This window comes from Anomaloglossus baeobatrachus, chromosome 5 (assembly GCF_048569485.1).
Source record: "Anomaloglossus baeobatrachus isolate aAnoBae1 chromosome 5, aAnoBae1.hap1, whole genome shotgun sequence".
Taxonomy (NCBI): domain Eukaryota; kingdom Metazoa; phylum Chordata; class Amphibia; order Anura; family Aromobatidae; genus Anomaloglossus; species Anomaloglossus baeobatrachus.
The window spans coordinates 82,455,641-82,743,998 of NC_134357.1; the positions used below are offsets into that span (position 1 = coordinate 82,455,641).

Genomic DNA, 288,358 nt, shown 5'->3' on the forward strand with positions numbered 1-288,358 from the left:
AGAGCAGAGATATTTTCTTACAACTTTTTACCTGGTCTGAACATTAGTACTGGGAAAGGGAAAACCAATCATGGAATTTAGATGTGTTTTCCTCATTTATCATGCATTGCATTCTCAACATTTCAATCCATTATCTTGTAGCCGTCTGTCAAATCTCCTGAAAAAGAATTCAATTCAAGAAAACTGTGACTGACAGCTGTGTCTCGCTGTGCCCTACGTTGTTACATTTTCAACAGTACCCATACTCAATCATTCTTTAACTCGGGAATAATCTTCAGTGATGGATAAACATTTGTGTCGAGCTCAATCCAGGAGGAACTCATTACCGACCCTCTAAAGGTGAGCCTGGAAAATGTAATATTCTACAAAAATTGTACAAATTATTTTTATTGGCAGTAAGTAGGAAACCCGTATTACCCTTTTTCAGGCAAATCACTGTCTCAAGTTATGGAATTGAGTAGAAGGAAAGTCATAAAAAGAATTGTTATGTATGGAGCCTTCGAAAAAGTCCAACAAAGATAAAGTTATAGAATTGTACATTGAAATATAAATTGCATGAAATAGACATGTGAGTCAAATATTTAATAATTTGCTCAAATACACATCTTAAAGAGGGACTCTGTCAATCCAGAATGACTGTTCAAACCAAGTACAGGCACCCTTGGTGTGGCCAAACATATAAATGCACCTTCCCTCCTACATGTTTTCCATTTATCACCACCCTTTTATGACTCTCTAAAACAAAGCTGTCAATCAAAGAAGAGGGTGTGGAGATAGAGGAAAATCAACTAGGCTGGGAAGGTATACTTAAAGAGGACCAGCCACCAGGATTTTAATATATAAACTAAAGCCAGTGCTATACTGGCGCTATCATGCTGATTCTATACATATCTTTAGTTGTGAGATTGGATGTATACTTTCTATAATATAGGCAAGTAAAGTTTGTAAAATGCACTGTTATTTGATGATAGGTGCAGGCTGACAGGGGGCGGCTACTACCAGCCCCAGCAAGAAACCCTGCAGCGGCGGCTAATCCCTGGCCACATACCATAGGTGGTGTCACGACAAACTTTCCCAAATATCCCGCTTCCCCACCATTTACAGTACACCTCGGGGCAATGGAACCAGGCAAGGCCAACCATGACATCGCCTGACCCGACCCGCAATGGCCTGGCAACGAGTAGGCTAACAACCTACCCCGTGGGGCGCTACACCTATATTTCAGAAAGTATACATCCAATCTCACAACTAATGGTATGTATAGAATCAGCAGTATAGGACTGGCTTTCGTTTATATATGAAAATCCTGGTGGTTGGTTCTCTTTAAATGGTTGGTCATGCCTAGGAGGCACCAAATGCCTCTACTTAGTTTGAAAGTTGTTTTTTTTTTTATTACAGACTCCCTTTAAAAGAACACCAAACACAAAAATAAATTCTTCCCTTAATCTGTTTGTCGTTTGTCTCATCTTACTATTATACTTGAGAAAAATATAAAGAATATTCTCTGTGTGTCAGCCAAGTCACACTCCTCTTTCTCACTGTCTTGTGTGCGGCTGTAAGACAACTGGCTGCAGCAGAAGCCTCTTCCCCCTGAACTAGAACAAATTATTGCCTAGCCTCATCTCCTTTGCTAAACAGGTTAGGTTTTAGCCTGCCACAGATGGAGGCCCCATTCACACTTGCTTGTAAAACACACATGCGTGATATGGTCTGTTTTTCCTATCCGTGTGGTAGAGCATTTTGTCACCCATGTGTACGTTTCCCATCCATAGGTATATATATATATATATATATATATATATATATATATATATGTATATGTTATCCAATTTTTTCACAGAAATAAAGAGATTACAAGGCTTCTCCTATACTTTCAATGTCTAATGCCATCTGTGTGCTGTATGTGTTTTTTACAGTCCCATACCGAGCATGGCTGCATGTGGTTTCCCATGAAAACACGGACATGTGAGCAGCACCAAAAATTATAATGGGCATTTGTGGTATCCATGAAAAAACAGATGCCACACGTATTGGAAACACGGACATGTAAAGTTGACCTAAGATGGAATTGATCACCAGGACATTAACCTCTTTTTTTCCACTTGGGATTTCTAAAAAACTAACTTTCAGGATCGTACAAAAGTGTTTTATACTGTCAAGTTGGTGTTTTTCTTTTTTAAGTCAAATATTGCTTTCTAGGTTTAGTGTTCCATTAAAGAGTAGCTATCATTAGATCCTGGTCAGATATTTTTAAAGAGGTGGTTCACTATTCTGCAGTAGTGACCACATCACTGTATAACTGATAGGGGAGGCTTTTTGTAAAAACCTTGTGTTTCCAATTCAGTCACTGAGCGGCACTACTGTGGTCCGCTCTTCCCCATCGCATGACATCTCTGGGCTCTGTGACCTCCAGTTGACCTGACACCACCGAGCCCGGCCCCAGTCTCCCTGAGTGACTGGGCTGTGGGCTGCGTTTCACCATCTATCGCAGCCCAGCATCTCGCATGCGCTCTCCTTCACTGCAGAGCGCCACAAGCGGGAGACATGCTTGGCTGTTAAGGTGCGTTGTGACAGGCGGTGAAACGTGGCCCACAGTCGAGTAACTCACGGAGACTGGGGCCGTCCACGGTGATGTCAGGTCAACTGGAAGTTGACGTGACATCACCGGATTTCAGAGGTCACGCGATGGGGGAGAGCAGACCGCAATAGCAGTGCTCAGAAGCTGAATTGGCAACACAAGGTATTTACAAAAAGCCTCCCCTATCAGTTTTACAGAGATGTGGTCCCTACTGTAGAGTAGTGTACCACCCTTTTAATGAAGAAAGGAATGGGTAGCTTAAGACTGGTAATTTTTCTAAATGGCAAAAATGGTCACAAAAGTTTCTAAAGAATCCAACTTTCTACCAAAAGTGAAATCCAAACTTATAGGATGTGAGAGCCCTGCACGCAGAGTGGAATGCTCCATAACCCAATGTGGCCCTCCTCTCTGTGAAAAAAACAGAGCTCTCATTCTTTTACAAGATCTTGCTCTTTACACTTACTCATCCCTCCCACATACATTGGTAAAGCAGTTACGGATTTGTAACTGCTGTAATTATGTTACCCTTCAGTACCCGCTAAGTAAAGCGTGGTTCGGTGATGAGTTAGTGCAAAAGAGTGAAGACTAGAGAGATCGTTCTTTCAACTAGAGGAGGGCCATTGGATCTTGTTCTGAATGCTGATATCCCATAACCCAGAAATTCGAAACAGACTTTTGCTTGAAAGTCTGGTCCTTTCGGGTGGCATTAAAGACCACTTTTCCTAATAGGTGATATTTTGAAAATTCATCAGTTCATTCTTTTATTAAAATAAAAAGAGCAGCCAAGACCGGTGACAGGTAGTCTTTAAGTCTGTGGTTTTGTATATCTTGCAAGAATAAAACCTTTCTCCATTTTTAACAGCTTACTATCACCAACCAACAGGTGATTATTGCACTCTCAGGGTATGATAAAAGTGATTACGAGAAAGCTTCACATGCATCAAAGAATTCTTGGGCTCAATCCCCAAATTACACAGGACATCATAATTAACTACATGCATGGACATTTAAATATATCTATCATGTCATTTTTTTATCAGTGCAAAACATCAAAATGTCAATGCTGAAATTTAGAAAAACCTGTGTTACACAGCAACACAACAGTAGACATTAGACGTATACTATGAAGCTACAGGAATGCCAGCACCTCCTAGGACGAGTGTGGTACAGGACATCTTATGAGGCTGTAGAAGTGCGTCCGTGGTTGGAGCGAATATTCCTGCACTGTGTTTAGACAGAAAACATGAACCTTCAATGACAAGTTGGTAGAATGATCTCCTACATAGACCACAAAAATGAGCCAGATGGTATCAAGAAATGGACTTTACAAAATGCGGACACACAGCACCATCATAAAACTGTAGTACAGATTCTGTATGGAGATGTAAATGTCTGTAGATGGTATTATACCTCTATAATGTGGATAGACATTGTCACTGCATTCATTGTAGAACTGCTGGTCACATAGATGCAATGCCTGGTACTGTACACACAGTGCAGGAAACCTCTTAAATGAGGCCATGTGTGGCTACAAGTCAAATGTGACCACTCGCTGGTCATACGGGGCCCTCCGTCATTCCTTCATGCATTAAGCTGTCATTGTTTTCAGTAGGTGTTGGTTCCTCTTTCTTTTGGGTGGTGACCTGACGGAGACATATAGAAGGGCGGTGGCAGGAGGAATGCGTCAGTGCTGGGTAATGTTGCCGGTAACAGATATAGGCTAAAATTAGACCAATCACACCGCCTACGAAGGCATCTAAAAAAGAAGGAAACATAAAAATTAATCTAATAACAGTATGGCATGTGAATCTATAGGATAAGTGGACTAGTCTGAATTTGGGTTAATGGATGAGTGTGACCAAGAAGTACAGACAACGGGGATTGAGTAAGCAGCATGATGGTGTATGGCCCAATTTGCTCCATTTGCATTTTTCTCATTACCTCACTCATAGCCCCCATAACCACTTATCTACAAGTGCATCTCAATAATTTAGAATATCAAAAAGTTAATTTATTTCAGTAATTCAATAAAAAAAAGTGAAATACATATATTATATAGAGTCATTACACACAGAGGGATCTATTTCATGTGTTTATTTCCGTTAATGTTGATGATTATGGCTTACAGCCAATGAAAACCCAAAGTCATTGTCTCAGAAAATTAGAACATTATATAAGACCAACTAAAAAAATGATTTTAAACTCAGAAATGTTGGGGCCTACTGAAAAGTCTGTCCAGTAAATGCCTCGATACTTGGTCGGGGCTCCTTTTCCATGAATTAAGGCCCCGTCACACACAGAGATAAATCTTTGGCAGATCTGTGGTTGCAGTGAAATCATGGACATATTGTTCCATTTGTACACAGCCACAAACCTGGCACTGATTGTCCACAATTTCACTGCAACCTCAGATCTGCCTCAGATTTATTTCTGTGTGTGACAGGGCCTTTACTGCATCAATGCGGCGTGGAATGGAGGTGATCAGCCCGTGGCACTGCTGAGGTGTTATGGAAGCCCAGGTTGCTTTGATAGCAGTCTTCAGCTCGTCTGCATTGTTGGGTCTGGTGTCTCTCATCTTCCTCTTGACAATACCCCATAGATTCTCTATGGGGTTTAGGTGTGGCGAGTTTGCTGGCCAATCAAGCACAGTGATACTATGGTTAGTAAACCAGGTATTGGTACTTTTGGCAGTGTGGACAAGTGCCAAGTCCTGCTGGAAAATGAAATTTCCATCTCCAAAAAGCTTGTTGGCAGAGGGAAGCATGAAGTGCTCTAAAATTTCCTGGTAGACGGCTGCGCTGACTTTGGTCTTGTTAAAACACAGTGGACCTACACCAGCAGATGACATGGCTCCCCAAACCATCACTGATTGTGGAAACTTCACACTAGACCTCAATCAGCTTGGATTGTGGCCTCTCCACTCTTCCTCCAGACTCTGGAACCTTGATTTCCAAATGAAATGCAAAATTTACCTTCATCTGAAAACAACACCTTGGACCACTGAGCAACATTCCAGTTTTTTTCTCCTTGGACAAGGTAAGATGCTTCTGGCATTATCTATTGGTCATGAGTAGCTTGACACAAGGAATGCGACAGTTGTAGCCCATGTCCTGGATACGTCTGTGTGTGGTGGCTTTTGAAGCGCTGACTCCAGCAGCAGTCCACTCCTTGTGAATCTCCCCCAAATTTTTTAATGGCCTTTTCTTAACAATCCTATCAAGGCTGCAGTTATCACAGTTGCTTGTGCAGCTTTTTCTACCACACTTTTTCCTTCCACTCAACTTTCCATTAATATGCTTGGATGCAGCACTCTGTGAACAGCCAGCTTCTTTAGCAATTACCTTTTGTGGCTTTCCTTCCTTGTGGAGTGTGTCAATGACTGCTTTCAGGACATCTGCATAGTCAGCAAGTCTTCCTCATAATTGTGTAGCCTACTGAACCAGACTAAGGGACCATTGTAAATGCTTAGGAAGCCTTTGCAGGTGTTTTGTGGTAATTATTCTAATTTTCTGAGATAATTACTTTTGGGTTTTCATTGGCTGTAAGCCATAATCATCAACATTAACAGAAATAAACACTTGAAATAGATCACTCTGTGTGTACTGACTTTATATAATATATGCGTTTCCGTTTTTGTATTGAATTACTGAAATAAACTAACTTTTTGATGATATTCTAATTTTTTGAGATGCACTTGTATATTAATAACCAAACTAAACTTTCTTTTGGATAAATTGATCACAGTAGCCTTTTTATTAACATAAATTAACAAGCACAATATAAATAACCAAAGATAGAGGGGAGGTCCTTGAAGTTACCAGATCTGGCACATATAACCAAAGTACTTTTGATAGATATATTTTACCCTCAGCTGTAATACCCCAGCCAAGAGCACCATACCACAATTAATGGCCAAAATGTATAACATGACTGGCTCCCAGGACAAACGCCCTGTCCCGAGTTCCTCCATCCGGGAGGGAATCATCCATATAAATCCCCACGGCCAGCAATTTCACCAACTCCAAGGATCCCCCACACACCGCCACAACCACTGTGACATGAGGTTTTTAAAACCGCCCCCAAACGTGTATAAAATAAGCATAAACCATGAAAACCACAACCCTTAACCAAAAAATGACTGGGAGGATGGGACTCCTAGCTGTATGTTCCCTAAAATGGACCCTTTTCCCGCACTTTTCCTTATATATCCCCATTTTCCATGTCCCTACCCCTCACCATTTGCACCGACCCAGACAAGCAATCTACCCTCATTTCTCCATGGACCTATCCCTGTCACATAGGCCTGTGTCAACTTGTTTGGGTCTGGTCCCTTCTCTTTGGGTATTAATGAGGGTATTGTTATTTTTTTTACCTGTCTGATCCCTTTTCAAAATAATTTTCTTTTGCTGGAAAAACCTTTTAATCATGTCCTGTAAACTGTGGAAAGTGGTTCAAGTGGCTAAAATCTAATATATAAAGCTGAGTGTATGTGTATGTGTGTGTGTATGTGTGTGTGTGTATGTATGTATGTGTGTGTATGTATGTATGTGTGTGTATGTCCGCTAAAGGAATCTGCACCGTCGCATTTCCAATCACGAAATTTTACACAGACGCCTCATGTAACCCAGGGAACATCGTAGACTATGTTTTGACGGAAAAACGTAACCCGGTGCTTTACAATAAAGGCCGCTTTACACGCTGCGACATCACTAGCATCAGCTAGCGATGTCGCGTGCGATAGCACCCACCCCCGTCGGTGGCATGATATGTGATGATCGCTGCCGTAGCGAACATTATCGCTACGGCAGCGTCACATGCACATACCCGTGCAGCGACGTCGCTGTGACCGGCGAATCGCCTCCTTTCTGAGGGGGCGGTTCGTTCAGCGTCATCACAGCAGTGTCACTGAACCGCTGCTCAATAGAAAAGGAGGGGAGGAGATGAGCGGCCGGAACATGCTGCCCACCTCCTTCCTTCCTCCTTTTCCAGTCGACGCAGGTAAGGAGATGTTTGTCGCTCCTGCGGTGTCACACATAATGATGTGTGCTGCCGCAGGAACGACAAACAACATCGTTACTGCAGCAGCAACGATAATTGGGAATAGGGGGTGATGTCACCGATGAGTGATTTTGAACGTATTTGCGACGATTCAAAATCGCTCATAGGAGTCACACACAACGAGATCGCTACAGCGGCCGGATGTGCGTCACAAATTCCGTGACCCCAACGAGATCACTTTAGCGATATCGTAGCGTGTAAAGTCACTTTAGTCTCTAAAATCCTGCCGCCATTAAACTGAATGGAGGTGTGAGCTATAGGTTATTAATAGCAACTGTCAGTGGTTGCTATAGGAACAAAATAAATTGTTAGTTGAAGCTTATGTGAGAGTTTATATGATGTCGGTGGAGAGATGCATAGAGAGACAGAAAAAGACAGACAGAGACACAGACAGAGACAGCCCTGGAAAGAGACAGCCCTGGAAAGAGACAGCCCTGGAAAGAGACAGCCCTGGAAAGAGACAGCCATGGAAAGAGATAGCCCTGGAAAGAGACAGCCATGGAAAGAGACAGCCCTGGAAAGAGACAAATGGGCAAAGAGACAGCCCTGGAAAGAGACAGCCCTGGAAAGAGACGGACCTGGAAAGAGACGGACCTGGAAAGAGACAGCCGGGCAAAGAGACAGCTGGGCAAAGAGACAGCCCTGAAAAGAGACAGCCCTGAAAAGAGACAGCCCTGAAAAGAGACAGCCCTGTAAAGAGACAGCCCTGGAAAGAGACAGACGGGGAAAGAGAGACAGACGGGGAAAGAGAGACAGACGTGGAAAGAGAGACAGACGTGGAAAGAGAGACAGACGTGGAAAGAGAGACAGACGGGGAAAGAGAGACAGATGGGGAAACACATATAGAGAAAGACACACATATAGAGACAGACACAGAGAAAGAGAGAAACAGACAGACACAGAGATGGAGACAGATAGACTGATACAAATACAGACAGAGACAGACACAGACAGACAAAGAAAGACACAGACAGATAGACAGAGACACACACAAAAAGAGACTGGGAGAGAGACAGAGAGACAGTTACTATCCCGGGCAACTCCCGGGTACTACAGCTAGTCTAATATATAAAGCTCAGTGTATATGTGTGTGTATGTATGTATGTCCGCTAAAGGAATCCGCACCGTCGCATTTACAATCATGAAATTTTGCACAGACACTCCATGTGACCCAGGGAACATCATAGACTATGTTTTGACGGGAAAAATTAACCCCGCGCTTTGTAGTTACTCTAAAAAATTCTGCCTCCATTAATCTGAATGGAGCTGGGAGATACGGGCTATTAATAGCAACTGTCAGTGGTTGCTATAGGAACAAAATAAACTGTTAGTATAAGAAGCTTATGTATGAGTGAGAGACAGAAAAAGACAGACAGAGACAGACAGACAGGGAAACTGACAGAGAGACAGGGACAGCCCTGGAAAGAGACAGACAGATAGAGAGAGACACAGAGAAAGAGAGAGACACAGAGATAGAGAGAGACAGACAGAGAGACTGATACAGACAGAGACAGACACACAGACAGACAGACAGAGACAGACAGAAATGAGAGAGATAGTTACTATCCTGGGCAACGCCCGGGTACTACAGCTAGTACATTAATATAATCCATTTGAAAGTAGTCGTTTCTATGGTTACCGACTACGAACACGCTCGGTTTAGTCTGATTCTGCAGTCATATTCAGCCATTGCAACAATTAACAATTGTTGAAAATGTGATCTGTTATCACATGTACAGCACCATGTTCATGTGCAGCATATATTATGCTCAGTCTGGTCTCATAAGTGTATAGATATAGCAGGTTTTGAAGCCTTTTTTAGGGCAATGGATGCCATGGCAACCCATCAGTGCCTGAATAGGGCCCTTAGAAACCCTAGTTATCACTACAGTGACATCTAAAAAGTTAAATATCCTGGATTAGATGGGGGTTTTAGTTATCCCGGCTTTTACAGTTTTTAAAGATCCTTTATGATATGCTAACGAGTGCAGCGACTAGTCGCAAGGGAGTTAGTTCCTCTCTCCGCTCTCATTCCGCCCTCTTAGCATGGTAGGGGCCCACTAACATTCTATTCACTGTAGCATCATCAGCAGTGATGCGCGTACCTGTGTCCACTGTCACCGCTCATCAGAAGTCCCAGCACTTCCGGTCATTCGCAGTATGAGGCGGGGTGTATGTGTCCTGGCTTCAGAGTGGTCTAGTGCGCATGACCGAAAGTGCTGGGACTTCTAATCAGTGGAGTCAGCGGACACAGGTACGTGCGTCACCACTGATGATGCTGCATTGAATAGCATGTTAGTACACCCCTGTGAGCGTGCTTACATGCTAAGAGGGCGGAATGAGTGCAGAAACTAACTCCCTTGTGACTAGTCTCTGCGCTCATTAGCATATCATTAAGGATCTTTAGAAATACTTTTTCTAAAGATCTCTTTATCTATGCTACTATGTACATGGAGAGTTAGGCAGGGATTAGAAATATGCACCCAGAACTGCTCGTGGTTCTGGGTGCATATTGCACCTGACAGGTTCCCTTTAACAAGAGACTTTCTATGATGTGCATGTGATTCATTTTGCAGCTGGGGTGGATTGTCTAAGGCCAGCTTTGCACACTACGACATCGCAGGTGCGTTGTCGGTGGGGTCAAATCGAAAGTGATGCACATCCGGCGTCACTTGCGATGTCGTAGTGTGTAAAACCTTTTTGATACGATGAACGAGCGCAAAAGCGTCGTTATCGTATCATCGGTGTAGTCTCCGACATTTCCATAATGCCAATGCAGCGACAGGTACGATGTTGTTCCTCGTTCCTGCGGCAGCACACATCGCTGTGTATAAAGCCGCAGGAGCGAGGAACATCTCCTTACCTGCATCCCGGCTGCTATGAGAAGGAAGGAGGTGGGTGGGATGTTTACATCCTGCTCATCTCCGCCCCTCCGTTGCTATTGGCCGGCCGCCGTGTGACGCCGCTGTGACGCCGCACGGTCCGCCCCCTTAGGAAGGAGGCGGGTCGCCGGCCAGAGCGACGTCGCAGGACAGGTGAGTGCATGTGAAGCTGCCGTAGCGATAATGTTCGCTACGGCAGCTATCACAAGATATCGCACGTACGACGGGCGCCTTAGGAAGGAGGCGGGTCGCATGCCAGAGTGACGTCGCAGGACAGGTGAGTGCATGTAAAGCTGCGGTAGCGATAATGTTTGCTACGGCAGCTATCACAAAATATCGCACGTACGGCGGGGGCGGGGACTATCGCACTCGACATCGCAGCATCGGCATGCGATGTCGTAATGTGCAAAGTACCCCTTAGGCTATGTTCACATGTTCAATTTTTCCTGCTTTTTTCATGTTTTTTTCATGAGTTTTGTGCAAATTAGAATCAGCTTTTTACAGTACCAGCAAAACCTACGTTTTTTAAAGAAGCAGTATGTCAATTCTTTCAGCGATTTTGCTGCTTTTTTAACCATTGAAAGCAATGAGAATGTAAAAACACTGCTACATATTTTGATCCTTTTTTTGCTTTGGTTTTTGCTGCTTTTATGGTGAATAAAACCAGCTTAATTTAGGCATTACTGTAGAGAAATGACACTCCAAAAACGCAGCTAAAAAATGCAGCAAAACCTGCTTTTTGGAAGCTGATTAACTGCCAAGAGAGAAGGTTAGGCTGGGGCCACATGGGCAACACTGCAATCCTCGCATGACACTCGGCTCACGCTGGCAGCACAGCGGGAAACTAGTGTCGTGCGCATGTCATTGCGACTGAGATCTGATCGTGCGATCGAACCACAGCTACAAGGGGCGAAGGGGCGGCCAAGCGCTGAGGAGGGACAGGAGGGATTTATCTTCCTCTCTCCTCCGTTGGCAGTTACTGCCATTCTCGCCCTGCACTCGCAGTACACCGGTGTAATGCGAGTGCAGTGCGATGTTTCTCTCGCCCCATAGACTTGAATGGGTGCGAGATAAAGAGGATCGCATTACACCCGCAGTATGCTGCGATTTGTTTTCTCGACCCGATTAGGGCTGAGAGAATAATCGCTCATGGGTGCTGGCACATAGAGTAATATTGGTCCGGGTGGAATGTGATGTTTTATCACACTCCACTCGCTCTGATTTTAATGCCGTGTGTCTTAAGCCTCATGCTGCAGAACAAAGCAGCAAAAACGCAACATGTGAACATAGCCTAATGATTCTAGTAGAATGCCATGATGATAATTGTAGGTTCTTACCTTGCCAGTGATGTTTGTAATCACACATACGTGAAAGTGCGATCATCATAGCACAATACAGAGGCAGGATGGTGGCACAGAGGCGCCAGCTCTTCCCTTGTCCCAATTCTGTAAAACAATGTAATTTTCCTGCCAGGTAGAAAGAGGTAAATCCAAGGCCCGAAAATGCAACTGTAATAAAAATATAGAAAAAGCTAAAAAGGTAGTGGTATACAAGATAAACATCTTTAAAGGTAAATATGGAGGGTAAATACATTCATAGTCAAATCAGTAAAATCAGTCTAAATGGTAATTTGATGGGTCACCTCATTGGAAAGTTGACAGACCCATAAAGTAATGCTTTGGAGAAAAAGTTAAAAATAGCACTTTTGCTGAAGGAAAACCACCATGTCCCAAACATACGGTACGTTGTCCTGGTCCCTGCCACTGAAGATGTACATGGGAGTATTCATACAGAAAGCATGGCTGCAATTACAGGTCCCAAGAAAGGGAGGTTGGTGCTTACCCTTCAGAATAAGGCTGTGTCCGCACTTTGCGTCAAGAAATAGTTTTTGCCAAAGTTGCTTTTGACCTCGAAAACGCGGTAAATACGCGTGCGGTTTTAGCTGCGTTTTTAGCGCTTTTTACCTGCATTTACATTGCATAAAGTCAGATGTGTTTTGATTACAAAGACACTACTAAATAAAGTTTTAACATACAAACACTATAAAAAAAGGTAAAAAAAAATTAAAATAAATATGATGTTTAAAATCATAACAAAATTAGTTATATTTAATATAATTATAGCGGTTTTATACTATTTATGGCAACAATAACAATAAAATAATATTTGTCATTATTTTAATTGTCAAGCTGTGTGTGTGTAAAGGGACATATCATTCCATTATTTTGATGTCATAAATGCATGCGTTTATGTAGTCCAATACGCATGTTTTCTGTAGCTAAAAAGCAGGTAAAACGCTGGAATTTTGATGTTGCTTGCTTTTGACAACTTCTCATTGACTTCAATGTTAGCAAAACGCAGCCCAAATGGCAAAAACAATTGACATGCTGCTTCTTTAAACGCTGAGTTTTTGCCCAAAATTATGCAAATTAAACTCAGCGTTTAGAACTGCAAAGTGCGCACAAGAAATCCCCATTTGGTATAGACTTTGCTTGAAAATCAAAACGCATGCCTTTTGGCATGAAAACGCTCAGTTCAAAACGCAGGTAAAAACGCAAAGTGTGGACACAGCCTAAAAGCAGTATTTTCAGCTTTTTATCGGAGAGCCACTTTAAGACATTGCTTGACTTTGTCCTTGTGTTAAAAATACTTAATTATTATCAAAATTAGGGGTCTAATCTCTGTCTGAATGTCAGTGCTTTCTATATAATGATAATAAAATATACCTGGAGGTGCCCCACGGCATTTCTTCCTATAGTAGAACTATCTATAGCTCATTTGCTCATTTTATTATGCCAGAGGATAGAGTTTATAAGAATGAGACGGTCCCCAGAGGATGAGAAAAGGAAATTAATCATAGTCAGGAATCTGGGTTAAGATCAATTTGGCATCTCAGCTACAAAAATGTGGGGCAAACAATAGACTGTCCAGGGAAAATGCATAATGTACGGCATACAATTCAGCGCAGGAAGAAATAAATACTGTCACATTTCCAAACACGAGAACAGAATGAACACAACAAAAATACAGAATTCAAAAAATAAAATTTAAAGGGATGACTCAGATATACAGCTCTGGCAAAAATTAAGAGACCACTGCAAAATTGTCAGTTTTTCAGATTTTTCCCTTTTATAGGTATATTTTTGAGTAAAATGTAAATTTTTCTTTTATTCTATAAACTACTGACAACGTCTCTGAATTTCCAAGCAATAAATTTTGTATTTATTTCTGAAAATGAGAAATAGTCAAAATAACAAAACAATTCATTGCTTTCAGCCTCAAATAATGCAAAGAAAACAAGTTCATAATCATTTAGAAACAATAACACTAATGTTTTAACTCAGGAAGAGTTCAGAAATCAATATTTTGTGGAATAACCATGATTTTCAATCACAGCTTTCATGCGTCTTGGCATGCTTTCCACTAGTCTTTCACACTACTTTTGGGTGACCTTATGCCACTCCTGGTACAAATATTTAAGCAGTTCTTCTTTGTTTGATGGCTTGTAACTATCCATCTTCCGCTTTATTACATTCCAGAGGTTTTCAATGAGTCCAGGTCTGGAGATTGGGCTGGCCATGACAGGGTTTTGTTGTGGTGGTCCTTCATCCACACATTGATTGACCTAGCTGTGTGGCATGGCGCATTGTCCTGCTGGAAAAAACAGTCTTCAGAGTTGGGGAACATTGCCTGAGCAGAAAGAAACAACTGTTTTTCCAGGATAACCTTGTATGCGGCTTGATTCATATGTCCTTCACAAAGTTTAATCTGCCCAATTCCAGCCTTGCTGAAGCATCCCCAGATCATCATCAGTCCTCCAGCAGATTTCACAGTGTGAGCAAGACACTTGTACGCATCACCAAGTCTTCGTCTAAGACATCCAGGTGTTGGGCAAAGCTGAAAATTAGACACTTCAGAGAAGATTACTTTACTCTAGTCTTCTATGGTCCAATCCTTATGGCCTTTGGCAAACTTCAGCCTGGTTCTCCTTTGCTTCTCATTGATGAAAGACTTTTTTTTGGCTTTACATGACTTGAGCCCTGCCTCAAGGAGCCTGTTACGAACTGTTCTTGTAGTGCACTTTACCCTAGCTGCCATTTGCCATTCCTTTTGTAGGTCACTTGATGTCATCCTGTGGTTGCTGAGTGACATTCTAATAAGATGATGGTCATCGCGGTCAGTGGAGAATCGCTTTTGCCCTGTGCCGGTCTGTAGCTTTATTGTCCCCAATGTCTGCTGCTTGACCTTGTAGTATTGGACTGTCGTCTTAGAAATTTTAAGGATGGCGGCAACATGATGCTCACTGTATCCCTCTGCTAGTAAAGCCAGAATTGAGCCCTTCTTTTCCTCACTCAAGACTTTTCTTTTCAACTCCTTTGGCATGGTTAAAAATTATTTTTTTAATTCCTATTACTTTTGGGATATTACTAGCACTTGTTTTGCCATCCAGCTTGTCCTACTGCAGGAGGATTGTGAAGACCACAGCAGTGTTTTTTATACTTTCCCTCATTAAGTAAGATTTGGCTCAGGTGATCACCTAATCAGAAGCACATTAAGTAGAATGAGGTGTACTCTGCTTGGAATTCAACTAAAGCTGGAATGGAATGGCTGTCAGACATGTAGAGAAGCTGATTTTTATAAATCTGTGCAGTGGTCTCTAAATTTTTGCCTGAGCTGTATAGTACACATACTATGTCACCTATTGGCTTTAAGGTTGTGAGCGTTTACGTTGAGCTTTTGTAGTCTTTTAGTACAGCTACACTGTGTTATCTTAGCCTTAGGCCCCCTTCACTCATCCATGTCTCTGGTACGTGTGACATCTGTTTTCACACGTACCGGAGACACTGACACGTAGACCCATTAAAATCAATAGGTGTGTGCACATGTGCGTGTTTTCACATGGACCGTGTATCCATGTGCTCCACACGTAGACATGTGCGTTTTTCTCTGGCAGCACGGGTGTCACACGGCCTACACAGATGTGATCTGTGTGACATCAGTGTGACACGTACCGGAGAAAACCACGTTTCCGTGAAATAAAATGAATTTCTGAACTCATCTGTCTCAACCGCTGCTGTCTCTGCTGCTGCTGTCACTTGCTTCCAATCCCCACTCATTATGCTCATCGCATATTCACTGCACCGAGGACCAGAAGCAGCAGCAGCGGGGAGTCAGCAGGGCCGGAGACCGCAGAGCGGAAGTCATCAGCACCACGGACAGCAGCGTCAAGGACAGGTGACCATAAAGTTCCTGGTCTCCGTGTATTATCACGGATAGCACACGGACAACACTCATGTGCCAAATTCACAGCACACAGAGTGCCATATGCACCTTTTACATGTTCCTGAAAAACGTGTGGTTTTTCATGGACGTGTGAAAGAGGCCTTAGGCTGTGTTCCCATGTCCTGTAATCATTCTGTTTTTGGATCCATTTGGAAAATGTCAAAACAGATTCGTTAACTTATTGTACAAACAGATCACTTGTATACCCAATCTGTTAGCAGATCCATTATCATTATAGTCAATAGAACCAATAACAGATCGATTACAATTTTATATTTTTAGCGAGCTAGAGAGAGATAGATAGATAAATGTGCAACACATATATAGTGTCTCACCCTCTTTCATATTGTAAGCTTGCATCATTTAGCACCTTTCATGTGGCACTAAACGGTGTTTAGCCTTGTTTTTAGCCCCAAATTCAATCTTAAAAAAAAACCTGATGTGGGGTGCCCTTTATTTTTGGTAGCCAGCTAAGGTAAAGCAGACAGCTGCAGGCAGCGGAGCGCAGCTGGCAGCTTTACCTTAGCTGGTAATCCAAAACAGAGGTCACCCCACACTGTTGCTTTAAATTATTTATTTAAAAGTAAATAAATAATTTAAAAACAAAAACATGGGGTCCCGTCTAAATTGGATCACCAGCCAAGGTAAAGCAGACAGTTGGGGTTTGGTATTCTCAGGCTGGAGAGGCTCATGATTATTAGGCCTTCCCCAGCCTAAAATGAGCAGGCCGCAGATGCCTCAGAAATGACGCATCCATTAGATGCACCAACCCTGATGCTTCACCTCGGCTCGTTCTGTTGCCCCGATGCAGTTGCAAATGGGCTAATAAAGGGGGTTGAAACCAGCTGTGAATTGCCAGCTGGCATCAAGCCCTGGTATTAATAATGGATGGGCTTCTAGCAGACACCACCCATTACTAATCCAGTAGTTGAAATAACAAAAATTTTATTTGGACAAACACCCCCAACTACAGTCTCATTTACCGATTTATTTTAAAAAAAAATGTCCGATGTAATCCATAGCGACGTCCCACAGCGTTCCCGAAAAACCAACCATAATCCAATAGGGGGGGGTCCAACAACGATCCCATACTCCCTGTGTCAGTCAGTGAAGAACAGAACGTTCCCATTAGCTGGGAGAGCAGTGACTGCAGCCTCACACACTGCTATGAGAAGCATTGCAGTGAACTGAGATGACTTCATGAGTCATGGAGTAACCGTGTAGTCTGTTGTGCACCATTTTCGGGAGTATACGCTTACAGTAGATGGCCATAATGGGTACATTGTTCTGTGAAAATCAAAGATAAAACATGTATTTGATTCATCGATGTCTGAATGCTGAATGCACACCAGTCACAATGTATAGGGGAATAATGAAAAGCAGAACTGCTATGGGAATACTAGACTGAAAAATACAATGGACTATCTGAAAAAAGTGAAAAACATGAAAATGGTAAGTGCATAACTGCTATGAATAATAGGAATGAGAGATGTTTAGCCATTATATTGATCAGAGCAGAGGAGCCCCAAGACCAAACGCCAAGGTAATCTCTATTTTTGGGGTCCCTAACCTACGTGTAACCTCACCTGCAGTTAAAAAACTTGCTCTGTATGGGAAGCAAAGGACCAAGCTATATATGTGAAATAAGACACATGGCTATGGGTGGGGCAGGGTTCTCAGACAGAAAATGCATACTAATTAAAGAATGTACGTCTGGAACACCATGGTGTGAACAAGGTGCAAGACTCAAAAATATACAACTAAACAATAGGATAAAGAGTTGCACACCAGTCACAATGTATAGGGGAATAATGAAAAGCAGAACTGCTATGGGAATACTAGACTGAAAAATACAATGGACTATCTGAAAAAAGTGAAAAACATGAAAATGGTATGTGCATGTGTTGCGCCACTGACCTGGTCAGGCACCACAGAGTACTGCACCCATGCTGGGGACAGTGCTTCCAGGTAATTCTAAAGGCCAGAAAGGGGTGTGCACGCACAGACACATAGCAACCAGGTCTCCCACATCATTAGAAGTGACCCTTGGGTAGCCTCTGAAAGAGGCTGGCTTTCAATTCTCAGAAAGGGGTGTAGTGGAGGGGCTGGAAGCTAGGTTGCAGAGGCTGTAAGAAAAGGGGGAGGAGCAAGCCAGTCTGAGAGCAGTGTACAGAAGTTGCTGAAGGAAGCAGACGTACAGCCACGCTAGTCAGACCCTTCAGGTGTGGTAGCTGTTAGCGGGGGAGTACAGTGACTAGAAAGTCAGTCTGAAAGACACCTGAAGAGAGGCAGTCGAGTACGGGGACTGCTGGTGACTAGACACACAGGGAACAGGTCCCTAGAGCGGACATCCATTTACTGATCTGCTAAACCTGCCGGTGAGGGAACTAGAGGTTCCTCACCAAAGATACAGAGTTCGAGCCTCAGCAGCAACAGGGGGACCCATAAGGAGATAGAGCCAGAAGCCATCTCACCTGGTCCACGCTGCCGGTAAACGGGCCAGAAAGGGGAGAAAAGGCATCAGCAACTTCCCTGGATAGATCCCACAGTACTTCAAGTCAGGGGTTATCCGAAACAAGAAGTGCAAGGAAGGCGAGTTAACGGCTAACCTCAGTTCGGCCTGAAGGAGTTCCTGGTTCCACTTGGTTTAATCACAGCATCGCCCGGGTACCTCACAAACCAACTAAAAGTGAAGTAAACAAGTTGAAAGACTGTCTGGACTGCGACTGAGTTATTCTGCGACCTGTTGTTCCACACACCCGAGTCCCTGGGGCCAGCCTCACTCACGGGAGGCCATACCACCCGACTGCAGACCCCATCAGCCCCAGACGCTCGTTAAACCTGCAGTGGCGGTCACCCATAACCCTGACTGCAAACAGTGAGTGGCGTCACGACTCCCATGTAAATAAACCTGACATACCTGTTGCCAGCGGTAATCAAGTGGAGCCCCTGTGGCGTCCCAGAAGGTGGTGTGACGTCCCTGAGGCGACCGCTACAGGTAGGCAACACACAAAACTGCTATGAATAATAGGAATGAGAGATGCTTAGCCATTGTATTGATCAATGCAAAGGAGCCCGAAAACCAAACGCCAAGGTAATCTCTATTTTTGGGGTCCCTAACCTACATGTAACCTCACCTGCAATTAAAAAACGTGCTCTGTATGGGAAGCAAAGGACCAAGCTATATATGTGAAATAAGACACATGGCTATGGGTGGGGCAGGGTTCTCAGACAGAAAATGCATACTAATTAAAGAATGTACGTCTGGAACACCATGGTGTGAACAAGGTGCAAGACTTAAAAATATACAAAATATACAACTAAGCAATAGGATAAAGAGTTGTACACCAGTCACAATTTTTGGGGTCCCTAACCTATGTGTAACCTCACCTGCAGGTTACACGTAGGTTAGGAATCCCAAAAATAGAGATTACCTTGGCGTTTGGTTTTGGGGCTGCTTTGCATTGAACAATACAAACATCTCTTATTCCTATTATTCATAGCAGTTATGCACATGTTTTTCACTTTTTTCAGATAGTCCATTGTATTTTTCAGTCTAGTATTCCCATAGCAGTTCTGCTTTTCATCATTCCCATATACATTGTGACTGCTGTGCAACTCTTTATCCTATTTTTTAGATGTATATTTTTGAGTCTTGCACCTTGTTCACACCATGGTGTTCCAGACGTACATTCTTTAATAAATATACATACATTATGCTGAATGCTACAGAACTGTGGCATAATTTGCACTAAAACTCCCTCTTTCATGACCTGTACCGTATGCATACTGTAGCCAATAGACTCTTTCTGGTTTGTTGGAAATGAGACGTGGCCTAACATTAACATCACGTGGTACAAAATAGGTTTTGACGCCAAGTTCTGGAACAAAGTAAGTCACCTAATGGATTATATAAACTTAGATTAAAATATGAATACAGATTTAGCAAACATAATAAACCACTATACGAAATCTGGTGCATTTTAAGACTGTTTTCATTGTTTGAGAATTTGACAGTATTGATAAAGCTACACTATTGTTCGTACATTTAATGCATGTTTCATACAGCAAGTGTCAAGAAAACAACTAGTATACACTCCTACACAAAACGACAAAAGCAAAAAATAATGGAAGTTGAAAAAAAAGTAGCACTATATTCTATATAAAAATAGTAAACTTTGTTAAATCAAATTATAGAATTTAAAGAGGAACCCCATGATGGAAAGATGATATCACCAAAGGGGAGCTGTAATATGATCCAGATATTAAATTTCAGAGAAATATAATCATTAATGTAATAATAGTGGTGGCTCAGTGGTTAGCACTGTAACTATGCAACACTAGGGTCAGCACTTCAAATCCCACCAAGGACAACATCTGCAAGGAATTTGTATGTTTTCCACGAGTTTGTGTGGGTTTCCTCCCACACAACAAGATGTGTACAGAGCCTAATAAGGACTGTGGGCAAGTTTTACAGTTCTATATACATTTTTCAGTTCTACTTTTAAAGTTCTCTAAAATCTAGGGCAAGTATTGAAAAAATAGGTGCTAAGGGCTTCCCAAAAAAATCTTTTTTCCTTAATTAACTGTTTCATAGTAAAGTTGGTTGGCAAGGTGTTCATGACTTGATACCTTGGGGCTCATCGGATAGTTCAAGTTTGCACCTTTTTTCAGAAGCTATATAAATATGTATAAAAGCCAATTATGTCATGAATGCTTTTTACCTTTTCCTGATGTGCACAAAGCCAGCATCTGCTTCTAACAGCAGTGACCAAAGCAAGCTCTGATCGCTGCTGTTCAACCATTGAAATGTCAACTAGTGACAGCAGCATTCAAATGTTGAAATTGTTTGTGCTTGCCTGCTGAAGGGCCCTGTATCTGTTATCTTAGGACCACTTTACATGCTATACGACATTGCTAGCGATGTCGTGCACGATAGCACCCGCCCCTGTCGTTGTAACGATATGTGGTGATCGCTGCCGTAGCGAACATTATCGCTACGGCAGTGTCACACACACATACCTGCTCTGCGACGTCGCTGTGACCAGCGAACAGCCTCCTTTCTAAGGGGGCGGTTCGTTCAGCATCACAGCGACATCACAGCAGCGTCACTGAACCGCTGCCCAATAGTAAAGGAGGGGCGGAGATAAGAGGCCGGAACATGCCACCCACCTTCTGCATTCCTCCTTTTCCGGTGGACGCAGGTAAGGAGATGTTTGTCGTTCAAGCGGCGTCACACGTAGCGATGTGTGCTGCCGCAGGAACGACAAACACCATCGTACCTGCAGCGGCAACGATAATTGGCAATAGGGGGGCATGTCACCGATGAGCGATTTTGAACGTTTTTGCGACGATTCAAAATCGCTCATAGGTGTCACACACAACGACATCGCTAAAGCGGCCGGATGTGCGTCACAAATTTCGTGACCCCAACAAGATCGCTTTAGCCACCTGTAAAGCCACCTTAAGACTATGTGCGCACTTTGCCTCGAGGTAGTTGGAGTTCTAAACGCATCCTCTGGCAGAAATTGCTTTTGCCAAAGTTGCTTTTGACCACAGAAACGCGATAAATACACGTGGGTATTTACCGCGTTTTAGCCACGTTTTTAGCGCTTTTTACATGTTTTTCCATTGCGTAAAGACAGATGCGTTTTGAACCTAAAGACACTGCTAAATAAAGTTTAAACAGTCAAACACTATGAAAAAAGGAACAAAAAAAGAAAACAAATATAATTATTTAAATCATAACAAAAATAGTTATATTTAATATAATTATAGCGGTTTTATACTATTTATAACTAAAATAACAATAAATTAATATTTCTCATTAATTTAATTGTTGGACTATGTGTGTGTGTAAAGGGACATATTCCATTATTTTCATGTCCAAAACGCATGTTTTCTGCAGCTATAAAGCATGTAAAACGCTGGAATTTTGATGTTGCTGCTTTTTGCAACTTCTCATTGACTTCAATGTTATCAAAACGCAGCCCAAATGGCAAAAACAATTACAATGTGCTTCTTTGAACGCTGAGTTTTTGCCCAAAAATATGCAAATGAAACTCTGCGTTTTGAAGAGCAAAGTATGCACAAGAAATCACAAAATCCCATAGCCTTTTCTTGAAAATTAAAATGCATGCATTTTGGCATTAAAACGCTGCAGTTCAAAACGCATCTGAAACGCAGGTAAAAACGCAAAGTGCGCACATAGCATAAGTCCTCCTATGATGCATAACCTGTAGTTGGGCTTCATAAGAGAAAGTCATTTTAAAGGGGTTGTCCCACTACTCATACAGTCGATTCTGAATCCCACCTGTAAAATAATAAACACTTATAGTTACTTCGTGTGCTGGCGCAGTTCAAACAAACATTGTCAGAACTAGCTCTCCCGGGGCTCTCATGATCTCTGCAGCTAATCAGCACTGGCTTCACTCTACTAACCTTCAGACACATCCAGAGGCAGTGAGAGCTGTGGCTGCCCTCTCACTTTCTCCAGATGTATTGATGTGTCTGAAGAAGAGGAGGGTGAATCCAACATTGATTAGCCACAGGGATTGCATGACATAATGTCACGCGAGTCCCTCGAGAGCTAATGCCAGCTCCGGTGCCTGCACCAGAGGTGATTATAAGTACTGTTATTTTACTGAAGGGGAAATGTAGGAATTGTAATAGTTATGACATATCAAATAATATATGTAATAGTTTTTCATATCAAAATATAAAATAAATTAACCGACACGATAAAATTATGCACAGAAACACCAGAATTATAGTTTTTTAGTCATTGCACCTCCTTAAAAATTTGCAACTGAAGTAGCATCAAAACATACCATGCACCACAATATAATATCAATAAAAGCTTCAGCTTGAGAATTTCTAATATATAAAGCTGAGTGTATGTATATATGTATATGTGTGTGTGTGTGTATATGTGTGTGTGTGTGTGTGTGTGTGTGTGTGTGTGTGTGTGTGTGTGTATGTCCGCTAAAGGAATCAGTACCATTGCATTTACAATCAAGAAATTTTGCACAGACACCCCATTTGACTCAGGGAACAACATAAACTATGTTTTGAGGGGAAATTTTAACCCCACACTTTACAGTTATTCACCCCAAAAAATGCTTTCTTATTATTTGGATGTGTGAAGTAATATATTGCCTGTTTTAACAGTTAGCCTAAATATTTATCAGGTGGCCTATAGCAACCAATCACAGCTCTATTTCTATTTTGCTACAGGTCATTAATAGGAGCTCTGATTGGTTGCTATAAGCAACAAAGGACATTCATGGTATAAGAAGCTTACGTGTCAGTTGATATGATTTTTGTGGTGAGAGGGAGAGTGGGAGAGAAAAAGAGTGGGAGAGAGGGAGTGTGGGAGAGCGGAAGCAAGGGAGGGGGGTGAGTGGGGGAGAGCGGGAAAGTGGGAGAGAAAAAAAGTGGGAGAGAGGGAGAGTGGGAGAGCGGAAGCAAGGGAGGGGGAGAGTGCGGGAGCGTGGGAGAGAAAAAGAGTGGGAGAGAGGGAGTGTTTGAGAGTGGAAGCAAGGGAGGGGGAGAGTGGGGGAGAGGAAGAGTGGGTGAGAGGGAGAGAAAAAGAGTGGGAAAGAGGGAGAGTGGGAGAGCGGAAGCAAGGGAGGGGGAGAGTGGGGGAGAGGGAGAGCAGAAGCAAGAGAGGGGGAAAGTAAGGAGAGGAAGAGTGGGAGAGAGAGAGAGTGGGAGAGCGGAAGCAAGGGAGGGGGAGAGTGGGGGAGAGGGAGAGTGGGAGAGAAAAAGAGTGGGAGAGAGGGAGTGTGGGAGAGCGAAAGCAAGGGAGGGGGAGAGTGGGGGAGAGCGGGAAAGTGGGAGAGAAAAAAAGTGGGAGAGTGGAAGCAAGGGAGGGGGAGAGTGGGGGAGAGCGGGAAAGTGGGAGAGAAAAAAAGTGGGAGAGAGGGGAGTGGGAGAGCGGAAGCAAGCGAGGGGGAGAGTGCGGGAGCGTGGGAGAGAAAAAGAGTGGGAGAGAGGGAGTGTTTGAGAGTGGAAGCAAGGGAGGGGGAGAGTGGGGGAGAGGGAGAGTGGGAGAGAGGGAGAGAAAAAAAGTGGGAAAGAGGGAGAGTGGGAGAGCGGAAGCAAGGGAGGGGGAGAGTGGGGGAGAGGGAGAGCGGAAGCAAGAGAGGGGGAAAGTAAGGAGAGGGAGAGTGGGGAGAGAGAGAGTGGGAGAGCGGAAGCAAGGGAGGGGGAGAGTGGGGGAGAGGGAGAGTGGGAGACAAAAAGAGTGTGAGAGAGGAAGAGTGGGAGAGCAGAAGCAAGGGAGGGGGAGAGGGAGAGTGGGAGAGTGGAAGCAAGGGAGAGGGAGAGTGGGGGAAAGGGAGAGTGGGAGAGAAAAAAAGTGGTAGAGCGGAAGGAAGGGAGGTTTAGAGTGGAGGAGAGGGAGAGTGGGAGAGCGGAAGCAAGGGAGGGGGAGAGTGGGAGAGCATAAGCAAGGGAGTGGGAGAGTGGGAGAGAAAAAGAGTGGGGGGGGAAGAGTGGGAGAGAGACAGAGAGAGAGAGAGAGAGACTTAGTTACTATCCTGGACAACGCCGGGTATTACAGCTAATTATCAATAAAAAGAAGACCTAACACAGCTCTGTCGAAATATAAAGGAGTGATAAGTCTCCTAAATGGCGACAGAGCAAAATTTCATTTCTTCAGAAACTATATTATTTTTTACATCTTTTTAAAAAATAAATAAATACAAGTTTGCTATTGCTGTAATCACACTGACCTGTACTATCGGGCGGACAGGTGGTTTTTACTTAACAATGATCATTGTAAGAACAAAAAAACAAAAACACCCAAAACTCTGTATTTTCTTCACCATTCTACCACACTTGGATTTTATTTTTCTGCTTCTTAGTACATTATATGATAAAAAAATGCATGCAACCATACAATTTTGTCATGCAAAAAAAAAGAAGCAAAAAAACAAGCTAGTTTGTTAGAGAAAATAAAAAGTTATGGCTCTTGGAAGATGGTGAGGAAAAAACGAAAGTGCAAAAAAATGGACACTTACCCAGTTATTAAGAGGTTAAATGTTTAAGTGTTACACTATAGAATAAATTTTATGAGGGAGTCAATGGCTCTGTAAGTGCAAAGTATACATTACAATCTGGTCTCAGCCCACAAAAGCAATTGAAATTCAAGTGATTGGACCCTTGGCTTTCTTCGTTTTTCTCGGAAGCAGGACACGTATTCTAAGGTTCCAAATCAGTAATGAGTGGCATATGGTTTCTAATTAGACCAAACCATATGCAGCTAAATGAATAAGTAAAGGGAGTTAGAGGCACAATTGCTTTGCTTCTCCCTTATCTGTTGAACGGTCTGTGGTCTCTGCACTCATATTATTACCCTCTCACTACAATATAGCAAGAGTTCAAACTTATTTTTCAAACTTCTGATGTGCAGATTTTATGCACATACATTCTTCAAAGATATATTATATTCCTTCCATGCACCATATAACTGCTAGAAAACTGTTGTCACATGGCAATGTTCTTCTAGCAAAAAAAATAATAAAAATAAATCGTTTTCCTGTTATTGGAGGTGGCACTAGGCATTACCCATGGCATGTATAGTGCCACCACTATGAGCTTGATTGATGTCTGCAGCAGCACTGAACAGATGTTAATCAAGCAAGTGAGGGTGGTTCTAAACAGTTAAAGGGATTTTCCACTCAAAGCATTCTGCACATGTGACACCCCTGGACTAGTCAGGTCGTCACAGGGTACTGTACGCTCTTTCTCTCCAGTGCAGTACTCAACCCCTCTTGGTTCTGGGTTCCCAACTTGCAGCACTGCCTCCATCAGCATCCAAAATACCAATCACATCTCGCACCACACCCTGTCTGGCACACTAGTGGGCTGCTAAGCTGGAATAGGGCCGCCCACCTAGGGGTCAGGCAGGGAGGTGACAAGTTCAGTTGAGTGGTAGCCCTCAAGCTGTGAGGAGCTCAGAGGAAGCTGGGAGTTAGAGCTCCCAGAGGAGAAGTAGATTGGGTTGCAGACGGTGGTCTGGACCTGGAGGAGTCAGAGGCCCGGCCGCAGGATATTGGGACTGGGCGCCGGGCTTAGTCTAGGACCACAGTCGGCAGCTGTAATCCAATAGCCGGTCTGGGTCCGAAAGCACGTCGGGGTACTGGACCCTAGGGGAGAGGCCTCAAGCAACCCGGCAATTAACCTGCGGAGGATAGGGCCTTAATGGACTGTCCCCACGAAGCTGAGAGATCGGGGGCACTAGCGCAACAAGGGGGATAGGGCTTTCCAAACAAAGCAGTCCACTGAAATCCCAAGTGTGAGCTCCTGAGAGCACAGCTCCATTACTACCCATAGTAGGGAGCGGGGCTCGGACAGCTTCAAGCTTACGGGCCACTTGGACAATTCTAAATTTCTGTGCATGGAGGCAGGCTCCGGACCATCAGGCAGTACTGCAGGGGACGGAACCCGGATGAGCTCCCCCAGGAGGGCAGCAGCACGCAGATACTTGGTTTACTACGTTGTCAGCGTCTGCTCTCCTTCTGAGTGAGTACCTGATCAGCCACTGCTACCAGCTCCCCTGCAATCCATCCCACCATCCAGAGTCCCGGGGCCTTCCCCTACCCGTGGAGGGTAACGTGACGTCATCTAGCTGCCCCACTACATCACCCCGGGTACTCCCAACGGCAGTGGCGGTACTCCCTATTACTGCACACCACGGGTGGCGTCACAAACTATCTAATTCCCCTATAAATAGCCCCCATCACGTTTTAGAGAGACCCTGAGCCCCCGGGTCCGGAGACCCTCGAGCCACGAGTAGCGACACCTGGATCCGAGCGGTTCGATCACTGCTGGGGCGAAACACACACCATTGGCATGACGTTGTTAAAAAATAAAAGAAACAGACAGAACTCACCCTTCCCAGGTACAATGCATTGTTGTGGTCATGTCAACACCACTGCAGCCAATGCGTGGACTAGCAGTCCGTGCACTCACCAGAGCAGCAGCAGTGACGTGGTGCTGGACCTTTCGAAGGTGAGTCTTCTATTGTATGCAAAGGAACTCTGTCACCCTTTTGTGTTTCGTTAGTTATTAATATGGGCAAACAGGTGGCATAGAGCTGAAAATGGCCATACCTGTATACCTCCTGGTTTAAGGTTCATTTTGGAAAAATCATCTTTTATATCTTCTATCTTCCAGGCTATGGGGCGTGTACTGCCCGGAATATAAGTCTTCTAACGGTCTTTATTATATAGGATTCTTCCTCCCCTTCTCTTTAGTATGCGCCTGAGATGTCAGTTGTGTGGCCAAAAATCCTGTGCCTGCACATTCTGCCTGCCGTCTGTCCCCTACATTGTTACTCTGCGGCGCCTGCGCACATCAAAATTGAAGACTGTGCCCATGGAAGGGCGGAAAAGTGCAGGAGGAGAGACAGCAGGCAGAATGCACAGGCGTGGGATTTCCGGCCACGTACATGACATTTCAGGCGCATACTAAAGAGAAAAGGAGAAAGAATTCTGTATAGTGAAGACCAAAGGCCGGCTTATCTTCTGGCAGCACACGCCCCATAGCCCTGGAAGATAGAAGACATAAAAGATGATTTTTCCAAAACAACCCCTCATTCAGGAGGCATACCGGTATGGCTAATTTCACCTCGATGCTACCTGTATGCCCATATTAATAACTAAAAAAGCTGAAAAGGTGACAGATTCCCTATAAAATAGGCAAGCCACTAGACTGCAGAATACCGAGAGAGAAAAACCCCTTTAGGGCATGTGCGCACACTGCGTCCTGAGTAGTGCAGAAAAAAGCGCACCCTCTGGCAGACTTGACACTGCGTTTTGACAAAAAGAATGCATCCAAACGCATGTAGCTGGGCGATAAGAATGAACTCGGATGAATTTCACCCGACTTCATTGTCATCCCGCGCTTCTGTCTCTGTGTGCTGCCATGAACTCAGATGAACCTCTGAGGTCAGTGCCTGGACACAGGAGTCCACAGCAGTGACGTCATAGCTTCATCCGAATTCACTGACATCGTGCGTCTCTATCTTTCTGTGTCGCAGCCTGATTTGCGGTCACACGTGAAGGACTCACCTGTGACCGCAAATCCCTTGAGTGACTGAAATGAGCCGCGCGATCAGCGGTGTCGTCACTCAGGTTACTCGCAGCCACAGCTGCAGTCCTCCACCTGAGAGCAGTGGCCGCGGGCGACCTCAGTGACAGCACAGCTGATCGTGTGACTCACTTCAGTTGCTGAGTGGAGCTCCCAGCTAGCGGTCCTTCGCTATGGTCCTTCGCTGTCAGCTTCTGATGTAGCAGAGCTGAAAGCATCGTGGGACCTTGTGTGGATTACGTCAGACCTGGAGGTGTTTTTGAGGGGTTAATAAAGTGGTGAAAGAGGGAGTTTTTTTGTCTTTTATTTCAAATGAAGGATTTTTCGGTGTTTCTGTTTATTTACTTTCTCTACAGTTAAGTGATGGGGGGTGTCTCAGTGACGCCTGCCATCACTAATCTAGGACTTAGTGGCAGCTATGGGCTGCCATTAACTCCTTATTACCCCGACTGCTACCACACCACGGCAACAGGAAGAGCTGGGTAGAGTCCCGCAACTGTCGCATCTAATGCATGCGGCTATTCCGGGCAGCTGCTGGCTGATATATTTTTAGGATGGGGGGCTCCTGAGAACACCAGCCCACAGCTGTGTGGCTTTATCTTGGCTGGGTATCATTTGGGGGGGCCGTACGTTGTTTTTTTTTTAATTATTTATTTTACTGCACGATATAGACACGCCCACCAGCGGCTGTGATTGGTTGCAGTGAGACAACTGTCACTCAGCGTGGAGGCGTGTCTGACTGCAACCAATCATAGGCGCCGATGGGCGAGGAAAGCAGGGAATACGAGATGGAATAATGAGCGGTCGGCATTTTCAAAAAAGAAGCCGCCACAGTGTGAACGCCGTGCAGCGCCGCGCCGGTGATCGGGTATCGGTGAGTATGAGAGAGGGGGTGGGAGGGAGAGACCGACATCGACTGAGAGAGAGACTGAAAGACCTGCGTTTGTTATATCAAAAAATATGCGGATCACAACAAAAATGCACTGCAAACGCACTGCTTAGCATTGTGGTAGCGTTTTCCAACAACTCATTGACTTCAATGTGTGTAGAATGCTGCCAAAACACTCAAAAGAATCGACATGCTGCTTTTTTAAATGCAGAGATTTTGTCAAATTTTTGACTTTCAAAACGCTGTGTTCAAAAAAGCAATGTGCACATGGATTTTGCATGATTCTCGTAGACTTTTCTGGGGAAGCAGAACGCATGCATTTTGACAATGTGACGCTGCAGCTTAAAATACTGTGGAAATGCAAAAAAAAAAATGCAACGTGCGCATGTGGCCTAAGGGGTACTTTGCACACTACGACATCGCAAGCCGATGCTTGCGATGCCGAGCGCAATAGTACCCGCCCCCGTCGCAGCTGCGATCTCTTGTGATAGCTGCCATAACGAACATTATCGCTACGGCAGCTTCACACGCACTTACCTGCCCTGCGACATCGCTCTGGCCGGCGACCCGCCTCCTTCCTAAAGGGGCGGGTCGTGCGGCATCACAGCGACGTCAAACGGCAGGCGGCCAATAGAAGCGGAGGGGCGGAGATGAGCGGGACGTAAACAACCCGCCCACCTCCTTCCTTCCACATAGCCGGCGTGAGCCGCAGGATGCAGGTAGGAGATGTTCCTCGCTCTTGCGGCTTCACACACAGCGATGTGTGCTGCCGCAGGAACGAGGAACAACATCGTAACATTCCTCGGTCCTTCCGAAATTATGGAAATGACCGACACTACACCGATCATATGATATCGACGCTTTTGCGCTCGTTAATCATGTCAAACACGATTTACACACTCTGATATCGACAGCGACGCCGGATGTGCGTCACTTTCGATTTGACCCCACCGACATCGCAGCTGCGATGTCGTAGTGTGCAAAGTACCCCTTAGGGTATGTGCACATGGCGTCTTGTGTGTACCTGCATAGTTTTTGAAGCAGAAGATGCTTCAGTAAAACACTGGCAATGTTTTTACGGCGCCTTCTTTGTCATAATTTTAGCCATTTTTGCGTGGCTTTGACAACAGTTTCTTATTTTAAAATGTTTTATTTATAAAATAGTGACGGCTTCCGTGCAACAGCGGCCTGAAGAATGGAGCAGTCGCTACTTTAAGCTGCTTCACGGCTTTCAAAGACTAAAGTGGTTAAAAGAAGTTACAAAAAACTGTACATTTGCACAGCAAGTCCTGCAAGCTGTGACTTCTGGTCAGTCGAGATCTGCGGTCATAAGATAATGGTGCAGGAAGAAGAGAAGACGGTGACCGGTAAGTATTCTATTACACACAGGGAACATCCATTAGCGATATCACTCCGGCAGAGTAATTAAAAAAAAAAAAACACCGGCAAAAAGAAAACTCATTTACTTTCATGTAACATCTACACAGCGGGGAACACCACATGTCTAAGGAAAGGCTCCAAAGATTTGGTGCTGTGATGTGCAGCACCGCTACCGTCTAAATCACACAGTATTTCTGCTATACAATCTTCAGTTGAACATGTAGTAATTTTACCGCATACTCTGGCTAATAATCTAACTGTACGGCTTCTTTATTAATTCCATAATGATCTAAATTACATTTTTTTATATTACGAGCCCACATTTATTCTCCGTCAAACCTTTATCGCTTTTAGTGCAAAGAATCCTTTCTTTTACAATACTCCTGGTATGAATATAAAATGTACAGTGCCTACAAGTAGTATTCAACCCCCTGCAGATTTAGCAGGTTTGATAAAATGCAAATAAGTTAGAGCCTGCAAACTTCAAACAAGAGCAGGATTTATTAACAGATGCATAAATCTTACAAACCAACAAGTTATGTTGCTCAGTTAAATTTTAATAAATTTTCAACATAAAAGTGTGGGTCAATTATTATTCAACCCCTAGGTTTAATATTTTGTGGAATAACCCTTGTTTGCAATTACAGCTAATAATCGTCTTTTATAAGACCCGATCAGGCCGGCACAGGTCTCTGGAGTTATCTTGGCCCACTCCTCCATGCAGATATTCTCCAAGTTATCTAGGTTCTTTGGGTGTCTCATGTGGACTTTAATCTTGAGCTCCTTCCACAAGTTTTCAATTGGGTTAAGGTCAGGAGACTGACTAGGCCACTGCAACACCTTGATTTTTTCCCTCTTGAACCAGGCCTTGGTTTTCTTGGCTGTGTGCTTTGGGTCGTTGTCTTGTTGGAAGATGAAATGACGACCCATCTTAAGATCCTTGATGTTGGAGCGGAGGTTCTTGGCCAAAATCTCCAGGTAGGCCGTGCTATCCATCTTCCCATGGATGCGGACCAGATGGCCAGGCCCCTTGGCTGAGAAACAGCCCCACAGCATGATGCTGCCACCACCATGCTTGACTGTAGGGATGGTATTCTTGGGGTCGTATGCAGTGCCATCCAGTCTCCAAACGTCACGTGTATGGTTGGCACCAAAGATCTCGATCTTGGTCTCATCAGACCAGAGAACCTTGAACCAGTCTGTCTCAGAGTCCTCCAAGTGATCATGAGCAAACTGTAGACGAGCCTTGACATGACGCTTTGAAAGTAAAGGTACCTTACGGGCTCGTCTGGAACGGAGACCATTGCGGTGGAGAACGTTACTTATGGTATTGACTGAAACCAATGTCCCCACTGCCATGAGATCTTCCCGGAGCTCCTTCCTTGTTGTCCTTGGGTTAGCCTTGACTCTTCAGACAAGCCTGGCCTCGGCACGGGTGGAAACTTTCAAAGGCTGTCCAGGCCGTGGAAGGCTAACAGTAGTTCCATAAGCCTTCCACTTCCGGATGATGCTCCCAACAGTGGAGACAGGTAGGCCCAACTCCTTGGAAAGGGTTTTGTACCCCTTGCCAGCCTTGTGACCCTCCACGATCTTGTCTCTGATGGCCTTGGAATGCTCCTTTGTCTTTCCCATGTTGACCAAGTATGAGTGCTGTTCACAAGTTTGGGGAGGGTCTTAATTAGTCAGAAAAGGCTGGAAAAAGAGATAATTAATCCAAACATGTGAAGCTCATTCTTCTTTGTGCCTGAAATACTTCTTAATACTTTAGGGGAACCAAACAGAATTCTGGTGGTTTGAGGGGTTGAATAATAAATGACCCTCTGAATAAACTTTTCACAATGTAAAAAAAAAAAAAAAAAAAAAAGAAATAACATTCTTTTTTGCTGCAGTGCATTTCACACTTCCAGGCTGATCTACAGTCCAAATGTCACAATGCCAAGTTAATTCCGAATGTGTAAACCTGCTAAATCTGCAGGGGGTTGAATACTACTTGTAGGGACAGTATCCACATATAATATCTTTTAATGCCTATGATATTACAAAGAATATTATGCTACTAAGCCTTTTCTAATAACTAATATTTCCTGTTCCCAAGATTAATATTGTTTCAGAAATCCTTGTAACATAATTATTGGTTTATATGGAAAAGCCTAGATAATTTATACTGTCGTTTTATATTCTGACATGTTTCAGTGAAAAACAGAAATGGAAACCAGAGAAATGTAGAAAAAGAGAGGAAAAGCCACAACTAATAATACAAAACACAGTTAAAGGGGTATTCCCGTCTCCAAGATCCTATCCCAATATATAGTAGGTGTAATAATAATAATAATAATAATAATAATAATAATATTAGCAAATACCTACAATTATAAATGTAGTATAGTTCTCCTGATTAGCTAAGTCACTCATCTCATGTGCAGGGCATTACAGTAATTTAGGTATATATGGTTACGACCACGAGCAATGAATGGTCGTAACCATTGATACCTAAACTATAGTAATGCCCTGCACATATGGTAAGCGACATAGTTAATCAGGAGAACTATACTACATTGTGCTGTATCTTAGGCCTCTTTCAAACGTCCATGCATTTAACGCATGTGTGTGACAGTATGTTTGTCCATGTGTAAATTCGCCATGTGCTGTCCCTGTGCTATCCGTGTGACATCCATGTTAAAAAGATGTTCCTGTGCTGAGACAACGTTATAAATGTGTACTATTTTACCTACTGCATCCAACCATACATAGCCTGCTCCAGTTGATGGCCTGTACATATCACAGCTCCTGACTAGGAGAAGGGAGTATACAGATCACACAGCAGGGGCTTCCGGCTGCTTTTTGATGTAACACATTTCCCTGACCTGTTTTCTCACAGGAGTCAGTGTTTCTCCTAAGTGTCCACTGCTCTGAGCTCATGATAAATCACATCAGTCATGAAGGAGCTCCGGTGACAGATGAGCTTTCATGTCACTGATAGATTTATAAAGAGCTCAAAGAGCTGGGACAATGGCAGAAACCCTCTCCTGTGATAAAACAAATAGGCAGGGAAATGTGCTACCTCACATAAAGTATCAATTGTGAGACCCTGCTGTGTCTTCTGTATCGTCACTTATCGTAAGTGTCTTATGCTTCCTCCCCTGGTCAGAAACTATATTCCCCCCCGATTAGCATTTTTCGTGTTTTGATACCTTACAACCTGGAATTTCTGTTTTTTGTTTGTTTTTTTATTGTTATGGTTTTGCAGCACCTCATGTAAAGAACATGCCTACAGCTGTGAATATTTCTTTTTTTGTGAAGTAAATAAAAAATAGGACAAAATAACTGAAAACTTCAGTGTGCATAACTATTCACCACCCTAAAGTCAATACTTTGTAGACCCTCCTTCTGCGACAACTATAGCTATAAAGCCGCTTTAGATAAGTCTTTATGAGCTTTCCACATCTTGCCACTGGGATTTTGCCCATTCCTCAAGGCAACACTACTCCAACTCCTTCAAGTTAGATGATTTCCTCTGGTGAACAGCAATCTTGAAGTCTGACCACAGATTCTCAATTGGATTTAAGGTCTGGGCTTTGACTTGGTCACTCCAATACATTTACACGATTTCCCTTAAACCACTTGAGTGTTGCTTTAGCAGTATGCTTTGGTTCATTGTGCTGTTGGAAGCTAAACCTCCGTTCACGTCTCAAATCACTGACAAACTGAAAAAACATCCCCACAGCATAATGCTGCCACCACCATGTTTCACTATGGGGATGGTGTTCTTGGGGGGACGAGTTGTTTGACACCAGATATAGCATTTACCTTGGTGGCCAAAAAGTTAAATTTTAATCTTATTTGACCACAGCAACTTTCTCCATACAACTGGGGAGTCTCTCACATGTCTTTTGTCAAAATCAAAATGAACCTTCCAATTTTTGTTTGTAAGTAAATGCTTTCTTTTCTTCTGACCACTTTTCCATAAAGGCCAGCTATATGTACTGTACAGCTTATTGTGGTCATAAGTTTCGATGGGCGATCCCGATCTGTAAAGATCGGGGATCGTACCAATCACATAGTGATCGTGTATACGATCCCAACCACAAGCTTTCCTGGGACGCTCGTGTTACAGATCGAGTCCAAATCAGGTCCTGCAGACTCCTGGCAGCATCTGCTTCTGAGTCCGATCATTGCTGTGCCGCCGGTAACCAGCAGTGACTTGCAGGACTTTCAATGATGTCATAGCATGTGACTGTCTGGTGTGAATGTTGATTGGCTTACAGACTGTCACGACTCTGACGTCATCGAAGCTCCTGGTAACTGAACTTACATTGTCACTGTGTGAGTGTTGCTTCACGGCGCACAATCTCCCCACATGAGCGGTCGGCTGCATGTATTTCCATGCAGCTGATGCCCTCCTGTCCTGAGATCAGTCCATGCGGGGTGATGCAATGCGAGACACAAGTGCAATCATCCCCTCACTGTCAGGCTGCTGCTTTCTCTGTACTGAGCGATGTAGCAGAGCTGACTTGGCTCTCTGTGCTTCTCACTGTGTTTAGACTGTCTGTACAGTGTGATGAAGCTGACATGGCTGTCCCTGTGGATTACGTCGGACTAAGGATTGTTTTTATAATAAAGATGGAGTCTCTGGTTTATTTTTTGTTTTATTTCTAATAAAAAGAAAATTTCTCCGTGTTGTTTTTTTTACTGTTTACTAGAAATTCATGGTGGCCATGTCTAATTTGGCGTGAAACCATGAATTTCGGGCATAGTACCATCTGAGAATACAAAGCTGATATTAACCCCTTTATTACCCAGCGTGCCACCACATTAGGGCCACTGGACGAGCCGGGTAAAGCGCCTGGAAATGGTGCTAAGAAACAATGCGCCATTTCCAGGGGTGGCTGCGGGCTGCCAAGAATCCCAGCCACCAGCTGCCAGGCTTTACCTGACTGCCGATCAAAATACAGCGGGAGCCCATGCATTTTTTTTAATTATTTTTTTTAACTAATTAAAAAAAAATTAATGGGCTTCCCTGTATTTTGATCGCCAGGTAGGTAAAGCCAGGCAGATGGGGTTGGCAACCCGTAGCCGTCCACTTTAGCTGCGCTGAGAATCAAAAATACTGCGGAGCGCTACATCATTTTTTTAAATTATTATTTTTTGCAACTATAGATCAAAAATTAAGAGACCACTGCAACATTTTCAGTTTTTCTGACTTTTCTCTTTATATTTTTGAGCAAAATATAAATTGCTCTTTTAGTCTATAAACTAGTATTTTCAGACAATAAATACAAAAATGTATTGCTTGGAAATTCGGAGACGTTGTCAGTAGTTTATAGAATAAAATAACAATTTACATTTTACTCAAAAATACAAAGAGAAAAATCAGAAAAACTGAAAATTTTGCAGTGGACTCTTCACACACAATATCTAGTTGTATAAAAATAAATAAATAGTTTAAAAAAATGACGTAGTGCTCCACGGTATTTTTGATTCTCAGCGCACATAAAGCAGACGGCTACAGGCTGCCACCCCCATCTGCCTGGCTTTACCTTGGCTGGCAATCAAAATACAGGGAAGCACATTTTGTTTTTTAGTTATTTAAAAAAATAATTAAAAAAAAAGCGTGGGCTCCCACTGCATTTCCTATTGCTAGCTAAGGGTAATCCAAGCAGCTACTGGCTGCGAACCCCCAGTGCTTGCTGTTACCTTCACTAGCAATGGAAAATACAAGGAAGCCCTTTTTTTTTAAGTCTTTTGTCCAAAAACTAAAAAAAAAATGACGTGGGCTTCGCCATATTTTAATATGCTAGCCAGGTACAGAAGGCAGATATGGCCTGCCCCCAACCCCTAGCTGCTTATTTGTACCTGGCTGGGAACCAAAAATATAGGGAAGCCCTTTTTTTAATTATTTCATGAAGTTCATGAAATAATTTAAAAAAAATATTGTGGGCTTCGCCCAATTTTTTTGTCCAGCCAGTTACAACTAGGCAGCTGGGGATTGGAATCCTCAGCACAGGATGCCACAAACTTTCAGGGCCCTCCCCGCTGCAAATTGCAGTCTGCAGTCGCCCCAGAAAATGGCGCTTTCATAGAAGCGCCATCTTCTGGTGCTGTATGCAACTCTTCAAGTGGCCCTGGTGCTGGGTGGCATGCTGTGTAATAAGGGGTTAATACCAGCTTTGTTCTACAAGCTAGTATTAACCCAAAATTCTTAATGTCAGGCCAAATTTGACCTGGCCATTAAGAATCTCCAATAAAGGGTTAAAAAAAGACACCACACAGAGAAAAAATACTTTATTCTAAATAAATACACAGACACACTTAGGGACTCCATGTTTATTACTCCCTCTCACCCCTCCACGATCCTGGTCTTCTGTGTTCTTCAACCAATCTAGCTCTGCTATATCAGACAGCACAGGGAAGGAAGACGCTTTTGCTCTCCTGTGTTGTGTAATCACTCAATGAGTGAGCAGAGGCTGCGGGTTGGTAAGCAGTGACGTTACCGCTGCCACAGTAACCTGACAGGCGGGTTACTATAGCAACGGTGATCTCCGATCACCTGATTCCCGACACCACGATTCACCGATGCTAATCCCTGCATGTGAGCTGACTCTGTAAAGAGCGCCGACATGCAGGGACGGGGAGCCGAGCATGTGCCCGAGCATCTCGCCGGTACACGGTGCTCACTGAGTATATTACTTACTGAGATGCTTGGGCGAGCACCATGTACTGGCGAGATGCACTGACAGGACCCAGCATGACGTCATAGCCATGTGACCCAATCTGTAGCCAATGAGATAATACAGCATTCACACGTGAATGGTCACATGCTATGACGTCACGGAAGGTCCTTTTATTACCAGGCGGCACAGCGATGATCATACTCGGCAGCAGAAGCATCAGGAGACAGAGTCTGCAGGATGCGTCGCAGGACCTATAAGTATAATGACAATGTTTATTATTAACTGTATTCTTTATTTACAGCCCCCCAGACCCATCACATAACTGTAAAGTCAAAGATTGGTGATCGGAACGCAAGATCGTGTTATCTTGATCCCGATCTTTACAAAATGATCGGGCGCCTCTCCCCGATCCCGACTATCAGGGAATCGCCCATCCCTAGGCATAAGGACAGATAATCCAGTCTCTATTTGGAACTCTGCAGCTCCTTCAGGGTTACCTCTGGAGATCTCCTTGGTCTTCATGGTGTTGTTTGGTTAGTGGTGGCTGTAGCTTAATGGTTTTGCAGCCTTTGTGGCCTTCCAGTAAAGGTGTGTGTATATACAGATATACAGTACTGACAGACCCAGGGCACTTAGACTGTACACAGGTGGCAACATGTGACTTTTGAAGGTAACTGCTTGGACCAGGAATTTTTAAAGGCTTCATAGTAAAAGGCGTGAATACGTACGCGCGACTTTTTTTATGTATTTTATGCCATAAATTTAATTGTTTATATTTTTCTTTACTTCCCCAACTTAGACTATTTAGTGCTCATGCATCACACACAAACTGTATTACAAAAATATTTAAAAACAGGTTGTAACGTACCAAAATACATAAAAAGCCAAGGGGGCGAATACTTTCGCCCCCTTTCGCACTGTATGTGCCGACCATGAATTGGAGTAGCTCTGCATGGTCGGGCACAACAAATAACACAATATATAGAAGGGGAAAATGTATAAGATTATCTCATCACAGGAACATGTTTAACACATCCAATTGTGGAAATTATCAATATTTAAGATCTATTAATTAAAATGCTTTTTGATCCTGGCCAACCCCTTAAAAGGCCAGGATCAAACAAGCGTATGAAAAATATCCTAATTTTCATACAGAAAACCCTGACGATTTTCATCCATACTGTCATGCATGTAAGTTGTACACCCTCACTTTCCTCTTTTAATTGTGCTCTCTGGAATCCACGGTCCATATGTAACAAGCTTCCTTACATCCACAATCTCTTTCTCAATAACTCTCTTAACCTACTAGCCCTCACTGAAACCTGGATTCAGGATTCTGACACTACTTCCCCTGCTGCCATCTCTCATGGTGGTTTACACTTTTCCCATTCACCAAGACCTGGAAACAGACATGGTGGTGGAGTCGGCTTACTCCTGTCCCTACAATGCACTTTCCAGGTCATCCCCCCAGCTCCATCACTCTCATTCCCATCCTTTGAGGTCCACACCATCAGACTCTTCCATCCCCTCTCCCTCAGAGTAGCTGTCATATACCGTCCACCAGGCTCACCCACCCAGTTCCTTGACCACTTTTCAGCCTGGCTGCCGCACTTCATGTCCTCAGAGTTACCAACCCTTATCCTAGGAGACTTTAACATCCCGATAAACAGCCCCTCCTCCCCATCTGCATCCCAGCTTCTATCTCTCACCACCTCCCTTGGTCTCTCACAACTCTCATCCTCTGAGACACATAAAGATGGTAATACCCTTGACCTGGTCTTTATCCGCCTCTGCTCAATCTCTGACTTTGACAAATCACCTCCTCCCCTCTCTGACCACAACATCCTCTCCTTCAAACTCACAAACCCTTGCCCATCCCAGCACACTCCCACCAATCACACAGTCAGAAACCTACAGGCCATCGATTCTCAGACACCTTCAGACTCTTTACACTCATCCCTGTCCCCTATCTCCTCACTTTCCTGTCCTGATCTGGCTGTAAAGCACTACAATGACACACTCAGGACTACACTAGACCAAGTAGCGCCCCTCACCTTCAGAAAGACCAAACACAGAGTAAAACAGCCCTGGCTCACATCCCAAACTCTATTTCTTCAGCGATGCTCCAGGAGTGCCGAACGCCTATGGAGGAAAACCCGCACACCAGAAAACTTCATCCACTACAAGTTCATGTTAAGGACCTACAACTATTCCCTTCACCTCACCAAACAGACCTACTTCACCACCCTTATTTCCTCACTTGCCAACAATCCAAAAAAGCTCTTTGACACCTTTCACTCCCTCCTCAGTCCCAAAGTACAGACACCTGTCACAGCCCTTCATGCTGATGATCTGGCCTCGTATTTCACAAAGAAAATAGAAAACATCCGCCAAGAGATCAGTTCCCAGCCACCAAGCGCTGTGAACCCCATCCATCCCCATATCCCATCCAGCTGACTTTCCACATTTGACCCAGTCACAGAGGAGGAAGTCTCCAGGCTCCTATCCTCCTCTCGTCCTACCACTTGCCCTACTGATCCCTTCCCCACACCTCTACTCCAGTCCCTCTCTCCGGTTGTCACCACTCACCTAACTAAAATCTTCAATCTCTCTCTTCAGGTATCTTCCCCTGCTCCCTCAAACACTCTATCATTACTCCAGTATTAAAAAAAACCTTCTCTTGATCCATCCTGCACAAGCAACTACAGACCAGTCTCCAATCTCCCCTTCATCTCCAAACTCTTGGAGCATCTGGTCTACTCTCGCCTCACCCGCTACCTTTCCACTCACTCTCTTCTAGATCCTTTACAGTCTGGCTTCCGCCCTTTACACTCAACAGAAACTGCCCTTGTCAAAGTGACCAATGACCTATTGACAGCAAAACGTAACGGTGACCACTCTCTGCTTATTCTTCTTGACCTTTCTGCTGCCTTCGACACTGTTGACCACAGTCTCCTTCTCTCTATGCTCCATTCTATCGGCCTAAAGGACACTGTTCTTTCCTGGTTCTCTTCCTATCTTTCTGGCCGCTCAGTCAGTGTATCACATTTGCTGGCTCCACATCTTCTCCTTTTCCTCTCACTGTTGGGGTCCCTCAAGGTTCAGTCCTTGGCCCTCTTCTCTTCTCCCTCTACACTGCCCCAATTGGACAGACCATCAGCAGATTTGGCTTTCAGTACCTTCTTTATGCTGATGGCACACAGCTATACACCTCATCCCCTGAGCTCACCCCCCGCTGTACTACAGAACATCAGTGACTGCCTGACTGCAGTTTGCAACATCATGTCTGCTCTCTATCTGAAACTTAACCTTTCCAAAACTGAACTTCTTCTTCATATAGTTATACTTGACACTGATCTCTCCTTCACCTCCCAAATACAATCTCTTGCCCGCTCCTGCCGCTTGCACCTCAAGAACATCTCTAGAATCCGCCCCTTTCTCACTATGGAAACGACAAAAACCCTCACCGTGGCCCTGATCCACTCTCGCCTTGACTACTGTAAAGGCCCCTTCACACACAGAGATAAATCTTTGGCAGATCTGTGGTTGCAGTGAAATCATGGACATATTGTTCCATTTGTACACAGCCACAAACCTGGCACTGATTGTCCACAATTTCACTGCAACCACAGATCTGCCGCAGATTTATTTCTGTGTGTGACAGGGCCTTAACTTTCTATTAATTGGTCTCCCCCTAACTAGACTCTCTCCTCTACAGACCATCCTTAATGCAGCAGCCAGGGTCACCTATCTGGCTAACCGCTACTCGGATGCCTCTGCTCTGTGCCAGTCATTGCACTGGCTGCCCATATATCACAGGATCCAATTCAAACTGCTTGTTCTCACCCACAAAGCTCTCCACAGTGCGGCACCCCCCGACATCTCCACCCTCCTCTCTGTCTATCACCCCACCCATTCTCTACGCTCTGCAAGCGACTTTCGACTAACATCCACACTAATTCGAACTTCCCACTCCCGGATTCAAGACTTCTTACGAGCTGCACCAACCCTCTGGAACGCTCTACCCCAAGAAGTTAGGACAAATCACAACTTACTCAGCTTCAGACGCACCCTAAAGACGCATCTTTTTAGGGCGGCCTATCACACTCCCTAATCAGATTCAATTCACATAGTCCCTCTACAACTTCTCACAATATAACTCCACATCAAACTCCATGGCACCCAAAGGCATCTCAAGGCTCGGGCCCACTGGTCCAGTAAACCACTATCTAGCCCCATTTCCGTGAGATGGCTGGATTGTCATTGTAAATAAGCACTTGAACCTTGCCTCTCCCTCCCCATCTCATTGTAGATTGTAAGCTCTCACGAGCAGGGTTGTGTTTTTTCTTTTTTTTTTTTCCCTCTAAATATTGTATTTCTATAACTGTTACTTGTTTGTTTATGATCATCCTGAATTGTAAAGCGCTGCGGAATATGTTGGCGCTATAGAAATAAAGATTATTATTTTTTATTATTATTATTATTATTATGTGTCCCTCCTTTATATCTGTGTAGCATCTGTATTTATACAACATTTTAGTATGTAAAGGATCAAGTACAGTTTCTTAGGTTAATAATGACAATGTATTGATAAAAATCGGATCCTGTCTGGATGTTCCATGTGGGATCAGATTTTATTTTGCACATCCATAGACTTGAATGGGCAAGTCTCATCCAATATATGAAAAATAATAAACACACAGATACTTGGTCTGACAGAAAAAGCTGGCGTCTACACAGACCAATTGAATTACCTTGGTCAGTACATGACGATTTTATATGCTTCTCTGAACAAGACCACTCATGTGACACGTCCGTGTCGGATCCATAGAGATTCATTGAACCCAAACACACATCAGTTATAAAAATGTATTCATGCCTCAGGTTCATGAGGCTCAGACCATGTCTCATTCTCATTAGTTTTGCGGATCAGACTCAGCCATGAGTTCCCTCCGCTTTTAAATGATTCATTGCTAAGAGTCAATGGACAACCAAACGTTCAGAGAGTCCCAAACGTTTCCTCGAGTCAATCTGAAACAGTGAACAAAAAAACAGATGAAAAAACCCAGAAGCAGCTAGGATAATTCCTGAGAAATAATTCAGTCGATTTACAGACCAGTAGATTATGTAAATTTTAGGCAACATCTACACCTGTCCGCTATGCAGACAAGGACACAGAGCAAGTCACATCCACACTTATTGAGGTGACTAGCCCAAAATTTAGTGCGTCCCTCCAAAGCCAGCCTAAAGGCTACTTTACATGCTGCGACATCGCTAGCGATCTCGTTAGCGATGTGAAGTTCTAGATCGCAAGTGCGATCTTTCGAGATCGCACATGCGATCTTTCGAGATCGCACATGCGTAAAATGACCTATGTGCGCTCTCGAAAGATCACAGACTGCATTCACACATCCGCGTGAATGTTACCATCAGTCTGTATATCTCAGCTCAGTGACTTTAATGAATGTGTTCTGTCCGGTAAAAAAAATTGGACAGCAATTGGACATTTCATGCAGATTTATGAATGCAGTCTTAAAGAGCACCAACCACCAGGATTTTCAAATATAAACTAAAGCCAGTGCTATACTGGTGCTATCATGCTGATTCTATACATACCTTTAGTTGTGAGATCGGATGTATACTTTCTGAAATACAGGCAAGTAAAGTACATGAAATATACTGTTACTTGATGAGAGGTGCTGCAGAATATCTAATAGGTGGGTCGGGTTTTGCTAGTTATTCTCACTCCTGTCTGTCTGCCTGCCTGTCCTTCCTCCCCCTGTCTGTTATTACAGGGGGAGGGAGGAGGGACAGGCAGACAGACAGGAGCGGGAATAACTATCAAAACCCGCCCACCTATTAGATATTCCGTTGCACCTATCAATCAAGTAACAGTGCATTTCACAAACTTTACTTGCCTATATTTCAGAGAGCATACATCTGATCTCACAACTAAAGGAATGTTTAGAATCAACACAATAGTGCCAGTATAGCACTGGCTTTAGTTTATATATGAAAATCCTGGAATCCTGGTGGTTAGTCCTCTTTAAGCTGGATTTTCAGTGGCCATTTATAGGAACGCTCCTTTTTGGACAGTTGGGCAGTGTAAATCGGCTACCAATCACCATATTTAAGAGCAAAACGCTGGTCTCTGTAGGGCAAAATAAATTTTAAGCAAGCTTAAAAATAATGATTTTCAGCAGCACATCACCCTGTGTAAGCAGGACCTGTGCTGCCGAGGACCCTGGCAGATTATGGGCACTGAACAATCTATTAGTGATCATTCTGTCTGCATAGGAAATGCGACCTGCCTGCCTTTACAGGCTATTAAGTGACCGCTGATCAATAAACCAGTAGCTGATTGTCAGTTAATTAAACGCCACAAGTCGGGCGGTGTAAATCTTACCCTGAGGTTTAATCTTACAGACACCTATTGTGATTTGAACCTTGATTATCATTTGATTGGGTCATATCAGATTCCTGAGCTGAATCTTTCTTAGTTTTCTTTTTTTCAGGGGAAGCAAACTATTCTGCAAGCATTACACTCCTCACAGGTCCACGGATTTACGGCACCATCATCATGTTCTCTGCATAAAAGACAAGCTGGTCTGGTGCTGACGGCTCAGATAAAATGAAAATCTTTAATCACGAGTAAAGAAGATCAAAACAATCTCTGAGTAATTATCAGCCACAGATAATGAACAATTTCAATCCAAAGACTGGCCTTGATTACAAAGCTCCTGAAGCTACAGAATGACACAAATTGTCTTGTCACCTCCGGGAAATTAGTCATATTTTCATATCATTTAGCATTGTGATGCCATGGGATGATAAATGTGCTGACACATCCAGCGGTTCAGATTTCCTATTTATCTAAGCAACAGGTTCAGCTCAGGCAGTCAAGCCGAAATCTTCCTAATAACCAATCTCACACCATGTACCACTTTGTCTTTGTCACCGGGATAGAGAACCTGCGGATGGAACATTGAGAGCTTGGTTTAAGCCTGCTTTACATGTTGCAATTTCGCATACGATATCGAATGCGATGTGACACGCCCCCATCGTATGTGTGGCACGTTCAATTTGTTGACCGTGCCGCACAAGCGATTAACCCCCGCCACACGTACTTAACCGTCCATACGACCTCGATGTGGGCGGCGAACGTCCACTTCCTGGAGTGGGAGGGACATTCGGTGTCACACGACAGCCGGCCAATAGAAGCTGAGGGGCGGAGCTGAGCGGGACGTAAACCTCTCGCCCACCTCCTTCCTTCTGCATTGCCGGCTGGAGCCGCAGGATGCAGGTAAGATCTGTTCATCGTTCCCGGGTTGTCACACACTGCGATGTGTGCTATTCCGGGTACGATGAACAATCTGACGTTCAATTCTAGAGAAATGAACGATGTGCGTGCGATGAACGTTTTACCGTTCAATCGCAATCGCACTTAGCTGTCACACGCTGCAATGTACCTTACGATGCCGGATGTGCGTCACTTACGACGTGACCCCGCCGACACATTGTAAGATACATTGCAGCGTGTAAAGCGGGCTTTAGTGAGATGGGTACATGGTGATCAATGATTTATATCTCCAGAAAATGTGGGCAAAATTTGATTTTTTGAATATTTTTTTTTTTTTACCACAACAGCACAATAAGAGAACCAAAAAATAAAGAGCTATTCCTAACATTGCAATGTATCACCTTTTTATAGAATAGGTGATAATTTGCTAATCGCTGAACGTCTGACCAATGAGACCCCCATTCTGAGAAAGTGCCATGGTCCTCTCTGTTTGAGAGTTTTTTACAGGTTCAGGCCACACACACACACATTAAACAGGTTTTGGGGTTTTTTTGCAAACAAGGGGCTACTATCGGTTTTGCTGCAGCAGCAGACTCTGCAAGGTAGCTATGCTGTTCCTGCTGAGGTCCACTTCTGGAATGGATAAAAAAAAACCTGCTTCCAGCAGGGGGTGCCGGTTATTCAGAATCATTCTGGAGCTGGGCTCGGACGTAATTGTTTGCTGCTGCTGTGGAAGTGTTATCCTAGTGTTGGTACTTTCCCTTTTCCCTTCTCGGTACCTGTACATCCCCGTGTGTTTTCCCTTTTGGTTTGTGATTTGTTATTACCCCCTGTCTGTTGTTCGTATAGGTGGGTTTTTTTGGGGTTCTCCATCCCGGTCTGTACCCTTGGGTGGTGGATGAGGAGGGGACATTACCATCAGGGCCAGGGCAGGAGATAGGGAGAGGCTGGGGGCTCAGACTTTGCTACCTTCAAGCGAGGGTTGAGGGTAAGCGTCAGGGACCCCCGTTCCACTCACTCTCCCAATACTGTCACGCTTGCCATGACAGAAAGCTTCTGAAATGCCGGAATGAAGAGATGATAGCGAATGTGCTGCACTGCCCTGACCATTCTCTATAGCACTACGAAAGATAGGCAAGAACAGTGCTCAGCTTTTCCTAGCAGTACCACAGACAAGTGGTGGACCCTCAACGCTGATCAATTTATCAGGTGGAAATAACGCTCTACATTTACAGATGAGTGGACCTGTGGAAGTTCGGTTTGGTGGGTTCAGCCTGTCTTTAGATAACATTCTGTTCTGGACCCGGACTTGATCTGAACCCCAATGAAAATCACTAACTGGGCAGTTCGGGTCTCTACCCAGATGCAGCCAGCCATAAACAGAGCAATTCCAGGGGAAGGTGGGCGAGGTGTTTTCATTTTTTTTTTGTGCACACTACATGCGATCACGCTGTTGTTACCACCTGTGTGCGCCATTCAGAGACTGCAAGCGGCTCGCACTGGGCTGAGCACCGAGTGTACCTAAGCACGAAAAGTCAGCATACGTAAAGCAAATCCGAAGTCTGTTTTTGTGTAAAGTCTGTATTTGGTACGATCACCGAACCTCGGATTCGCTCATCTCTATTTACAGTCACTTAGTAATTACATTTTCTGCTTCTTTGTTAATTCAGAAAGGTTTTGTCGTCATTGGTTATAGCTGAAAGTTTGTAAATCAAGTCTATGACCGGAGTGAACACAAAACTAATATCAGCCAGACATTTAATGATTCAAACTGGAGGGGGTCTGGTAGCTGCGAGAAGCCATTTTTCCAAGAATACTTTTCTTATTTTCTTACATTATTTCATTTCCTTTGTTTTTAGAAGTGTGATTGTTGAATCACTGTTGACTCCTGTAACACAAATTGTTTGGAATAGCACCCTAAGGGGTACTTTGCACGTTGCGACATCGCTACTGCGATATCGTCGGGATCAAATCGAAAGTGACACACATCCAGGGCCGGTAACGACGTCGAAACGTGTAAAGCCTAGATGCGCCGATAAACGATCGCAAAAGTGTCGTAAATCGGTGATCTGTGTAGCGTCGGTCATTTTCATAATGTCGCACCAATAGGAGATACGATGTTGTTCCTCATTCCTGTGGCAGCACACATCGCTGTGTGTGAAGCCGCAGGAGCGAGGAACATCTCCTTACCTGCGTCTATCGGAAATGAGGAAGGAAGGAGGTGGGCGGGATGTTTACGTCCCGCTCATCTCCGCCCCTCCGCTTCTATTGGCCGCCTGCCGTGTGACGTCGCTGACGCCGCAAGACCCTCCCCCTTAGGAAGGAGGCGGGTCGCCGGCCAGAGCGACGTCGCAGGGCAGGTAAGTGCGTGTGAACATTATCGCTATGGCAGCTATCACAAGATATCGCATGTGCGACGGGGGCGGGTACTATCGCGGTCGGCATCACTAGCATCGGCTAGCGATGTCGCAGCGTGCAAAGTACCCCTTACAGCCGGCAACTGGGTCTATACTATGTTTGGCCTGCCTCTGGTCTTATTAATTCTACCACAATGCATTTCAGCTTCTTCATGACACAAATCTGTATTTGTGTGATAATAATATTTATATTAACATCAGTTAGGAGTGTCCATTTCCAAAACACCATGAAACAATAGAAAATGACCCGTGGACTGGTGAGCGGTGCATGTGCGCCAGTTCCAACATATTCTATACATCACATACTGTCACTGCGTATTTTATCAGAATATATACAGCACAACTTTTGGTGCCATCCAATAGGGAAATCACTACGTGCCCCTAATTAACGTGTATACAATATAATTATATCATCAAATAGGAAGCTCACCTTTCTATTGTGACTACTTATGATTATATCTAAGGACAGTCTAAGGATGCACTGTCAATAATTAATTTGAATTTTTGCATTAATATACTACCAATAATACTGAGGACATTTTTCCAACTGAAAACTAAATTGTAACCCATGATAAAACACATGACAAATGCAATTGTTTTTCCCATATACCCTGTTTCCCCGAAAATAAGCCCTACCCCAATATTAAGCCCGAGTTGTGATTCAATAATGAAGTGTGCATGCAGCTAAAAAAGTTAACCTGCGGTGGAACGCATCAAGGACCTGCAGTGGAACGCATTGAGGACCTGCGGTGGAATGCATCAATGTGTTCCCCTGCAGGTGCTCGATGCATTTCACCGCAGGTCCTTGATGCATTTCACCGCAGGTCCTCGATGCATTTCACCGCAGGTCCCTGATGCATTTCACCGCAGGACCTCGAAGCGTTCCACTGCACTGTGTTCCAGGTCCCACTACCGGCTGGGAGCAGTACGATATTACGATGTGTGTGTTTGCGATCTGATGTGTGTGTGTGTGTGTGTGTGTGTGTGTGTGTGTGAGTGCTTCCTGGAGGCAGAGGGGGATCGCTGTGGAGCCCCCGCTGAGGATCGCAGGAGGACCTGGGTATGATGCAGACATCCGGGGTCTGGTAAGTATAACTCTCCTGATGGGGTATGCCTTTTTTGGGTGCTAAATTTACTCCCAACCAGTGTTTCACTGGAAATAAGCCCTACCATGAATATAAGCCCTAGCAAATTTTTCAGGACAAAAAATAATATGACAGTGAGCACCCGAGCATGGTAGTGCTCGCTCATCACTACTTCTATATTAACAAATAACTCTCATTTTAATTTCATAAATCAATAGTATATGTGAAAATAAGCAACTTGGTAATATATCTTATCAGAGAAATCTGCTTTTTTCTCTGCCAGAGTTCATCCGTCATTATCAAAATTCTCAATTCTGAGGTAAAATCTGTATTTAGTGAAGATTTTCCCATTACGGAGAGAAGAGATGGCAGTTACTACTGATGAGGCCTATGAGTCCAGTAGGTGGTCTTACAAAGGGATTGATAGTTATCTCTATATGCAGGCTTATGCAGGCTATGTTGTCAAAGGATATAAAATATAAAGATTTTTCCCCACAAGCTACAGATCAGTCTGATGGACTCCTCTTGCTGTGTAATGTGCTACTGGCAAAAAATAAAAAATAACATCATGTTGTTACTCAACTCTCTAGGTCTAAATATTCAGGTAGTTGTGTCCGTCTTACTTGTATGTATATTGAACTCTTTTAAAAACCTTCTATTTGAACATGTATATAGGGATGAGCGGAATTGGGGTTTGCTGGGTTTGATCCAAATTTGACCGCAGGCCCCAAACCCCATATAAGTCAATGATGACCCAAACTTTGGTACTGTAAAACGGCTGTGAAATAGTCGTAGTAAGGGCTAGGGACTGTAAAAGGAAGCAAAAAATGGGCAATTGCCCTGCAAACATGTGGATATGGAATAAGTAAAAAAAAATTATGTGGGGTTCTCCCTATTTTGATAACCAGTGCAGTTAGAACAGACAACTGGGGGATACAGCCCTCAGCTTTACCTTGGAGGGTTATAAAAAATAGAGGGGATCCAATGCCGTTTTTTTCAATTATTTAAATAATTACAAAAAACGTTGTGGGGTTCCCTCTATTTTTGATAACCAGCCAACGTTAAGCAGACAGCTGGAGGCTGGTATTAATAGGCTGGGAAAGTCCATGGTTGTTGATTTATTGGGCCCCCCCAGCCTAAAAATAGCAGCCCGCAGCTGCCAATTAAATAAGCCTATTCTGGTGCTTTACCCAGCTCTTCCTCATTGTCTTGGTGTATTGGTAACTGGGGTAATACTTGTGGCGTTGAAGAATGGTCACCATCTGTTTACACATAGCCATATACTATATGTGGAAGTTACTTTGACATTATGTAGGTTGTGTTTGTGTTAAAAAGCTTTAAAGAGGATGGATACAGTCCTAGGACACCTCAGTTTCTTTTCATGGCAAGTGGAGCACCTGCAATTTGCAGCAAATTAGAAAAATACAGCGAAGCAAGGGAATTTTCATTTCAAAAGATTCAATTATCTTCTCTAGTAAATACTTCTGTCCATATAGTGTAAACGAGTTATCACTATGATTCAGTCATCCTATACGTAGCTGTGGCAATCACTACCCTAAACAAGGGAGCTAATGCCTCAAGCTTTCCTGAAAATGTATTTTAAAGATAAGTAATCTTCAGAATACATTGCGATCAACCTTAAAACGCAGCGTGCATTGGCGGAAACTTAGTTGTCACCACCAGAATTGTCATTGAAGCCAGTAACAGATAAAGCATTTCTATAGACATATTGATATGAAATATTAGACTTCAAAGTCCATCCCACTCCACATAGTGCACACACAGCCCTTCAGATTTGGTGTGCCTGCTGCTGTACCTCTAGAAGACATCCATCCAATTGAAATCTGCCCTGCAGCAATCTGTGTGCTTGTGTTACCCGCATCGCTAAAGGGAAACACTGAATTAAATGTCAGAGCAGATACCGAGGCACCGAGCATCTTTGATCAATTTTACCCTGTGGTGATATAGACTACAGCGCGGTGCACTGCCGAGTGTGTACAGTGATGAGCAATAAGCTTTTATGAGCAGAAATCTTACAAGTCCAGAAAAGGTGTAAGAAAAGGTATTAGCAGTTATTGTATGGTGTAGATGGAAAACAGGAGAAAACATTGTGACGTCTCGACCTCTACATATAAGAACCTAAAAATAATGCACCTCAAGCCTGTCCATGTAGAATAACTTTAAGCACACTTTTCTTGCAATACTTTACAGACAGTACAGACCAAAAGTTTGGACACACCTTCTCATTAAAAGAGTTTTCTTTATTTTCAGGACTCTGAAAATTGTAGATTCACATTGAAGACATCAAAACTATGAATTAAAACATGTGGAATGAAATACTTAGTGTGAAACAACTGAAAATATGTCTTATATTCTAGGTTCTTCAAAGTAGCCACCTTTTGCTTTGATTACTGCTTTGCACACTCTTGGCATTCTCTTGATGAGCTTCAAGAGGTAGTCACCGGAAATGGTCTTCCAACAGTCTTGAAGGAGTTCCCAGAGATGCTTAGCACTTGTTGGCCCTTTTGCCTTCACTCTGCGGTCCAGCTCATCCCAAACCATCTCAATTGGGTTCAGGTCTGGTGATTGTGGAGACCAGGTCATCTGGCGTAGCACCCCATCACTCTCCTTCTTAGTCAAATAGCCCTTACACAGCCTGGAGGTGTGTTTGGGGTCATTGTCCTGTTGAAAAATAAATGACGTTCCAACTAAACGTAAACCGGATGGAATAGCATGCCGCTGCAAGATGCTGTGGTAGCCATGCTGGTTCTGTATGCCTTCAATTTTGAATAAATCCCCAACAGTGTCACCAGAAAAGCACCACCACAGCATCACACCTCCTTCTCCATGCTTCACGGTGGGAACCAGCCATGTAGAGTCCATCCGTTCACCCTTTTCTACAAAGACACGGTGGTTGGATCCAAAGATCTCAAATTTGGACTCATCAGACTAAAGCACAGATTTCCACTGGTCTAATGTCCATTCCTTGTGTTCTTTAGCCCAAACAAGTCTCTTCTGCTTGTTGCCTGTCCTTAGCAGTGGTTTCCTAGCAGCTATTATACCATGAAGGCCTGCTGCACAAAGTCTCCTCTTATCAGTTGTTCTAGAGATGAGAAGATGTGTCCAAACCTTTGGTCTATACTGTATATATATATATATATATATATATATATATATATATATATATATTAGTAGTTGTATTGTTTGTTTGTCTTTTCAATTAATAGTGATTTAACAAGAGAAGTTTTTCAAGTTATCAGAAATTAGCAAAATCTGAACAATATAGGGGTTGGGCTTTTTTGCCTTATGTGTTTTTTACGTGATGGCATGTGATTTTGACAAAAATGCTACTAAAAATACAAAAATGAAAAACACATTTTCGATAGAGGAAAAAAAATTCATGTCAGTTTTTCTTTCTTTTATATATATATAAAAAATTAGATTCATCAGATTTTCATCAGTTTCTTTCACTGATGAAAAAAAATGTTTTTCCACCTTCTCCAATCTATCAGTCATTGAAGAACAGACAGCACACGGATGGCACCTGAATTCTGTCCGTTTTTTTGCGTTTTTTCCAATGATCCATAGACTTGCATTGCCGATTTTAATCCGACTCGACCGCTCAGTGCAAAGAAAGATTCTGAAATGTGAACAGCCTCATAGACTATCATAAGTACAACAGATATCCATGAAAAACATGGATAGAAGTTGTATGTAAATAACTGAGTGTGAATGAGCCCCAAAAAGATAAAAAAAAAGTTTCTTTTAGCCGGCTGAAAAAAGATTAATTGTTCTCAGTGGGAGAAACAAACTAATAATCTTGTAGTTATTAAAAGGTGGTATAACTACAAGATTATTATTGTGTTTCTAACACTGAGAACAAAGCATGAGTCATTAAAGGGAATGTGTCAGCAGGTTTTCGCTACCTCATCTGAGAGCAGCATAATATAGAGACAAAGACCCTGATTCCAGCAATGTCACTTAGGCCCGTTTCACACGTCAGTGAAAAACACAGACGTTCTTCACTGACGTGTAAAACACGCACATGTCTCTGTGTGTGCTGTGATTCACGGCACATGTGGGTTGTCTAAGTGCAATCCGGTCTCCGTTCTCCGTGATTGTACATAGAGATTAACTCACCTGTGCCCGCTCCCGCTCTCCTTGGTGCTGAACGCTCCCGCGGTGCAGCATCCGGTTGGCGCTGACCTCCGCAGCAGCTGCTTCCGGGTCAGCTGTGTCGTGCATTCATGAATATGCACGACAGTAATGAGCCGGCTCAGAAGCAGCAGGCAGAACAGGCTGCAGAGAGCGCGGCTAAAGCCGGGTGAATGAAAATGTTTTTTATTTTATATGCACGTTTTTTTCTGGCACGTGTTTCACGGATCACACCACTGCGTGGTCTGTGGGACATCAGTGATGCCAGAAAAAAATGGACATGTCTCCATGATGCAATCACGCACACGCGGGTACGCCGCACGGAGACAACTTCAGAGAAAAATCACTGATGTGTGAGCAGACCCATTGATTATAATGGGTCTGCATATGTCAGTGATTCTGGTACGTTTAAAAAAAAGCACAAACGTACCAGAATCACTGACGTGTGAAAGAGGCCTTACTGAGCTGTTTGCTGTCATTTTTATAAAAGCAATGTTTACATCTGCAGATCTAGCAGTTATACAGAGCTCATGAATATGCTAGACTACCTGCAGCATACCAACTAGTCCTCTAATGATAAACTACTGCTGATTAAACAGTGATTTTTATCAAAACTACACTAAGCAGCATAGTAAGTAACATCGCTGGAATCAGGATCTCTGCCTTTATGTTATGTTGCTTTTGGACTAGGTGGAAAACTCCTGGTAAGAAGGGCAGTGAGCCCCATAGGGGTGAATGGACCCCATGACGATCGGGAGGGTGCAAGGTTAGGAAAGGGTTAATGGGTTTACATGGGATGGGGGATATATGGGACTATAGGATTGGTAGAAGGGAGCTGTAAGGGGATTGGAGGGGAGCAAGGAAGGGGTGGGGGGTTGTGAGAGGTATAAGAGAGGGGGTGTACTGATTACCTCCCCTTTTGTCGCCTGAAATTTGTGTCCCACCCGCCCGCCCTGATATGTATTTATATGTATATGTTTATAAAAAAAAAAAAAAATAAAATAGTAAAAGGTGATGGTTTTTCAAAAAAAAAAAAAAAAACTTAAAAAAAAATAAAAAAATTTAAAAAAAAAAAAGAGGAAGAAAGTTGTTGTCACAGCGGGGTGATAGGTCCGTCTGAGAGGTTGGGAGTACCGACAGTCGGTTTTTGGTACGAAGTCGCTCAAGGGGAGTGGCTTCGGAGTGGATGGGAACTTGTGGGCGGAGGCCCCGCAGGTTTTGGGTAGGGGTAATTAACGATGGAACGTTGTTACCCCTCACCTTGGGCCGGGTGGTCACGGCCGAGGTGGTCCTCTGGGCCGGTTTGGAGGTTACGGCCGGGGGGTTAGGAATGATGGTTTGCCTCTTGGACGCATCTATCGGTGTTTCTGGTTATACGGGTATATATGTATAAGGTTAAGTTTAACAATTGAGTGGCATGTTGGGCCACGAGTTTTGGTAAACATATATACGGTAAATAAAACTGTGGCCATTCCTGCAATAAAGTCGTGGTTCTCGTCTTTATTTAGGTAGATATGGTACGGGGGTGTTTGGCATGTTAACCTGCTTATCCCTTATAGATGCGTCAAGAGATTCCCTTAAGTATGCTTGAAAAAAGCAAAACAAAAAAACACCAGAAAGGCCCACTTAGCCTATCACTATGAGAGTAATGAGTTGAGTGGCCATTTTTATGCCATTTCCGGTGTGTCAAGAACCAGTGGGGAGAGGCTAAGCTTTGGAAAGCAAGCTTCAGGGGATCGGTGAGGCAGTATCACTTCGTAAAATTTTGTTTATTCCAGTCTAGGCATAAATTTCCATCCCCTTTAATAAAATAGCTGGTTGGGTGGATAAATATCCATCTATATTCTCCCGAATTCACCCCATGGTTTCCAGACAGACTGAAATCATCTGTATTATCCCACAGTTTGACAAGTTGAGTGCATCTAGAATCCTGTTATAAAAGAAAACGCCAAATACAGTTGGATTCCTGAGACGTACGTTGTTGCTTTTTTTACATAGAGAAGCATTTGGGTATGAACCTTAGTAAATTTAGGTGGTAGTTAGTAGTGTAAAAAAATGGAATTAAAAAGACAAGTATGTAAATGTATAATATGTGGCAAAAAAAGATAGAAGAGATATAGTCACTACATTGGGAGAGTACGTTTTCTCCGGCGGGGAGCACGGGGATAGACTTCATCTGAGATGGTCTCCTTGATAGTGTTTGCCTATCCAAGCACAACCTATCAGACAACCTATAAAACAGCAGGTAGATAAATAAGTACAGAAGTGCTGATGGTACTCATCTCTAATACCATTGGGATGAAACATACAGAAGATCATGGTAACCATTGTTGGAAACCATTGAAAAGAAACAATCATCAAGTTGTAGCGTCACAGTCATCCAGAGAAGAAGAAGAAAGTTGTCTTTTGTAGAATCTAAGAAAAGCTTTATTTGTAAATTTAATAATAATAATGAATGGATTATACAAAAGAGAAGATAATTATTCTTCTCTGAACAACAGCACCATCACAATGTGGTACTTTGCTTCTTTCCAATGGTTTCCAAGAAGATTACAGAACATTATAGAGGTCTTCTACAAGATGCAAGTAAGTGGCAATACCACATAGAGCACATGGATGAAGGTAGAGAAGCTGAAACATTCAAGGATGCTTATACCTTCTGTCATGATTCTGATTGGTGGTGCTCTGCTCTCCTGCAGGGCCAATGCTTGGTTTTGTATTATTCTCCCCGGTCTCGGGGCCTGTGGGAGAGGCCTGTTCATTGGAGCCTCGTTCGGCGATTGCTCTGCTTTATTTTGCAGCTACTTCACCTGGAACACTGCCAGTGATGGTTCCTGTGTTGCAGCAGTTGTTGCTGGCTCCCGTAAGTTACCGTCTTGATTTTGTCCCGCAACCTTGTTCCTAGTACTCTTCTCCGCTCCGTTACCCCGACTTGACTCCCAGACCCCCGGGCTTGTATACTGGCCTTGGCTCCGCGCTCTCCCTTTGTACCTGACGTGTCTTCCTGCCACTTGGCTTGTATCCTGACCTCGGCTCCGCTCTCTCCCTTGTAACTGACGCAAATTCCCAGCTCCTGACCTTTGGCTTGTTTGACTACCCCTCCACTAGTGTATCTAGCGTTCAAACACCATACTTCTCCTCCACTAATGTATGTAGTGACACCTAGTGTTAGAACATCACACCTTCCTTGTCATTTGTGATCTTGAAGGTTCGAGTGGTCAGACTGACATCTATCCAAGATTGATTACGAATTCTAGTAATGCCTTTAACTAACTGATATTTACTGAACTCCTTTGAAATATTACTTATTTATCTATAACTACCTTATCTGACAATATTTTTCTTCCAGATTACACTTTATATTCACATTCCTATAACTAAAGCATCCCTTAAAGTGTTTTTCCCAAAACTAATTAATATTTCTAGGAATAGGAGCTAGGTATCAATATCTGGAAAAGCCTTTAAATGACAGTGACATAGAACAACATACTCCTGTTTAGGTATATTTACAATATGGATAAATAAATGTACAGTATATGGACAAAAGTATTATCCCCATCCCAACTACACCTACAGGAGCTCTTATGACATCTCTTTCTGTGTTTTATATCCAGAAGCCTTCATATGGAACTGGTCCACCCTTTGCATCTGTAACGGCTCCCAATTTTCTGGGAACGTTTTCCATTAGATTTTGCAGGTGTCTGTGGGAATTTTTTCCCATTCACAAGAGCATTTGTGAGATCAGATACTGATGTTTTACGAAACGACCTGGCTACCGGTTTCCTTTCCAGTTCATCCCAAAGGTTTTCAATGAGATTGAGGTCAGGGCTCTCACATGTCTATGCGTCATTGGAGAGCGTCATTGTTCTAGACCAATTCAGCCGACAGGATGCGGAACTGGATGGCATAATGTCCCAGTGAGTTAAGAGTTGTCTTACGAGAAGTAAGAGATAAACGTTTTTGTAGACCGCGCTGCTGTGAAAGGGGAATTCTTCCACGTTTAGTAATGCTTCAAGTAGCTTTAATTTACGTGTTTCAGGTTTGTACCGAACCCTTTCTCAAAATTGAGCTCCATATTTGAGAATTACATCTTTGAGAAAGGGTTTGGAACGAACCTGAAACGCATAAATAAATCTACTTGAAGTATTACCACACATGGAACTACTCCTTCTTCACAGCAGCGCGGTCTACCAGAACGTCTGTCTCCTACTTCTCCTAATCTACATGCAGAAGATCTTTTATCTGCAGACGTGACTGAAGCAGCTGAATCTATCAGCATTTATTGGAGTTGTGATCTACACAGCCCAATCAGGTAAGCAACCCCCCCGACCCCCCGATTTCACTTTTAAAATACAATATCATTCTATTTGCGCTTCTTCCCCTTTTCCTAATCCCTTATCTTAGCCGCAGTATGGAATCAGCAGCTAAAAGTGAACTCTGCAAAGTTATTCAGGAACAGAAAACGGCCTCCTCCAACTTTTCCGACAAAGTTGGAAGCTATGATTGTCTAAAATGTCTTGTTATGCTGAAGCATGAAGATTTCCGTTCACTGGAACTAAGGTGCTAAGGCCAAACTCTGTAAAGCAACCTCATAGTATCAGCCGTCCTCTACCAAACTTTACAGCTGGCACAATTGGTCAGGTGGGCAACATTCTCCTGGCAAGACTCATCCAACAGACTGCCAGATTGAGAAGTACGATTCTTCTCTCAACAACACACATTTCCACTACTCCAAATACCAGTGGTGGCTGCTTTACATCACTTCACCTGACACTTTTCATTGTGCTTGGTGATGTAAGGCTTGCTTTCAGATGCTCAGCCATAGAATCCTATTCTGTGAAGCTACCAGGACAAAGATTTTGTGCTGATGTTAATACCAGAGGAGGTCTGGACTCTGCAGTAATTGGGTCAGCAGAGCGTTGGTGACTTCTGCCCTCTGCTCCACAACACTCGGTGACCCTACTTTGTAACGCTACATGGTGTCCACTTGGTGGCTGAGTCGCTGTGGTTCCTAAACGATGCCACTTTTCAATAATGACACAGTTGGTTAAGGCGTATTTAGTAAAGAAGAAATCTAATCAACTGGTTTGTTACACCAGTGACGCTCTATTACACAACCTCGCTGGTATCAGTGAGCTCTTTTTAAAGACCCATTTCTTTTCACAAATGTATATAAAGATGGGCTGCATGGCGAGGGGCTGGATTTTTTTTGTCAATGAGGCTGAAATGAAGAATCTGAATACAATAACTAAGACGATTGTCCCAAAGAAAGAATATCGGCCCTTATAAGACTGGCTAAATATAAGTAATAAATGCAGTCAATTTAATTTTAGTAAATTATTTTTTTTAGAAGTAATGTATTTTTGTAACATATGAGACTTCTTTTCGTAATGATCGTTGACCCGAGAGCGTCAGCCTGCAAGCTTGGAACAAAGTTGTTATTGTGTAATGTTTTGTGAAGCTTTTCTCTGCACCGTTATGTATGATTCATACAAGGTTGGACAGACCTTGCTTTGATATATGCTTCCCATGATATCAATATATCACTGGGCACATTTTTTATTATTACACCCATTGTGAGCTTCAAAGATATAAGGCGAGTGGAGAAAGCATGTTAATAATTAATATGTTCCTCATGTGGAGCTCTGACAGCATAATGTAATAATAGAAGAGCAAAAAGTGCCTGCCCTCCGGTGCTGCAGTGGCGATTCACAAGGAACATGGTGTGCGCTGGTGTAATTCAGGAATTGTAATGTTGTTTTACATGAAATCTGTGTAGTATATGACTAATAATGGATATGCACACAAAGAGGATGATCTAAGGAATCTATGCAAGTCAATGTGACGAATAACGAATGATGTGCATTTGGAAATACACTATATGGACTAAAGGATTAGATATCTACACATTGAGATGTCTCATTCGAAAGGGCACGTTACACGCTACGATATACGAGTCTAACGATATGTCGTCGGGGTCACGTCGTTAGTGAGGCACATCCGGCATCGTTTGACATATCGTAGCGTGTGACACCTACGAACAACTGTGAACGAGCAAAAATACTCACCTTATCGTTGCTCGTTGACACGTCGCTCATTTTCTAAAAATCGAACGTCCTTCTCTGCGCCAGTTGTTCATCGTTCCCCGAGGCAGCACACATCGCTCCGTGTGACACCCCTGGAATGATGAACTGCAGCTTACCTGCGTCCCGCCGGCAATGCGGAAGGAAGGAGGTGGGCGGGATGTTTACGTTCCACTCATCTCCGCCCCTCCGCTTCTATTGGCCGGTGGCTGTTTGACGTCACTGTGACACCGAACGTCCATCCTCCTTCAGGAAGAGGATGTTCGCCGCCCACAGCGAGGTCGTTTGCAAGGTAAGTACGTGTGACGGGGGTAAACGACTTTGTGCGAAACGGGTAACAAATTGCCCGTAACGCACAAACGATGGGGGCGGGTGCAATCACTCATGCGAACGCACAATAAATCGTAGCGTGTAAAGCAGCCTTAAATCCATAGACGTTAAAGGCAACCTGTCACCAGATAAGCTGCAGCCATTACCTCTGAGCTCTTATATACAGCATTCTAGAATACTGTATATAAGAGCCCAGGCCGCGCTGTATAACGTAAAAAACACTTTTATAACGTATAATATCATAATAAACATTTTATGATGAGCTGTAGCGCACCTATATATTTTAAAATGCCCTGATGGGCTTCTTGACACGTTAGTGATTCCGGTACATATGACACCATTTTTATACTTACCACAATCACACACATATGCAGACTCATTAAAATCAATGGGTCTGCGCACACATCAGTGATTTCTCATGCACCACGTGTCCATATGTTCTGCACAGAGACAGGTCTGTTTTTCTCCGGCAGCACTGATGTCACACGGAATGGTGTGATCAGTGTGACACGTACCGGAGAAAACACATGTTTTTGAAATAAATTATTTTCTATGCTCACCTGTCTTCAGCGCTGCTGTCTTTGGTGTTACGGTCATGAAATTTCACTGCAGCGCGGACCCAGAAGCAGCAGCGCCGGAATCATCAGCACCGTGGACAGCAGCGCCGGGGACAAGTGAGTAAAAAGTTCCTACTCTCCGTGTGCCATCACGGATAGCACATGGAGAACACATGTATCCAAAATCACAGCACATGGAGGGCCATTTGCACCTTCAACATGTCCGTGAAAAACGTGTTTTTCACTGACGTGTGAAAGAGACCTAATATAAGGTCAGAAAAGATTATACAACTATTCTATTGTCAAAGTAAGTACACCAGACGCACCAGGCCTAAGAGATCGATTTGATAATGTATGAACTTTGTATTGTAAAATCTGCTTATGGATCCCCTTTAACACAATAGTTAGTTAATCCTACAAATGACCACACAATTGGATCCAAACTTGAGTGACTTTATATCTGCTTTTTATAATTCTTTTCTTTTAGAATGGTTTCCTGAAAAGAAATAGATTGTTTTTTATTCTGTTGCTACAAAATCTGCTGTCATTTTTTGAGGAACCTGGCAACAAGTATTAAATTTACCTACAGCACCATCATGGTGGACATCCTTATACAGTGCCCATTGAAATGTCTCCTTCATAGGCCTATTTCAAACGTCAGTGATTCTGGTATGTATATGCTAGTTTTTATACATACCGGAATCTCAGACATACGCAGACCCATTAGAATTAATGGGTCTGCTCACACATCAGTGATTTTTCACTGACCGTGTCTCCGTGTGACGTACACGCGTGTTCATTATTTTCTGGCATCACTGATGTTCCATGGACAAGACTATGGTGTGATCCGTGAAACACGTACCAGAAAAACATGGACATTGAAAATCAAAAGTATTTTATACTCACCTTCTCCAGCGTCTCCGGCCTTAGTTGGCTGCTGCTTCTGAGCCGACTCGTTATGGTTATGCACTGCACCCGGAAGTAGCTGCAGTGGGGGCAGAAACACAGCAGAGCCGAAGAGTTGAGCACCATGAACAGCATATGTAAGTATACAGTACTGACCAAAAGTTTGGACACACCTTCTCATCTCTAGAACAACTGTTAAGAGGAGACTTTGTGCAGCAGGCCTTCATGGTAAAATAGCTGCTAGGAAACCACTGCTAAGAACAGGCAACAAGCAGAAGAGACTTGTTTGGGCTAAAGAACACAAGGAATGGACATTAGACCAGTGGAAAGCTGTGCTTTGGTCTGATGAGTCCAAATTTGAGATCTTTGGATCCAACCACCGTGTCTTTGTAGAAAAGGTGAACGGATGGACTCTACATGGCTGGTTCCCACCGTGAAGCATGGAGGAGGAGGTGTGATGGTGTGGGGGTGCTTTGCTGGTGACACTGTTGGGGATTTATTCAAAATTGAAAGCATACAGAACCAGCATGGCTACCACAGCATCTTGCAGCAGCATGCTATTCTATCCGGTTTGCGTTTAGTTGGACCATCATTTATTTTTCAACAGAAGAATGACCCCAAACACACCTCAAGGCTGTGTAAGGGCTATTTGACTAAGAAGGAGAGTGATGGGGTGCTACGCCAGATGACCTGGTCTCCACAGTCACCAGACCTGAACCCAATCGAGATGGTTTGGGGTGAGCTGGACCGCAGAGTGAAGGCAAAAGGGCCAACAAGTGCTAAGCATCTCTGGGAACTCCTTGAAGACTGTTGGAAAACCATTTCCGGTGACTACCTCTTGAAGCTCATCAAGAGAATACCAAGAGTGTGCAAAGCAGTAATCAAAGCAAAAGGCGGCTACTTTGAAGAACCTAGAATATAAGACATATTTTTAATTGTTTCACACTTTTTTGTTAAGTATTTCATTCCACATGTTTTAATTCATAGGTTTGATGCCTTCAATGTGAATCTACAATTTTCAGAGTCCTGAAAATAAAGAAAACTCTTTGAATGAGAAGGTGTGTCCAAACGTTTGGTCTATACTGCATGTCCATGTGCTATCACGCATGATGGACACGGATCACATATAGCACATGGACAACCCACATGTGCTATGAATCACGGCACAAGGAGGAACATATGCGTTTTTAATATGTCAGTGAAAAACGTCTGTGCTTTTCACTGATGTGTGAAACAGGCCATAGAGACAGACGCCCTTTATAAATCACTTAAAGGGAACCTGTCAGGTCTAATATGCACCCAGAATCACGAGCAGTTCTGGGTGTATATTGCTAATCCCTGCCTAACTGTCCCTGTATACACTAGCATAGATAAAGAGATCTTTAGAAAAAGTATTTCTAAAGATCTTTTACCGTATGCTAATGAGCGAGGACACTAGCCCCCTGGGTGTTAGTTCCCCTGGCTAGTCAGCTCTGTTAGCATGTTAGTATGCCCCTGTGGGTGTACTAACATGCTAATGAATACGCAGCGTCACAGAGTGATCTCACTCACCTCTCCGCCGCCATCGCGCCTGACAGGGGATTTCGGCTCAGTGCACATGACCCAGGAGTTTGGGATCATGCGCACTACTTCAGTTTGAAGCTGTGACGCGTACACCCGGCTTCTTAGTGCGCATGACCAAAACTCCGAGGTCATGCAGACTGAGCCGAAATCCCCCGTCGAGCGGCGATGGCAGCGGAGAGGAGAGTGAGATCACGCTGTGAGGCTGCACATTCCTTAGCATGATAGCATGCCCACAGGGACGTACTAACATGCTAATGGGGTCGACTAGCAAGGGGAACTAACGTCCAGGGGACTAGTCCCCTCTCTCATTAGTATATGGTAAAAGATCATTAGAAATACTTTATCTAAAGATTTATCTATGCTAGTGTATACAGGGACAGTTAGGCAGGGATTAGCAATATGTATCCAGAACTGCTCGTGGTTCTGGGTGCATATTTCACCTGACAGGTTCCCTTTAGGCCACGTTCGTGCCTCCGGTATGTGTTTGGCAGTTTTTTCACGTATCGGAGGCACGTACACACGTGGACATATGATTTCATAATGGTTTGGACACACGTAAGCATTTTGGAACGGAACGTGTGTCCGTTCCGTACTTCCGTGTGTTTCTCCTGCTGACATGTCCACGTTTTCTTCGGCAGCACGGGTGTCACACGGCCCACACCCGTGCCACACGGATGTAGTGTGGATGCGGTCCCGTGTGACATGTGCCAGAGAAACACGTGTCATTATTTTAAAATAAAAATAAACACATACCTCCATAAGCCCAGCAGAATCTTCCGCTCCAAACAGTTGCTGCCGTCCGCCGCTCATTATGAGCATGTAAAGGAGGTGGGCGTGCTGTCACAGGCTCTAATCTCTGCCCCTCCGCTCGGCCGGAAGCAGCATCAGCGGGGAGTGGGCGGGGCTGGAGTCGAAGATCAGAACCCTGGACAGCAGCACGGACCACGTGAGTATGTAAATTACCGGTTTTCCGTCTGTTATCGCGGATAGCACACGGAGAACACACGTGGACCGCACGTACCGGAGACACGTACTTACCACACGCAACACGCAGGGAAAATACGTGTCTCGCGGCACGTGCGTGATTTCCACGTGAGTGTGGCAGAGGCCTTAAATGCTGTCTTCCCATTAGCTACAGAGCGTACAGCACCATGGACAGCTGCACTGCTCCCCTGGAAACAGGTAACAGAGTTATCTATATCCTGGAAGAAATAGTTAATGCCATTGCAAGATTTTATCGTATAGAAGAATACAAGGTTACTTTACTGAACCAGGTGAACCCTATTCATTTATGATGCAATGTCGCACATTCTTGGGTGTTACATAATACTGGATATAAAATTAGTCTTTCCACAGACATACAATGGAAAGCACACTACTGCTATGAATGCTTAGTCAATTAGCATAATCATACTGCAGATGTACGGCGTATGGAGAGTTCACTATTGATAAACCACAATGACCTAGGGAATTATATTAATAATGAAGCTTTAATTCCTGATTCTACCAGAAAAAAACACTTTTCTGAAACCTAATAAGAATAGTAGAGCTTCACCCGCTGCTGTGCATTCACCACGTCTTGCTTGAAGACAGCAGCCATTTCCCAAGTGTTTTTCCTTGTGTATATGAAGTGATGGTCCAGGGGCACCTCTGGCTGTGTAGTCGTGGCACTGGTGCTGAGGCAGACCCCTGGTTCCACCACTTCTTTAACCTCGGAGTCTGGCTTGAATGTGCGGTGTGTGACGTCTCTTTCACCGGCCGATGCACAAAAAGTCTTCAGGCAAAAGTTGAGATGCATAAAAACTGACATTTATTCAGGCACAAAGTAACACTCCGGTCAGCAGATTCCGGCAATATTGGTGGAGCTGGGGACAACCTGCCCAAACGCGCCCTCTGGTGGGGATATGCCCTAGATACTCCTCTTCTCTGAGCTCCCACTCTCCGGTCAAGCACGCACTGGACCCACACCAGCGGAATAGACCCTGAGGTTGCGTCCACCTCCTTTACTCCGGTGTCCCTTGGTGTTCCGCTCACACACTCACACTTGCCGCTGCAGATGTTCACTCTCTGCTGTCCCGGATCCTTCTTCTCGTACACACACTGCCCTTCCCTAGATATCCGGCCGACTCCTCCTCCCCGGTGGCAACAGCCGTCCCACCCGGCCACTAGGGGGTGCCCTAATACACAAAATCACATACAATAATAAAATTCAACATTTTTAATAATAACAATGCCGGGTAACTATGCTGAACTAGTAGGGGGTAGGCCCACCCACTACATGCCTCCCCTCTTAAAATCCGAGCCTCCCGGCAAGGCTCTTAACTATAAACACATTAATACATAAAAACCTTTTAGGTCAGTCCACACCAACAGCGGCACCAGTTCAGCGGCGCTCCCGGTCTTTAGGGGCGCTTAGTGACGCAGCAGCGCTCCCGGTCTCTTAGGTAGCGCCCGGAGGCTCAACAGCGCTCCCGGTCTTACGATGGCGCCCGGAGGCTCAACAGCGCTCCCGGTCTTAGATGGGCGCCCGGAGGCTCAACAGCGCTCCCGGTCTTAGTTGGCGGGCAACAGACCCGTAAAACTTCTAAAAGAACTTCTGCTGGTTAAACAGCACCGGACTTAAACAACAGATGAGCAGTAGGCACTTACTCTGGGGGCCAGGCCCGCTTCCATTCCTCCGCTTGAGCCTGGATGTAGGCCCCCAGAGATTGTCCCGGCTGGCGGCGGATTCTTCTGAAGGACACAGGGGCGAAAGGCGGCTCCACGGGCGCAGCTGCTGCAGCTCCTCGCGGGGGTGATGGCGTCTCTGCCCGAGATGGTGGTGGCGCGGGTGGCGTCGCGTCCAGCATGATGACCGGCTTGTTGGTAACGTTTTGTGTTACCGCTACCACAGATGGAATCTTCTCCGGGTCAATGGTCGGTTCAGACGCTGCTTCCGGAACAGCAGCCATGGTACGCCGGGGGTGAGAGGGCTCGGACGGGACCGGTCTGGCATGGCTCCGGCGCCGCTCTTGTTGCTCCTCCCACTCCAGCTCCTCTTGCCACAGTGCCGCTTCCCGGTCGGTTGGCATGCGGTTAACGGCCACTGCAAACAGGCCGCGACTTCCCGCGTCCGGCAGAAACTGGACCTTCTCGCCCGGCCAAAGGGTGTGAAGGCGCCTGGGCAACCCCTCCACGTCCAGGTGGACTCTATTATAGAAATAGTCGTCCCCGGTGCTGATCTCGCGGATGAAGCCGTACCCCTCTTTCTGGTTGAATTTTACAACCACGCCGGTAGTAAACTGCAGGGCCAGCTCCTCTCCGCCCGGACCGGACAGCATCTTCCGGACAAGGTTTTCGGCCAGAAGACGTTCCTGAACAGGGTCGGGCTTCGGGGACGGAGCTCTGGGGTGCGGCTCAGCGGGCGGGACGACTACCGGGTCCCAGACGAAGCCACGGTGATCCTTCTCCAGACGCTCGGCAAAGTCTTCAGCCGACTCCGACAAGGGAGCATATGGTGGAGCGGCGGCGTCAAGCTGTGAGGTCTCCCACGGGAAGGCTGTAACTCCCGGACGACTTCCTGATGGAGTAGCATAAGTCGCCCTCACTTCAGTGATAGTGTTCCCGGTCTGTGCGTCCCAGGTGGTCTTCCAAGACACCTTATCCGGGCGTGTAGAACCTCCCGGTCCGATGGGAAGATCCACCAAGGCCGCCTCACTGGCAGAAGCGAACCTGGGTCGGCCCCGGCCTAAGCTGATCAGAGCCATGGTGGTAGCTAATTCCTCTGGTTGTCCAAGTGCTGCCATCTCTAAACGCTGGGTTGTAGCAAGCGGCAGAGTCATAACGCAGACTGAGGAAAAAGGAGGCGGGCCTCTGTTTCCCGCTCTTAAACAGAATCCTCCCCCAGCCTCACGTTTTCTCTTGACTCCTCCGCGGCGGTACTTCTTTCTTTTCCGAACACCGCCCACTTTGTATGTTTTCCTCAATGCCCTGGAGCTGGCGCCTCCCCTCTTTGGGCGGAGTACTCCGTACCTCTTCTTCGGCACCGGCCAGCCCCAGGCTCTTCTTTCGGCGCCAACTTTTCGCGCCTTTTCTTCCTCAACATAGATAACGGCCTTCTGGTCATCATCCTGTACCCGGTCCAACGCTGCGGGTACTATGTTTTCTTCCCACCAGGGGACTGGAAATTTTCTCCCATAGTCAGAATTCTGTGCCTCAGGCACTACTTGGTCTTCAGTCTCCTGGTTCTCCGGCAAGGGACTCGGATCCTGCCGACTACGCCACATGAAGTGATGGTCCAGGGGCACCTCTGGCTGTGTAGTCGTGGCACTGGTGCTGAGGCAGACCCCTGGTTCCACCACTTCTTTAACCTCGGAGTCTGGCTTGAATGTGCGGTGTGTGACGTCTCTTTCACCGGCCGATGCACAAAAAGTCTTCAGGCAAAAGTTGAGATGCATAAAAACTGACATTTATTCAGGCACAAAGTAACACTCCGGTCAGCAGATTCCGGCAATATTGGTGGAGCTGGGGACAACCTGCCCAAACGCGCCCTCTGGTGGGGATATGCCCTAGATACTCCTCTTCTCTGAGCTCCCACTCTCCGGTCAAGCACGCACTGGACCCACACCAGCGGAATAGACCCTGAGGTTGCGTCCACCTCCTTTACTCCGGTGTCCCTTGGTGTTCCGCTCACACACTCACACTTGCCGCTGCAGATGTTCACTCTCTGCTGTCCCGGATCCTTCTTCTCGTACACACACTGCCCTTCCCTAGATATCCGGCCGACTCCTCCTCCCCGGTGGCAACAGCCGTCCCACCCGGCCACTAGGGGGTGCCCTAATACACAAAATCACATACAATAATAAAATTCAACATTTTTAATAATAACAATGCCGGGTAACTATGCTGAACTAGTAGGGGGTAGGCCCACCCACTACATATACACTACCGTATAAGTCACTGTCCCAATCTTTACCAAGCCTTGCCTGGAGATTAGCCGATCAAGACACCTATCTAACAGCTGTTTCGGGAAACTTACTCCTCAATAGTGTAAAGCAGGATTCCCCAACTCCCGTCCTCAAGACCCACCAACACTGCATGTTTTCAGGATTTCCTTAGTATTGCACAGGTGATTAGTTCATAACCTGCACAGGTCCAACAACTATGCAATGCTAAGGAAATCCTGAAAACATGCCCTGTTGGTGGGTCTTGATGATTGGAGATGGGAAACACTGGTGTACAGGAAGGTTTGGTTTGCTGAATCAGATCCTTTATTTCAGCTTTGAGAGTGGATGGTTCTCATTAAAGGGTATGTCCAGCACTTTCATGGTCATCAGAACTTTTGAAATTGAAATTCAACACATTTTCCCCCAATATTTAATTCAAGACAAACAAATTTGCTTGCTGAGAAAATACACACAGAGGAGAGAAAAGAGATCCAGATTACACTGCTGACCTTAAGAGCTTACACTCTACAAAAGACAGTGAGAGGATGCTGCTGACCATTAGAGCTTACATTCTACAGGAGAGAGAGAGAGGACCCTGCTGACCATTAGAGCTTACACTCTACAGGAGAGAAAGAGCGAGAGTGAGAGAGAGAGAGAGAGAGAGAGAGTGAGAGAGGCAGAGGACCCTGCTAACCATTAGAGCTTGCATTTTACAGGAGAGCGTGAGAGAGAAAGGACCCTGCTGACCATTAGAGCTTAAACTCTTTAGGAGAAGGAGAGTGCGAGAGGACCCTGCTGACTATTAGAGCTTACATTGTACATGAGAGAGAGAGAGAGAGAGAGGACCCGGCTGAGCATTAGAGCTTGAATTCTACAGGAGAGAGAGAGAGAGAGAGAGAGAGTGAGGACCCTGCCGACCATTAGAGCTTACATTCTACAGGAAAGAGAGAGGACCCTGCTGACCATTAGAGCTTGCATTCTACAGGAGAGAGAGAGAGAGAGAGGACCCTGCTGACAATTAGAGCTTACACTCTTTAGGAGAAAGAGAGAGAGAGAGAGAGGACCCTGCTGACTATTAGAGCTTACATTCTACATGAGAGAGAGAGCGAGAGGACCCTGCTGACCATTAGAGCTTACATTTTACAGGAGAGAGAGAGAGAGAGACAGAGGACCCTGCTGACTATTAGAGCTTACATTCTACATGAGAGAGAGAGTGAGAGAGGACCCTTCTAACCATTAAAGCTTGCATTCTACAGGAGAGAGAGAGAGAGAGAGAGAGACAGAGGACCCTGCTGACCGTTAGCGCTTACACTCTACAGGAGAAAGAGGACCCTGCTGATCATTAAAGCTCACACTCCAAAGAGGAGAGAGACTTACCCAATGACTCTGAAGATGGAAAACGACTCTGCTGTACAAACCAGCTAACCAAACCAGTATCCAGGTAGTGCCACCACTGTACAAGGTATGATAATCTGCTATATGTCCCAGCTGCATGGCCTTATGGGAGAAAAATGTGGTGACCTAAAATTACATTAACCCACTCTTTCATGATTTAATAGTGTTGGAAAATGTACAGAGCAAGTTTTTTTTGTGAACTGCAAATTAAACTTCAGAATGTTCAAATTCACATGATATTTTGGGAAATTTGACTCAAACACTATCCTTCCCTGATCGATCCGCTTATCTCTAATCATCAATGTCAGATTGTTGGGTCTCTGAATCTTGGCATCAGCTGTTTGTGGACATCCAATTGCAGGGCGAGATGCAATGTGCAGCGCTGGAACAGCACGGATCCAAGCACTGTATAGTGGGCGTTCCTGGGTACTGCAGCTCAACTACTACTGAACTAAATGGGAGCTGAGATGCAGTACCCAAGAATGTCCACTACATGGTGCATAGAGCTGTTCTTTTCTGACTGACTCTGAACACATCCAGGTCCAACAGAAGCTGCAAACAGCTGAGGTGTCACGCTAGGTACGGGGAAGTACCAAATGGCAAAAGGGAAGCACGTTCATTCTTCCTGCGTTTTTGTCAACATTTGTTACAAAAACGCAGCAAAAACGCACCTACAATTACAAGCATTTTTTGTGACATTTCCAGGCTCTCTCTGACAATGTGCAGTTTTGGCTGCAGTTTGTGAACACAAAAAGATGCAGCGTGCGCATGTAGCCTAAAGCAATACTCCAGCGTTGTTTTTATTTTACGGCTAATCTAGGTTCCCTGACCCTACTCCCATACTTACTAACTGCCATCTTCACCTTCTATTGCTACTCCTCTCATCAGTCTACGGCACTTTGGGAGCTGCCAGCAGCTTTAGTGTTTCATGGAGCGTGCCAGAGGCTAAAACTCAATACAACTCTATGAGAGCATTGTTCTGGCTCTCATAGACTTGCAATGAGCGCTTGTATCCGTTACCTTTGACTTCCAGCCAGTCAGAAGTTATAATCATAAGATAGCACTGCGGGATTGGAGTGACACCGATAAAAGGTGAAAATGCCGGTGAGTGAGTATAATACTAGGGTCAAGCACCTTAGATTAGAAGCACCACTCCAGCCCTGAAAAAAACCCAAAATGCTGGAGTGGTGCTTTAAGAAGAGCTAGCCCCCAACGCTATATTTCCTATACAAATATCTAGCTCGTTCCTGAGAGCGCTGCTCAGTTATCACATTGTCATTGTGTGATGTAGATGACATTTGCATTATTTTTTAGGCCGACTCCCCAGTGGCACACGTCTAGGCTTCAGCTATGGGTATATTTACAAACGACAGATTTTCTGTGATAGAAAGCCGGTTCTGCGCACCTGAATGGGGCCGTTGGTACAGCATGTGACCATACAAAAACAAATGTATATATTAATATCTTTGATTTGCTCATAAACATTGTCAAAAATTCCATAAACGTCTATTTTATTTATTAAATTTTCATTTGCATAATTGAAGAACTTTGCATATTTGTATGACTTGGCAATGTCTCAGCTAATACGACAGGTGTTTTTCCGATAAGAAAACTTCACTTCTGTTACCCTGAAGGAGATGTCTGTCTTGGTGAATATTAGCAAACTTGCATTGATGTCAAGTAAAGCGCTCGCAGCCCCTCCCATAGGAGATGTTCGGGCTCAGGTTCAATTAGAACATAAAGGCGGTGGAAAGAGTTTCCCATTTATCTTCTGTTCCATTGTTGGAGTAATCTACTAAGAATTTAGCTGTTCCATCTCCCCAGACATCCGCTGCAATCGGTAATACAGCAAGTCATTCATCTTAGTGCTCCCACAGCTCCCAGGCGTCTGCTTAAAGCCTACGGGAAATGTTTACAGGTCCAGACAAGATGCGCCTCCAACCACTGTCATAAGTGTATTAATATACAGGTGCTGAAATCCGGGAGTTCGGAAACACAACAGAGTTTTATATCTTTAATTGTGCATTCATTTTATTAACTTGAAATAATCACACAAATGGTAACCTTGCATATTTACCATCAAATATCAGAACTTATCAAGATCATTTGTCAGATTCACCTGAAGTATATATAGTGCCCCGGCACAGGGAACATTTATCCCCTCATCTTTAGGGTTGAGCAAACCTGAACTTTAAAGTTCGGGGTTTGCACCAAACACCAAGTATCTGGGTCTTGGTTGCAAATACAGACTTTTAACTTTACGTCTGGTTCTTGTTAGGGTTATCATCCGAATAAAGCTTGTTGAAAGGCTGCAGAACAGGCAATATGGAAGCTTTTCCGGGATCAGCACGTCCAGCCTTATCACAGCCATGTTACATATTAGCATGGCTTTACCTTGGCTGATTATCAGAAACAGAGGGGATCCTAAACCATTTTTTTTAACTATGTAAATAAATAATTTAAAAAAACAGTGTAGCCTCCTCCCTATTTTTGATGACCAGTCAAGGTAAAGCAGAAAGCTGGGGGCTGGTATTATAAGAGTGGGAAGTGCCATGGTTATTTGGCTCTTCCCAGCCTAAAAATAACAGCCTGAAACTAGCGCAGAAATGGCGTTTTACCTGGCATTTCCGATTGCACTGGTGTGGTGGCAATTAGGGTAATAGTTAAGGTCAGCTTTGAATTGACAGTTAACATCAAACCGGGAGGTTAGTAATGGATAGGGTCTATTCAGGCACACTCATTAAGTAAGTGAATGTTACCTGAAAGGAAATGTATGCTTTAAGGCAGGGGCGGACATATCATTCATGAAGCTTGTGCAGCCGCAAGAGGTATGGGGGCTCATTTCTATCTCCAAAGGAGGTGGAATTGTGTATTTTCATGAGCTCCTTGGTTACAAAGGGTCCATGTATTGTTCTTGCAAAGGTGCCCTTTTCTGTCTGTGTCCAAAAGTGCTTTAGGTGCCGTTAAATGTACTAATAATTGGCCAAGTAAACATTAAAAAAAAACGCTCATTCGCGATTTTAGGGCCCTTTGTAAACAATCTACTGATCAGCTGATGAACGACTATAACATTTTTTTTGTTGGCTGATTGGATTGTTTATGGGGCCCAATATCATTGCGGTAGGCAGCACATGTCTATGATAACTAATATGGTTGTTTATTTCCCTTACAATTTGCTTCTGCCTGAGTAAAAGGAACATGAATGAGCACTGATTGAAATTGGTCCAAAAATCTCCCCATGTAATCCGCGCTCGGAGGGTACACTGGTCTTTAGATCCATAGTAAATTGAAAAATCCAAAAAATAATAAGTGAAAAATAACAAGGACATACAAACAAGATTTTCTTCTTACTTGCCAGAAGCTTTTCTTCTAAAATGAGAATCTGTTGCCTTGTGCGGCAATGCATAACTGCAGGGAAATACTAACAAAGCTAAAAGAGTAACCATTGTTTACTTTTTATTTCATAAATTAATAGTACACATGAAAATAAGCAACTTTGTAATATATGTTATCAAGAAAATGTGTTTCTTTGTCCTCCTGGACCAATCTTTTACTCTCAATTTAGGGGTAAAATATGTAAAATCTGTAGTTAATGGAGACAAATCTTTACCATGATTAACATGATTGTTGGTGCTCAAAAGATTCTTTGTAGAGAGAAGATAGAGACAGACTAAGGGGTACTTTGCACGCTGCGACATCACTACTGCGATATCGTCGGGGTCAAATCGAAAGTGATGCACATCCGGCGCCGGTAACAACGTCGCAAGGTGTAAAGCCTAGAAACACCGATAAACAATCGCAAAAGCGTTGAAAATCGGTGATCTGTGTAGTGTCAGTCATTTCCATAATTTCGCTGCAGCGACAGGTACGATGTTGTTCCTCGTTCCTGCGGCAGCACACATCGCTGTGTATGAAGCCGCAGGAGCGAGGAACATCTCCTTACCTGCGTCCCGCCTGCAATGAGGAATGAAGGATGTGGGCGGGATGTTTACGTCCCACTCATCTCCGCCCCTCCGCTTCTATTGGCCGCCTGCCGTGTGACGTCGCTGTGATGCCGCACGACCCGCCCCCTTAGGAAGGAGGTGGGTCGCCGGCCAAAATGACGTCGCAGGGCAGGTAAGTGCGTGTGAAGCTGCCGTAGCGATAATGTTCGCTACGGCAGCTATCACAAGAGATCGCATCTGTGACGGGGGCGGGGACTATCGCGCTCGGCATCGCTACAATTTTCTAGTGATGTCGCAGCGTGCAAAGTACCCCTAATGCTAATGCTTCTGAAATGACAGTTACAGATCTCCATAGAACTTTATGAGCACCAACTGTCATTTCCTATCTAAGTAATGGGAACTTCTGTATTCACTGAAGATTTTACCTGTGAATTGAGGATTTTTTAGAATGAATGATCAGTCCAGAAGAAGAAAGAAGCCAATTTCTCTAATAAGATATGTTACAAAGTTTCTTAGCTGCACGAGTACTATTGAGTTATGTAAAAATTAATGTTCACACCACTTGCACACTCTGGGACCTCTCTGTAAAATAATAATAACTACTATTTCTGTGTTAGAATTTACTGTTAGTTTTCTTACTTCAATGAGAATGAGGTGCAATACCAGACACAACCCATTGACAAGTGTGGCGCTATTTCTAGAAAACGCACCTCAAACTGATATAAAATGGGATATTTATCAGTTTCTACTCAAATTCAAGAAATTTTCAACATAGTACACCATATTCTTGACAAGCTCAGCAAATAACGAGTTGGAATATATCTTACATTGGAATAAGTCTTTATTCTGTTTAGTAACAGCTAACTGAACAAAAGTCATATACTACGTCCATGTTATCTGTAATGGTATATACTGTTACAGACATGGCCGAAAGTGTTGGCAAATTTGAAATTGTTCCAGAAAATGAGTTGATTCTACTGGAAAATGATTGCAATTACACATGTTTTGTTATACACATGTTTATTTCCTTTGTGTGTATTGGAACAACACAAATAAAAAAACAAAGAAAAAAAGGCCAGTTAGACATAATTTCACACAAGACCCCAAAATTGTTTTGTTGGCACCTTTCCAAAATTGTGGGTAAACAACTTTGTTACAAGCATGTGATGCTCATTCAACCTCAGCTGTGGCAAGTAACAGATGTGAGCAATATGAAAATCACACCTGAGACCAGATAAAAAGGGGAGAAGTTGACTCTTGCATTGTAAGTTTGAGTGTGCCACACTAAGCATAGAGAACACAAATGGGAGAAGAGAACTGTCTGAGGACTTGAGAACCAAAATTGTTGAAAAACATCAACAATCTCAAGGTTACAAGTCCATAGGGGGCTTTACACATTGCGACATTGCTTCCGAAATATCGTCGGGGTCACAGCGTTAGTGATGCACATCCGGCGCCGGTAGCGACATCGCAATGTGTAAATCCTAGGTGCGACGATAAACGATCGCAAAAGCGTTGAAAATCGGTGATCTGTGTAGCGTCGTACATTTCCATAATGTCGGGTCGACCGCAGGTACGATGTTGTTTGTCTTTCCTGCAGCTCCACACATCGCTGTGTGTAAACCCGCAGGAGCGACAGACATCTCCTTACTTGTGTCCCGACGGCAATGCGGAAGGGAGAAGGTGGGCGGGATGTTATGTCCCACTCATCTCCGCCCCTCCGCTTCTATTGGCCGGCAGATTAGTGACGTCGCGGTGACATCGCTGTGACGCCGAACGCACCTCCCCCTTGAAGGAGGTATAGTTCGTCAGTCACAGTGACGTTGCCGACCAGGTATGTGCGTGTGATGCTGCCGTAGTGATAATGTTCGCTACGGCAGCAATCACCACATATCGCATGTGTGACGGGGGCGGTTACTATCGCGCTCGGCATCGCTAGCCGATGCTAGCGATGTCGCAGCATGTAAAGTACCCCTATCTCCAGAGATTTTGATGTTTCTTTATCCACAGTTCCACAGTGCGCAACATAATCAAGAAGTTAACAACCTGTGGCACTGTAGCTAATCTCCCTGGATGTGGATGGCAAAGATAAATTGATGTAAGGTTCGATAAGTAACCCCAATAAAGTTCCAAAGAAATTCAAGCTGTCCTGCAGGCTCTGGGTGCATCAGTGTATGGAAGGAGAGCCAGGATGACCCCACTCCTGACACAGAGACTTAAAAAAGCTAAACTGTTGTTTGTCAAAATGTATGTGAGTAAGCCAAAATCCTTCTGTGAAAACATCTTTTCTACAGATGAGACCAAGATAGAGCTTTTTGGTAAAGCTTATTAATTTACTGTTTATTGAAAGCAGAATGAGGCCTACAAAGAAAAGACAAACTGAACCTCCACCAACATTTGACTGTAGGTACTAAAATGTTTTGGGGGTTGTTTTGCTGCCTCTGGCACTTTACCTGTGTGCAAGCCAAGGATTTTGGGTTGCGATGTAGACAGTGTCAGAAAACTGGGTTTGCTTCCTAGGTCATGGGTCTTCCAGCAGGACAATGACCCCAAACATACTTCAAGAAATGATGGAAACAAAGTGCTGAAGAGTTCTGAAAGGGCAACAATGAGTCCGGATCTAAATCCCATTGAACACCTGTGGAGAGATCTTAATATTGCTATTGGGAGAAGATGCCTTCAAATATTAGAGACCTGAAGCAGTTTATAAAAGAAGAGTGGTCTAAAATTCCGATTAAGTGATGTAAGAAGCTGTTGATGGTTATTGGAAGTGATTGATTGCAGCTATTTATTCCAAAAGGTGTGTAACCAAATATTAAGTTGAGGGAGCCCTTTTTTCTGTCTCATTTTTGGGGTTTTATGTGAAATTATGTCCAATTTACCATTTTCCACGTTTTTTTCTGTGCTGTTCCAATAAACTCAAACTAATTACATATGTGTATAATAAAATATGTCTAATTGAAATAATTTTCTGAGAGAAATACTTAATGTTATGGAACAATTTCAAGGGTGCCAACACTTTTGGCCATGACTTTATATAGTATATACTGAGAATAGTGTATACAGAATGTAGCATGATCCATACTAAATCATATTGGGTGTATTGGAATGGATATTTCTTTTCAGGTGCAGATAAAACTGATTACTCACAGGAAGAGTGGATGCTGGGGAAGCTCTTTCTGCCCTCCGACACAAGACTGGCATCTCCAGTGCAATGCATCTCTTCATTGGATATCCCATCAGGAAAGCACCGATAAAAAAAATCAGGACGGGGCCTAAACATTTTAAAGAAACAAAAAATAAATTAACTTATACTTGAAAACACAGATCACCATAAAGTTTGTTCCACAGTACCTTGCCTTCACTGTGGGGAAAAGTAAGAGCAAAAGGGCAGTGGCAAGTAGTACAGCCTTCGTTTACTACTAGGATGTGGTTGATGTTCTTTTGAGTTAAAGGGAATCTGTCACCAGATAAGTCCCTTATAATCTACAGCCACCACCAGTGAGCTCTTATATACTGCACTCCAGAATGCTGTATATAAAAGCCCAGGCTGCTCTGTAGAACGAAAAAAACATCTTTATTATACTCACCTGCAGGAAGATCGAGTCCAATGAGCTTCGCTGCTCATGTGTTTGGCACCTCCTCTCAAAGCCCGCTGAGCATGCACTCAGTAGGGCAGATCAAATTGTGCCTGCGCAGGAGCGCAATGCTGGCCTGTGTGGATGATGTATGACATGTCATCCACATAGGGCGGGGAAGAAGGAGGACGGCGATCACAGCAGAAAGGAGGCACCAGACCCGTGAGCAGCAACACCCATTGGACCCAACCGCTCCCTAAGTGAGCAAACTAAAGGTAATTTTTATGTTATACTGAGCGGTTTGGACTCTTATATACAGTATTCTAAAATGCTGTATATAACAGCCTACTGGTGGTGGCCGCAGCTCATAAGGGACAAACCTGGTGACAGGTTCCCTCTAAGCACACAGACTAATGTTGGTCAAACCCGCTGGTAGTGATGTTTATGGATGACAGTGTAATGTATGTTGGGTGTCCCAGACTACTAATTGCCAGAGGAGATGTTGATCGAGTGTGTCAGATTTCAGATTGCCGATCATATGGATTCCCAGAGATAATCCATGCCAGACATGTCAGGCAATTGCTCTCTCATACAGAATACAGGAGCCGTCAGCCGAACAAGAGCTTTTCTGTATGGGAGAGCCAACTGAGATGACTGCCAGCTGATAGAAGTGATGGCCAACAACCATCTATAGTGTAAGGCCGGCTTCTGAGGTTTTCAAAGGTAAATAATGCTTTACACATTTACACGTATAAGTTTTACCCACATTCGACTACTTGACACCAGAGGATATGGTTGCTATAAATGATGGACAAGAACTACAGTACAGCATAGTGTATCCTGTGGCACATCTTTTTTTATTCCTATTTTTTTATATACTTATATGCACCTCTACCTTTTTTGAGTTGAATTTAGGACTCCAAATTCTAAAAAAACTAAATGAATACAATATGGAAATATTCCATATAGAGATGAGCAAATAAATTTACAACAAATCAAATTTGTACAAATCCATCAAAACGGTGATTTTGCTTCATTCTTTATAGGGCCAGAAAGGGGAAAAGAGATAACAAAACAATTATATTAACGTGTCCTAGGCTTGCCCCTGACCTGTCCTTTCCCCGCAGCTTCTCAACTAGTACTGTGCTCACTTCAGGCCTTTGGTCTTCTCATCTTCAATCTTTTACTCAAGATTTTCTAGTGCTGACTAAAGGCTACTTTACACACTGCGATATCGGTCCCGATATCGTTAGTGTGAGTACCCGCCCCCATCTGTTGCGCGACACGGGCAAATCGCTGCCCGTACCGCACAACATCGCCCAGACCCATCACACATACTTACCTGCCCGGCGACGTCGCTGTGACCAGCGAACCGCCTCCTTTCTAAGGGGGCGGTCCGTGCGGCGTCACAGCGACGTCACTGAGCGGCCGCCCAATAGCAGCGGAGGGGCGGAGCTAAGGGGGACGTAACATCCCGCCCACCTCCTTCCTTCCTCATAGCGGCCGGGAGGCAGGTAAGGAGAGCTTCCTCGTTCCTGCGGCGTCACACATAGCGATGTGTGCTGCCGCAGGAGCGACGAACTACATCGTTAGTGCTGCAGTAACGATAATCGAGAATGGACCCCCATGTCACCGATGAGCGATTTTGCACGTTTTTGCAACGATGCAAAATCGCTCATCGGTGTCACACGCAGCAATATCGCTAATGCGGCCGGATGTGCGTCACAAATTCCGTGACCCCAACGGCTCCGCATTAGCGATGTCGCAGCGTGTAAAGCCCCCTTTAGGCCATGTTTACACGTTGCTTTTTTGCTGCTTTTTTTCTGGAACCAAAACATGATCACCTGGCAGAGTATTGTTTACTTTCACACGTTGGTAGGGTATTGTTTACTTTCACACGTTAGTAGGGTATTGTTTACTTTCACACGTTGGTAGGGCATTGTTTACTTTCACATGTTGGTCCAGTATTGAGTTAATTTGCAAATGGGTTTTACATCTTCCTATATCTGCGGGATTTTCACCAAAACCGATCCAAGCATTTTTTTCACTTACTCGTTCCTTTTTGTGGGTGAAAAAATGCATACAAAAAAGCAGCAAATAAACGCAATGTCTGAACATAGCCTAAGCGTCGCAATCGGGAGGCAACATACGTTATTGATGGTCATCGACCCCAAAGGAACAGAAAAAAGTGAAGGGTGCACCTAGAACAGGGGAATATAAACATTTACTATTTTCCAACCACTTCCTTCCCTTCATTTATTATGCTTATGGGAAGCACAGTGGCTTTGCAGCGCAGGGGTCCTGGGTTCAAATCCCACCAAGGACAACATCTGGATGAGTTTGTATGTTCTCCCCATGTTTGTGTGGGTTTCCTCCAGGTTCTTATTTTTTTTCCCCACACTCCAAACCCATAGTGATAGGGAATTTATATTGTGAGCCCCAATGGGGACAGTGATGATAACGAATGCACAATATTAATAATTCTGGGTCTGGATAGACTTCAATGTGTAATAAATATCAATAAGGGCAAATTCTACTCAGCTTCAAACTAAAGTTACTTGGACCAAATCAAATCTTCTAGATGATTTGAGTGAATATTTCAGAAATGAGTTTCAGGTGATTCGGTCATCTCTAAAGCAAAAAAAACAAAACAAACAAAAAAAAAACCAAACACACAGTTGATAGGCTGTAATTCACATCCCAATCACTGGGTGGTCATACATAGGCACGCATAGCTTAGAAATCTAGTGAGTAAAATCAGTATTTGTCCCCAAATCTGGTGCCTTTTATCTTTGGAAATATTGAGTTAAGAGTAGAGATGAGCGGATCCATGTATGTTCAGGTTCGCAGGGTTTGGTTGGACTTTAATTAAAAGTTAATTTTGGGACCCAGACTTGACCTGAACTTATTCCCGGACCCCAGAACCCCATATAAGTCAATGGGGACCAGAACTAACTGGCTCTACTAGAGTAATGAGTATAATGGAAGTCAATAATTGGGCAGCTCTCCACCCACACAGCCAAAGTCTTTCCAGGGGGAGGGGGGAAGGAGAGTTTTTTTGGGGGGGGGGACACAGCATACAAAAACTTTGTTTTTACCCCCACTGAGAGCCATTCAGAGACTGTAAGCAGTTCTTACTGGACCGAGCACAGAGTGTACCTGAGCTCAGCGATGCTCGATCCAGTGGTTTGCATAAGAACAGCACTCGAACTCTGACTTTTTTTTAAAGACCGTATGGACACCCAGTGTTCGGTACAAACTCAGACCTTTACGGTTCAGGTTTGCTCATCTTTAGTTAAAACAAATGTGTGGAACAGCACATCTGTGTTTACATATTGTCTCTACAGTGAGGAAGAAGGCGAACTCCAGTGCCACCTATTGGAGGTAGCAATCCTAAAAGTCAAAAATGGCCCTTTAATGAACCTTGTTATATGACTTAACATTTATGCCAGATCAGAACCTCAATTTGCAGACACGGTGTTTCAGGGTGATTGCCCCTCGTCAGTGCAAAGTATGGGATCTGATCTGGCTGTATGAGAAGCTATAGTGAGATCTAAGGAGAAAGCTGTTCTCCTTGCAGAGACTGACACATCATTTCAGCATGACAGTGGTGAGGAGACTTTAACCCCTTCAGCCCCAAGCCTATTTTGACCCTAAAGACCAGGCCATTTTTTGCAATTCTGACCAGTGTCACTTTATGAGGTTATAACTCTGGAACGCTTCAGCGGATCCCGGTGATTCTGAGATTGTTTTTTCGTGACATATTGGGCTTCATGTTAGTGGTAAATTTAGGCCGATATTTTTTGCATTTCTTTGTGAAAAAAACGGAAATTTCGCGAAAATTTAGAAAATTTTGTAATTTTCAAACTTTGAATTTTTATGCTCTAAAACCAACGAGACATATGACACAAAATAATTAATAAATAACATTTCCCACATGTCTATTTTACATCAGAACAATTTTGGGAAAAAAAAAAAAATTTAAGGAAGTTATAGGGGTTCAAAGTTCATGAGCAATTTCTCATTTTTACAACAAAATTTACAAAGCCACTTTTTTTAGGGACCACATCACATTTGAAGCGATTTTGAAAGGTCTACATGACACAAAACACCCAAAAGTGACACCATTCCAAAAATGGCACCCCTCAGGCTACTCAAAACCACATTCAAGAAGGTTATTAACCCTTCAGGTGCTTCACAGTAACTAAAGCAATGTGGAAGGAAAAAATGAACATTTTACTTTTTGCAACAAAAATGTTAATTTAGCCTCAAATATTGCATATTCACAAGGGTAGCAGGATTAAATGAACCCCCAAAATTTGTTGGGCAATTTCTACTGAACACGCAGATACCTCATATGTGGCGAAAAACCACTGTTTGGGCGCACGGCAGGACTCGGAAGGGAAGGAGCGCCATTTGACTTTTTTGAACAGAAAATTAGCTGGAATCTTTATCCTCACCATGTTGCGTTTGGAGAGCCCCTGAGGTGCCGAAACAGTGGAGCTCCCCCACATGTGACCCCATTTTGGAAACTAGACCCCTCATGGAATTTACCTAGATGTTTATTGAGCACTTTGAGCCTCTGGGGGCTTCACAAAAGGTAATAGAGTTGAGCTGTGAAAATAAAAAAATTTTTTTTTACCACAAAATTGTTACTTCAACCAGGTAGCTTTTTTTTTCACAAGGGTATCAGGAAAAATTGCACCATAAAATGTATTGTACAATTTCTCCTGAGTACACAGACACCTCATATGTGGTAGAAATAAAATGTTTGGGCGCACAGCAGGGCTCGGAAGGCAAGGAGCGTCATTTGACGTTTCAAACGCAAAATTGTCTGGGATAATTAGCGTATTCCATGTTGCGTTTGGAGACCCCCTGAGGTGCCGAAACAGTGGAGCTCCCCCACATGTGACCCCATTTTGGAAACTAGACCCCTCATGGAATTTATCTAGATGTTTATTAAGCACTTTGAGCCTCTGGGGGCTTCACAAAAGTTAATAGAGTTGAGCCGTGAAAATAAAAAAACCTTTTTTACCACAAAATTGTTACTTCAACCAGGTAGCTTTTTTTTCACAAGGGTATCAGGAAAAATTGCAGCATAAAATGTATTGTGCAATTTCTCCTGAGTACGCAGATACCTCATATGTGGTGGAACTCAAATGTTTGGGCGCACAGCAGGGCTCGGAAGGCAAGGAGCGTCATTTGACGTTTCAAACGCAAAATTGTCTGGGACAATTAGCGTATTCCATGCTGTTTGGAGACCCCCTGAGGTGCCGAAACAGTGGAGCTCCCTCACATGTGACCCCATTTTGGAAACTAGACCCCCATGGCATAGAAAAAAAAAAACAGCGGAAGATGGGGGGGGGGGCGGCAGATGGGGCGGCAGCAGATGGGGGGGCAGCGGCATATAAAGGGAGCATCTGTGATTGTGAGACGGCGGCTGGGATAGGGTGGGGGCGGATGGGAGAGGGCGCAGTGGATGCAGGAGCGGCAGAGGATGGGGGGAGGGGGCGGGTGGGGGGGATGGGTGGGAAGGGGAGTGGGAGGTGAGATTGGGGATAGTTACCCTACAGGATGGATCTAGGCAGCTGGATCACAGGAGATGAAGGAGGCAGCAGATCGGGGAGGGTGAGAGGTGGGGGAGGGAGCGCAGCGCAGATCACGGAGGAGACAGGTGAGCAGAGCACAGATCACAGAGGAGATAGGTGAGCAGAGCACAGATCACGGGGGTGAGAGGTGAGGGAGAGCGGACAGCAGATCACGGGGGTGACAGGTGAGGGAGCACAGATCATGGGGTGACAGGTGAGGGAGCACAGATCACGGGGGTGAGAGGTGAGAGAGCGCAGATCACGGGGGAGAGAGGTGAGCAGAGCGCAGATCACGGGGGAGACAGGTGAGCAGAGCGCAGATCACGGGGGTGACAGGTGAGGGAGCACAGATCACGGGGGTGACAGGTGAGGGAGCACAGATCACGGGGTGACAGGGGAGGGAGCGCACATCACGGCGGTGACAGAGGAGGGAGCACAGATCACGGCGGTGACAGGGGAGGGAGCGCACATCACGGCGGTGACAGGGGAGGGAGCGCACATCACGGCGGTGACAGGGGAGGGAGCGCACATCACGGCGGTGACAGGGGAGGGAGCGCACATCACGGCGGTGACAGGGGAGGGAGCGCACATCACGGCGGTGACAGGGGAGGGAGCGCACATCACGGCGGTGACAGGGGAGGGAGCGCACATCACGGCGGTGACAGGGGAGGGAGCGCACATCACGGCGGTGACAGGGGAGGGAGCGCACATCACGGCGGTGACAGGGGAGGGGGCGGGTAGCTGACCACGGGGGTGAGAGGTGGGGGGAGCGTGCAGCACATCATGGAGGGGAGGGGGCGAGCAGCACATCACGGAGGGGAGGGGAGGGGGCGAGCAGCACATCACGGAGGGGAGGGGGCGAGCAGCACATCACGGAGGGGAGGGGAGGGGGCGAGCAGCACATCACGGAGGGGAGGGGAGGGGAGGGAGCGAGCAGCACATCACGGAGGGGAGGGGAGGGGAGGGGAGGGAGCGAGCAGCACATCACGGAGGGGAGGGGAGGGAGCGAGCAGCACATCACGGAGGGGAGGGGAGGGGGCGAGCAGCACATCACGGAGGGGAGGGGAGGGGGCGAGCAGCACATCACGGAGGGCAGGGGAGGGGAGGGAGCGAGCAGCACATCACGGAGGGGAGGGGAGGGAAGGGGGCGAGCAGCACATCACGGAGGGGAGGGAGCGAGCAGCACATCACGGAGGGGAGGGGAGGGGGCGAGCAGCACATCACGGAGGGGAGGGGGCGAGCAGCACATCACGGAGGGGAGGGGAGGGGGCGAGCAGCACATCACGGAGGGGAGGGGGCGAGCAGCACATCACAGAGGGGAGGGAAGGGGAGGGAGCGAGCAGCACATCACGGAGGGGAGGGGAGGGAGCGAGCAGCACATCACGGATGGGAGGGAAGGGGAGGGAGCGAGCAGCACATCACGGAGGGGAGGGAGCGAGCAGCACATCACGGAGGGGAGGGGAGGGGGCGAGCAGCACATCACGGAGGGGAGGGGAGGGGGCGAGCAGCACATCACGGAGGGGAGGGGGCGAGCAGCACATCACGGAGGGGAGGGGAGGGGGCGAGCAGCACATCACGGAGGGGAGGGAAGGGGAGGGGGCGAGCAGCACATCACGGAGGGGAGGGGAGGGGGCGAAGCAGCACATCACGGAGGGGAGGGGGCGAGCACCGATCACGAGGGGGAGGGGCCGGGCAGCAGATCGGAGGGAGCGGTGGCACTATGACAGATGGAGGAGGACAGGGTGCACGATCCCAGTCCTCCTCCATCTGTCACAGTGCCACCGCTCCCTCCGATCTGCTGCACGGAGGTGAGGGGCCGGGCAGCAGATTGGGGGGAGCGGTGGCACTGTGGCAGATGGAGGGCGGCAGCGGATCGGGAGGTGTGGGGGTGAGGGTGCGGGCAGGAGATCGGGGAGACAGGTGACAGATCGCGGTGGGCAGCGGCGGCGGCGGATCGGGACGCTTTTCATACAGTGCAATGGCAGCGCGGCAACTTCCGGGTCCCATGCTCAAATCTCAGAACAGCATGGGACCGGAACTTGTCGCCCTGCCATTGCACTGTGTACACTCACTGTGTGCTGGCGTGCTGCAGGGACGATGACGGGGGCGGTCACCGGCAACAGGTCCACTGTGATTGGCGAAATCGGTCACAAGACCGATCTCTCCAATCAGAGCAGTGGAGCTGGGGGAGGGTGATCCAGTGAGGTCACCCAGCTCCAGCCAATGGCCAGTGCTACAGCTGCACTGGCCAGGGCTGGAATTCAATGTTTCAGTCATTTTAAATGGCTGGAACATTACAGTGGCTGTGATTGGTTGAGCGGCGTTCGTCAGCCAATCACAGCCTCCGTAGGTCCGGGGAGGAGGCACCACCCCTCCTAAGGTCAGGAACAGGTCCCCTCCTCCCCGAATCTGCGGTTTATGTTAACCGATCGCAGTCACCGGAGGCTCCGGTGCCGCGATTCCGCCATGACGGAAAGATCCGTCCTTGGTCGTTAAGGCCCAGGGCACAAGGACGGATCTTTCCGTCCATGGTCGTGAAGGGGTTAAAGGCTAGCGATGTCGCTGGTGAAAGTACCCGCCCCCGTCGGTTGTGCGTCACAGGCAAATCGCTGCCCGTGGCGCACAACATTGCTAGGACCCGTCACACGGACTTACCTGCCTAGCGATGTCGCTGTGGCCGGCGAACCGCCTCATTTCTAAGGGGGCGGTTCATGCGGCGTCACAGCGACATCCCACGGCAGCCGTCCAATCGAAGTGGAGGGGCTGAGAGCAGCTGAAAGAAAGTGACGCCCACCTTGTTGCCGGAGGACGCAGGTACGGTGTTGTTCCTCATTCCTGCGGTGTCACACGTAGCGATGTGTGCTGCCTCAGGAACAACGAACAACCTGCGTCCTGCAACAGCAACGATATTTGGGATTAGAACGACGTGTCAATGATCAACGATTAGGTGAGTCATTTTGATCGTTAGCGGTCGTTCGTACGTTTCACACGCAACGACATCGCTAACGAGGCCGGATGTGCGTCACGAATTCCGTGACCCCAACGACATCTCGTTAGCGATGTCGTTGCGTGTAAAGCCACCTTTAGCTGCAATGCTCCTCTGTATTTGAAGCATGCTTCTTTTTTTAGCCCCCTAAAAATTCCTGTTGACTTGTTTACATCCCAAGTAGGTTTACAAGATGAGGCAAAAATATTAAGTTTAGCTGTACTAAGGCGGGCTATGCACACTACGATATCGCAGGTGCGATGTCGTTGAGGTCAAATCGAAAGAGACTCACATCCGGCGTCGCTGTCGACATCGTAGTGTGTAAAGCCTTTTACATACGATTAACGAGCGCAAAATCGTCGTTATCGTATGATCGGTGTAGGGTCCAACATTTTCATAATGCCGCTGCTGCGATGGTACGATGTTGTTCCTCGTTCCAGCAGGCAGCACACATCGCTGTGTGTGAAGCTGCTGGAGCGAGGAACATCTCCTACCTGCGTCCCGGCCGGCTTTGCGGAAGGAAGGAGGTGAGCGGGATGTTTACGTCCCGCTCATCTCCGCCCCTCCTCTTCTACTGGCTGTCTGCCATGTGATGTCGCTATGACGCGGCACGACCCGCCCCCTTAGTAAGCAGGCGGTTCGCCGGCCAGAGCGACGTCGCAGGGCAGGTGAGTGCATGTGAAGCTGGCGTAGCGATAATGTTCGCTACGGCAGCAATCACAAGATATTGTACCTGCGACGGGGGCGGGGACTATCGCTGCAGCGTCGATAACACATTGTTACCGATATCGCATCGTGCAAAGCCCGCCTAAGTCACACAACCCCATTAGTAGTGCCAATCACAGGAAGAATACGGGCAAGTAAGGGGGCTCTAGAGGTCTACATTCTCTGTTAATACAAACTATCGAAATGAATTGTACACGGCTGTTTTTCTTTAAGCATAGTTAAAAAAGTTAATTTTATTATGTGTTAGCCATTACAAAGTATCATTAATACAAGATTGTTATGTTGTTTCTCCCATCCGATGCACAATATCAGATCTATCATAGGATGCACATCAGCCATGCTAAGGAGAACTTCCCATCACCTCTTGATGCAAGTTTCCCGTGTTGTTTTTTCTTGTTTCTGACTAGACTCAGTTTCATGAAGAATAATGAACACGCTATACAGAGATGTAGGAAGCATTTCATATTCACATCTATTACACAGTGATAAGAAAACTCCTCTCATGGCTAGAAAATGATTTTTTAATGATCAGGAGCAGACAATCAGACATGCAGACAGAGTAGACATGACAGGAGCAGACGTTCCCTGGCAAACATTATTTGTATTAGACTGTATGACAAATGGCACTGAATTAAGGAGATATTTCTACTGCAAACATTAATAATCATTCTTTGCACCTACCTTCCCACTATCAGTTTGATAGTATTAGTGCAAACTCCATTTAGTGCCAACGCCAAGGAGACGGCTGAATGAGAAATGACAGAAGAGCAGTTACGGGGGTCTAATTCTACCACAAATTACACTCGTTACTTTGCTAAAGCCCAAAACCATATCAATAACCACAAAACATACTCCTACGGCTCTACTCTCATTAGATTGCCAGTGATAACCTAATACAATACTTGAAAATGTGAGGTAATAATAGCAGAAATATGTGATTATTCATAAAAGTGATGACTCTTCGCTTGGTGACAAATGTCATGTCACTATGGGGTATCTGTCAGCAGACTATTTTTATGTACATTTCATTTTTTCAAAGACCAGTCCAGCAATATCTTTAAATGGTCAGTCTGTTCCTCCGTTACTGAGAAATTGTAGCGCAGGCCTCCCTGGTGGGACGCCGACTTACTCACTGAGCCGGCCGGGTCACTCCTCCCCTTCACCTCCCCCGTTTGTCCACGCGTGCTGCTGCCGTCTTCCCCTTCCATGGTTTGTGCATACAGCTCAGGTCTCCCGGGAGTGTGCTTAGCGCATATGCGTGCGCACCAACCCTCCACTTAAAGGGTCGGCGTGCTATTTCCGGGAAATTCCTCTCACTCAATGGCTGAAAGGCACTGTACATTTAAGGCACTCTACCATTAGGTAAAGGCCCCGTTACACGCTACGATTTATCTGACGATATGTCGGCGGTGTCACGGTTTCCGTGACGCACATCCGGCATCGTTAGCAATGTCGTTGTGTGTGACACCTACGTGCAACTCCGAACGATCGCAAATAGGTTGAAAATCGTTGATCGTTGACACTTCGTTCAGTTTCAAAATATTATTCGTCGTTTGGATCGCAGCACACATATTGTTACGTTTGACACCCTCCCAACGACGAACAACATCCACACGACTGCCTTGGTCAAACAATATATCGCTGAACGATGTTGCGTCGTTTGTGAGATGTGTACATGTGACCACTACAAAACGACCTATGAGCGATCTCCGCAAATTGTAACTACAATCTGGAGGTGTCACATTGCTAATGAGATCGTCAGATAAATCGTAGCGTGTAATGGGGCCTTACGGTGCCTGCGCAATGCCTTTAGTTGGTCAGTCAGTCTTCAGTCCGCTATTATTGCGTTTTCCTGGCAGCCACTGTCCCGGTCACTGCACTGCGAGTGGTACCTGACGTCCACCTTGTGGCAAGCGCTAAATTAAGCCCCTTCTACTAAAGGGTAAGCCCAGGTATCCCCTATGGGGGCTCCACTAACCCTGCTTGCTGCCCCTACACAGGCTGCCAGCATTACAGAAATCAGTGTTTGAATTGTTATTCAAATGAGGCTCAAGATCTGAAGCCTCTGTCACTCCAGCTCTATTCCCCCACTCTGCGCTGCCTCCTCCTGCTTGACTGACAACCTCTATGTTGTGTGACTTCAGGCAAAGGAGTCATCAGTCAAGCAGAAAGAGGTGGTGCTGGGTGGGGAATAGAGCTGGAGTGACAGAGGCTTCAGATCTAAAAATAGTTCTTCAGAATAATTTGCATATCAATTCAGTGCTAATATTTCAGTAACGGACTGCCCTTGTGCAGGTATTGCTGGACTTGTCTTTGAAAAAGCTACATGGGTATATAAATAGTTTGGGGTTGAAATCCTTCTGACAGATTATTATCAGTAGTTTACTAATGGATGTTGTGTAACTAATTTGACAAAAAAAAAAATCAGCTTGACCTTAAATGTTCCATACCCAAACAAGCTTCTTTGATCTCTGTTCGGTCTGTTCGCTGGATGATTTTCACCACAAAAATGACAGCCAGGGGTGTCAGAAACGAAATGGCCTGTGCAAAGAAAAAAAAGGAAATAGGCAAGGAGTGAAGTGCTGAAAAGTCAATATAAAGTCAATCTAAAGAAAATCAACACAAAGAGACAAAATGACACAAAAGCACATAACTAATTACAGAGCTTTTTAGACACTGTTCATCTTGTATCAGGACTACCAATTAAAACTGATGCCCATGTGGTATATCATACACGGGACAAACATCCAGAATGCAAAAACACATGCTTGACTGAACATCGGTCAGCTATTAGAATGTTTGAAGAAAAGAAAAAAGAAACAGAAAAGAAAGAATCTAAAAAAAAAAATCATAAAAGACACCGAGAAAATATATGGAGAAACAACTGCTGCTAGACACTTGTTTTTTTAACACATGCATTGCTGTGGATGATATTAGAAGAAGTAAGGCTATGTGCGCACTTTGCAGTTCAATTCTGCAGCAAAAAAGTCACTGCGTGTGCGTCTCAGAAGCGCAGCTGAAAAAGCATTCATGCGTTCTGGATGCTTTCTCTGCCATAGACAGAGTGGGAAAAGCATCCAGAACGCACATTTTTCACAGTACGCACCCACTCGGCTCTGCAGCATCCCCATAGACTTGCAGCAGAGCCGAGTGGGACCGCACTGTCACTGTCATGGCTGGCTGCGGGACAGTGCTGCGCGATCAGAATGAACTCGGAGGAACTTCACCCGACTTCATTGTGATCTCGCGGCTGTGTGCGTGTGCCGCGGCTTGATTGCGGTCACACGTGAAGGACGCACCTGTGATTGCAGATCCCCTGAGTGACTGCAGTGAGCCACGTCATCAGCTGTGCTTTCACTCAGGTTACTCGCTGTCACAGCTGCAGTCCTCCATGTGAGAGCGGTGGCCACGAGTAATCTCAGTGACAGCTCAAGCTGATCGCGCGACTCACTTCAGTTACTGCATGGAGCACAGGAGCGGCGGTGTTCTACTGCCGCTCCTGTCAGCTTCCGATGTAGCAGAGCTGGAAGCGTCGGGGGACCTTGCATGGATTACGTCGGACCTGGAGGTGTTTTTGAGGGGTTAATAAAGTGGTGAAAGAGGGTGTTTATTTGTCTTTCATTACAAATAAAGAATTTTTTGGATGTGTGTGTTTATTTACTTTAACTTACAGGTTCATCATGGAAGGTATCTCGGGGAGACGCCTGCCATGATTAACCTAGGACTTAGTGGCAGCTATGGGCTGCTGCCATTAACTCCTTATTACCCCGTTTGCCACCGCACTAGGGCAAGTCGGGATGAGCCGGTAAAGTCCCGGGACTTTCGCATCTAATGAATGCGGAAATTGCGGGTGGCTGCTGGCTGATATTGTTAAGCTGGGGAGCTCCCCATAACGTGGAGCTCCCCGTCCTGAAAATACCAGCCTCCAGCCGTATGGCTTTACCCTGGCTGGTATCCAAATGGGGGGGACCGCATGTCGTTTTTTTTCATTTATTTATTTATTTTTTTAACTGCTCGATATAGACACACCCACCGGCGGATGTGATTGGTTGCAGTGAGACAGCTGTCACTCAGCGTGGGGGCGTGTGTGACTACAACCAATCATAGGCGCTGGTGGGCGGGGAAAGCAGGGAATACGTGATGGATTAATGAGCAGCCGGCTTTTTCAAAAGAGAAGAGGCCGCCACAGTATGAACGCCGTGCAGCGCCGCGCCGGTGATCCTGGATCTGTGAGTATTAGAGAGGGGGGGAGGAGAGACTGACATGGACAGAGAGAGAGATAGAGACATAGAGAGAGAGAGACCGACCGACAGACCGACCGACAGACAGAGAAAGACGAAAGACCTGCCTTTGTTATGTTAAAAAAAACATGTGGATCGCAATAATAATGCAATGCAAGCGCACTGCTTCACATTTTGGCAGCAATTTTCTACAAATCATTGATTTCAATGGGAGTACAACGCAGCCAAAATGGCAAAAACAACTGACATGCTACTTCTTTGAACGCATGGTTTTTGCCAAAAAATATGCAAATTAAACGCTGCGTTTGGAAACGCAAAGTGCGGACAAGAAATCCACATTTCCATAGACTTTGCTGGAAAATCAAAACGCATGCATTTTGGCATGAAAACGCTTCAGTTCAAAACGGACCTAAATAGCAGCTGAAAAGCAGGTGGAAACGGAAAGTGCGCACATAGCCTAAGGGCTCATCCAGACGAGCGCATAAATCGAAGTGACGTGTACTATCCAATACTATTTACTATAAAGGATATATGTTACACACAATTATCCATAGAGTTTTAAATAAAAAAAATAAATATGAGTGATTTTTGTAAAAAGTAAAATAAAAAAAAAGTGTAAATATTTTGCTTGGTCACATATACTATGTTTAGTATTGGATATATCAATATGAGCTATTCTATGAACCGTAATGATAAGATACGTGACGTATATAAATTAAATAACATTTTTTCTTTTTTTAGAGAATTTATGCAGTTATCACATAAATATGTTAATTAAAATATCACTATGGTAGTACAATTTTTAAAAAGTTTTTTTTTCTAGTATTATTATGTATTTTTTATTTATCTACATATTGTTTAAACTTAGTATACAATTATTTGGAATATTTTTATTGGTTGAGGTGGTCACATGATTTTTATGATTTAAGCCCATGATGATTAGTAAACCACAAGTTTGAGAAAGGAGTCTGTCCAGAAGCGTCACTACAGCTGAAGCAGCCTACACCGACTTCAACGTCACTGTAAACTGTGACGTTCCAGGGCCGTGGGGTACTCGGCCCCGGGTGTGTGTGACACTCAAAGGGACTCGTGGTCGCGGCCGATGCCCGGTTCCATGACCCTGGGGTCGGTCCGATATAAAGGGGTTAAAAATAAAAGGTTAATAAAAATAAAAGAGTTCTTGACTATGCCACTTGCGGTATGCGGCTAGGTTGTTTGGGGATGCCGCTGCAGGGTCCTACTGGGGCTTATGGAGTGGTGCAGCCTGGATGTTTGGAGCCCTCCGCAAGCAGGGACAGGCCCCAGCAGTGACTGATGGGGATAGTAGTGGGGAACCGTCTGTGTGAGTGCACACCAGTAATTGCAGTTTCAACTTGCCTTGCCTTTACTTGTGGTACTGGGACTCGCTGGTGCCGGTTCCAGGTGTTCCCACTCCCCTTGTTCTCCGTGCCAGCTGTGACTTGGGTTGGCTGTCCTCCATTCACACTTGTTGTGGTTGGACTCCCGTGGCCTGGAGCTACTTGGGAGTCCCTTCTCTTCAGTCTGGGTCCTAATGCTGGCAGCCTAGACTATTTAAAGGCTTCAGTCCCCAATCCTCTCTTCGCTGCTTGTGCTTCAGACTTTTTGGATTGGCGATGGACCCTGGAGATCTTCTCGCCCGGCAGAGTTAACAGCTGACCATAAAGTGACCCACTGTCCTAGGGTCTGCACCCCTCCTTGTGCTGAGTCCTGTGAGCCTTGGTTTCAGACTTCAACAGGCGCCCCGTGGTTCCTGGAGTGTTTCACTTTCACAGGTAACCCACGGTGCCTGGAGTCCTGGTTCCGTACTCCACAGTCCCTCACTCCTTTTACAGCACTCTGGTGTTGCTTCAGGTCTTTTCTGTACCTTTCCCTTTTTTTCCTCACAACTCCTCTACTTCACTTCCTCACTAGACTGACTACTTCCTCCCGCCAACTTCTCAACTGACCACTGGCCCCTCCCTCTCGCTAGGTCTCTCCCTACAGATTGGGTGGATACTGTCCAGTCAGTGCTCTTCCCTTTTACCTGTTGCTAGGCAGTCTCCCAGTCTGGTGTTGCGGTTGTGTATGTGGCCTGAGGGTGCTGGTGTACTGGCCGTCACGGATATTCTGGGGTTTGGGTCTTCACTGGTTACATTTGTGGCACCTGGTACCACAGGGTTGCTACAAAACCCTTGTGGAAAATAGAAATATCCTATAGTAGTGACACTGATCAAACTCTCATCCGAGTGTCAGCTTAGTGATCCGATTCTCTCGGATGAGGATAATCGTGGGACACTGTGAGGAGAAGATGGAGAACAAAATACTTCCATCTTCTCATTTGTGTGAGTGCATGTAATTGGACTGCACTCAGATGTCATCCAAGTGTAGTCTGATGATTTCCTTGCACCCATTGACTTACATGTGTGAGTGTGATCCAATGATCGGATCAAACGTGGACAAGCAGCAATTTTTTTCCTCCATGTGCTCTGCCCCATAGACTAACATTGGTCCAAGCACGATCTGATAGTTTGTTAGATTGCACTCAGACCACAAATACGGCCCCTGGCCCTTCAAGGAGAAGATGGAGAAAAAAATGTGTCCATCTTCTCCATTCTGTAAGGCAATGGAAATCAGACTTCATTTTGATGTCATCCGAGCGCAGTCCGATGATTTTCTCACACCCATAGACTTGAATGGTTTTACGCCGTCCGGTTTGCATTGCAAATCTCAGCATGCTGTGTTTTTTATGCCAAATTGGCATGAGAAAAAAAACCGCTGACCAGCACTGCCCCATAGTATAACACTGGTCCGAGTGCTATCCAACAAAACATTGAAATCTGTTTTCAGTAAACTCTCTTTAAAGAGAATTTGTCACCATGAAAATGCAATCCAATCTGAAGTCACCATGAGAAAGAGCAGGAAAAGCGGAGCAGATTGATATATATTTAATGAGAGAAGGTTTAGTATAACTGGTGCCTTAATCATTTAACCTCTTAATGACTAATGACATGCTATGCACAGTATGAGCCGCTTTCCTGGCTTTGATGCAGGCTCGCATGACAAGCCCCTATATTTCCCTGCAGGTGAAGGCTGAATCATAAAAGGAAGCAAAATGGGAATTAAAGCAGGACAATTATACTTACTGAGTTTCTGTGCAGCTTATGAATATTCACTGCTTCCCCCGCTCAACCTTTGTGACAGCGTCTGTGATTGGTTACAGTCAGACTGCGCTCCCACCCTTTGTTTCAGGGGCTTTGATTGGTTGCCCTCACACTAGCTGTTTGGATTAGTAATGGATAGGGGTCTACTAGACTGCCCCCATTACTAGTTATATAAGTAAAAAGAAATAAACAGAGAGAAATCCTTTATTGGTTCTGTTATTTCTCATGGTACCCCAGCTGTGAGCTGTCTCATAGACCCCTATCCATTACTAATCCAGGGATTCATGGCAGCCGTGATTTTTTTGACAGATCCCAGCTTTAATTAACCCCTTATATTACTCCAATTGCCACCACACCAGTGTAATAGGGATGAGTCGGTAAGCGGCAGGATTGGCGCATCTAATACTGTAGATGCGCTAATTCTGGGATGGCTGCAGTTTGTTATTTTTAGGCTAGGGTGGGTCTAATAACCATGGGCCTCCCAAGCCAGAGAATACCAGCTCCTAGGTGTCTGCTTTATCTTAAATGGGTATCAAAACTGAAGCGGACTCTAGACTGTTTTTTTAAATTATTTATTTAAATAATTTTAAAAAACTACATATATTTTGATACACAGCCAAGATAAAGCTGACAAGTGTGGGCTGCAGCCTCCAGCTGCCTGCTTTATCTGCACTGTGTATCAAAATACAGGAGGATCCTTCACTATTTTTTCCAATTAGTTATTTCTTTTTACACTTTACTTTGGGGACCCTGGCAGCTATTGTGAGGGCAACCAATCACAGATGCCGGCACAGAGGGTCAGAGCACAGTCTGACTGCAACCAACCACAGATGCTATCACAGAGGATGGGTGGGGGAATATTCATAAGCTTTAATGAATACCAAAATGTGTCACCAAAGAGGAGATGCATTATATAACGAAAATAATATCCAATAAATGGAGCCAAGCTACTGAGTCAGACAAAAAAAAAACAAATAAGGAATGTAGCCATATAGACAATTAACTAATAAAAATATATAATTTTATTAGAACAAAATATTTTTTAAAAAATGTAAAATGCAAGGAAAAAAGTAATGAAAAAAGTGCCAAAGCACCACAAAGCTCAGCAAGGTGATTGTGAACAGATAGCAATAATAGACATTAATAATTGAATATAAATATGTATCACACCACGGATATCTATTCCCAAAGGGGTACAACAATAAAATTCCAATGATTATGATGTAATAGGATATATTCATCAAAGGGTTAAGTGAACCATAGAACACACAATAAAAGCCAGAAGAATAAAAGGCTTTTAATATCTGTTTACAAATAACTAAATGGCACAAATACAGACATAATAAGAAAAAAAGAAATTCCCAAAATTCCCATCATAGGGGTAAATACTTGTCGCCATTACACCACTGCTGAGCCACACATTCCTTATTTGTTTTGTTTTCTTTATAAGCCTTAAGGCCGCTTTCCACACAACGATATCACTACCGATCTCGTTAGCGATGTGACACACCCAGATCGTTGTTATGATTTCCCGAGATCGCACATAGGTCGTTTTGTAGCAGTCACACGTACACATCTCACAAACGACGCTACATCGTTCAGCGATATATTGTTTGACCAAGGCGGTCGTGTGGATGTTGTTCGTCGTTGGCAGGGTGTCACACGTACCAATATATCTGCTGCGTTCCAAACGACGAACAATATTTTGAAACTGAACGACGTGTCAACGATTTTCACCCTATTTGCGATTGTTCGGAGTCGCACGTAGGTGTCACACGCAACGACGTCGCTAAGGATGACGGAAGTGCATCGCGAAAACCGTGACACCGACGACATATCGTCAGATAAATCGTAGCGTGTAAAGCGGCCTTTAATGAGCAGACCGGAAAGCAGTCTCAAAGCTGCGTAAAAACTCGGTAAGTATAATCTCAATTTGCTTCCTTTTGCTACCATCATTTTATAGCACTTCCGTTCGGGTCCCCATAGACTTACAGTCATATGAAAAAGTTTGGGCACCCCTATTAATGTTAACCTTTTTTCTTTATAACGATTTGGGGTTTTGCAACAGCTATTTCAGTTTCATATATCTAATAACTGATGGACTGAGTAATATTTCTGGATTGAAATGAGGTTTATTGTACTAACAGAAAATGTGCAATCTGCATTTAAACAAAATTTGATAGGTGCATAAGTATGGGCACCTCAACATAAAAGTGACATTAATATTTTGTAGATCCTCCTTTTGCAAAAATCACAGCCTCTAGTCACTACCTGTAGCTTTTAATGAGTTCCTGGATCCTGGATGAAGGTATATTTGACCATTCCTGTTTACAAAACAATTCCAGTTCAGTTAAGTTTGATGGTCGCCGAGCATGGACAGCACGCTTCAAATCATCCTACAGATTTTCAATGATATTCAGGTCTGGGGACTGGGATGGCCATTCCAGAGCATTGTAATTGTTCCTCTGCATGAATGCCTGAGTAGATTTGGAGCGGTGTTTTGGATCATTGTCTTGCTGAAATATCCATCCCCTGCGTAACTTCAACTTTGTCACTGATTCTTGCACATTATTGTCAAGAAGCTGCTGATACTGAGTTGAATCCATGCGACGCTCAACTTTAACAAGATTCCTGGTGCCGGCATTGGCCACACAGCCCCAAAGCATGATAGAACCTCCACCAAATTTTACTTTGGGTAGCAAGTGCTTTTCTTGGAATACCATGTTTTTTTGCCTCCATGCATAACGCCTTTTTGTATGACCAAACAACTCAATCTTTGTTTCATCAGTCCACAGGACCTTCTTCCAAAATGTAAGTGGCTTGTCCAAATGTGCTTTTGCATACCTCAGGCGACTCTGTTTGTGGCATGCTTGCAGAAATGGCTGCTTTTACATCACTCTCCCATACAGCGTCTCCTTGTGCAAAGTGCGCTGTATTGTTGACCGATGCACAGTGACACCATCTACAGCAAGATGATGTTGCAGGTCTTTGGAGGTGGTCTGTGGATTGTCCTTGACTGTTCTCACCATTCTTCTTCTCTGCCTTTCTGATATTTTTCTTGGCCTGCCACTTCTGGGCTTAACAAGAACTGTACCTGTGTTCTTCCATTTCCTTACTATGTTCCTCACAGTGGAAGCTGACAGTTTAAATCTCTGAGACAACTTTTTGTATCCTTCCCCTGAACAACTATGTTGAATAATCTTTGTTTTCAGATCATTTGAGAGTTGTTTTGAGGAGCCCATGATGCCACTCTTCATAGGAGATTCAAATAGGAGAACAACTTGCAAGTGGCCACCTTAAATACCTTTTCTCATGATTGGATACACCTGCCTATGAAGTTCAAAGCTCAATGAGGTTACAAAACCAATTTAGTGCTTCAGTAAGTCAGTAAAAAGTAGTTAGGAGTGTTCAAATCAAGAAATTGATAAGGGTGCCCATACTTATGCACCTATCAAATTTTGTTTAAATGCAGAGTGCACATTTTCTGTTAGTACAATAAACCTCATTTCAATCCAGAAATATTACTGAGTCCATCATTTATTAGATATATGAAACTGAAATAGCTGTTGCGAAAACCCAAATTGTTATAAAGAAAAAAGGTTATTATTAACATTATATTATTAACATTAATAAATAGGGGTGCCCAAACTTTTTCATATGACTGTATATAGGGTTCAAGTCCGATCCCTAAACGGCCCTTTTTTTTTTTAATTATTAAATACGGCTGGACCTGGCGAACCTGAACATCTGCACAGGCTGCACCAATGATATGTCTGCCCCTGATCAATCTCAGCTCCTACTGCTCCATAACATGGTGCCTGCGGATTGGGCTGCATCCTCATTGTAAGGCTGGAAACACATCTATGCGAGTAAAATCAGTCCGAGTTGGCTGAAAAAAACTCGGCTGATTTTATTTCTCGTTAGGTCAGTGTGCAATGCAAGTGCGTTCCTTTTTTTTAATTATTTCAAGGATAGCAGAGCGTGTGTAATGCGTGTTTGATGCGTATGGGATCCGTTTTTACTATATCATCTGCCATTCAGCTCTGCTACATGGCCGCTGACAGCAGACTCAGACAGCTATGTAGCAGAGCTGAATGGCAGATGACAGCAGACACAGACAGAGCCGCACGATCAGAATGAACTCGGGTGAACTTCACCTGACTTCATTGTCATGCCGCGGCTCTGTGTCGCATCCTGATTAGTGGTTACCCGTGAAGGACTCACCGGTGACCGCTAATCTCCTGAGTGACTGCATTGAGCAGCGCGATTAGTGCTGCTGTCACTCAGGTTACCCGCGGCCAGATGTATTCTCCCCCCGTGACCGCAACTTACCTGTGACTTGCTGTCACTGTTGGAGGATCCAGCGGTGTCCGCGAGTAACCTGACTGACATCATCAGCTGATCGCGATACTCACCTCAGTTGCTGCGTGGAGTTGACAGGAGCGGCGGTGTCTTCTGCAGCTCCTGTCACCTTCATGTAGCAGAGCTCGAAGCGACGCGGGACCTCCGTGGATTACGTCGGACATGGATGGGTTTATTGGGTACTTAATAAAGTGGTGAACGAGGGTCTTTGTTATTGTTTATTATTTCAAATAAAGGATTTTTTTACGCCTGCAATGATTAATATAGGATTTAGTGGCAGCTATGGGCTGCCATTAACTCCTTATTACCCCGATTGCCAACGCACCAGGGCAAATCGGGAAGAGCCGGGTACAGTCCCAGAACAGTCGCATCTAATAGATGCAGCCATTCTGGACGGCTGCTGGCTGATATTGTTAGGCTGGGGGGCTCCCCATAACAAGGAGCTCCTGAGAATACCAGTCTTCAGCTGTATGGCTTTATCTAGCTGGTATTAAAATTGGGGGGGGACCGCACACTGTTTTTTTAAATTATTTATTTTACTGCACAGCATAGACACGCCCACCGGCTGCTGTGATTGGTTGCAGTGAGACAACTGTCACTCAACGTGGGGGCGTGTCTCACTGCAACCAATCATAGGCGCCGGTGGGCAGGGAAAGCAGGGAATACGAGATTGAATAATGTGCGGCCGGCTTTTTCAAAAGAGGAGAAGCCGCCGGAGCAGTGTGAACGCCGCACAGCGCCGTGCTGGTGATCCCCGTGAGTATGAGAGGGGGGGGAGAGGGATAGACCGACATGGACAGGGAGAGAGGGACAGAGATAGTGAACGATCGACAGACCGATCGACAGAGAGAGAATAGAGACTGAGAGGGAGAGACCGACTGACAGAGAATAGTGATTGACAGACATTGTGAGACATCACTCGTTTCCAGTGTTTTAGGAAACATGCGAGAAATGTATTTAGAAAATCTGATGTCACTAGGATGGTGTGAGTGCCGTCCCGTGACATCCGATTATTTACACGCTCCCATAGACTTGCATTGCAGAGACTCGCAGTAGAAACTCGCAAAAAAGCAGCATGCTGCGATTTTTTTCTCAGTCTGATTTGGACTGAGAAAAAAATCGCAGATGAGAGCTGAATCATTCACTAACATGTGTCCGAATGCAATGCGAGAATTTCTCGCAAGTGAGAAGCCGGCCTGACAGTCTCCCTACAGACTTCATAAGGGTGGAAACACATCTATGCGAGTAAAATCGGTCCGACTGGGCTGAAAAATACTCGGCTGATTTTAGTTCACGTTAGGTGCGAGTGCAACGCAAGTGCGATGCTTTTTGCTTGCGTGTGTGTTGCTATTGCGATGCTAGTTTCATGCAACATCTTAATTAGATAAAAGCTATTACACATGTGTCATTTAATTAACCTATGGGAATGTGCTGTCACATTCATCTAATGTGCGAAGTTACTGCCACACTCGCAAATGTGAACGCTGGTGCGCGTGTGTGATGCTACTTTTAATCCCCTTCCATAGGAAATCATTGGGACAAATGGTGCGAGAAACTCGCAAAAAAGCAGCATGCTGCGATTTTTTTCTCGGTCCGATTTGGACTGAGAAAAAAATCGCAGATGAGAGCTGAATCATTCACTAACATGTGTCCGATTTCAATGCGAGTTTTTCTCGCATTGCTCTACTGCGAGAAACTCGCAAGTGAGAAGCAGCCCTAAACTGTAATCACTAAACACAAAATCAACACTAAATTATAGAACTAAAATTAACTATTATAAAGCTTTGATTGTATCAGTGTTTTACTTACAAACATCAGCCGTGTAGGTATGTTATCTGATTGAACCAATGGGTTTTTATACAGCCAGATCTCTTCTGGTTGGATAACGCGCTGGAAAGGATCCAAAAACTCTGTAAACCTAAAAGAAACAGTTACAAGGACATTGGTTTAGTAAAAAATAAAATCAGCCACAATGTCTTATTTAACTCACATACAAACAAGAAAGTAAACATATTAGATATCAACGTTTAGAAACTATGTTATGTGACTTAACCCCTTCACCCCCGGCCACTAAAACACCCTAATGACCGGGCCATTTTTTGCAATTCTGACCAGTGTCACTTTGACAGGTTATAACGCTGGAACGCTTCAACGGATCCTGGCGATTCTGAGATTGTTTTTTCGTGACATATTGTACTTCATGTCAGTGGTAAATTTAGGCCGATATTTTTTGCGTTTATTTGTGAAAATTTAGGAAATTTGGCGAAAATTTTGAAAATTTCGCAATTTTCAAACTTTGAAAATTTATGCCCATAAATCTGAGAGATATGTCACACAAAATAGTTACTAAATAACATTTCCCACTTGTGTACTTTACATCAGCGCAATTTTCGAAACAAATTTTTTTTCCGTTAGGAAGTTAGAAGGGGTCAAAGGTCATCAGCAAATTCTCATTTTTCCAACAAAATTTACAAAATAATTTTTTTTAGGGACCACATTACATTTGAGGTGACTTTGAGAGGCCTAGGTGACAGAAAATACCCAAAAGTGACCCCATTCTAAAAACTACACCCGTCACACTGCTCAAAACCACATCCAATAAGTTTATTAACCCTTTAGGTGCTTCACAGGAACCAAAGCAATGTGGAAGGAAAAAATGAAAATTTTACTTTTTAACACAAAAATGTTACTTTAGCCATAAAATTTTCATTTTTACAAGGGAGAAAAGAGAAAGTACACAATACAATTTATTGTGCATTTTCTCCTGAGTACGCTGATACCCCATATGTGGTAAAAATCAATTGTTTGGGCTCACGGCAGAGCTCGGAAGGGAAGGAGCGCCATTTGAATTTTTGAACGCAAAATTAGCTGCACTCATTAGCGGATGCCATGTCGGGTTTGAAGACCCCCTGAGGTGCCTAACCAATGGAGCTCCCCCACAAGTGACCCCATTTTGGAAACTAGAGCCCTCAAATAATTTTTCTAGATGTTTGGTGAGCACTTTGAACCCCTGGGGGCTTCACAGAAGTTTATAGCATTGAGCCGTGAAAAGAAAAAAATTTTTTTTTTACCACAAAACGGTTGCTTCAACTAGGTAGCTTTTTTTTTCACAAGGGTAACAGGAAAAAATGCACCATAAAATGTATTGTGCATTTTCTCCTGAGTACGCAGATACCTCATATGTGGTGGAAATCAAATGTTTGGACACACAGCAGTGCTCGGAAGGCAAGGAGCGCCATTTGAATTTTTGAGTGCAAAATTACCTGCACCTGTTAGCGGACGCCATGTCGGGTTTGAAGACCCCCTGAGGTGCCTAAACAATGGAGCTCCCCCACAAGTGACCCCATTTTGGAAACTAGAGCCCTCAAATAATTGTTCTAGATGTTTGGTGAGCACTTTGAACACCTGGGGGCTTCACAGAAGTTTATAGCGTTGAGCCGTGAAAAGAAAAAAATTTTTTTTTACAACAAAACGGTTGCTTCAACTAGGTAGCTTTTTTTTTCACAAGGGTAACAGGAAAAAAATGCACCATAAAATGTATTGTGCATTTTCTCCTGAATACGCAGATACCTCATATGTGGTGGAAATCAAATCTTTGGACACACGGCAGTGCTCGGAAGGCAAGGAGCGCCATTTGAATTTTTGAGTGCAAAATTAGCTGCACTCATTAGCGGACGCCATGTGGGGTATGAAGACCCCCTGAGGTGCGTAAACAATGGAGCTCCCCCACAAGTCACCCCATTTTGGAAACTAGAGCCCTCAAATAATTTTTCTAGATGTTTGGTGAGCACTTTGAACACCTGGGGGCTTCACAGAAGTTTATAGCGTTGAGCCGTGAAAAGAAAAAAAAATTTTTTTACCACAAAACGGTTGCTTCAACTAGGTAGCTTTTTTTTCACAAGGCTATCAGGAAAAAATGCACCATAAAATGTATTGTGCATTTTCTCCTGAGTACGCAGATACCTCATATGTGGTGGAAAGTAATTGTTTGGGCGCATGGCGGGGTTCAGAAGAGAAGGAGCGCCATTTGACAGCAAAATTGGTTGGAATCATTAGCGGACGCCATGTCACGTTTGGAGACCCCCTATGGTGCCTAAACAGTGGAGCTCCCCCACAAGTGACACCATTTTGGAAACTAGAGCCCTCAAATAATTTTTCTAGATGTTTGGTGAGCACTTTGAACACCTGGGGGCTTCACAGAAGTTTATAGCGTTGAGCCGTGAAAAGAAAATTTTTTTTTTTTACCACAAAATGGTTGCTTCAACTAGGTAGCTTTTTTTTCACAAGGGTAACAGGAAAAAATGCACCATAAAACGTATTGTGCAATTTCTCCTGAGTACGCAGATACCTCATATGTGGTGGAAAGTAATTGTTTGAGCGCATGGCGGGGCTCAGAAGAGAAGGAGCGCCATTTGAATTTTCAAACGCACAGACGCAGTGCACTGATCGGCCGCTGCAGGACGCACGGTCGGATGCGATAAAAAAAAGCGTCGGGGATACGTAAAAAAAAAAGTCACGCCAAAAATTGACCATGGATGCAGATACGTTATGTGCATCCCTGATCAGCGCTTGGCGGGATGCACGGACGGATGCGATACAAAAAGCGTCGGGGATACGGAAAAAAGTCACGCCAAAAATTGACCATGGATGCCGATCCGTTATGTGCATCCCTGATCAGCGCTTGGCAGGACGCACGGACGGATGCGATACAAAAAGCGTCGGGGATACGGAAAAAAAAGTCACGCCAAAAATTGAGCAGGGATGCCAATCCGTTATCTGCATCCCTGATCAGCGCTTGGCGGGACGCACGGACGGATGAGGTGTAAAAATGGACAGGATGCAGGGAAAAAAAAAAAAAAGTTATACTCACAGTACCCAGAGGACTAGCAGGAGGATCACTGACCAGAAGAGCTGCAGAGGAACAGATGGCAGAGAGATGGACAGCTTTACAGGAGCAGCAGGCAGATCAGCAGAATGCCCAGGAAGGACCCAGCGATGGACGCAGATGTGATCAGGCCGGTGAAGACAGGTAAGAGGACGTCGGGGGAGAGCAGAGGGGGAGAGGGGGGGGGTGAGAGCAGAGGGGGGGTTGAGAGCAGGGGGGGGGAGCAGGGGGGAGGGGGTAGAGCAGAGGGGGAGACCGGAGAGGGAGCTGCAGAAGCAGAACAGAGATAATGGGGGAGGCAGTCAGATCGCGGGGGGAGCAGATCGGGATGGGGGGGGTTGGGGGGAGCAGATCGCGGGGGGGGGGGGCACGGCAGGGGCTATCACGGTAGCGCGCAGGGGCACCACGGGAGCGCGCACGGGCTGCAAAGTGAGCACAGTACTCACGTGCAGCAGCAGCGGTGACCTCAGCTACGGCGGCGGCGGCAGCGGTGGCGTGGTACCACAAGTACCAGCCACTGCACGCTGCAGACATGTTGGGGGAGGGCTCGCAGGCCAGCACAGGCCTGGGGAGGGCGGCCACCGGCAGATCAGACCGCCCCACTGCACACTGATTGGAGCGATTGCGCGTCATAGCACGATCGCTCCAATCAGTGCTGCAGGGGCTGGGGGCGGCATGTTTGAGGTCCACCTATGATATGCTGCAGCAGCTGCGGCATCTCATAGCTGGATCTCACAGGATCGCACTAATTCGGGCATTATTTTTGCCGAAATTAGTGCGATCGATGTGGTTGGCGGTTCAGATTTGAACAGCCAATCACATCGATCGTCAATAGGGGGTGGCGATGCCGCCCCCCCCTGGGGTCAAGCAAAGGTCCCCTGCTGTAAGAAACAGCAGGGGACATCATTTGAAAGCCGTTGCTATGGCCACGGCAATCAAATGAAGTTTAGGCCGTAAAATTACGTCACTGGTCGTTAAGTCACGTTAAAATAGGACGTAATTTTACGGCCCGCGGTCGTGAAGGGGTTAAAGAATGATTTCTTACTTAAATGATCCGTAAAATTTTATCTTAAACACAATGTTTTTTGTTTTTTTCGTGTCGGGTTTCTCTTTTGTTTTACGTGTCACTATCATTATTATTGCGGTTTTCACACTGAACACTGACCCATCACAAAAGGTTAACCCCTTACAGACAGAGCCACTATCTGAGCCTCAATGACTGAGCCTCATTTCTTAATTCTGATCAGTATCACTTTATGAGTTAATAATTTTGGGACGCTTCAACATATCCCAGTGATTCTGAGTTTGCTTTTCGTGACATGTTGTTCTTCATATTAATGGTAAATTTTGGTCGATATTATATACATTTAGTTAGGAAAATATAGAACATTTGGCAAAAAATATGAACATTTTACAATGTTCAAACTTTTTTTTTTTTTAATTTTTATCCCCAAATAGTTATACCACACAATATAGGTAATAGATAACAATTGCCACATATCTACTTTACATCAGTACGATTTTTGAAAGGAATTTTTTTTTTCGTTAGGAAGTTAGAAGAGTTAAAAGTTAATCAGCAATTTCTAATTTTTCCAACAAAATTTACAAAACCATTTTTTTACGGACCACATCACATTTGAAGTAACTTTGGAGGGGCCCGTGAGATAGAAAGTACCCAAAAGTGACAACATTCTAAAAACTGCACCTCTCAAAGTGCTCAAAACCACATCCAAGAAGTTTATTAACCCGTTTGGTGCATTAAAGCAATGTACACAGTAAAAAAAATGAACATTTCACTTGTTACCCCAAAAATGTTCCTTTAGCCCCAAATTTAGCATTTTCTCAAAGGTAACAGTAGAAAATGGATCATACAATTAGATGTACACTCGCTTTGTGCTGAAGAACACACTGCCTCATATCCAGCTGGAGTATCCTGGTCTTTCATATGAACTCGACAGCCGCGCAAAGATATTTTTCCTGCATCCCAATTTAAATCCATGATGGACATAGCACGTCATGATGCGGGAACTGACATATGCTCATGACATGCTGTGTCTGTCATTCGGCGTTAAAGGGAACCTGTCAGGTGTAATATGCACCCACAACCACGAGCAGTTCTGGGTATATATTGGTAATCCCTGCCTAAATATCCCTGTATCTAGTAGCATAGATAAAGAGATCGTTAGAAAAAGTATTTCTAAAGATCTTTATCGTATGCTAATGAGCGAGGGGACTAGTCCCCTGGGCATTGCTTCCCTTGCTAGTCGGCCCCATTAGCATGTTAGTACGCCCCTGTGGTCATGTGAACCTGACAATGAACGTGCAGCGTCAGAGGATGATCTCACTGTCCTCTTTGCTGCCATCGCCACCCAACGCTGAATTTCGGCTCAGTGCGCATGACCCCGGAGTTTCGGTCATACACACTATGAAGCCGGGTGTACATGTCCTGGCTTCAAACTGAAGTAGTGCGCATGATCAAAAGTCTGGGACCATACGCAGTAACCCAAAATTCAGTGTCAAGTGGCGATGGCAGATGGCAGCGGAGAGGTGACCACGACCATCCTCTAATGCTACGCATTCATTAGCATGTTTGCACACCCACAGGGGCATACTAACATGCTAATGGGGCCGACTAGCAAGGGAAGCAACACCCTTGGGACTAGTAGCATGCGATAAAAGATCTTTAGAAATACTTTTTCTAAAGATCCCTTTATCTGTGCTACTAGATACATGGACCGTTAGGCAGGGATTAACAATATGCACCCAGAACTTCTCGTAGTTCTGGGTGCATACTGGACCTGACAGGTTCCCTTTAAGGGGTTGTTCAAAACCCTATCTGATTTCAATATGATTACATACTGCTCAAAAAAATAAAGGGAACACTTAAACAAGGATTTTGTATTTTGGTGTTCCCTTTATTTTTTTTGAGCAGTATAAATTTAAAGAAGCCCTCCCATGAAGATTTTTCTTTAAAGGGAGCCTGTCACCAGATTTTTCCCTATGCAACTAAAACTACCGCCTTCTGCAGCTGCTGGGCTGCTTTCTATGAAGGTGTGCCTTGTATCTGGCTCCCTTTTCAGACCGCAAAAACAGCTTTATAAATATTACCTTTTCTTATGTAAATTTTTTAGTAAGGCCTAAAGGGCGGGCTCTCTTTCTCCTTCGTTCCTCCCTCCTGCCGCTGTACACCATGCCCTGTGTTGATTTGAATTGATGACTACGGTTCCGTCATCCTCCACGCTGTGCCGAAGTCTCTCGGATGTGCCGTTATTGTAGGCCACTATCGCGGGCCTGTTCAGAAACTATCCCTCTCGCGCGCGCCCGTAATGTATTTGCTCAGGCATGAGATTATGGGCGGGTACTAGCATGACGCTGGTGAGGTCATGCACAGCGCCCACGATAGTGGCCTACGATAACGGCGCATTTTTCATTTTTATGCCCTTTAAATAATTCACTTAGACTTCAGTTTCTTTTTTTTTTTTTTGTAATAATTTTATATTTTTCTTGTTTTGTTCATTATTTTTATTAATTTTATTATTTATCATTTATTTTGCTTATATGATTTTTACATTTTTACTTTCCACCATTTTTTATTCATGTGTGTATATTCACTACTTCACTTTTATCATGGATTTCAATATCTCTTTTGGAGCCTTCAGTTTTTTAAATGTAATAGTTTTTCTGGTTTAATTTTCTGGTGTGGTTCTTTTCTAAAGCCTTGTTTACTTTGTCTATATCTGCACAGTCTGGTTGCTATGGGGATTCGTCTCTATCCGAGTGCACTTCGGTAGTGGGTTTTTGCACTTCCGACACCACTCATGGATACTATGGCCATGAGTCCCTACCTCCTGCCTCCTTTCTATGTTTCAACTGATCCTGCTGGTGTATGTTTATATTGCTCGGTCTGTTGTTGGGTGCTGTGGCAACGTGTGCCTGCACCTTGGCCTATCCTGGTGGTGTGCACTCGCCCTGCCCACCCAATATTTGGTTGGCGTGGCAACACATCTTGAGTAGACGTGATGTCAGACACTGCGCCGCATCTTCCGTTCGCTGTGAGGTCCATGTGAGTGCAATGACATAACCGCTCATCATTAAAGTGTCAACAAATAAAAGCATAAAAAAATTTGGGAGGAAAGTGAGGGGTACATCTCATAATCTGAATGTAGCTTACTTGGGTGTTGGAGAGGGGTCGCAAGAGGCCAGGGGAATGCTGCGGTGGCTGTACGGGGCCAGCTGCAGCTGGTGCTGCGGCAGCTGGTGGCGGGGCGGCTGTGTGGGGTCTGCGTGGCTGGTGCGGCTGTGCGGGGTCTCTGACGGCTTGTGAGGGGTCTCCGGAGGCTGGTGTGAGGTCTCCTGAGGCTGGTGCTCGGATGGCTGTGCGGGGCCTCTGCCAGCTGGTGCTGGGGCTGCTGGACTGATGCTGCAGTAGCAAGCGGTGAGGACTTCAAATAATGCCGCCTGGAGTCAGCACATGTGATGGAGCTCTCTTCTCAATCTCTCATCTGTGCACGTGTCGCCTCTGGCCCACTGATCTCCCAGCAGCGGACTTAAGGAAAATGGCTCTCAGAGGTGGCGCTTGCACAGGTGAGATCTCGGCCTGCCATTGAGCTGAGGACTCAATCTATGCTGATTCCAGGCACCATTTCTTTGAAGCCCTCACCGCCTGAAGCTGCTGCTGCCACCGCCGCCGCCACAACCCGAGCCCAAGCACAGCTGCACTAGCATCCTACAGTTTCTGGGACACCCACCGCCCCTGCCTCCTGTGACCCCTGCTCCACCACCGCTGCTGCCCCCTCCAGTAAGACAGCACTGGTTTATAAAATGGATCTCTTTTTTTTATCACATTTTTTTGCTCTGAATTTGGGGTGCGTCTTATAATCCAGTGCGTCTTATAAACCAAAAAATATGGTATCTGGTACCGTTATGTTTTTTACAATATACTATCTGAATGCATGTGTGCAGTTAGCCACTGAGCTTCTTATCTGTGACACTGCTATTTTCATGTGTCCATTGACATTTTCTTTCCTGTATGCACTTTGTTTATTTCCATGTGATCTAACAGACTATCAGAATGCATTTACATAGAAAGCCACTGGGCCACTTATTTCTCATAGGATTCCCTTTCCCACTTTTCTTTTTTCACCTTGATATTTCCTCTTGCAGTGCTATTCTTTTGCTATACAATTGAGATTATCGTTAATTAAGTGTTTATTTTACACCCTCTTTAATAAAGGTACCATATTCATACTAGTATTTTTCCATTTAGATTTCCAACAAATGGCATATGGGATTCATTGATGAATAGCAATCTGTGTTTGGAGTCTCTTTTAAATGTTTTTTTTATATTTAAAATTCTTTTCCATGTGAATTAATAAAAGTTGATTAATCTTAAGTGGCCTCTTCTCCAATTTTTGTAGGGTGTGTACATTTAAAAAAATCCCCACACTTTCTTCTCTAATTTCCTGTGTTTTTTTATTACTTCTAATGACTAAGGATGATCGAATACTTCGATTATTCGGCTTCGCAAATATTTTCCGAATACCTCGCCGCTATTAGACTATTCGCGAACATTCGATGAGCAATGCAAGTCTATGGGAAACCTGAACAACAACTATTCGGGATTCCCATAGACTTACATTGCGCATCGAATAGCCGAATAGCGGCGAGGTATTCGGAAAATATTCGCGAAGCCGAATATTTGAGGTATTCGATCAATCATCCCTACTAATGACGTTCAGGTTTGGTCTCCTAGCATTTACTGGGAATTCTCAAATGAGATGTCATCAGAGGGCAGGGGTTGCAGTCCCCACCATTGCTGCTTTCCCAAGCCTAAAATGGATAGTCACCTGGGAGCACCCTTCCAGAACTGGCCTATTGTCTGCTGTACTGAGCATGCACGGATTGTCAATACTGACATATGCTCAGTAAGCTGTCCTTACTCGCTGCTTACATTGCAGCTCTAAAGGGAATAAGTAGTGAACAGGGACAGCATACTAAAAATGTTTCGGTACAGACAATGGGCACATGCGCAGGATAGCAGAGAATAGACCAGCCCTTGAAAGGGTCATCCCCGATGACGATCCATTTTAGGGTGAGGACAGCAGCTGCAGCAGTAATCTCAGCCCTTGCCCCCTGATGACGTCTCATTAAAGAGCATGCTGTGAGACTCAAGCGAATTGTCATTGGGAGTAGTAAATAGAAAAAAAAAAGAGAGGAAGTTGGAGTAGAGAGGGAACGCCAGACGTTTTGTTTTTTCTTTTTTTTTTTTTTTACTTGAAGTACATTAGAAAAGTGTTTAGTTTGTTGTTTTTTTTGTTTTATTTTTACATTTTTACATGTCCCACAGTCCTTCTTCGGTATCACACAATCAACAGAGCAAGAGATGAATAAACAATCCCAAGAACATTTATTACATGCAAACCAAAAGCTCTATAAAACATTCCACCACACAGAGGGTCAAATAGTCCAGGAACACGAATATAGTCCAGTAACGGGATAAATGCCCCAGGAGATGAGTCACAATCCTCCACCAGTCTTTTCCAGGGTCATCAGAGTGTCTCCATGTTTCGTTGGGGTGCTGGCTACAGCATCAGCGTCCCACAAAGGATCCATCTACTGCTCCTCCTTGTCCTCCTCATGCCCAATTCTTATACCCAGGGGTAAACAGACAAGTTGGATGGTTTTCAGCCTCCCCCCTTTCCCCCAGTCCTAGGGATAGAGGCACCACAGTGTGTGATTTTCAGCATGTGGAGCACAAGAGAGTAAAGCTGGTGTCACACATAACGACGACGACAACGACGTCGCTGCTACGTCACCATTTTCTGTGACGTTGCAGCGACGTCCCGTCGCTGTCGCTGTGTGTGACATCCAGCAACGACCTGGCCCCTGCTGTGAGGTCGCCGGTCGTTGCTGAATGTCCAGCTTCATTTTTTGGTCGTCACTCTCCCGCTGTGACACACACATCGCTGTGTGTGACAGCGAGAGAGCGACGAAATGAAGCGATCAGGAGCCGGCACTGGCAGCTGCGGTAAGCTGTAACCAGCGTAAACATCGGGTAACCAAGGGAAGACCTTTCCCTAGTTACCCGATGTTTACGCTGGTTACCAGCCTCCGCTCTTGCTGCCAGCGCCGGCTCCTGCACTGTGACATGTGGCTGCAGTACGCATCGGGTAATTAACCCGATGTATACTGTAGCAAGGAGAGCAAGGAGCCAGCGCTAAGCAGTGCGCGCGGCTCCCTGCTCTCTGCACTGTGACATGTAGCTGCAGCACACATCGGGTTAATTAACCCGATGTGTGCTGCAGGAGAGCAAGGAGCCAGCGCTAAGCGCGGCTCCCTGCTCTCTGCACATGTAGCGACCTTATGATCGCTGCTTCTGCTGTGTTTGACAGCTAAGCAGCGATCATAACAGCGACTTACAAGGTCGCTGTTACGTCACCGAAAATGGTGACGTAACAGCGACGTCGTTGTCGCTGTCGTTTAGTGTGACACCAGCTTTATGAATGGACAGTTAGGAAATGTCAGCAGGGGTTCATCAAGAGGCATAAACACATCCAGGCTGCAGGTGGTAACTGATTAAAACTGATGGTAATGTGATTAAGACTTTAGACAAGATGGAGAATACACAGAATGAACAAGGCAAAACTCCTAAAATCAGTAAAAGTATGAACATAGACAAGATGATACCCAACCCACCATATCACACCATCACAGAGCATTATATTATATTCAACTAGTTTCTGGACAACCCCTCTAACATTTTCTTTTTTTTGGAAAAATCACTTTTCGGCTTGTGCTATGTATGCTGTGAATAGGGCAACTTTTCAAAGAGTATTGGGCGAATTTCAGCTCCCCCCACCTAAGCACAATAAAGTCTGCACATATAACAGAAAATGCGCAGTATACTGTGCCATATAAATCAATAGTCATTTTTATAACATTATTTTCTATTACAGGTGCCTACTATAATTTATATAATTTAAATGACTGTTGTGTCAAAAATGACTACTGTACCTTCTTCATTAGTGTTCCCTTTAAGGTAAACAATCTTGAAATTAAAGAGTTAAAAAAACTTAATAATGAGATAAAAGTCCTTAAAGGGAACCTGTCAGGTCCCTTATGCGTTCTAACCTACAAGCAGGGTGATATGTGGCCTAGTAACCCCTTCCTACCCTTCTTTGTATTGTAATATTGTGTAATATGAATGTATAATTTTTTTTTATTACTTTCATGTTCCCTATGTAAATGAGCAGAGGCTCTAATCCCCGTGGGCGTTTGCATGCGTTCCGTGGTATCACACCTTGTGGGTGTGATACCATGGATTTATATGAACGACGTCACCGTCAGCTCCTTGAGATCCCACGCGTGCACACTTGCCATCCCACAGCCTTGTTATCTGGGTGCTTGCTCGTCGGCATTAGACGCGCACCGCGCATGATCAGAAGACTCCTGCGGTTCCGACCATGCGCAGAGTAATGTAAATCCATGCTCATGTAAATCCATGGTATCACGCCCACAGGGATAGCATGCAAACGCCCACAGGTTCCCTTTAATTACAGGTAAAAAAAAAAAATGTGTAAACTCTTATGTGACGCTCTGGCAAAACCAGGTAGTCACAGGTAGGCCCCTGCATAACACCTTCCCTCACTAGGAAACACACAGCCGACCAGAAACCCTAGTCACCCCCCCTCAGGGACAGATAGACAGCCCGGGGCGGGAAAACAGACAGATCAGTTTGTAGTTCAGTTTGGAGAGGAGTGTGGGCTGGAGCTAGGTGTAGCTCCAGCAGTGAAGTTCAAGTTGAACGGTACCAGGGTAGGAGCCTTGGTGCCACTGGCTAGGAGGCAGACGGTGGTCTCCATCAGCAGGAGACGGGAAGACGGCTCAGCAGAACCGAGGTGGACCGAGACAGGGTTGTAGCCCGCCGGTACCTACACCAGAGAACCGACCGGAAACCGTGCACAAAGGGGGGTACTCGGACCCTAATGCCAGCACCAGAACCTACTGGAACTGGTTAATTAACAGATTGAGGCCAGGACTAGAGGTCCTGTCCCACCCAAAGTCCCTCATAGAAGACAACAGCACACCGATTAGGGATAAGAGGTCACCGCCAAGGCCCAGAGATCCCACGGGCCAGCGTCTGCGGGCACGGCTCCTTAGGCCACATCCAGCCGGGAGCGGACTCCTGAGTTTTATACTAGGAACGTCCAACTTACACAAAGAGGTGCAGGAAAAGGATAGAGACCACCAGTCGGGTGGGGGACCCCGAACGCAACCGGCCGCGGCACCGGCCACCACCATCTTGGTTTACCAGAGACTTGTGTATGTTACTAATCGTGAGTACTCCAGCACCCCCAGCAGTCGCCATCCCCTGCACCGAGCCAGCGGGTCCCGTGGCCACGATCCCTGCTCACGTAGGGGTTAACAACTTGCTGCACAACATCTCCCCCGGGTGCCCCATAACAGCAGCGGTGATGTCCAACCTCACCACACACCGTGGGTGGCGTCACAAACTTACAACGGCCTCGCCCGTACATCTACGTCCCCCATTTATTCGGCGTGTCCGCGAGACCCCCGGGTCTGGAGGCCCTCGAGCCACTACCCCTGAAGGCCCAGATCCGCGCAGCGTCGGCTGCTGGCACGGCGGCGGCACAATTACAACCTACGGGGCATAATTATCTACTCAATTCATTCAGTGCCATAAAAAGAATATTCTCTACAAAAAAAAACAAAAGCAAAAACAGTAATAAAGAAAGATAGTCTTATTTGTCCTGGAAAAAGGCACAAATACAAATAAAGAAACAACAAAAAGGAATCATAGACAAATTACCTAGAAACTCACTATGTGCAGACAAGAATGATGGAAATTCAAGTACCGCTCCTGACAAGCCGCTAACCTCCGTATACAAATAGCCAGATGGGAACAGAACGAGCTTTACACATAAAAAAAGGAAGCGGAGGAAATTAAAACAATGTTCTTTGCTGACACAAATCTCTTTTACTTCTAAAAACAAATACTTCTCACCTTGTCTCATGTTAACAAGAGATGTGCGAGCTGAATGGCAGCGGCGGAAGACAGAATAGAACCAAAGCGCAATAGGAAATTCACTAATGAGACAATACAGGAGTATTGCCCTGTCTGTAATAAGATGTGACACAACAGTAGAAAACCTGAGATGGTAGAAGCAGCTACATCTGCCCCTTCTGACAGAGGCTAAAACCATTACAGTGATATCTGTGGACGTTGGCTCTTAAGTATTACTGTGCTGAGTTCTTAAAGGGAACCTGTAACCAGATTTTTGAGGTATAAACCACTACTAGCTCCTTAGGCATCACCTGTGCTGTATTTCATAAAAGTGCATGTTATCCTCTGACTCCCCCTGTACACCCCACAAATACTTTTTGAAATTCTCCAGTGCTGTATGTAAATCTTTGGGTCCAGTCCAATGGGCATCCATGGTTGTGGCTCCTGTCCCTCCTATCCACGTTCATTAAAATATGAGGGACCCCATGCAGATTTTTTAAAATTATGTCCCTGTAGTTAGTCTCCTCATGCTAGTTCTCAGGTCCCTGTGCTTCTACTCCCACTCCATACATTGTCTGCTTCCACCTAGTACTGTTGGTCAAACCTGCCTGTACCCGTACTGAACCTGCCTGTGTCTTCTGGTACCAGCCCACACCAGTCTACACCATCATCTACCTCATCCATACTGGTTCCTGGTCTCTGTTCTGTAGCACCAGCTGCCAAGGTACAGGAACCCCACCACGAGGCTGCCTCCAGTCTGCTACCAATTTGCATGTATACCTATTTCCACCTCCTGTAGTTGTAGTGAAGACTCGGTGGCCACTCAGGTCCGCTCCTGCAGGTAAGTCAATGGTATCTTGGATCAGTAGATCCACTTCCTCTTCGTCCAGTCTGCTAGGCATGATAGTAACTCTATTAGAGCCTTGTTCTGATCTCCTTCTGCCTCTCATAGAGATGCATTGAGAGCTTGTGATGTAATGTCTGACTATCAGAAGTTAGTGTCACAAGATAGTAACGTGGGACCAGTGGACAGAACCAAAGATACAATTCTAAGCATAGTTTACAAGTTATTCTCCTTGAATGTGGCAGAAAGATGAAGCCATTACTGGTAGCCATCATATTCATCTGATGGTCAAAAACCTTTGATTGCAAAAGGTTCTGCAGCAAGATTTTGGTGGCAACCAGTTTTTAGTTTGCACAAGTTGCGCTGAAGGTCTCCATGCCAAAACTGTAAGACCTAAACCACTACTGACTCAAAAGCACAGGTTAAGGCAGCTCCAATTTGGTCAAAACCATAAATATAAGTCAGACATTGTATAATTCTGATCTGAGGAAAGATGAAACAAAACTGAAAGTTTACGTGACGGTAAGGTAGTGGCATGTCAGGAGGAGAAGGATGAACAAAGCATATGCTGAAAAATATACACTGCCTACAGTGAAACATGGCGGTCGCTGTGTGATGCCTACAGTGAAGCATGGCAGTGACCCGGTGTTGCTTTGCTTATTTTGGCACTGGGAATCTGCAGCATATGAAGGACAAAATTCAATGAAGTATCAGGAAATCCTAAGGAAAAACCTCTGTGAGGAAGTGGAAGCTTTGACGTACTTGAACTTTACCCTTTAGGCTGTACTCACTGTCTCTGGGTACACAGTGAATATCCACTACTGGTTCAGATGTTTTGGATTGGCTGCGATGTTGACATCATGTTGCCATGAAATCAGTGAGTTCAGCATCTCTGCCAGTGTAGATTGAATGTCCTGCTTAGAGCTCCTGACCTCACTTACTGGCTGTTGTTAATGTGTTGTCAGCATTGCAGTCAATGCCAGACACCAGGACCACTGCTGGAGACTCATTGGTGGACCCAGGGTCCGTGAACAACCACAGTTTATTTTTTATACCAAATTGTGCCGCCTGGGGACAAACATTTCCTGAAAGTGGACAACCCATGTTCTGTGTATGCATGTTTTTGCATGTAGCTTCTCTATGTATGCATGTGTCTCTCTATGTGGTTGGTCTGTGAACGCATGTCTCTGAATGTATGTGCTCTGTGTATACATGTCTATGTATAAAGGTGTTCTGTGTATGCAAATGTCTCTGTATGTAGATGCTTTGTGTATGCATGTGTAGAGAGTCGTGGGGTGGTAGTTGTTGGTGAGGGATTGATTCCAGACGCCTGGCATACTACATGAAGGGCATGGTCCTTGCTGGGTGTGTGGACTTATAAGATTTGGACACCACCCATGCAGGCCACATGTTGCTGCTGACATGCTGTGCGCTCTGAGCTCCTATCGATACACAGTATAAGGATAAAATGGAAATCCTTAGCTGGCCCGTGTGTTTTATGCTAGATTATAGCCCCCCTAATTGGCTATGCTAGACCTTGTGATTGGATTGCTTCATGACATTCAGGCGGGCTTTACACGCTGCAACATCGCTAGCATCGGCTAGCGATATCCAGCGCGATAGTACCCACCCCCGTCGTATGTGCGATATCTGGTGAATGCTGCCGTAGCGAACATTATCGCTACAGCAGCTTCACACGCACATACCTGGTCGGCGACGTCGCTGTGACTGCCGAACAATCACTCCTTCAAGGGGGAGGTGCGTTAGGCGTCACAGCGACGTCACCAAATGGCCGGCCAATAGCAGCGGAGGAGAGGAGATGAGCGGGACATTACATCCCGCCCACCTCCTTTCTTCCACATTGCTGGTGGACTCAGGTAAGGAGATGTTTGTCGTTCCTGCGGCTTCACACACAGCGATGTGTGGTGCTGCAGGAACGACAAACAACATCGTATCTGCAGCAGGAGCGACATTATGAAAATGAACGACGTGACACAAATCAGCGATTTTTGTCACTTTTGCGCTCGTTCATCGTCGCACCTAGGCTTTACACATTGCAATGTCACTACCGGCGCCGGATGTGCGTCACAACAACCGTGACCCCGACGATATAGCGGTAGCGATGTCGCAACGTGTAAAGCCCCCCTAAGGTGAAGCCCTTCTGACCACCCCTGATGTCATTAGCCCACTCACTGAGTCTTCAGCAGTATGTGAAATAGTACACTCTTATGCCTGCTTTACACGCTTCAATAAATCTTTCAATCCGTCGTCGGGGTCAAGTTGTAAGTGACGCACATCCTGCATCGTTCGTGACGTATTTGCGTGTGACACCTACGTGCAATCAAGATTGAACTAAAATACGGTGATCGCATACACGTCGTTTATTCCTCATACATTGGACGTTTTGTTGTATGAACCTAGTCAATTGTAAATGTGTGACATCCCTCATACGATTTTGGTGTCTGAGGCTATGTGCGCAGGTGTGCACTCTGCACCGCAGCTTAAAAAAGGTCCGCTTCAGAGCGCAGCTGAAAAGCTGCGTTCTGAAGCGCCTCACAATGTCTGTCATGCACTAATCTCTGTCAGTCAGTCACAATCTCTGTCCCTCACTCTCTGTCCATGTCAGTCTATCCCCCTCTCTCATATACTCACCGATCCCCGATCCCCGGCTCTGCACGGCATTCACACTGCTCCAGTGGCTTTTACTGTTTTGAAAAAGCCGGCCGCCCATTAAACAATCTCGTATTCCCTGCTTTACCCGCCCACCGGCGCCTATGATTGGTTACAGTGAGACACGCCCCCACGCTGAGTGACAGGTGTCACACTGCACCCAATCACAGCAGCCGGTGGGTGTGTCTATTCTGTGCAGTGAAATAAATAATTAAATAATTAAAAAAAACGGCGTGCGGTCCCCCCCAATTTTAAAATTAGCCAGATAAAGCTGTGTCGCCAGGGGTTAAGGAGATACCCAGAACCGGGCCAAGGGGTTGCTTCTGGAAAGGGGATCACGGTGTCGTGACCCGGTCTGTGCTCCCTGGTTCCACAATAAAAAGGGGGGTTATGTTCGTGACGCCACCCGTGGAATGTGATCAGAGATGACCACCGCTGCTGCAGGACCTCCGGGGGTGATGGAAAGCAGCTTGAGATGGGACGGCTCCCCACGGGTAGAGCCTTTTCCCCGGGGCAGTGTGATAGTAGTCTATGGGGGGAGTGCAGGACACGAGCACAATAAACAGGCAGACTCACGGTTTTGCAGTTTCTTTGTCCTTTACTGATGATGGTATTCAGCAGAGTACTGTCCACGGAGTCTGTGAGGGGTTCAGGGTTTCTCCCACCCAGCCGGGCCGTTTTGGCTTCCTTGCCTGCACTGTGTGTCTGTGGCCCTGCTGCTGTGTGAACTATGCAGCTGGCTCTGCTCTGCTCTGCTCCTAGGTACCGACCTGACAGGCAACTCGAGTCCTTACTAGTATGTTCCTGAACTCTGCGTTTGTTGCTTGTGTCTGTGGTACAGGTGAAAGATCTGGAATCTTCACTTCTCTGGTGGTAACTGTGCAGTATGTAACCTGCAGTCTCGGATCCAGCATCCGTTCTGTGTGCTCCACTGGGATGAGCTCAGCAATGCTCTGTCTCCCAGGAATGTTCCTCTGTGTACGCTTTCTCCTTTCCTCAGACCCTCAGCTAGGCCTGGAATTGGTCAGTGGATCCTGAGGTGAGCTAAAGCCAGCTTCCAACCTGCAGATCCTTTCTCCTCAGTGCTCTGCACTGAGCTCACAAACTGAAACTACTGACCATTTCCTCCCCCCACCAGAATATCCAGGGAAGCAGCTTGGTCTCCCCCTTATGGCCAGGAGGTCTTGGTGTTGTGTGTGGGGAGTTAACCCTTTGTGTTGTTACTGTGGCAACCCTGGGGTGCCACATTTCCCCTTAGTGAAGAACAGTACTCCGGGACTGTGAAACAAACAAACAAGTTATCACAACAAGTGTATATATAAATACAGAGTCTCAAAAGGAAAAAAAATACAAAAACCTTAAAGCTCAAAAAGAGTCCAAAATGTTCAAGAATATGTAAGTGTTCATACAGTATAGTCTCTGTAGGTACTGGGCTTTTGGTCTTAACATTGCAATTAAATAAACATTTCAATCAACAAACACTTCTTAAAGGTGTCTCTACTCTGGTCATAAGTGCAGTAGGCCTCACGGCCCTCGGGCCACCAACATGTGATCAAGTTGTAACTCTCCGTGCTGCCACCTTACACCACTCTTCTCTCACCTTTTCTGTACACTAAACTGTTACGGTTTTTCATATAAACATTATAACATATGTACATTGTATATGCAAATCCACATTAGTCTTTATATCTTGCTGGTATCTGACCCTGAGTACTACGCTGTGACCTGCGTACTGCTGGTGTACTGGGTGTACTTAGCATAATGGTGTGGGTGGAAGTGTACCTATTTGGTGTTTCTGGTACTTGTGAGGATGGTGGACTGACTGTAGGACTGGCAAGCTCACTGGGACCAGGAATCTGTTCTTCCTCTACGGTTTCAACTTCCAGTTCTTCTTGTCTTGAGACTTCTTGTGGTATGGGTTCTGATTGTGGTTCCACCACTTGAGGGAAGGCGATCATTGGGACTACTACTGCTCCATAGTAATTTGGCCATGTTTTTGGGAAATCTCCTAAGACTGTATGGAATACATCTTCTTCCTTCTTGACAGGTTGTACCTGTATGGGTAAGGTGACTTCTGGTGTCTTCAGGGTTTCAGGACACGGTTTAAGTTGATCTCTTGACACGACAGCTGATGTCCTTCCTTCATCCTTACTGATGAGACACACTTTGGGATTATCCATGCTGGACGGTAAGACTGTATATGGGGTGGTTTCCCACTGATTATCCAATTTGTTCGTGCGTCGTTTCCTCTTGAGAACTTGGTCACCAGGTTGCAATGGGGTTGCTAGAGCATGCTGGTTGAAGGTTCTCTCCTGTCTTCCTCTAGCTTGTTGGAGACTTTTCTCTACGCACTCTTGTACTTGGCGATACTGCTGCTGACGTAGGGTATCCCAATTGGATTCTTGAACTTCCGCATCTGGCTTCAGAATTCCCATATCTAAATCAATTGGCAGTTTACCGGGCCTTGCACGCATGAGGTAAGCGGGGGTGCAGTTTGTAGAACTCACCGGGACATGATTGTACAAGTCCACCAAGTCTGGCAATTTCTCTGGCCATTGATTTCTTTCTGACTCTGGTAAGGTCTTCAACAGGTCAATCACAATATGGTTCATCTTCTCACATAAGCCATTTGTTTGGGGATGGTATGCTGTTGTGCGGATCTTTTTACAGCCATACATGTTGCAGAATTCTTGGAAGATCTGTGATTCGAAAGCTGGACCTTGATCTGCAAGGACTTGTTCTGGGTAACCATGGGGTCTGCAAAAGTACGTCTGGAATGCTTTAGCTGCTGTTCTAGCTGTAAGGTCTTTCACGGGTACCACCACTAAGAAGCGTGAGTAATGGTCCACGATGGTTAAGGCATAGACATAGCCGGACCGGCTTGGTGACAACTTGACGTGGTCTAATGCGACTAGCTCGAGTGGTTGCTTGGTTACTATGGACTGGAGTGGAGCTCTCTGGTTCTGTTGATCCTTTCTTCTGAGGTTGCACGGTCCGCATTTTCTACACCAATCTTCAATTGATTTTCTCATGCCAACCCAGTAGAATCTTTCTCTTAAGAGCACTTCCAACTTTTTCCAACCACAATGACCAGCACCGTCGTGGTAAGCTTCCAGAACCATCTTGACGTCTCTCTTGGGCACGATGATCTGCCAGACCAACTCATGTGTTTTTGGATTGGTGTGCCTTCTACAGAGCTTCCCTTGGTACAGGAACAATTTACCTCTCTCTTTCCAGAGATGTTGTGTCTCAGCTGGGGCATTCTGATTAGGGTATGCACCTTGTTGTGTAAGCAGTTCTTTCACTAGCTTCACAGCTGGATCGCTGTCTTGTGTGTCAGCCCATCCGTGGTGTGCTAATGGGTTGAGAGTTGCCTGCTGTTGTTTTTGGTAGACACTCGGTTGATACTGTCCCACCTTAGGACGGTGAAAGGCCAGCAGCTCAATTTCTTCCAGTCCCTCCGGTTCCTCTTCCACGTTCCCCGAGTGTGGCATCCGGGATAAGGCATCTGCATTCCCATTCTTGTGGCCTGCCCTGTACTTGATGACAAAGTTGTAGTTTGACAGTCGGGCTATCCATCGCTGTTCCAACGCACCTAATTTTGCAGAGTCCAGGTGGGTCAACGGATTGTTGTCAGTAAAGATGGTAAATTCTGCAGCTGCCAGGTAGTGTTTGAAACGCTCTGTTACAGCCCAAACTACTGCCAGTAGTTCTAACTTGAAGGAGCTGTAATTCTCTGGGTTTCTTTCTGTAGGCCGGAGCTTCCTGCTTGCAAAGGCAATAACTTTCTCCTTGCCTTCCTGCTTTTGAGACAATACTGCTCCCAGTCCTACGTTGCTGGCATCCGTGTACAAAATGAAGGGTTGATGGTAATCTGGATATTCCAGGATCTCTTCTCCTGTCAGTGCCCACTTCAACTTCTTAAAGGACTCTTCTCTCTCATCACTCCACTGGAAAGGAGGATTTCGGGCTGCAGACTTCTTTGACTGTCCTACCAGGATGTCTTGTAGGGGAGCTGCTAGCTTCGTGAACCCTTTTATAAATCTTCTATATTAGCCTACCAGTCCCAGGAATTGCCTCACCTCTTTCACGCTGGTGGGTCTCGGCCAATCTCTGATCACGGTAACTTTTTCAGGATCTGGTGCTACCCCTTCTGAGCTCACGACATGTCCCAGGTACTGTACCCTTGGCTTTAGAAGGTGACACTTGGATGGCTTGATTTTCATGCCGTATCCGGATAAGGCTTCAAACACTTCTGCCAGGTCTTGTAGATGCTGTTCATAGGTCTTGGAGTAGACTATGATGTCATCCAGGTACAGGAGGACAGTTTCAAAGTTCTTATGTCCTAGGCAGCACTCCATCAGTCGCTGGAAGGTACCAGGCGCGTTGCAGAGTCCAAACGGCATACAATTGAACTCACAGAGACCCATCGGCGTGGTGAATGCTGTCTTTTCCTTATCAGCCTCTGCCACAGGAACTTGCCAATACCCACTAGTCAGATCTAGGGTGGAAAAGTAAGTAGCGGATTTTAATGCAGCCAATGACCCTTCTATCCTAGGTAATGGGTATGCATCCTTGTGTGTAATGCGGTTGATCCGTCTGTAGTCTACGCACATCCTCATGGTCCCATCTTTTTTCTTAACTAGCACTAGTGGGGCTGCCCAGGGGCTACAACTGTCTCTTATTACCCCTGCCTCTTTCATTTCTTTGAGCATGTCTTTGGCGCATTGGTAGTGAGCCGGTGGTACTGGTCTATACCTCTCCTTTATGGGTGGATGGTTACAAGTGGGTATAGTGTGCTCTACCTCTCTGATCTGCCCAAAGTCTAATGGGTGTTTGCTGAATATTTGTTCATATTCTTTCACTACCCTGTATACTCCATGCTTTTGATGGGAGGGTGTAGAATCGGTGCCTACATGTAGCTTTTGGCACCAATCCTCCAGCTTTCCCTCTGAGCCATTGTCTTCCGCCTGACTTGACGGCTTCAAGGGCTCAACGGTGGTGATGGCGTTGTTATCAACCGTATATAGCTTAGCCATGGTAGCATACTTTGGTAGGGTGACCTCATCTTCCCCACAATTTAGAAGGCGTATTGGCACTCTTCCCCTGTGTACCTCAACTATTCCTCTGGCCGTCAGTACAGTGGGCCTACTGTCTGAGTACACGGGTTCTACCAGGGCCTGATAGTCTCGCCCTCTGATGCCTATTGCGGCTCTACACCAGACCAGCATTTCTGTTTTGGGAGGAATTACAATAGGTATTGGGTCACTTACCCTTGCACTGCCAATTTCACCTCCTGACATTTCTACCTGCTGCTTCAGCATCAAGGCTTTAATTTCCTTCTGCAGGAGTCTCTGTTGCCCAGGTTTGGCAGTCTCGACGATCTGCTGCAAGACAGTAATTACCTCTGCAAAACAATTTTCAATTACATTCATTCCTAGCAGCATAGTTGGTTCACGTTCTCGTCGGTCAACATCAACAATGATAATACCCTGATTCTGCAATTCTACTCTCCCAATCTTAATGGTCATTTCTCTGAAACCAACCTGTGGTACTAATTCACCATTGCTAGCCCATATATTCAATGCAACATTAGATGGACCACTGTTAACGTCTGAATCAGCCCAGTACCTCTTATAAAGGACATGCGGAATTGATGTTATTTGGGAACCAGTGTCCAGCAAGGCATTGAGCGGAATGCCATCCAGCACGATGGGGATGACTGGACGTCCCCCCACATACTTGTCGTGCCAGGGTGAAGGACCTTGAGAGTTCATTCCTGAGGAGCGGCCCGCCTCCCCAGGGGATCCCCATTTAAAGCACATTCACGGGCAAAGTGACCTGGCTCATTGCAACGGCGGCAAATGGGCTGTCCATCCGGCTGGTAGCGGTCGCTGGGTCGTCCTCTCGTCGCTTGGTATCTCCTAGGCCTCATCCATGGGACATCCTCCTTGCTGGTCGCCAGCTCAATCTTGGGTGCAGACTTGGATCCACGCAGCTCCTGGACGATTCTAGCCATGGAAGCAACAGTGTCTGTAAGGGCTTCAAGCTTTTGATGTAGAGCCTCGTTAGTGATGGGCTCCAGGTGGTTAGCAGCAGCCGCTGACATGGCCGATGTCACCGGCACTACTGGCTGCTGGGGTGCCACTGTAAGGTGTTGAACAGAGTCTATATCCTGCGGCTCCTCCACCTGCTGGAGGCGGATGGCTCTATCCTTTAGCTGGGCAAATGTTAGTCCTGGATCCTGGATCACCATCATGCTCAGTTGTCCCCGGTGGGAAGGGGATGAGAGTCCATCCAGGAATTGGTCTATCAGCAGCTTATCTGCTCCAGGGGCTAAGGCAGGTTCTGCTAATTTAAGTGCTCTGAGCACCTCCTGCAAGTTTAAGGCAAAGTCTCTTGCGCTCTCTCTAGGTTTTTGCTTGCATCCAAAGAACCTCATTTTAGCCCGGCTGCCAGCAGTGGATTCAAAAGCTGCTTTTAGTCCAGCTATTATATGCTCTACAGTGTCCTTTGCATCGTCCGGCCAGGATGTAGCCTCCCGCTGGGCATTGCCGGTTAACTGTCCCATAAGCATACCAACACGCTGAGCTTCTGTCAGGGGGTACATGCTGTAGTAGATTTTTAGCTTTCCGATAAAGTCATTAAGTGTGTTGGGCTCACCTGAGTACTGCGGCAGCCACACTGCACCCGGGGTGTACGGCATCAGGAACGGCATGATAGGTGCCGCTGCACCGCCGGGTACAACAGCGTCTCCCTGCTGCGACATCTTTGCGCCCCCTTAGTTAATTTCACCAGTCTTCTTGACAGCAAGCCTGGGACACTTTTCTGCGTTTTCGTTCGGGTCGCAGCACCGAGCGCACCTCCTCTGCAAGCGGTGGGCGGAGTCTTAGTCTAGGCGCGATGTTTTCCCGCGCGTAGCAGCTAATGGCGCGATTAAAGATGGCGCCTGGAAAATTTTACCAATGATGTTTTTGAATTTTTCCAGGTATCTTTGCAAAGTTTAAAGTCCGTTCTTTGTTGCAACAATTCACAGTGCAAGTCTTTTATGCTATGCAATAAGTCTTTTACAGGCGCACGTCACCCAGGTTGCAGCCGGGTCCAGTCCGCATCCTGTTCGTGACGCCAAAGTTGTGTCGCCGGGGGTTAAGGAGATACCCAGAACCGGGCCAAGGGGTTGCTTCTGGAAAGGGGATCACGGTGTCGTGACCCGGTCTGTACTCCCTGGTTCCACAATAAAAAGGGGGGTTATGTTCGTGACGCCACCCGTGGAATGTGATCAGAGATGACCACCGCTGCTGCAGGACCTCCGGGGGTGATGGAAAGCAGCTTGAGATGGGACGGCTCCCCACGGGTAGAGCCTTTTCACCGGGGCAGTGTGATAGTAGTCTATGGGGGGGGGAGTGCAGGACACGAGCACAATAAACAGGCAGACTCACGGTTTTGCAGTTTCTTTGTCCTTTACTGATGATGGTATTCAGCAGAGTACTGTCCACGGAGTCTGTGAGGCGTTCAGGGTTTCTCCCACCCAGCCGGGCCGTTTTGGCTTCCTTGCCTGCACTTTGTGTCTATGGCCCTGCTGCTGTGTGAACTATGCAGCTGGCTCTGCTCTGCTCTGCTCCCAGGTACCGACCTGACAGGCAACTCGAGTCCTTACTAGTATGTTCCTGAACTCTGCGTTTGTTGCTTGTGTCTGTGGTACAGGTGAAAGATCTGGAATCTTCACTTCTCTGGTGGTAACTGTGCAGTATGTAACCTGCAGTCTCGGATCCAGCATCCGTTCTGTGTGCTCCACTGGGATGAGCTCAGCAATGCTCTGTCTCCCAGGAATGTTCCTCTGTGTACGCTTTCTCCTTTCCTCAGACCCTCAGCTAGGCCTGGAATTGGTCAGTGGATCCTGAGGTGAGCTAAAGCCAGCTTCCAACCTGCAGATCCTTTCTCCTCAGTGCTCTGCACTGAGCTCACAAACTGAAACTACTGACCATTTCCTCCCCCCACCAGAATATCCAGGGAAGCAGCTTGGTCTCCCCCTTCTGGCCAGGAGGTCTTGGTGTTGTGTGTGGGGAGTTAACCCTTTGTGTTGTTACTGTGGCAACCCTGGGGTGCCACAAAGCCATACGGCTGAAGGCTGGTATTCTCAGGATGGGGAGCTCCACGTTATGGGGAGCCCCCCAGCCTAACAATATCAGCCAACAGCCGCCCAGAATTGCCGCATACATTATATGCGGCAGTTCTGGGACTGTACCCGGCTCTTCCCGATTTGCCCTGGTGCGTTGGCAAATCGGGGTAATGAGGAGTTATTGGCAGCCCATAGCTGCCAATAAGTCCTAGATTAATCATGTCAGGCGTCTATGAGACACCCTCCATGATTAATCTGTAAATTACAGTAAATAAACACACACACGAAAAATCCTTTATTAGAAATAAAAAACACAAACATATACCCTGGTTCACCACTTTAATCAGCCCCAAAAAGCCCTCCTTGTCCGGCGTAATCCAGGATGGTCCAGCGTCGCATCCAGTGCTGCTGCATGGAGGTGACCGGAGCTGCAGCAGACACAGCCGCTCCGGTCACCTCCACACAGCAAATGAAGACAGCCGGCGATCAGCTGAGCTGTCACTGAGGTAACCCGCTGTCACTGGATCCAGCGGTGGATGCAGCGGTGGCCGCGGGTAACCTCAGTGACAGCTCAGCTGATCGCGCTACTCACCTCAGTTGCTGCGTGGAGGTGAGAGGAGCAGCGGTGAGTAGCGCGATCAGCTGAGCGGTCACTGAGCTTACCCGCGGCCACCGCTGCATCCACCTCTGGATCCAGCGACAGCGGGTAACCTCAGTGACGGCTCAGCTGATCACGCGGCTGTCTTCATTTGCTGTGTGGAGCTGATAGGAGCGGCGGTGTATTCTGCAGCTCCTGTCACCTTCATGCAGCACAGCTGGACGCGACGCTGGACCATCCTGGAGTACGCCGGACAAGGAGGGCTTTTTGGGGCTGATTAAAGTGGTGAACCAGGGTATATGTTTGTGTTTTTTATTTCTAATAAAGGATTTTTCGGGTGTGTGTGTTTATTTACTGTAATTTACAGATTAATCATGGAGGGTGTCTCATAGACGCCTGACATGATTAATCTAGGACTTATTGGCAGCTATGGGCTGCCAATAACTCCTTATTACCCCGATTTGCCAATGCACCAGGGCAAATCGGGAAGAGCCGGGTACAGTCCCAGAACTGTCGCATATAATGTATGCGGCAATTCTGGGCGGCTGTTGGCTGATATTGTTAGGCTGGGGGGCTCCCCATAACGTGGAGCTCCCCATCCTGAGAATACCAGGCTTCAGCCGTATGGCTTTATCTGGCTGGTTTTAAAATTGGGGGGGACCGCACGCCGTTTTTTTTAATTATTTAATTATTTATTTCACTACACAGTATAGACACGCCCACCGGCTGCTGTGATTGGGTGCAGTGTGACACCTGTCACTCAGCGTGGGGGCGTGTCTCACTGTAACCAATCATAGGCGCCGGTGGGCGGGTAAAGCAGGGAATACGAGATTGTTTAATGTGCGGCCGGCTTTTTAAAAACAGTTAAAGCCGCCGGAGCAGTGTGAATGCCGTGCAGAGCCGGGGATCGGGGATTGGTGAGTATGAGAGAGGGCTGCTCAATTCAGTCACTCAGGAGTTTAGCGGTCACCGGTGGGTCCTTCACAGGTGACCGCTAATCAGGACGCGACACAGGCAGAGCCTCAGCATGACCATGAAGTCGGGTGAGGTTCACCCGAGTTCATTCTGACAGTGCGGCTCTGTCTGTGTCTGCTGTCATCTGCCATTCAGCTCTGCTACATGGCTGTCTGTGTCTGCTGTTAGCGGCCATGTAGCAGAGCTGAACGGCAGATGACATAGTAAAAACGCATCCCTACACATTACACACGCTTGGCAAGTCAATAAATAAAAAAAAAAAAGGGTGTCCAATGCATACGTCACAGAACACATGATCTAAAGGATCGCACACAAAATTGATCAATTTAACAGACTACTAACGCTCGTGTGATAGCAAATGAACGACCTACGTGCAATCTCATTCAATCGCATATGCGACCTGGGCGTGTCACATCGCATACGAGATCGCATACCTAATTGTAAGGTGTAAAGCTGGCTTTATTGTAGTATCCTGCTGGACTCCTCCATACATTTGACTATTTTTTCTTCAGGGGGTGTCTATGTAACATCGTGTTTGTTGTAACTCATGTCATCTTTATTTCTAAAATCCAATAATCAGCTAGAATTTTCCGTACCTATGTTCCATTTATTCATTTTTTTTACTTCTACAATGCCCCGAATTCTGTCATTCAGATAAAAGCGAAACATAATATTCTCTTAATGTCACTTTGTGGCCTTTACACTATTATCAGCTGTAATAGTCAGCAAGGTTTGACATTTACAACACATTAATGAGAAAAGTTTGGTAGTAAGAAAAATAACCCTAAGTTTAATAAGTATCTTGTGGATATAGTGCATAAAGCAAAATGACCTTCACATGGAAAAATAACAGAAAGGTTAGAATGTAAAAAGTTCTACTACAGAAAAGATTTTAATGTAACTGTACTTTCAACAAACTTTGCATAAATTAACAGTACAGACAAATGTAATAAACTTTGTAATATATCTTATCAGAGAGTTGTTCTTCTTTCTCCACTTATGAGATACTTCTTCCCTTCTCCCCATCTCTAAAACTCAGCTCAACTCAGCGGTGTCTGGTTACACAGACTTTTATACTCTATGGAGAGGGGAAGGGGAAGAGGAGTAAGGAAACTGTTAGAGGGAGACACAGAAAAATCATGCTGAGCTTTCTAACAAGTCTTTTGCCACACCCCAGAGCTGGATTCACATCTACACTGATCAGTACAGGCATATGACATCCTCCATGCTGCTGCTATTTCTCTCTATGTAATAACTAAGGAATTTAGAGCAGGAATTTATCTCTGTGTGCTGTGCTGTGTATGGGAAAGATCACAGCAGCTAATCTCTTAGCACAGGCTCAGAGGAAAATGCAAATTAAGAGATACTACTAGTGTCAACAGGGTATAAGAGGATAACAGGCAACTGGGGCTCCTTGACTGGTCCTCACGCTAAGGAGCCCTGGCTAATCCCAGAGATACTTTTGATGGTGAACACACCTGGGCCACCTTCTTTGCCCTGTTCCTGGTCAGCCCTGGTACCTACTCTCCCCCAACCCAGGATAGGACCAGGACAGGAGTGATTGAACCCACAGATATAGACAAATGGGGAAACCAAAAACTCATTCAGTCACTTAACCGGAGAATAAGCAGGATTCAAGTACATTGTAATACATGGCCAGAAATGTAGTTCATCATGTACACACACGACAGATCATTCTGAAAAGTTACTTGAAAGCCCAGTTACCTTTTAATGTACTAATACTGAATATTACATAGGGGCTACTTCTGTTTTATATTACAGGGGTTGTCTGATCTAAATCCACAAGTCTGCAGTCACTCTGTGTGTCACCCTATGTGACTGCAGACTTGTTATTCCTCACATTGTACGCACTGTGTGCTTTGAGAATTCACCAGTGTCAGAGTTGCGAACAGCGGTCACGTGGCTGTGATATATATACTCCATATACACAGACTCCAACTAGATGGACACGGCCTAACTTAGGCAGTGTACTGAAAGAAGCAGAGGCAATCTACTCTGAATATGGCCAAGAGTATGCATATCGAATACTTGTGGATTCAGACCGGACAACCCCTTTAATACAATTCCTGCTTACTAATGTAAAAAAACAACTGATCAACAGACACACAGATGTATTAGAGGTATAAAATATGCAAACCAAAAAAAAAAACCCTCTAAAATAAATAAACCTTTTTCAAATATTTATGCTAAAATCCCAAGCAAACAAATCCAAACAAAAAAGTGGTGTGTACGGGCTATATAGGGGTAGCTTAGTGGACGAACTACAGTAGGGGCAGAGATCAGTGGTGACCTGTGAGGATTAGGGTATAGGAATCCAATCATGATGTTTAGATCATGGGCCTAGCTCTACACTTACCGCTGCCTAACATCCGAGGTTATGCCACCTTAATTTTTACAGTGCCCACTTTCCTTAGCGGCTGATCCTATTAACCTCTACCCTGCCCCTAGTGCATGTCAACCATCTAACACATTCATTATGTAGAAACCTCAATAAGCCCACCCATTCCCATTAATATTCAAAGAAATGTACACATGGAAAAACAAAAACTCCGCAGCAGAGGACAGTAACTAGGGTAATAATGAAATACCATGATAGGTAGCAAATAATTGGCCCTCAACAGGGGATACTTAGCACAATGTGGTATCTCTGTAAAGGTCCATCAGGAGTGTCTACCATGCCAGATTATATCCCCTCAATATATTCAACGTCCTGACGCGTTTTTCCCCTCCTTTGGGATTTATCAGGGGTAGGGGGACTAAAAAAGACCTGAAAATGGCCACCTGATGGTGCCTTCATCTAAAGATTTCACATGCCAAGGATCTAAATGCCATCAAGGCATGAAGCGGGGTCCTATCAGGCCATCCTAGCTGCAATGAGCATGAGTTTCAACGCGTTTTGAGGGACACAGCCCTCTTCATCAGGACAGCAAGCCAAAAGAACATAAACATAAAAACATTTATGTTATTTATGTTCTTTTGGATTGCTGTCCTGATGAAGAGGGCTGCGTCCCTCCAAACGCATTGACATGTGCCTTCACTGGAATAAAAAGACATAAATTTAATACAATCGAGCAGTGTGGTGTGAGCACGACAAAAGACCCCTTTCTCCTATACACCTCTATGCCAGAAAAGTCAATGAGACTTTTGAAGTGTTGTGCTCATGTTGCTTATTTTTTTCCTTGCAGATTTGGTGCAGAAAATAATCTGCAGCATGTCAATTCATGGAGCATTTTTCCCTGCGTTTTTCAGCCCTTCCACCCATTGATTTAATTATGAAAAACACATAGTAAAAAATGCACCCAAAAAAAGTGTCAAAAACACACCTCATTTTTGGTGCGGTTTTCTACCAGAATATGCAGATTTGTTTCAGAAAATGTCTGCACCAAATATCCAGCATGCGCCCATAGCCTAACCTTCATTCTGTGTTTAAGGATGATTACAGTGATATCAAATTTATACAGTATTACTTATGTTTTATTAGTTTTTTCACAATAAATTGTTTAAAAATATATTTGTTTCATTGTTCCCATATTCCGAGGGCCACAAGTTTTAAATTTTTCCATCAACAGGACTAAGTGAAGGCATTTTATCTTGTGTGACAAGTGGAGTCTTTATTGGTTTTTGATCATTTTTGTATAAATCTCTGTTCATATTACATATTGGGCTATTGTCAGTGGCTCCATAGGGGATAATGTTTGAATCCCTGGAAAACAGGATTTGAAGTTTGCAGAAAATTATGTCGGATGGATCATGTAGTGACTCAGTCTGCATTATTACAGTCAGTGGTCCTGTCAACGCAAATGTTCGAATCCTGTTTTTCAGGGCTTCAGGTACAAGCTCAATGGTGCCATTGACAGTAGGCAAAAATTATATTAAATATTAACGTAGCCTGAGGGTAGGTGCACACAACGTCTTTTTCAGATTCCGCCTGGATCCTGCGTGAAAAGCGCTCAATGAACATTAAAATGAATGAACATAAACACTGCAATGTGAAAACAACTTGCTGTGCACATGTTCTGTCTTTTTAAGCTTTTTTTTTTAGCTGATTCGGGCTTTGAAAGCCATGAAGCAGCTAAAAGAAGCCTTCATTTTATAAGGGAAATACAAAAAAATCCCACAAGAATTAATGAGATACTCCAAAAATGATGCTTCAGGAACACCACAAGTGCCATTTTCCTGACTTTTACTATGTGGGTATGCCGATTTCTAAACTATGCGATACACACACACAGTGTGTCCACCCATATCCTGTCCACCGCCATTAACTTGAGAACGGTGGTAGCTATAGGCATAGAAGTGGTGTCTAGGTATAGTAAAGTAGCCATGCGCTACACAATGAAACCACCTATAGCGCCACCTGGTGGAAAACAACGGAGTTAGCATTTTTATCTTGAAAACGGAACAAGATAGAGAAAAAAAGTGAATTAAAAAATTGTAGGGCATCATCAATTCAATACGAATCGACACCTTGCATACAGAAATGCTATGATATGAAACCCATGACCCCCCAAAACATTGAATGTTGGTCACGCATATGGCGCTCATTTAACTTTGATGCTCAGTGGCCCCCGTCAGCTGCAATGTACATCTGGACTCTGGACAGCATACTGTATATTGCTGCACGTTGTGCAATATGGTAGGTGACACGTTTGCACAAGCATCTGTAATACGTCATCGTAGGTCCTGCAATGTTGGTGGAGGGATCGCATACACCTGTTGTTTGATGTGACCTCACAAAAAGAAGTCCAATGGCGTCAGGTCAGGTGATCATGGAGGCCACTCCACACAGCCACCATACCCAATGACTTGTAGGAAGGTCTCCATGAGGTATCGCTTCACGTCCGCAGCCTTGTGAGTTTTACATGTTCTAATCATAGCATTTCTGTATGCAAGGTGTCGATTCGTATTGAATTGATGATGCCCTACAACTTTGTAATTCCCTTTTTTTTCTCTATCTCATTCTGGTTTCGAGATAAAAATGCTAACTTTACTATACCTAGACACCACTTCTATGCCTATAGCTGCCGCCGTTCTCAAGTTAATGGTGGTGGACAGGATATGGGTGCACACACTGTAGAATAGATAGTAAGAAAGAACGGCTTGGCCAGCTGTTTTTTTAATTTTTTGGGGGGGTAAAAAAATGACGCGGGGTCCCTGCCATTTTCCATATCCAGCACAGGACAGTGGACAGGATATGGGTGGACACACTGTATATAGTTTACACTGTTTTGGAGCTAAGGCCCTGTCACACACAGAGATAAATATGCGGCAGATCTGTGGTTGCAGTGAAATTGTGGACAATCAGTGCCAGGTTTGTGGCTGTGTACAAATGGAACAAAATATCCATGATTTCACTGCAACCACAGATCTGCCAAAGATTTATCTCTGTGTGTGACGGGGCCTATAGAATGCAGAAACACTATTCAGTTTTAATTTTATTTTTTTTTTATTTATTTTTATTAAATAATGTTTACTAGTCTATATTATTGATGTTAATTTTTTTTTCCAGGGTTTGACAACCCCAAATTTATATATTTTGAGTTTTCCTACTATTGCAGAAAATAAGTAAAAACGTGTCACATTCAGAGAGGAATAACATTTTCATTTTTCTGTTTACAGAGCTACATGCTGGCTTCATATTTGAGCAACAAGTTGCAGTTTTTATTGGTACCATTTTCAGAGGGATATGCATTTTTTTATCACTTTTTATTTAGTCTTTTTATCAGGCAAGTTTAACAAAAATGGCAATTCTAGCATTGTTTTTTTTTATAACAACCTCTTTTATGTAAATGAACCGTATTCCATGAATAAATAGTTCTTTGACTTTCTAATATTCTTTGGTTACAATGCATTATTAAAGCAATGTCAGAGTAAGATGCACCAGACTCAATAACAGGCGTGTGTTTTTCAATACATTAATCACATTTTACAGATATGTTGCTTTATCCAAAGGCTGAGTCACGATGACTCTTAGGATAGCAAGAAACCTGGGCTTCTAAGCTGATGCTCAAGCTATGGGACACTATGCTATCCCTAGCCATAGGGATACTCCTAAAGGTGTGGATGTCCGAGTCTCCTTCCTGGCCCTGCTCCTGAGCAGCCCAGATGTGATACCTTCTCCCCCAGGTGAGACTGGGACAGGAGTAAGATTAAACCTACATCAAAAAGACAGGGGAAACCAAAACTTTGTCACACAGCATGAACTCACAGAGGTAGAAAATAATAATTGATAAGAAGGAAAACAAGAGCAGGGAGGAAACAACAAGACGAGGGGTTAACTACCAAACAGATCTTTGAAGTTATGTAGCTCGAAGAGCATGTCATAAATACAAGCAGGGCCGGATCCAGGTTTTTGTATGCCCAGGCGAAAAAGTCTCAGTGGGCCACATGCACATAGACAGATGCATACACATACAGGCAACCATACGTATGTTTAGACAAATTCACAAAAATACATAGAAACAGACAAAAATATATACACAGTCTTATACACTGACATACATAGATACAGACAGACACCTTACAGATATTGTTAAAATGGGGAAGTCAGCAACAAGCCTCACTCACCTCCCCCCACTTGTCTCCTGTCCAGCTCCTCCTGTGCATGCCACGCTGAGTGATGGCCATCACTTCTAGAGACATGGCTGCACACAGTGCACACTGAGACTGCTGGATATACTTCACAGGAGGGGCTGGGGGTATAGAAATTACTGGGGTGGCATACACATTACTGGGGGTATATATATTACAGGGGCAGACACATTGCTGGGAGGCATAGACGTTACCAGGGGGCATATACATTACTGGAAGACAAACATTGTCGGGGGGCATAGAGGTTACTGGGGGAGCATGCACATTACTTTGGGACATACACATTACTGGAGTGGGGGGCATACGGCTCTGGGGGATCCATACAACGTTTGGGGTCCAATATAGCTCTGGGGGGTCATACTGTTCTGGGAAGGGTGGCACATACTGCTCTGGAGGGACACACAGCTCTGGGGGGCCCATACAGCTAGGGGAAAGGCACATACAGCCCTAGGCTCGGGGGACGCTGCCTGGCACTGCGGCTCGTCTCTGTCTAGTCTCTTCATCTGTGCAAGGAGAGCGCACTGCATTGCGTGCTAGCTCCACCCACAGATGAAATTCTATACACATACACACAGCGTTCAGCAGTGAACGGTGGGCGCAAGTGCAAGGTTTATAAGGCCGGCACCCAGGAAAGTGTGGCTCCTGGCCTGAGAACTTCGGTCCCCGAACTCGACCTGGGGACCGGAGACCTGATCACCACCTCTGACAACGGCGTGTGGGACCCACCGGCTGTCCAGGGCCCCAGCACTTGCGCGGGTGCAGATGTCGGCCCTGAATACAAGTGTACCAGCTTCTCAACTGACAGCAAAATTAAGACAATGTTCCTGTGGCGCCCTAGGACCTGGTCGCCACAACGGCATTGCCCTCCTGAGGGTTAATGCTGAGCCTGGAGGTAATGGGGAAATCTACTGGCCAGTAAGTTAACATCCACCGCAGTTTCTCCCTCAGGCCAGTAGGGGGAGCTCTGAACCTGAAGTTTCAGGGAGCTTCCTTAAGCCTGACCTGGGGGAGGAGTTAGTTAGTCTGTAGGGAGCAGCAGAAGTGAACAGACACAGAGTGAGCTGTCCTGTGAATCTGGGGCCTAGAGCTGGAGCAGTTTGGCCCAGAGAAGCAGGAGTAGCTGAGAGGCAGCAGAGAGACTCGGACATCGGAGTCTGTGGTTGCCAGGGTATAAAATCCGTCCCTGGTAGCCGAATCCGAAGGGCAGGGGAGCTGCAAGCCCCTGGCCCAGACACATCCAAGGTACAGCTGCAGCATCAGGGCCCGGTGTGGACCCCAGCGGAGAAGCACCAGGGAGTGGGCCTGCGCAGCCACCTACAGAGGGAAGGGACGTGCTATTGGTCCCAGCAGCGAAGAGGGCCATTGCTGGATTCAGAGAAGCAGGGTCCTATCATCACCAAGAAAGGTACAGGAGTAGGCCTCATACTCAGCTGGCCAGAAAGATCACCCCAAGTACTTCCAGGCCGACCGGATCCCCATCACCACCTGTAACGGTCTCCCAGGACTGGACTGTTCCCAGAGTAAAAGAGGAAAAGGTAAAGAGACTGTTGTTTGTGCCTGGTTCTTTCCTCGCCTGTCGGCCCTGCACCGTGTTAGTCACACAGCACCATAGACTTTCACAAGCACCAACTGTGCCCCGGGCATTGCTCCACCTGTGGGGAGCAGTACTACCATAGCTGCTATATCATCATCCCGGAGGCCTCACACAGCAGCGGCGGCTTAATAGCCGCATGCCACAGGTGGCGTCACGAACACAACCATTAACAAGCAAGCCACATATTCAACTGACACCCACCAGGGCCACGGAGCCGGGCCCAGCCACCACTGACTACCACCGGACTAGTCCGGCCCGGCACCGGGTGTCCCATAGCCCTGGGGTGGGCGAGTCAATTTTGGCGTCACGAACAGGATTTCGTGCCCGGTCCCACCGGGTACTGTGCGCCTGCCGGAATTGTGCTTAAAAGACTGTGTACTGGCTGCAGACCACCGCCGCCATTAGCCTCGCCGAGCGCAGGAAGAAGGGGGGCGTGCCTGACAAAGAGCGCGAAGGGAGCGCGCCATCAGAGCAGAGCGCTGTTAACCCCGCGCGACCCGGAAGAAAATTTGAAAAGTGAACGGAGCCTGGTAAGGTTCACTAAGGGGGAGGAAGATGTCCGACTCAGAGGGAGGGCAGGTGGCTGCCATAGCCCGAGACGCCGCAGCACCAGCAGAAGCAATCCCAGTCGCCGTCGCCCCGGCCCCCACTGTAGCGCCGGTAATGCCGATCACCATGCCATACATACCGGGAGCAGAATGGCTGCCGCAATACTCCGGGGAGTCCCATACCTTGAGTGACTTCAGAGAAAGCCTGCACAGCTTATTCCGGGTGTATCCGCTGACTGAGAGCCAGAAGGTGGGCATATTAATGGGACAGCTAGCCGGCGCAGCCCAGCGTGAAGCGAAGTCATGGCCTGATACAGATAAAGGGACAGCAGCCCAGATACTGGCCAAGCTAAAGAGTACGTTTGACACTCGCACCGCAGCAGAGATAAAGATGAGATTCTTTGGGTGCAAGCAGCGGGCCACAGACAGCATAAGGGACTATGCCTTAAACTTGCAGGAGGCCCTGAAAGCAGTTAAACAGGTGGATCCAGAGAGTGTACGTGAAGAAGACAAACTCCTAACTGAGCAGTTCATAGAGGGGCTCCTGTCAGATGCCCACAGGACCCAGCTGCGTATCCTGGTCCTGCAGAACCCTGCTCTGGACTTTGCCAAGTTTAAGGACCAGGCCATCAGGGTACTGAGAGAATCTACGCCGAATGACCCAGTACCCCTCCGGCCTCCTGCTATCACGTACCCCGGGGTGGTGCCTGCAACACGAGCCACTGCAGGGGCTGAGGCGCAGTCCCTGGATAAGGATCCCACTGCGGAGCTCAGACAACAGGTCCAGGAGCTGACCAAGACTGTGGCTGCCCTTGCCAAGACCGTGCAGTCTCTACAAATGACCCCCTCGCCTGCGAAAATCGAGTTGGCCTCCAGCCCAGAGGACGTCCCATGGATGCCACAGAGAAGGATTCCGCCGACCCGAGGCAGAGACACAGACCGGTACGATTCAACAGGACAACCGATCTGCCGCAACTGCAACCAGGCGGGCCACATTGCACGACGCTGTCCTTTAAATGGGCCGAGCCTGGGGCCAGGAGCCGACCCCCAGGTGTAAGGAAGCCCGGCTCAAACCCCAGCCGCAGCAAGTATGTGGGAGGACGACCGGTCCTTCCTATTGTGCTGGATGGGATCCCTTTGAATGCCCTCCTGGATACGGGGTCCCAGGTAACAACCATCCCCCACAAACTGTACAAAAGATATTGGGCCGATTCAGACATTGACCATGGCCCAGATGATGATTTAACAATTGTGGCCAGTAATGGTCAGCCCTTACCTCAGATTGGGTACAAAGAAGTAACCATTAAAGTGGGGCGGGTGGAATTGCCATGTCAGGGGATGATAATTGTAGATATTGATCGCAAAGAATCTGACCCACTGCTAACTCTTGGTACAAATGTGATAGAAAATTGTATTGCCGAAGTGATAATTTTGTTACAACAGGCGTCTGAAACTGCCAGCTCCGGGCAGCAGCGTGTCCTACAGAGGGAGATCAGAGCCCTGATGAGGAGGCAGCAGGTAGAGCTGGCCGGAGGAGAAATTGGCAGTGTGAGGGTAAGTGACCCCCTCCCCATTGTAATACCCCCAAGAAGTGAAATGTTGATATGGTGTCGGGCAGCAATAGGCCTCAAGGGTCAGGATTACCATGCCTTGGTAGAACCAATGTATTCAGACAGTAGGCCTGGAGTCCTGATAGCCAGAGGGGTAGCGGACGTCCGCAAGGGGAGAGTGCCCGTCCGTGTCCTGAATTGTGGGGAGGAGGAGGCCAAATTGCCCCGGTATGCCACTGTGGCAAAATTGTACACTGTCGGCAACAATACCATTAAAGCAGTGGAACCCTTGATCCCGTCCGACCAGGCGGAAGACAATGGCTCCAAGGGGCAGCCGGAAGACTGGTGCCAAAAATTACATGTGGGCACCGACTCCACCCCCTCACACCAAAAGCATGGGGTTTACCGGGTGGTACAGGAGTACGAGCGGGTCTTCAGCAAACACCCCCTAGATTTTGGGCAGGTGAAAGGGGTTCAACATCAAATCCCCACGGGTGATCATCATCCCATTAAAGAAAGATACCGCCCTGTACCCCCCGCACAGTATCAGTGTGCCAAGGAAATGTTACGGGAAATGAAGGAGGCTGGGGTTATCAGAGATAGTTGTAGCCCCTGGGCAGCTCCACTAGTGCTCGTAAAGAAAAAAGATGGTACAATGAGAATGTGTGTAGATTACAGGCAAATTAACCGCATTACACATAAAGATGCCTATCCACTACCCAGAATAGAGGAGTCACTAACAGCCTTAAAGTCAGATAACTATTTCTCCACCTTGGATCTCACCAGTGGGTATTGGCAGGTTCCCGTGGCAGAGGCGGACAAGGAGAAGACTGCATTCACGACACCAATGGGTCTCTGTGAGTTCAATTGTATGCCATTCGGGCTCTGCAACGCCCCAGGGACATTCCAAAGGTTGATGGAGTGCTGCTTGGGCCACCACAACTTCGAAACCGTGCTGCTGTACCTGGATGACGTAATAGTCTACTCCAAGACTTATGAGGACCACCTGAAGCACTTAGCAGAAGTGTTTGAGTCCTTGTCGAAATATGGCCTGAAGATCAAGCCGTCCAAATGTCACCTCTTGAAGCCAAAGGTACAGTACCTGGGTCATGTGGTCAGCGCAGGAGGCGTGGCACCTGATCCGGAGAAAGTCACGGTAATTAAGGACTGGCCAAGACCCACCACGGTGAAGGAGGTGCGGCAGTTCCTTGGACTGGTGGGCTACTACCGAAGGTTCATTGATGGGTTCACCAAGATAGCAGCGCCCCTTCAAGATCTCCTGGTGGGCCAGCCGAAGCAGGCTAAGAAGCAGAGCCCTCCATTTGAATGGAGCAGCCAACTGGAAACATCCTTTGTCCGGCTGAAAGGGGCTCTCACGGGAGAAGAAATTCTGGCCTACCCTGACTACAGCCAACCGTTTATACTGTACACAGACGCCAGCAACGTGGGACTGGGAGCAGTTCTGTCCCAGGTACAGGGAGGCAGAGAGAGGGTAATAGCGTACGCCAGTAGGAAGCTTCGGCCCACGGAAAGGAATCCAGAAAACTACAGTTCCTTCAAGCTGGAGTTCCTCGCTATTGTGTGGGCAGTGACTGAACGCTTCAAGCACTATCTGGCATCGGCCAAGTTTACCATCTTCACGGACAACAATCCGTTGACACACCTGGCAACAGCCAAGTTAGGTGCGATGGAACAGCGATGGATGGCCCGGCTGTCTAACTTTGACTTTACCATCAAGTATCGGGCTGGCAAGAAGAATAACAATGCTGATGCGCTGTCCAGAATGCCTCACTTACCCGAGTCTGGAGAAGACCTGGATGAACTCGAAGAGATAGAGTTACCGGCTTTCCATCAGCAGGGTGTTTCACAGTGTGAGCATGCTGTGGGAGTGAAGCACTTAAACCAGCACGAGGTCTCGGTCAATCCATTACTCCACCATAATTGGGAAGAAACACAGAATGGTGACCCGGCCGTGCGATTGGTCAAAGAGAAGCTAGCGCAAGCTGAGACCCATCTTGGCCCAGACGCTCCAGAGGAAGCCCAGCAGCTGTGGAAGGAGAGGGGACGACTGTTCACCTACCAGGGCAAGCTCTGCAAGAGATATGTCAACTATCGAACAAATGAACTTGTCTGGCAGATAGTGGTTCCGCAGAGGGATGCTCCAATGGTCCTAGCAGCGTATCATGATAACGCAGGGCACTTCGGGTGGAAGAAGTTGGAGGCATTACTCCGTGATCGGTTCTACTGGGTGCACATGAGAAAGATGATCGAGAAATGGTGCCGAGACTGTGGCCCGTGTAACTTGAGGCGGAAGGATGATGCCAGCCAAAGGTCTCCCCTACAGCCAATTGTCACGAAGCAGCCCCTGGAGTTGGTGGCCCTGGACCACGTGAAGTTAACACCAAGCCGGTCAGGCTATGTGTACGCCCTCACCATTGTGGACCATTACTCTCGTTTCCTGGTAGTAGTGCCTGTGAAGGACCAGACAGCCAGGACGGCAGCTAGAGCGTTCCAGGCATCCTTTTGTCGACCGCACGGCTATCCGGAAAGGGTACTGACGGATCAGGGTCCTGCATTCGAGGCTGAAGTGTTCCAAGAGTTCTGTAACATGTACGGTTGTAAGAAAATTCGAACCACACCGTACCACCCCCAGACCAATGGACTGTGCGAGAAAATGAACCATGTGGTTATTGATATGCTGAAGACCCTACCGCTGGAAGAGAGGAACCAATGGCCAGAAAAGTTGCCAGATCTGGTAGACTTGTACAACCACATCCCAGTGAATTCGACCAACTGCAGCCCCGCTTACCTGATGCGAGCCAGACCAGGCAAGTTGCCTGTAGACTTTGAGATGGGGACTGTGTCACCTGAGGCGGTTCATGAAATAGAGGATTGGGATGCAGAACGGCAGCAGCGGTACCGTAAGGTCCAGGAGTGCGTGGAAAGGAGCCTGTCTCAAGCAAGAACGAGACAAGAACAGCATTACAATCAAACAGCCCCAGCAACTCCCTTAGCACCTGGAGAACAAGTCCTCAAGAAGAAGCGGAAGACGCATAAGTTGGATGATCAGTGGGAAAACGAGCCCTACACCATTATCCCCTCCAACTTTGACAATAGTAAGGTATGCCTCATAAGCAAAGATGAAGGCAAGACCTGTCAAGCAATTCCCCGAGACCGCCTGAAAGCGTGCCCTGAACGGTGCCGAATCCAAAGAGAAATGGAAGGAGTACAAGGAAGTCCCCAAAGTCAAGAGAAAGAAGGGGAGATGATTCAAACCATCCTTGGGAAGTTCCCCAAAACTTGGACCCGAATCAACAATGCCATAGTGGTACCAGTTTTGGCGTTTCCGCAGTTGGTCGAGCCAGAAACAGAAAAGGTTCCGGATCCACCTAAAGAATCGTCCGCTCCAGCACGAGATGACACGCCAGCAGTGGAACAGGAGGATCAACCCCCTGTCAGTGGTGAACCTGTCATACCCTTGGCGACTCCTAGACCACAAAGGCAACCATCACGCTTACCTATTGGGGTTAGGCCCACCTGTAGTGCTGAGATAGAAGACGCACCACGTAGTCAGGGGCAAACACCAGAGCTACGTAGGTCCCAGCGCAGCACTCGGGGACAACCCCCTCTAAGGTATAGGGAGTCTACTGTATAAAGTAAAGAGTACTTATTAGAGTGTAAATAGTTATGCAAAATGTCTGTCATGTTGTGCACAAAATGTTTTCTTTTTCTTTTATTGCGAAAATGGACAATTGGGCCACTGGACTATGGGTGGCCAACACCTAAATTGTTCATAGTTAGCACCAGTGTGCTCAAACACCCCTGAAGAAAAACCCGTCCGGCGTGCATAGAGTGGGGTCATCAATGCTCTGACGCACGCCCAGAGCCTACGTTGGGGGTTTGATCGCGGCGGGTCCCCCATGGAGCAGTGTAATGGACACCCGGCAGGGAGCCACACTGGACTCTTATAGAAATGTTTAAGATTGTAACGTTAAAGAGAATGTGCCTCCCATATTGGGATGAAATGTATGACATGTTATGTTTTGTTTCTACAGTCCGGGAGTACTGAATTTAACTAAGGGGGAGTGTGGCGCCCTAGGACCTGGTCGCCACAACGGCATTGCCCTCCTGAGGGTTAATGCTGAGCCTGGAGGTAATGGGGAAATCTACTGGCCAGTAAGTTAACATCCACCGCAGTTTCTCCCTCAGGCCAGTAGGGGGAGCTCTGAACCTGAAGTTTCAGGGAGCTTCCTTAAGCCTGACCTGGGGGAGGAGTTAGTTAGTCTGTAGGGAGCAGCAGAAGTGAACAGACACAGAGTGAGCTGTCCTGTGAATCTGGGGCCTAGAGCTGGAGCAGTTTGGCCCAGAGAAGCAGGAGTAGCTGAGAGGCAGCAGAGAGACTCGGACATCGGAGTCTGTGGTTGCCAGGGTATAAAATCCGTCCCTGGTAGCCGAATCCGAAGGGCAGGGGAGCTGCAAGCCCCTGGCCCAGACACATCCAAGGTACAGCTGCAGCATCAGGGCCCGGTGTGGACCCCAGCGGAGAAGCACCAGGGAGTGGGCCTGCGCAGCCACCTACAGAGGGAAGGGACGTGCTATTGGTCCCAGCAGCGAAGAGGGCCATTGCTAGATTCAGAGAAGCAGGGTCCTATCATCACCAAGAAAGGTACAGGAGTAGGCCTCATACTCAGCTGGCCAGAAAGATCACCCCAAGTACTTCCAGGCCGACCGGATCCCCATCACCACCTGTAACGGTCTCCCAGGACTGGACTGTTCCCAGAGTAAAAGAGGAAAAGGTAAAGAGACTGTTGTTTGTGCCTGGTTCTTTCCTCGCCTGTCGGCCCTGCACCGTGTTAGTCACACAGCACCATAGACTTTCACAAGCACCAACTGTGCCCCGGGCATTGCTCCACCTGTGGGGAGCAGTACTACCATAGCTGCTATATCATCATCCCGGAGGCCTCACACAGCAGCGGCGGCTTAATAGCCGCATGCCACAGGTGGCGTCACGAACACAACCATTAACAAGCAAGCCACATATTCAACTGACACCCACCAGGGCCACGGAGCCGGGCCCAGCCACCACTGACTACCACCGGACTAGTCCGGCCCGGCACCGGGTGTCCCATAGCCCTGGGGTGGGCGAGTCATTCCCATGTAGCGTAAATGTGTTTTTCCATGCATTTTTAGTTCAGAAAATATGCTGTGCTCAACTGTCCAAGCAAAGTAGATGTAATATCAATATTAGGAAAACTCCCGACTGCTGTACATCTAGACACTGTTGAACTATGAAGTTTTTGTTGCAAATTTTCGTCAAAGACTATGGGGAGGCTGGAAAAATGCATGGAAAAAAACTTGGGAAAAAATGCAGAATCAAATTTTTTTCCGTACAAAAATATTAATTAAAAACGTTTCAAATCTAGACCAAAAATGCATCAAATAAAAGGCAAAATGCACAGAAATCTAAGTTAGGCTACATGTGCATGCTGAGTTTTTGCAGCTTTTTTGTTGCGTTTTTTGGTGCAATTTTGTCAGCATGTTCTGACTTTTGACTTCCCAGCAAAGTCTATGAGAATTCAGATTTGCTGTATGCACATTGCAGTTTTTTTGTCTGCAGTCAGTTTATTTGTTAAAACCATCTGAAAAAAGAAGCAGCATGTTCATTCTTCTTACATTTTTGTCACGTTTTGTCACCCATTGAAATCAATGAGGGGATGAAAAAAATAATAGAAAAAGTGGGTGGCTGTGGGCTGCTATTATTAGGCTGGAAAGGGCCAAATAACCATAGCCCTTCCCACTCTAATAATATAAGCTCCCAGTTGTCTGCTGTACCTTGGCTGGATTTAGAAAACTGGAGGGACCACACGTCATTTAAAAAAAAATAAATAAATAAATCAAATAATTAAAAAAAAAAGTGTGGGACCCCCTCTATTTTTCACAACTAGCTAAGGTACAGCAGACAGCTGAGGGTTGCAGCCCACAGCTGCTACTGTTCCTGTGCTGGATATTAAAAATGGCGGGGACCCCACGTCATTTTTTTACCCCCCAAAAAATTTAAAAAACAGCTGGCAAAGCCGTTCTTTTTTACTATCTATTCTACAGTGTGTCCACCCATATCCTGTCCACTGCAATTAACTTGAGAACAGTGCAAGCTATTTGAATAGAAGTGGTGTCTAGGTATAGTAAAGTAGCCATGCGCTACGCAATGAAAGCACCTATAGTGCCACCTGGTGGAAAACAATGGAGTTAGCATTTTTTTCTCAAAATCTGAACGAAATAAAGAAATAAAGTGAATTACAAAGTTGTAGGGCATCATCAATTCAATACGAATCGACACCTTGCATACAGACATGCTATGATTAGAGCATGTAAAAATCACCAGGCTGCGGACATGAAGCGATACCTCATGGAGACCTTCCCACAAGTCATTGGGTATGGTGGCTGTGTGGAGTGGCCTCCACGCTCACCTGACCTGACCCCATTGGACTTCTTTCTGTGAGGTCACATTAAACAGCAGGTGTCTGCGACCCCTCCACCAACATTGCAGGACCTACGACGACGTATCACAGATGCTTGTGCAAACGTGTCACCTACCATATTGCACAACGTGCAGCAAGATACAGTATGCTGTCCAGAGTCCAGATGTGCATTGCAGCTGACGGTGGCCACTTTGAGCATCAAAGTTAAATGAGCGCCATATGCGTGACCAGCATTCAATGTTTTAGGGGGGTCATGTGTTTCATATCATAGCATGTCCGCATACAAGGTGTCGATTTGAATTGAATTTAGGATGCCCTACAATTTTTTAATTCACTTTTTTCTCTATCTTGTTCCGTTTTCGATATAACAATGCTAACTCCGTTGTTTTTTCACCAGGTGGCGCTATAGGTGGTTTCATTGCGTAGCGCATGGCTACTTTACTATACCTAGAAACCACTTCTATTCCTATAGCTGCCGCCGTTCTCAAGTTAATGGCGGTGGACAGGATATGGGTGGACACACTGTTTATGTTCTTTCTTTCTATTTACTCAATACGTTCTATCTATCTATTTATTTATCTATCTATTCTTTCTATTGTTTCTATCTATCCATCTATTCTAGCTATCTATCATTTACCCTATCCTATCATATTTTGTTTTCCCTTTAAGAAACGCGTTTGCAAAAAACGTGGCAAAAATGCACCATCATTACAAGCGGTTTTTTTTTGCTTTTTTTTTTAACATTTCCAGGCTCTCTGTGACAAGGTGCAGTTTTGGTTGCAGTTTGGGTGCAGTTAAAAGTGCAGTGTGTGCATGTAGCCTTATTGCGGTATGGAGACCTGAAGAAAGTATGCGGACAAAAAAGTGGCAGAAAATAAAAGCAGCATTTACCTACACATTTATATCGGTGTTTTGTATCTGAATGTAAACAGTGTTCTCAATACATATCTAGATAAAGAGAAGTTGAATTACAAATTAGCTATAAAAGCTGTTCAACTTTTTATTAACTTAGTAGAAGTTATTAAAATACTTACAAAAAGAAATTGCCATTCTGCAATTATTTTCAGCCGGAAACACAGGCTTGGTTTTCATTAACATTGAAGGCTCAGATTTGAGTGCAATCTAGAATGCAGAGCGAGTCTATCAATACGACGTGAACCACGACAGAACCCCTGTGGACCCTGTTATAGGTTATTAGGGTCTACAGAGTGCAATTAGCATCTGTCATATGATGGATCTGGCACAATGATTCGGCTTGAGATGGAAACAAACCACAGTGTGTATGTCATACTGCCTAAAAATTATTCAATCCCCCCCCCCCCCCAAGAAAAAAAATTCAACTTGTTCTAACCGGGGCTGCACTTCCTTACAATCCCCAATGCGCGTCATTACATGTGTAGCCACGTCCACCACTGGAGATGGTGTATTTCAGTCTAATATAAATCATCTTATTATGGACGTGTCAGATTTCCGCCATTCAGCCTTCATTTTCTGCACTTGTCTCGTTTTTACAAAACCCTTTAGAAACAGATGTTAGTCCAGTTACAAGTGAAGAGCAGAATGGAGCCTGGCTCGGGGTGATATACCGGCAAGGAAAGGGAATTATAAATAGTGGTGAATATTCAGATGACAGGTCTGGAATGAAATATATCTACGAGCTTAAGAAGAAAAAAATAGCGAGTGCGTATTGAAACTGTCACTATGGACATATTCATCCGTGATGTAATTAATGGACTTTAAATAAGCAAAGTAACATAAAATGCATTAATACTGCTTGTCACTGTAATTATAATTACAGCCTGCAATGGATTTTTTATTGTATACCCCGATTCTATAAAAAGGTCTGAGGTAGACAATACTAGAATACTAATGCAGCCGTAGAAGTAGACAACCGTTCACCCAACAATTCTATCAATGTTCAAAATGTTCAAAGCAAAAATGTACAAAGAGCTTATCGATACAATAGGTTTGGAGCAGTTTTTGAAAGAACTCAGATTTTTTCCCCCAATCTTATACAACCCCTTTAATATAGGGCTCTGATACCTAACAGCCCCATACACCTTATACACCCCCCCCCACCCCTCCTCTGATAGATGTTCTCAGGAGAAATAAGGATTCAGCATGTTGGTGTCATGATGAATAGGAAGAGCAGAGGACCAAGCCTCCTAGACTAGCACTCAGACTGGGGAGGCTCCAGCTAGCCCTCATCTCAGAGTTACCTCTGAAGGTGAGGATGTCTGAGGTCTGAGCCAGCTCCCTGACCCTGCTGCTGACCACCCTAATCTTATAACCCTCCCACCCTTCCCCAGCGAAGGGACAGGACAAGAGTGTGATAAACAATTGGCAACAGAAAAGTACGGTCCTGCACTACCAGGCAATACTTTGTCAGGTGCTGTCAAGGAGGGAATCTGCTCACGTACGCCATAGGAAGATGGCAAGGGGTGCACACTGGTAATTAATCAAGAGTCCAGTAAAATGTCCAAGTGCAGAGGAAGAAAGTGGCACTCACCATCGCCATTGCATAAAAGTCCAAATTATTAGAAACTGTGTGCTAAAACCATGCGGGGAACAGGCCAGGTACAGGCACTCCAGGGGAAGACGGCCATTCCGCGCTGACTGCGCTTCTAAGGGTCCTGGAGTGCCTGCACGCGGCCCCTTCCCCGCATGGTTTTAGCACACAGTTTCTAATAAATTGGACTTTTATGCAATGGCAATGGTAAGTGCTGCTTTCTTCCTCTGTGCTTGGATATTTTATAGGAGTGTGATAAAACCCATAGAGATACACAAACAGGGGGAACCAAACCTCTATCTCACAACATGCTCAAACAAAGGTATAAGACAATAAGAGGTAAGGAAGAAAATAGGAACAGGGAGACAACAACAAGACGACAAGAGGATTCCACAACAACTCCATGTATCACGCAATATAATCACCAGCTGGACTGGGACACAACAGCATACAGACCCACACAGCAAAGCCATAGTCGGCATGGGAAAAGAGATTCTACCATCTTAGGCCCCCTTCACACGTCCGTGATACACGTGCGTGTTTGGTCCGTTTCTGTATATACCGGAGACACGGCCAAACGTGCACCAATGTTAATCTATGATTGTGGTCACACGTCCGTTATTTCATTATGTCCGTGTGTGCGTGTCCGTGATCCGTATGTGTTTGCGTTTTGCACGGATGCATGTCCATTATCTGCACGGAGCACGCACACGTGGACACAATGAAAGTCTATGGGTATGTGCACACACGTTAGTAAACACGTATGCATCTACCTATAGTCCGTGTCCGTTTGGTGTTTTTATTTCTAGTGATGTCGGCTATTCTTTCTATTTCTGTGTATGTCGGTCAATCTCCCTGAGTCCGTCGGTCGGTCTCTCTGTCTCTCTGTCGGTCTCTCTGTCTGTCTGTCCCTCTCTCACAGTCTGTCGGTCAGTTTCCCCCCCTCTCTCATACTTACCGTTCCCCGATCTCCGGCGCAGCGCTGCACGGCATTCACACTGCTGCGGCGGCTTTTACTATTTTGAAAAAGCCGGCCGCTCATTAAACAATCTCCTATTCCCTGCTTTCCCCGCCCACCGGCGCCTATACCCTGGTTCACCACTTTAATCAGCCCCAAAAAGCCCTCCATGTCCGGCGTAATCCAGCATGCTCCAGCGTCGCTTCCAGCGCTGCTGCATGGAGGTGACAGGAGCTGCAGAAGACACCGCCGCTCCGGTCACCTCCACGCAGCTAATGAAGACAGCCGCGCGATCAGCTGAGCTGTCACTGAGGTTACCCGCGGCCACCGCTGCATCCACCGCTGGATCCAGTGACAGCGGGTAACCTCAGTGACAGCTCAGCTGATCGCCGGCTGTCTTCATTACCTGCGTGGAGGTGACCGGAGCGGCGGTGTCTTCTGCAGCTCCGGTCACCTCCATGCAGCAGCGCTGGAAGCGACGCTGGAGCATCCTGGATTACGCCGGACATGGAGGGCTTTTTGGGGCTGATTAAAGTGGTTAACCAGCGTATATGTGTGTGTTTTTTATTTCTAATAAAGGATTTTTCGTGTGTGTGTGTTTATTTACTGTAATTTACAGATTAATCATGGAGGGTGTCTCATAGACGCCTGACATGATTAATCTAGGATTTAGTGGCAGCTATGGGCTGCCAATAACTCCTTATTACCCCGATTTGCCAAAGCACCAGGGCAAATCGGGAAGAGCCGGGTACAGCCCCAGAACTGTCGCATATAATGTATGCGGCAATTCTGGGCGGCTGCTGACTGATATTGTTAGGGTGGGGGGCTCCCCATAACGTGGAGCTCCCCATCCTGAGAATACCAGCCTTCAGCCGTATGGCTTTATCTGGCTGGCATTAAAATTGGGGGGAACCGCACGCCGTTTTTTTTAAATTATTTATTTATTTATTTTACTGCACAGTATAGACACGCCCACCGGCTGCTGTGATTGGGTGCAGTGTGACACCTGTCACTCAGTGTGGGGGCGTGTCTCACTGAAACCAATCATAGGCGCCGGTGGGCGGGGAAAGCAGGGAATAGGAGATTGTTTAATGAGCGGCCGGCTTTTTCAAAATAGTAAAAGCCGCCGCAGCAGTGTGAATGCCGTGCAGGGCCGCGCCGGGGATCGGTGAGTATGAGAGAGGGGGGGGAAACTTCAGTCACTCGGGGGATTAGCGGTCACCGGTGAATCCTTCACAGGTGACCGCTAATCAGTACTCGACACAGACAGAGCCGCGGTATGAGGATGAAGTCGGGTGAAGTTCACCCGAGTTCATTCTCATCGCGCAACTCTGTCTGCTGTCAGCCGACATTTATAAACGACATTGTGCATCACACACACGGACATTCCACACGGACATTCCACGTACACATACACGTTAATTCCACACGCACACACGGACGTTCTGCACACAAACACGGCTAGCATACGCAATTCACACAGGTGCCACACGGACCATAAAAACGGACACAAAAACGGGACACGGACCCGAAAAACGGCCCGTAACACACGTGCGTGTTTTTCACGGACGTGTGAAGGGGGCCTTAAAAAGGTGAGGAATAAATGTGATAGGTTTCCAACAACATGTGATTCCAGAAGTAACCAGCAGGCTAGCAGAGTTTTCTTGCTAGCCTGATCATCAATGAGCGCACACAGCTGGTTGATGCCCGAGCCTGCCTACGTAACTCAGAAACACCAGAGAAACCATAGTGTGGAGTATCAGAATCTAAAGTGTGAACAGCATCTGATGCCGCCGTGACACTCGGCGAGTTTTGAGCAAAGCTCTGTGTGACAGTTGGATTTTGGATTGTAAATCCTTTTGTTCTTGGAGAGATAGGTCGCACAGGATTGCTCAGCAGAGTGAATGCTTCAGTGTATGGGACATTAGGTAAAAAATGGTTCATTTGCCAAACAATTGTTTGGCTATCAGCCATCTGATGTGTATGGGTGGCTTTATACGCTCAGCAGAAAGATCTGCTCACTGTAATATTTGACATAATTCCATAAATAAACATGCTGTTAGTATTATTTTTCAACCTCATACATTCATGGGTTTTAGGGCTGCCAGCTGTCCTGAATTCCTGCATAATCTATTAAAGGGGTGGTTCACCCATATTTTTTATTGTCTAGATCGATATTATATTGAGAAACAATGTTTCTCTCAAATACCTTGTGTTGTCAATAGTGCCTGTGAGAGGCGCTATTGCAGACCGCTGCTCCCCGTTCAGTGACGTACCCGTCCAATGCTGCCTCGTCACATCCGTGCAGCCGGCTGCAGTCTTCCAGACTCTGAGCTGTGAGCGGTGTTTCACTGCTGTCACAGCCCATTTGCTCCCCCCTCCTCCTCCCTCCTAGCACAGCACGGCGCGTCTCCTGCTCCCCCCTCCCTCCTCCCTTCTCGCAGAACGCTGCAAGCAAGAGACGTGCTGTGAGGGAGAAGGGAGGAGGAGCAGGGAGCAGATGGGCTCAGAATGCAGCCGGCTGCACGGATGTGACGAGGCAGCATTGGACGGGTACGTCACTGGACGGGGAGCAGCGGTCTGCAATAGCGCCTCTCACAGGCACTATTGCCAACACAAGGTATTTGAGAGAAACATTGTTTCTCAATATAATATCGATCTAGACAATAAAAAATATGGGTGAACCACCCCTTTAAGAAAGGGCTATTTTTTAACCCATCTCTCAAAAAATGTGATGCATCTGTGTTTTTTTTCTTTGAAGCTGGAGAAACTTGTACAGATTATTATGACTATAATTAGCATTTTGCAGGTCAGAGTGAATGAGGCAAATGTCTTCATATCAGAATTATGGATTGTAGTCATATCCCTGACAGTCTTAATGATTTATCATGGGTTTCCAATGTCTGTCATTTTTCTATAAGTTGTCAACAAAAAATCAAAACTCAAACTGACAACCCTTAAGGGTTGGGTAGTGGTGGAGTTGTGTTGCCAGATGGACAGTTGTAGAGTTGGAATAGGTACTGCCGGACCTGCACTCCTTTAAAGGCAACCTGTCATTAGATTAATGCTACCCGAACCAAACGCAGCATGAATCAAAGCTTGGATGTGTGATTGCAGCCATGGTGTTTAAGGGCTTGCTCATACAAGCATATAACACGGCAGAGTGCTATCCAATGTTTTATCGGATAGCACTCGGACCAGTGTTATACTATGAGGCTGTGCCGATTAAGCATAAGAAAACAATCGCAGCACACTGTGAGTGTCTCCACAAATCTGCCCACTGGCACCCATACAAGTCTATGGGTGTGTGTGAAACATCGGACTGCACTCTGATGACATTCGAGTGCAGTCCAATATACTCCAAGTCAGGCAATGAAGAAGATGGATAAATTAAGCTTTCCATCTTCTCCACACCCGTGCTCGGATTTTCACATGCAAGAGAATTGGAGCACGTGAATGACACTTGGCTCACGGTCTCAGCAGAGTTTGAGCAGAGTGCCATTAGCATATCACATATGATTGTCTCGCATGCAGAATCATCGGATGCTATACAAGTGTCACCCAGGACTTACCCTGAAATGCTGAGGTGTTTCAGAGAACACAGTGTGAAAATCTGCCTAACTCCCTCTAGTTGATTGACAAGTCTCTCCCTTTGTGCACATATAGTAGATACCTGTCAATCAACTAGAATGGGCCAGGAAGGAGCCGGCCTGGAATTACATCAGATTAGTCAGGTCCCTCCCTGTTGTCCCCAGATGGCTTTTCAACAGCAGCATAATGATTGCGGTTGCAGAGAATGCATCCACGACCAGGCCCGAGAAGAAAGGGGGTCGCCAATAATAGCCCCGCTATGGGCTCAATGTGTGTCATTGGATATACAGTCAGGTGAAGTGTATTGTGGTGTAGAGATCCACCAGTTTTCTGAGCCGCAATAGCTATAGTAGCCACCAGAGTTTTGTGTGGCACCCTGGACTAGCCAGGTCGTCACAGGTACTACAACACACACCCCCACCCCGAGACAGGCACATCAGCCAGATACAAAATCCTTGTTGCCTCCCTCCAGGGGCTGATGTCCACACCAGGTGGGGTGGAGCCAGGTGGTTGGCCCCACCCACTGAGGAGTTCACAGTCCTGGAGGCGGGAAAAGGAAGGGAGTTCAGTTAGGGAAGTGAAAGGGTGAGGACTGAAGTAGTAGTGGAGGAGTAAACTGACCGTGTCCAGGTGCGTGGCCCGGGCACTAAGAGCAAGGTTGGCAGATGGTGGTGGCCGTCTGCAGGATAGGCGAATCAACGCGGAACCGTAGGACCGGGGTCGGGCGGTGGCCCGCCGGTACCGAACCGGGGAGCGAAGTGAAGCCAGCACACACCGGCAGGGCCTGTGGACCCCGACCAGGCTTGGAATCGCCATTAATAGGTCAAATCCGTTAGTGACCGGAACCCCAGGGGTTTCCTAACATCCAAGACCCGATAGAAGGCAACCGTCCGACCAGTAGAAGGAAATACAGCTACCGCCACAGCTAGAGTTCCAAGGGCCAGAGCCTGCGGGCAAAAGGGCTCCTCCAGCACATATACATGCTGGGGAGCGGGTTACATCCGGCACCGCGCTGCGCAGTCCAGGCGACCCTGCACCTTGCCAGCCCTGCCTCCCCGACACCTCACCGGGCCCCGGGACCACCAACCCCTACCCACGAAGGGGGAAAACAACATCCCAGCTGCTCCCTACCATCGCTCCCGGGATCCCCGTCACCAGCAGCGGTGGTGCCCAACCTCACCACAACCCGTGGGTGGCGTCACAAACTAAAATCCCCCAAACCAACCACCCCTTTCACTCACGGGCGAGGAGCGCCGCTCGAGTCCCCGGATCCGGCCCACCGCTCGACCCACCGAGCAGCCATCGCAGCAGCGCCGGACCCGAGCGTTAGCGAGCGCAGCGCAGTGGCGTCCTCCCCGCTCGCGACATTTGCATCTGACATTGGTAGTATCTGCTATGGAGGAGAAAAAGAGAGCACTGCTAGTAGCAGACTAGCGCAGACGGGTAAAAATCTTTTTTTGTGTGTTTTAAAACAGCACAAGGGTTGGGGCCTTTATTACATGAAGTGCCCAGGATGCAGCACATTATTAAAAAATGAGGGTCAGGATGAGGACATTATTACAATATGGGGGACATTATCACAGAATTGGGCCATTAAGGGGGTCAATATTACAGGATGGTGCCAGGATGGAGGACACTACTACAGAATGGGACCAGAAAGAGGGATATTTTACAAGAAGTAGACAGGAAAAAGGACATTATTACTGGATGGGGCCAGGATAGGGGGACATTATTACAGGATGGGGCCAGGATATGGGGACATTATTACAGGATGGGGCCAGGATAGGGGGACATTATTACAGGATGGGGACAGGATAGGAGGACATTATTACAGGAGAGGGCCAGGTTAGGGGTCCATAATTATTGGATGGGGCCAGGAAAGGGGACATTATTACTTGATAGGGCCAGGATTTTGGGACATTATTACAGGATAAGGTCAGGATAGGGGGACATTATTACAAGATGGGGCCAGAATGAGAGACATTATTACAGGATGGGGGACTTTATTACATTAAAGGAGCCAGGATGAGGGACATTATTAAATAAAGAGGGCAGCATTGGGGACATTATTTCAGGACGGTGTACATAACCACTTGGGCCCATAGATCTGACCAACATGCTGGTGGATGCCCCTGTACAAATTTTGCATCAGGGCCCATAGCATTCAAGTTACGCCACTGCTGTTCATGCTAAGGTTTTTTTGGGGAAATGCAGAAGCATATCAGAGTAAAATACACCTGACTGCAATCGAGTTGCCCAATTCTGATTATACAACCTTTAGTTTGCGCAACATTAATTTAATATCAGGTTTTAAATATGATAATATAGTGCCTTTATTATTTAGTTATATTGTAGAACTGATGAAAGTCAACATGATTTAAAGTGCACCTCCTCATCCAATACAACAGGTCAGCTACCAGATGCTGGATGTCAACCATCACATTTTCTATCTCAGTGCTTGAAGTGAAGCCTCCAGGCGCATTTCACAGCCCCTTAAAAAAGCACAATTATGGAATATCATGCATACACCTGAGATTTATATCCCATGCAGGGTCTGTTGACGTTGCTTATAAGAATTGTAAAATAAGACAGAAAATGCTGAATTGGTGAATAATTCTTATATTTTGAGCTAATAATTCTATTTTAGAAGAAAATATTTTTTTTTTCGTATTTTTATTTTTTTTTAAATCTGAGACGCTGCATGAAGTAAGACATCTTATTTCATCATTTTATTGATATATACAGACAATACTTTACAATATCTGGGAGAGAAACAGTAATAAAGTGCCAAAACAATGCAAAGCGTCTGGGAAAGGAGGTTTGCCATCTACAGAACTACCCATATGATTAATGTGTTCATAAAGGTAAAAGAAACCTTGTCTGTATACAGACAATTTCAATAAAAAGAACAATGAATAGTGGAGAATTCAGAAATGAAAAAATACCAGGAATTTCATTGTATAAACTTTCGCAGAATTGTAACTTTGCCTTAAATTGGAGATGTCTCATCAGAACAACTCCTGGGACAGATCAGGCATATGAATATTAGAGCGGGGTACCCTCTAAAGCCCCCTCCATGAGACTGCTGTAATAAGTGGCTCCAAAACATTGGTGGATTTGACCGTGCATTTTAAGAGGTTGTTCAGGGAATGCAAAAAAAAGGCTCAGACGTATTAAAAAAAAAAATGGTATAAAACTTGTAATAAAACAAACAAATCAAAATAATAGTGTAATGGCGGTGTCCACGTGCTAACCTGCCTCTCCCCCATTACAGCGGTGGTGACATACTTACCGCCGAGGCCAGACTACGCCATCCGCCACCTAGCCGCAGCCCTCCATGTGTTCTCCTCCTGCCTCCTGCTCCTGGGGCCTTTGCACAGGTCCCTCAGGAGCATGCTTAGGATGCGCATGCATTCCTGGCTCTTAAAGGTCCAACGTACCATTTCCCGGAAGTGGCTCTTGACCTATGAGGGAGCAGCACTAGGTACTTAAGGCATCCTCCTATTAGAGTAGGTGCCTGAGCAATATAGTCTGTTAGGGTCTACTTCCTAGTTAGTTGTCAGGTCCTGTATACCCAGTGTCCGCTATCTGTACCTGGCTACAGCTGCCACCCCTGTCGTACCCTTCGTGCCTGGTGTTATACAGTCTGCTTCTGCCATCCCAGCCACACCTGTCTGCACTAGTAACTCTGCCTGTCCATACATGAGCCCGTCCCTGTCCTGGGGGTCAGCTGCCACAGTCCCGGACACGGCCCTGGCAGTGGCACCTGGCGTCTACCAGCAGTCAAGCCCATCCTCACCATCTGAGGCTCTGGCATATACCCGGTAAGAGCTTTGTTAAGTCCTTCTCACACCAGGGTTTCCCCTGTGGTCCAGTGTGTCCACTCCTGCTCGCCGCTACAACACCGGTAAGCATTGCAAATAGCATTAACACATTTTGATGCTTACCTGGTTCCTGTTGGTGTCTACATCCTAGTTTGTCCTGAACAAACCAGAAAAGATCTGAAAGGTCTGCTCTGCCAAACACTGGCTGAGATTTGTCACCGCTGCAGTCAGTGATTGTGTTGGCATTTCCGTCCATTTCCATGTGTTGACGGAAGACCAGGAAGTAGAGACGAGCAAGGACCACGTAGAAATCATGGCAGGAGCTGCAAGGCCCACTAGACACCCTCTTTAATAACCAAGCCCACAATGGAATGAGTACTGTGTAATGTTAAAATAGCAACTACATAATTCTTTTATGCATACACCTCTGCAATAAGATGAACACTCAGATTCTGGGTTCTCTAATTCTCCCATCATTACCTAATCTTCATATATATATATATATATTTTTTTTTTAATTCTCAGACAAACCCTTCAAAGTGTAAAGCTTCCTCCGTCTACTGACAGGTAAGCAGCAAGGATTTCAGATACCCTGTAGCTTTCCTGCTCTATTATTGGAAATTTCCCACTTGAAAAGGGAACAATTCGGAATAATAGCTACATATTGCTGATAATGCAATCCTTTAATATATAAGTATAGATCCACTAAAGGTAAACCAACTCTTTATACCAAGTGTGACAAAAGAGATCCTGATGAAAGTGGCTGCGTTTACACCAAAAAGCCAGAAATAAGTGTTGGGAAATGACAGCTTGCACGAAGCATCACTTATTTATGAGAAACCGGTCATTGAAATATTGAAATTTATTCAGATTCGACAATTTTCAGACGTCTCTTCTTACAAGTCATCTAAAGTAAAAGATTAGATGGATTTCTTTTCTCTACTGAAATGCATTTTCTTAGCAAGTGCTTCCAAAAGATTTGTCAGGAACAAGAGGAGTGAACAAATGTTTTACCAATTAATGTCAATTACTTTTCCCTTAGTGGTTTTAGGGAATATACCGGTACTTACATTTCATATATGTGTAGTGTGGCACGAGGTAGTAGTTGAGGGTAAGGGAATGACTCCAGATGCCTCGGCACGCTATGTGAAATATGTGGTCCTTCTTGGGTGTGCGGACTCCGGCCGTGTTGGCTGGAAACCCTTACAAGTCATAATAATAGTAAGTCCAGCTCACTTCGGGAACTGTCCGGAGTGTTCAGAAGCACAGGATCTTGATGCTGCTCAGCGCTGTACCCAGATGAAGGAAATGAGTGATCCAGCTTCCACACTTCTTGAATAAAGATCCAACTTTTAATGAAAAAATGGATTTGAATTTTTTTCATTAAAAGTTGGATTTTTATGCAAGAAGTGTGGAAGCTGGATCACTCATCACCTTCAGCCCTTACAAATCGCATACTGCCGCTGGTGCTGGCTGGCCAGGGCCGGATAACGAATCACAAGCACAAGAAGACCAACAGTTCAGTTTAAATCATAAAGCTCAACTTCCCTCTGGGTTGCATCCGATCTCATTAGGCCAATGAGTACCAGTGCAACCCAGTTCAGCGTTACAGTCAACACTGTCACTTCCCTTCCTGCAGTCACATATCCGGTCTCCTCAGGGGTACTATCATGACCGAAGTAAAGCTTTATGCAACCTGACGTCTAACGGAACACCACTAGGTTGGTTAACTGCGTCACATGCCAGGTGAGATTAACCCGTTACCTTGACAGTTAAAGGGGTTGTCCATGTGCCGCCCCGTGCTCGGTGGCAGCCGAGCCACTCGGATCCGGACCTTCAGTGGGTGACTGGAGGGTCTCCGGACCCGGGGGTCCACGGTCACTCCGATCTAAAAGGGGTTGGTGGTTTGGGGACGTAGGTGTACGGCCGGAGCCGTGTTTGAGTTCGTGACGCCACCCACGGGTTGTGGTGAAGGTGGACACCACCGCTGCAGTTACGGGGCACCCGGGGTAGATGTTGCGCAGCAAGATGTTAACCCCTCCGTGGCTAGGGATGGTGGCCCCGGGACCTGTTGGGGGGTAGTTGGGCGGTGCAGGGAGATGGGCAGCAGGAGGGCACTGGTGTACTCATGATTAGAAACACACACAAGCCTCTGGTAAACCAAGGTGATGGTGGTCGGTGGCTGCAGTCTGGTCCCCCACCCGGTTGGTGATCTCTGCCTTTCTCCTGCACCTGTCTGTGATGATGGACTACCTGAACTTGCAATACAGGAGTCCGCTCCCCGGTTTGTGATTGTCGGAGTAGCATTTTGCCCGCAGACGCTAGCCCGTGGGATCTCACTGCTGTGGCGGTGGCTTTCTATCCCCCTCGTTGGGCTGTTGTCTTCAGTCGGGACTTTGGGTGGGAAAGGACCTATAGTCCTGGCCGCAATCAGTTAATTAGCTAGCCCCCAGTAGCTCCTGGACCTATCTTCATGGTCTGAGTACCCCCCTTTGTGCTCCGGTTTCCAGTCGGTTCCCCGGGTCGTGACCGGCGGGCCACTACCCTATCCCAGTCCACCACGGTTCCACCGAGCCGTCTTCCCGGCTCTTGCAGGCAAAGGCCTCCGTATGCCTCCTAGCCAAAGATGCCCGGGCTCCAACCCTTTCACCTGTCAGTCAGTTGCAGACCTGTTACGCAGGCCTGCTTCCACTTCACTTCTCCTCCAAAACTCATTTAATGTTTTTCCCGCCTCAGGCTCTCTGAACTCTTCGGTGGGCGTGCCCAACCGGCTGGCTCCGCCCCCTGGTGTGTCCATCAAGCCCTGAGAGGGGTGACTACGGTTTTAAAGTGTGGCTGTTGACACCTTGTTAGGGGACTGGTGTTGTGCGGGGCTCTATCTGAGACTACCTGGCTGGTCCAGGGTGTCACACTCACTACTTTTACATTGATGGCCTATCCTTAGGATAGGTAATCAATGTTTGATTGCCCGGGTCCGACACCCCGCACCCCCGCCGGTCAGCTGTTCTCCATCCCGGCGGCAGAAGCAGGCAGCCGGAAATGCTCAGTTCCGGAGCTGCTCCATTTTCTGATAGTGGCCGTGGCTGGGTACTACACATGCAGTTCCTATTGATCTGAATGGGAGACGGATTTTCAGTACCCGTCCACAACCACTATCAGAAGACAGAGCAGCTACAGAACTGAGCATTTCCGCCTGCTGCCACCAGGACCGAGAACAGCTGATCGGCATAGGAGCCGGGTGTCGGATCCCAGCTGATCAGACATTGATCACCTATCCTAAGGATAGGCCATCAATGTAAAAGTAGTGGACTACCTCTTTAAGGGGTCAAGATGTAAGTGTGACGCCCTGGCAAAGCCAGGTTGTCACAGAAAGAGTTAATCCTCCTTGGTAATCTGATCTCACACCGGTGCAGCAGGACAAACCACATCCCCCAGGGTAGGAGAAAAGCAGAGCAGAGGGGAGGGGCTGGAGCAGAGTGTTTGGAGAGACAGACAGAAGAGGAGTCTGGAGTTGTAGCTCCCAGGCTGATAGTGAAGCGTGCTCCGAAAGGGCCGGGACAGGCTGCAGTGAGGAAGGGGCCAGAGGTAGCCGGAGCAGGGTAGTGGCCCGACGGTACCTAGGGTGACCCGGATCACTGCAGGGGAGTGGATTCCCCGTTCCCGGCTGAGGAGAAAGAGGAAGAGAGTGGAAAGAGAGGCACCTGGCTGCAGGGAAAGAACAACAGGAGCTGCTGCACCGTGTGTGGGACACTAACACCCCGTACCGAAGGCTGCGGACACCGGCAATTCCTAGTTACCAGTGACTCTGTGTGAACTACTTGCGAGTACGCCCGTGCCTTCAGGCACCGCACCGCAGCACTGCGCCCTGCTTACCCCATCACCGGGCCCCGGGACAACCAACCCCCTACCCACGGAGGGGAGGACTAACATCTAGCTGCCCCATACCATCACTCCAGGGATCCCCATACAGAGCAGCGGTGGTGTCAACAAATCACCACAACCGTGGGTGGCGTCACGGACAATAAACTATCCCAAATCCCAATCCCCTTTCACTCACGGGCGAGGAGCGCCGCTCGAGTCCCCGGGATCCGGCCCATCGCTCGAGCCACCGAGCAGCAGCAGCAGGCCGCAGCAGCCGCAGCGGCAGCCGGACCCGAGCAGTGGGAGAGCGCGGCGTCCCCTCCTCCGCCCGCGACATAAGTATTCCAACCACCGGCTCTTATAGCTTGGAGCTACTCCATTCAAGGATCGGCCCTTAGTTACAAAGCTGTTCACATCCTGTGTCTCCAGCCTTTTAGGGGAATCACGCTATCTTCTCTCCTCTCTCATTTGCTCCGTTGCCTTAAAGCACCCAATGTATGCAATTTTTAAGATCAACATCTGCTCTTCCATGTCGGCTTATTAACAAAAGTGACCATCTGGAATCCTGCATCAAGATGGTAGGCAGCCGTGAGTCAAACACACAGACAGATTATAATGAGGGCAATCTAGGTTACCGCCCGGGTCCGGCTATAAAGGGGTTCATTGCCAGATTTCCATCATTATAATACCTGTGTATCACCATCTTGTGCGCTTTCATTCTGCACTTAGAAAAGTAACTTCAGTTTTTCACATGAGCTTTTATTTTTTTTTAGGCTCCACAGAAAATTCTCTGGAGAAAAAAAAAAGCATCAAATCCGGACAGTTCAGCGGTATCTTTAGACACACAGTGGCTGAAGTTTTCATGAAATCACACAAGTTTGCTTGGACAATTAAACACAACAGAATTTATGTGCAAAATAAGCAGCAGAAAAAAACGCAGCATTTACCCAATATGTGAACACGGCCTAAATGTCCAAGCAAACTGGATGTGATTTTATAAAATTTCCACCCACTGTGCATCTAAAGATGCTGTGATTTTGGTGCCTTTTTCTCTATAAGGTTCTATGTAGAGTCTGAAAAAAAAATGCACTTAAAAAACACCAAACAATTTTTAAGCGCAGAATCAAAGCTTTTCTGTGGTATTAAAAAAACATTAAAAGCACATCTGCACAAAAAACGCATCAAATAAGAGGGAAAACGCATACAAAAAATGCAGTAAACACGCAATAATCATAGGAGATTGGTATTGTGTTGTATGGTGCAGACCCTTGGAAAAAACAGCAGAAAACAGCAGTAGAAAAATGCAGCATTTACACTATGGGTGAACATGGCCTTAGCCTTATATTTTTATTGCTTTTTTAATGGGTATAATAGAGGAAAATAAATCAATCACACTATATTTTTATGCCATTTACCAATCAACATAAATAATCTGATCGCTGTGTTGTTCCAGTCATGTTGATTACAGGGCCACCAAGTATGTCCATACTAGTTGCTGATTTGAGATGTTTATTTTTTTGCTTAAATGTGCATTAAAATGTCATTATTTCTTTGTTTTTTATTTTTTTTATAATTTTATAGGAAGAGGAAAAATATTTTATAGGGACAAAAAAGTACACTGCTATATACAATGTATCTCTATGTACCAGTATATTCTGCATGTGGAGTCAGAGCCTGCACAGCAGCTTCAAGTACACAAAATTATCTTACTTGCATCTGCCAATCCTGTGGCTCATAGGTTAAGCTCCTCCCTGCAAATATAGAGGTTGTTGGTTCAAATCCAAGAGATGCTCATAAAAAAGGAGAAATTATATGAACAAAACAATCCGATTATTTCTTCACCTCTAGAATACAGGTACATAGAAATACACTGTTGTGTATAGATTTATTTCTTTGTACCTGTATAATCTGATTCTCAGTTTCCTGCCTACACTAACAGTTAAGTTTACCAAATCCTCTTCTATCTCTCAATTTGGGCAATGTCTTATTGGTAGAGCTGCTATCTAGGGAAAATGAATTTGACTCTCGAATAGACCAGAGAAGGGAATTGTTTAATTTATCTGCATGCAGAGAGATGCCAGCCCTGCCTCGAGGAGGAGCTACCGTGCCGCCGAAGAGAGGTGATTGGAAGTTGGGACAAACCCTTGACTACCTGCTCCTCAAATCGGGACAATCCTACTGAATCCAAAACGGTTGGGAGCTGTGCATGTAGTGAATTTAAACCTATATATGCAATATCACAGAGTATGTCAGACACTATCAAATAATCACCTCCAATGTGGAGTCTTGCAAGCTGATACTAGATATTAGTACAGATCGAGGGAAATCACTGTAAAGCCACATAACTAAAGTAAAAAATGAAAGACTTGTGTGGTTCACAGAAGAGCTAGATTTATACGAAGAATAAATTACACACAGGTGGACTCAATTTACAAATTAAGTGACTTCTGGAAGCAAATAATCACTCAGAATTTCTCTAAGGGTATTAAAGTACAGGGGGCTAAATACAAATCCACATCATAATTTTCAAAGTTATATTTTTAAAATATTTAGAAAACCTGACTAAAGTCTCTCACTCTCTCTCTCTCACAGTGTCCCTCTCACTCTCACAGTGTCCCTTTCACTCTCACAGTGTCCCTCTCACTCTCACACTGTCTCTCTCACTCTCACACTGTCTCTCTCACTCACACTCTCACACTCACACTCACTCTCACTCACACACTCAACACACTCACACACATTCACACTCTCACACTCTACCCCCCAAAGATGTAGCCATCCTGCTCTCCACGCTACAGGCAGTGTTCCAGTTACCATAGGGGCAACCTACACTTTTTGCACAAGGATCGAGCTCGTACTTATATAGACTTGATTTAATCATGTCATGTGCTTTTTAAAGCAACCTCCACCTTCACTGTTTCTTTCTCTTGCTTTACAAGTGTGCCAAATATGTGACTCAACCTTAGATTGACCTTGAGAAAGGTTAGATTGAACCGAAATGTTTGTCATTTTTGGTCTTTTTTGATGGTCTTGGGCCACCACTATAAGAATTAAAAACCTTTTTGCTTACATTATTTGTTTTATGTGTATGGAGTGCCCAGATTCTTCTATTGAATGATTTACATTTTTTCCTGTGCACCCACTTATAAACAGTGAGGGAGAATATTCTATTTTCAACTTGCAATTCAGTTCATGACATTTCTTGCCTCTTAAACATTCCCCCATCACCTGTGAGTGATATTATTGAAAAGGGTAAACATTTAGTGGAGATCACAAAGTTACAGATCGGGGTCAATGAGTGCTGAGGATCATAATGAATAAAAGCTACCAACACTCTGCTGACTTCATAGCTGAAGAGTCTAAACCTCCTCTGCTATTAACATTGGCACAATCTTGGAAGTCTCTTGTTATGGATTTCCACTATTAAGCAGCTGTATGAACACCTTATTGTTACGTCACCACCAGAGTCCGCTCCATGGACTTCTACTCCGATCGCCAGGCGACGCCGTGTTCCTGCCGTGGATAGTGCTGGTGATGGGAGAGGAGTCGATGCCAGTGGCGCCGGTGGGCGCAGGCTCCGCTCATCCACTGGTCTGTGTTTCCTGGGGATCTGCAGTGCCACTGGCTGACTGTAGGTGGCGGGTGTCTCCCAGCTGAAGTTACCATCATTCAGCTACAGCCTATGGAAAGACACCACACCCTTTTTAATGCCCCTCCTGTCTGCTGACCTCTGCCAGAGATAGTTCTGAAAATTCTGGTTCCTGTTCCGTAATGTTCAGTGATTTTGTGTGCTGATTACCGCTTGTTTCCTGACTACCCTCCTGCCTGCTGTTTTTGTACTTCGCTGCCCGATCCGGTTTTGACCTCTGCTTGTTTCTGATTACGTCCTTGCCTGCCGATTCTGTCCCTGTTCCGCAATTCCTGGTTTGACCCTGCCTGACGACTACTCTCTTAGACTGCAGCCTTGTACAGGTAGTGATCACTTTGGGCCCTGTGTAATTCCAAATCCCTGTATAGGGGTTAAAGGGTTTCAGGGTTCTAGGAGTCCTGCTTGGTAAGTGGCTTCCCTCTAGCTTGTCCATTACAGCCCGTCTGAGTCTGTGGATCCATGCAGGCGTTACACTTATATTACCAAGCACACTGCCAAGCTTCAGAGGGAGTGTTATGTAGCAGCCGCCATTGGACTCAAAAGCAGTGAAACAAATTTCTGTGCAGGAACGAATCAAGCTTCTCTATCTGGAATTTTGATGGACAAGTCTGGGTTTCATAAATACCAAGAGAAAGTTACTTGAGTAACTGCATTGCGTCAACTGTAAAATTTGGTGGAAGAGGGATAATGCTATGGGGTTGGTTTGAAGGCTTGGACCACTTAGTGGCATGCAAGGGAAATCTTAATTATTCAGTAGCACATAAGAAATTTTGGACAATTGTACATTTCAACTTTGTGGGAACAGTTTGGGGAAGGCCCTTTTCTACTCGTCATGACTGCGCCGAAGTGCACAAAACAAGGTCCATGGTTGGTGGAGTTTAACTCATCCCCATAAAACACCAATGAGATGAACTAAAATGGAGACTGTGATCCAGGCCCACTCCTCTATCAGTGTCTGACTTCACAAATGTTGTTCTGGGAGAATGTGCAAAAATTCTCAGAGACACTTCCAAAATCTTGTACAAAACCTTCCCAGAAGAGAGAGACCTGTTATAGCTGTAAACGAGGGACCAACTCAAGAGGTCATAAAAGCTCCCATAAGTGTAATGTGTAGGAATCCCAATGCATAGGTCTGTATAGTATATAAAGGTGAAACTGTCAAGGAGAAATTTCATAGTTTTGGGGAAATCTCCTTAACAGTGAATGTCTGCTGTAATCTCTGATTGAAAGTCGCTGAGAGCCGGCATAGAAATCCGGACCACACAGATAACATCCGGTATGAATTCCTTCTCAGTGAAGGTGCACATGTGATGTGCTTTATTTTTTTACAAGCCTTTTTTTATAGAACAATAATGGATTAATCTTTTAGTAAAATTCCTAAGTATGCCATTGGCTATATTAAAGCATATTTGTTTGTCCATTTTTTGGGACTTCACCTCCAGCCCCTCCAGTGTTCCAACTCCATATCTTGCAGAGTTTTTGGTACATAACACCTCAGCCATAAATTTGGACTTGTGCAGATAGCCAGTCTTTGTTATCAACATCTGCATTCCATTCCTTTGTATCAGTCTTCAGCTGCTGATCTTGGCGTATACATGCTTACAATCTCTTGTTACTTATGTAGAAAAAAAAGCTTAGTTACAGAAAAGGCATTGTATTCTCACAGTAGAAAAGCACATAGAAAAATATATTGTATTCTCACAAAACCACACATGACGTATGGGCTGGTCACAGCTTTATTTTTTATATATTCTTTAGTTACTTTGGCATTGGCCCTATTAGGTTTATTTAAGTATATACTGACTAACATGTTGAAGAGAACCAGTTTATGACGTAAAACTTTAAGAAAGTCTGAGGGATTGTGATGAAAAATCTGCGCACATAGTAGTCTGTGGGAGGTAGACAGGATCCGTGCAGACATTTTTATGGTGGCTTTATACATTCTCGTAGATTTTTGTTCACATCAGTGGTTGCGGTGTCACATCCAGGCAGGACCTCTACATATGAATAAAACAGACTTGATTTTCTATCGGAGAGCCAACTGTGCTGTACAGAGACCTTAACTGCACTAACACATTTTATCAATCACATCCTCTTGATATCAAGCTGTCAGTGTTGTCTGATTTATGGGTCATACAATTGTCAAGCCACTCCCAGGAGAAGTCGATGGAAGACCTTAAAAAAAATAGAATAAAAGTCAAGATGCCGAAGCAAAGTCGAAAAGTTAGAAAAGAAACTCCAGTAGAAATGAGATTGTAAAGTCGTAATGATCGGTGGCAAATATGAACATAAAAATCCAATGTTCTTCTATTAATACACAATTGCTAGTAATATTTCTAAAAGGCCTTTCCTGCTTCTTTGAAATTGCCAGCAAGTTGTGAAATATGTCACCTAATTTGCGAAACGCAGGCTGTGTGTAGTATTGAATATTAATCATGTTTCCTTGTTGTTTACACTCTTGATTGCAAGCGGAGTTAAAAAATAATACTAATTAGTAAAATTAAAAGGAAAACTTGATTATTGGCTAGATGTACTTTTGACAAGCTGTTCATTAAATAATTTTGTCACTTCTGTAGCTACATAAAGGCTTTGGCAATTATGTTTTATTAAAATAAGCCTTGTGTGTCCTTATACATCATGATATGCACATAATAGTGTTGAAATAGAGTCCTCCAACCTCTTTAAAAAAGTAAGGACTTCAACAACGCAATGTCACATGGTGTTCAGCGCTAATCTCACTGCGGGTCATGGCAACTTTTGACCCTGTTCACACTGCAGAGCCTGACATGCCACCTGGTGCTTTTGAGGTGCACAGTCAGACTTGGACGTCGACCAGTTGTGTGCTTATTAGTGATCAGTCTAGCTGGAGTTAATTTCTGCTAGCCTGTGGATGGCTGCGGGGGTCACAGGATGCTGGAGGTCTATCACAGCCACCTTCGCCCTTTAAGGGATGGTGGAGCCTGTTCCTCAATGCCGATTATAGCTTAATTTGTGATACCGGTCCTTGTGCTGTGGTGATGTCATGTATGTTATTTGGTGTGTTGTGGAAATAACCATGTTGTCTGTTTATTTGCTCCTTAATTCTTTATTTCTCCCTGAGCACATATTGTATTACCTCAGTGTGTGAAGTGAGTTAGCGTTTTGGTTTTTCCTTGTCTGTCTATTTCTGTAGGATAAAACCACTCCTGTCCTAGCCCTCCCCGGAGGTGGGGGAGAGTGGATTTAGACCAGGGCTATTCAGGAGCTAGGGTTAGTAAGGCGGCCCAAACATCATCACCATTACAAGTATGTTTGGAACAGGGACAGCTAAGGCCACCCTAGCCCTAGGGCCAGTATAAGTACCCTGTTCCAAGTCATACTCAAGCACACGCAAACCCGTTATGAACCCGTTATGTTTGAGATTGTCAAGCACACTTATACCCTTGTATTCCTTCCTGCTATGTGTGTTGATTTTAACCATTTTGTGATGAAGATGCTTTACAACCTGGTTAACCAAGTTGCTTTTTTATTATTATTATTATTATTATTATTATTATTATTACTACTACTATTATTATTACTATTATTATTACTATTCGTATTATTATGTTAATGATGCCAATGTGAAAAGTAGTGCTGCAATCACTGTGTGTCATGTTGTACGACAAATAGATGTCATTCCACATAAGAAGATCTGAGTTTAATGTGGTTTAGAGGTTGGAGGTGCAGGTCATTAGGAGAGAGAGTTGTGATTTGTCCTTTAAAGAGTTAAAATCACTGATACAATAGGGTCAAAGGATAGGTTCAGTATTAACATACGTGTTCCTGGTAAAATGACAGAGTGCATAAAAAAGGTCCTATTTCCCACCAATAGAGATCAGACACATGCAAACACACAACTTGGCAAAAAGAACTGTACATTGCAGCAGAAATGCCTGCACCATAGCAAGCTAGTAGTATTTGTGAGTAAGGGTATAAATATGAAGAGTGACATTTTAAAAAAAAATAAATTGGACTGCACTCAGACCATTGCTATTCAATGAAGCAGTGCTGATGTAGCGCCCTTGAATATATCGGGGTGCTACAGGGAACTGCATCCTGTCACCCAGGGTGCAGGGCCTACCTCCCATGGTTCCAGGTTCCCAACAACGGTGTCACTAACATCCGCAATACAAATCCCAACCACACCTCACACCATGACCTGTACAGACACACTAGTGGGTTGGTCAAGTTGGAGCATGACCGCCCACCTAGGGGTCAGGCAGACTGGTAGGAGGGACTGAGTGAGAACAGTGTCAGCTCTCAGCGTGAGAAGAGCTGGAGTGGTAGCTCCTGGAGAGCTGAAGGAGGAGAATAGAGTGTTAGCACTCAAAGAGTGAGGAGCTGGGGAGCTGTAGCTCCCAGGGAGGCGACAGGTTGGGTCGCAGATGGTGGTCCGGGACCACAGGAATCGGGACCGGTATCAGGAACATTGGCAGGGTCAGACTGGGGTGTCTGGGGCCCACCAGGGGAATTGACTCCAGGGGCTCTCCCTACAGCTAACTATAAACACCCATTAGTGTTATTCCCATTAATGTGTTTTTTTGACTGTATACACAGGAGGCGGCTCGTGCACATCTCCTGTGTACCATAACTGGGATGTACAATTACAGTAGTTTGCAGTAATGGGGTCTTTGGTGAAAACAATTTATCACCGATCAACAAGTTAGGTTGGTGATAACTTATTGATCGGTGGAACCAGACCAGTGGAAACTGCACCGATCAGAATATTGGGGAAATTTTTGCAGCGGCAGGTGGGATGTGTGACTGCAGCTCTATTCATCCTCTGTGGGGTGGGATGTGTGACTGCAGCTCCATTCATCCTCTGTGGAGCATCCAGATAAAAACAAGCACAGCGCTCACAACCACTGAGGGAATGAATGGGTCAGGGGTCGAGTCGGACACGAGCTCCAGTGTAATGGGGGATAGAAGTTGCACAATCGGTGCAGGTCCCAGCAATCGAACCCCACTGATGAATAAGTTATCACTTATCCTTAGGCCACGTTCACACTTTCAGTATTTGGTCAGTATCTTGCATCAGGATTTGTAGCCAAAACCAGCTGTGGGTGAAAAATACAGAAGTGCTACTCGAGTTTCTATTACACTTTTTCCTCTGATTTTACCGCTCCTGGTTTTGGCTTCAAATACTGAGGTAAAACACTCACTGCATACTCAGTGTGTGCACGTGGCCTTAATAAAGGTGATTACCTGTTTTCACTGGAGAACCTCTGTAAGTGCGTATTTACTGCAGTATAATACTCACAGGACAGGGAGGGGTTAAATGTTTAAGTATTTAATTTCTATTGGAAATTATCTACCCCTTATAGAGAAAAAATGTTACCTCCATACACAACACAATCCACTATACTAAAACAAATAACACCACATACAAGGGACAAATACCGCCACACCGTGACCAGACCACATATTACCATTAAACAGTGACCAAATACAGCCACATACAAGGGAGAAATACCATCACACCGTGACCAGACCGCAAAGTGACCGAATAATACCACATTCAAGGGAGAAATACCGTGACGCTATGACCAGATAACATACTACCAACACATAGTGATCAAAAGCAACCACATACCAGAGCGTAATACCACCACACCATAATTAGACCACATAGTAGCCGAATATCACCCCATACAATGGAGAAATACCGTGATACTATAACCACACCACATATTGAATAAATAATACCACACACGAGACAAATATCAGTCCAACATGACTAGAGAACATATTACTACCACACAAGGACATATAATACTACAATAATGATCATTAATAAAAACTACAATGCTAATAACACTAATATTACCATCAGTGTCATAATCCACAGGAGCTCGGTATATAGTGTATAGGTAATACAGTGCTCACCAGTGACATTATATACAGGAGCTCTGTATACAGTGTACAGTATAGTGTGTGTGTACATGTAATATACTGACTTACCAGTGCCGTCTCTAGCTGACTTTATTCATCTTCGCTTTTTCTCTTCATCCGGCACTGACCGCCATCACTTCTTCCTGCCATGACACGACTCTGCAGAAAATAACAGTAACCTATAGCTGATCACTCTCAGAGCACATTCCTCACTATTTCCCCAATTTCTACACCACGTCAGACTCTTGTTCCCCCATTGGAGACAGTATCCTCAAAATTAACTTATATTTCATCAGTAATAATGCCCCCTAATTTGCCCCTACCGTAATTATGCCCCACGTGCCACCATAAACCAATAATGTATGACCCTCATTCTGGCCCCTTTTATTTAATAATGTCTGGGGAAACAAGTGGAATCAGAAGGGGTTCTTAATTACTTCCTGCACAAAATATCCCCCACACATTGCTCCTCTGCAAAATAGCCCAACAAAGTGCCCCTTTCCATAATAAGGTTAGGACCCTGCTTCACCTTCTAGGTGCTCAAGACTCTGAATCCAGTGATCTGAGTTCAAATCTCAGTGGAGCCTCCAGAACCCTTTTGATTCAGAAATTTTGCTCTCATAATTATTGGGGTAGTGTGCCGGAGTTCTCTCTTTGATACCCCTTTCCATAATGTCCCCCCAAAATGTGCCCTTTCTATAATATCTCCCCCATACTAAATCCCTGTATAAACACCCCCCACTCCTCATTATACTATGCTGCCTTCCACAATCCTTGATGCCTCATAATGTCCCAACTTCTTTACTAACGTCCCCCACTGACCTATAATGCCCCAATTTTCTTCATAATGTCCCCCATTACCCTATAATGTCTGCCTTATTATGTCCCAATTTGCTTCATAATGTTCCCCACTGCCCTATAATGTCCCCCACTGCCTTATAATGTCTTCCACTGCCCTATAATGTCCCCCACTGCCTTATAATATCCCCCACTACCCTATTATGTCCCCCACTGCCCTATAATGTACGCCACTGCCCTATAATGTCCCCCACTGGTTTATAATGTCCCCCACTGTCCTATAATGTCCCCCACTGCCCTAGTATGCCCCCCACTGCTTTATAATGTCTTCCACTGCCTTATAATGTATTTCACTGCCTTATAATGTCCCCCACTGCCCTATAATATCCCCCACTGCCTTATAATGCCTTCCACTGCCCTATAATGTCCCCACTGCCTTATAATGTCCCCCACTACCCTATAATGTCCCCACTGGCCTATAGTGTCCCCCACTGCCCTACAGTGTCCCCCACTGCTCTATAGTGTCCCCCACTGCCCTATAGTGTCCCCACTGCCCTATAGTGTCCCCCATTGCCCTATAGTGTCCCCCACTGCCCTATAATGTCCTCCACTGCCCTATTATGTTCCCCACTGACCCATAATATGTTCCATAAAGTCCCCCACCGCTTTTTAATGCCGCTTGTAAAATAACACCGCCCCTCCCCCACCACAGCCCATGTAAAAATTACTGTACTTGTCCTCGTCGGCTACTGTGGCACACTTACCTGTGCCTGCGTGTCCTGCTCTTCATCCCTGCAGCTGTGGCCCCGGTGATGATGGCATGTCGGTGCAGGACTGAGGCACGCTCCTCTGCCTCAGTCCTGTCGCGTCCTCTTCCTCTGCAGCCTCGGCCCCGGTGATGACGTCCCGTCGCGGTGTGGGGCTGAGCAGCGCTGCTCTGCCTCCTGTCACTGGCCGCACTGTACATATGTATGCATGTGTTGTGAATGTTAGTTATGTCTTGGCTGCTGGGAGGCTCCCTCTGGTGGCCAGGAAGGGTTTGGACAGAGACCAGGTGGGTTGTGCAGTGGGTGTTTCCTTTCCTAACTCTCTGCTTATTTAAGTCCTGGTCTGATTGCAGGCTGTTGCCGGATGTCATTTGTTCTTTGTATCTTTAGCCTGCTTGATCCTGCTTTACACCACATCGTCCCCAGATAAGTGCTTGCTCTTTATTTATTGTCTGGTTCTTTGTTTATCTGGGTTTGTCATTTTGCTGTGGTTATTTTCAGTTTATTTGCTTGCAGGGATTTTCCCCCTTAGTGGATTGTTGAGGAACTCCCTGCAGTTCTGTGTGGAGTTTTTTCTAGGTCCAAGCCCTGTTGTTCACGTTCTAGTGGGCTATTATTGCTTTTGCCTATACCTAAGAAACCTTGGACGCACATCTCTATGGATTTTATTTCAGAGCTTCCCGTCTCTCAGAAAATGACTGTGATTTGGGTGATCTGTGACAGATTCTCCAAGATGGTCCACTTGGTTCCCCTATCTAAGTTGCCGTCTTCATCGGAGTTGGTGCCTTTGTTTTTGCAACATGTTGTCCATTTGCATGGTATTCCCGAAAACATTGTTTCTGACAGAGGGGTGCAGTTTGTATCCAGGTTTTGGAGGATTTTTTGCTCCAAATTGGGTGTTCAGCTGTCTTTCTCCTCGACGTTTCATCCACAGACCAACGGTCAGACTGCAAGGGCTAACCAGACCCTGGAAACCTATTTACGGTGTTTTGTTTCTGCGGATCAGGATGACTGGGTTTCGTTTTTGCCTTTGGCTGAATTTGCCCTTAACAATAGAGCTAGCTCTACCACATTGGTGTCCCCCTTTTTCTGCAATTTTGGGTATCACCCTAGGTTCCTCTCAGGGCAGCTTGAGGCGTCTGACTGTCCGGGGGTGGATTCGGTGGTCGACAGAATGCAGCAGATTTGGGGGCAGGTAGTGGATAAATTGTTTCAGTCCCAAGAAACTGCCCAAACGTTTGCCAACCGGCGTCGGACTGTTGGTCCCCGGTTTAAAGTAGGGGACATGGTGTGGTTGTCCTCTAAAAATATTCCTATGAGAGTTCCGTCTCCTAAATTTAAGCCCAGATTTATTGGACCTTATAAGATTTCGGAGATTATTAATCCTGTATCTTTCCGTTTGACTCTGCCTGCGTCATTTAAGATTCACAATGTCTTCCATAAATCCTTGTTGAAGAAACATGTGGAGCCGGCAGTTCCTGCAGCAGCGCCTCCTGACCCTGTTTTGGTACAAGGGGATCTGGAGTATGAGGTTGAAAAAATTCTGGATTCCCGTCGCAGTAGGCGTCAGCTTCAGTACCTTGTGAAATGGAAGGGTTATGGGCAGGAGGATAACTCTTGGGTTGTGGCTTCTGACATTCATGCGGACAGGTTGGTTCGCGCCTTCCATCATGCTCATCCCGAGCGACCCGGTGGCGTGGGTGAGGGTTCGGTGACCCCTCCTCAAGGGGGGGGTACTGTTGTGAATGTTAGTTATGTCTTGGCTGCTGGGAGGCTCCCTCTGGTGGCCAGGAAGGGTTTGGACAGAGACCAGGTGGGTTGTGCAGTGGGTGTTTCCTTTCCTAACTCTCTGCTTATTTAAGTCCTGGTCTGATTGCAGGCTGTTGCCGGATGTCAGTTGTTCTTTGTATCTCTAGCCTGCTTAATCCTGCTTTACACCACATCTTCCCCAGATAAGTGCTTGCTCTTTATTTATTGTCTGGTTCTTTGTTTATCTGGGTTTGTCATTTTGCTGTTGTTATTTTCAGTTTATTTGCTTGCAGGGATTTTCCCCCTTAGTGGATTGTTGAGGAACGCCCTGCAGTTCTGTGTGGAGTATAGCTCCTTTGGATCCATGTGTTTGTGGCTTGTTGACTTTGTTATGATTCTTGTTTTCTGTTCATTGGTATGACAAGGGCACCTGGTATAGGACGGAGTTCAGATCGAGCGATCTGAGGGCCTTTTTGTACTATCAGGAAGTTGGTATTTTGCAGGGTTTTTCTCTGGCAACCATCAGTCCCTTTCCTGTCTTTTCCTATTTTAGTCAGCGGGGGCCTCACCTTTTGCTAATCCTGTCATCTACCTGTGTATTGTGTTTTTCCTATATCACCGCAGTCTTTGAATGTGGGGGGCTTGCTATTCTTGTCTATTTTCTGAGGCAGAGAGTTATTCATCTTTCCTACCTTTAGGATAGTTAGTTCTCCGGCTGGGTTCGCGGTGCACAGGATGTTAGTTCACCCCTCGGCTACTTCTAGTTGTGTTGGTTAGTAAGGGGATGGCGGCCAGATTAGTTGCCAATGCTCTTGTCACCTTTTTGCCAATGATTTGTGGTGGTCTTCCATGGTTCCGGATCATAACATGCATGCCTGAAAGTCGCGCATACATTTGAATACCGGTGCGGTCTCCAGGTCCTGCATAGCTCATTGGTGCAGGCCTGGGGACTCCCACAGTGCACCACTAGGACCTTTGGTGAGTCACATGACACACGTGATGTCACTAAAGGTCCTGCAACTGCGGAAACTTCAGTGATCGTACAGAACTTGCACGATCACTGAAGTTTATGATTAAAAGGCTGGGGGCCCCTCAGAGTGTGGGGGCCCTGGATGAGCTGCCCAGTCTGCCCACCAATAAACGCCGGCTCTGATACACAGGCGGCCTCGCGGCCCTGTACAGCCGCCCCGCACTATATAATGCATGGGGGCCCCTGAGGGCCCGGGGCCTACCGGGGGATTCTTCGCTACCCCGGTGGGCCAGACCGACCCTGAACATTGGACAGGAGTGTAACGGACGCAGTCTAGGAGGACTGTTGGCACCAGAAAGACCAATTACCTTACCGGTACCGAGAACGGCGGGGTACAGGACCTTAGATCAAGGAAGAGCTTCAAGCAACCTGATAATTCACCTGTGGAAGATAGTCTCTTTATGAACTTTCCCCAGGAGCTCAGAGATTGAAGGCATCAGTACAACGCGGGGGATAGGGTTCTCCAAAGCACCAAACACCCTAAAATCCAAACTGTCAGCCATCAAGAGCACAGCTGCCATACACACGGGCAGCGTGGCCCTGAAAGCTTCAAGACGAGGGGCCACAAAGGTCAATCAATTTGTGCATGGAGGCAGTGCTCCGGATTTACCAAGTGACACCGGTCGGAGCGGGACCTGGACGGCCTCCCCCCTGCAGAATGTGCGGTGCCTAGAGACTTTGGTTTACCATCTGTGTGAGTGTCTGCTTATTCCAACTAATCCAGCACCAAGACTACCGCAATAATTAACCTGACCCCTGAACCCTACTTTCCCAAGGCCAAGCCACCCGATCACCAAACCTCCTTCCCCCCACTACCCGGGGCCATCCCTACCTGCTGAGGGACCGACACCTTGCTGCCCCCACATCATCAGCTCCGGTACTCCTATCGGCAGCGGCGGTACTCCCCTTACCGCAACCCGCAGGGGGGCGTCACGAACATTTATCCCCTGTAAATACCCCCTTTACATTCGAGTGGCCACGAGCCCCCCGGGTCCGGAGACCCTCGAACCACAGTAACCCCGGATCCGAGCAGTTCGACCACTGCAGTATTTGGCCTGAGGAAAAAAATTGCAGTTGTGTATAGTCGCGTAATATGTCCGAGACTCCCCAATGCAAGTCAATAGGTGAGAGAAAAAAACAGATGTCCATTGTACAATCCATATGCTGTCTGTTTTTTACGGATACATTACCAATCGGTAACATAGCACACTGTAAATGACTGTAGAATAATAGTTGTTGAGAAAAAAAATGCATGTCATACAGATGGCATAAGCATGTCAGATGGATGTCAGGTGAGAATAGAATCACTCATTCGAATAGCACTCGCATGACATATGGAATACCAACCGTATTTCACAAGTCCAACTCTTCTAAATGAGAATCGCACCAATATTTTATACAAATATGAGTGAATCCTATCACTCACTATAACAGTGCCCTAGGGTTATAGTAATAGCTAGAGATGAGCAATGCGGAAAGCTTCAGCTTGTATTGCGATCCTATACTCTGTCCTAGGTGAATGACACTAGTCTACCTGCAGTATAGTATACAGACATTGATAATAGGGGGAGAAAATATAACCACAGAGAAGCATTGAGACTTATTCTTGTGAGTGAAGAGTGCAAGATATGCAAAGTATAGCCATCATAAGGGTCCTGCAACAGGGGGAGTCTGCATGCTGATGCCCAAGACAGAGAAGAGACAAATTTTTAGAAACTGACTCTGTTCATGATACAAGATTAATAAATCAAGGCAAATGCCAAAATTATTATTTATAAATATATGAATATTTTATTAAACAATGCGATTTGAAAACACACAGACAGTGCAATAAGTGAACCTTAAAATCAATACACACAATTCCCGATGCTCCCGGTGAAGCAATAGCGAAACATGTGTTGAGGTGCAGGGCAGCGTGTTCGGTCAGGTTACCACTGGTGGCTCATTTCATTAGCCCTGGAGAACTTCTGTCCACATGGTTTTATGTTGTTTTCTCATTTACCGCTGTAATACAGATCTGTCTGACTCATTTGTAGTCTGCATTATGTTTAAAGATGGAACATTTGTACTGGAGTAGATATATAATAACTCTCTTTATATGATCTTGCAGATCTCTCTATTTACTGTATGTTATTATCCACAATTGTAAAAACCCTGTGTATTATAAGGTATTACGATCTGCCATGCATTTGTGTGGAATCACAATTGTTGGATCTATCATATCATCGGTGTTTTAGTTAATTCCTTGATTGCACTGATCCATATCTAATTTTGTGACCCGTGTTTGGCACTTCTTCTTTATACAAATGTTTACAATACCTGTTTTGTTGCCATTGTTCAATTGCCTTCTGGTCTCTCAGGCATTAAAGGGAACCAATCATCAGGATTTTCGTGTATAAGGTGCAGCCAGTGCACTACTGGCACTATCAGGCACAGTGTGTACATACCATCAGGGGGCAGCTCGGGTGTTTAGGCAGTGAAATACAACTTTATAAAGTTTGAAATTTCGTGCACTTTTTGATTGACGTGTGCACCTCTCTGTTAATGTCCGGGCGGGTTATGCACGTGTTCCCCGCCCCCCCACCAGCCTGTTCCTCCCTCTCTCCTGATGTCCGGGCGGGTTATGCACGTGTTCCCCGCCCCCCCGCGCCGCCTGTTCCTCCCTCCTTCCCTCTGGCTGTATGTAAATATCTAATCTTCAGAAACATGGCGCCGGAGTGGGCCTCTGCGCATAGCGCTTATCTCCGGCGCCATGTTTCTGAAGCCCCCGCATTACACAACTTGGTGTCTGAGAGGGCGGCGCCACAGCGATGTCACACCGGCTGGTGTGTTGGCCCGGTGTCCTGGGGCGGCACGATACAGGAGCAGCAGGTAATCGCGTCCTCCGATCAGCTGTTCTGCAGTCCTGTTGTAATCGCGCTCGCTCCCGCGGTCACAACGGGCTGTGAAGGAGCGAGGGCGCATGCGCCGCCCTCTAACACCAAGCTGCGTGATGCGGTCTTCAGAAACATGGTGCCGGAGATAAGCGCTGTGCGCAGAGGCCCACTCCGGCGCCATGTTTCTGAAGATTAGATATTTACATACAGCCAGAGGGAGGGAGGGAGGAACAGGCGGCGCGGGGGGCGCGGAACTCCTACATAACCCGCCCGGATATCAGGAGAGAGGGAGGAACAGGCTGGTGGGGGGCGGGGAACTCCTGCATAACCCGCCCGGACATTAACAGAGAGGTGCACACGTCAATCAAAAAGTGCACGAAATTTCAAACTTTATAAAGATGAATTTCACTGCCTAAACACCCGAGCTGCCCCCTGATGGTATGTACACACCGTGCATGATAGTGCCAGCACTGCACTGGCTGCAGCTTATACACGAAAATCCTGATGATTGGTTCCCTTTAACCCTTTCAGCAACTGCTGAGTCTAATTCATATCATAAGGTATTACGATCTGCCATGCATCTGTGTGGAATTACAATTGTCGGATCTGTTATATCATCGGTGTTTCATGTAATCCTTTTGATTGCACTAATTTATATCCAATTCTGTGACCCATGTTTTGAGAGTCCTGGAGTGTTGCAACTTGGCACTTCTTCTTTACATAAATATTTACAATACCTTGTTTTGTTGCCATTGTTCAATCGCCTTCTGGTCTCTCAGGCATTAACCCTTTTAGTAACTGCTGAGTCTAATGTTTTGTACTTCAAATTTTTCCTGACATGCACGGCTGCCCTGCTGTTTTTTTGTGTGTATTGATTTTAAGGTTCACTTATTGCACTGTCTGTGTGCTTTCAAATCGCATTGTTTAATAAAATATTCATATATTTATAAATAATAATTTTGGCATTTGCCTTGATTTATTAATCTTGTATCATGAACAGTCAGTTTCTAAAAATTAATCTTTTCCCTGGTGACTTTGGTCAAAATCAGATGTGGTTATAATATGGATCTAGGTATTCTTTTTTGTTTAAGAGAAGAGACAAATGTCTGAGTATGAGGGACTGAAGCAAGGTAAAGATGCGTTCACATGACCATATTTTTGGTCCAAGTGCTGTGAGTGGAAACATCTGGACAGCACTTGGACAAATGTTAATCAATTAGATTGCTAACATGACAGGTTCTTTTCCCCACGGACTCAATGTTTGCATGAAAAATGGAAGAATCAAATAAAAGACAAGTGAAAGGGGCCACCATGCTTGCCTGTGAATGTGAAGCCAAGAAAACCAAATCGGAAGGTGTCAAATCCCATAGGACAGTAGAGCAAAATCATGTAGAAGAAAAGGGATGAAATGCGTCACGACCGCCCAATAAAATGGAGAATCCTTTATTGAATAATCTTTAAAACAAGTATGTCGATCCAGAAGACATGTTAAAAAACTGGGAAGCCAGTATTTAATATGCAAGAACCTATCACATGAAGCACATCGTTAATTGTTCAAAATGAGAAACCCTGCTAATAGGACAATATCCACATATAAATGTGCTACACGACTAAAGGGCCATTTACACGCTGCGACATCGCTAACAATATATCGTCGGGGTCACGGTGTTTGTGACGCACATCCGGCGCGGTTAGTGACATTACAGTGTGTGACAGGCAGGAGCGAACTTAAACGATCCCAAAAGAGACAAAAATCGTTGGTATATGAGAGGTTGTTCATTTACCAAAAACCGTTGTCTCGTACGTAGCGAGGTTGTTCCTTATTTTCTGCGGCATCACACATCGCTATGTGTGACACCACAGGAGCGACGATCATCTCCTTACCACTGTCCACCGGCAATCAGGAAGGAAGGAGGTGGGCGGCATGTTCTGGCCGCTCATCTCCGCCCCTCCTCTGCTATTGGACGGCCGTTTTGTGACGTTGCTGTGACGCCGAACGCACCTCCCCCTTGAAGGAGGTATTGTTCGGCGGGCACAGCGACGTCGCAGAACAGGTGTGTGCGTGTGACGCTGCCGTAGCGATAATGTTCGCTACGGTAGCGATCACCACATATCGCATCAACGATGGGGGCGGGTGCTAACGCTCGCGACATTGCTAGCAATCGCTAGCGATGTCGCAGCGTGTAAAGCACCCTTTACACTATATGACGTAAACTGTCATTCAAAAACTAAAACAGATGATTTTTTATAATTTTTATAGTTTATAAATCGAGCGGTCTTTCAATAAATATAAAATAAGAAAACTGATGGCACTTCCAAAACAGACAAGTGTGAATAGGTGCATACTGAACATGAACTAAACTAGCAAACGGCTGCACTCTGGGAGGAGAAGGCATACAGAAATTGAATATAGGAACTTGGACATGCATTATTGCTAAGGAAATAAATGTAAAAAGAAATACATTTATTTCCTTAGCAGAAATGCATGTCTAAGTTCTTATATTCAATGTCTGTTACCTCAGCATTCCAGAGTTTCAATAAATAAAGTTGATGCCGTTTAGATATTTTGAGTCCAAAGTAAAATCCAAAAGGTTTCAAGTAGGGTTAATTTTTTCAGCCTCATTCTGAAGCTCCAGAAACAGACTAGGGGAAACTACAGTATATCACAAAAGTGAATACACCCCTCACATTTTTTTGTAAATAATTTATTATACTTTTTTAAGGTATGATACTTTGATACAATGTACAGTAGTCAGTGCACAGCTTGTATAACAGTGTAAATTTGGTGCCCTGTAAATAGCTCAACACACATCCATTAGTGTCTAAACTACTGGCAACAAAAGCGAGTACACCCCTAAGTAAAAATGAACACATTGTGCCCATAGTGCCAATATTTTGTGCGACCTCTATTATTTTCCAGCACTGCCTTAACGTTCTTGGGCATAGAGTTCACTAGAGCTTCAAAGGAGTCACTGGATCTTAGTCCATCTTTCATGATGACATCACGGAGCTGGTGGATGTTAGAGACCTTGCGCTCCTCCACCTTCCATATGCGGATGCCCCACAGATGCTCAATAGAGTTTAGGTCTGGAGACATGCTTGGCCAGTGAAGTACCACTACCCTTAGTTTCTATAGCAAGGCAGAGGTGGTCTTTAAGATGTGTTTGGGGGTACTATGTTGGAATACGAAGGGACGGGATCATTTTCTGCTTTAGTACATATTACAGTACAGTACATATTGACAGTCATGGGTCCCTTAAAGAACTGTATCTCCCCACAGCCGGCAGCATTCATGCAGCTCCAAACTATGACATTCCCACCACCATGCTTGACTGTAGACAAAACATAGTAGTCTTTGTTCTCCTCACCTGATTGCCACCACACATACTTGACAGAATCTGATCCAAATAAGTTTATCTTGGTCTCATGAGACCACAGAACATGTTCCAGTAATCCATGTCCTTAGTTTCTTTTCTACAGTAAACTGCTGACTCTCTTGCACATTACCTTTAGAAGAGGCTTCCATCTGGAATGACAGTCATTCAGACCAATGTGAAGCAGTGTGTGGCGTATGGTCTGAGCACTGACAGGCTGACCTCCCTCCCCCCTGTAACCTCTGCAGCAATGTTAGCTGCACTCATACTGAATTTAATCTGAAAAGACAACCTTTGGATATGACGTTGCGCAGTCAACTTCTTTGGTCAACTATGGCAAGGCCTGTTCTGAGTGTAACCTGTCTTGTAAAGCTGCCTTATGGTCTTGTCCACCGTGCTGCAGCTCAGTTTCAAGGTATTGGCAATCTTATAGCCTAGGCTATCTTTATGTAGAGCAACAATTCTTTTTTTCAGATCCTCAATTAATTCTTTGCCATTAAATGCCATGTTGAACTTCCAGTGACCAGTATGAGATTGGGTAAGCAATAACACCGCATTTAAAACACCTGCTCCCCATTCACACCAGTGACCTTGTAACACTAATGAGTCATATGATACTGGGTAGGGAAAATGGCTAAATGGGTACAATTTGGCCATTTTCACTTAGGGGTGTACTCACTTTTTTAAAACTACTGGCTTTGTGTTGAGTTATTTAGAGGGAACCAAATTTACACTGTTATACAAGCTGTACACTGTACACTTGTATCAAAGTTTCATATCTTCAGTATTGTCTCATGAAAAGATATAAAATATTTACAAAAATGTGAGGGATGTACTCACTTTTGTGATATACTGTATATATAAGTACAGACCAAAAGTTTGGACACACCTTCTCCTTCAAAGAGTTTTCTTTATTTTCATGACTCTAAAAATTGTAGATTCACATTGAAGGCATCAAAACTATGAATTAAAACATGTGGAATGAAATACTTAAAAAAGTGTGAAACAATTGAAAATATGTTTTCTATTCTAGGTTCTTCAAAGTAGCCATCTTTTGCTTTCATTACTGCTTTGCACACTCTTGGCATTCTCTTGATGAGCTTCTAGAGGTAGTCACCGGAAATGGTTTTCCAACAGTCTTGAAGGAGTTCCCAGAGATGCTTAGCACTTGTTGGCCCTTTTGCCTTCACTCTGTGGTCCAGCTCACCCCAAACCATCTCGATTGGGTTCAGGTCTGGTGACTGTGGAGGCCAGGTCATCTGGCGTAGCACCTCATCACTCTCCTTCTTAGTCAAATAGCCCTTACACAGCCTTGAGGTGTGTTTGGGGTCATTGCCCTGTTGAAAAATAAATGATGGTCCAACTAAACGCAAACCGGATGGAATAGCACGCCGCTGCAAGATGCTGTGGTAGCCATGCTGGTTTAGTATGCCTATCAATTTTGAATAAATCCCCAACAGTGTCACCAGCAAAGCACCTCCACACCATCACACCTCCTCCTCCATGCTTCACGGTGGAAGCCAGGCATGTAGAGTCCATCCGTTCACCTTTTCTACAAAGACACGGTGGTTGGATCCAAAGATCTCAAATTTCGGAGGAGTAACTCTGACTGTCCTAGATGTAATGGAGAAGGTGCCGGCATTTTCCACATGACGTGGATGTGCCCCAGGTTGGCACCCTTTTGGATAACTGTTCTTAATAGAATAGAAGGATCTTATAGATGTAAACTTCCCAGACAACCCCTGGTATGTCTTTTAGGTTACGTGGAAGAAATTAGAGTAGACAACAATTTTAAAATAGTGATAGCCAGACTGCTGTATGCAGCAAGGAAAGTAACTGCCAAACACTGGATGCAGGGGACCCACCGACTAGAAGGGAATTTGTCGCATATGTTAATCATAGTGTTCGAATGGAGAGAAGCATATATGGGAAAAGGAAACAACTTGCACTTTTTGATAGATTGTGGAATCCGTGGTTGCAATATGTATAAATATTAGTGTTGGGAGATGTTGGACTAGGGGCAGAGATAGTTAGTTCTATACATTCCAATATATGCTACTGAAGGGTAAAAATGTAAGATCTTTGATAATGATATGGGTAATATGTACGCTGAAGGGGGAGGGAGAGGGGATGTTGGGGAGGGAAAGTTTATAGTTTTGCTCGTTATTGCTGAAAATATAATACATGTTTTGTATACCTGGTGAAAAATAAAAATTTATCTGATTAAAAAAAAAAAGATCTCAAATGTGGACTCATCAGACCAAAGCACAGATTTCCACTGGTCTAATGTCCATTCCTTGTGTTCTTTAGCCCAAACAAGTCTTTTCTGCTTGTGTCCTGTCCTTAGCAGTGGTTTCCTAGCAGCTATTTTACCATGAAGGCCTGCTGCACAAAGTCTCCTCTTAATAGTTATTCTAGAGATGAGAAGGTGTGTCCAAACTTTTGATCAGTACTGTAGATTGGTAAGGAATTAGCTAAAAGGCAAGAAACAAATCGTAAATGGTACATTCCCTTAATGTAATGTAGTCAGCAGCGGGGACCGCAGGGATCTGTGCTAGGACCAATTCTTTTCAATCTCTTTATTCTCAATCCCCTCCTCAAGGTCATTAATAAAGTGTCAGTCTTTGCTGACGAGACCAAACTATGTAGGATATTAAAAACTGACCTTGACAGTACACAATCTGGATAAGATGTCTGAATTGGCAGACACTTGGCAAATGAGATTTAATGTTGACAAATGTAAAGTAATGCACCTAGGACGGAGTAATCCTATAGCTGCATATACATTAAATGGAAGTAAACTCGGGACTACAGAACAGGAGAAGGACTTGGGTATACTCATTACAAGTAAGCTGAGCAGCAGCACTCAATGTCAGGCAGCAGCTGCTAAAGCAAACAAGATTTTAGGGTGTATAAAAAGAGAACTAAAATTCCGTGATCGCAACGTATTGTTACCCCTCTATAAATCACTTGTAAGGCCACATCTAGAATATGGGATCCAGTTTTGGGCTCCACATTTTAAAAAGGACATTCAGAATTTAGAGTCAGTTCAAAGGCAGCAACTAGATTACTACAAGGAATGGAAGGCCTCAAATATGATGACAGGTTGGGGAAATTGAGCTTGTTTTGCTTATAAAAAAGACATCTCTGAGAAGATCTCATCTATATGTATAAATACATGTGTGGCCAATATAAAGGACTGGCACATGACTTATTCCTTCCAAAGACAATACTAAGGACCAGGGGGCACTCACTGCGAGTGGAAGAAAGGCGATTCTGGCAGCTAAATAGGAAAGGGTTCTTTACAGTTAGAGCAGTCAGATTGTGAAATTCTCTACCGCAAGAGGTAGTAATGGCAGATACTATAACAGCTTTTATAAAAGGGCTGGATGATTTCCTCAGTGTCGGTTATAGATAATTTAGTGACAAAAATATATATATTTGGTTGGGGAAGGTTGAACTTGATAGATCTAGGTCTTTTTTCATCTATGTAATTATTTAACTATTTGTAAACCTGTCAATGTGAACCTGTCAGCTGATAAACATTGCCCAATCCTACATAACGTATAGGCAGAGACCTGTCAATCCAGGGCAGTTTACGGGAGGAAGTCGCTGGGGACCTGCCTGCCCAACAAGCCTCCAGCGCAGCTCGATTCCTGGTGGCTCTTAACGTATGTTTTTATGAAATGCTGTAATGTTTGAGAGTCAACTGTACCTGGTGGAGTTAGTGTAGAAAGTATCTATCTGATACATGCTGCCCAATCCATGGGCAGTGTAGCAGCTGACCGGTTCATGTTAATAAAATTCTATTGTAAAAAATAACTTTTTAGACAACAATATAGTAAGTAAAAAAAGTTGGCAAAGTTGCTGCTACTAAAATCATTGCAACAATTGCATACACTGCGAGTGGAAGAAAAGCGATTCCGGCAGCTAAATAGGAAAGGGTTCTTTACAGTTAGAGCAGTCAGACTGTGGAATGCCGACCACAAGAGGTAGTAATGGCAGATACTATAACAGCTCTTAAAGGGCTGGATGATTTCCTCAGTACAAAACATTGTTGGTTATAAATGAATTAGTGACCAAATGTAGAACTGGTGGAGGAAGGGTGAACTAGATGGACCTAGGTCTTTTTTCAACCTAAGTAACTATGTAACTACCGTAATTAGTGCAAAATGCCCTGTGTGTGTAGCAGATTTATTGTATCAGACGTAAATTTTATTCTAAGCAGAATTTCAGACAATAGAAGTCCAGGGGGCATAACAATTGCGGTCGCAGAGCGTGCAACCATGACTGAGCTTAGGCGGGAGTTGGCCCACCCACGCCAATTTTACCTGGATGTGAGTCTTCAAACGCACATTCACCTGAAATGTATAGCGGCACAGAGACCCAAAGGCTTCCTGAACTGCAATACACGCTTCTAGTCAATCAGAGGCAAGCGCAGATGTCGGCTTGCCAGTCACAGGAAACGCATGACAGTGACATCATGTGCTTAATGCGCTGTCCATGCCAGCCCACAGAAGTCAAGCACTGACTTCTGCGACGGCTATAGAAGAGGATGACACGTCGTGGGACCAGGGGAATGCAGGAATAATGGTTTGCTTCATTTTAAAATGTACTGAAGAACAGAAAGGACCCATTATACCAGGATGGGGGACATTATAGAAGGATGGGGGACATTATACCAGGATGGGGGATGTTATTACAGGACAGGGGGCTCTATTACAGGATGGAGGCCCAGGACAGACATTATTACAGGTTGGGGTATATTATCATAGTATAGAGGACATTATTACAGAATAGAGGTCCAGTACAGGGAATATTATTACAAAATGGGGGCCCAGGACAGGGAACATTTGTCACATTCATCTCCCTGCATGTAGAGACCAGTGATAGTCTTTGGACTGGAGCCTCTCATCTGGCTCTCTACATTTAAATGGGTTTCATTTCTTTTGGCATTGAAGTGGTTAAGTGTAAGTTTTTCTCTTGCAGCCTTTCCAATCAGTTCCTTGCTGAGTATTTTCAGCTGCACTCACTTTGTAGTCACAACCTTCATCTTTAAATAGTGGTGTATCCCAGCATTCCTTGCTGAAGATACAAAGTCATTTGGTCTCATGCAGCCTATGAGGAAGGTTCTATAGTTTAAGTTTCCTATGCTCAGGCAATATCCTTTGGGTTGCTTTTCCCCCATGTTTGTCTTTACCTACCTGGTGTGTTGTTAGTGCAGCGGTGAGGTATAGTGAACCCCACCTACCCCTCACTAGTCAGGGCTACTATAGGGTCTTCCAAGGGTCTCAGATTCCTGTTCGGTGACAGTTGCGGAGACTGTATAGGGACTGGCTAGGAGAGGACATCTTCATGTAAGAATAGGAGGTGCCCCACCAACCCCTCTCACTAGTTTCAATGCCTCCCATTGTTTATGTCTCCCCGGTGCCCTCTTTTCTTGAGTTTTTGTTATGGATCAGACGCACGTAGGTTTGACCGCACCCTGCCACGCTTGCTACACCCGGCAAGCGTGACAACATTATTACAAGATTGGCCAGGATGGAGGATATTATTACAGGATAGTGACCAGGATTGAAGATATTATTACATGATAGGGACCACGAAGGGGAACATTATAAAAGAAAGGGACTAAGGCAGGGGATATTATTACAGGATAGTGACCAGGAAGGAGGACATTATTACAGAATCGTTGTCCATCCTACCAACATGCTGGTGGGGACCCAGGTCCAAATTTTTTCACCAGGGGCCAATAGGATGGTAGTTTCTCCACTACAGAAGGTTATTTCTCATTCACTAAGACACGGCAGTGCCACCAGTGGAATGCCTGACATGGAGTTCTCCTTGGCCATAGCTGTCTGTAGAATATGTCACTATATGTTTACATCTTTAAGAATGAATCACTATAAATGAACCCCACAAGATATATTTTCCATATATTTCACAGTCGATCTCCCCTCATCTTTGTATACTGAATTTTATCACGCAATATTGTTTCTAGCTTGTAAAATTGTAGCTGGATAAGTTTTATATATTTATATTTGAAAACAAGAAAATCACTTTGTAGGTTTTATTTGCTTGGGGAAAAAAAAGCAATTTATTCACTATTTAATTTTTCAATGCAGTGAAGCATTGTTAGAAATATGTGTTTTTACTAGGAGAGATGGCTCTCTAATCACATTAATGCAAGCATAAATTATTTTAAGACCATAAACTTCATTAGGAAGAGGATGCAGAGTTCATTTACATGCGGTTCTGAGTGCACGCAGCGCTGTATTTATGGGTTATTATAATGATCTGTATGGCAGAGATTTAAAAAGGTGATAATCACAGAAAGAGGTGTATGTGACAGGGACATAAACTACGGGATGAGGCACATGCAGTTTATGGAGCATTCTCTCTATCTATACCAATTTGATTTTACTTTCCCAAGGTTGGGTGAACATGTGTTGTTTAAGCACAGATGGATCACATAAAAGCAGTCTTGCAAGGAGTTGTATCAAAAGAGATAACCCCTTTCAGAATGCATCGCCCTGGGGTGGTCAGCTCATTGCCCTCGATCCCAGTCATAGCACATCTGATTTTGCAGGAGGGAATTGCAGCCAACCAAGGATTTCAAGCCACTGCATGGACAATGTGATATTAAACATTGTAGCTATTCTGATAATAAATATTTTGAGATTCAGTTCTAATAACCGATGAAACCAAACTGGAACTTTTTGGATCTATGGATCAGGAGTTTAGCTGGAGAAGGAACAATGAAGCATAGACAGAAAAGAACACCCTCCCTACAGTGAAGCATGGTGGTGGCTTGGTGATGCTCTGGGACTGCTTTGCTTCCTCTGGCAATGAGAGCCTACACTTTATGCAGATCAAGATGGATTCAATCAAATATCAGGAAATCTTAGGAAAAAAACTCATGAGTTCTATGAGGAAGCTGAAGCTTGTACAACCGTTTAACAGGACAATAACCCCAACCATAACCCAAAGTCAATTAAGGGTTGTTTTTAAAAGTAGTCCTAGAAGATTTTGAAGTGGCGACACAATCACCTGACTTGAACCCCACATAAAATGTTTGATGCTGCAAACATACCTAAGAATATTGGCAAACTGGAGGCTATTGCACATTAAGATTGGGCAAATTCATCAGAAACCCTGACAAAAGCTTGTATTTAACTATGAGACATAGTTAAAGCAGGTCATAACCGCCAAAGGTGCTCTACTAAGTATTTGTCATGGCCTAATGTGATCTCAGGGGGATCTGGGATCAGTAGGTCACAATGCATGTGGCGCCCCTGAGGCTTCAGTCGCTACAGAAGTACTGCACTTCATTCAGAGGTGTGGTATTCTATCCTGGGTAAGGAGGAGGTTATCACCGGTTCACACAAAAGCACAACACCCAGGCTGAGAATCACCTCATCAGACATGGCAAGAGCGTGATTATACCCGAAGCCAGGCTGGGTGGGTGGAGTCTTAGGAGTGGGAACACAGTAGTACAAGTAGGAACACAGTGTGGAGTGTGGAGACGAGTTGGAGAGAAGGAAAGGAGAGGAGCAGTGGAGGAGCGAAGCTCTGAGACCTGGAGCTGGTACCGCTTGACCACTGGCACAGACAGAAGGGGTCCTAGACCCCATGGGAGTGCCATAACCTCCCGTGGCCTTTTTTCACATATAATCTATGGGTGGAAGGACTTGGTCGCAACACGGGGACTGGTCCCTAGGCTAGAGGAGAAGAACCTACGTACACCACTAGTAAAACCAGCGGCTGAGGTGACTGCAAGCACCGAAGCTACATCTGCACACGAATTTGCTGGAAGGTGACCAAAAAGGACCAAGGGAGAGAGCTTCACGCCACCCAACAGGGACCACGGGCACTGTCCCAGGGTTCAGTGAGCAAGGGCACAAGGCAGGAGGGCGAAGCAAGCGCAGGAAGATGTCCAGGGAAGGTACACTTAAGAATGGTGCACTGGACTCGACCTCCGAACTACCCGGGATCTAATGGAGCCCATCACAGTGGAACCCAGCACTCCAAAGGCGGTCACTGGCCTGTCGTTTTACCTTGAAACCTGCTACAGTGATAAAAAACATTGAGACTGCATCCCTGTGTTGCTCCATTATTTGCCTGCGCCCACCATTATAGACTACTACCACCCCCATCTGTCCTGGGGCCCAGCTCTACCTGTGGAGAGCTGCACCATCTAAGCTGCGTCACCATCTGCCCCAGAGGTCCCCCCATCCTGCAGCGGTGGCACCTAACTTGCCGGATATCACAGGTGGCATTACGAATAAACTTCCTTTTCTCTAAAAGACACTGCCGGAGTCACGGAGCCGGGCCACGCCACAGCAGCGCCCCAGGAGCAGAACCGCTGCCTAGTAACTAGTCATCTCAGGCCCCGATGTGGGCGTGTCACATAGTTGATCCCAGATCCGCTTATTTAATTCCATCTCATGCTGAAGGAGTTAAGGTTCCTTTCTGTCCTGCTGTGATCTAACAGCAGCCAATCAGGATTTGCTTTGTTTGTGTTCTTTCTGGATGTACATCAGAGCGCAGGCAATAAGCCCACACTATGGCAGTCATATAAGAAGCAGAGGGAGCTACACAGCTCCCTGCTACTGCACCAATGACTAACAGATAGGCCCCCTACCAGCCTAACAGTGAGTAAATGTAAATGGCGGTTAGATGAGGAGGGGTCTACGTCACTTAGAAATGAATGTGGGCCCTATTCCCTCATTTCTCATTTCACCCCGACTAACTGACTGTGCCCCTTCCGTCTGTATCACCCCTGACTGTGCCCCTTTAGCTGTATCATCCTTGACTGTCTGAGCCCCTCCCACTGGATCACCCTTGACTGATTGAGCCCCTTCTTATGTTATTATATGAATGAGAGACTGAACTAGAGGAAGGCGTACCGCCGAAACGCGTTGTCCTCACTTGTAGCCACTAAATATGTCAGTATTGAATCTGCCAGTGTAATGAAATTTTATTGGCACATTAAAAGTTAATTTTTATACATCCTCAAAGGATTCCTAGCTGATAACTCTTTCCCTTGAGGTTGTATGTATTGTGCAGTTGGCTACCATCTGTCGTGTTTGGATCCGGAGGATTTTTTATAGAGGTATACACATGCAGACTTTCTGAGGGGTGAGCGGTTCCTTTTCCCTTGTAATTTTTAATTTTCCATGTGGCAAATGGGAAGTGATTTGAACTTTTAGGGTTTTTTTTATTTTTTTTTTATTTTACTAGTCCCCCCTAGGGGACTATAAGGATTAGCAGTCTCACTGTTTGTTCCTTTCTGTAGATCCCAACTACACAGCTGAGATCAGCAGAAAAGCTGCTCTTGTCTCACACACGGCGCTCTGCCGGGTGTAAGAGGAAGTGACTCATGATAGCTACGAGTCATCACATGACCCTGTGCTACCATGATAATCATCGGATCCACGTGATCACATCACGTGACTTCCGACAGTGCCAGGTAAGTGAATGCTTACCACGGCACGCTGTTTCATCTCACTGTCACATTTTGACAGCGAGATACAAGGGGTTAACAGGCATGAGTGGGTAGCAGATCAACTCGTGCCTGATAGCCACATATGTCAGCTGTTCAAATCAGCTGACATGTGCAGGGATCGCTGCCGGTTGCCCTCGGCAGCCATCAGGGATTAAACTGTCACGATCCATGACGTACCCAGTTTATGTATCGTGAAGAGGTTAATGTAAAACATTGGTAGCACAATGGTTAAAGAATTTGTACCAAATTTTGAAACTATACTCTAGCCCAAAGGTCTCCAACCTTTCTGACCTTGAGAGCCACATCTAGCTCCCTGCCCCTCACAGTAGTTACACAGGAGCCCCCATTACCAGTATAATAATAGTCAAAGCTTATCCACAGAAATCACACTGGGGCAGTATACCAAGATGGAGGGGTTTTCATCCTACTCCGATTGAAATCTGCTCTTCTATGTGGGCTACACACAAAAGGCACTATCTGGAGACCTGCTCTTCATAACTGTTAGCTAGACCTGCTAATGCACCAAGCTGAAAGACAGCTGTATGCCACATGTGGCTCCCGAGCCACAGGTTGGGGACCCCTGCTCTAGCCAAAGAATAGGGCAAAACAGGTAATGTTCTAGTACTCCAACTTCTAGGATACCCACAGTTCCCACGAACAGGACTCACTGTGTATAGGACTTCCTGAAAAAGCAGAGTTCAACAGCTGTCTAAAAGAGAGTAAATAGAGCTGCGGTGCATATACTCCAACCCTGTGCTATTCAGATTCATTCTCAGGATTAGAGATGAGCGATCCTGAGGTCCGGTGTTCAGACTATTATGTAAAAACAGAATTCGGGTTCGGAGTTCGGGTGCTTTACGTGTGAACTTCACTTGGATGAGCATCACTGTGCTTGGCTACATTCGATGCTCGGCTCAGTGCGAGTCACTTGCAGTGTTTGAATGGCTTGCACTGGGGGTAACAACAGAGTGATCGGATGTAGTGTTATCCCCCCCTAAAAAATATAAAAATTCTGCCCACCCTCCCCCAATAGTGATCTAATTATGGCTGGCTGCATGTGGGCAGGGACCCGAACTGCAGAATCAGTGACTTCTATTAGGGTTCAGGTCAAGTTCGGGTCCCAAACTTAATTTAATGTTTGGCTGCATCCGCTGATCCGAACTTCAACGGTTCCGCTCATCCCTACTCAGGATCGGTGGTGGTCCCAACAGTCTGACCACAATTATCAGGTAGTTATCCTCTATCCTATGGATTGGGGATAACTTCAAAACTTGGCACAAAGTGATACTTTGAGCAAAGTTGTTCACCTCACTATTTTCAGAAACTATGATAAACCTATAGTAACTTTGCAAAAAATGACAAATCAATGCAACTTAAGAAATTGGAAGTATCAGCTAAATGGTTTTTGGCCAGCAGACCTTTTAGAGTGGACCGATATTGCACATCCCCAGTGCTCTTGCCTGTCACCATAAATAACGCCCAAAGAAATCACATTTTTAGGCCATTTATGTCTGAGTATTTCAAGCGAGGAGACAGCGTCTTCTCCGAACACTTGTCAAAAAAGATGTATTCTTCCGACTTTTGAGATCCCAGTTTATGAATCTTAGCTTTTATGGATTTTACTCAACACAGAATCCAGGTGAGCCATCATCCACTTTATATGGCAGGCATTGGACTTTGGAAAATGTCTTTCACAGCCAGCCTAGTAATAAAAAGGAAATCAATGCAAAGAAGAGAGATATTTATTCCAAAGAAGAGAAACTATAAAACAAACATCTAATTGGTGTCTGTAAATGAGTGCAAGAATTCTCTAAGGCTTCCACTAATGTGAACATAAACCGACACACACTTTACTTTTTCTAATGGAATAAAAAGAATGGCTGTACACAATAGGATCGCTCAACATCTGCTATGTACCTCAGGGGTTAACAATAGGTAATCATTAGGGATGATCGAATACCTCAAATATACGGCTTTGCGAATATTTTCCGAATACCTCGCCGCTATTCGACTATTTGATGCGCAATGTAAGTCTATGGGAAGCCCGAATAGTACCGAATAGTTGTTATTCGGGTTTCCCATAGACTTACATTGCGCAACGAATATTCGCGAATAGTCGAATAGCGGCGAGGTGTTCGGAAAATATTCGCGAAGTCGGATAATCGAAGTATTCGATCATCCCTAGTAACCATGAATCTAGGAGGCTTAACCCTCTCTAGTCCAGTCTATAAAGCAACACTGACAGCGATTAGGTCTTGTGAACAGCATAATTTTATGGAACAGGAAAATCCCTGACAAAATCCGCAGATCTTGCTTGTGGATTTGTCCCAGACTTGTTGTGGATTTCATTCGTAGGGTGAAATCCTGTCAAATCCTTGTCAGAGTCCACAGGGAAGACCTTGTGATTTTTTGGGATTATTTGTGCACCATGTTAAATTATGTTGCAAGCGAATTCACCCAAATGGAGTTCCCATGGAGGTTTCTGGGGATTACGGTATATTGCTCCATTGAGTACTTCCAGATATGTAAACCGGCATATAGAGGACTTTTATGTCTGGTATCGTACAAACTCAATTAAATAAAAATCATAGCATGTCCTACCATAATTCCAGCGCAGTAAGGCATTCTCTCCTTGGAGCATTGCGCCTAAGGCTACTTTCACACATCCGGCTTGAGCTCTGCGGCTCAATCCGGCTGTGCAAGCTATGCAACGGATGCGGTGAAAACACCGCATCCTTTGCATAAGTTTTTCCTGTGCGGCCAGTCCGGTTTTTGCCGCTTGCGGCATGCTACTGAGCATGCGCAGTGGCAAAAACCGCATGCGGCGGCCAGATGCGGTTATTGCCGCATCGCGCCGCATCCGGCCGCCATAGGCATGCATTGAAAAATGCGCCGCATCGGCCGAATGCGGCGCGATGCGTTTTTTTTTTGCCGCACGAAAAAACGTGCCAGGCAACGTTCCATCCGGCCGCCGCATCGGCTAAATCTGCCGCATGCGGCAAAAACCGGACGGAACTCAAGGCCATGCGGCACAATGCGGCACTAATTAAAGTCTATGCAGGAAAATCGCAACCGGCAGCAGAAAAAAACGGTTGCGATTTTCCTGCAAAGTGCCGGATTGTGCCGCATAGCAAAAACCGGAGGTGTGAAAGTAGCCTAAAGGAGAATATTTTGGAACTCACAGAATATGATGGAGTCTGTATGGCAGCACACAGACATAATAAGTATAAGACCCGGACACAATGATTTACTGCATGTGGAGTCCTTAGGCGATGATGTAATCATGATTTGTGAACATTATTGATCTTGAAGTCATGATAACAATCTTAATTTAATGAGTTGACACCTAAAGGTAAAAAATATATAAGGCTTTATATAGTGATAAAAAGACACAAGTAAATAAAATCCTACTAGAAGTAAAAGAAAAACAATACATAAAAGTGAGTTGAGTCAATGATGTATCTAAAATTAATCTGTGCTTCTGTTGTCATAGAACCTGTGATACTTAGGTGAATGAGACCAGCCATGGTCATTATTCACTGAGGAAGCCGCCAGCAGGTATGGGACAAATCTACATTAGAATGGAGTCACACTCGAGTGTAACTCATGCGAGGATCGCATCGCACTGCCCGGTCTCTCCTGACATGAGTTGGTCAGCTGTATAGAAATACATGAAGCTTACGTGCTCCTGTCAGTGTCACAAGGAGGTTTTTACAAACATCGCTGACTGTCATGGTGGTGTCAGGATCTGTGGAGACTACAGATTCTGGCACTCTGCCTGCTAACTTCACTGATGTCTGATCAGCGCAGGCAGACTCGGGCATCAACCCACAGACTTGTAGTTCATAGGCAGACTAGCAAGAGTTAATCCCTGTTGGGCTGCTTGCTAGTCTCCTTTGATCACATGCTGTGGGGGAGCCACTCACATTCACTCCCCTCCTATATATGCTATTTGGACAATTCCATTACTGCCAGCTATAGCTTCTCTATACTGATCTAGTGAGGTGGTGTGATCCAGACTTACTGGTAGCTGTTGTGCTGCATTGCTGTAAGTCTTTGTGGTGTTAACCCTTGTTGTCCTTTTTGTTGCTGCCTTACTTCTCTTGCTTTTCTCCTAAGTTTCATACTGTTTGTTTCTGTGTGTTTTCAGTGTGTCTAAAGGGTGCTTTACCCGCTGCGACATCGCTAGCGATTGCTAGCGATGTCGCAAGCGATAGCATCCGCCCCCGTCGTTCTTGCGATATGTGATCGCTGCCGTAGCGAACAATATTGCTACGGCAGCGTCACACGCACATACCTGCTTAGCGGCGTCGCTGTTGCTGCCGAACAATCCCTCCTTCAAGTGGGAGGTGCGTTTGGTGTCACAGCGAAGTCACAGCGGCATCACTAAGCGGCCGCCCAATAGCAGAGGAGGGGCGGAGATGAGCGGCCGACACATGCCGCCCACCTCTTTCCTTCCTCATTGCCGGTGGACGCAGGTAATATAGCGATGTGTGATGCAGCAGGAACGACGAACAACCAGCAGCATGCACCACCAACAAGATTATGAAAAGGAGCGACGTGTCAACGATCAACGATTTTTGCTGTTTTTGAGATCGTTGATAGTCACTCCTAGGTGTCACATGCTGCGATGTCACTAATGACGCCGGATGTGCGTCACTAACGACGTGACCCCGACGATATATCGTTAGCGATATCGCAGCATGTAAATGTCCCTTAAGTCTTTGTGGTGTTAACCCTTGTTGTCCTTTTTGTTGCTGGTTTACTTCTCTTGCTTTTCTCCTACGTTTCTTACTGTTTGTTCCTGTGAGTTTTCAGTGTGTCTAAGTTTTATTTTTTCCTTGTCCATCTTTATCTGTGTTGTCATCACACTTCTGACCCTTCCATCCGTGGGGGAGGGGAACGGTTTAGTTCTCGTCAGGAGACTAGTAAGGCATGGGACCCTAGCATCTCCACCATCAGGGCTAATCAGAGGTTAGGGATAGCCTAGGGTCCCCTAGCATGAGGGACAGTATGGGAGACCCCTGTCCTTCGCTATCCTACAGTCACATCGTGACAGTCAGTTTAAGCCTCCGACCGGGCAGTGCAATATGATCCACTGGCCAGTGACACACAAGTGTAACTCCAGCCTACATGCAAAGCTGCACGGGTGAAATGTGGAAGTCTACTAGTTTGTCATAGCATGTCAAAAAGCCATACCTATGCATTGTACTGTATATTGTTGTTGTTGATTTTTCACATAAACTGGACAAAGAAATCTAATTCTGGCATTACACACAGATTTTTAACATCGTAAAGTTTTTTACTGCAGGGCTTTCTTTTTGATGTTTTGTTTTGAGTTGCTCATAAGAAAATCTCATGAAAGTTGGATGTATATGTAAGAATATAGAAGCTGTAAACTGCATAAGGATGAGAATAAGTCAAAACATTCTGCATAAGTTACTTCAACATAAAAAAAAATAATGGAAACCTTAAATTTTCTTTTTACGAACTGCCTTAGAATTTCTTGACATTTGGCACCCGAGATGGGTGGCCGCCTTCCTACTGTAAACCGGACAATAGCTGTAAGATGGGGCCGTTGGATGGAGTCGCATCGAAGGCCCCATAATGTGGATGTTTGGACATCGCTGCCTCGATTTCTTCATTGGTTTGTCTAGAAAATGTCAATGTTCTACTACAGTGAAAACTGCATTAAAAGTAGAAAGCATTCGCTGATATTAGTAATGACTTTCATGGGAAATGAAATCACAAATTGAATTACTTCATTTGAGGCTGAATCGAGATTGATAAAATTAAATACCGTATAATATAATCAGTTTCAAACAAAGACACATCCCGCATAGACTGAGGCCACACAGGAATGTATTGTGCCAGTGTATGGAGATCTGGTCTGATTCAGTGACCGCAGCATCTCTGTCATGCGTGTTGCCTTCCTATATACCTAGGACACTGGCGGACACAGACGGAAAAGGATCTCTGTGCAAGAACAGAATATAGGCCCTTTGTAGTCCAATAGCTCTTCAAAACGCACAATTGCATCTGCTTTGGAGGTAGAAATGGGCCCCCTTACCTCTTGGGCCCAGTGTGACTGCACATGTTGCTCCAATTACCAATTATCGTATTTTTTGTTTTATAAGACACACCGGATTATAAGATGTACCCCAAACTTAGAGGTGGTGTCTTATCTGGGGGGGTTGACAGCAGTGGTGGAGTGGGGTCACAGGAGGCAGTGGTGGTGGTGGAATCAGGTGAATCTGCGGGCAGTGCGGCAGGTTTCCCAGATGCTCGCTGTGAGGCAGGAACATTCAGAAACTGTAGGCAGTACGGACTTCAAAGAAATGGCGCCTGTAGTGGGCGTATGCGCAGACTGAGCTGTTGGCTTAATGACGAGCTGAGAGCTCATCTGTGCATGCGGGCCCAATTTTCTTTAATTCTGCTACTAGGAGATCAATGGGTCAGAGGTGGCTTTGGCGCAGATGAGATCTTGAGCCGAGAGCTCAATTATTTGAAGCCATTTTCAGGATATCCTCTACCTTACCACCCTCAGCGAGCACTAGCACCGCCCGCAACACAGCCCGCAGCATTGCCCCTGCCTCCTTTGACCATTCTCCACCCCCCCCCTCCCGGTAAGCTACATTCGGCTTATAAGACACACCCCTCATTTTCCTCCTAAACTTTTGGGAGGAAAAAGTACGTCTTATAGTCTGAAAATTTTGATATATGTCCATCTCTGACCAATGAGGCTCTAAGGCCGGGTCATAAGACCCATGATCAGTCCATGTATTGCGGCCTATATACTGACCAGGAGATACGGCTGTGTATACCGGCCTTACTGTGGTAAACGCAGTGTGCATCATATAAAGGGGGCTTTACATGCAACGACATCGCTAATGAGATGTCGTTGGGGTCATGAAATTCGTGATGCACATCCGGCATCGTTAGCGATGTCGTTGTGTGTGAAACGCACCAATGACCGCTAACAATCAAAATTACTCACCTAATCGTTGATCGTTGACACGTCGTTCTAATCCCAAATATCGTTGCTGGTGCAGGACGCAGGTTGTTTGGCATTCCTGAGGCAGCACACATCGCTACGTGTGACACCCCAGGAACGAGGAACAACACAGTACCTGCGTCCTCCGGTAACGAGGTGGGCGTCACTTTCTTTCGGCTGCTCTCCACCCCTCTGCTTCTATTGGATGGCTGCCGTGTGACGTCGCTGTGACGCCGCACAAACCACCCCCTTATAAAGGAAGCAGTTCGCCGGCCACAGCGATGTCGTTAGGAAGGTAAGTATAGTGTGACGGGTCCTAGTGATGTTGTGCGCCACGGGCAGCGATTTGCCCGTGACGCACAACCGATGGGGGCAGGTGCTTTCACCAGCGACATCGCTAGTGATGTCGCTGTGTGTAAAGTGGCCTTAATAAATAAGACTCTATTCACACTTGTGTTTTTTAATTCCATTTTTCTGTTCTGTGAACAGACATACAGAATTCATGTAGAGAACAGATCTGATACATAACAGATGGAAACAGAAGACATTACATTAGTATCCATTGTCCATGGACTCCAATGTAACATTGAGGACAATGCTTCTTCTATTTGCTGCCCATTAAATTGGATGGAGCAGTACGTTCTACAGACTGTTTTTTCATTTTGGAGAAAAAAGGGTGAAGCGGACAGATTAGCAGCTTCAGGTTTTTTTGTCAGTTTGCCTTTAAAGTATCTATGGAAGGAGTATTGTAAGAGAAGCGTTATTTCCATCTTTTTGTTCTAAGATGGAACAGACAACAGATTGAAAACAATTTAGCAAATAAAGCAGTAAAACCCAACTGGGATTAAGACTAGGGCTTCTTGGCGACAAGTGTCACTTGACATTGAGATTGTGGTGTCTCATTGTGATACCATATTGTCATGCTAGGTACGGGGAAGTACCAAGCACACAGCAAAAGGGAAGGGAATGAAAACCCTGTATCTAGGTTTCTAGGGAGAGGGAAGATGGTAACCAATCCTACTCCTGGACCTTGGGGTCCCACACCACCCTAGATAGGTTCTGCACTTATGCAGCGAGCCACATACCTGACCACAGGTATGTCTAGTGCTGGATCCTAAATAGGGAATGGGTGGGATGAGCTCTTCGTCAACCTCACTAAATGCTAAAGAAAAACACAAGGGGGGCACACAGGGGGAAATGCATGAACTACTTATCATTAGATGAATCAAGAAGTAGTTCTGCAGAGCTTCCAGCAAAGATACCACAGAGGAGAACAAACCACCTCCTTGCAACCTCAGCTTGAATGAACTGAAAATATTATCAGCACCAGTCCATAGCAAGGATGGAGTATTTAAACACAAAGAGAATACTGATAATCCACAGCTGGGTGGAAGTCGAGGTGCTGCTTGGTCTAAAAGGGAAAGAGATGAATCCAGCAGGAAAGCTACCTATACACATGAATACTGACAGCAGGAACAATGGAAGGTCAGGGATGGTTCTGTGCTGCCAATCGCGTTGACCTTCTACAACTCGAAAACACAAGACTGTCTGTCACCTGTGACACTTATCTAATGATTTCCTATGGAGTTGTGTTGTAACTTATGACCTATCACAATTGTGAAATGTCCAGTCTGGACATCTCCTGTCTACTTCACCATACAGTAAATTGATGTCTGCTGAGGAGGGGTCTCCACTCAGGGTCCTCCATAGACATAGGTTATGATACATCTTAGTGATCTAATTCAAGCCAACTGGACTACATCATCCCTGCAGATACTATTCCTGAAAACACGAAACAGTGCTACGTCCAATGACCAATCTCAGATGTCCCTGGTAGGCCATTGGAATTGCAATCTTTAGGTTAATCTATCCTTTACACTTACATTGCATTTCTGCCCAGAACAGAACATATTTGTTTGGTTACAGGAAACCTCGATGGTTTTCAGAAAAAAGTATTATCAATCTGTTAAGGTGAGTTTGTCATGCACAAGAAATGGATCGCTAGCAGCTCCTAATGAAAGCGAACAGAAGGCTAGAATAGATGTGTCAGAGCCATATCTCTTCTCTCACCGACAAGGGAAGAGCAATTAAATATGAATATCATTTCGCCTCGTAGCTAAGGTAGACGGCAATGCTCCAGGCTGTGTGAGGAATCAGCGTGGCAGAAAAAGGATCTCACCCCATGACTAACAGCAGCTTTTATAACACTAGGGAAAGAACAGTGATATATGTGTATTGCTGGTTACAAATGTATCCTGCCTCCAGTATTCCACTCATAAAGAGGTTTCTAATACAGGACATTTGTCTTTGTTAGGCTGCATTCTACACATTCTACAGATGAATGATTCGATTTACAAGCTGCTGGTCCAGTGGCCACATCAGCTCAGTAGTCCATGGCTGCCAGAGGGGAGTACTGTGAACCACCTCCTACCTGTTGGAATCTCCAACACCTCTTGTGATTTGTAGACCTGAAGTGATGTCATCATTTCGGTGTGATGCATCCTGAATTTACAAATCAGAAGAGGCATTGAAGATTCCAGGAGGTAGAATGAGGTTTACGGGGCTCCCCAATGACAGCCACAGACTACTCACCTGGCTGCTGGTCCTCCAAATTGTTTCCTCGACAGAATTCATTATAGAAAGTGAGAGAATAGAATCCATTTTGTTACTATAATGTCCATCTTCTCTTATCGCTAATAATATCATTGGGTTCAGCTAGTACTGATGAGCGGGGAAGTGTCGCATTTTTATTCATGCCCCTATTGTTCTTATTGGTGCATAGTCCGGAGGTGTTATTTCTTTGTTTGAGGTACTATATAAACTGGACACATGATGTAATAAACAGAAACTTTCAGTACACCACAAAGCGTGTGCGCTGCATTTCCCGAGCGCTCGTAAAACAAATCTTAATGATTTGGAGTTTAAGAGACATAGAAGGAGTGTATTTCGCTCACAAGTGAAGTGAACGGCAATGCACAATCTGAGTAGTGGTGGCGGTGGGGCATTACAATAGATTCAGATATGACTAGGATTACCACTTCTGCCATTAAAAAGAAAACAGTTCAATTAATTCAAGTAAAAAAGGGATGTGGTCTGAGAACTTGGCTTTACACGACGTTAATTATGTACATGAATGAATTGGGGAAGAGGGAAGTGTGGGAGTCAAATAGGCAAGTATCTGAGACCGTCTCTTCCAGAATACTTAAGGGTGCTTCACACACTGCAACATCGCTAGCAATTGCTAGCGATGTTGAGCGCGATAGCACCTGCCCCCGTCGTACATGCGACATTTGGTGATCGCTGTCGTAGCGAACATTATCGCTACGGCAGCGTCACACGCACATACCTGTGCAGCGACGTCGCTGTGATTGCCGAACAATCCCTCCTTCAATGGAGAGGTGCATTCGGCGTCACAGCGACGTCACCGCGACGTCGCTAAGCGGCCATCCAATAGAAGCGGAGGGGCGGAGATGAGCGGGACGTAACATCCCGCCCACCTCCTTCCTTCTGGAACACATGCCGTCCCTATTTTGTTCTATTCACCTCCTTCCTTCCGCATTGCCGGTGAACGCAGGTAAGGAGATGTTTGTCGCTCCTGTGGTGTCACACATAGCGATGTGTGCTGCCGCAGGAACAACAAACAACATCGTGCCTGCAACAGCAATGATATTAAGGAAAGGAGTGACATGTCAACGATCACCGTTTTTGGACGATTTTGTGATCGTTGATTGTCGCTCCTTGTTGTCACACGCGATGTCGCTACCGGCGCCGGATGTGCGTCACTAACGACGTGACCCCGACGATATATCGGTAGCGATGTTGCAGCGTGTAAAGCACCCTTTAGGATCTCCTCTTTTTCAGAGAGATGACAAATTGAGATAAATATATCTCCTAAAAATTTGTTTAGGGCAGCTTTGCTCAAATCAGCCAACAGATTCAATTTATTCTGAGCAAACTTCAGTTCGAATTGAATCTACCTTGTAAAGGAAAGATGGTTATTGTGTTCTTGGGTATCTCAAAAGTATAATAAATGTAGGGCTGGTAAGTAGAGATGAGCAAACCCGTGGAAGTTCGATTCAGACGGAATTCAGATAAAGTTCAGTTTGGGACCCAGACATGACCTGGACCCCAATGGAAGTCACTGGGCAATTTGGGTCTCTGCACACATGCAGGCAGCCATAATCTGAGCACTTCCAGTTTGGTGCACACTACAACCAATCATGCTGTTGTTACACCCAGTTTGAGCCATTCAAACACTGCAAGTGACTCGCATTGGGCTGAGCACTAAGTATACCCGAGAATACCGATGCTCGCAAGAGTGGTTTGCATAATTAAAGAACCCAAACTCCAAACCCTGTTTTTTTTCTAAAGTCTGTCTTTGGTACAAACCTCAGGTTGACTCATCTCTACTGGTAGAAGGTTAAAAAAAATAAATAAAAAAAAATATATACTTACCTGTCTGAGGTCTACCCCCTCATCTGTCGTCCCCGCTCCTCTGCTGGTTTCCGATTGGAATTCTCTTTGGTCTGTGTCGTTTGGCACGGATTTGATTAGCGAGTCTAGCGTGAGCATGTGGTGATGGTTGGGGGGGGAGCAATTAATTACATGTATGGCTCACCATGTGACCATACCTCATGAGAACACACAAGGCTCAGTCAGCACCAGAATTTGTGAACCACAGAGAAGACGAAAGGGAAGACCAAAGAGAATGCTGATCAGAAAACCAATCCAAAGTGAGTGGAGGACCAGGCAGAGAAATGCGGCTGCACGATAGGATATGATCATAACATTTTTGTATTTTTAACCTCTTTCCAGCCTTCATAAGAATCCAGTAAAATGTCCACTTGTGTAGCGCCTCTGAACCCATCAGGGCACTACAAGGTACTGCATCCTGTCAAAGATGCAGGGCCTACCCCCAGGGACGTGGAAGACCAGTGCCAGTAACAGCAAAACACATTATAATCCCAGTTTTTCCCCATCCACACAGACTGGTGACAGACTAGACTTGGACCCAATGGATGGCCACCCAGGGGTGGAGCCGATCCAGTTCACTAGACAACGACCACGTGGGAGGGGACAAACAGATGGTTAGAGTAAGGGCGGCTTTGCACGTTGCGACATTGCACGTGCGATGTCCATCTGGTCAAATCGAAAGTGACGCACATCCGGCGTCGCAGTCGATATCGCAACGTGTAAAACCTTTTTGATACGATGAACGAGTGCAAAAGCGTCGTTATCGTATCTTCGCTGCAGCCTCCGACATTTCCATAATGCCGATGGTGCGACAGGTACGATGTTGTTCCTCGCTCCTGCGGCAGCACACATCGCTGTGTGTGAAGCCGCAGGAGCGAGGAACATCACCTTACCTGCCTCCCAGCTGCAATGAGAAGGACGGAGGTGGGTGGGATGTTTACATCCTGCTCATCTCCGCCCCTCCGCTTCAATTGGCCGCCTGCCGTGTGACGTCGCTGTGACGCCGCACGACCCGCCCCCCCTAAGGAAGGAGGCGGGTCGCCGGCCAGAGGGACGTCGCACGGCAGGTATGTGCATGTGAAGCTGCCGTAGCGATAATAATCGCTACGGCAGCTTTTACTAGATATCTCACGTGCGACGGGGGCGGGACTATCGCTGCAGCATCGGTAACACATTGTTACCGTTGTCGCAACGTGCAAAGCCCGCCTAAGAGTTGGAGATGGGAAGTGGAAGTGAGAGGAGACGGATGTAACTGCTCTGACATGGGAGTGTGACGGTGACCTGAGGGCCTAGTCGCTGGTTGCCAGTGGAGTACGGTAAAGTACTCCCGGAACCATACCACCAACGGGACACAGAGCCCTAGGACAGGCAAGTGCTCCATTCAGACCTGATAAAATCTGCACAGTGAGGGGACCATCCAGGACCTCACTGACCTTAGAAGTCCGGGGGCACCAGCAGTAACAGGAGAACCAGGGACCGGAACAGAACACCGACCCTACAGGGTTCACACTGCCCGCCGTACGGACCAGAGACTGAGAGAAAAACAGGAGGGGACCACCACCCACTCCAAGCCACAGGGTCCTTCCAACTAGAGAAAGGTGCAGGGGAAAGAAGTCACCAGGTCATCAACCGGCACTGGAACTAAAGGAACCAGAGATGAATACCAGCCTTCCTCTGGATACCAGTTACCATCTACTGTGAGTAAAGAGAACCAATTATACAGCAACTCTCATGTGGCCTACCTTATACCTGCACCTAACTCCATCACCTATCCCCTGCGGCCCCGGCCCTACTTGCGGAGGGCAACATCCAGGTTGCCATCACATCAGCCCCAGTGGAGAGACTGTGCAGCGGCGGTTCCATCACCATAACCGCAACCCGCAAGTGGCGTCACAAAATAAACTTTATTAACTATTCCCCTGTATATAAACCCTTTTAAAAAGCACCTCCAGGATCACGGAACAGGGCAACGGCCACCCACTGACACATCCCAGTAGTACACTGCCCGGGACTGAGTACCCCATAGCCCTGGGCGGCACACTTGCCATCATCTTGCAGTTTGTGCAAATTAAATCCACAAAATTTGGATTTTGATGAACACAATTTATTGGGGAGATGTGTAACAGGTTTCATTGATTCTCTCTATTGGCAGGTATAGGAAAAGTAGATTATATTATACAACTGGAGCAAATATAATGCAGATCATATACACTCTGGCTTTGGTTCCATAGAATGCCAGTGCACCACCCTTCAATGCCCCCTAATGTGTTTGCATTCTGGGAAAAACTGCTTCTATGATCATATAAATGAAGCAATTGGTAAACTAAATAACTTGGTAGGAACTTCACCCTGATCGTGTAAGTTTGCAAATTTGCTTAGGCTGTGTTCACGAGTCTTTAACCCTCTTAATAAGACATAAGGCAGAATTTATCCTTGGGGTGATCATCAAATGAAGGATAAATGACGCACCCTAAAGACCCTATTTGACTAAAACTGGTGGATTGCGTGTGCATCATTTTACTGGGAGAAATAATTACCTTCCCATAACAATTCCACAATCTGCTACAGAAGGTCCTTATGGAAGCTTTAATGGGATCAGAGCCCAAATGTCACTATCATGACTGTTCTCCTGTACTGGCATATTTATGACATATGCAGGATGATATTAACCTTTATGCCACTTTATGAATAGTAAATTACTTCTTCCTGCAGCTGTGAACCACACTGTCAGTATACAGCCCGGACAAGGGGACCGCGCTACACCGAGCTGTTTAGTGTGGAGAACAGCATGATGGCAGCAGCCCTAACCCCAGAGACTATGTAAATATGCTGGAGTAGTCCTCACTTATGTGGTAGGAAAGATGGATGTGTTTTGTTTTGTTTTTTTTTAAAAAAAAAAAGCCCTGTGCTGAGATCATCTTATATATGTGTCCCTGCTGGGTACTGTGTAATGGCCGTGTCTGACCATACAGGGACATGGTCTGATTACACCACATCTCTTGGGCAAAAGAGTATAAAGACATTATACCATAGGATCACAGAGGATTCTTTTTGTGAGGCAACACATTTCCCTACCTGCATTTAAAAAACATTTTACCTCAAAGAAAGAATTATTTGTAGTCCCATGCTGTAATGTCCGTATACTTTATTACTTCCTCCCCGGCCCAGGAGCTGTGGTATGACCAGACCACGTTCTGTGAATGCCAAGAAACAACCGTTAGGGTCCGATCCCAATGACGTATATTGCGGAGGAGTGAAATGCGAGAAAATCTCACCAATGTTATTCAATGAGGCAGAGCAGATCTGTGATTTTTTTCTCATGCTGAATATAAATATTTCTGTGTAATTTTGTGAATTTGTCTTTAAATATGTATATATACGTATGTCTGCATGTATCTGTGTATGTGATTTCAGTGTTGTATCATTTACTATGTTGTTGTTTCAGTTTTCAAAAAATGACAATTTTATTAGATACAGATCTACCAGTTTTCTGACTGCTGATGTCTAAATAATCCCACAAACTGACTGGCAGCTTTCTGCCTACCCACAGTGTACTTAGAAAGCTGCCAATCAGTGGTGGAGGTGAATTTAAGCAGAACTCATGAATATGGAAAACTACATGGCAGCAGGTTTACTAGTCCTCTATTGATAGTCTCCAGTTGTGATTTGATCAAAAGTACATCTTGAAGGCCAGTAAGTGACACATAGCTGGAATCCAGGTTTTTTTCCCCCTACATTACGCTACTCTCAGATTAGGTGGCAAAAATCTGGTGATAGATTCCCTTTAAAGTGCACCAATCACCAGGATTTTCCTATATAACCTAAAGCCAGTGCTATACTGGCACTATCATGCTGATTCTATACATACCTTTAGTTGTCAGCTCAGATGTATACATTTTGAAATACAAGCAAGTAAAGTTTGTAAAATCAGTAGCTTGTTGAGTGACAGCAGCTGCAGCAGCTGATAGCTGGGGGGGTATTCATAGTTATCCCCTCCCTCTGTTATTCATGCTAATTCTTTTATACAATCGTTTTAGTTTGTGACTAAAAGGACCTGTGTTGATGTCATACCCATGTGACCAGAAGGAGCCTCAGCCAACATAGCTGATACCAGGAAGCAACATTTTTCTGTTGGCTGAGGCCCCGCCCCTTCTGGTCACTTGGGTATGACATCAGCACAGGTCCTTTTAGTCACAAAGTAAATAGATTCTATAATATAATTAGCATAAATAACAGGGGGAGGGGATAACTATGAATACTCACCCCAGCTATCAGCTGCTGTCACTCAAGAAGCTGCTGATTTTACAAACTTTACTTGCTTGTGTTTCAAAACCTATACATCTGAGCTGACCACTAAGGTATGTATAGAATCAGCCTGATCGTGCAAGTATAGCACTGGCTTTAGGTTATATAGGGAAATCCTGGTGATTGGTGCACTTTCTCATCACTAAGCAATGTTGCATCTATGCCTACAATGAATTGTTGCCTCCTGGAATCACTTTTTAAACCAGTATAATTAAATGTAAAATTCTCCAATGTTTGAAAATAAATAAATAAATAAACATTTATTATGTAATTACCTATTTGAACTCCCAGCCTCCAACCAGTACAGCAGATATAAAACGCCAATTACTAAAATCCAGAGGAACTTTTTATGTCATGGAAACCTAATTACACATTTTCTGGTTCTATCTATTAAGCTACAGCAGAGCACAATATTATACAGTAAAAGGATTACTGATCTCACAGCCCAACCAAATGACTCCCTGAAAACCAAGCAGCCCGGCTAATCCGAAATCCCGACACAAATCTCTATTTTTAAAACAAGAAACCTAAGGTTAGTAAATATTGTTAGTGCAACTGGCTGAAAATCTTTTCAAGGAAAACAGTGACACAATGAAGTGGCCAGTAAAGCAATCATTTCTCCAGGTGAGAGGAGATATACAGGCTTTTATCAATATTAGGTCAGTGTGGGGTCCTAATCTCAGTATCCCTGTTGGTCAGCCGCTCTGTAAAAAATGTATGTTGTCTACCTTTTTTTTTCTACCTATTTATATTTTGCTATTATTGTATTTTACCTACAAATATTGTCAGTAGATTTCATCATGTGGGCATAAAATGGCATCTGGGTTACAGTTGCCACCAGGAATTTCAGGGCTCTACACTGTCAAAATTTTCAGGCCCCCTTGAGATTCCACCTAAGCTCCACTTCCACCCCTCTAACCTTCCACAATCCCACCACTATTCTTGGAAATGCCCCACTTCTCCACTACATGCTCACCAATCACACGTTAATAGTTCCCATCAAACATCATCTGCTGGCTGAAAATAATTATATACATAATAGTCATGGCTGATGAAGTATTTTCCACAGAAAATTAATAATAATACACCCCCTACTCCACCCCTCTCCATAATACACCCTCTACACCACCCCTCTCCATAATATTTCTCCCACACTGCCCCTCTGTATAATATCTCTCCACAATCAGCCCCTCTGTATAATATCCTCCAACACAAAAAAATATTAAAACTTTACTCACCCTCCCTGGTTCTCATATTGTGCAGCATCCTCTCTGCTCTGTAATGCATTTCATCTGGGTGTGCACCCTCGGACATACAGTACATACAGCTGAAGCAGGGGCTGGGGTCAGTGCCCCCCCTCCACAACACCTGGCCTCTGCGATCATCCTGCCCCTGTGTTCAGCTTCTTCATGGAGCGCTAACCATTCTCTGCCACATCCTCATCACAGCAGTGTGATGAGGTTCAAGTGTGCTGACCTAATCATGCTGTTGCACTCAGGGCTGTGGAATGAAGTAGCCTACTCTGCCACACTGCCCCTGATGCCACTACATGGCTAATTTTCCTGAAGCGCTTCACATGCAAATTAGCCATGTGTAGTGCACACTAAAGTGGCTGAAGAGACACAGCCGGTACCCTCTGATGCTGCCTTATTTTCTGCAGGGCCCGGCCCGGTGATTAATAAAGCAAAGTGAGTACCCTGAGGTTGGGCCAGGCCCCCCTGTTCACTGTGCCCCAAACACTATTAAGAGCAGCAATGCCCTGATGGCAGCCCTGTCTAAGGGCATAGACCTGATTACTGGAGGCTACTCTCACATGTCATGGTGACGTGTTTGTGTATAAGTGGGATAATTTTAGACTGCTAGAGGAGTTGTGTGTATGCTTAATGTACAACCTGGAGGCTAAGGGGGCTCTAATGATCATAAAACTGATGAGTAAATGTGACTCGTGCATAGAAACGCATTGCTGTTCTCACTGATGAACTAAGACTTACATGTAAAAATGCTTTTATAACCTTGCTAATAAAGATGAAGATTTGATAACTGGAGCTGGATTTTGTTCTACAATTTTACGCCTGTATCCATCCTCTGCAGTGACACTAACCTCTGCTCCAGACGAAGCTGCTAGACTAACAAGGTAATCTGACATTTCTTTTCTAGGCTCAAAATATCTCCTTGCTCAACTACGAAGTCCAACATTATTAAAGAATCATTGTACAACCCCTGGTAAAAATTATGGAATCACCTGGCTCTGAGGATGTTCATTCAGTTGTTTACTTTTATTTAAAAAAAAAACAAAAAAACAGATCACAGACATGGCACAAAACTAAAGTCATTTCAAATGGAAACTTTCTAGCTTTAAGAAATACTAAAAAAAAAAACCATGAAAACATAATGTGCTAGCCAGAACAGTTACTTTTCAAGACCAAACAGGGTGAAAATTATGGAATTACTCAAATACGAGGAAAAATTATGGAATCTCCCTGTAAACTATCATCTGCATCAAATAAGATCTGCTCGTTAGTCTGCATCTAAAAAGGAGTGATCACACCTTGGAGAGCTGTTGCACCAAGTGGACTGACATGAATCATGGCTCCAACATGCGAGATGTCAATTGAAAAAAAGAAGAGGATTATTAAACTCTTAAAAGAGGGTAAATCATCACGCACTGTTGCAAAAGATTTTGGCTGTTCACAGTCAGCTGTGTCTAAAATCTGGACCAAATACAAACAACATGGGAAGGTTGTTAAAGGCAAACATACTGGTAGACCAAGGAAGACATCAAAGCGTCAAGACAGGAAACTTAAAGCAATATGTCTCCAAAACAGGAAATGCACAACAAAACAAATGAGGAACGAATGGGAGGAAACTGGAGTCAATGTCTGTGACCGAACTGTAAGAAACCGCCTAAAGGAAATGGGATTTACATACAGAAAAGCTAAAAAATCAAAAGATGACTGCCTAAAGAGAACATGTAAATGTCCACAGTCATTGATGATGTGGGGCTGCATGTCAGGTAAAGGCACTGGGGAGATGGCTGTCATTACATCTTCAATAAATACCAAAGTTTACATTGAAATTTTGGACATTTTTCTTATCCCATCAATTGAAAGGATGTTTGGGGATGATGAAATAATTTATCAAGATGATAATGCATCCTGCCATAGAGCAAAATCTGTGAAAACATTCCTTGAAAGAAGACACATAAGGTCAACTACATGGCCTGCAAATAGTCCGGGTCTCAATCCAATTGAAAATCTTTGGTGGAAGTTGAAGAAAATGGTCCATGACAAGGCTCCAACCTGCAAAGCTGATCTGGCAACAGCAATCAGAGAAAGTTGGAGCCAGATTGATGAAGAGTACTGTCACTCATTAAGTCCATGCCTCAGACACTGCAAGCTGTTATAAAAGCCAGAGGTGGTGCAACAAAATACTAGTGGTGTATTGAAGTGTTCTTTTGTTTGTTTGTTTTTCATGATTCCATAATGTTTTCCTCATAATTGAGTGATTCCATAAATTTCCCCCTGTTTGGTCTTGAAAAGTAACCGTTACTAGCTAGCACATTATGTTTTCATGATTTTTTTTTAGTGTTTCTTAAAGCCAGAAAGTTGCCATCTGAAATGGCTTCAGTTTTATGCCATGTCTGTGATCTGCTATTTTTAAACAAAAGTAAACAACTGAATGAACATCCTCAAAGCCAGGTGATTCCATAATTTTTGCCAAGGGTTGTAGTTGGAGGCCCAGTTGGAGCTTTTTCTATCAGGGCCATGAGCTTCACGTTCTTCCATCTAATGACTTCCCTGCTGCCGTGAGCCAGTACTTGAGTTAGAAGCTTCAAATGGATGGTGTAGAATGATAATATTGGAAGTAGAAGAAAGGATCTATATTTGGTACAAGCAGGTCAGGAAAAGCAGTTCCCGATGTCAGGAGTCCAGGGCAGGTAGAGAGAGAGACTCTTCTTGTATGCTGAATGCGAGTCCAGGTGATTGGAGAAATGTTTTCCCACATGATAGAGAGTGAAAGCCTAAAATGGAACCTTTCATGCAAAACAATGCTATTGACCTATATATATAGATTTAATCTGCTAGTTAATCGTGATTTAAAAATGCCTGAAAGCCCGGCAACTGGAAGAAAATTATCGTTATCCCTCCTGGCAGCCTCTGGCTTTCAGTCCTTGAGGCACCGTGTAGTGCCAGTGTCCGTGCACTGCTTGCTTCCCCACCCTGCAGGTACGCCAACTCACCACCGCGGCCGACCTGCACCACGATACCAAGCTTCCCCATGATACTCCATGTCAGTGTACTCTGCTTCCCTATCCCAGGGCCTGTGCACACCGCAGAGGTCCTCTGGGAATGCTCCTAGGGCGTGCACATATTGCCTTTCTCTTAAAGGGCCAGAGCACCATTTCCTATTGCTGAGAGGCACTGGTTACTTAAGGCACTCTCCCACTAGGGGAGGTGCCTGAACAACATTGTTAGAGTTCAGTTCCCTAGCTAGCTAGTTGTCAGGTCCCCTTGTCCACCATCCATTCTCTAGCCAGTGTACATTCCTGTACCTTTGCATTGCTGGTACCTCGGTGCCTGTCTGTCCTGGCCATGCTATCTGTCTCAGCCATCCCAGTGGTCCCTGTCTATACTAGTGACAGTGCCTGTCCATCCTGACCATGCTATCTGCCTCAGCTGTCCCAGTGGTCCCTGTCTATACTAGTTTCAGTGCCTATCTGTCCTAGCCGTACTTCTCAGCCATCCCAGTGGTTCATTTCTATATTAGTAACTGTATTTGTCTGTCCTGGCCGTACTATCTGCCTAAGCTATCCTGGTAGTCCCTGTCTAAACTAGAGACTTTGCCTGTCTGCACCTGTGTCTGTCCTTGTCCTGGGAGTCAGCTGCCACATTCCTAGTCACTGCCCTGGGAGGGGCACCTGGCGTCTGCCTTGTGGTGGGCGTTTAGTGAAGTCCCTCCCACTAAAGGCAAAGTCTGGTCCCCACTGTGGTCCAGTGGGTCCACTTTGGCTTGCCACCTTACCATCTCTGGTGGCAAGTATTATACACAGTTTCAGTCACTGCTCAGTACATAGTGAGTGGCGGTTGTATTCATGCCCTTGACTGACTGATAGCCAGCTCTGTACTAATGCAATGAAGTGTCTGCAGTCAGTCTGTGCCAGGATGTGGTTACAGCTGCTGTTCACTAAAACCACTCTGGCCACATCCCTATGAATAACACCCGAGGCTGCTGGGAGGAATACACTTCATTTCCTCCCGGTAGCTGGGCTTTCAGTGCGGTGGCCAGGCAGTTTTAGAACACTATTATTCTGCAGATTAACCTCAGATTTGCAGGTTAATAGCATTTATTTTTCCATGAAAGGTTCCCTTCAACCACTTTCTGCTGACCTGAGACATTTGCGAATAACATACCCTGATCTGTGAAAATGCAGAGGCTGTCATCTGTACACTATAGCGGACACCCTGCTGCATCAGCCATGAGCAGTGTTGGTTAGAGGTGGTCAAGTCCCTATGCTGTTTTATGCTATATGTTGTCTATCTGTACTGCGAAAGGTATTTTATATTAAACGTATTATATGGTGTTGATTGTTATATAGAGGCAGAGCTTCTCCCTTCTCCTCTCCCTTCTTTCTAGGTAGAATCTTATCAGTAACAGCTCTCATCTCCTATCTCAGTAATTGGAAACTCTCCACTGAATACAAATTTTAACTCAGAATTGAAAATGTTGATAATGACATATCCATTTTGGCAGAGAAATAAGCAAATTTTGTCTGATGAAATATATTACAAAGTTGCTTATTTTCATGTGTACTATTCATTTAAGAAATAACATTTTAAACGACAGTTACTCTTTAACATGTAAATGCTGCTAGCAGAATGTAGGTTCTCAATGTAGCAGAGCTGGGGCAGTTTACCAGCGGGCACCACGTAGCGGGTGGGCTGGACTTATCCCTGTCCTATCTAATATCTAATCTACCACTAGATATTACATAGGACAGGGATAAGTCGAGGTAGAGGAGGAGTGACAGGTGGCAAGTAGTGCGGGCTTTGCGGGATGCCAGTTCTAGATAGGGCTCGAGTAAGAGAAGACATGACCATGGTGTCAGGGCTAGTCAGGTAACCTTGAGAAGTCCGGAGCCAATGGCTTACCCTGGCGGACTTAGAGAGTCGTTCGACTAGAGAGCCATCGGGGCCCAGAATCAGACGCAGGTGTAAGGAAGACAGGGAATGGAGACGCAGACCCGGTAGCTTGAGGATGAGTTCCAAGATAGCGGAGGGGGACAGACCTAGAACCAGTACCCAAGAAACAGTAGAACCAGAATCGTGAGGAGGGAGGCCATGTTTGTTATAACGGTGTGAAGAATAAACTAGACAAGTTTGGTTGCCAAGTGACTATCTCTTCTACGACAAGGACCGGCAGCGGGGTGATGGACCCCAGCCTGAAGAAACCAGTAAGTGTCATGCACTCCACCTGAAGTCACACCCGTATACAGAGCCTCCTTGGCGAAGGAGTGCAGCGCCTGTATGGCCCAGCATCTGTGCCTTCCTTTATTGGCATCAACCATGACCGTTTGCCCCTAAAGCCAGCTTTACACCTTACAATTAGGTGTGCAATCTCGTATGCGATGTGACACGCCCAGATCGCATATGAGATCTTATGAGATTGCACGTAGGTCATTCATTTGCTGTCACACGTGCGTTAGTAGTCTATGTTAAATTGATCAATTTTGTGTGCGATCCTTTAGATCATGTGTTCTGTGACGTATGCATTGGGCACCTTTTTTTTTTTTTATTTATTGACTTGCCAAGCGTGTGTAATGTGTAGGGATGCGTTTTTACTATGTCATCTGCCATTCAGCGCTGCTACATGGCCGCTGACAGCAGACACAGACAGCCATGTAGCAGAGCTGAATGGCAGATGACAGCAGACACAGAAAGAGCTGCACGATCAGCATGAACTCGGGTTAACTTCACCCGACTTCATTGTCATGCTGCGGCTCTGTCTGTGTCACGTCCTGATTAGCGGTCACCCATGAAGGACTCACCGGTGACCGGTAAACCCCTGAGTAACTGAATTGAGCAGCCCTCTCTCATATACTCACCGATCACCGGCGCGGCGCTGCACGGCTTTCTCACTGCTCCGGCGGCTTTTACTATTTTGAAAAAGCCGGCCGCTCATTAAACAATCTCGTGTTCCTTGCTTTCCCCTCCCACCGGCGCCTATGATTGGTTGCAGTGAGACACGCCCCCACACTGAGTGACAGGTGTCTCACTGCACCCAATCACAGCAGCCGGTGGGCGTGTCTATACTGTGCAGTGAAATAAATAATTAAATAATTTAAAAAAACGGCGTGCGGTCCCCCCCAATTTTAAAACCAGCCAGATAAAGCCATACGGCTGAAGGCTGGTATTCTCAGGATGGGGAGCTCCACGTTATGGGGAGCCCCCCAGCCTAACAATATCAGTCAGCAGCCGCCCAGAATTGCCGCATACATTATATGCGACAGTTCTGGGACTGTACCCGGCTCTTCCCGATTTGCCCTGGTGCGTTGGCAAATCGGGGTAATAAGGAGTTATTGGCAGCCCATAGCTGCCAATAAGTCCTAGATTAATCATGTCAGGCGTCTCCCCGAGATGCCTTCCATGAGAAATCTGTAAGTGACAGTAAATAAACACACACACCCGAAAAAATCCTTTATTAGAAATAAAAAACACAAACATATACCCTGGTTCACCACTTTAATAAGCCCGAAAAAGCCCTCCATGTCCGGCGTAATCCAGGAAGCTCCAGCGTCGCTTCCAGCTCTGCTGCATGGAGGTGACCGGAGCTGCAGCACACACCGCCGCTCCTGTCCGCTCCACGCAGCAAATGAAGACAGCCGCACGATCAGCTGAGCTGTCACTGAGGTTACCCGCTGTCACTGGATCCAGCGGTGGCCGCGGGTAACCTCAGGGTGTTTTCCAATGTATCTTAACCAATACGTTTTGAAAATTTCCTTGAAAAATGAAACATTGCTGAAAATTTTTTAAACCTTTCTATCATCCTAACTAAACAAAACATTTGACAAATGGTGTTACTGTAAAGCAGACATGAGGGAAATGTTATTTATTAACTATTTTATATGGTATGACTATCTGGATTAAAGGTATAAAACATTAAAAGTTTGAAAATTTATGATTTTTGAAATTTTTGGCAATCTGACGATATTTTTATGAATAAACGCAAAACACACTGACCAAAATTTATCGCTATCATAAAGTATAATGTCTAATGAAAAAAAGCTAGTCTCAAAATCATTGGGACATGCTGAAAAGTACCAGAGTTATTGGTACATAAAGTGACACGTCAGGGTTGAAAAATTTGGCTTATTCACTAAGGGGTTTACAGTCTTAAAGGGGATGTCAGCTCTAAACAGATGACTTATGTTATACAGTCTTAAACTTTAAGTATTATGAAACAAGTACGGTTATGATACTGTATTGCTACGCAGGTACATTAGCATTTCCATTATGCTGGAATGCCTCTTCAGAGGACAGCAAAATTTATAAGAATTTCAGCACGGAAAGAAATCCACGGCACTCACTTCCAGTGAGTAAAATCTTCTTTTATTGCGACATGGTAAAATTCACCTCTCAATGGCGGCCAAGGCAGTAGTGGGGGCAGAGAAGGACCAAGTGCAGATTCGGTAAGACGACGGACAGTTTTGCGTGGCTGCATTTTTACTCAGACATTTAGAAGCACCGCCATGTGAAGCGGCCTGTCATCTTACTGAATCTGCACTTGGTTCTTCCCTCCCCCACATCTGCCTTGGCCGCCATTGAGAGGTGAATTTTACTATGTCGCAATAAAAGATTATATTCACTGGAAGTGAGTGCCGTGGATTTCCTTCCTTCGTTCTGGGAGCACTTTTCGCTGAGCACCACTGTGATTCCAATTGGTTTGGAGCTGGATCCTTTGCTTGTGGTGCTGTCCATGTGTGAGTAATGCCAGGTGAGTAGTTTTTCTTTTATCATTATATTGGAAAGGTTATAAGACTGTATGCAAATTCTCATCAAGACGAACAATACCCAATGGACAGAACAACCTACTCTTCCTCCTGCTCTGAATGCTACACTAACTCACTACTGCTGGGAGCAATGTTCTTTCAGACTTTTAAGTGTTAAGTTTACCAGTTGTACCTCCTGGGTGTGTCACAAAAACTAGGAGGTGCAAAGCTGTAATAAGCAGCAGAGAAAGCTAGATGTCAAAGCTACGTAAGGTTTGCTTGTGCAGTTTATCTGATTCATGCAGTATCTCCTACAAAATTCTGCTTCCCCTACTTCGGTAGTTATGTGTCAGCTGCATAGAAATACAAAAAAACATTTACAATGTATTTTCCATTAATATTCATATCCCAAAAGTTTATATTTCCATATTTAATTCAAATAATTACGGTAATTCTTTCTAAAGAAAATGACTGCATAAAAAAATTCACAAGTCTCTTGATATTTCTTTTTAACGTTTCCCTCAAAATTTGCAATGCTGAGGATCTTATTCCTCCTTCATTGCAGGTGATATCAAGTATAAGAGAGGAGACATGCTGATCCGAGCTTAAAGGAGTTTTCAAGTACCTTAATAGGCTTGAAGGGTCCTTTTCTATTTGAATGAAGAGCGGCTTCGTGGAACCAGTCTTGTTTTAAGAGAAGCATAGTCACGAATTACACAGACGGACTATTGATTTCAGTGTGAACGGTGTCCTGTTTAACAAGTTGTTTAAAACCAGGCTTTTCCCTTTAATTGATTAATTCATTGGTTGCTTATTTTTTGAACCTATAAATATTTCTAATCCACTACTCTGTGCTATCCTTGAGGAAGATGTCTGTATATGTCCCTAAAACGTGCGTCGGAGATTAGCCCAGCAAAGATTCACTTGCAGTTTTGAGAACAGCTTTCATCAAACTAGCTCTATACATGGACATCTATTCAGCAGATGCCCTTCTTGGAAGTATCCACGTCCTAAGAGATAATCAAATCATCCTATCCTATCTACAGTACCTCAGTCCTGACCAGCAGGGTGAGATACACAGAGAGTGAAAGACTTGTGGCGCGTACTACAGGTTCAAATTTCAAGGCACTGTCTGGATACCTTCTCCCAAGCACTTTGTATCCCAGGTGAATTAAGAAATAACATCTGGAACACCAATTCTGAGTCTGAACTGGGTGCAAAAACCTAAAAATCTACACTATATGGAGAGAAGGTATGCACACCAGTGACTATGTAAGGGGAATACATGAAAAGCAGAAACTGCTGTGTGAATACTGCCATGAAAAATCCAATAGCTATATGTAAGAATGAAAGTATGAAAAATGGAATCTGCATTACTGCCATGAACATATGAATAAAGAGAAATTTAGCTATTGAATTGATCAATGCAATAGAGCCACAACACTACGCCAAAGTATTTCTCTACGTTGGGGTGTGTTGTATCCCAGGTGTGCTGTGGTGAAGATTTTGCTGAGCGACACACGGTGGATTGTGGGGTATAGGAGAATGGAGCTACAGCATTTCGGAGGGTTGTACCCAAGTGCGCTCCGGTGTGATCCCTGGTCCATGACACACCATGGAGTGTGGGGTCTCTGGAACTGCATTAGTGCTACCACGGAGATCACTGAATTGCCAATGGTAAGCACCTAAACCACCAATATCTACAATTACCTAGCAAACATTGGGCCTAATGATGTATTGACTTTTGGATGTGAGAAGCTCCTATAAAACTGCTAATACAGCAACTATTGTAAAAACTAAAAACTTTTAGTTACCGTAATATAGGCACTCATACCGCTGTGGTTGGATAAATTCATTTTAATGTATTGTCAAACCAACTCATTTATTCTTTACCCTATTTTATACATTAAATTTGATGGTGGTCAGCTACCGCTTGGGCGACCTCCAAAGTGTATATATATATATATATATATATATGTATATATATATATACATATATATATATATATATATATATATATAATTGAAAATACTTGCACATAAATTGAAACCAATGCTTTATTTGATATAATTTTAAGTATATGTAATGTATGCATTTTATTTTAATTAATTAATTACAAGCTTAACTTGTGATAGTTAAAATTAAGAAGCACTAAAGCCTGCTTTACACCTTACAATTACACATACGATCTAATATGTGATGTGACACGCCCCCATCGTATGTGTGGCACGTTCAATTTGTTGCCCGTGTCGCACAAACGATTAAATCCCGTCACACGTACTTACCCGTCCATACGACCTCGCTACGGGCGGCGAACATCCACTTCCTGGAGTGGGAGGGACGTTCGGCATCACAGCGACATCATACGGCAGCCAGCCAATAGAAGTGGAGGGGCGGAGATGAGCGGGATGTAAACATCCCGCCCACCTCCTTCCTTCCGCAGAGCCGGCGGGAGCCGCGGGACGCAGGAAAGCTGAGTTCTTCGTTTCCGGGGTGTCACACACTGCGATGTGTGTTGCCTCGGGAACATTGAACAACCGGACGTTCAATTTTTAGTAATTGAACGACGTGTATGCGATCAACGATTTTTCGTTCAATCGCACGTAGCTGTCACACACTACAATATCACTAACGATGCCGGATGTGCGTCACTTACGACGTGACCCCGCCGACACATCGTTAGATATATTGTAGCGTGTAAAGCCTGCTTTAGACTTGTATTGGTAACTCACCCTAGCAAGTGAGCTAGGAAAATATATACATAAAATTCTTGCTAAAAAGTGATGTACAATTGTTTTTTAAATAAACTCTACGATCATAATTAACTACCGTATTTTTCATTTGTAAAACGCACCTTTTATCCCCCAAAACTGGATATGGCTTACTGGGGCAATGATGGACAAGCGAGGTCATAGGAGACAAGCTCACAGGACGCAGTCGGGGGTGTCGTGGCCTTGATCTGCATACAGGCGGGCTGCGACAGTGTCTCAGCGGCGGGTGCATTGATTTGCGGTCGGGCTGCGAGGGTGTCTCGGTGGCGGCTGCATTGATCTGCAGGTGGGCTGCAAGGGTGTCTTGGCGGCGGGTGCATTGATCTGCGGTCGGGCTGCGAGGGTGTCTCGGTGGCGGCTGCATTGATCTGCAGGTGGGCTGCAAGGTTGTCTTGGCGGCGGGTGCATTGATCTGTGGGCGGGCTGCGAGGGTGTCTCTGCGGCGGCTGCATTGATCTGCAGTTGGGCTGCAAGGGTGTCTCGGCAGCAGGTGCATTGATCTGCAGGCGAGCTGCGAAGGTGTCTCAGTGGCAGGTGTATTGATCTGCGGGCAAGATGCGAGGGTGTCTCAGCAGTGGGTGCATTGATCTGCGGGCAGGCTGCGAGGGTGTCTCAGCGGCGGGTGCATTGATCTGCGGGCAGGCTGCGAGGGTGTCTCGGCGGCAGGTGCATTGAGCAGCGGGCGTGCTGCAAGGGTGTCTCGGCAGCTGGTGCATTGATCTGCGGGCAGGCTGGAAGGGTGTCTCGGCAGCAGGTGCATTGATCTGCGAGCAAGATGCGAGGGTGTCTCAGCGGCGGGTGCATTGATCTGCGGGCAGGCTGCGAGGGTGTCTCGGCGGCAGGTGCATTGAGCAGCGGGAGGGGCTGCAAGGGTGTCTCGGCAGCAGGTGCATTGATCTGCGGGCGGGCTGCGAGGGTGTCTTAACGGCGGGTGCATTGATTTGTGGACAGGTTGCGAGGGTGTCTTGGCAGCGGGTGCATTGATCTGCGGGCAGGCTGCGAGGGTGTCTCAGCCGCAGATGCATTGAGCAGCGGGCGTGCTGCAATGGTGTCTCGGCAGCGGGTGCATTGATCTGCAGGCAGACTACGAGGGTGTCTCAGCGGCAGGTTCATTGATCTACGGGCAAGATGCGAGGGTGTCTCAGCTGTGGGTGCATTGATCTGCGGGCAGGCTGCGAGGGTGTCTCGGCGGCAGGTGCATTGAGCAGCGGGCGTGCTGCAAGGGTGTCTCGGCAGCGGGCGCATTGATCTGCGGGCAGGCTGGAAGGGTGTCTCGGCAGCAGGTGCATTGATCTGCGGGCAGGCTGCGAGGGTGTCTCGGCGGCAGGTGCATTGAGCAGCAGGCGTGCTGCAAGGGTGTCTCGGCAGCGGGTGCATTGATCTGCCGGCAGGCTGGAAGGATGTCTCGGCAGCAGGTGCATTGATCTGCGGGCGGGCTGCGAGGGTGTCTTAACGGCGGGTGCATTGATCTGTGGACAGGTTGCGAGGGTGTCTCGGCGGCAGGTGCACTGAGCTGACTGCCGACTCAATTGAATCGCTCGCGGTTGACGTGATGAACTTCAAGAAAATGGCAGTGGAGGCAGTGCGTGCACAATTTTGATGTGATGAACTTCAAGAAAATAGCCGCGGAGTCCTATCTGCACACGCGCTGCCTCAGCGGCTATTTTCTTGAAGTCCTTCTCGTCAACTGTGGGCAATTCAATGAAGCCGGCAGTCAGCTCAATGCACCTGCCGCAAAAACACCCTCGCATCCCAAGGTTTGGTTTGTAATTTTTTTGGCACAAAGAGAGTATTTGCGAAAAAAATCTGCTGCAGTTAGTAGTAGTGGCAAAAAAAAAATTACAATGTATTTGCAATTAATATTCATGTCCCAAAAGTTTATATTTCCATATTTAATTCAAATCATTAATTCATTCCAAAGAAAATGACTGCATAAAAAAAATTCACAAGTCTCTTGATATTTCTTTTTAATGTTTCCCTCAAAATTTGCAATGCTGAGGATCTTATTCCTCCTTCATAGCAGGTGATATCAAGTATAAGAGAGGAGACATGCTGATCCGAGCTTAAAGGAGTTTTCAAGTACCTTAATGGGCTTGGAGGGTCCTTTTCTATTAGAATGAAGAGTGGCTTCATGGAGCAAGTCTTGTTTTAAAAGAGAAGCATAGCCACGAATTACAAAGATGGACTATTGATTTCAGTGTGAACGGTGTCCTGTTTTGCTTCCCATCTGGTGGTGCTGTTCACATGCAGTAAAATGGGAATAAAGACATGCATTACTGCTTTGAAAGAAAATGCAAAAATTGAGATACTTAGCACACAAAAAAAAAATGGCCAGTTTTATGTGAGCCCAACAGCCAACAGCAGGCGACTTCTTTTTGTTGGGTTTTTGCCTACTCTAATGCCTATCTTTGGGTTAAAAAAAACCTCCAATATATGGTCTGCTCTTTGTGGAGTAAGTCTTGTTTTAAAAGAAAAGCATAGTCACGAATTACACAGACCGACTATTGATTTCAGTGTGAACAATGCCTTATTTTACTTCCCATCTGGTGGCGCTGTTCACAGGCTAGTTTAACACACAGTCAATCACTGAGCGTCCCAGAAATGGAAAACCCTTCTAGCAAAAGAGTATTCTCTAAATACCTTCTTGGTACCTTTTGCAACTTAAAATAGGATGAAGATGACTTAATCATATGGAGGATAAAATGTTTATATCATAAATAAATAAAGCTAATAAGATTGTATAATATGAAACTGGAATTTCATCGATTCTCTTACATAATTGCTTCTGTTACATGTAGCAGCAATTCACATCAGTCACTCAAGTATACTTAAAAGAGTAAGCGTTGTTTCGATTTTATTTCATAAATCAATAATACAAGTGGAGTGAAGAAACTTTGTAATGTAGATTATGAGAGAAATATGCTTCTTTCTCCACTTATCAAACTCTGCTCATCCTGCCTCCTGCACTGAAGCATCACTCTGAATTAACTGCTGGTGTATGACTTTTTGCTGGACAAAATAACATGATGTACGATACGTTGTTGGTGGGAAAAAAAGCTGAAGGGAGACACAAACACACACAAAAAGATTCTGCTGTTCCATTCTAGGAAGTGTTTTATCTCACCCTAGAGCTGGATTCACAGTTACACTGCTCAGTACTACTGTATAATGTCCTCCATGCTTCTGAATAATTTTTACATTGAGCTAAGAGAAGAGTTTGTCATCTTTGTTTGTGTTGAGTATAGGAGACATCATACAGTAAAAGCTAGAATGCACCCACCAGCTAGGAGACAACTTAAAGTTAAATAAAATATCTGCAGAGGGGAAAACTAGTGAAAAATGAAGGCTACAAGGCCAATAATGGACAAAAATAATGGTAAGGTATGTGTAGCAATGAATATGGGAATATAGACTTGCATTACTGCAAAAAATGAGATACATAGCACACAAAAATGGCCAGTTTCATGTGAGCCCAACAACCATCGGCAAGGTGACCTCTTTTTGTTGAGTTTTTGCCTACTCTAATGCCTTTCTTTGGGTTAAAAAACCTCCAATTTATGGTCTGCTCTGCAGTCTTGGGCAATGTTAATTCTTCATTTGCAGGTGACAGGCCCATAAACTGGAGTTTTTGTTAACCCAAAGAGAGGCATTAAAGTAGGCAGGGACCCAACAAAAAGAGGTCACCTTGCCGTTGGCTGTTGGGCTAACATAAAACTGGCCAATTTTGTGTGCTAAGTATCTCGATTTTTGCATGTTTTTCATAGCAGTAATGCATGTCTATATTACCATATTCAATGTTCACATATCTTTGCACTACAGAGTGCAACTGTCTCATTTTTGTTACTATGTTTCATGTTCAGTTTGCACCTCTTCACTTTAGAAAAGTAGGATGTGCCATCAGTTTTTCCTCAAAAATAATGTTATTCCTAACACAATAGTTGAAAAGTGACCAGAAATAACAAGTACACTGTAAGATGGAAAAAGATGTTGGTTGTTTCCATTCAGCTGTGTGATTTTTTTGTTGTTGCTAGAATAAACAAATTAGAAGGTTTTAAAAGGGAAAAATAGAATAGACAAAGAAAGATGTGAAAACGTCAGGATAGGAAACACAAATCAATAGGTCTTAAAAATAGAAAATGCAAAACTAAACAAATGAAAAGCAGAGAGATGCAAACAGGAGTCAACGTTTGTGATAGAACTGTGAGGAGTCATCAGAGGGAAATGGGATTCCCATAAAGAAAAGCTAAAGAATGAGCACAAAAGGTCCATCTACACCAGCTGACCAGCAGCGGTAAATGACCATCTATCAGTAGAGATGAGCAAAATTTAATAGTAAACTTTGGGATTTGTACCAAACATGGACTTTACAAATAAAAATAAAAAAAATCAGTGTTCGAGTTTGGAGTCCGGCTGCTCCACGTATGCAGACCACTCGTTTGAGCATCGATGTGCTTGGGTACACTTGGTGCTCAGCACAGTGTGAGCCACTTGCAGTGTGTGATCGGCTCACAATGGGGGTAACAACAGCATGAGCGGATATAGTGTGTACAACAAAAAAAAATGGAAAAACCGTTCCCACCCTCCCCTGGAAGTGAGCTGTTTATGGCTGGCTGTATGTAGGTGGAGGCCCGAACTTCCCAATTAGCGACTTCCATTGGGTCAGCCGCATTTTAGATAAACCAAACTTTATCTAAAGTGCGGCTGAATCCACCGAAACGAACTTCCACAGGTCCACTCATTTCTATCCATCAGTTACTGCTGATCGTTGGTCACCTTATAGCTTGGTTATACAGGCTGATACCATTTTAGATGTGCACTTAATGGTCTGAAACAGATCGCTCAGTGCACAATTTATGACCTTGCTCTCCACAGCACAGGTTCTATTTACCTAGAATGATGTGCTGCCAAGAACGATAAGCTTTTGGGTAAACTAAAAAAATCATTTTGTGATGCTAGCCACTACTCACGGGGGGTGTAGGCAGGAGCGTAGTTATTAAAGCGGAGATCTGTTAACAGGAGGACATGTATAAGCAAAAAGAGAAAACAGAGGTGTAATCAGGGAGATATCCAAGGGTCAGAAGTCCAGGAGAGCATGTAATATAATAAGTTCAGAGGGAAAGCAGAGACGTAGCCAGGTAACGGTCTGAGGTCAAACAGGCAGGAGGTCACGACAGAAAAAGGGAGCGGGCAGAGAGGAGTCAAATAAAAGTCCACGTTCAGAAAAAAAAAAGATCAGAACGGAGACACACTCCAACAGCATAATTGCAGAACCAGAAAATACAACTGGCAATGTCCTGGGCGAGCATACACACCAACAGCACAACTGCAGAACCAGAAAATACAACTGGCAATGGGTGAGCATGCTCAGTAAGGAAGCCTGAGCAATTACCAGGAAGGTGGGACATCTTAGTAATCAGCACCAACATAGAATCCTGCGCAGTCAAACACACTGCTAGCCAGTAACACAGGAAAGTGTAGCAGAGCATCTCAAAAGGCAAGATGTTCTGCACAGAGGAATCGTGACACATTTCACCTGAAGACCAAATGTTTTGATTGTTCTTCGGGTTCCAAGGAATGCTAGTTGAGCAGTATAGAATGCTCCTTACCACCTACAAAGTAGAAAACAAAGTTATAGTGGACTATAGAGAAGCAGGCATGGAGTGTTGGAGATTGGACTAAAATGATATCAGTGATGAATCATCAATCTGCATTAGACAAGAAAATGATCTCTCTCGTTCAAGCCAAATGACATATATAAAGATGACTGACTGAGGAAAACAATGAAATGTTCCTGCTCATTTATGCTAAAAGGTTGCATGTTAGGTAAAGAACCAGCGAGAATGAATATTGTCAATGCTCTTATTTGGTTGATAGTACAAATCATGTAGTCATTTTCTATAATAGTGTCTTGCGTGTGTTATAGCTCTTTTTAAAGGAAAGAGTTATAAACTTAATGACATGCCAACAAACAGTCTGGAACTTAATAATCTTATTAAAATATTTTAGGAAAAAATGAAAAAAGACAATGTTTGTCCACTGATCAAAAAGTTTAGAACCAGTGTGATATAAATTCTTATTTATCATTAGTAACATTCATGCCTCAAAGTATTCAGGCCTCAAAAAAAAACAAAAATGTGCAACAATAAATTGGATGGATTTTTTTTTTAATAATTTTATTATTTTCCCATCATTGACTTAATAATTTTTTTTCTCTGAGAAACAAGTCATTAGTTTAATACCTAAACAAACAGTTTGTGCCATATCTCTGATTTATGTATTTGCTACAATATAAAAGAGCTGGAGAAAATCCTATAAAGAGAACCTGTCAGCAGGATTTAGCAATATAAAGTAAAGATATGGCCATAATGGTGCTATTATACTGATCAAATTGATATCTTTGGTGAAGGAATCCAATCTGTGGTTCTTGGTTAATCAGCATCTGACGTTTTCTTCCAATGATATTTCTGTGTCTTGAGGTGGACTGAAGGTAGACTCTTCTTCTGCTCCTCTGCCCATAGCCTGCCTTCTACAGGCCATTGATTATTCAGTTACTTGCTTCCTTTTTGAAATTTTGTGCCGCCCGTCATTGGCGTGGCAGTTTGAGTCCCTTGACACTATTCTGGTCTTCAATAAAATGGAAGTGGCACATGCGGAGATCGAGATCTCGGATTAACGAAGACATCATTGAGCCGAGATCTTGATCAATGCGTGCACTGCCACTGGCACCATATTATTGAAGGCCAGAAGGCTGGCTGTGGAATGAAATCCCAATGTAAAGAGGCTTTTAAGTGAAGAATCAGGGATCTGTCATAAAAAGACAAGAGTTAGGCAGAAAGGTAGAGGAACAGAAGAAGACCCTGCTCAAAGTCTGTCCCGATGAACAAAAATATCATTAGAAGGAATATTCAGACGCTGCTTAAAGAGGTTGTCTCCTACTTTTACATTGATGCCCTATTCTTACAATAGGTCATTAATGTCAGATTGGCCGATGTCTCACAAAGCGCACCCCTCCGATCAACTGTCTTTGGGCCCGGCAGCGGCAGCCGGAAATGCTCACTTCCATTGCTGCTCCGTCTTCTGATAGCGGCGGTGGCCATGTACTGCACATCTGCTTCCTATTCAGATCAATAAGAGTCGGATGTGCAGTACCTGGCCGCAGCCACTATCAGAAGACGGAGCAACTCCGAAGCTGAGCATTTCCGAATGACTGCTGCCACCACAGGCACCAAGAACAGCTGATCGGTGTGGGTGCCCGGTGTCGGACCCTGGCTGATCTTACATTGATGACCTATCCTAAGGATAAGCCATCAATGTAATAGTAGTGGACAACCTCTTTAAACTAAAACTACAGATTGGATTCCTTCATCAAAAGTATCAATGTAATCAGTATAAAAGAGCAATCATGGGCATGTCTTTACTGTATATTGATAAATCCTGCTGATAGGTTCTCTTTAAGTGAGGCCATACAATTTATATATGTTTTATCAGTGGTCCATATTATACATAATGCTTGTACATTTGAGAGGAGTCGAATAACAGTCCGGAATCAAGAAACTAGATCAGAACACAAGCACAAACACAAGCCAAAAGCACAACTGCAGATCCAGGAAGTACGACTGCCTCGTAGGTTCTCGGAGAGCATGCTCAGTAATGAAACAAAGCAATTACTAGGAAGGTGGAACACCTGAGTAATCAGCACCTCCCAGAACCTGAATGGAACCCTGTGCTGTCAAACAACCTGTAAGCTAGTGCTCAAAGAAACACAGCAGTGCATCTCCAAATGCAAGATGCTGTGCACAAAGGAAACATGTCACTGCTAGCTCTGTAGTTCAGGAAGGCACAGCTGAACATCACCTGTGTGCACAATGCTTTGCACAGAGGAATAATGTCACTGCCATCTCTGTAGTGCAGCAAGATGCTCCGCACAGAGGAATCGTGACAGTCTTGCTGCTGGATCCCAGCAATCTGCTGAGGGTAACCTGGAAGGAAATGTTATATTTCCTTGCAGTATCAACACAAGAGAAATGAAGCTGAATAATGCCCCTAAAATGTGCTGTTGTGCCGCCCCGACGCGGACCGGGGTGCTCGGTTCCGGGGTGGTTGTGACTTGAGGGGTCTGGACCAAGGCTCGGCAGACACTCCGATCCTTGAAAGGGGATTATTTACAAGGAAAAAGTTCATGGCGCCACCTGCGGGTTGCGGTAATGGGATTTCCACTGCTGCTGGAAGGAGTACTGGGACAGATGGTGTGGAGCAGCAAGGTGTCAGTCCCTCTGCAGGTTGGGAAGGCCCCGGCCTCTGGGGTTTTGGTGGATATTTTGGGAGCACAGGGTGCAGGGGAACCAGGGTACTCACTGTGGGTAGTCGTGGTGCTGGATGAGGATTATAAAGTAGACACACACTGAAGATAAACCAAAGGCTCTGTGCATCACAGTCACTACAGGGAGCCCGTCCAGGTGTCCACTCCCACCGGTGTCACTTGGTAATCCGGAGCCCACCTGCGTGCACAATTTAGTTGTCTGTTGTGGCCCCTTGGATTGAAGCTGTTGGGGCCCCGGTCACAATGTCTAGTGTAGCTGTGCTCTTAATGGCTGGCACTTGGGATTTAAGTGGGCTGCTTTACTGGAAAGCCCTATCCCAGTTGATAACTCTTTAAACGTTTCCAAACTTTTGTGTTGCAGATTGAGAACAATGAATCTTAATCTTCAGTTCCTAACATCTTACTTTCTGAAGGATGTCATGTGAAGAAAATTTCAGATCTTTTAATGGACATTAATAACTTCTCTAGTCAAAACTTGGCAAGTCGAGTATGAAAAACAACATCTTCCCACTATCTAGTTGCTTCATATGCCACAGTTTCTACTTCTATTGATTGGATCCATAGCATGCAGCGCTGTCTTTTTTTATCCAATGAGTCTACCTTGCAGAAATCAATGGAAAAGAGCACATAAGGAATGACCCAACCCGCTGAAACAATGAGCCGTGAATTTGGACATTAATCTAAGGGACAAGAAGCACTTCAATTCCAAATAACCTGATTATGTGAAACTAGGTGAGGAAGCCTATTATAAAGTGCGCGCTATTAAAGCAAAACGCTGCAATATCTGAAATAATACAAAATACTATAATGACATCCCAAATTACTTTAGGCAGTGGTGAAATTGAATTTTTCTGAATAACAATATTAATTTGACTCTGAATTGCCCTAAACCATGGCACTGTGAATGAGTACACAGAAACAGAGATTCACAAGGCTGTAAAAAGACACAGAAGGGGCCATGACTGGATTGTAGATGATTGTCCATTGCTTCATGCATGGTCTCCTCCACAATTCGAGACCGACGTCTGGTTGTTGGGTCCAGCTGGCAATTTTCTCATTTTATTCCATACAGTGAAATGTTAGTTGTTTTCCCAAACACAATCTGTTAGCAACTCTGACCATACTTATAATAGAATATTAAGCTTTTTTTTTTTTTTTTTGCTTTCAATATATATAGGAGACAAAGGGTGAGGATTGGAGGAGGAAGAAGAAGGAGGAAGAAAATAATGGATTAAGGAGGAAGAAAAGAGGAAGAAGAAGGAGGAAGGGAGGAAGGAGGTAGAAGATGCGAGGAGGTGTCATGGGATGGAATGGAGGTAATGGTGGATAAGGGCTTCTCGACTGACCCTCAGGCTAGGCTGGCCTAGCTATCCCTAATCCCAGAATTACCTCTGAAAGTGAGGACTTATGGGCCGCCACCATGGCCCTGCTCCTAACCAGCCCTGATCTAGTATCTCCGCCACCCGGGGGGAGGGGACTGGTATCAGAGAGGTAGCCCCACAGAAAATAGATACACCATGGGGGAAATCAAAACTCAGTCACACTGCACTCAAACACAGAGGTATAAGACAACAAATTGTAAAGGAGAAAAAGCAAAGCAGGGAAGAAAATACAAGACAAAGGGTATCTCCACAACAACAGCAAGCATAAAGCAACACTTGCACCAGCAGCTGTGAACGACTCCTTCTCTCCATGGCAGAACTTGGTAGAATGAGATTCTATCAACTGCAAGGAAGAGGTGGCTGATGGGCCTTCTATAGAGGAGGTGAGTGGCCACAAAAAGCTGCAGGTTAACTCCAATATAACAACTTGCAGCAAGGAAAGATTGACATTAACCCTTGCTGCGTCAACAGAAAGCAAAGTAAATTTAATATTAACCTCCAGAGTAGGGAGAAAGCTCAAATAGTAGAACCGTCACAAATTACTCTACGGCGAGCAGCCAAGCTATTACTTACCTTATTAAAGGGAACCAATCAGGGATTTAACACCCAAAACTATTTATGGGTCAAGTTACTGAGAAATCAGCATTTGAAATACAGTACAGACCACAAGTTTGGACACACCTTCTCATTCAAAGAGTTTTCTTTATTTTCATGACTCTGAAAATTGTAGATTCACATTGAAGGCATCAAAACTATGAATTAACACATGTGGAATGAAATACTTAACAAAAAAGTGTGAAACAACTGAAAATATGTCTTATATTCTAGGTTCTTCAAAGTAGCCACCTTTGGCTTTGATTACTGCTTTGCACACTCTTGGCATTCTCTTGATGACCTTCAAGAGGTAGTCACCGGAAATGTTTTTCACTTCACAGGTGTGCCCTGTCAGGTTTAATAAGTGAGATTTCTTGCCTTATAAATGGGGTTGGGACCATCAGTTGTGTTGTGCAGAAGTCTGGTGGATACACAGCTGATAGTCCTACTGAATAGACTGTTAGAATTTGTAATATGGCAAAAAAAAAAAAAAAGCAGCTAAGTAAAAAAAAACGAGTGGCCATCATTACTTTAAGAAATGAAGGTCAGTCAGTCCGAAAAACTTGGAAAACTTTGAAAGTGTCCCCAAGTGCTGTGGCAAAAACATCAAACGCTACAAAGAAACTGGCTCACATGAAGACCGCCCCAGGAAAGGAAGACCAAGAGTCACCTCTGCTGCGGAGGATAAGTTTATCTTAGTCACCAGCCTCAGAAATCGCAGGTTAACAGCAGCTCAGATTAGAGACCAGGTCAATGCCACACAGAGTTCTAGCAGCAGACACATCTCTAGAACAACTGTTAAGAGGAGACTTTGTGCAGCAGGCCTTCATGGTAAAATAGCTGCTAGGAAACCACTGCTAAGGACAGGCAACAAGCAGAAGAAACTTGTTTGGGCAAAAGAACACAAGGAATGGACATTAGACCAGTGGAAATCTGTGCTCTGGTCTGATGAGTCGAAATTTGAGATCTTTGGATCCAACCACCGTGTCTTTGTGTGACGCAGAAAAGGTTTAGTTGGACCATCATTTATTTTTCAACAGGACAATGACCCCAAACACACCTTCAGGCTGTGTAAGGGCTATTTGACTAAGAAGGAGAGTAATGGGATGCTACGCCAGATGACCTGACCCCCACAGTCACCAGACCTGAACCCAATCGAGATGGTTTGGGGTGAGCTGGACCACAGAGTGAAGGCAAAAGGGCCAACAAGTGCTAAGCATCTCTGGGAACTCCTTCAAGACTGTTGGAAAACCATTTCCGGTGACTACCTCTTGAAACTAATCAAGAGAATGCCAAGAGTGTGCAAAGCAGTAATCAAAGCAAAAAGGTAGCTACTTTGAAGAACCTAGAATATAAGACATATTTCAGTTGTTTCACACTTTTTTATTAAGTATTTCATTACACATGTGTTAATTCATAGTTTTGATTCCTTCAATGTGAATTTACAATTTTCAGAGTCATGAAAATAAAGAAAACTCTTTGAATGAGATGTGTCCAAACTTTTGGTCTGTACTGTATATGTTAATGAGTATGGTTGCTCTAAAGTTTGTCACTTCAGCTCTATTCCCCCCAGAGCCACCTCCTTCTGCTTGACTGAGGGCTCCTTTGCCTGAAGTCACACAGCATAGAGACCATCAGTCAAGCAGGACAAGATAGCCTTGGGCAGGTAAAAGAACTAGACAGAGACTTAAGGGTAGGAAACTTTATAAAGGTATTTTTGGGGTCTAAAGGGTGAGTCAGGGGGTAACGTGCATATTTATAGACTGCAGCACAGGTGCTGCTTAAGGTGCTCGTTTTAGTTAAGAAAGCCAAAATCTGGTGACAGGTTCCCTTTAAGATCTACAAATCATTTTTCAGTCTCATTGCATATCAATTCAAACACTTATTTTTAATTCAAACACTTATTACTAAGGACCCGTTTCTTTCAATATGTCCTGAATCCTGATGCATAAAATTATGTACTTAGTTAGCCTCCACACGATATGAATGTGCACTGGTTCTTGGTAAAGTCCTTGGAAGAAATAAAAATTACAGCACCAGTCAAAAGTTAGGACACAATGCAATGCAATGGTTTTCCTTATTCTTATTGTCCCCCGTAGACTTGTATAGTGTGAGCGTCAGTTTAAAGTTGATTTTACAGTTATCAAGGCATCGTCAAGGCACAAAAGTGGACGTTAGAATATAGAAAAAATGTGCAACAAAGATATGGTGGCGGGTGGCGTGCGTTGTTCTGTGTTGCACTTGCTGGGTGCGATGGCGGCGTTTGACTCTGTTCACACTGCAGTGTCCAACAAGCAGTCTAGGATTCTTTAGTTGCACAGCCTGTCATGGCTGTTGGCTGGTTCTGGCTTCTCTACTCTCCAGTATAGCGGGAGTTAATTCCTTGGCTTGTGATTAGTTGCTCGGAGCACAGACTGCTGATCACCAACTTCAACCTTTATAAGGTTCTGTATCCTGGGGCTGAGTGCCGGATATAGCTTTTTGCTTCCTGGTTCCTGTTGTTATCCAGGTGTATGGTGATCTTCAAGTTGCGGTTCGGCGTGGTGTGTGAGATCTCCAGTTGTGTACTTGTTTCCTATCACTTTTGCGTTACTAATCAGTTCACATACTATCCCTCCTTTGTGTTTGAGTGCAGTGTGCACAGGTTTTCGTTTACCCTTGTCTGTGATTATTTGTGGGGTTTGGTGACTGATTTTCCAGCCTGTTCCCTGGGTGGGGGAGGAGTAGTATCAGGGCTTGGACAGGAGACAGGGTCACGTTGGAGGCTCGAATCTGGCTACCATCAAGTCTATCTTTGAGATAAGGGACCGCGTAGGGGCCCCAGTATTAGGGTCAGCCTAGGAGCCCCTGTTCCATACCTACACCCCTGTTACAGCGGGTTAAAGGGGGCAGGGCAGTTTTTCTTTAAATGCACGGATAACTACACCGTGTGCAGAATTATTAGGCAAGTTGTATTTTAGAGGGTTTTTTTTATTATTGATCAATAACTATGTTCTCAATGAACTCAAAAGACTCAAATATCAAAGCTTAATATTTTTTGAAGTTGGTGTGGTGTTTTTTTAGATTTGGCTATTTTAGGAGGATATCTGTTTGTGCAGGTAACTATTACTGTGCAGAATTATTATGAGACCTAATAAAAACCAAATATATTCCCATCTCACTTGTTTATTTTCACCAGGTAAACCAATATAACTGCACAAAATTTATAAATAAACATTTCTGACATGCAAAAATAAAACCAAAAAAATTAGTGACCAGTATAGCCACCTTTCTTTATGATGACACTCAACAGCCTACCATCCATAGATTCTGTCAGTTGCTTGATCTGTTTACGATCAACACTGCGTGCAGCAGCCACCACAGCCTCCCAGACACTGTTTTCCCTCCCTGTAGATCTTACATTTTATGAGGGACCACAGGTTCTCTATGGGGTTCAGATCAGGTGAACAAGGGGGCCATGTCATTATTTTTTCATCTGTTAGACCTTTAATGGCCAGCCACGCTGTGGAGTAGTTGGATGCATGTCATGGAGCATTGTCCTACATGAAAATCATGTTTTTCTTGAACAATACCGACTTCTTCCTGTACCACTGCTTGAAGAAGTTGTCTTCCAGAAACTGTCAGTAGGTCTGGGAGTTGAGCTTCACTCCATCCTCAACCCAAAAAAGGTCCCACAAGTTCATCTGCCCATACCAGTACCCCATCTCCACCTTGCTGGCGTCTGAGTCGGAGTGGAGCTCTCTGCCCTTTACTGATCCAGCCTCTGGCCCATCCATCTGGCCCATCAAGAGTCACTCTAATTTCATCAGTCCATAGAACCTTTGAAAAATCAGTCTTAAGATATTTCCTGACCCAGTATTGACGTTTTATCTTATTTCTTGTTCAAAGGTGGTCGTTTTTCAGCCTTCCTTACCTTGGCCATGTCCCTGAGTGTGGCACACCTTGTGCTTTTTGATACTCCAGTAACTTTGGAGCTCTGAAACATGGCCAAACTGGTAGCAAATGGCATCTTAGCAGTTTCACGCTTGATTTTGATCAAATTATGGGCAGTTATTTTGCACCTTTTTTGCCTGACACACTTCTTGCGACCCTGTTGGCTATTTTCCATGAAACGCTTGATTGTTCGGTGATCACGCTTCAAAAGTTTGCCAATTTCAAGACTGCTGCATCCCTCTGCAAGACATCTCACAATTTTGGACTTTTCAGAGCCCATTCAAATCTCTCTTCTGGGACATTTTGCCAATGAAAAGGAAGCTGCCTAATAATTAAGCACACCTTATATAGGGAGTTGATGTCATTACACCGCACCCCTCCTCATTACAGAGATGCACATCACCTGATTTACTTAATTGGTAGTTGGCTCTCAGCCTATACAGCTTGGAGTAGGACAACATGTATAAAAAGTATCATGTGATCAAAATACTCATTTGCCTAATAATTCTGCACACAGTGTAGTATGGTAAGAACAACATTATCTACATGTTCACGTAACCCTAACCCATTACAGAAGGGTGAGGAATGACTTAAATGAGAAAATTAATGGATAGTCCTCAAACTGTTAGAAAGATATCCCAGGGTATTCAGAAGGATTAAATGTTTTTTACAGGTATATGTAAAAACTTTTTTAGTGACAGATTATACCTATTTCTAATATCACACTTTATTAGAATAACTTCTTTAAAATCACAAACTCAACAAAAACTACATATAAATACCTAAACACCATGTAGTGGCTGTCAAGTGTCAATATTCCCAGAAGATATTGTAAAAAAAATAAAAAAAAAATCAGAGAAAAAATCAGAAAAAATTATCAGAAAAAAATTATATATATATATATATATATATATATATATATATATACACCATAGAGAGGAGAGGGGACCTTCGGGTGACTTTACAGAGTAACCAGGATATCCCCAGATGACTAAAGGGATATATGAGTATGGTTCTGTTCCTTTTCCCTAGGGCTGTTTGTCTGCCTGTCAATGGAGTACACCCTTATTTTTACGGTGCCCCCATTCCTCGACGGCTTTCCCTTTTCTGTCCCTTTGTGGGTATACAATAATTCAAAAAAATTTTTGATTGAAGGTTAGTTATTTAGTGGACTGTCACCACCCAGAAACAGGAGGAAGAGGACTAACCTTCAATCAAAAATTGTTTTGAATTATTGTATACCCACAAAGGGACAGAAAAGGGAAAGCCGTCGAGGAAAGGGGGAACTGTAAAAATAAGGGTGTACTCCATTGACAGGCAGACAAACAGCCCTAGGGAAAAGGAACAGAACCATACTCATATATCCCTTTAGTCATCTGGGGATATCCTGGTTACTCTGTAAAGTCACCCGAAGGTCCCCTCTCCTCTCTGTGGTATATATATATAATTTTTTTCTGATAATTTTTTCTGATTTTTTTCTGATTTTTTTGACAATATCTTCTGGGAATATTGACACTTGACAGCCACTACATGGTGTTTAGGTATTTATATGTAGTTTTTGTTGAGTTTGTGATTTTAAAGAAGTTATTCTAATAAAGTGTGATTTTAGAAATAGGTATAATCTGTCACTTAGAAAGATATCCCACATGAACTTAACTTGGTTGAAAAAATATTCAATAAATAATTACCGTAATTGGGGCTAAACCACCAAAAGCAATACGCGTATACATTCATATTAAATTTCTTTTAATTAATTATATTTAAACCAATAAACCTTTTATCTATAAGTAAGACTAGTAATCCTTTGTACTTATTCAATCCCATAAATGTGTCATCCCGTGAGGTCATCAGTACAATGCTAATCATCCATGTATGATAAATTATAGCTATCACAAGTATATAACACATATATATCACAAGTGTCTTTGTGCATTCTATATAGTAATGCCTGTAGGTAATAAATAAATTGCTAACAGTTGCTATTTAGCAGAAGATGTAAGTGTAATAAAAATAGCAACTAATTCTCACTTCCAATGTATAATGCATAGAGCTATATTGGTCAAGCCGTCACTATGGTGTCATTAGCTGCTACTAAGTACCAGTATACGAATCACAATGATATATATAGCATCCCTGATACTTAGCAGCCCACAGCGTTCTCCTATGTCGTAAATACACTGACAACATGATACTGTATATTTTATGAGAACCTTACAGGGTAAATATCCTGACCTCATGGAACTGATTGGGTGAATGCCAAGAGCGCGCAGACCGGTGATCTCAACAACGAGCGGATACTGCGAAGAATCTAATGTATCAATTTTTACTGTTAGTAAATACAGTATGTCCATCTGTGCAAACAGCCTCTGTACGACAGTGTTTGCCAACTAACATCTCAAGGGTAAAATTAGGGGCACTCAGAAGCAAAAGTGGTCTTCAGCTCAAATATGGACTAGAAATAATATTCAACAATTCTGAGCCATCTCTCCTCCCGCTGAATTTCTTATCATGAGTGACCGTCACAACGCACTGGCCCATAGTTATTACAAGTGTTGCACCAGAAATCTGGAATAAATTTCACCTTTTTTGGTGCTCATAAATTTAGACAAATGCAATACTGATTTGAACCAGATGTGTGCGCTTCACTGTAACATTGTCAAAAAGTCTAAAAAAGGGAGTTGGATTTGGGAAGTTACAAAATGACCTAGATTTAGAATGCAGCAATTTTTAGGTCTAAACTATGTGCAACTTCACACATCTGAGTTTCATGGTCCATGAATTGAAGAGCGATTTCTAGACAGTCTGCTTGTATACAATTCAATAGAAAAATTTAGCAGGCTCACAACTCAGTGATCTGGATCCACAGGTGCTGGGATGAAGTGGCTGGCGTCCACAATTCAATGCAAGAAAAGGGATGAAGGAATCCTGCACACCGTTCCTCATAAAATTCTTCAAGACTTTAGTAACACATTAAAATGCTTTTTTAAAATTGGGTTTTTTGGGCACCCAGCCCCGCCTTACGCGTTTCGGACATAACGCGTTTCTCTGTCTGTCTGTCTTTGTCTGTGTCTGTCACTCCACCGATATCATATTAGCTCACACATAAGCTTCTTATACTAAAAATGTCCTTCGTTACCTATAGCAATCAATCACAGCTCCTATTAATGACCTGTAGCTCCCAGTTCCATTGACTTTAATGTAAGCAAGTTTTTTGGCAAATAACTGTAAAGCGCAGGGTTAAATTTTTCCTTCAGAACATAGTCTATGACGTTCCCTGAGTCAAATGATATGACTGAGCGAAATTTTGTGATTATAAACGCAACGGTGCGGATTCCTTTAGTGGACATACACTCACACACTCCCCCCCCCCCCCCACACACACACACACGCAGTCACTCACTCAGCATTATATATTGGATGGGACTGCTGAAAAAGTTGAAAATCCATCTCCTGTCTGGTCAAGAATACAAGATGCTGTCCTGTCACTCCCTATGATGCACCGGGCAGTTCTGATTGCTTTGTGCACAGTCAACTACAACTGAACAGAAACAAGTGCATTTGGTGCCGATCTACATTTCAGCAAAGACAAAAAGTTTTATAACTACAAAAAAATAATCATATGAATATATCAGATAGATGCCGAACATATCCTGAGGCAAGGAGCTTCAATAAATAAGTCTGGAGATCCACATTTATAAGGTAGAAAAAGTAGCATAATCACATGTATCTGCTTTCCTCAATCTACGGATTTAGAATAGAAGTCATTGAAATGTGTGTAACAAAATGCTAATAGAATGTTTTGCAAAAAGAAATAACAGTATGAAACATGAAAAAGTGGAAGTGGATCAGCAACTGAGGGGGGGTTTAACTTGGAGAGAACATTTTGTTGCTTTCTTCTGAAACCTGATAACTATCACTCCCTGAAGACTGGTGTGGCCCTGATTTTAGAGAAAAAAGCTACTCTAACACTTTTTTAGAGGACAAGTTGTAGTTTTCATTCAAAATTACAACTTGTCCTGCAAAAAAAGTGTGAGAGTAGCTGTTTTCTCTAAAAACAGGACCACACCAGTTAATAAAAGGGAATCTGCCAGAAGGATCAAACCTCCTAAAGCGGGCTTTACACGCTACGATATACAGTGCCTACAAGTAGTCTTCAACCCCCTGCAGATTTAGCAGGTTTGATAAGATGCAAATAAGTTAGAGCCTGCAAACTTCAAACAAGAGCAGGATTTATTAACAGATGCATAAATCTTACAAACCAACAAGTTATGTTGCTCAGTTAAATTTTAATAAATTTTCAACATAAAAGTGTGGGTCAATTATTATTCAACCCCTAGGTTTAATATTTTGTGGAATAACCCTTGTTTGCAATTACAGCTAATAATCGTCTTTTATAAGACCTGATCAGGCCGGCACAGGTCTCTGGAGTTATCTTGGCCCACTCCTCCATGCAGATCTTCCCCAAGTTATCTAGGTTCTTTGGGTGTCTCATGTGGACTTTAGTCTTGAGCTCCTTCCACAAGTTTTCAATTGGGTTAAGGTCAGGAGACTGACTAGGCCACTGCAACACCTTGATTTTTTCCCTCTTGCACCAGGCCTTGGTTTTCTTGGCTGTGTGCTTTGGGTCGTTGTCTTGTTGGAAGATGAAATGATGATTTCAACCAAATATTTATACTACTTTTTATATATAAAACCATATACTTTATTATAACAATTGCACAAACATACATGGATAGTTTAAAATCAGGGAGGAAAGGAAGGATAATTGACCCTGCTCCTTTTCCTACCTTACGACAGGGGTCGGCGTCCTAATAAGAGAGACGCCCCTGTTCCACGACGACTGACCCTAGGTGATCCCTCCCTGCGTATTCAAAGTGTACTCCCCTCAAGAATGAAACACCCCAACAGTAGTAACACCACAGTGAGGAAAAAAGGGGGGTGCTCAGTCAGTAATGGCTAATTTGTCTGTATCACCTATATAACCACTGGGCAGTCTTTGATACGGCTAGAAATAATTTTGGGCATTTCTTGAATAGCGAATTATTAATATCTAACTCTCTATATCTAATACTGAGCACACAGACCTAAATGACAGCTCCTGACCCTAAACCCCCAATCCTCAGTGGTTATATAGGTGATACAGACAAATTAGCCATTACTGACTGAGCACCCCCCTTTTTTCCTCACTGTGGTGTTACTACTGTTGGGGTGTTTCATTCTTGAGGGGAGTACACTTTGAATACGCAGGGAGGGATCACCTAGGGTCAGTCGTCGTGGAACAGGGGTGTCTCTCTTATTAGGACGCCGACCCCTGTCGTAAGGTAGGAAAAGGAACGGGGTCAATTATCCTTCCTTTCCTCCCTGATTTTAAACTATCCATGTATGTTTGTGCAATTGTTATAATAAAGTATATGGTTTTATACATAAAATGTAGTATAAATATTTGGTTGAAAACAATATCTACTTTTAGTTATTGATATTGGTATACAAAAGATGAAATGATGACCCATCTTAAGATCCTTGATGGAGGAGCGGAGTTTTTTGGCCAAAATCTCCAGGTAGGCCGTGCTATCCATCTTCCCATGGATGCGGACCAGATGGCCAGGCCCCTTGGCTGAGAAACAGCCCCACAGCATGATGCTGCCACCACCATGCTTGACTGTAGGGATGGTATTCTTGGGGTCGTATGCAGTGCCATCCAGTCTCCAAACGTCACGTGTGTGGTTGGCACCAAAGATCTCGATCTTGGTCTCATCAGACCAGAGAACCTTGAACCAGTCTGTCTCAGAGTCCTCCAAGTGATTATGAGCAAACTGTAGACGAGCCTTGACATGACGCTTTGAAAGTAAAGGTACCTTACGGGCTCGCCTGGAACGAGACCATTGTGGTGGAGTACGTTACTTATGGTATTGACTGAAACCAATGTCCCCAGTGCCATGAGATCTTCCCGGAGCTCCTTCCTTGTTGTCCTTGGGTTAGCCTTGACTCTTCGAACAAGCCTGGCCTTGGCACGGGTGGAAACTTTCAAAGGCTGTCCAGGCCGTGGAAGGCTAACAGTAGTTCCATAAGCCTTCCACTTCCGGATGATGCTCCCAACAGTGGAGACAGGTAGGCCCAACTCCTTGGAAAGGGTTTTGCACCCCTTGCCAGCCTTGTGACCCTCCACGATCTTGTCTCTGATGGCCTTGGAATGCTCCTTTGTCTTTCCCATGTTGACCAAGTATGAGTGCTGTTCACAAGTTTGGGGAGGGTCTTAATTAGTCAGAAAAGGCTGGAAAAAGAGATAATTTATCCAAACATGTGAAGCTCATTGTTCTTTGTGCCTGAAATACTTCTTAATACTTTAGGGGAACCAAACAGAATTCTTGTGGTTTGAGGGGTTGAATAATAAATGACCCTCTGAATAAACTTTTCACAATTTAAAAAAAAATTAAAAAAAGAAATAACATTTTTTTTTGTTGCAGTGCATTTCACACTTCCAGGCTGATCTACAGTCCAAATGTCACAATGCCAAGTTAATTCCGAATGTGTAAACCTGCTAAATCTGCAGGGGGTTGAATACTACTTGTAGGCACTGTATCTAACGAGATGTCGGTGGGGTCACGTTGTAAGTGACGCACATCCGGCATCGTTAGTGATATCGTAGCGTGTGACAGCTATGAACGAACAGAAATACTCACCTTCATCGTTGACACGTCGCTCATTTTCTAAAAATCGAATGTCCGGTTGTTCATTGTTCCCGAGGCAGCACACATTGCTCCGTGTGACACCCCGGGAATGATGAACTGCAGCTTACCTGCGGCCGCCGGCAATGCTGAAGGAAGGAGGTGGGCGGGATGTTTCCCCATCTCCGCCCCTCCGCTTCTTTTGGCCGGCCGCAGTGTGACGTCGCTGTGACGCCGAACGTCCCTCCCCCTTCAGGAAGTGGATGTTCGCCGCCCACAGCGAGGTCGTTTGGAAGGTAAGTACGTCTGACGGGGGTTACAGCATTGTGCGACACGGGCAACAAATTGCTCGTGTCGCACAAACAATGGGAGCGGGTGTGATCGCAAATGCGATCGCACGACTAATTGCAGCATGTAAAGCAGCCTTAAGCTCTCCCTAGGCATTTAAGTAATAGTAATTTGAATAAAATTATATCTTGATGTCTGTGATCCGATAGTTTAGTTCCAAGAAATCCATACTTTTCTTACATGCCTATACGAGTGTGTAGGCAGAGACTTGTCAACCCAAGGTAACAGTGAGGAGAAGCCGCCTTTGATCCACCTGTCCAACTCCAGCATGGCTTGGTCCCCGGTCACTTTTATAGTATGTTTTTCACTGAAATGCCTCAGCGTTTCAGAATCAAATCATATCTAGATAAGTTGAAACAGCCAATGGATGATACATGCAGCCCGTGGATTGGCAGCATGTATCAGTTGTCAGGTTCTCTTTAAGATCTATAAGCCAGACTCTGCAGGTACGTGCCCATGATCAGGACTCACTGTGTCCTGGAGGCAGCGAGTCCTGACCTGCGGGGCCGCAAGTCTCCTCCACAGGAGATCGCAGGAAATCGCAGCTGCTCGTACCCACGATCAGGGTTCAGCACGCTGCGGTCTCTCGCTTGTGTTCTCCCTACGGAGGACGCATGCGAATCCATAGCAAACAACTGACATGCTGCGGCTTTAGAAGCCACACCGCAGGTCAGTGTTTGTTGCAGAAAAAACAAACACAGTGGGTACGGGATTTCTAGAAATCCCGTCTACTGTGCTTGTACTGTTCAACGCAGCGTTTTGGACGAAAACACGCTACATCCAAAACGCTGCAAACACTGATCGTGGGCACATAGCCTGAGTCTTAAAATATGTATCTAGATCTTATTTTAAATGAAAGAGGGTGATACCAGTGAGACATGTATTAACTAATTCTTTGCTCTCATGGGGGAATTGTACTATGTTGGTGGCACTGTGAATTGACAGCTGGCATGAAGTCCAGGGATTAGTAATGGAGAGACGTTTTTTAAATCATTTATCTATTCCCTATCCACATTTGTTTCCAGAACAATTGTCCTGCCCTTACCCCCATTTTGCAGCCCCATAGCCCTTACTACGATCATTTTAGAGCACAAAAGTTCGGGTCCCCATTGATTTCTATGAGTTTTGAGGTTTGGGTCAAGACCGGGTACTGAACCGAACCCAGCGAACCTGAACATCCACAGGTCTACTCATCCCTAGTTAGTACATGTCTCACACTGGTAACTCCCTCTTATATTTATAATCTCTTAATGCAGATTCTCAGGGAAATCAGACTCCGACCCATTGTCTGGAACAGCTCAATTAAATATAAGAAAAATGTGGATTTCTCTGGAATAAGACATCAGATCACAGATATCAATGGGTCATTTTATTCAACTTTATATCACCTACATGCCAGTGTACATGGTGTAGGGGCGTTTATTCTATCAGATTCCCTTTAACATTCAATATACTTGTGATTGGGGGGAAAAAATCCATGTGCAGTGAAAAAAAAATGATATATATCTATTGGACTAGATATGATGTTTTGATCGCTTATTTTATTTATTTTTTTTTTTCAGAGTTACAACTAAAATAAACACAATTTTGCGGCTTTAATTTTTTTTTACTTTTTCAGCAGCTTAAATGTTAATAGAAAAATATAAAAAAAGGCATGCCAAATATGTTTTGCTTTTTTTAAAATTTTCAATTTGGAAAAAGGAGGATTATTAAATCTTTTATAATTATTTTTGTTCATGTTTTTTATCACCTTTTTTATTTTATTGTATGCAATCATTCTATCACTTATGCTATATAATGCAATGCCACAATTTTGTGCAGTAGCTCAGATACAGGCTGAGCTTCATAGGAGGACCTAGATGGCAGGTTTCGGGGCCTTTAATAGATGCCATAGTATCCAATCGGTTTACGGCAATTGCGTTATGAGGGGCCGATGTGAACTGGCGCAAAGTTCCTTTGGTTTCTCTTTAAGTTGCTGCAAACGTGTAATAATTGGGTCAGCTTCTCTGGTCTGAGTGGCCACATTTGATGCAAAAACCTGCCCAATTTGTACGAGAAGTGACAGGATATCTTCATATGACATTATTTAACCCTAGAACGCATACCTGGGGTCTCGCAGGCCTCCTAGGTTACTTGTTTTCTTTTTTCTGCAAGATTACTTGTTAACTTAATGTTTTGAAATATTCACATCTCAAATAAACTTTGAAAAGTATTTCTATTTGAGTTACTCCATGGTATTTGCACACAGGCCTAAAAGGCCCCAGGTATGTGAAAGTGTAGATTTCTATGGTTGCGCGTTCTAGGGTTAAAAACAGCTGTCAGAGATAGACAGTGGCATTTATATGGCTAAACTGCAGCGATCAGAGCAAGATCTGGTAGCTGCAAATACAGGCAGATGGCGGTTATTTATCACAGACAGCATCAATCGGGTATAGTCCATGCTCAGGTCCTGAGCCCACTCCATACACAGGGTCTTGCTTTACAAACACTGTTCTTATGTCTCATGCTTTTTGGGCTTGAAGACCACTCGGCTTTCTCCAGATCCCACCATCTTTTTGGTGCCTTTTGGCTGCCATTAAAATGTTGAAACTTCACATCTTGGACCTGATTCATTATTGGATTTGTGTCTTTTGTTGTTGAGATTTTGTATTTTTCACCTATTTTTCATTTATGCCTTATTCTTCTTTTTAATTTTAGCCTTTTTTAAAGACTATTTTATATGTATCTGCCCCTTTTTTTATCATGTTCGCCATTGTGAGCAGAGTTTGTGATTTTTAGGTGTTTTTGGCTTATGACATTTTCACACAGATGCACCCTAGTCCCTCCTCTGAAGTTACTTTATGTACAGTGGGAAATTTTGCGCAAGTTTTGTCACCTTTTAGTGCAACGTGTGACTTTTTGGGCAATAAGAAAGAGATACTGTGGAGGAAAAAGCGCAAATAGGGTCTTATCCGGTGATATATAGTGGTTAAGTGCAATTAAATACACTCACCTGGCCGGGTTGTGAACGTCACAACACCTGTATCAGCATAGGGTAGGTGATGGCAGCAGCCCCGGGATATTAGGATTGAAGATAAGAGAAGAATCAGGGTTTTTTTACCGCTCTATCACCAAGAAGCGATGTTGATTAATTATTCTCTTTATTCATGTACAGGTCAAGTCAACGCGTTTCTAAGGTCGCAGCCTCCTTCATCAGGACAACAGAGAAAATCAACAATCGTTGAAGTCATCAATTGTTGATTTTCTCTGTTGTCCTGATGAAGGAGGCTGTCACCTCAGAAACGCGTTGACTTGACCTGTACATGAATAAAGAGAATAATTAATCAACATCGCTTCTTGGTGATAGCACGGTAAAAAACCTGATTCTTCTTTTTTGGGCAATAAAGAAGACAAAAAATAAGCGCATTTTTGATTTTGCACAAAATTCATGAACCCCGTGCCATTTTAGAGAATTTGGCACAAGTATTGTGAAAGAATTCCTCAAGAAAGAGAAAGAAAAAAAAAGAAAAATGATTTAACACCCCACCCCCCCGTAAATGATGAATCAGGCCCTTAAGGGTGCTTTACACACTGCAACATCGCTAACGATATATCGTCAGGGTCACGTCGTTAGTGACGCACATCCGGCATCGTTAGCGACATCGCAGCGTGTGACACCTAGGAGCGACGATCAACGATCGCAAAAACGACAAAAAACGTTGATCGTTGACACGTCGCTCCTTTTCATATCGTTGGTGGTGCATGCCGCTGGTTGTTCGTCGTTCCTGCGGCGTCACACATCGCTATGTGTGACACCGCAGGAAGGACGAACATCTCTTTACCTGTGTCCACCGGCACTGAGGAAGGAAGGAGCTGGGCAGGATATTCCGTCCGCTCATCTCCGTCCCTCTGCTTCTATTGGACAGCTGCCGTGTGACGTCGCTGTGACGCTGCACGAACCGCCCCCTTAGAAAGGAGGCGGATCGCCGGCCACAGCGACGTCGTAGGGAAGGTAAGTCCGTGTAACGGGTGTAAGCGATGTTGTGCGCCACGGACAGAGATTTGCCAGTCACGCACAACCGACGAGGGCGGGTACGCTCGCTAGCGATATCGATAGCGATATTGCAGCGTGTAAAGTGCCCTTTAGAGTTATAAAACTCAACTACCACAATAATTTCAATATCGGTATGGAAACATACGCTTGACCAAACCGTGGGTTAGCCTAGCGGGTTATACAGTGAGCAGGGTCCAGGTATGGTGTAGGTCGGAGTAAAAGAGGAATCAGCAATATCCACTCAGTTAGTTTGTAAAGTCTGGATATTCACGCAAATAATATGAACTGTTGTTTTTTTTTTCTTTTTAGACTTTTGAGTAATATTTTAAAACTGAAATACTCATAGAAGGTGCATTCTGCTGCATCAACTTTGTATTCTATCTTTGCTTCCTCAATCAATAGTGCTAAAGGCTCAATATTTTTCTCAGAACATCATGGTAACACCAGCATTGTCAATCATCTACATCCTTACTACCTCGATCCCAAACAGTTAGATTGTGGACATAGATATGGATATTAATTTTTGTAAAGATTAGCAGACCGTGAAAGTTCGGTTCGGCAGGTTTAGCCGGACTTTAGATAAAGTTCTTTTCTGGACCCGGACTGGACCCAAATTTAATTTGAAATCACTGATTGGCAGGTCTACTCTCTGCCCACATGCAGCCAGCCATAAAAAGATAAAAAGAGAACTTCGGGAGGGGGGGGGGCAGGCGAGTTTTTTTTTTTTCCCATTATTTATTTTTTTATTTGTATTCATTTTTTGTACACACTACGTCTAAACATGCTGTTGTTACCCCCAGTGTGAGCCGTTCAAACACTGCAAGCGGCTCGCACTGGGCCAAGCATGGAGCGTACCCGAGCACGCCAAAGCTCGCCCGAATAGTTTGCATATGTAAAGCTGTGTAAGTGTGCGTGTGTGTGTGTGAACTTTAAAATTTGGGTTCGCTGATCTCTAAATGTTGGCAACATTTTGATAATGGTTGGGCACTTTATTACAATGTTATAGTAAGGGTTGTTCCCAAAGTGGTAAGTTATCTCTGGAATTCTGCTTTGCAATGATTCATCATCTATGGGATTTCTGAAACAGTGGAGCCCTGTGTTTTGCTTTTCTGGGTAATCCTGTAGTCAGTGAATGGAGTGAAGGAGTGAAGTTTGAGCATGACCACCTCACTCCACTGAAGACTCTGCAGAGCCCAATTCCTGGGTTTCAGATTCCCCATTCTTGGTAATAAAAGATTTAAAAACAGAAAAGTGCACATGTGGTCTTACCCGGGTGATGAATGAGAGTGAAAGCACAGAGAGAGGCTCACCTTGGCGGGTTGTGACAGTCACAACCACTGTACTGGCATATAACACAGCTGCTGCAGCCCCACGTGTAGGTAGAGCTGGAATTGTGCAACAAGGGGTTAATGCCGCGCTGCAATGAATAGAAGGAAACTCCAGGAAAAATGAATGATGATTTTAACAACGCGTTTCAGAGAGTTCTTTCTCCTTCATCAGGTCAAAATCACATTCATGAAGCAGAAAGAACTCTCCAAAACGCGTTGTTAAATAAAATCACCATTAATTTTTCTTGCAGTTTCCATTCATGGAAGTGCGGCATTAACCCTTCCTGCACCATTCCAGATCCCCCATTCTTGGAATTGCTGGGGTCCAACCACTTGAACCAGAGGAGTAACAGCAATAGGTACAGGGGTTGAAATTGCACCTGGGCCCTGGAGCCTAGTGGGCCCCAAAAGTAATTTTGGCCTATATAAAAAGACCAATGCTTGCAATATTTGGGGTCTTCATTGGAGCTATTGCATAATGTCCCATGAACTTTAAGTTACACCACTGACCTCTCTCTGTCTCAAGAACGGGATCTTGGAACTGTATGGATACGGGATAACTTGCTATCTTGGGAATAACCTATTATTATTTTTTTAGCATTTTATAGCTTTGTCGCTATAGTTCTATAGTAAAGTAATTGGAAGACCTTACATTTAGTGTTACTAGAAGTTATGTAAGATACATACGTAATATAAATCAAGGTTGCTGCCAATTTTTAGTGATTCATTATACTCAGACACACAGTAAATATTATACATCATCCTCGCCTAATCACAGTCCTGCTTCACCGTAGAACATATAATCCCATCACCGATACATTGAAACGAATGAATGCAAGTAAATGCTTCACCTGTAGAACATGTGCCACAAATCCACTGCAGAGTGTAACACATGTGCAATATACAGTATGTAACCTAGACAGGTTGCACTAAAGAACAATCATATCTGCAACAATGATTAGAACTACAAGATGAGGCTTATCAGCTGATCATGCCAGGCTGCCACACCAGATAAGAGGTTTATTGAAGGCTTTAACCTAGGAGTTTGCAGCAAGTTGCAGACAATCCTTCTACTCCCATTCCCCAGACACAAACGGTGTAGAAAATTTAACTCATTAGGTGATGAGTCTAAAAATTGCTGATTTTATGTTATTTCAATAGCTGTTCTGACCAAATGCAAATATCTAAGTATGCAGAAATCAACAGATAATGCAATAAACTAATACAGAATAAGGTGCACATACAGGATTCTATGGGCACAAACCATTAACAGGACAATAAATATGAGCATTAATTAACCAAATAATGCCAAGATTCAACCCACGGAGACCCCTCTGAAGAACTTCTTGGACATGCTTGGTTAAAATTCTTCTTGATCTTCGGGGGTAATTGTGACCTATGCTTGACAATCTGGTAGATTTCACTATGGAACATATGGAATACATCAGCTGTAGATTTTTCTTGGGTAATAAATCTTTACATTGCGTTTGATTTGTTTCTATCTAGTAAAGAGTTAATAGAAACCGATTCTGCACTGAATGGAATGTTTACTGTTTTCAAATAAATTGTTACATCTGTTTCCGGTAAAACGTGATGGTGTATATGTAATACATGTGACACTGCTGCATGCACAATAGGAATAATGGGATCAGCTGCATTAAACTTGGTAAATTCTTTATAAGGTGTTTTCTAACACATAGAGTACAGATAAAAGGAGGGTCTCTAGCCCAGTACTTACACAAAGACCCCGAACAGCAATGCCCGGATCCCCAGCTCTTCTAATAGCGCCCTCATCATCCACCGGCATCAGAGGCACTGGCACCAGCAGCATGCACAGGGCACAGGCACAGAGCTCACCCTGGAAGATGCAAGGTGCTCACCCTGGAAGAGGCACAGGGCACAGAGCTCACCCAGGAAAATGCACAGGGTACAGTGCTAACCCTGGAAAAGGCACAGTGCTCACCCTGGAAAAGGCACAGTGCTCACCCTGGAAGAGGCACAGGGCACAGAGCTCACCCTGGAAGATGCACAGGGCACACTGCTCACCCTGGAAGATGCACAGGGCACACTGCTCACCCTGGAAGATGCCCAGAACTGGTACAGTTTAAGTGAAGAATCCAGGGTAAATGTGACTGCAGAGCTGCCAGGAAGAATCCTGCACTTTGTGAAGCCTCCAGGTCTGATCTGGGTGCAGGAGGAGACAGCTGGGGATGTCCTGGGAGATCACTCCAGAGAGAGTTCTGCTGCTGTCACAATAGTGAAGAGGAGGTCAGCTTCGAAAGGACCTCCATGAGACAGCTGCAGACAGTGTGATCCAGAGACTGCTGCAGCCACCTCTCCCCATCAGAGCTGTGTGTGTGACTCTACTACTCAGGTTGTTCCACACACATGCTAGGAAATCCCCACTGCAACTGCACAGGAGCTCCTGAAATATCCAGTGACTTCAGCAGCCCTCCTCTGCACACAGGCACTGCCTCCTACAATGCTATCAAGACGACTAGGCTGAGATTTTTACAAATCCAGCATGCATTCATCAGAAGACTCATTATCCTATGACGATAAACATACCACGATCCCTTGCTAGATTCATATTATAGTAAATTAATTATGGCATTCTTACATTATGTTTTTGGCTTTTCTAATTGCTTAAATAAGTTGACAGTCAATGGAGATTTATTTGTCTTCTCCAAATTTGAGACCCCCTTTGCAATAATGGTAAACTATTATTTCAAAGTTAAATTATATTAAAGGAAACCTGTCCTCTGATATGTGCTGTACAAATGACAGGCAGCATCCATCATGTTATTCACTCCAGCATTTCAGAGAAAAGATGCTTTGGGTATGTGCACACAATGAATGTTTATCACTTTTGTTGATGCGTTTTGGGTGCAGTTTTGTCACAAAACCAAAGTTAATGAGAATCCTGAAATTTTGTGCATATGTTGCTTTTTTTCTCTTTCAGATGTGGTGCAGAGTTGCAGAAATAAATCTGTAGCATGTCAATTCTTTGAGCAGTTTTGCAGCGTTTTTCCACACATCAAAAACATATCAAAAACACATAAAAAATGTAAGTTTTTTTTCTACGAAAAGATGCAGATTTGGTATAGAAAATACTTAGCGTTTGCAAAAAGCCTAAAGATCCAGCCGTGGACCATAGTTGGATACCACACCAACCTCAGCTGGCTCTTCCCAGCGGTGGTGAAGGTGATTGACAAGTCTCTCCCTCGTCTGCACATAAAGAGGAAGATTTTTAACTGGAACCTGTCATGACTTATGACCTTACTGCACATGTGCTGCCCTTGGCAATTATGGTGCTTGTGCGATATCTCGGGTGGAGGAGCAGGTTATAGTGATGAGTGACCTGTCAGTCACTGACAAGAGGGCGGCAGTAGGTGGAGAAAAAGGAAGAGAGCCTGAAAGCTGTAGATGTAGAGCCAAGCCCCCGTCACTTGCAGCTCATTTGCATGAAAATTTGTTCATGGATTTCTGTAACACAGAGGCACAGACTTATAAAACAAAGGTGTGGACATCATTAACATTATAGGGTTTTTACATAGATGATATTAGTCTGGGGTCTAAAAACCTGTTGACAAGTTCCCTTTAAAATATTTATATTTAAAGATTAGAGCATTTCAGAGATAGATATACCTGGAATCGGGTGGTCGGGCTCTGATTCATATTGCCCACGGTTTGGACAGCATGAATCAGATGACAGGTTCCTTTAAACCAGGGGTCTCAAACACGCGGCCCGCAGGCCGCATGCGGCCCCTCAGGGTAGTTCGTGTGGCCCCCAGGCCCGTGTCTCTGTTCACTATCGCGGCAGGTGCAGGGGCCGCAGCCACTGTCTGCACTTTGGCAGATGAATGTGTTGTCGATGCTGCGCTCTCGCGCCGGCAATACAATCATCTCACATAAATCACTGACAGTGACACTGCACCTGCCGCGATAGTGAACGGGGGCACGGGCCTGGGGGCCACACGAAGCAGAGATGAGGCAGCGGAGGGAGCATGGGACAGGTGAGAAGAATGGTGTGTGTGTGTGTGTGTGTTGGACGTTAACCCCTTAGCGACCTATGACGTACTGGATACGTTATGGCTCCCTGGTACGTAAGGACCCATGACGTACTCAGTACGTCATGGCGAAATCGCAGCCTCGGTGGCTATGACCGCTGCAAATACCTTAGATTCGGGGAGGAGGGGACCTCAGGAGGGGTGGTGTCTCCTGTCCGGACCTACGGAGGCTGTGATTGGCTGACGAACTGACGAACGCCGCTCAGCCAATCACAGCCACTAATGTTTAAGCCATTGAAAATCGCTGAAATATTGAAATCCAGCCAAGATCACTGCAGCTGTAGCCCTGATCATTGGCTGGAGCTGGGTGACCTGTGTTTCACCCGCCCCCAGCTCTGATTGGAGAGACCGGCCTTGTGACCGATCTCTCCAATCACTGTGGATCTTGGCCGCAGACCACTCCCCTCAGCTTCACTCCGGCGTCTGTGGAAGGTGAGGGGAGCTGCTGACCCATTACTACAGGATGAGGACAAAGTGCGCACATTACTATGACATGGGGATAAGGCTGGGGACATTACTATAGGATTGGGACATTACAAGGATGGGCACAATACTATTGGATGGGGACATTATAACTATAGTATGGGCACATTACTATAGGATAGGGACTAGGATGGGCACATGACTATAGAATGGGGACAAGGCTGGGGACATTACTATAGCATGGGGACAAGATGGGCACAGTACTATAGAATGGGGACATTATAGGATGGGGACTAGGATGGGCACAGTACTATAGGATGGGGACTAGGATGGGCACAGTACTATAGGATGGGATATTACTAAAGGATGGGGACAAGGTGGGCACATTACTGTAGGATAGGGACATTACTGCAAGGGGACAAGGATGGGAAACATTACTATAGAATAGGGATAATGCTGGGGTCATTACTATAGGGTGGGGACAAAGTTGGCACATTACTAAAGGATGGGCACATTACTATAGAATGGGGACAGTACTATAAGATGGAGTCATTGCTACAAGGGGACAAGGATGGGGAACATTACTATAAGATGGGGGACAAGGATGGACACATTACTATAGATTGGGGACATTACTATAGGATGGGGACAATGATGAACACATTACTATAACATGGGGACAAGGATGGGGAACATTACTTTATGATGGGGACAAGGATGAACACATTACTGTGGGATGGGGACTAGGATGGGGTACAATACTAAAAGGTGACAAGGATGGGCACATTACTGTGGAATGGGTCTGTCGCGGGCGGGGAGGAGGGTGTCAGCACACCGCGCTCACCCCTTCTGCTCGGGTCCGGCAGCTGCTCAGTGGTGGCTCGAGCCGTAGGCCGGATCCCGGGGGTTTCCTCGAGCGGCGCTCCTCGCCCGTGAGTGAAAGGGGGGTTGTTTGGGGTGTTGGGATAATGTCCGTGACGCCACCCACGGTTGTGGTGATGTGTAGCACCACCGCTGCTTAATGCGGGGATCCCGGGGATGGTGATGGGGAGCAGCCAGGTGTTGTGTTGCCCCTCCGTGGGTATTGGTTGGTGATCCCGGGGCCCGGTGATGGCTTGGGAGGTGCAGGGCTTGGTGGGCGCAGGGACGCGGGGTCAGCGCTGTGCCTTGCGGCACGGTGGTACTCACTCAGCCTGAGACACGGACACAGTTTGTACGGTAGACCAACGGCTGGTAGGACGGTCCCACGGACGGTTCACGGTGCTGCGGTTCCCTGCAGTTGACGGTGATGGTCACTCTTCCCTGCACCTATGTTAAGTCTATTGGTAGCGATGGATTCCCACCGGTTACCCGCTCCCCGACTACAATCTGGGCCGGAGGAGCTCCACACTTTGCCCGCAGGCGCCGGCCCTGGGAAACTGGTGCCTTGGCGGTGGCGGTGTTTCCCCGTTGTGGTTGGACCTTTGCCGTCAATCAGGACTTGCTTGTTGGGAGATCTACGTCCCCTTCACTAACGGATTTAGCAATTTACAGCGACTCCAAGCCTTGCTGGGATCCGAAAAGCCCCTGCTCTGGTGCTGACTGCCCTTTGTATCCGCTCCAGACCACCGGGCACACAGCCAACGGGGTCCTTCCAGTAACCTCCAGACAGTCCCACTCCAGACCTTCACCGCCGTCTGCTGACCTTGCTGATTCCGTCTGGGCACACAGCCACAGACCAACTTCAGGCTTTCTGTCACTTCTCTTACTTCCCTAGTTGTCCACTCCTCACTCAAGCTCTCCCTGAGCTGAACTTCACTCTTGCCCTGCCTGGGCTAATCTGCCTGGTACTTCCTGCCTCCAGAACTGTGATCTCCTTGGTGGGCGGAGCCAACCGCCTGGCCCACCCCCTGGTGTGAATCATCAGCCTCTGGAGGAAGGCAACAAGGATTTGTAGGTTAGCTGGTGTACCTGCAGGGAATGTGGGGTGTGTGTGTTGTTGTGACCTGTGTCCCCTGGCTTGCCCAGGGCGACACATTCCCCCTTAGCAAAACGCAGACCGTCCGCGGGCTGCCGTCCTACACCGGTTTTATTTTTCTGGAAAAAGGGGATAACAGGGTTAAACAACATGCATAACATTTTTAATAACTTCTTCCCAAGACGGGAGGCACATTTCACTTTTAACGTTTCAACGGTATACGGTTACGGTTTCCGCTCTCTCCCACCCAAGTAACCTGGCCCTGATGCTGCCCCTAAAACTCAGGCAGCACCCCTTGACCCACAGTCCAGCACACGGTACCCGAGCGGGATCTGTCCTTCCCTCCAGAGGGTAGCCACCGGTTCCTTTGGTGGCTGGGCCCTGGCCTGCTCTGCTCAGGGCCCTCCCTCCAACCTGCCTCTCCGGAGGCGGCATTGCGGAAACAGTAACGGTACCCAACATATTTACAAGCCACTAACGTTTGTGGTTGCCCTGCAGAGGTCACGGGCTTGTCCATGGATAGTTCCCATGCATTTTAAACGGTCCCCACGGGGACAACGGTGCCGGCTCCAGCCGGTTGCAAATCAACAAACAAATCAGGTGACTTCTTCGGTAATTTTCATTTTTCCTTATCATTCTTTCCAAACAAACAAACAAGCAACTCAGTGGTGGTCCCAACGGGGGACGGTGCAACGGGCATCCGCTGCCCTACTCCGGTTGCTCGGCCAAGGCGGACCCATCCTCTGCCACCAACATCTCAAACATGCACTGACATGCCTGCTGTGACAGAGGTACCCGGTACCCATTTCCACCGGTACGCGGAGTATGATAAACCACAGGGTCCCCCACATAGAGGGAACGCTCAATTGCTCCTTCAGCCGCAACAGCGGGCCCGGAGCTGGGGCAGGAGTCGTCATTTCTTGTTTCTGCGTCAGGCGGGTTGCCGCCAGCTGCCGCAGCCTCCTGGTCTCCAGCATCCAACACTTCATCCTCTTCTGCGGTAGCATGGAGCAGCAAAGTAGGCGAGCCTATGTTGAGGCGCCCCACAAGTAACGGCAAGGGCGATGCATAGGCCGAGACTAGGCCGGGCCCCTCAGCCGCAGCGGCCGGTCCAGGTAGGACATAGGGACGTGGGTCACCAGTCGGTTCTGCTACATCTATTCCCCTTTCGCACATCGGGGCAGTTGTAATCAGCTCCTCCACCTCGCTGGTCCACTGCTCCAGCATCCGGAAGATCTGACCCTGCTGACGTTGGTGGAATTGTATCACCCGGGCCTTCATGCAAGCCACGATCCCGGGCTCAGGGTCTGGCACAGTCTCTACTGGGACTTCTGACACCACGCTATTAAGGGGCCGTGGTTCCAGCGGTTCCCCTTGGTGCATTTCAGGGCCGTCCGGGACGTCTGCTGCCGGCTGGTCCGCCGAAGCGGCTGGGCAGGGTATCGCTACCGATGGGGCAGGTAGCGGGCCTAATGGCGGGGCGGCAGCAGCTATTACGGATAGCGGGGAGAGAGGCAGGGTGAGCGGGAGCCGGCCGGGCCCCTCAGCCGCTGCGGCCGATCCTTCAGGAATACAGGGGCGTGGGTCGCTTACCCGCTCCTCCAAATCCTCTTCTGCCTCGCGTCTCCACATAGCAGCCACCACGTCCGCCATGTCGGTCTCCCACTCCTCCAGGAGGAGTTGCATATGGGCCTGCAGACGGTTACTCAGCGGGACGGTCCGGTCCCTCAACCACGTCGCCGTGCCGGGCGCGGGGGCTCCCTCGTTGCGGGTTAGATCTTGCATCTTGGCAATCGTGCCTTCCAGGAACCCAGTCAGTTTGCAGAGTCCTGGCGTCCCTGCTTTCACAGCCGCAGCTACATGCGGCCAGCCGCCATCGCGTCCCCCTTAGCTCTTTCCGGCCCCTCCTCTCTCGGGGCGGGGTTTTGGCCTTCGCGCCTCTACTGCTCGAGAAGACGCTCGAGCGGGAACTTTTCGCGCCAAAGATGGCGGCTTCTGAAATTTTTCTGCCGGATACCTCCGGCGGTAACAAGGCGCACCTCTACCAGACGGCAGAGCGGTAAGATCCTGTTCGTGACGCCAAGTTGTCGCGGGCGGGGAGGAGGGTGTCAGCACACCGCGCTCACCCCTTCTGCTCGGGTCCGGCAGCTGCTCAGTGGTGGCTCGAGCCGTAGGCCGGATCCCGGGGGTTTCCTCGAGCGGCGCTCCTCGCCCGTGAGTGAAAGGGGGGTTGTTTGGGGTGTTGGGATAATGTCCGTGACGCCACCCACGGTTGTGGTGATGTGTAGCACCACCGCTGCTTAATGCGGGGATCCCGGGGATGGTGATGGGGAGCAGCCAGGTGTTGTGTTGCCCCTCCGTGGGTAGGGGTTGGTGATCCCGGGGCCCGGTGATGGCTTGGGAGGTGCAGGGCTTGGTGGGCGCAGGGACGCGGGGTCAGCGCTGTGCCTTGCGGCACGGTGGTACTCACTCAGCCTGAGACACGGACACAGTTTGTACGGTAGACCAACGGCTGGTAGGACGGTCCCACGGACGGTTCACGGTGCTGCGGTTCCCTGCAGTTGACGGTGATGGTCACTCTTCCCTGCACCTATGTTAAGTCTATTGGTAGCGATGGATTCCCACCGGTTACCCGCTCCCCGACTACAATCTGGGCCGGAGGAGCTCCACACTTTGCCCGCAGGCGCCGGCCCTGGGAAACTGGTGCCTTGGCGGTGGCGGTGTTTCCCCGTTGTGGTTGGACCTTTGCCGTCAATCAGGACTTGCTTGTTGGGAGATCTACGTCCCCTTCACTAACGGATTTAGCAATTTACAGCGACTCCAAGCCTTGCTGGGATCCGAAAAGCCCCTGCTCTGGTGCTGACTGCCCTTTGTATCCGCTCCAGACCACCGGGCACACAGCCAACGGGGTCCTTCCAGTAACCTCCAGACAGTCCCACTCCAGACCTTCACCGCCGTCTGCTGACCTTGCTGATTCCGTCTGGGCACACAGCCACAGACCAACTTCAGGCTTTCTGTCACTTCTCTTACTTCCCTAGTTGTCCACTCCTCACTCAAGCTCTCCCTGAGCTGAACTTCACTCTTGCCCTGCCTGGGCTAATCTGCCTGGTACTTCCTGCCTCCAGAACTGTGATCTCCTTGGTGGGCGGAGCCAACCGCCTGGCCCACCCCCTGGTGTGAATCATCAGCCTCTGGAGGAAGGCAACAAGGATTTGTAGGTTAGCTGGTGTACCTGCAGGGAATGTGGGGTGTGTGTGTTGTTGTGACCTGTGTCCCCTGGCTTGCCCAGTGCGACACAGGTCACAATACTACAAGGAGACAAGGATGGGCATGTTACAACAATATGGGGAACATTACTAAAAGATGTTGGTCAAAATTTCTGTATAGTGATAATTGTAAGACTATTAGTTACAAGAAAAGAATAAAATATAAAAAAAAAATGTTTATATTTAAACAAAGAATGTGTACGTTTGCTATAATGAACAAGTGAAAATGTTCAAAATCAGTGATCCCAAGCTGTGTAAAAAACAATAAAATGTATTCTATATGGAACCAATAAAAATGTCACTTTGTCCTGCAAAGAATGCGGCCCCCCAAATTATTTTTTTTCCTCTGTGCGGCCCATACACCCAGCCGAGTTTGAGACCCCTGCTTTAAACATAAAATGAAATATGAACATATCATATGGTGGACACTACAAAATAGGTGGCTGAATTTATATGGTGTATGAAGGTAAATTGTGGGGTTTTATTAGAGACCTTTGGTCACATGATGCAAGTGCCAGACTACAGATCCCAGCACCACGTGCTCTTATCCTTTGCAATGTTAAATACGCACAGCAGACTGCAACAACACACAGATACCATCCATGTGCTGTATGTGTTTTTCACTGACCCATAGACTTGTATTGGCCCTATTCATCCATGATACCAGAAAAAATGGACATGTGAATAGCACAATAGATTATATTGGGCACGCCATGTATTAGTGAAAAACAAAACGTGCAACACAGAGGCCTGAATGAGGCCTTAATTTGTGGAGCTTTGCAACTAGTTAAAAAAGGTTGCAAAAATATTTGACACCACGCTAATTGTCCCCAATATCTGCATCTGCTATGATTGTGGGGCCTTAGAGAGTTTATCTATTGTGGTTTCGAGATTTTTTAGGAAATGTATATCACTACTGCCTATTTGTTGAATTGGTTAGTTTTAAATAAAGGCACCATACACATTAGACAAAAGTCAGCCAAACGCAGCAATGTCAGCGGAATTTGCCCTAGAACCTAATGTGTATGGGGTCTCCTGACTCTCCCCCGACAGATGTTGTTGTGTGAAAGAAGGATCTTGTCACGGGTGACAGACAATCATGTGGTTTATGGCAATAGAAAGCATTTGGCTGCACAAAATTCACCCTGACTTTCTATTGTTCCTGCTGTTAGCATTCGTTCTACTAGGTAGCTTTCTTGCTGGGTTTGCATCTCTTCTGTTTTAGGACCCAGCGGAGCCCTCCTTCCATCCAGCTGCTGATTATCAGTATTCTCTTGGTGCCTTAATACTCCCTTCTTCCTTGGACTGGTGCTGGTGATATTATTCAGTTCATTCAAGCTCTGGTTGCAAGCAGGTGGCTTGTAGTCGGCTGTGGTGTGGTTGCTGTTACTTTACTGAACTTCTACCTGAGTCATCTGTGGATAAGTAGTTCAAGCATTTTCCCCCTGTGTGTCCTTCTTGTGTCTTCTTTAGAGTTTAGTGGGGTTGACAAAGAGCTCATCCCATCCGTTCCCTATTTCGGTCCCAGCTTAGGGATACCTAGGGTCAGGTATCCAGCTTGGCGCATAGGTGCGTAACCTATCTAGGGTGGTCAGGGACACAAGGGACCATCAGTAGGTTCGGTCAGGGGTCACCAACACTATCTCTCCCTTCCCTAGACACAGGGTTTCCCTTCCCTTTCGCCATTTGCTTGGTTCCTCCCCGTATTTAGTGTGACAGATCCAGCATGTGGGAATTCCAATGCCTGATTCTCTTGTTTTCTGGGAGATAAAAGTCCTCTAGCGGTGGCTTTCTCATAGAGAACGCACAAGTGTTTGGCTGAACGTTCCTGACGAACGTTCCTGTGTAGGGCAGAGCCGGAGAAAATGGCTGTCAACGGTTATTGATGCTGTATGGAGCCTCAAGGGTGAAGACACCTGCTTATCAAACAGAAGTATTAACCAATCAGCATCAGTAAACATGCTCACACTTCAATTTGTCGATCTAATTTCAAGACTTGTGTCCCCTTCTATGAACTGTTAAAATTCTGCAAAATATTATGTCCCTGAGGGTCTACAATAAATTGTCATTCCATGTATATTTTCTGTGTTTATTTGTCACACAGCAAATCTCATACTGGATTGCGATATATACGCGGAGGACTTCAAGAATACTGATATCATCTGGGGTTATGGTTGTCAGGACATTTACCCCGAGGCACAACATATAAAGCTGGAATAATAATGCCAGTAACTGCTGATGGCAACAGAACCAAATTAAATGGGCAGTCATGTCATGTGTAATAACCTCGAGAATGAGCAAAGTCTTATAGAGCTAAAGCAAAACCATGAAATGAAAGATAATTGAATGTAATAAAGTGGAACTATATGCAGCGTAGACATCCAATCTGCCGACCCAACCGATATTGACTTTGCGTCGGTTCCAATGGTGAAGCAGAGACTTATTTAATTAAATAGATGGGTTTCGGGTTTTTTTTTAGAAATATGGACTGCACGTCTGTTAGTACTCATTCAGATTTTTGTCGTATAGAAAAAAAACTGACCAATTTTCATCAGTGCTTGATTGGAGAGCCAGTTGTTACTATCCAAGTTTCATTAAAAAAACACAAAACAAACCTCATGGAGATTTCTCAAGGTTCTACTATCAGTCTGTTAAAAACATGGATAGAAATTGTATGTGGAAAAAAATGAAAAAGGATGTAGATTTTCCCCAAAGTAAGGTCAAGGAAAGGTAAAAAGCTAAGGGGATGGCGGGAAACCAGTGGTTAATTGAACATGAGTTCATTAACTTTATACACATAATTTGCTGTCCATGGACCTTTCTGTTAATGCTTTGCACTGGAGCAGCTGAGGAGGGTCAGTGTGCAGCAGCAGAGGGATGGCGACGATACGGCGATACTGCAGGTTCGTGGGGTGTGACGGCAGCGTTCGCCATTGATCTACCGGTGGGCTTGAAGGAGGGGGTGTCACAGCTCAAGAGGGTCAGTGTGCAGCAGCAGAGGGTCGGCGATACTGTGAGCTCGTGGAGTGTTGCTGCAGCGGGCACCATTGATCTGCAGGCTGCTTTGAATCGCCGGCGGTTGACTCGATGGACTTCAGCAAAATGGCCGCAGAGGCCAATCAGTGCACGCACTGCCTCCGCAGCCATTTTCTTGAAGTCCATCGTGTCAATGGCCGGTAATTCAATGGAGCCTGTAGTCCGCCAGCAGATTAATGGCGCTCACTGCTGCAACACCCCATGAGCCCGCAGTATCACCGACCCTCCGCTACTGCACACTGACCCTCTTGAACCCTCGACACCCCCTTCTCTGAGCCCGCCAGCAGATCAATGGCACCCGCGACCATAACGCCCCATGAGCCCGCAGTATTGCCGACCCTTCACACACTGACCCTTATGAGCCATGACACCGCCCTCCTCTGAGCCTGCAGCATCGCCTACCCTACCTACCTTCCTGAGCCGCTCCACCACTGCCGCTCCCCCTGGTGAGCTAATTTAAGAGGCACTAGGATTCTAAGATTCAATTTAACAGTAAAAAATATTTTTTTCCTATTTTACTCCTTCAAATTTGGGGTGCGTCTTATAATCCGATGCGTCTTATAAAACAGAGCATACGGTAATTCGTCCAATACAATCCTGTACCACAAAGCACCACATGTCAAAACCCACTGCATTTAGGTGCACCCCATTACTGCTCCAAAATTCCCTTTTGCCCGATTCCAGGTCAACATGATGTAGTGCCACCTCTCCATTTTGTACCATAAACTGCAACACCACCAACTTACCTTAATTCTAGCCATATTCTCACCCACGACAAACCGAGCCCTAATCCACACCTTCCCCAGAATAATGTCTGACCAAACTGTGATAATAACCTTAGGAACTTCAGCAAATCAAACTTGATATCTGTAATCATCTTGCGACATGGCCTCTTACCCAAATTATTACCCCAAATATGGAGTACCCGTATATTAAAGCCTGGTTAAACCTAACAAAATGGTGGAATTCCAGAAGAACCTGACTCCACACCACACCCAATCCATCGGAGTATGGCTTCCTCTCTTGAAATTCCCAACTGGCGCCCCATCAGCCAAACCACTGGCCACAAAGCCGCTCAGAACACAAACGAGTGGCCCATAATCCAAACTAGCTGAGGGCTAATATCTGCAAAAAATAAACAGAGTTACTATATCACAGAGCCTGCAAACAAATTAAAAATTTGCCAACCAAACGACTCACACCCAAGCCGGTTGCACATAAGATTTGAATTTCGAACGGGATCCCAAAACCGTCCCTAAAACCATCTTCTAACAAGACTGCTGCCGCTCTATTAGAATACTTACTTAGAAAGTGTACCATCTCTACCAGACGAACTGGTATCTCACCTTTTTACTCAGGAAACATTTTATTGCCCTATGATAGTCATTCTTAATTTCACATTTTGTCCCAAATTTATAAATCCCTTTGTTGATAAAGAAGCACAATCCTCTCTGCATAGCCATCAAGTGCCCTGACTGTCCAGAGCACCCAGTGTTCCCTGGAAAGGGCTGATCCCCTTGACCAGTCCTGACAGGCGCCGTAATCCCTGTGGTCCCAACTCACAACAAATACAGGTCCGCACCACATTACGCTCACAAATTGTTCATCATAGCGTAACCACCGCAGACTCCCATACAATCTATATGCCTCTTCAATTGAATGCATGTAACAGAAAGATTCTCAGGTCCCTATTTACAGTGGCCAACATAGAAAACACAACCAATTGGAGAAAGTCTGCAGAATTAAGCGAAATATCCTTTTCTCCTCAACTTCGCTTTTTTTAATCCTCCTATCTTGCCTTCCACATTTTAAACTCTCCAAAGGAAACAGCGAAAAAATGTCCACATATTCGCCTTTACATGTTTTTTTCCCTTACTTCCTGTTTTAAGCGAACAACCAATGGCCCTTCAAGGCATTGTTACACCTCTGCCAGTGCTGAATCGTCGAGCTGGACCATAAAGTCCCTCTCCTCACCCATTGTCTAAACCTCTGAAGGAGCAGCATCCCCCACGACATCAGATGTCACAAATCCTGACCTGACAACCCATGAACTAGCTGCCTGAACCTCCATAATGGAACCACTACTATCTCCTAAGCTCCCTGAACCAGTACTCAAATTCTCCAACCAGGTAGTGACCAGAGATATCAACCCTGCACACCCAAGGACCCCCAATACCACTGATAAATCCTATAACCCTTGCAATAACATACCAATGCCTCTGTTGACGCTCCCAGAAAAAAACTCCTAAAGTATTATTTTCATGGGCAGGTAACAAATTTGAAATTAAAAAGTTGTGATGTCTCCCCTAGCTGCTTGGGTGTTGTGTCCCCAGCAACTGCCAATCCAGAATCCTGAAGCCAACGTCCCGCATTTGATCCAGACAGAGACTGTTCTTCAGCTTTAGCAGTGCCCCTTCTACAAGGGGAGGGGTTGCAAGCTCAGCCATGTCGTGGCTTGTGGAGGCAGAGGCAGATGATTGTTTCCTGTGCCTAAAAGATGGACCACCTCACTGAGTGTCCATTGACTTACTTACGGGGTTGGGGCTACCGGACTGCTGCCTGTACTGGAAAGGTGAGCTCCCTAATTTTGCAGCCATTTCCAGGCTGTTGGGGGTGGGGCAGGCCGACTCCTGCCCAAACTCCTCCATAAGCTGAGGGGCTTCCTGCTGTGACCCTTGGCTTTGCTCCAGACTCACCGCATCTCAGTCAATACAGCGACGATCGGGTTCCTGTACGTCCTGGTTGCCTACTGCCTCTCATCCTGTCACCTCTCATGTTGCAACCGCTGAGGGGGAGGTTGACTCCTCTCCCCATTGCTGACCCCACCAAACAAGAGGATTCCTCCCAGGATGGAACCAATGGGGGGCAGCAGTCTGACCTGCAACACAACCTGGAGGGTCCCCAGAGGGGCTCCAATATGGCACCAGACCCAGGGAGTTTCTTCCTGACTTAAGCGCACTTTAGCATGTGTCCTCCGTGGCCAGTGCCCTATGTGGGGTGGCTGAGCCCTTTAATTTTAAGCCTTCTCTGCTTAAAATCCCCTACTCACTTGATTTCAGCCTCAACCCTGTCATATCAACCTCCCTTTTAAAACCAGGGGGCCCAGTATAGTCTCACTTTAGCATAATTGGGACGATTCTCTCACATGAGATAACATACACTTTTTTGACCGTGGACTTAAAGAAACCACCCAGGTAGAATATAGCAGGAGGATCTATTGGAAAAATAGAGAACGTCTAGATTCCTGGAATAGTAGGCAAATCTCCCAGGTGCCAGAAAAAACCTATGAAAACCATTTGGAAACCAACTGTTCTGGAAGGTTTCTTGTACATGACACCAGGAAATCTCAGCATCCAACTGCACACAGGAGGCAGTAAACCTGGCTGTATGGAGCAGGACAATGTGGTGGGTATCACAGATGCTCTGTCGGCAGTGCGGGCTTCAAAGAAATGGCGCTTGGAGTCGGTGCGTGCGCAGATTGAGCTCTTGGCTCAATGACAAGCTGAGATCTCATCTGCGCACGTGCCACCTTCAGGCGCTATTTTCCTGAAGTTCACTGCTGGAAAACCAGAGGCGGCACATGTGCAGATGAGATGTTGAGCCGAGAGCTCCATCTGCGCACGCACTGACTCCGGGCGCCATTATTTGATGCCCACACCGCTGACAGAGCATCTCATCCACCGCACCACCCTGCTCCAAAGATCCCCCCACTAGCAGCCAGCACAGCCCCCACTGCAGCCAGCACAGTGCCCACTTCAGCCAGTACAGTGCCCACTGCAGCCAGTACAGCGCCCACTGCAGCCAGCACAGCCCCCACTGCAGCCAGCACAGTGCCCACTGCAGCCAGTACAGCGCCCACTGCAGCCAGCACAGCCTCCACCGCTGCCAGCACAGCCCCCACTGCTGCCAGCACAGCCCCCACTGCAGCCAGCACAGCCCCCACCGCTGCCAGCACAGCCCCACCGCTGCCAGCACAGCCCCCACTGCAGCCAGCACAGTGCCCACTGCAGCCAGTACAGTGCCCATGCTCCACCTTCCGGTAAGCTACATTCACATTATAAGACGCACCGCTTATTTTCCTCCCAATTATTTGGGTGGAAAAGTGCATCTTATAATCCGAAAAATACGGTAGTTTGCAATCCATGTACAGCTAAGTTCTACCAGCTCCATTGATCCCTGGAACTCTACGTCTGTATGCACACGTAGCTTAAATGGTGCATTTTTTCTGCAGGTGTCCACACCAAAATACGCAATAACAATCTTCTTTGATTAGTGCATTGTCTTGTGCTTTTATTGCAGCATTTTCCTCTTTGTTTGATGCATTTTTGGAGTAGATTTGAAGCAACATTTTTAATGTATTTTATAAATACAGAAAAGCTTTTATTTTGCACTTAAAATTATTTTTTATATGCTTTTTTACGCTCATGTTTTACATACATTTTATTCCCTCTCCCTATAGAGAAAATATATTTTTACATTCATTTTTTTACTTGAAATGTATTCACGCTCCCCATAGAGAAAAAACAAAAAAAAAATAAATGAACAGCTCTACAGCGTCTTTAAATAGTGGGCAGGAGTTTTCATAAAATTACAGCATTGTTATAAGCAGATTTTCTCTGCAAAAAAAATGTAGCAAAACCCCCTCACAGCATTTACGCTATGTGGGAACATGGCCAAATAGATGGCGGTGACCCCAGAATATAAGCTGCTCCTTGCTGCTGTTGCTGGGCAGCCATACCAACAGCGGTTTTCGCAGAAATTATTCATGATGGAGCCAGAATTGCATCACAATGAAGAATTACAATGTTTTTTATTCATAGATAGCGACATGTGAGTGATTGGGAAGTTTTGCTTAATTCAATCACAGCTCAAAATCTTTTTGCAATGTGACTTCTGGTGCGAGATACACATATTAATAGGATTATAGAATAATATTTGCTCACGATATAAAAAAAAAAAAATTGTGTGAAAAAAATTAGCATCTCATTACTTAGTTTTCAGACTTTCCACGACAACATGGCTTCTGATAGTCACCTAGAATGAGGTTTAATTGTGTTGAGATGATCTTAATGTGTGAGGATGAAAATTCATTCAATTTTAGCGACAAAAAAAAATCCCAACACAGTTTACACTTTGTCACTTTGTTCATAATATCTAATGTTGGAGCGGCTCAGAACGGGAATTCCAGAGAGGGGGTTTAAATCTTATTTGGAGTCGTGCTTTTTGCCATTTCCACAAATAGATGCCTTCAAAGCCGTGCCCTATATGACAAGCACTGGAAGATGTGTCAGGGTTATAACGGTGGCATTTAGAAACTCGAAAGTCCAAGTAATTGACAGTGTAATAATTAATGCAATACGATTGAAGGAGCCACAGGACAAGGGGCATACACAGCCATATAAATTGCTGATCAGAGCTGTTATAACAATCTCTTGGAGGCAATATGTTCACTGCTAGGATTCTATTCCATTGTTAGTTGGACACGGCTTACATCTGACACATAAGAATCCACGGTCTCAGAAATTCTCCATTTGTCCATTTACACAATGAATTGATGATCTAACATCTACAGGGAACTACAGATGGGCGAGCACTAAAATGTTCGGGTGTTTGTTAGGCTATGTGCGCACTTTCCGTTTCCACCTGCTTGTCAGCTGCTTTTCAGGTCCGTTTTGAACTGCAGCGTTTTCATGCCAAAATGAATGAGTTTTGATTTTCCAGCAAAGTCTATGGAAAATGTGGATTTCTTGTCCGCACTTTGCGTTTCCAAACGCAGCATTTAATTTGCATATTTTTTTGGCAAAAACCATGCGTTCAAAGAAGCAGCATGTCAATTGTTTTTGCCATTTTGGCTGCGTTGTAAACCCATTGAAATCAATGAGTTGTAGAAAATCGCTGCCAAAATGTGAAGCAGTGCGCTTGCATTGCATTATTATTGCAATCCGCATGTTTTTTTTTAACATAACAAAGGCAGATCTTTCGTCTTTCTCACTCTGTTGGTCAGTCTCTCTCTCTCTATGTCTCTATCTCTCTCTCTGTCCATGTCAGTCTCTCCCTCCCACCCCCCTCTCTCATACTTACCGATCCACGATCACCGATGTTCACACTGTGGCGGCTTCTCTTTTGAAAAAGCCGGCCGCTCATTAATCCATCACGTATTCCCTGTTTTCCCCGCCCACCGGCGCCTATGATTGGTTGCAGTCAGGCACGCCCCCATGCTGAGTGACAGCTGTCTCAATGCAACCAATCACAGCTGCCGGTGGGCGTGTCTATATTGAGCGGTAAAAAAAATAAATAAATAAATGAAAAACAAATGATGTGCGGTCCCCCCCATTTGGATACCAGCCAAGGTAAAGCCACACGGCTGAAGGCTGGTATTCTTAGGATGGGAAGCTCCACGTTATTGGGAGCTCCCCAGCCTAACAATATCAGCCAGCAGCCGCCCGGAATTGCCACATGCATTAGATGCGACATTCCCGGGACTTTACCGGCTCATCCCGAATTGCCCTGGTGCGGTGGCAAACGGGGTAATAAGGAGTTAATGGCAGCAGCCCATAGCTGCCACTAAGTCCTAGGTTAATCATGGCAAGCGTCTCCCCGAGATACCTCCCATGATGAACCTGTAAGTTAAAGTAAATAAACACACACATCCAAAAAATCATTGATTTGTAATGAAAGACAAAAAACACCCTCTTTCACCACTTTATTAACCCCTCAAAAGCACCTCCAGGTCCGACGTAATCCACGCAAGGTCCCCCGACACTTCCAGCTCTGCTACATCGGAAGCTGACAGGAGCGGCAGTAGAACACCGCCGCTCCTGTGAGCTCCATGCAGCAACTGAAGTGAGTCGCATGATCAGCTGTGCTGTCACTGAGGTTACTCGTGGCCACCGCTCTCCGGTGGAGAACTGCAGCTGTGACAGCGAGTAACCTGAGTGAAAGCACAGCTGATCGCGCGGCTCACTGCAGTCACTCAGGGGATTTGCGATCACAGGTGAGTCCTTCACGTGTGACCGCAAATCAAGCCGCGGCACACGCACAGAGCAGCGCGATCACAATGAAGTCGGGTGAAGTTCATCCGAGTTCATTCTGATCACGCGGCACTGTCCTCAGCCAGCCATGACAGTGACAGTGCGGTCCCACTCGGCTCTGCTTCAAGTCTATGGGGATGCTGCAGAGCCGAGTTGGTGCGTACTGTGAAAAATGTGCATTCTGGAAGTTTTCCCACTTTGTCTATGGCAGAGAAAGCATCCAGAACGCATGAATTCTCTCCAGGAAAGTCCGCACTTTGCATTCTGCCGAAAGCGTCTCAGAACGCAGCTTTTTCAGCTGCGTTCTGAGACGCACACGCAGTGACTTTTTCGCTGCAGAATTGAACTGCAAAGTGCGCACATAGCCTTACTCGAGTCAAGCAGGTCAGATGCTCTGAAACGGCTTGTTATGCTGTGTTTGGGTCCACACTAGTCAGGTGCCACAACAGTGTCAGACTCTGTTCACACACAGGCAACCTGATGTCTCCTAGTTGCTGAGCCAGAGCTGGGCGTTGGCTGATTCATTTCTACTTCTCCCCAGTCCTGCAGGAGTTGATTCCTGTGGATTGGTATTCAGCTTCTGGGAGCTCAGGTTGCTGATTACCATGCACAGCTGTCTCTTTCCAATTTAAGGGATGGGAGTCTGTTTCTCTGAGCCGATAATAGCTTCAGCATAGCTCCAATGATTCCAGTCTTTGTGATGATCCAGTTCTGGGTGATCTGTAGTTTGCTATATTGAGTGGTGTGGGAGTTCCCCTGTTGTGCGTTTACTTCCTTCCTTTTTTCTTTATTCCCTCTGTACACGTATAGTCCCCCTTCATATTTAAGTATGAATATACGAGTTTTGGTTCCCCCTGCCTGTGTTGTTTTTGTGGGGTTTTGTTCCTGTTTTTTGCAGCCCATCCTAAGGGTGTGGGAGAGAGGAAGTAAGATCTGGGCTCGGACAGGAGTCAGGGTCACGCTGGGGCTCAGACCTCACTACCATCAAGTATATCTCTGAGATAAGGGACAGCGCAGGGTCTCTAGTCTGAGGGACAGTCTTGCAGCCCCTGTTCAATCATGTCATACCCCATCATAGGGCTCAACTCAACTAACAAGTATGGAAGTCGATGATTTGGCAGTCCGGCTCTCCGCCCACTTACAGCCAGCCATAAACAGAACACTTCCGGTGGGACTAAGGGCAGGGTTTTTTTTCTTGGCACACTACATATGAAAATAGTGTTTCCCCCCCCCCACCCCGGTAGAGCCATGCAAATATTACTAATGGCTCTCACTGGGGTGCCGGCTCCCATCATTCAGTGACGGGTGCTTGCTCATTGTGTTCTTGTTTCACACACAAGACATCTGAGCACCCATGATATCCAGCCGAGCGCCGCGAGTACCCAAGTATCGAAACATTATATCGAGCACGCTCGCTCATTACTACATGGAAGATTCTTTTGTTTGCCCTTCTGTGGGCTGAGATAGTCTGTAGGCGAAATGGTAAATTCACAGTACACTCAAAAATTGTGAATGTTTTATAATGCAATTTCCTACTATATTCTTTATAGTGTTTTTCATGATAAATCCATCTAGTAACAATTAATTATTTTTACTACCCATAATTAGCAGCTCTTCCATCAAACCAATAAATAGATGCCACCTCCAGAGCCGCATCATTTCTGATACTAACTGCCAGGTGTGAAGGATGTAGATGATGTTGTCCTAATTATGCTGCCAACTTAATCCTCTGACACAAAGCCCGATGTGTTGGAGGAGCTCACACGGGCTCCATGCTGGTTGCTATGGCTTCTCAGGAGCTATAACTTACAGCACTGTGTTTGGAAAGTGATGTAATCTATCGGTGCTATAATTATATTTACAGGTGACGCTTTCTTCATAAAGGCCTTTTTTCATTCTATATTGAGCAGGTATATCAGATCTCAAGTGCAGCTAATGACCTTCAATATAGCATTTTCCTGCATATATTAATAGCCCAAAGCATGAAAGATACTGGAGGGAAAGACATAACTTGTAACTTTGTAAGTTAGGAAAGTGGGACACATGCTGTGCCATGGCAATTTTCGTTTTATGCTATTTCCCTAACCTCACCTAGTCCTTCATCTAAGGCCACACAGGCGCATTAGTGTTCCCACACAGTACAATACCACTTTCATGGCCCAAACGGTGCCCAACACGCACAATATGATGCCCTTAGTTGTCAAAAACACAATATTATGCCTTTACATTGTAGCAAAACACAATATGATACCTACACGGTATGATGCGCTCAGTGTCCCTCACACATTATAATGTCCCACAGCTCCCCAACAAAGTATAATGCCCGTAACACAGAATTATTCCCCTAGAGTTCCCCATACACATTTTTATGTCCCCACAGCCCCCCCTCCACAAAATATGATAGCACCACAACAGACCCACAACACATTATGATGATCCACATTCCAACACACACAATATTATGCCCCCACAGTACCCCCCACACATTGTGATGTTCCCACAGCCCCCTGCAAAATACAATGCCCTAATAGATCCCCAAGCTAATACTTGACAGTCTCCACCAATACAGCTGACTTCATTAAAATTGAATGTGCAAGTAAACAAAGAGCCTGTAAAATAAATATGAAATAAAAACAATTGCAACCATTATTTTTACCCCAAAATACATGGATTTAGTGTCCAAAGATGACTAACAACTTTAAGTCCTCATAAGGTTTAGGTGAAGTTGAGGTGCTGACTATATATGGTCTCTAAACGCAGAGTCAAAGATGAGGGTTTTTAGGAATTTTTTTAAATGGATCTTCTCCATCCACATCTTCTTCAAAATTTCTTAAAAAAATGCTTGGAATACAACGTATTAATTCCAAGAGAATTCCACTTTGCTGTTCATATGGGGAGTTTCCTGAAGAGGTTTTGAAAAAAGCCTGATGGAAAAGAAAGTGTTTGTTGTTTCTTTGAATAAAATTCTGATATATTCTGCTCCAAAATAGGCAATAGGATGCAAAAAAAGATTAAAGAAACAAATACTCCTCCACAAATTTCTCAAAACAGGAGTGGTTTCAGCTGGAAAATTATATAATTTTTGAACATTTTAAAAAACTCTGTGAGAACATAGCCTTATTGACTTTCTTGGGAAATTGAAATATTGTTTGACTTAAGGCCGCTTTACACGCTACGATTTATTGTGCGTTCACATGTGGGACCGCACCCGCCCCCATCGTTTGTGCGTTACGGGCAATTTGTTGCCCGTGTCGCACAAAGTCGTTAACCCCCTGTCACACATCCTTACCTCCCGAACGATCTCCCTGTGGGTGGTGAACATCCTCTTCCTGAAGGGGGAGGGACATTCGGCATCACAGTGACGTCACACAGCGGCCGCCCAATAGAAGTGGAGGGGCGGAGATGAGCGGGACGTAACATCCCGCCCACCTCCTTCCTTCCGCATTGCCGGCGGCCGCAGGTCAGCTGCACTTCATCGTTCCCGGAATCTCACACGGAGCGATGTGTGCTGCCTCGGGAACAATGAACAACCGGCGTGCAGAAAGACGATCGATTTTTTGTAAATGAGCGACGTGTTAACAAGCAACGACAAGGTGAGTATTTTTGCTCGTTCACACTCGCTCGTAGCTGTCACATGCTACGATATGTCAAATGATGCCGGATGTGCGTCACTTATGATGTGACCCCGACGACATATCGTTAGATATATCGTAGCATGTAATGGGCCCTTTACTTTGTGTGATTGACCCTATCCATCCCTCCTCCTCAACCCCCCCACCATGCGTATCCCACTCCTATCTCATCTCTTCAACCTATGTTTAACTTCCTGTGTCTGCCCTTCTGCTTTAAACACAAAACAGTAATGGATCCTGAAGAAGTCTTCTCTTGACCCAAACTCTATGTCCAGCTATGGCCCCATGTCACTACTCCTGTAGACCTCCTCAAACAGCATGTCCACACTGAACTCTCCTCCAATCTCTCATACAACACACTCTCTGACAACCTACAATCTAGCTTCTGTGAACAGCACTCCACTGAAACTGCTTTAACCTAAATTACTAATGATTTAATAACTGCCAAAGCTAACAGACAATACTCTATATTCTCATTTTAGACTTGTCATTTGCTTTCGATACAGTTGACTACTTCCTCCTCCTACAGATTTCCTCTTCCCTTGGCTTCAAAGACTTTGCCCTCTCCTGGATCTCCTCATACCTCAGGAACCACACATTTAGCGTCTCTGATTCGCTTACTACCTCCTCATCCTACATTCTCTAGTGGTATCTGTAGAGTACCATGGGGCCTTAGGGTACTCGGTCACCGGGCCAGTGGTTCCCTGGGGTAGCTGTGACTGGTCTGACCTGGTTCCGTGACCCCGTCAGCTGACTGGCAAGGATAAAATGATATACCCTGTAGCGATCAGTCTCAGGGGCGCTACATAACCCTCAGGGTTTTGCCCTGGGACCTCTACTTTGACTTGTTCTAGTAGTCAGTGTAGGGTTAATAAACATTAATTTACAATTTGCCAGAGGGCAACTAGAACCCTAAACTAAGGACTAATTAAAATATAACTTTTATTATCATTCACTAAAAGAATTTTTTATATCATAGACACACAGCAAACTTTTAAAACCACTAAATGCACTTACCCTTAACAGGTCTCATTTGTTATAGCCATGCTAGCTACCTATCATTGTTAGTCTCTCATTTGGGCTCTCACTTATTGTATCCGCAGCTCAATATGCTATGTATCTATCACTGCTATTGTTGGCAGTCACTGTATTTACTTGTTAAAAGCATATCAGTAGCCTCCCCAACATGTTTCATCACACTGGCGTCATCAGGGGATAGAGGCTAATGCTGAATTACAATGTGTGAATAGACCTTTTAAAGCCTTTGTCCTGACCTCACATAATGTACCTAAAGGTCAATACAATCCTGCATATCATTCCCATGGAAGAGACTGCGGGGAGATAGGTGGCCAATAACTTTTATGGTGATGTAGTTCCTATACGTTCCATAAACTGTCTCACACTGATAGACACAATGATTGGGAGACTCACCACCCATATGTCCTCCTCCCGTTCTCCGTGGTCCAATCTATCCCCGTATATTTTATCCAGTAAGAGCTTCCCTCTCATTGCGCCCCTCCAGGTTGCTCCCAATGACATCATAGCGCATGCATATACTAAATCGCTATCACTGCCTGCTCCTGTACTTAGGTAGATAGAGAAAAAATTAGTTTCCATTGCGCATGCGCTCAATCTTAGTTTCTCTACTCTGTGCTCGTATACTGCGCATGCTCAGGGACTTTGTCATTGCTTCTATCTATCTCACTATGCCAATACTCCATATCTTCTAGGCGGACAAATTAACTATGCATGTATTCATGAATTAAATCAACTCATATTAAACTAAAGATTAAGTTTTCTTTATTTATGTTTAATGTATCTATATCTCAAATTCTTATAATTCAGGCTGTCTTCAGTATCCACAGGCATATATTCAGACTTTATCATTAGTGCCATCCTCCTTTATCACTAGGTATACGTGTGTATTTTGTTCATTTCATCCCATAAATAACACTATACCTATAAAATCTAGTACTTTACAGTTATTTTGAAATAACATATAATCTCCATATTAGATGTAGCCAACAGACTATAATTCTATACAGGGTTTGAAATAAGTAAATTTTCACATCATGATATCCCATAATATAATCTATATTGCTTCTATGATGTTATATATTTCTAGCTCTTATAATTAGTACACTATAAAATCCCTCTAAAGATGAATTAATCTTCATAATCTATATTATTATCATCTCATAGTCCGCATATTTCATATCAAATTAATATGTAAGGAGATTATCATGTTATATAATGGTATACTATTGGTTCATAGTTTGTGAGAGCTTACCTAAAGTGAGGTTCTCCATAATATTTATGTATATACTGTAACATTATAAAATATTGAGACTTCCATAGGAAATAAGAAACTGGTTATATGTTGAAGAATTGTTCATATCAATGCTACCGTAGTATACAGTATTTTAGATCCAAATTCTAAAGTGTCTATGAAATTTTCATCTTTTTTACATACCATATTTTTTGTTTTATAAGATGCACCGGATTATAAAACGCACCCCAAATTTGGAGAGAAAAAAAGGTGAAAAAAAAATATGGGGTCCGTTTTATAATCTGGTGGTGTCTTACCAGGGAGAGGGGGCGGCAGCAGAGTGGGAGTCACAGAAGGGAGAGGCGGTACTGGAGTACGCTGAGGCTGGCAATGGTACAGAGGGAGGCCCAGATACTCACTGCGGTCTCTGCTCTGTGCGGGGCTGGTGATGCCGCTCTGCTCTGTGCAGGGGCGGGGAGCGGAAGTCACTTTGAAGATGTCGGCGGTCTACGGTGAGGGCTTCAAATAATGGCGGTCAGAGTCGGTACGTGCGCAAATGAGAGCTTGAGCTGGGAGCTCCATCTGTGCAGACGCTGACTCTAGGCGCCATTATTTGAATCCCTGACCGCTGACATCTTCAGAATGACCACTCGCCGCATAGAGCAGCCGCGTGCCGAGCAGAACAGAGCAGCCGCGTACCGAGCAGAACAGAGCAGCCGCACACCGAGCAGAGTGGCGCCGCCCGTTCACCAAACAGCGCCGTACTGACCAGCACCGGCAGCACCCGGTAAGCTACATTCGGATTTTAAGACGCACCCCTCATTTTCCTCCAAAATTTTTGGGAGGAAAAGTACGTCTTATAATCTGAAAAATACGGTATATTTTTCTATTTCCAATATTGGACATGGCAGTAAAATGTCATACATAAATTCATTAATCAATTAGTTAAATCAGATAAATGCAGTATACGTAACACCATCATTTAAGCCATTAGGACTTATGGAATTTAATTTGAAGATCCACCTTGCTTCCTCCTTCAACAGCATTTTATCCAAGTTTTCTTTTCTTGCACCCAAGCCTCTCTGTCTTAAGCCTGCTTTACACGCTGCAATGTATCTTACAATGTGTCGGCGGGGTCACGTCGTAAGTGACGCACATCCGGCATTGTAAGTACATTGCAGTGTGTGACAGGTACGTACGATTGCGATTGAACGGTAAAACGTTCATCGCAAACACATCGTACCTGTCTCTAGAATTGCATGTCAGATTGTTCATCGTACCCGGGGCAGCACACATTGCAGCGTATGACACCCTGGGTATGATGAACAGATCTCACCTGCCTCCTGCGGCTCCCGGCCAGCTATGCGGAAGGAAGGAGGTGGGTGGGATGTTTACGTCCCACTCAGCTCCGCCCCTCCGCATCTATTGGCCGGCTGCCACGTGACGTCGATGTGACGCCAAACGTCCCTCCCACTCCAGGAAGTGGACGTTCGCCACCCACATCGAGGTCGTATGGAAGGTAAGTATGTGTGACGGGGGTTACTCGTATGTGCGGCACGTTCAACAAATTGAACGTGCCACACATACGATGGGGGCGTTGCAAATCGCATACGAAATCGTATGCGAAATTGCAACGTGTAAAGCAGGCTTTATTAACCAGGATTTAAGTTTCAAAGGGTTTTCACTGTGTTGGTATCTCATGTGTCTCGAGAGTGGTGTATCGGTCTCTGTATTGATTGTACTTATATGTTTGGATATTCTCCTTTGAAATTCCTGTATTGTTTTCCCTACATATACTGTAGTTTTTGACAAGGACACATGGCCACATATATCATTCCTTTTGTTTTACAATTGATCTTATTTTTAATAGCATATGTGCGATTGTCCAATGGGTTGATAAACTCTCTTGATTTAAGCCTACTTTACACGCTGCAATTAATCGTGCGATCGCATCCGCCCCCATCGTTTGTGCAGCACGGGCAATTTGTTGCCCATGTTGCACAATGTTGTAACCACCGTCACACGTACTTACCTTCCAAACGACCTCGCTGTGGGCGGCGAACATCCACTTCCTGAAGGGGGAGGGACGTTCGGCGTCACAGCGACGTCACACAGCGGCCAGCCAATAGAAGCGGAGGGGCGGAGATGAGCGGGACGTAAACATCCCGCCCACCTTCTTCCTTACGCATTGCCGGCGTGATGTAGGTAAGCTGCAGTTCATCGTTCCCGGGGTGTCACACGGAGCGATGTGTGCCGCCTCGGGAACGATGAACAACCGGCGCGCAGAAGGACGTTTAATATTTTGAAAATGAGCGACGTGTCAACGAGCAACGATAAGGTGAGTATTTTTGCTCGTTCACACTCGCTCATAGCTGTCACACGCTACGATATGTCAAATGATGCCGGATGTGCGTCACTTACGACGTGACCCCGACGACATATCGTATGATATATCGTAGCGTGTAAAGCCTGCTTTAGTCAAGTAACCACAAAAAGTGCACGTTCCACAGGGACATGAACCCTCCTGTATTTAGTGAATATTTCTTATTTTCACTCTTTTTGTTTTGGACAAAATGACTATGTGTGAGAAATTCTCTAAGATTCTTTCCCCTACAATAAGTTATACTTGGGGTAATTCCGATTACTAGCTTCAAATCAGGTTCCACCCTTAGAATCGGACAATATCTCTGTAAGATCTTATAAATATATAAGATCTCCTTCTATCCTCCCCTCTTATCTCCTCTTCCCACCATGGCACCCAAGATTTCTCCCGTGCCTTCCCCATACTCTGGAACACTCTGCCACAACATATCAGACTCTCGTCTACCTTGACAAGCTTCAAAAGGAACCTGAAGACCCACCTCTTCTGATAAGCCTACAACCTGCCGTAACCCTCAGTCTGATATAGCGCCGCACGACCAGCTCTACCCTCACCTACTGTATCCTCACCTATCCCTTGTAGACTGTGAGCCCTTGCGGGCAGGGTCCTCTATCCTCCTGTACCAGTCTGTGCCTTGTATTGTTTATGATTATTGTACTTGTCCCTATTATGTATACCCCTTTCACATGTAAAGTGCCATGGAATAGATGGCGCTATAATAATAAATAATAATAATAATAATAATAAATATCAGAGGCACACTCATCATAGGTGCCTATTACTCTTACTGGTAGATTGTCAGATTTTTTTCGAAGTACTTGTTAAGAGATTTGCCCTCTGAGAAACTGTAAATTAAAGGGATGGTATTGTGGTTTTTTATTTTTGTATTAAAAATAGTGATTATGAAATCAAGTATTTCTAATACAAAATGAAAATCACAGCTTATTTAGTTTTTATTTAATTCTTATTTTACTGGAGGCACTGGGGGCTGCCATGCTGGATTTGCTGTGTGTGTAACGACAGTAACTCATTCCTTTATGGCAGCCCCTGTGCATAGAGAACAGTAGTCGGGATCCGACCCCATGCAGTACGTTACAGTGGGCGTCTGCTGTGACCTGGACGCGCCCCCTGGGCTGTCCAGATCACAGCAGAGGGAAGAGATCAGTGCCATTATTGTGGAGCTCACAACAGCATATGCTGTTTTCTCCACTATACCCCTGTCAACCGCCGGGATGTGTGAGTACGGGCCGCCTCCCCTCCCCTCCCCCCTTTACCGTCTCCGATGACATCCCATCCCTCCGTTCTCCCCAGCCCCTGCTCTGCCCCCGATACTGCGGCCGCCCCTCCCCCCCGCCGTTACCATCTCCAATGACACCCCCCTCCCTCCGTTCTCCCAAGCCCCCACTCTGCCCGCCGCTGCTGTGTGTGTGTGTGTGTGTGTGTGCGCGCCACTGCATGTGAGTACCTGTGTGTGTACCGGTGATACTGTCTGCAGGGTTGTGTATCTAATCCTATCCTGTGTGATACTGTCTGCCGAGCTGTGTATCTAGTCTCCTGTGTGATACTGTCTGCTGAGCCGTGTATCTAATCCTATCCTGTGTGATACTGTCTGCTGAGCTGTGTATCTAATCCTATCCTGTGTGATACTGTCTGCAGGGCTGTGTATCTAATCCTATCGTGTGATATTGTCTGCACGACTGTGTATCTAATCCTATCCTGTGTGATACTGTCTGCTGAGCTGTGTATCTAATCCTATCCTGTGTGATACTGTCTGCTGAGCTGTGTATCTAATCCTATCCTGTGTGATACTGTCTGCAGGGCTGTGTATCTAATCCTATCATGTGATACTGTCTGCACGGCTGTGTATCTAATCTTATGTTGTGTGATACTGTCTGCTGAGCTGTGTATCTAATCCTATCATGTGTGATACTGTCTGCACGGCTGTGTATCTAATCCTATCGTGTGATACTGTCTGCATGGCTGTGTATCTAATCCTCTCCTGTGTGATACTGTCTGCGCTGTATCTAATCCTCACCTGTGTGATACTGGCCCACTGAGCTGTGTATCTAATCCTATCCTGTGTGATACTCCTGCTGTCCTTGGTGACACTTTAGACATTCCTGGTCATCAACAAAATGGCTCTGCACTGTGTCCCTACATGTCATTCTCTGTTATCTGTTGTAAACACTCAGATTAGGAGAGGGGAGGCGTGCCATCACACACAGGAGAGCAGACTCCGCCCACTTTACTGCATATATAATGTGAGCTTTTTTTACAGTGTGATTTCTGTAGGATTTCAGCAGCTGCTCCCCCTAGTGTTTAACAGTGGAAAATATCAAACTTTTTAATTTTTTTTTTTATATTTTGCTCAATTAAAAACAAATAATAATATTTAAACAAAACATTAAAACATTATTACTTTACATTTTTTTCAGTAATTGAAATTGTTTTTTTTTTGACGATACCTTCCCTTTAAGGGACCTCAACTTTTCCCCATCTATACCTTTGGGCTAGGACAACTCATAAAATCCTATAGTGAAGAGCATTATTTGGCATCAGGGTAGCAGACAAGTAAAAGAAAAACTGAATCAGTGAAACAGAGGCAATTGGATCAGATATTCAGTTTTATTTAAAGAAATCCAGTGAATGGTTTTCTTTACCGGAGCACAAGACAATGAACATATCCAGTTAGATATCAAGTTACCGTTTTCTGCATCCAGGTATGTTTGTTGTATGTGCATCCTCTTAGGAAATGCGATGTCGAATTGTCTTACTATTGAAATATATGGATATTTTTCCTTCTATATAGAATATTATATTTAAAGAAGTATTCCAGAACTGTGATATTTAATTTTTGATGACCAGATAGCTCTGTACATTTTGCAATGTCTGTGCCTGATATTCCAGCTCAGTTCAGGTCATTGTACTTGGCACAGCTCCTAAACAAAGCTTGGAGCTTTGCCTCTGGCATTGGACCTTCATGGATAACAACATGGCCTCTACCAACGTTCCTCAACTCCAGTCCTTATGGACCCCCAACAGATCATATTTCTAGTTTATTTTTTTATAGTTTTGTAAAGGTGATGGAATTATTATCACAGCATCAGAAATTTCTCTGACCTTTACAATACTAAGGAAATCCGGAAACATGATCTAATGGTGGCCATGAGGACTGGAGTTGAGTAACAATGGCCTATACTAAAGGTACATCATCTACATTTTAAAAAAATCACTAAATTTTAGTCCTTAGAACTGTATGGAAACAGCACAGGATACATACATTACTTGTTTAGTCTTTTTTTAATAAGTTTTCAATGATAACAAAATTAATATTACTCAAATACATAAGCAATAGGAACTATAAGTTCTTTCATGGATAAATCTTGTGTATTGAATAGAAGGGGTGAGATGTAGTAACCTGAGCCACTGATGGAGGCCTAAAGAGTAAAGGCCGCTTTACACGCTGTGATATCGGTACCGATATCGCTAGCGTGGGTACCCACCCCCATCTGTTGTGCGACATGGGAAAATTGCTGCCCATGCCGCACAACATCGCCCAGACCTGTCATACATACTTACCTGCCCGGCGATGTCGCTGTGACCGGCGATCCGCCTCCTTTCTAAGGGGGCGGTTCGTTCAGCGTCACAGCGACGTCACAGCAGCGTCACTGAACCGCCGCCCAATAGAAGCGGAGGGGCGGAGATGAGCGGGACGTAACATCCCGCCCACCTCCTTCCTTCCGCATAGCGGCCGGGAGGAAGGTAAGGAGAGCTTCCTCGTTCCTGCGGCGTCACACGGGGCGATGTGTGCTGCCGCAGGAACGAGGAACAACTTCGTTACTTGTGCAGTAACGATAATTGAGAATGGACCCCCATGTCACAGATGAGCGATTTTGCACGTTTTTGCGACGATGCAAAATCGCTCATCGGCGTCACACGAAACAACATCGCTAATGCGGCCGGATGTGCGTCACAAAATACGTGACCCCAACGACTCCGCATTAGCGATGTCGTAGCGTGTAAAGCCCGCTTTATTCCAACACTGCACCCAGGAGTAGATGAATGGAGGATGCCGGAAATGCCCAACTGGAGCCGCATCCTGAGAAGCCAGGAACACACAACAGCAAATAAAACTTATGTAGCTTCAATAACATCTGTCTATTATTTTAGAAAAAAATAATCTTTAATGAATAGTAAAAGTAGAACAAATTCAGTAAAATGATTGAAAATAATAAAAACACTTTGAAACTTGACACACTCTATAACATTTATAAAATTCCTTTATGTCACTATTTTGGGTACAAACTGGATTATATAAGACCTGATAGTTATACCAGTATTTCATATATTTCTCAGTTCATCACTGACGACTTCTTGCTGCTGTTATCAATGAACATTAATCATAAATTGTATTTAATGAAAGTGAAAAACAAAGATTAAACCAACTGAAAATTATAACAAGGAGGATTTACAAAGAAAACTGGTCATGAGCAGACAACCCATATTTAACATAAGCCATATAGAAATAATAATAAATATTTATGTCTATATTCCATACAGGTATTGAAACGTTCATCTTATTGAGATTTGATGAGTTAGACCCATAGGATGCTCTGTAGTAACAGACACAAATGGCCACTTGTAGATCTGCTGCTATAAGTAATAGTGGCACCTTGTATTCTGCAGAACTCCTGCCATGACTTTATATACCTGTGTATTAAATGTCATCTAAAGTATATTCATCTGATAAATATGATTGGTCAGCTGCCGATCACATGACCGGTGGATTGCTATGCGGCCAGGGCAGTTGGAATGTTTACATTTCATCGTCAGTGAGTGACAGTTGGTTGTGGCCAGCGACGGTGAAGGAGATGTCTGCTGAGCACAGCGATAAAATGGATGCAAAAGAAGAGAAATTTCAGAGAGAAGGAGCGAAGAGACGAAGATCTACCTATGACCCATCTGATGATGAGAGGAAGTCTTCAGTCAACAGGACCAAACAGCCGAAGAGACGAAGATCTACCTATGACCCATCTGATGATGAGAGGAAGTCTTCAGTCAAGAGGACCAAACAACCTGTCCAGAAGGAGGAGGAAGAGATAGAGGCACATCGGAAGATGGAAGCCAAGAAGAGAAGTGCCGTCTTCAGCTCATCGGGGGACAAACAGACGTCTTCAAGAGAGAGCCAGGGAAGAAAACGGCGAAGGATTTCATCAGGGCAGAAAGCCATGAACATGAAGAAGGAAGAAGACTGCAGTGAAGCCAAGAAAAGAAGACCAGACGTGGCAAAATCCATCAAGACACCTGCAGAGGTCCAGAAGAAAGAAGACCTGCAGGTGGACCAGCGAGGCTCAGGTAGGACATTATACATCATTCCAATGGCAAACTATACAATTATGATTGCTGTACATATTTTATGTCAAATTCTGCTTTGTCATGTAGATGTAAAGACTGAAAAAAATCTTGCTTTCAATGTATAATGTAAAATGGTCAAACTAATAATGTAAATGGCATGTTCCTGTCTAATGGTGTCATGAAAAGATAATGATCAATGTAAATGTTCATCACTAAGGTTTATAACTCTGTGGATATTGTATTTTGCTATCTCCAGCAGTTTCTTAGAGATTGAATGAGGCAGTAATGCACATGGGTGATCACCGCTTCATTTAAAGGGAATGTTGGATCATCACTTTCAGGATTAGTAGGTGTCATCGTTGTGGGACCAACAGCAAATATATTTCACATCAATGTTTAGTGTGCCAAACCCTTTAACCTCTTCTGCCTGCATGCATTTTAGACCTATACCCCTTAGAGGAACATGACTTAACTAATCATCTGCTCTGGGATCTACAAGTGTGGAAAAGGTTCCGGGGCTCAGCTCCCTCACTAGGAGATGCCAGCTATGTTATACAGCCGGCCTCTGTATCTATCAACAGTAATCACCGTTGTAAACCATCTGGATAGTGCTGTCAATCGCCCCAAAATACAATCTCTCAAACAGTTTCATCAATGGAAAAATAAAAATGTCAGAAAATGGCAAAACAAACATCATTTTTTTTTTTTTAGCAAATTTTTTAATTCCCTTTCACTGAAATAGAAAACAAAATTGTTGCACGTTTGGTATCACCATGATCTTACTGACCTGGAGAATATGATTGATATGTTAGTTATTTTTGCAATGAAATCCATAAAAAAACCCTAAAAAAATAAAACAATGACAGAATAAAAAAAAAAAAATCACAATTTCATTCCCCTTAGATTTTTTCCTGTTATTCAGTACATTGTGTGATTAATTGAATAGAGTCTTTAAAAATTAAAAATCACCCTACAAAAATGAAGCTCTCTGAAGGTGTGTCAATGGAAAAGTTAAAGAATTATGAGTCTTGAAAGAAGAAAAAAAAAATTGTACTTGGACTGGAAGCTGTAAATGACCTTGCAGTTTTTTGTTATTTAACAGGTTATATGTTTGTAGGAATTGTATGCATCCCCATGAAATTGATTTTGATTTTTTTTCAGGAGACTTTTGGATATTTTATTGATATATTATACTCATTCTTCTTTATATTGTTTTGTAATAATAGAGGAAATGCAGTTTTCTTAAATTTCATGTGTAACATTTTTTTTCCCAATAAATGAAGTTTTTACCTTTGTATACGTCTGAATTTATTTCTGCATTTGTTCACATTACATGGATAATACATGTCAATTTTTCAGTCTATTTTATGGTCTAAAAGGGAACCTGTCTTGTTGGGAAAAGCTATTTACCTGCAGATACAGGGTTCATCTGGAGGTAAATTGTTGTATACCACTTGCACACATTGAGTATTTGGTGAGGTTTTCACCTCCGTATTTGTAAACCAAAACCATTAGTGGGTAATAAATACAGAAGTGGTGCCCGTGTTTCTATTATACTTTTCGCCTAATTTTTAGACTCCTAGTTTTGGCTTACAAATATTGAGGGGAAAAACCTCACCAAATACTCAACAAGTGCACGTGGCCTTAGAGGAGTTTTCCACTACTAATGTGACCCCCTTTCATTTGTCCTAACTCTTCCTAACTCTTTCCCAATATACTTCTGCTACCTCCCGGCTCCTATAACCTGATCTCTCTGTGGCACATACTGTATATTCCTATGCTGATCTTTAAGTTTTTATCGTTCCAGTCTGGAGACCAGAATCATTCACACTGAGTAGGGAAGGTCATTGGTGAGGACAGGGCTGCCTCTCTGTGAGTGATAGCAGTCTGGGTATGCATGTCCAAATCACACTTCATTCTTCTCTCACCCTGCTTTACAGTGCAGTGCTTTCATGTGATGTGCCAATCATTAGATAGTACTGTATATCATCCTGTGATCATCCTGTTATATACTATCTAATGATCGGCACATCGCACCGCTTGCCAGATGAAAGCTCCACACTGTGAAGCAGGGTGAGAGGAGAGTGATGTGTGATCGGGGTATGCGTATCCAGACAGTTGTCAATTACGGAGAGACAGCCTTGCTCCCACCAGGATCATGCCCTGCTCAGTTGGTCCGATTTCCATCTCCAAACCGGAGGGATCAGAGCTAAAACATCAACATAGGAATATAGGAGCCGCAGAGACATCAGCTACATTTGAAAATATGCTATACAATATAAATTATGAGTTATAATTTACACCATAAATTAATCCTTTGACTTTTTTGTCTTTCCTTAAATATGCTTGTAATGTTATAATTTGGCACTTTATACAATAAGTCTAAAAGAAGGGTAGTTACACAGTCCTGGTTGTGAAGTGGCAAAATTTTGTATACCTTCTTCAGCCATGTTCTCACAACTGTTGCCCAAGTCTCAGCTATAAGTTGATGGTGATGCCTCATCTAGTTAAATGGGAAACAATATTGTAAAGTTCTGGTTCCCAAGTCAAGGAGAGTATGCTTTCATAGTCATTGCTTTAGAGCCTGCAAGTGCTTTAGTGCCCCTGTTCTCCTTCAATGCTGCAGATGCAATACTGCCCCTGTTTGCAGCATTGGAGAATGAACAGTTTGGACCAGCAGTGTGTTCAATCCATCCTTTCGGAAAGCAGGACGATGAGAAGCAGAAGAGGTGGTGCACTCCTGAAGATAGAGGATTAGACAACCCCTTTTAAGGTTGGGGCCTAAGGGATTATTACACTAGGTATGATGCAATCTTATTCTAAACAGGTGGACAAGAGTAGCTTTTAGAGTACCCATTAATTAGCTATTAGCACCACCTGACGGAGGCCAGAGGCAAACCGTGTTTGGAGAAAAACAGCACAGCTCTGTACACTGTTTAGCAAAGGCTGAAGAGACTTGGTGTTGATCTGCAGCACCCAGGAGTGGCCACTAAACAACGTGTGGAGTTGTTGTGTTCCTTGCACTGTTTGTACCCAACCACCACAGAAAGTGATGACAATTGATTGGTGGAGTTGTCTGGTGGCAGATAAACACAACCTGAAGGTGCGCTCACTCGAGCCGTATGACTCGCACGAGTCTCGCATCACATCACCTACCACAACCACACATTCTCTGGACAGGAGCGTCTCAGCTGCATAGAAAGACATGCAGCTGACCTACTCTTGTCTGGAGATAAGCCGGCCGTGCAGGGTGATGTGATCTTATACTCGTGCGAGTCATATGGCTGGTGTGAGCGCACCCTTATATTGATGATCTATTCATAGAATAAGTCATCAATATGAAGGAATGGAATAACCGCTTTTATATACTGTATATATATATTGTAGTTTTCTCAATTTATTCTCCCTCTAGGAAGCGGCGATGTTCGGCCATCCGGCTCCAGCAGCACAGTCTCTGATAACATCAGAACGAGATTATTGTTCCATCATGTGCTCGGCCAAGGAGCTTTTGGAGCGGTCCTGCTGGCGGAGGATCCATCTACCCGCAAAGACTTTGCTGTTAAGATCATCAGCAAAAGAGCTGTGCTTGCTGCCGGTGAGGCTTTTGTGATGGTGGAGAGACGAGTTTTACAGCTGGCATCTGGGAGCCCCTTCCTTGTCCACGCAGACTTTGCTTTCCAGACCAATGTAAGATATTCATTATTTATAGAAGTTTTCTGCTCTTATTTAAATATTAAAAATTGGAAGGGATACTTAGAAATGAAATAAGTAAGGCATAATTACCCTATAATGCGTGCACTGCTGTATTGCTGCTGCTCTGACAGTTTCCACCAGACTGAAGAACATGAGGTCAAGACTTCAGGGTGATGTGAATGGTGGTTTGGGTATCATCTCTTCAAACCTGGAGGAGATGGTTGGAACATATTGCTCTCAAGTGGCGCTCCAGGATGCACAGCATAATGTGTACCATGACCTGAAGAATCATGAGAACTCTAGTCTAATATTTTAAAGATATATATCAGGGACCACGTTGTGCTGCATTCATAAAACTTGCTTAATAGTCAAACTGATCTTGTTACCTTTAGCAATTAAACCAAGAACGACTTTTATTTTATAGAGTAAACTGAGCTGTGATTGGTTGGTCTGTGTAACAAGGCCTTTTTTATATTTATATACAGTATTGTGCAAACGTTTTAGGGAAATACTGAATAAAATGCTAAAAAGTTGGAATGCTTTAAAAAATAAAAGTGGACATAGTGGATTTTTTTTATTACCTAAGTGAAAAGTGAATAAACAAAAGAGAAATCTAAATTAAATTACTATTTGGTGAGACCATCCTTTGTCTCTAAAATAACAGCAAGGCATCAATTCTTCTAGGTAACTTATACACAGTTTCTGAAGGAACTTGGCAGTGAGGTTGTTCCAAATATCTTGGAGAACTAACCCCTGATTCTGTGGATGGAGCTTGTGTAAATCCTTCAGTCTCTTCATAAAATCCCTGACTGACTCGATGACGCTCTGTGGAGCCAGATCATCACGTCCTTGTCCTTGTTCTTTCTTACTCTGAAGATACCATAGTTCTTAGTGACATGGGCTGTATGTTTTGGGTCGTTATCCCACTGCAGAATAAATTGGAGCCAATCAGACGCCTGCCTGATGGTACTGCATGACCAGGCTCGGACTGGGGAACAGGGTAATTTCCCGATGGGACCCTGTGCTGCCACTTAGCCCTAATATGAAAAACACCAAAAGAAACGGAGCTGTAAATGTTCAGTAAACATGCAACATTACAAGCATGTAAATGGCAGCCTCAAGACTAGAAAAAAAAAACAAAAACAAAGAGAAAAATTGTATGAAAAATACCTTGACTATAAATAAATAAATTGCAAGTGCTTAATAACAGGGTACTTAGTATATACATTTTTGCAAAAAGGTAAGAAACTGTCCCACCTCGTCACGGTGTACCCATCTGGGACAGTCTCTAACCAACTAGAGTTAAAAACATTTTCTATACCTGACTTGTGTCATATCAAAACTCCAATGTGAATGGTAACAAGTGGTTAGCTGGGTCCCAGAATAAATACACAGCAAAGTGGGAAGCAAATTGATTGCCCAGTCTCAGTATAAGGAGGGCTGCACCCCCAACTTGCACTAAAGCAAGAAAACAGACGAAAAACACCAAAAGAAATTGAGCTGTAAATGTTCAGTAAACATGCAACTTTACAAGCATGTGAGTGGCAGCCTCAAGACTAGAGATGAGCCACCCCCCTAGAGTTCGAGTTCGGTTCGAAGAGCCGTTCGACGAACCTCTCGAACCCCATTGAAAACAATGGGAGGCAATCACAAACACCTAACAACACCTGGAAAACACCCTCAAAGTTGTCCAAAATGGGCCAAACAACTCCCAAGACAACACAAACACATGGGAAATTGACAAGGACAAATACTCATGCGAAAACTAAACAGCTGGACGAGGAAAAAGAGGAGGAGATACAGATATAGGCATGGCATGCCCTTCTAAAATCATGTAAAACACAGCAAGGGGACTCCAAGCAGACTCTCCCTTTTTTCCAAAAATTGGGCCCCACCCCTTCAGTGGCAGCAGTTGTGCCTTAGTTGCAAACTGGATGTTTTGATTTGCATCAAGCACATTCAAAAAGACGCAAGCCTTAACTGTCCCCAGGATGACACCGGGGTGGGTAGCAAAGTCTTTGCTGAACCATGACTTGTTCATCTTGGCTCATTTTTAAAAACACAGCAAGGGTTACTCCAAGCTGAGTCTCCCCTTTTTCCAAAAATTGGGCCACAGACACCACTTCAGTGGCAGCACTTGTGCCCCAGTTGCAAACAGGATGTTTTGATTTGCATCAAGCACATTCCAAAATACGCCAGCCTTAGCTGTCGCCGGATGACACCGGGGAAGGTCTAGCAAAGTCTTTGCTGATCCCAGATCTGTTCATCTTGGATCATTTTTAAAAATTCCGCAACGGTTACTCCAAGCAGAGTCTCCCTTTTTCCCAAAAATTGGGCCACACAGACACCCCTTCAGTGGCAGCACTTGTGCCCCAGTTGCAAACTTGACAGGTAGATTTGCATCAAGCACATTCAAAAATACGCAATCCTTAACTGTCCCCAGGATAACACCGGGGTGGGTAGCAAAGTCTTTGCTAAACCATGACTTGTTCATCTTGGCTCATTTTTAAAAACTCTGCAAGGGTTACTCCAAGCAGAGTCTCCCTTTTTTCCAAACATTGGGCCACACAGACACCCCTTCAGTGGCAGCACTTGTGCCCCAGTTGCAAACTGGATGTGTTGATTTGCATCAAGCACATTCAAAAAGACGCAAGCCTTAACTGTCCTCAGGATGACACCGGGGTGGGTAGCAAAGTCTTTGCTGAACCATGACTTGTTCATCTTGGCTCATTTTTAAAAACACAGCAAGGGTTACTCCAAGCGGAGTCTCCCTTTTTTCCAAAAATTGGGCCACAGACACCACTTCAGTGGCAGCACTTGTGCCCCAGTTGCAAACTAATTCATTATGATTTTCCAAAAGAAATCTCTCTTTTTTATCAAAATTTAAGACATAACAATTACCCTACACCATATAGATTTTATTAAATGTGGTTATAATATCGATTTAATAATTTTTTATTCAATTCTTATTCAATTTTTATCCAAATTTTTCTTTTCTGTATAATATAATTTCCTAGTTAATATTGTTTTTATTACATGTTTATAAATATGGCTTTTATATATACTAGATTTTTATAAGACTCATACTTTTGGGGTTAAAAGGACCCAATGATCTAAATTTGCGGCACACCCACAAATTCCACCTGTGGGATCTTTTATTTCACCTATAAATTTAATGCATGTAAATCACTCCTGTTATACCTGAGGAAAGCAACAGAGACTTTGCTGAAACGCGTTGTATAAAACAGGAGTTTACCCTTTTATTAATACTAATAATAAAACAAATTATCCACAAAGCTGGCAGCCCATTCATTAGCGCTCAACCAGACCGAAATTCTAATTCACTATAACCAGTTGCAAACTTGACAGGTACATTTGCTTTGCATCAAGCACATTCCAAATACACATTTACTCTCCCCAGGATGACACAGGGGTAGTAAAGTCCTTGCGGATCCATGACTTGTTCATTTTGATGAACATTAGTCTGTCCACACTGGACAGATGCGTGCACTTATCTGTCAGCACACACCCAGCAGCACTGAAGACACATTCAGAGACAACGCTGGCAGCTGGACACAACAAGATCTCCAAGGTGTAAGTGGCGAGCTTAGGCCATTTTTCATGATTTGATGCCCAAAATGAGCAAGGCTCCAGTTGCAAAGTCATGGCATCGATGTTCATTTGGAGATACTCCTGTATCATCCTCTGCAGCTGTTGACTATGTGTCAGACTTCTTGTCTCTGTTGGCCTTGCAAAGGATGGTCTAAAAAAATTATGAAACGATTCAATAAAATTGCTGTTACCAGAACCAGATACGGTGCTGCTGGTACGGTTAGACTGTTGATGATGAGACCGTCCCATGTTTGTCAAGTTACAACTGGGAGATTCACTCCATGCACCACTGGGGTTTGGTGGAAAAGATGAGCTAAGATTGAGTAACAGCTTCTGCTGATACTCCTGCATACGTGCGTCCCTTTCTATGGCTGGAATTATTTCACAAAATTTGGACTTGTACCGGGGATCTAATAGTGTGGCAACACAGTAGTCATCATCACTTCTAATTTTGACAATCCGAGGGTCATGTTGTAGGTAGTGCAGCAAGATGGCGCTCATGTGTCTTGCGCATCCATGCGGACCAAGTCCTTGCTGTATTTGTGGCATAGAGGTGCTAACCGTTCTTTCTTCCTCTGACATCTCCCCCCAACCTCTTTCAACTGAAATGTGACCAAGATCTCCCTCATCTGCTGAGTCTTCCATGTCCATGGACAGTTCGTCCTCCATTTCTTCATGTTCTCCTGCACCTTCCTCAACATTTTGCCTGCTACCATGCGCCCTTGTTAATCCCTCTCCCCCACCGTCCCATGGCTGCCGCCTTGGTGATGATGAACGTCTGGACCTTGGTGATGTTGTTATCCCTTGCGCATATGAATCCTCATGTACTTCCTCCGCTTCCTGTTGAACCACCCCCTGACTCCGAATAGTGTTTAGCGTGTGCTCCAGCATGAAAATGACTGGAATCGTCATGCTGATAATGGCATTGTCAGCGCTAAACATATTCGTCGCCATGTCAAAACTGTGCAGAAGGGTGCTAGGTCCTTGATCTGTGACCACTCCATCAGGGTGATCTGCCCTACCTCTGCATCTCGTTGGCCCAGGCTATACGTTATGACGTATTGCACCAGTGCTCGGCGGTGCTGCCACAGTCGCTATAACATGTGGAGAGTCGAATTCCAGCGTGTCGGCACATCGCATTTCAGGCGATGAACCGGCAGGCCGAAAGACTTCTGGAGCGATGCAAGTCGCTCAGCTGCGGCGGTTGAACGGCGGAAGTGAGCAGACAGTTTTCGTGCCCTGTGCAGAAGGCCATCTAAGCCGGGATAGTGTGTTAAAAATTGATGGACAACAAGGTTCAACACGTGAGCCATACAAGGCACGTGTCTCACCTTGCCCAGGCGAAGGGCCGCACTCAGGTTTGCAGCATTGTCGCATACGGCCTTACCTGGCTGCAGGTTGAGTGGAGACAACCATTTATGAAACTCGGACAGCAGAGCTGCCCACAACTCAGCCGCTGGGTGACTCTTATTTCCAAGACATTTCAAGCTAAAGACCGCCTGATGCCATTGTGCTCTGCTGCCAGCATAGTAAGGAGGTGTGCGTGATTCCTTGTGCGCAGTTACAACGCTGGTGGCCTGACAAGGCAGGCTTGGGGCAGAGGTGGAGGACCCAGAGGAGGTTGTGGAGGCAGAAGCGTTGGAGGAACTTATACATACAGAGGATTGACACACAAGTCGTGGGGATGGCAAGACTTGTTCAGCAGACCCTTCTCCATCTATCACCATAGTTACCCAGTGCCCAGTCAGCGACATGTAGCGCCCCTGTCCATGCTTACTGGTCCAAGTATCGGTGGTGAAATGCACCCGTTCACACACAGAGTTTCTCAAGGAAGCGGTGATGTTGTGTGCGACATGCTGGTGTAGCACAGGCACACCTTTCTTGGAGAAGTAGTGGCGACTGGGCATCTGGTACTGGGGCACTGCGACGGACATAAGGTCTCGAAAATCCTCTGTGTCAACCAGGTAGAAAGGCAGCATTTCGGTAGCCAAGAGCTTACAGAGGGATAAAGTCAACCTCTTAGCTTTGTCATGGGTCGGAGGAAATGGCCTTTTATTTGTCCACATCTGAGGGACAGAGATCTGGCTGCTGTGTGTAGACGGTGGTGAGTAGGGTGTACCTGGAAAAATGCAGGTTTGTGAGGAAAGTGCAGGCATAGACATGATGTTGCCTTCATCCAACATTGGTGCTATCGATGTCTGAGAGAGCTGTACACATGCACTTGTTTCCCCTTCCAAACCAATTGACGACCTAACAAGCAAACTTCCTGTTGCGGCTACAGTGGTGGAAGGTGTGCGTGGAAAACCAGGTGTGACAGCTGTCCCCACAGTAATAGAAGATGAAGAGCGCGCGGATGCACTGGAAGGGGCAGGCGGTGGTTGGCCCGCTACGCTAGGCCGCATTGCAGCACAGTGAGCTTCCCACTGGGAATTATGCTTGGTATTCATGTGACGATTCATGGAAGAAGTTGTCAAACTGGTGAGCTTTTTGCCTCTACTTATAGATTCACGACAAATTTTACAGATCACATGATTTGGGAGATCCTTTGCAAGGTCAAAAAAGGACCAGGCTAGGCAAGGCTTAGAGGACATGCGTCCTGCAGAGCCACCCCAACTTGTGCTCAGAGGCAGAGTGGTGGCTGAGGATGCAGTTGTAGACGTGCTACCAGTACTCCGACTCTGTCCAAGAAGGCGCAAGGTAACTTCGTCGTCAGTTGCATCCTCCTCCACCGCCTCTGTTGACCTCCTCAAGTGCCAGACTGTTGATTGACAGTAAGTGGGATCTAGAACTTCATCATCAAGCGTTGTGTTTGCACTTCCCTTGCCCTCAGACCTAGCCTCTTCCTGCCCTGACCGAATATTTAAGTTGTCATCCCAATCTGGTATCTGTGTCTCATTGTCTCCACCAACAGGTGTTACAGTTTGGGAATGAGGGTCTACATTATGCTCAGAAACTTGGTCATCATCAGGGCCTGAATCTGAGTCACAAAGGTTCTGGGCATCACTGCAGACCATTTCCTGGTCTGTACTCACTGTAGCTTGGGAGTAGACCTCTGATTCACAGGCTATAGTGTGACTGAACAGCTCTGCAGACGCAGCCATCTCTGGTACACCATACTGTGCAGGGCGGGTGGAGACTTGATAGCTGGGAGAAAGCAAGTGTGATTGGGATGACAACTCAGAGGACTGTTTTTTTTTATGTGGTAGTTGAGGTGGAGGAGAGGGCACTTGTTGGAGCACTTGAGATCCATTCAAGCATGTTCTTTTTTGTGCATCATCTACCTTTATTACAGTTGTTTTGTTCCGTAAAAAAGCGAGCACATCGGATTGTCTACGGAAAGTAGTAGACATCTTACTTTTGCTGGAAGATGGCTTATCTTCAGCAGATGTTAATGTAGCTTTGCCACCTTCCCCATGGACACAAACTTTTTTTCCTTTTCCTACACGCCTGTTCCCCTTGATGCCCCAGCATCTGTCCTTTTGCCACTCATTTTGTTAGCGACAAGATTAGTCACTTAAAATGTGGTAGCAAAAATTGAGAGGTGGTGTAGATTGCAGAGGTGGTCTAGCTTTATTGACAGCTGAAGAACCAACACTGACTATCCCTGACAATGCAACTATGGCCCTAAAACTGGCAGCACTGTTTGCTATAAAAATAGCGTAGCAAAATGTGCAGGAGGGTAGAAAGCAGAGGTAGTGGGACCTGCTTGGCACAAGTGGGACACAAAATTAGTATAGCAGACACTTTTTGGATGCCACTTATGTTCAGCACTGTTTGCTATCAGAATAGCGTAGCAAAATGTGCATGAGGGTTTAATGCAGAGGTGCTGTAAAATGCTTGGCACCAGTGGGACCCAAAATTTGTATAGCAGCCACTTTTTGGATGCCACTTATGTTCAGCACTGTTTGCTATAAAAATAGCGTAGCAAAATGTGCATCAGGGTTTAATGCAGAGGTGCTGATAAATGCTTGGCACCAGTGGGACACAAAATTAGTATAGCAGCCACTTTTTGGATGCCATTTATGTTCAGCACTGTTTGCTATAAAAATAGCGTAGCAAAATATGCATGAGGGTTTAATGCAGAGGTGCTGGTAAATGCTTGGCACCAGTGGGACACAAAATTAGTATAGCAGCCACTTTTTGGATGCCACTTATGTTCAGCACTGTTTGCTATAAAAATAGCATTGCAAAATGTGCATGAGGGTTTAATGCAGAGGTGCTGGAAAATGCTTGGCACTAGTGGGACACAAAATTAGTATAGCAGCCAGTTTTTGGATGCCACTTATGTTCAGCACTGTTTGCTATACAAATAGTGCAGGAAAATGTGCATCAGGGTTTAATGCAGAGGTGCTGGTAAATGTTTGGCACCAGTGGGACACAAAATTAGTATAGCAGCCACTTTTTGGATGCCACTTATATTCAGCACTGTTTGCTATAAAAATAGCGTAGCAAAATGTGCATCAGGATTCAATGCAGAGGTGCTGGAAAATGCTTGGCACCAGTGGGACACAAAATTAGTATAGCAGCCACTTTTTGGATGCCACTTATGTTCAGCACTGTTTGCTATACAAATAGTGTAGGAAAATGTGCATCAGGGTTTAATGCAGAGGTGCTGGTAAATGTTTGGCACCAGTGGGACACAAAATTAGTATAGCAGCCACTTTTTGGATGCCACTTATATTCAGCACTGTTTGCTATAAAAATAGCGTAGCAAAATGTGCATCAGGGTTTAATGCAGAGGTGCTGGAAAATGCTTGGCACCAGTGGGACACAAAATTAGTATAGCAGCCACTTTTTGGATGCCACTTATGTTCAGCACTGTTTGCTATACAAATAGTGTAGGAAAATGTGCATCAGGGTTTAATGCAGAGGTGCTGGAAAATGCTTGGCACCAGTAGGACAACAATGGAGTATAGCAGCCACTTTTTGGATGCCACTAAGTTTCAACACTGTTTTCTATAAAAATAGCAAGGCAAAAGTGGGTACAGTGGCCGGGTTCTCTGGGTCAGTGGACATGAAAGGAAGCCTCACTTTCTATCCCTCCTAATGGTGAAATGCAGCAAGGAATTCCCTGAGCTTAGGTACACAGACGCTGTTATCTGAAGCTGTATACAGCGTTTCCACGGACCTGTGGCTCTGAGCCCGAGGATGTGAGCCCTGAAAAGGGCTGAAATAAACTTCTGTCCCTAATCTGTAGAGCGCTGTGTGTATAGCGTACACAGCCGGAGTGGCGACAGGAGCTGCGTGAGTGATGACTGTCACCTACACGCAGAAAACAGATAATGGCGCCGTGAGGTAAAATGGCCGTATTTATAATGCAAGGACATGTGACATGGACAGCCTATGACACATGCCCTTGCTTGTCTGGCAAAAAAGACCACTTAGCTGTGTGTGTGTCTGGGATTGGCTGACATGCTGGCCCACCCCACTGCACGCGCGCTTAGGGAAAAAAAAAAAAATGGCGATCGCCATTATCCCAGCAGCACTGATCTAAACGCGCCGCCCCCACACACTATACGCTGAAATTAGATAATAGTGTGAATCACAGAGTGACTCACACTATTACAGTGAAAAGCCAGCTAGTAACTAGCTAGGCTTTTTGCTGATCGAACCGTTCTCGAATGTAACTCGAGCTATCGAGCTTTTAGCATAAAGCTCGTGTTCGCGTTCGATCTCGAGCCCCCCGAAAATCATTCGAACATGAAATTGGTGAACCTCGAACATCGCTCAACTCTACTCAAGACTAGAAAAAAAAAAAACAAAGAGAAAAATTGTATGAAAAATACACTGACTATAAATAAATAAATTGCAAGTGCTTAATAACAGGGTACTTAGTATATACATTTTTGCAAAAAGGTAAGGACCTGTACCACCTCGTCACGGTGTACCCATCTGGGACAGTCCCTAACCAACTAAAGTTAAAAACATTTTCTATACCTGACTTGTGTCTATGAAAACTTTATTAATTTATGGTCAGGGTATTTTTCATGCAATTTTTCTCTTTGTTTTTTTTTTTTTTTTTTTTTTTAGCCCCAATATGAGCAGTATGTGGCCCCATTACATTATTCACTATGTACAGAAAAAACAGCATCTTGTCATTCACTCAATAAATTACCCATTGTATTATTACATAGAAGTACAGATAAAACTGGGAATGAGGCTGGCTGAACAGTGGTCCCCAGGGTCAGCGTTACTGGGGGACCCTTGGCAGCTCAGTTCGACATTGTGCATTGCAGATAAGTATCTGCCTATATTTTTTAGCACTGAGGACTGCAGCCAAAAATGACACCTTCAACTATGCATGAAATTATAGGAAATGGGGTGCAGGAAATTGGCAGCAGGTTCTTTGGACTGATGAGTAAAAATATTAAATATTTAACCATAACAAAAGGCAGAAAGGCTGGAGAGCGGTACAATAATGATTGTTTGTAGGAACAATGAAGCATGGTGGAGGGTCCTTGCAATTTTCGGGTTCCATTTCAGCAGAGTTTGGGATTTGGTCAAGATTATTGGTGTCTTCAATGTTGAGAAATACAGGCTGATATTTATCCATCATGTAGTACCATCAGGAAGGCGTCTGATTGGCTCCAAATTTCTGTGGCAGAAAAATGATCCCAGACTTACAGCCAATGTCATTAACAACTATCTTCAGCATAAAAAAGAACAAGGAATCCTGGAAATACTGATACGGCCCCCACAGAGTCCTGATCTCAACATTGCTCAGTCTGTCTGGGATTTTCACAAGCTCCATCCACAGAAAATCTGTGGTTTGTTCTCTAAAATCTATGGGACAACTTCCCTGACGAGTTCCTTCAGAATCTGCGTTGTAGTTTCCTAGAAGAATTGATGCTTTAATGCTTTTTTGAAGTCAAAGGACGATCAGATGAAATATTGATTTTGATTTAATTTTTATTTATTCAATTAGCATTTTCTTAACTAATAAAAATAAGCTATTTACGCTACATTTATTGAAAGCATTTTTGGCATTTTTGCCATGCCTGCCTAAAATTTTCATAGAGTACTGTGTCTACAGTATATATGTATATCAAACATTGATCATGTAATCTGCAGTCAGTGGAATAACTAAAGCTTGATGGCCCTGATGCACAATGTGGACCTGGGCGCCCACCTACATGTTGGTGATGTGTATCGGCCCTTGTAGCATTCTAGATCCTCTATGGACATATGTGTTACACCCACAACAACAACCAACAAAAAATAAATATAAACAAAATAAGAAAAATTAATTCTTACTTCCAAGATAAATTCTTCTTACTTCCCCCATTCCCACAACGTGCGACTTCTTCTTTGATAGCTGGTAGGTGGTGTAAGATGTCCCTGTCATGTGATGCCCGTTACGGGCACTGTGACATCAGCAGCTGGCCTGGGATTAACCGGTGGAGTGTATTGCAGTGCAGGGAGGCGGACATGTCTCTGCACCACAATACATTTTAGAAGAATGTACATTTTCGGATGTACTTCCAGCTGGAATCAGAGCTGGAGTTGGCGAGTCCCCATCCTCCATGGGTCTGGTCGTGGTCGCACCCTCTATGACTGTGATTGTTACATCCCTGCCTATAGATAAAGTGACACAATCAGTAATAAACGTGTACATATTATAATCTGGTAATATACCTGTATGTCTTCTCTGTGTAACAGCTACATTTAGTCCTTGGGCTGGAATTCGTGAGCTGCGGGGACTTTTTCCACCATCTACATAAAAAGGGGCGGCTTGACATCCCCAGTGCAAGGTAAAGGTTTATGTAATTTTATTATATGTCCTCCCTCTTCACATCAGGGTGTTTTTAAGTGTCTTTTGGGTTTTGGTCTTTTTCATGTCATAGATATCGAACCCTTTAGCAATATTTTAGTCACCAGAACCTGTACATACACCTGACTGGCCACATTATTAATTTATGGGATTAGGCAGGAGATTTGTATGTTCTTTACCAATGGGTGATTACCTATTGAGTAGAAGAAACATCTTGTGTGATCCTCAGGCTGTTATACTAATTTTTTGTCTCTTTATCAGATTCTATGCCGCTGAACTTGTC

General features: G+C 45.1%; 1 protein-coding gene across 1 annotated transcript; it reads right to left on the reverse strand.

The window, feature by feature from the left end:
* Window positions 1-2,758: 2,758 nt before the first annotated feature.
* On the reverse strand, window positions 2,759-242,046 carry PLPP4 (phospholipid phosphatase 4). The gene is made up of 7 exons (XM_075348650.1): window positions 241,319-242,046; window positions 97,952-98,060; window positions 86,829-86,919; window positions 85,060-85,123; window positions 74,651-74,775; window positions 11,856-12,026; window positions 2,759-4,334 (listed from the first exon to the last, which is right to left on the reverse strand). Exons 1-7 carry the CDS (start codon window positions 241,375-241,377, stop codon window positions 4,135-4,137), a joined length of 819 nt encoding a protein of 272 aa, XP_075204765.1. The 5' UTR covers window positions 241,378-242,046; the 3' UTR covers window positions 2,759-4,134.
* Between the last annotated feature and the right edge of the window lie 46,312 nt (window positions 242,047-288,358).

Bases quoted from the DNA above. Each gene is read 5' to 3' on its own strand.
- PLPP4 (XM_075348650.1), bottom strand. From the start codon at position 241,377: ATGATGAGGGCGCTATTAGAAGAGCTGGGGATCCGGGCATTGCTGTTC. The intron at 74,776-85,059 runs GTAGGTGCAAAG...TAAAATGTTTAG, and splicing joins ATCAAACTGATAGTGGGAAG to GCCCCGTCCTGATTTTTTTT. The intron at 12,027-74,650 runs GTGAGTAATCAG...TTTTTATTACAG, and splicing joins CCCCAGCATCCACTCTTCCT to TTGCATTTTCGGGCCTTGGA.